General features: G+C 41.0%; 7 protein-coding genes and 3 long non-coding RNA genes across 24 annotated transcripts; 8 read left to right on the top strand and 2 right to left on the bottom strand.

Moving 5' to 3' along the window:
- Positions 1-8,860: 8,860 nt before the first annotated feature.
- On the bottom strand, positions 8,861-9,695 carry LOC145432441 (uncharacterized). The gene is made up of 2 exons (XR_013912737.1): positions 9,198-9,695; positions 8,861-9,116 (listed from the first exon to the last, which is right to left on the bottom strand). It is a non-coding gene; the product is annotated as an uncharacterized LOC145432441 (long non-coding RNA).
- Positions 9,696-35,403: 25,708 nt separating this feature from the next.
- Positions 35,404-41,281, bottom strand: LOC145432284 (uncharacterized). The gene is made up of 2 exons (XR_013912568.1): positions 41,169-41,281; positions 35,404-35,910 (listed from the first exon to the last, which is right to left on the bottom strand). It is a non-coding gene; the product is annotated as an uncharacterized LOC145432284 (long non-coding RNA).
- On the top strand, positions 39,085-40,178 carry LOC145432283 (uncharacterized). Its single transcript, XR_013912567.1, has 2 exons — positions 39,085-39,290; positions 39,689-40,178. It is a non-coding gene; the product is annotated as an uncharacterized LOC145432283 (long non-coding RNA).
- Positions 41,282-115,413: 74,132 nt separating the features above from the next.
- tncb (tenascin Cb) lies at positions 115,414-177,116 on the top strand. 3 transcript variants are annotated; one of them, XM_026187450.2, is made up of 23 exons: positions 115,414-115,855; positions 131,783-132,331; positions 134,121-135,713; positions 142,008-142,271; positions 142,354-142,469; positions 142,957-143,110; positions 145,286-145,555; positions 147,497-147,682; positions 151,484-151,573; positions 152,575-152,838; positions 158,190-158,465; positions 162,027-162,299; positions 163,709-163,831; positions 165,119-165,262; positions 166,164-166,283; positions 166,786-166,929; positions 167,187-167,317; positions 167,417-167,549; positions 169,280-169,431; positions 173,381-173,477; positions 174,534-174,695; positions 175,125-175,288; positions 175,649-177,116. In XM_026187450.2, the coding sequence occupies exons 2-23, from the start codon at positions 131,845-131,847 to the stop codon at positions 175,757-175,759; spliced, it is 5,454 nt and encodes a 1,817-aa protein (XP_026043235.2). In that variant the 5' UTR covers positions 115,414-115,855; positions 131,783-131,844; the 3' UTR covers positions 175,760-177,116. The 3 variants fall into 3 exon arrangements, with proteins under 3 accessions (XP_026043235.2, XP_080165354.1, XP_026043234.2); XM_080309228.1 differs by lacking the exon at positions 162,027-162,299; XM_026187449.2 differs by lacking the exons at positions 158,190-158,465; positions 162,027-162,299.
- Positions 177,117-177,750: 634 nt separating this feature from the next.
- On the top strand, positions 177,751-196,186 carry pomt1 (protein-O-mannosyltransferase 1). Of its 4 annotated transcripts, none has more exons than XM_026187454.2 (20): positions 177,751-177,904; positions 180,155-180,286; positions 180,397-180,503; positions 180,596-180,646; positions 180,844-180,990; positions 181,148-181,256; positions 183,456-183,515; positions 183,603-183,696; positions 184,264-184,419; positions 184,950-185,080; positions 185,179-185,274; positions 185,350-185,442; positions 185,723-185,819; positions 191,523-191,615; positions 191,707-191,827; positions 191,947-192,044; positions 192,149-192,262; positions 192,343-192,469; positions 192,692-192,869; positions 195,587-196,186. In XM_026187454.2, the coding sequence occupies exons 2-20, from the start codon at positions 180,174-180,176 to the stop codon at positions 195,759-195,761; spliced, it is 2,160 nt and encodes a 719-aa protein (XP_026043239.1). In that variant the 5' UTR covers positions 177,751-177,904; positions 180,155-180,173; the 3' UTR covers positions 195,762-196,186. The 4 variants fall into 4 exon arrangements, with proteins under 4 accessions (XP_026043239.1, XP_080165360.1, XP_026043242.1 ...); XM_080309233.1 differs by lacking the exon at positions 177,751-177,904 and adding an exon at positions 178,935-179,074; XM_080309234.1 differs by lacking the exon at positions 191,523-191,615.
- Positions 196,187-196,365: 179 nt separating this feature from the next.
- On the top strand, positions 196,366-211,698 carry snapc4 (small nuclear RNA activating complex, polypeptide 4). 3 transcript variants are annotated; one of them, XM_026187451.2, is made up of 22 exons: positions 196,366-196,633; positions 197,109-197,222; positions 197,304-197,347; positions 197,436-197,532; positions 197,758-197,783; positions 197,863-197,985; positions 198,215-198,355; positions 198,443-198,527; positions 199,417-199,498; positions 199,615-199,716; positions 200,129-200,201; positions 200,292-200,456; positions 200,541-200,691; positions 200,797-200,903; positions 201,124-201,218; positions 201,300-201,394; positions 203,137-203,228; positions 205,227-206,747; positions 207,506-208,105; positions 208,389-209,274; positions 209,418-209,743; positions 211,066-211,698. In XM_026187451.2, the coding sequence occupies exons 2-22, from the start codon at positions 197,111-197,113 to the stop codon at positions 211,159-211,161; spliced, it is 5,019 nt and encodes a 1,672-aa protein (XP_026043236.1). In that variant the 5' UTR covers positions 196,366-196,633; positions 197,109-197,110; the 3' UTR covers positions 211,162-211,698. The 3 variants fall into 3 exon arrangements, with proteins under 3 accessions (XP_026043236.1, XP_026043238.1, XP_026043237.1); XM_026187453.2 differs by lacking the exon at positions 196,366-196,633 and adding an exon at positions 196,651-196,675; XM_026187452.2 differs by lacking the exon at positions 196,366-196,633 and adding an exon at positions 196,694-196,805.
- Positions 211,699-213,791: 2,093 nt separating this feature from the next.
- Positions 213,792-220,614, top strand: card9 (caspase recruitment domain family, member 9). Of its 2 annotated transcripts, none has more exons than XM_026188292.2 (13): positions 213,792-214,029; positions 214,145-214,214; positions 215,094-215,231; positions 215,319-215,437; positions 215,538-215,744; positions 215,824-215,904; positions 216,580-216,810; positions 217,686-217,811; positions 217,889-218,077; positions 218,162-218,219; positions 218,278-218,416; positions 218,501-218,556; positions 218,642-220,614. In XM_026188292.2, exons 1-13 carry the CDS (start codon positions 213,916-213,918, stop codon positions 218,683-218,685), a joined length of 1,572 nt encoding a protein of 523 aa, XP_026044077.1. In that variant the 5' UTR covers positions 213,792-213,915; the 3' UTR covers positions 218,686-220,614. The 2 variants fall into 2 exon arrangements, with proteins under 2 accessions (XP_026044077.1, XP_026044076.1); XM_026188291.2 differs by having other exon boundaries at positions 213,793-214,029; positions 218,295-218,416.
- Positions 220,615-222,875: 2,261 nt separating this feature from the next.
- Positions 222,876-249,347, top strand: ccdc180 (coiled-coil domain containing 180). Of its 5 annotated transcripts, none has more exons than XM_080308856.1 (37): positions 222,876-223,029; positions 226,572-226,669; positions 226,751-226,824; positions 227,304-227,413; positions 227,518-227,646; positions 227,832-227,942; positions 228,943-229,038; positions 229,119-229,282; positions 230,628-230,735; positions 230,877-230,956; positions 231,183-231,271; positions 231,412-231,531; positions 231,619-231,792; positions 232,810-232,925; positions 233,301-233,427; positions 233,599-233,659; positions 233,736-233,797; positions 233,891-234,072; positions 234,152-234,321; positions 235,539-235,719; positions 235,802-235,948; positions 236,023-236,167; positions 239,761-239,877; positions 239,957-240,034; positions 240,693-240,776; positions 240,951-241,105; positions 241,358-241,413; positions 244,521-244,572; positions 245,302-245,391; positions 245,469-245,535; positions 245,753-245,888; positions 247,032-247,192; positions 247,275-247,400; positions 247,479-247,575; positions 248,694-248,787; positions 248,924-249,035; positions 249,124-249,347. In XM_080308856.1, exons 1-37 carry the CDS (start codon positions 222,970-222,972, stop codon positions 249,259-249,261), a joined length of 4,167 nt encoding a protein of 1,388 aa, XP_080164982.1. In that variant the 5' UTR covers positions 222,876-222,969; the 3' UTR covers positions 249,262-249,347. The 5 variants fall into 5 exon arrangements, with proteins under 5 accessions (XP_080164982.1, XP_080164983.1, XP_026044170.2 ...); XM_080308857.1 differs by having other exon boundaries at positions 226,748-226,824; positions 227,518-227,634; XM_026188385.2 differs by having other exon boundaries at positions 226,748-226,824.
- A 407-nt stretch (positions 249,348-249,754) lies between these two features.
- Positions 249,755-253,620, top strand: b3galt8 (beta-1,3-galactosyltransferase 8). The gene is made up of 2 exons (XM_026188686.2): positions 249,755-251,115; positions 252,356-253,620. The coding sequence occupies exon 1, from the start codon at positions 250,117-250,119 to the stop codon at positions 251,074-251,076; it is 960 nt and encodes a 319-aa protein (XP_026044471.1). The 5' UTR covers positions 249,755-250,116; the 3' UTR covers positions 251,077-251,115; positions 252,356-253,620.
- LOC113033701 (dual specificity testis-specific protein kinase 1) lies at positions 250,606-286,663 on the top strand. 3 transcript variants are annotated; one of them, XM_026187752.2, is made up of 10 exons: positions 256,709-257,038; positions 258,268-258,334; positions 274,571-274,764; positions 276,431-276,552; positions 278,487-278,535; positions 280,097-280,246; positions 283,298-283,471; positions 283,748-283,831; positions 284,370-284,456; positions 285,457-286,663. In XM_026187752.2, the coding sequence occupies exons 2-10, from the start codon at positions 258,304-258,306 to the stop codon at positions 285,559-285,561; spliced, it is 996 nt and encodes a 331-aa protein (XP_026043537.1). In that variant the 5' UTR covers positions 256,709-257,038; positions 258,268-258,303; the 3' UTR covers positions 285,562-286,663. The 3 variants fall into 3 exon arrangements, with proteins under 3 accessions (XP_080164986.1, XP_026043537.1, XP_026043538.1); XM_080308860.1 differs by lacking the exons at positions 256,709-257,038; positions 258,268-258,334 and adding an exon at positions 250,606-250,736; XM_026187753.2 differs by lacking the exon at positions 258,268-258,334 and having other exon boundaries at positions 256,711-257,038.
- Positions 286,664-288,358: the final 1,695 nt, after the last annotated feature.

Raw genomic sequence — 288,358 nt, 5'->3', positions numbered from 1 at the left:
GTGGGAATGGAACAAACCGGAGATGACGGAAGGTCAGACTCCACATCTTCAAAATCTGCCAAGCTAAACTGTACCTGGTGCCAAGGTAACAAGGTTAATTGAAGAAAACATCAAGAAAGCTTCCTGGTCTGAGAAGCTTTCTTGCATAAACACTAGATGGACACGTGCTTTTCTAATATCTGGATGCTGGGTGTCAGAGACAAATGTTAGCATACGAGTCACTGGCCCCAGCCCAGGCCATTTTTACTGTGCAAGCATGTGTAAGATATGAAGTCATTGTTTTAAAATACTACACAGTGGTGGTGAGATTGGCTTAAGATATGACGCTTTCAGAGCTTTCATATTTTGAGCTCTGATCTATGGAAATGGCATACCATTTCCTGAGAAGTGGGATGATAAAGCTAAATTCCTTCTAGATACAGTATTCCTGAATTATTGCATCTAGAAGAAATTTTATTTGATTTAATTCACAGCACAGTATGCCTAATGAGACACTGACATCAGGCAACTGAGACGAACTAATGAAAAGAAATGAGGGATTTAATGTTTTTGAGTTGTGGTTAGGGAATTAAAATGGGAATATGTCTTGGATGAAGGAACCAAATATCTGTTATTGTAATGAAAAGATTTTCTTTTCTGCATATTCAATTCTTGTACGTTACAGTGGTGTTTTACTACTGATACTGTCATGGTCCCTGTGCCTCACCAGCTGATTCTGTATTAGGCAACATGTTTTCTCTCTCTCTCTCTCCCCTGCCGGGGCGATGCTCATTATGGGCTCCCGCCCCTGGCCCACGCACCTGCTGCCTATCGGGATAATCACAAGGCCGATTTAAGACAGCAGCACTGTGTCACTCGTCGCTGGATCGTTGAGTTATCAGCGTCAGTCGCTCAGTAGATTGTAAATAAGGATCTGTGAGTTCGTTCCGTCTGTAACGCCTCTAACTATAATCTCTGTGTACAGATCTATCCCGGACCTTTCCCAGCCTGCCTGTCATCCCGTGGACGAGTGAGTGGATGGTGTTTCCCCAGTGTGGGGAGTGAAGAGAGAGAGCCTTTGGAGGGCGTCAGATTCCCGTCTTTTCCCTCACATACCCCGGAACCCTGGACCCCCCTCCCCTCCCTCCAGCACTTTGTAAATAGCATCACCTGGTGTCGTTGTGTAAATAAAATCTGTAAATCCTGTAAGGAGTCCCGGTCTGCGCCTGAGTCCGTTAACTGAAACCTGACAGATACTACTGGTAAAGCTTTGAACTCTGAATGTTGTTTTATTTTCAGGAAATAATAATTTTATTTTAAACATATTTTTATGTATTCTTTCATTAATTCTCAGTACATACAAGGTCTAACTGCATACTAAATTTAAATACATGGGACAGTACATGAGTACTCAATTTCTGGTATTGCTTTGCACCTGTGAAACCACAGGTGCAAAGCAAGGAAAATGTTTTGTCCATAGACCTTCATGGTTGTAGTGAAAGTCTATGCGCCCATTCTGGGCCATGCACTACAAGTTCACTCTACCCAGGGTATCTTTCCATCATCTGGATTCACTTACCCTAACACTGGCAGTCAGGAGAAGCAGTCATCCAAACCTCGTTACCAGCTTGCTAACTTGGGGTTTTCTGATCTATGTGTGAGCACATTCGCACAAATGGGTGGCGCTGAAAACATCTGGCCTGTCTTACTGATTAATGGAAACAGTGGATTTACAAAGGAAGAATGGACTATAATTTTAGAAAAATCTAAAGAGGTCACACACATAATACAGAACAAAAGCAATACAATAGATAAATCAGTACTACCACTATTTTAGTAGGATATCAACAGTGCTACATGAATACATGTATACTTCAAGCATTATGGTCAATAAAACTGGGAAAGAATTACTATAGTACGATGACTGTGTAAGTTAACAGGCCAATCAATATCACAGCTCTGTCATTAGGACACAGGAGAATGTGATGACTTATAATCAAGCATTTTATCAATTTAGTCTTTAAAAGACAATTTTAGGTTTTATTTTCTCAGCTGGAGCCTTGGAGAGTTTGAGAGTAAGTAAAGAATAAATATAAGAATAGAATTCAAAATTAGTCTACATGCAAATTTATATTTGCAGAAGAATGTATATTTCCTACTTTTCATCAGGAAAATGTTAAGACATTAACATGCTGTCACACAGAGGTCTAAGCTATCTTCCAGGAATGGTGACACTATTTTCTGTATAACTGATTGGTCAGTAGGTGGTGACAGTTTCATGACTGTTGATCTCTAATCTGGAGCAAAACCTGTTCTGGTGCAGGGAAGATTCAAGGCATAAGTTTTCAAGGTGATATATCCTGATAAGAAGTGAAAATAATACCGGAGAAAAAAAAAATGCTGCTTTGTAGTACGAGCCTCAGGTCACACAAGTTCATGTTCTCAATTCCATATCCACGCTTTCAGAGACACAGAACAGTCTACAAATCTTCAAATGATCTAGAACCAACTGACATGGAGTAAATATGATCTGGGTGGCCCTGAACAGTTGTCTGCTTTGTGCAACCACAGCAGAAAGTATTCTTTGGTATCTATTATTCACTTCACACATCCACAGCATTTATGGCATAAATAAATAAAGTTCAGAAACCCTCTTAACATTTGAAATAATTTATTACAGTTTTGGCATCTAAGCTCTGAGTTCATCACTCGTAACAAATATGATACACAAAGAAGCTGGGTATGAATAAACATCACCACTGGAGCACCTGGAGGGACATTTGGGTGGTAGAGAGACTGAAAAAGCAGGTAGCAATGCAGGGCACCAGCTGATGTGAATGGGAGATGGGAAATTCTACAACTTAAACAGGCTGCTGTATTTGGTGATAGTTTGGTATGTGGTGACGTGAGACCATAAGGCACACTGTAGCTCAAGTTGCACTGGAACTCACTTACATGCTTTGTGACACTGATTCTAGTCAGGCAACAGGAGGACCATATTACACTGGAAATGTGAAACCCCCAAATCTTAAAAAGCAAAAGTAACTTTTAGCAAAATTGGTGTCTTTGTTACAGGTACAAAGAGTCCTAAGGGCAGAAAAATTCAAGCTATATTTATTTCTATCAAATTAAGTGTTATTGTACACTATATTATATATTAACAATTTATTTGCTGTTATATATTACACACACACCAAACAAGGCTTATGTAGCTCATAAAATATCTAAATCATAAAACTTGGTTCTTCTGTACAGATATATGCCAGATTGTTCAGGGTTTTTTGTCACAGCACAGAGCTTGTCAGAATAAAAAATTTCATTAAAATATTTCAGTTTTATATATTTGTGTTCCAGTAGTGATCACAGTTAGAAGGTCCTGGCTTTGACTCCACCAGTCAGTGAGAACCTTTGTGTGTGCAGTCTGCATGTTCTTCCTTTATAAACGCTACACATTAGAGCGACACTGGTACAAGTGGTACAACCAAAATAACTGCAACCTTAAACTTGTCCACTCATTCATTCCATTCGAGATGGTTGCTTTAAAGATGGGGTCTGCAAGCACTCACTGTTAGCTGCCATTTTCAAAGTGACTTTGGTGCTTTGTGATGGCAGCAAGATAGCAATAAGAGAAAATCAGTCTGCTATCAGCCTGCTACCAGTTTGTGATTGAATCCTGTTTCAAATTCATGCATTCTGATTGTGATAGTAAGGCATTAACTGTTATAAATCAGTGAAGATTACATTCAGATTGACTCATACATTCAGAGTCCAGCAGGAACATCATGCATTTGAAAGAGAAATGAAAACTGAAAATTGCATTTGACTCATTCTAGCCAAGTTCGTCCTACTTTGGCTTGGAAACTTTCAGATATGCTTTGCAAGTGAATAGGTCATTTGTAAAGGAGCTTTCTGTCACAGATTAGTAGGCAGAGGACTCACTCGCAGGACTCTGAAGTTTAGAGAGAGGGTGAGGGTTTATTTGAAATGTGACACCAAGTGAGAATATATACATATATACAGTGGAACAGATAACACGGGGCTCCAGGGAGTAGGGCGGGGTCCGAAGGGAAGGTCCAAGACGGGGGTACACACACGCTCTTCTTCCACTCGATCCGTAACTCAAAAATGTCCACACTAAGAAGCTCACGCTCACTCACACACATCCACAGAAATCCGGACGGCAGGGAAGACGGGCAGGGAGTCTAGAAGGCCTGTACACAGAGGAAAAAACAAAGTCAGGAGGAAACTCTAGGGGATCAAAGGAACATTTTCATAGGTTACACTACACTGACACTTGGTAATGTGACGATCCAGCGAGGAAGCAGCCTCTCTTGCCATCTTAAGTAGTCTGCCAGGATCAGTGTGAATGAGCCACAGGTGTGTGTTCAGGGTGGGTTCAGAGGCGGGGAACCAAGGTCCAGTTCCGCCCTGGTGGGAGAGGTTAAGACAAACAATACACACACCACGACTTCTCCAGATCTTGAGAACCATGACAGTACCCCCCCCCTCAATGGGAGCCTCCAGGCGACCCACCAGGCTTGTCCGGATGGGCGCGATGGAAATCCCGGACCATACCCGGGTGAAGGATGGCCGACCTAGGGACCCAAGAGCGTTCCTCCGGGCCATAGCCCTCCCAATCCACCAGATACTGAACTCCCCGTCCACGGCGACGCGAGTCCATGAGTCGCGTAATGGCATACGCGGGCAGGCCATCAATGAGCCGGGCGGGTGGCGGGGGCCTGGAAGGAGGGCACAGAGGACTGGACAGGTGTGGTTTCAACTGAGACACATGGAACACGTTGTGGACACGCATGCTACGCGGGAGCTGCAAACGGACCGAGACTGGGTTAACAACAGCCTCGACGGTAAAGGGTCCAATGAAGGTGGGTGTGAGTTTCTTAGACTCAGTGCGGACAGGGACGAACCTCGTGGAGAGCCATACCTTTTGCCCCGGTGTGTAGGTGGGTGCGGGCAACCTCCGACGGTCAGCTAGCCGTTGATTCTGTTCCTTGGTTCGAAGGAGGGCGGCACAGGTAGCTCGCCAGAGTCGCCGACATTTGCGGAGGTGGTGCTGCACAGAGGGAACGAGATGCTCACCTTCCACAGATGGGAGAAGGGCCGGCTGATATCCAAGCGAGGCCTCGAAAGGCAACATTCCAGTGGTGGAGGAGGTGTGGCTGTTGTGAGCGTACTCAATCCAGGCTAGATGCGAGCACCAGGTGTTTTGGTTTGTCGAGGCCACGCATCGCAGGGCTGTTTCCAGTTCCTGGTTCAGCCTCTCCGTCTGCCCATTGGTTTGGGGATGGTACCCTGAAGAGAGACTGACCTGGGCACCAATGGATGAGCAGAATTCTTTCCATACCTTGGATGTGAACTGCGGCCCACGATCAGAGACGATGTCAGAGGGAATTCCATGAAGGCGAAACACGTGGTTGGTAAGCAGCTGGGCGGTCTCTAGGGCTGTGGGAAGCTTGGGTAATGCTACAAAATGTGCTGCTTTAGAGAAGCGATCGACAGTAGACAGAATTACTGTGTTACCTGCCGAAGGTGGAAGTCCAGTAACAAAGTCGAGGGCAATGTGTGACCACGGTCGACCCGGGGTAGGGAGTGGATGAAGTAAGCCTGCGGGAGGAGTGTTTTGTGACTTATTTTGGGAGCAGGTAGTACAGGCTTTAACATATTCTCGGGCATCTTGGGCTAAAGATGGCCACCAGAAGGCGCGTTCCAGAAAGGCAATGGTGCGTTGGATTCCAGGGTGACATGAGAATCTTGCTGTGTGGGCCCATTGGAGCACCTGGGATCGTACGGACGAAGGGATGTAGAGCCGCCCCGGGGGTCCTGTCCCCGGATCAGGTTCGGTACGCTGGGCCTGCCGCACCATTGACTCAATCTCCCAAGTGAGGCCTCCTATGACACAGCCCGGAGGAAAGATCGACGCCACCTCCCGATCCCCCTCAGAGGATGAAAACTGACGTGATAAAGCATCTGGTATGACATTTCGGGACCCGGGCCTGTAAGTAATGGAGAAATTGAAACGGGTGAAGAAAAGCGCCCACCTGGCTTGACGTGCGTTGAGGCGTTTTGCTGCCTGAAGGTAGGCGAGGTTCTTGTGGTCGGTCCACACAATGAAAGGCTGTGCCTCTAGCCAATGCCGCCACTCCTCAAGTGCCAGTTTGATGGCGAGTAGCTCCCTGTCGCCAACATCGTAGTTTTGCTCTGCGGGTGAAAGCCGACGAGAGAAGTAAGCGCATGGATGGAGTTTACCTTCAGTATTCTGAGAGAGGACGGCCCCCACGCCCACATCCGAAGCATCCACCTCCACGATGAAGGGTTGGTTGAGATCCGGCTGGGAGAGGATGGGAGCGGAGGCAAACCGTTGTTTCAGATGAATGAACGCCTCCGCGGCTGCCTGTCCCCACTGGAACGGAACCTTAGGGGAAGTGAGGTGAGTAAGAGGTGAGACAATTTTGCTGAAGTCACGGATGAAACGGCGATAGAAATTTGCAAACCCCAAAAAACGTTGAAGCTGTTTGCGGTTTGGGGGTGTGGGCCACTCCAAAACCGCTTTGACCTTTCCAGGATCCGGTCTCAAGTTTCCCTGCTCAATTATGAATCCAAGGAAAGAAACAGTGGTTACATGAAACTCACACTTCTCTGCTTTGACAAAAAGGCGGTTTTGCAACAATCTTTGTAACACCAGTTTGACATGTCTTTCGTGCTCTGACACTGACCTGGAGAAGATGAGTATATCGTCCAGGTAGACGAAAACAAAGTGGTTGAGGAAGTCTCTGAGGACGTCATTTACGAGGGCTTGGAAGACTGCCGGGGCATTTGTTAATCCAAAAGGCATTACAAGATATTCAAAATGTCCCAGATGGGTGTTGAAGGCAGTCTTCCACTCATCCCCTGCCCTAATGCGAACCAAATGGTAAGCACTGCGGAGGTCGAGTTTACTGAACATTTTCATCCCGTGGAGAAGCTCAAACGCTGAGGTCAGCAGGGGCAGCGGGTATTTATTCTTGACAGTGATTGCATTCAAGCCCCGATAGTCAACGCATGGCCGGAGGGACTTGTCCTTCTTGTCCACGAAGAAAAATCCTGATGCCAAGGGAGAGGTAGATGGCCGAATGAGTCCCGCAGCCAGAGCATCAGTAATGTACTCCTCCATGGCTTCTCTTTCTGGCCGTGACAGGCTATAGAGTCGGCTAGTAGGCAACGGAGCTCCTGGTAACAAGTCAATAGTTCAATCATAAGGCCGGTGTGGGGGAAGGGAACGGGCGCGATCCTTACTAAACACCTCCGCTAGTTCATGGTACACTGAAGGAACTGCTGTTAGGTCCGGAGGAGTCTGCGGGGGTGATGCGGAGGAGCCAATGGATGGAATGGCTGATTTTAAGCAAGTCATATGGCAACCCTCCCCCCATCTAGACACACAGCCCGCCTGCCAATCAATCAGTGGGTTATGCTGCAACAGCCATGGATAGCCCAGACCCAGAGGCGTCAGCGGAGCTTTGAAAACAAACAGACTGATTAATTCAGTGTGATTTCCAGACAAACACAGGGTGACTGGTTCAGAAACATGGGTGACATCAGGCAAACGCTGTCCGTTCAGAGATGAGGCTCGAAGAGCATGGGGCAGAGGTTCAATAGTTAGGCCCAGTTTCTTAGCGAGTGATGCATCAATAAAACTCTGTTCGGCCCCTGAGTCTATCAAAGCCTTGAGTGAGTGAGTGGTGGCGTGAGCAGTGAGCTTAGCTGGTAACAAAAGATGAGGAGGGGAATGAGAGATGTTTATTTCGCCCACCAGTACCCCCGTTTCTACTGGCGGGCACACCCTTTTGCTCGTGCGGGGCAGACGGCGATGAAATGTCCGTGACGGCCGCAGTATAAACACTCACCAGCCATGAAACGGCGCTGCCTCTCTGTTGGTGTAAGCCGGGCACGTCCAATCTGCATCGGCTCTGCCTCGCCGGGGCTCACATCCACCGAGGCCGGCTGTTGTGGTGAAGCAGCACTACCGGCAAAAATCCCAACACTGAGCGGAGCACTCTGGGAAACTGAGTGGGGCGTCCCACGGCGCATTCGCAGGCGCTCGTCAACGTGAATGCACAGAGACATTAATGAGCTGAGAGATGATGGTAATTCCCTCGTCATGAGCTCATCCTTCAAATCCTCCGCAATATTGTTGAGCAGAACCTCCTTTACTGCCTCTTCTTTCCACCCGGTTTCTACAGCGAGAATGCGGAAGTCAACCGAGAAGTCAGCCATAGTGCGTTTACCTTGTTTCAGATTTAGTAGACGCTGTGCAGCAGCATCCCTTTCAAACACGCTTTTGAATTCAGTCAGGAAGTCGAGGAAGGAGATATTCGGCAGGGTTTTCAATAGCGCCTGAGCCCACTGGAGCGCGCGATCTCGTAATAGCTGAACAAAGAAAGCAATCCGGGCACCGTCGCTGGCATACGTCCTGTTCTGCTGACGGAAAAACAGGGAGACTTGGGCAAGAAAACCCGAACATTTTTCCAGCTCTCCTGTAAACGGCTCGGGGCTAGGCATCGTCCTCCCCGGGGCCTCTAGCCAGGCAGCGGGAGGGTCGGGGGGTGCAGCAGCGGCCTGGGGATTCGGAGATGGAGAGGGACTTACACGCGGAGATGGGTTTACGCTCGGAGAGGGCGAGCTTACCAGGGGTGTGCGCTGGGCGAGAGCCTGTGTAAGAGCGGAGAGCTCTTTATTGATATGGTGGAGCATCTTCTCGTGCCGCTCCAGCAGGGCTTCCTGAGTGAGGAGAGCCCGTTGAACAGGGTCAGAATCCGCTGAGTCCATAGTGGCTGGATCGTTCTGTCACAGATTAGTAGGCAGAGGACTCACTCGCAGGACTCTGAAGTTTAGAGAGAGGGTGAGGGTTTATTTGAAATGTGACACCAAGTGAGAATATATACATATATACAGTGGAACAGATAACACGGGGCTCCAGGGAGTAGGGCGGGGTCCGAAGGGAAGGTCCAAGACGGGGGTACACACACGCTCTTCTTCCACTCGATCCGTAACTCAAAAATGTCCACACTAAGAAGCTCACGCTCACTCACACACATCCACAGAAATCCGGACGGCAGGGAAGACGGGCAGGGAGTCTAGAAGGCCTGTACACAGAGGAAAAAACAAAGTCAGGAGGAAACTCTAGGGGATCAAAGGAACATTTTCATAGGTTACACTACACTGACACTTGGTAATGTGACGATCCAGCGAGGAAGCAGCCTCTCTTGCCATCTTAAGTAGTCTGCCAGGATCAGTGTGAATGAGCCACAGGTGTGTGTTCAGGGTGGGTTCAGAGGCGGGGAACCAAGGTCCAGTTCCGCCCTGGTGGGAGAGGTTAAGACAAACAATACACACACCACGACTTCTCCAGATCTTGAGAACCATGACACTTTCTATGCAGGTCACACTAAAGATAATAATAATAATAATAATTTTCAGGTTACAAAGTTCTCCAAAGAAAGAAATTTATAGAATATGAAAAATCCAAGAAACAATATAATAGACAAATAAATAAATAAATAAACTAAATAATGAAAAATAATGAAAATAGAAGAGACATTCATGGAATTAATTCATTCTCAATTAAAAATGGTTCTCAAGTAAAGTAAAAACGTGCATGACTGCTAAATTGTGTTAAAAATAAAATGAGCAATTGTAGGACATATCTGTGCTATAAGTGGAGGACTTCATTTGATAAATTATTTTAATTGAGAGATCAGTTGTTTTGAAACTGTAAAAGTGAAACAGTGTTGTTACTGAACTAGATTACCTGAAATGGGCTTAATTTGTGAACAAGCTGATTCAATTTTGCCCACACATTTCTCAGGCCAATGATTTTACGGTGCGAGATCTTTCCATAAAGAACCCTTGAGAGCCAAATTTAAGCCGTTGAGTGATGACCTTGGATTGTGACTATTCCTGGATATGTCAGAGAAGTACACTTACCTGGCATCTTTAACTGCTGATTTCTTATTGATCCCTTTAAATTTGTGATTTTTTTTTAAGCATTATGCGCTTTCCATTTAGGTTCCAGTTTTCTGCATCTGCATTTGCAGAGTCAGCAGTAAAGATGCAAAGTTGGATTAGGGAGGAAGAACAACTACAAAGAAATTCTTTGTGCTCAGAAATGAATGCAACCACTGTGGTTAAGTTTACTGTACACGCACTAGATGTAAGAACCAGATAAACTTTGTCACTGTTGGAAAGAGTGGTTACATTAACTGGTTCTAATGCCTCTTTTCTAATAGAACCTACCTGGCTTGAATCTACTCGGTTTCAGTCATTTTCTGTTACAAATTAGTTCCAGCTTAGTGTGCACAGGGTCATTATAGCGTATAGCAGTCACTATCTCATGACTCACTGAGTGATGCTATTGACTGGCCAATGGAGTCTGCTGATGTCACATTTTTGTATTGACTTACCTGGCCAAGCAGGTACTAAAAAGTATGTGGCATCAGGTACTACCATCTAATGGAATACCCTAAAAAATTAATCAAGCCCAGTTGAGCTGAGCTGAGTAAGTACTAGTGGAAAGTAGGCAATTAAAGCTTTAAATCAATCAATAATCAATCAGTGAAACAATAGGCTTGTTATTCACTTGACATGGAGTATGTAGAACAGCTCTAAAATCACCAAGAATCACTTGGAGAAAGCAATGGAGAGGAGTTTAGAGAATTATGCGTTTCAGGGATCTGTAAATCAAAATGGACAGCATGGGAACAGGACTTCTAATCAGAAATCCAAGAACTTCAAATGCAGAAAAATACCAAAAGCAGCAAAGAGCACTTAACAACAGCTCTTCCCCACCACTTCAAAGGGGGAGGAAGACGTAAGTGAATAGATCCTTGGAGAGTGCTCTCCACTCAGCTTTTAATTTACAATAAAATTATTGGCATTGCACTTCATTAGGAAGTTTTAAAACAATTAAACTAAACAATAAAACTTGAATGTGTCATCTAAATGATAAATCGTGAATAGATGTAAGACTGGCTGAAAGATATTGCACAAGATTCCAAAAATGTGACATGTGGTGATGTAGATGGGCTAAAAAGAATTGTTTGTTTCATGCTCTATGTTTGGCTGTATGGGGACTACATCAAAGTCAAATGTTCACTTCTTAAAGCTCTACTTTGATTGTCACTTTATAAATGCTTCACTATTATTGAGTAGTTGTTGGCTAATTGTGCGTAGTGTGAATCCTTAAAATGTGTGGAAGAATTCTGTAATAGCAAAGATTGTTGCAGAATCAGAACTTTCAGGGAAAAAAGATTCTTAAGACTTTTTCACAGTTCTCAAAATGTTTTATTAGAAAAGCTTTTTCCATTTTATCAATGAAAGCAAGATGAAAGCAAGATTAACCTCTACCAGAATGATAACAAGAAAAAAGTGTGGAAAAGCTTAAAGCATACCACATCATCTGTAAAACACGGTGTGATGGCTTGGGCGCGCATGGCTGCCAGTGGCCAGGGCCGGCCCGTGGCATAGGCCGTATAGGCAAATGCTAAGGGCGCCATCCATCAGGGGGCGCCACACCAGTGCCACAAATGTTGAAAAAAAAGAAAAGAAAAGTTGGTACTATTATTTCTAAATACAAAATATAATCCCACGTTAATTAAAATGCAAAGTAAAGCTTATTTAATAGAAATATTATTTGTTACGACATTACGCCCCCCCCCCTATCTTTGATTCGGTCAAAGATAATCATAACATAACATTCTCATATGATATTATACTGTTACTTTGCATTCTGCTATTCAGCATTTCACTGTAATGATAACAATAAATTGAATCTAATCTAATTTGCATATCAGTTAACATCATACATATATCTCTTTGGTTTTTCATTTATATTATATCATTTCATTTTATTCCTGGAATCATATGTTTTTATTAGACTTTAATACTCAGTGGTGTCATATACTCCTCTCTTCAGATGCACTGTTGAAGTTTCTAAATCCCACCCCTGGGCCATCTACCACATCTACCGCTGCTGCCTCCACTTCAGCAGCGCAACCCACCAGTGATGCAGCATCAGCAGCACAACCCAGCCATGATGCAGCAGCATCAAGCGGTCTTCCTGTTGCATCATGGCTGGGCAGCACAACCCACCAGTTTTGCAGCAGCATCAAGCGGTGTTCCTGTTGCCTTATTTATATTGTATTTTTAATTTATTTTATCCAACTTGTTGACACGTTTTATTGTGTTTATGTATGTAAAATATATTGTATTTCATATATTCATTTTTTATTTTTGTATTCATTTATTTATTCATATATTTTTTTATCTTGTTAATTATTCTGATTGTGAATTTGCTTTCTTTAAGTAAAAAAAAAAGGTCAAAGACAAAGCTATTCGGTTTCTTGTGAGTACATACACTACACTGCCGATTTAGGGGGGCGCCACCTAAAATCTTGCCTATGGCGCCAGATTGGTTAGGGCCGGGCCTGCCAGTGGCACTGTGACACTAGTGTTTATTGATGATGTGACACAGGACAGAAAGAGTTGAATGAATTCTGAGGTGTTCAGAATACACCTGGATTTGAGCAGACATACTGTCTGACATACTGTCTGCTCAAATCCAGCTAAATGCAGTCCAATTGATTGGGCGGCATTTCATAATACATATGGACAATGACCCAAAACAAACAGCCAAAGCAACTCAGGAGTTTATAAAAGCAGAGAAGATTGGCCAAGTCAGTCATCTGATTTTCACTCAGTTGAACATTTTACACGTTGAGGACATGAAACTTCAGAAAGGCTGCTGCAGTAAAGGCCTGGCAGAGCATTAAAAAAGAGGAAACCCAGCATCTGGTGATGTCCATGAGTTCAAGACTTCAGGCTGTCATTGCCAGCAAAGGGATTTCAAACAAGTATTAGAAATGAACATTTTATTTTCAGATATTTAATTTATTCCATTTACTTTTGAGCCCCTGAAATGAAGGGATTCTGTTATAAAAATGCTTTAGGTCATCACATTTTTATGCAATCTTTTTGCTAAGTCCATTGAATTAAAGCTTAAAATCTGGTTGTTTCGTTTAAAATTCATTGGTTCAATGTACAGAACCAAAATTATTTCTCTGTTGAAATATTTATGGACCTAACTGCATCTGTCTTTGTGTCAAGCTTATGAGTCTTAGTTCTGGTCTCACTGTTGGTCACTTCCTGTTTTATTTTGGTAGTCTCCCATCCTTGGGGATTGTGCTCAGTTTTTCTTTTTTTTATCTTGTTTTTCATATTATATCCCTGCCGTTTCCCAATCTCCCTAATTACCTGGTGAGTATATATTGTCTGAGTTACTGTTTGTTCTTTGTCAGCTCCTGGATTTGATAAGTTTATCTTTGCAAGGCTTTGGCAATAAAGCTGTTTTTTTCACATTGACTTCTGAGTCTTATACTCCCAATTTATGCCTGCCACACAGCTGAGACTTGACAGTTCCATCCATCCATCCATCCATCCATCCATCCATCCATCCATCCATCCATCCATCCATCCATCCATCCATCCACTGATTCATACATCTTTAGTGTTTTTTAATATTAAACCCCATGTTCAAATAAGAAAAAGTTCTGATGATGTGATACAGATTTCCAGAGCTGGTTGCCTCATGGATGAAATACAAGACTTGACAATCACTAATATTGTACTAATTCAATCCAAGTCCTCTATGTGGTTTAAAGACAAAGCCTCTTCATTTTCAACCACTTTACTGTTCCACAGATATGTTCTTAAACCTTTAATGTACATTCTCTTCATGCTGGTGGTATGCTGGCAGCGATGGTCTCACAGAGACTCTATTGTTTGGATGGTTTTATAACCATCAGAATCCTTCCAGATTGCCTTGTGGTTGTTTCCAAGAAGCTTCAGTCTGTTTGTCTTCAGATGATCTGGACTTACAGGAGGTTTTATTTTCATTGCTGGAATTTGTACTCTCCGAAGCCCCAGGCACCTCACTAGGGCTGTGTTTTCTTTGTCAGCAGCTACTGTTTGCTTTCGAGGTCTGCTGTTCCCACTGATAGAGCTGCAGCATAATGTAGCATAATGTGAGGAGTTTTCCCTATTGAGCGACATTTGGGGGACAAAACAAAAAAAAACTCCCTCACGGTAGAAGCAAATCTCTGTATGGTTCTCACTGTCACACATTCAGGACGGAGCCTTTAATTTATGACCCAGCTCAGCTCTGAATGGACTGCTACACAGATGTTGCCATTTTCTTAAATGAGTGCCTTTTGCATGTGATGTAGAGGGACACAAATCCTGATGACATCCTCGACCCTGCCCTCTAACTGTGACCCTCCAGTTGCACGGCTGAGTATCTAATAGCTTGCAGATGTAACCGGCTGAAAAAAATGAAGATGAGTATGTTAAATTTAGTGCGGGAAACTGGGTCCCACTGAGGTTTTACCACCACTTTTTCATCGTACTACACCTGTTTGCTAAGGAGTATTGAAAATTATTAGAAAGTAATGAGTAATGTAAAATTACTTTTTTGATTAGGAACTAATCTGCCTAAGAGAAGTGGATTATTCCAGTGTGCAATATAAGGAGTTGATATTGATACAAAATAGTCTGTCACTTAACTGGTTGCTGAGTTACATACATTTTATGACACACTTTTAAAGTTCTGAGAAATGTAAAATTTAAACTACAGACCAGACAACATATTAACACTTTTCTAAGGTTAGCTGGGACTGCACTCAGATGAAGAAGTCACTGGGATAGGGATAGCTATTTCAAGCAAAAAATGCTATTTACTGGAAACTTTTTCAATATAAAAGTTACTGTCCCATTGAACACTTTGCTTTCTAATGCCTTGTAGTTGTTCAGATAGAAAGAAATCTGCATGGATCACATCTGGTCTCAACTAAAGCACGAACTCAGAATTAATCTGGCTATCTCAAATGGGCCAGATGTCAGGTACACTGTGACATCAGAGCAGAAATCGGGTCTAATCATCATTGTCAATCACTGCTCATGACTTTTGATCCATGCCCACGCGAATGAGTTGCCAGGGGCAGCCGAGGTAAGGCCTTCATGTATCTGCTTTCTGGGTAGGTGTGTGCTCTTTTTGTAGTTATGCTTTTAAGCTGCACTGACAAATTTCTTTGGCCTATCTAGGATTCAAATGAAAGAGTTAAACATTAAATGTTAACGTTGGGAGAGAAACAAATGAACTCAGTCTCTTTTGAAATAATTTGTACCCTGTCGTGTGTATTTTTGGAGCATATAGCCCTTGAAAATTTCACCAAATTATAAAGTTGGGAAAGTACAAATTTGTAAAGACTGGTTCACTTTCAAAGCCCTGGTTAAAGCACTATCCTGACACAGACACCTTCATTAAAAATACCCGAATGAGTTGTGGCCCTCCACCTAGTTTTAAGTAGCTATTCATTACAAAAGCCACTACTACTTAGCTAGCCTATACCTTTGAGTGTTGCAGGTGTAGTTTTTCTAGACCAGTCTTTGGGGTCTGCTTACAATCTGAAGGAATAGTACCGGTGTATTTCAAGCCTGTCCCAAAGGCTTTGATCATCTATGTTCAAAGTCTATGAGCACTATGAGCACCTGGATCTTTCACATTTTTTACGAGGTGCAACTGGGTGTCAGAAATGGTAATAATAGTTATTATTTCGTTCTACTGCTGTCCAAAATGTGGATGTTAACTTGCAAAACAGAAATGATGGAGAGAATTCTCAAGAGGTAAAGAGAGAGTGAATAATTAAGAACATAAGAAGTTTATTTATACTACTTACAAATAACCAGATGTCGACATGCTAAAAGCATCATACAGTATATATTTAAATAAAAATTGACAGAAAAAAAAGTAATTTAGTAGCTCAGTGCCAACATGCCGGCTTACCTGATAAAACAAATGTTTCTAGCTCGACTAGTAAAGCATTAGCAACACCACCCTGGCTGTCTGCCTTTTCTTCTTGTGTTTGAATGGTAAAACTGTGTGACTTGGCTGAGCTCTCTCGATGTATCACCCACAGATAAATCTGAAGCTGTACAGAACAAAGTACTCCGACATATTCATGGAGTCAACCAAGTTAAACATTATTAATGATGGAGCTGAAACTGTGCAGCATTTTTGTAAGCACTGCCCCGATACTTTTTATTGCTGCTGTATAATTAATGGGATTTACGTAGGAAACCAGTGCAGAGATGCATGTTCAACTCAGGAAAGACACCATACTTCCACTGATGTTTATTAAAGAAGTGAAAAGTTCTTTGACAATGAAAAGCCCATCAGTGAAATCAATTTATGGGGGGAAACCATATAAATTGCAGTCATTCCACATACAGTGGGGCAAAAAAGTATTTAGTCCGCCACCGATTGTGCAAGTTCCCCCACTTAAAATGATGACAGAGGTCAGTAATTTGCACCAGAGGTACACTTCAACTGTGAGAGACAGAATGTGAAAAAAAAAAAATCCATGAATCCACATGGTAGGATTTGTAAAGAATTTATTCGTAAATCAGGGTGGAAAATAAGTATTTGGTCACCTCAAACAAGGAAAATCTCTGGCTCTCACAGACCTGTAACGTCTTCTGTAAGAAGCTTTTCTGTCCCCCACTCGTTACCTGTATGAATGGCACCTGTTTGAACTCATCATCTGTATAAAAGACACCTGTCCACAGCCTCAAACAGTCAGACTCCAAACTCCGCCATGGCCAAGACCAAAGAGCTTTCGAAGGACACCAGGAAAAGTATTGTAGACCTGCACCAGACTGGGAAGAGTGAATCTACAATAGGCAAGCAGCTTGGTGTGAAAAAATCAACTGTGGGAGCAATCATCAGAAAATGGAAGACATACAAGACCACTGATAATCTCCCTCGATCTGGGGCTCCACGTAAGATCGCATCCCGTGGGGTCAAAATGATCATGAGAACGGTGAGCAAAGATCCCAGAACCACACGGGGGGACCTGGTGAATGACCTGCAGAGAGCTGGGACCAAAGTAACAAAGGTCACCATCAGTAACACACTACAATGGCAGGGAATCAAATCCCGCAGTGCCAGACGTGTTCCGCTGCTGAAGCCAGTGCATGTCCAGGCTCGTCTGAAGTTTGCCAGAGAGCACATGGATGATACAGCAGAGGATTGGGAGAATGTCATGTGGTCAGATGAAACCAAAGTAGAACTTTTTGGTATAAACTCAACTCGTCGTGTTTGGAGGAAGAAGAATACTGAGTTGCATCCCAAGAACACCATACCTACTGTGAAGCATGGGGGTGGAAACATCATGCTATAGGGCTGTTTTTCTGCCAAGGGGACAGGACGACTGATCCATGTTAAGGACAGAATGAATGGGGCCATGTATCGTGAGATTTTGAGCCAAAACCTCCTTCCATCAGTGAGAACTTTGAAGATGAAACGAGGCTGGGTCTTCCAACATGACAATGATCCAAAACACACTGCCCGGGCAACAAAGGAGTGGCTCCGTAAGAAGCATTTGAAAGTCCTAGAGTGGCCTAGCCAGTCTCCAGACCTCAACCCCATAGAAAATCTGTGGCGGGAGTTGAAAGTCCGTGTTGCTCGGCGACAGCCCCAAAACATCACTGCTCTCGAGAAGATCTGCATGGAGGAATGGGCCAAAATACCAGCTACTGTGTGTGCAAACCTGGTAAAGACCTATAGTAAACGTTTGACCTCTGTTATTGCCAACAAAGGTTATGTTACAAAGTATTGAGTTGTATTTTTGTTATTGACCAAATACTTATTTTCCACCCTGATTTACGAATAAATTCTTTACAAATCCTACCATGTGGATTCATGGATTTTTTTTTCACATTCTGTCTCTCACAGTTGAAGTGTACCTCTGGTGCAAATTACTGACCTCTGTCATCATTTTAAGTGAGGGAACTTGCACAATCGGTGGCTGAATACTTTTTTGCCCCACTGTATCCCATAGGGAGCCATGGTGGGGGCCCTTAGACTAGTGGTGGAGAGAGGAGGCAGTGAGGCAGAGGGATATTACCAGACGGGCAATGCAGAGAGTGACCAGGTGGTGCAATAAATCTACAGGCACAAAAACAAACACAGAAAGTGTGATGGTTTGCATGAGTATATTAAAACTTTGCATGGGTATATCATATGCATCACAAGCACACTTTGAGAACTGCAGTGTTGGGGGCCTTAATATATTTATCCATAGAGCTTATGTAAAGAGAAGTGGGCCAAGATCCTTCCTGAGACCTGAAACCAGGTGATGAACAAATAACGTGTTTGCTCTTATGCACATTTTATGTCATTTTTCTTATAGATTTTTTCGTTGATATTCTATCTCTCTTAAAACTACCAACAAATTGGACTGCAAACTGTTCATTTTTTTGTAAGATAGCATACCTACAAATTTAGCAAGGGATCAAATAATTATTTTATCCACTGTTGGTACTTATTATTATTATTATTATTATTATTATTATTATTATTATTGCTATAACTTTCTTCTGTGTGAAGTTACACTTATATGTTGTACCATGCGAAACATAACATGATTCAACACTGACAAAGATGCATTGTAAACCTGCTTTTCCAGATTAGATTAGATTAATCACAGAATATGCAATACAGTATAAGGTACATCGGTGTGTCTGGTACTACATTGGTCAATCCGTGGACATCACATACAGTCTCGTGAAAAAGACAGTATAAAACATTCTTTAAGATACATAACATTGCCATTTAAGCTCATATGAGAGAAGATGTGAACAAACCAGTTTCAGTTCACACACTAGCCATTGCTGAGCACTATTAATATTCATTGTGACTCATTCATATGATACATTTTCATTCAGTGTCCTTTTAGTTCTGATTACAGTTTTCTACATATATTATATTATAAAAGTATTATTATTTTAAATAGCTAAATACAATGATTTTTCCTGATAGGCAGATAGCACACTGTAGCTTGAGTATTAGAGTCTTGTGAAAACAACCATCTGATGTTCATTAACTGCTAATGAAGTTAATGAGAGCTTTGGTAGTAAACCAAATAATTTAAAATGGTAACACAAGAAAGCTCTTTCACAATGCATGTGGTAAATTATCTGTGGTTATTATAAAAATATTGATTTTAGTAGGTTTAATTATCGCTACCTGAAGTCATTGGTAATGAAGGAAAAAACTGCTGTTTTGCAGTTTTGTTCTATAAATTGACTTCCCTCAGTTGATTTGTTTTGGGTGTTAGGTATCCACTCTAAGGGACTGATACTCCTTAAAGAATTTAATTATGTTTTATAGGAAAACTGGTTTAGTATTACTTGCTTACCCAAATGCTGCTTCAGCAGCTTTTCCACTCAGTTAGCACTATAAGTGGGTGAAAACTCCGGATACTTGGAGTGTTGTGGGATAAATCATTGGCAGCCAATGTATTTGCAGCATCAACCTATGTTAATGATACTTATAGGGGAGGTGAAATAAGGTGTCATGGCACACTGGGAAAATAAACATACACAACATAAGTAGCAGCTCAGCAGGACTACATAAAGGAGTTCCACTCACTTCAGTGGCTCACCACAGGACCAGGGGGTCTGCGGTGCGGATTGAGCACAAAGACACTCTGTTCTCTGAGATCTTCTGTCCTCTCAGCACAAAAATGACCTCTTCAAACCCCCAATCTTGACAGCCAGCTTTTAGTAGTCCCCGACTTGGAGGCCCTGCATTACACAATTATATTGCAACTCAGTGTTTTAACCATAAATACCAAGCAAACTCCCCAAGCTAAGCTTTTCTGATACAGTGGCCCTTTTGAGTCTTACTAGGCAAATATAAAGGGTGAGTTGTTCAAATTAAAAGGGGAGGTAATCATAATACTAAACTGGAACATAGGAATGCATGCAGCTCATTGGGGAGGCATGAACCTCATGTGAAATGTGGTTAAGGATATTGACAAACTCTCTGCAACAGTTACTGTTAAAGTTCCTTTAGGCAGGTTTTCCTTCAAGCAGTTTGTCTGTGGACAAAGGTAGCCATCTAGCTGTGCTGGAAAGTTTTGTAGGTGAGTCTTAGTGAGTAAAAGACATTAAGATCTGGCTCAATTTTTGCAAAATCTGAAGGACCTTAGAGCAAAAGAGGGGAAAAAGTTAAGACTCACTTTCCATTTTTTTGTATCCTACAGAGGCAATGTCCCACCTCTGATGATGCCCACCAGTGCAACTGGGTACTATTGTTCTGTTCAGTGGCCAACCACACTGGATAAGATAGGATGGAATATAACTTTACTCAAGTACTGAAGCACAGTTTACATTTACTTACACTTCATTTAAGTATTTCTACATTATATTATTTAACTTCTACTTCACTCTAATTTGGATTTTAGTTACTTATTTTAGTAAGTTGCATTATTAAATCTATTTCACAGTATATAAATGCTTAAATTTATCTCCACCTGCAACATTAAAGTAATTTACAAATTCATGACTGCAGCTTTGAATCTCAAAGCATGCATAATGACCAGCGCTGATGGTGGACAGATGACCAGGCCACAGTAATTCACTAAGTTAAGGTTACTATCAAACTCAATGTTCAGTTTTTTCAAACGTTCCAGAGAATTTGAATGAAACTGTAGCTTTAAGGCCATAGTATCTCTTCTTTTTTTAACCTGTAGTAACCGCACAGCTGACATCATTGCTGAACTATGCCAATGACCCCAGTGAGGCCCTCCTGGTGAGGTGATTGAGAAGGATCTGAGCTAGCTTTTGGCATCCTGCTTCCTCTGGTTAAGCCATGTGTACTGACCTATAGCTAGCCCGGAGGAGGTTTTGGGAGGAGATCACACACACAGTGAGTGGAAACACACAGTGTAACAGAATGAATGATTCCCATCTGGGGATATTTTCCCATTGCTTCAGGATTCCCTGTGGAAAGGGTTAATCCTCTCTGAAGATTGATACGACTCTGTTTTTTGTGCTTCCTGTTCTTTTAATTCAAAGATTTGTTGAGTTATTGCCTGTGACATTCTGTTAAACACTGAATTTGTTGTTTACTTTTCCTGTAATATCATTTGTATTGCCAGCTATTTTACAGATTTTTCTTTGCACGCAAATTGAACCCTCATCGGGCCCAGTTAAGTAAACATATGGTAATTATTACTGATTAGTATCTCTCATTGGCTGAGCTAACTAGGGAGGTCTGATGGCATTCTGCATTTGCCATTAGTGTTCAATAGGATTTAATGGCACTAAAGCCTAATCTAAGCCCTTGGAGTGATTTATGCTATCAAATTAAGAGCGTTGGGCAGTAGTGCCTGTTTCAAGGCCTCCCTCTACATTCTGGTCTAAAGGCTAATAGATTCATTAGGCCTCCTTTTTCCTTTAAACTGTTTAATTGCCAGCATTAATCAAAATTAAATCCTTCACCACTGAGCAGCACCAGAAGTTACTGACGCTCCATTACGAGTGCTTTTACACCTTCCACAGTACCCGGTCTCAGCTCACATACGGCTATCGAGGCTTTGGCTGTGCTTTAGTTTTGCTGTAATTGTTCCCTCTGGATTTAGCTCAAGTTGCTAATGATCAGATAAATGCTTCAGTGTAGCTTTTGTGGATGAAGTCATGTGTTTTGTTAGTGCTCCAGAGGTCAAACCAGCAGGATGAGAGAACGAGGGGGTGTTGCAGGTCATGTCTGGAGTTTGCAATCCAATCCTTATGCCCTTCTTTCTCCCCATGCCTGATTCAGTTTTAGAGCGTTATTATGAAATTGGGTGAAGTTTACAGCCAGCTGCTGAGTGGATTTTATTTAAATCTATTGGGGAACACAGAAAGTTTTGAAAAGTAATAATGATGCAGTCTGGAATGAGTTGTAAGTGTGAAGCTACAGTGTCAGAGTAACATGCTAACAAGTAATGCAGCTTTGTGTTATTTTCATTCATAATAACAAGACCTTATACTTATACGACACACAGCACATTTGTCATCTATCCAAGTATCTGTATGGAGGATATAGATAAAAATACTTGTGTTACATGTTTCAATAAAACAATTTCTTCACAAAAGAGGTAGAGATGTGTTTATCGTGACAAAGTACTGTAACTGAACTGGTAGTTCTGCATGTGATTATTTCAGTGAAAACTGCTTGAATTAAACAGTTGTGTAGTGTCTACTAGGCTTCATCAAGTACGTCTTTCAGACTTGACAAGATCTGTCAATATCAGTATGACTGTGAAAGACTGCTGACTGAGAATCGGGAAATTCTAGGAGAAATCATTACAGTACCTGCTCATTTCTCTCTAGCTGTTCTCAGCACAGAACAAGTAAAATATGAATTTTATTGATTACACCTCAGCTCCTGTCTGCATGCATTGAGTTAATATAGCATGAGCAGGACTGCTCTACAATCAGCCTTGTACTTCTGATGAATACAACCAGGCAGGCTCTTTTTCTAAGCTCTCCAAACTGGGGCACACTTAACCCTCCAGCAAGTCCCCTTTATTGAATGCTGTCTGGCTGTACAGACTACATATAGTCCTACCTGACAAATTGTGTCCTCTTAACTGTTTCAGACCAGCTGAAAGGGTTGCGAATTTCACCGTATTCTCCAGAATAAGGTGAAATTCGCAACCCTTTCAGCAATGACCTGCCTGGAAACCTGTGTGAGGTTCTATTGAAACACACTAATTAAAAACACACACACACACACAGATTGGGAGTGAGCCATGCTGACAAACTCATTGTACTGACATGTTAAAGCAGTTTATTTCAGCAACGACACACTGAGAAAAATAAATCCCATAATTTAAAAATTTACTTTAAAAAGTAAAGTGTATTTACTTATAAATGAGTGAGTTTTGACTCTAGCCTGTGCAGGTGTAGAGTTGAATTCAAGTCAATTTTAACAACAACAGTTACCTCAAGGTGCTTTATTTATCGGGGTGATATGAGGTCTTTAAGATAAGCTGGGGCCTGATTATTCAAGACCTTGTTTTTAAATTTAATTCTGGATTCAGCTGGAGACAGTGGAGAAAAAAGCCGATATGGGAGAATTATGCTCTCTCCTTGTCGGTACTGTCGCTGTAACATTCTGGATCAACTGAAGGCATTTCAGGGAGCTTTAAGAACAACCTGATAATAATGAAATAAAATAAATAACAAGTCCGGCCTAAAAGTAATACACATGAACTAGTTTTTTAGCATCATTCTGAGACAAGATGTTTCTATTTGCTGTCCTCAAAGTGGCTTTGGTGCAGAGAGTGATTAAAAGGCAATAAGACAGAAATAGTGCAATATCAGTTTGGAGTTCAGTTAGGAGTTAAATGCAATCTGCTTGTGATAATCTGATAATCATGGCAATTTGATGCTTTGAATCCTTTTGCATTTTTGACCATTATTCAGAGAAGAAAGCAATTTGAAGACCTTACTATAATTGTTTTTTTTTTTAAGCTCAAACCCTGACATAACTTTAACTCGAGCATAAGAGCCATAAACATATGTACACTTATCTCTGCACTAGCTTAGGATCCTGCACCTGGTGTTATGGTCAACGATTAATGTTAAAAAATTAACATAAAACTGCTAGATTTTTAATAACCTGGCTGAAACTTGAATCATGGCCATCTCATTCTTTACAGTTTCACCTGCAATTTTAATTCCTTCAGCAACATTTCAGAAAATATATTGATATATATTTATTTTGTTGATTTAAATTTCAGAATTTACTTACCCACAGGAACCCTGTATATAGCAAATTTATTGTGTCCCGTGTCACCCATCACATGGAGTACAAAAACAATTTCAGAATGTGAGTGGTGCATTGACCTGCATTTACCCTCGACTACAACCTACAGCCTGAGGTGCTTACACATAAATACAAACTCTCGCTTGAGTAAAACACTTAAACAGTCTTTGAACTTCATATAAATGTGTATATGAGCCATTGTGGGTTTTAAGCATAGAAACCCTTCAGGGAACAGGTGTTTGTAGAATGACAGTTTCCCTTTGGATATTAGCAAAGCTTTTTGTAAAGTGTGCCCAACCCCCCAGCCACCCTTGTCTGGCTTGTAATGCAGTGTTTGGCCTGAAGGTGCAGAGAGAAATCATGGTGCTCATTCACGGTTTATAAATAGAAGGCATTTTTTCTGCAGGATCTTTTGTGCCTCCTATCAGCTGGGCAGTGATGTCAGAGGGTTTGGGGAAGCCCTGAGTCTGCTGTGATCTAAGCCAGTGGAACAAAGCCACGTTGGTGGGGGCTGGCAGGGGATGGAAGATGGGGGTGGAAACCCAGCTGTCTGCCTCATAGTGCCACTATTGTCTCCACATTACCCAGACCTGCTCCCAAATCCCAAACCGTTTCAGAATGCGGTCTGTCTCTAAGCTTCCACCACAAACAGTATCCTGTTGAACCTCATATAAAATGATCATTGCAATAAAATATGTTGATGGGTCACTTCTGTTCGGCCTGATAGCTACTTCTGAATTTCCATCTATGCCTTCAAGGCCAGTCATTATAAGATAAGATAAGATAAGATAAGATAACCTTTATTAGTCCCACACGTGGGAAATTTGTTTTGTCACAGCAGGAAGTGGACAGTGCAAAAGTTATGAGGCAAAAATTAGAATACAATAAGAATAAATACAGTACACAGCTGTATAGAATAGAATAAAATAAAATACTATATACAGTAGAATAAAATAAAATAAATATACAATAAGATAAAAATAGAATACAAATACAAATACTATATACAACTGAGTAAAAATACAACGATGACAGAAAGGATTATTGCACTTAGTATTATTGCATATGTATGGATGTGTGTGCTTGATCAGTTAAAGTCTTTATTATGGAGTCTGACAGCAGTGGGGAGGAAAGACCTGCGAAATCTCTCCGTCCCACACCGTGGGTGCCGCAGTCTCCCACTGAAGGAGCTGCTCAGTGCTGTCACAGTCTGCTGCATGGGGTGGGAGATGTTGTCCATCAGGGATGACAGCTTAGCCGCCGTTCTCCTGTCACTCACCACCTCCACTGGGTCCAGAGGGCATCCTAGAACAGAGCTGGCCCTTCGGATCACCCTGTTCAGTCTCTTCCTGTCCCCAGCAGAGATGCTGCCGCCCCAGCAGACCACGCCATAAAAGATAGCAGAAGCCACAACAGAGTCATAGAAGGTCTTCAGGAGTGGGCCCTCCACTCCAAACGACCTGAGTCTCCGCAGCAGGTACAGCCTGCTCTGCCCTTTCCTGTAGAGGGCGTCTGAGTTATGAGTCCAGTCCAGTCTATTGTTCAGATGAACACCAAGGTACCTGTAGCTGTCCACAGCCTCAATGTCCATACCTTGGATGTTCAGTGGTTGCAGTGGAGAATGCTTGTGCCTGCGGAAGTCTACCACCAGTTCCTTGGTTTTACTGGCGTTGATCTGGAGGTAGTTCAGCTGGCACCAGTCCACAAAGTCTTGGGTCAGACCTCTGTACTCCTTGTCGTCCCCATCAGTGATGAGGCCGACTATTGCAGAGTCATCAGAGAACTTTTGCAGGAAGCACTGGGTGGAATTGTGGGAGAAGTCTGCAGTGTAGATGGTGAAGAGGAACGGAGCCAGAACCGTTCCCTGTGGGGCCCCCGTACTGCAGACGACCCTGTCCGACACACAGCCCTGAGTCCTCACATACTGTGGTCGGTCGGTGAGGTAGTCCAGGATCCAGGTAGTGAGGTGATGGTCCACTCCAGAGTTCACCAGCTTGTCCTTTAGAACCGAGGGAAGAATGGTGTTGAAGGCACTGGAGAAATCAAAGAACATGATTCTCACAGTGCTTCCAGCGGTCTCCAGGTGAGCGAGGGAACGATGTAGGAGGTGAATGACGGCATCATCCGCTCCAATGCCAGGCTGGTAGGCAAACTGAAGTGGGTCCAGTGATGAGCTTATTAGGCGCCGAAGCTGAGCCAGGACCAACCGCTCCAGGGTCTTCATCAGGTGGGATGTCAGAGCCACCGGCCTGTAGCTGTTGAGGTCCTTGGGGCGTGAAGTCTTTGGCACTGGTACAACACAGGAGGTTTTCCAGAGCTGTGGGACTCTTCCCAACCTCAGGCTCAGGTTGAAGAGGTGCTCCATCACCCCACACAGTTGGTCCGCGCAGGACCTGACGACCCTCGAGCTGATGCCATCTGGACCCGCTGCCTTCTTGCCATTAATCCTCCTCAGTTCCCTCCTAACCTGGGTGGTTGAGAGAGACAGGCTGGAGCCTTGTGTTGAGTGTGTATTGGATGCTGCAGTTGGGGGTGGGGGGGGAGTGAGCAGGGTGAATAGAGGAGGTGTGAAGTGTCTGAGGTGGAACAGCAGCAGTGGGGGTGGGTGAGTCTGCAGCCGATGTTGCAGACTGCCTCATGGCTGAATCAAATCTGTTGAAGAAATGATTCAGTTCATTTGCCCATCTCACATCCCTCCCAGGCAGAGAGGTCTGCTGTTTGTGGCCCGAGATGGTTCTGAGGCCTCTCCAGACTTCACCAACGTTGTTTTGTTGAAGCTGGTTCTCCATCTTCTGCCTGTAGCTCTCCTTCCCATTCCTTATCAGTCCCCTCAGCTCTCTCTGCACCCTTTTCAACTCCTCTTTGTCTCTGGATTTGAAGGCCCTCCTCTTCTGCTTGAGGACGGTTTTAATTTCTGGGGTAATCCAAGGTTTGTTGTTGGAGAAACACCGTACAGTCCTGGTAGGTACAGTGTTATCCACACAGAAATTAATATAGTCAGTAATGCATGTAGTAAGGCTGTCGATGTCCTCACCGTGGTCATCACAAATCACCTCCCACACAGTCGACTCAAAACAATCCTTAAGAGCCTCCTCGCTCTCCTCTGACCATCTCTGTACTGTGCGGGTGGCTGGTGGCTCCCTGCGCACTAAGGGCTCATACACAGGGACAAGGTGCACCAGGTTGTGATCAGATCTGCCCAGGGGAGGGAGAGGTGATGAACTGTATGCCTCTTCTGCATTGGCATACAGTAAGTCCAGTGTTTTATTGACTCTGGTTGGGCAGGTCACATACTGGGTGAAGGTGGGCAGTGTGGAGTCCAGTGAGGCATGATTGAAGTCCCCTGATATTATGAGAAGGGCTCTCGGTGATTGCGTTTGCAGTCTGCTGACCACAGAGTGGAGAGAGTCACAGGCTGCATCCGCGTTGGCCGGATGCAGCCTGATGAGACTGAACAGAAGAATTTTGCTCAATAGCTCACATCTTTGGGATTAAATACAATGCTTTTGGACACAATATAATTGCTGCATTAAATGACAGGCAACCATTGTGTCTCCACCCAAAATAATTTGACTTTCAAGTTCACTTCACTAATGTGCACATTTGCTCTTTGGTGACCTACCGAGTCCCCAGAAGACCTGCGCCTAACTAGTACAGTTTAGTCATCATTAGAACATCACAGCAGTTTGCACTATTCTCTTGCACTATAACTAACCGTTAACACCTTCACTAGGTCAAATTTGACAGTCTTTTTGTGCACCTTGTGATGAACCCTTTGAATTTGCATTCATGAAAGCGACTCCAGCAAAGATGTTCCTGTGTTCCTGTTACTCAGCTTGGCCATATAGTTGTTTTTCTTAAGCAAGGAAAAAATTCTGTGATCATTCACTTTTTTCCTTTTGGTGATGCTGAGCCGGTCACTGCTTTACTTCTTTTTAAAGATGTATCAGATTATTTATCTGGTTGCTCTTATGGTTTATTTTGTTTTATTCAGCCTAATTACAACATCCTTGCATTTCATTGGCATCTCTTTGGACCTTGTATTGATTTATTAGCTAGCAAATGCATATTCAACATCTTGACCGGGTAATTTAAAATCCACTGCAAAGATTGATAAATTATAAGAACGGTTTCATTGTCCAAATACCCATGGACTTAACTGCACAGCTGCCCTTATTTACAATATCTATAAAAATTTGAAATCCCAAAATGCTTTTCAATACAACATGGAATATTGGTGAACCACCTCACATTGTCAGTCCTCTGGCTGTGGTCCTGGCCCATTGGAACATTGTTGGCTTTTTTCCTGTCTAAGATCTGGTGCAGTTATTATCCCAACAGAGAGAAGAGAGCACTGTAAATCATTTCCTCTGCATCGTCTTCAGATGCCAATTTCTACTACTGTGCAATCCTCCATGAATGTCTGGGTTGCTGAAAAGGCAAAATTGTGTTACAGTCATCTAGGGAGTCACCACTACTACGTGAGAGCCAGCCTACTGAAAGAAAAGAAATTGTAAACCCACATGGAGCAGACGTTTACACTTTGTAGTTGCAGACACAGAACTGGCAACATGCTGCACTACACAGATGGTAAAGTACTGTGGACCTGCACTTTGTGGTTCAGATTAGGTTCAGTTTAGGTTCCTACAGCCCACTGTAAAATCTTGCTATCTTTGTTTGTGCAGGCTGACATATGTTTTAATCTAAATCTGACAAATTATTCAAACTATCCTTCCAAAACACTTAAGCAACATAATCAAGGGCACTCAGAAAAGGACAATCGGAATGACGATAGAGTTCAATAGATTGATCTTGACCCTAACATTTAGGGAGGTCACGTTCCAAATAGGTTGGAGATGTCGGAGGACACCGGCCGCCCTCCCTGCTCTGACGTCGACATCTCGGTCAGAGATCCCCTCATTCGAGATGATGCTGCCAAGATATGTGAAATTCTCCACCTCTTCAGCACGGTGATGGTTGATCATGATAGGAACGCAGGCAGACAAAGATAACACATTACTTTATTTCTATAAATAAAAGTAATTTATTGGCTGTCATGTGGGACGTTTTGGGGTTTGTTCTCATTCTTTTTCAGTATTTATAGTTCCGTTATATATGTTATCAAACATGTTATAGTTTGATTATTTTAGTTAACCTTTTTTCCACTCTGTGTTCCTTATTAGGTTAGGTTTCATCTTTTGTGTTTCCTTTCTTTCCACCCCAGTCAGTCATGTCTTTGCATGTTTATTCTCCTGTTGCACAGTCAAGTTCATGTCCTAGTCCTGACCTCAGTGTTTGTTACTTCCTGTTTTATTTTGTTAGTCTCGTGTGTATGATGTTCAGTTTTGCTTCCTCCGTCTGTCCCTTCTGAGTTCTTCTGTGTGGATAGATTGCCCAAGTTTACCTTTGTTCCTTGTTGCATTCTTCCTCTAGCTGTGATTCTTCCTTCCTACTCATGTTTTCTCCAAGATTAACTGTTTTGCAGTTTTTGCAGCTATAAACAAGTTTTCATGTTGTGCTTTGTGAGTCCTGTGTTTGGGCTCTGCCACACATACTGTTGGCACAGTGTAGGCATACTGGGAGAAAACCATATGGTAGTGAGTAAACCGTGGGGCTAAGTGGGCACAATGCTGAAGTTTCCCCTGAGTTTGGTACACCACACATATAAACATTATTGTTGATGCAAATCCCAAATAACTGCACTTGCATAAAGTAGAATTATTAATTTAAGTCATGTTTTCAACACTAACTTGTTTTCAGAGAATAAAAATATATCAAAAGAGAAAAAAATTGACAAAAATAAAGGACAAATTAAGTTAAAGTTATAGACAAATACACAATATTAACTCACAAAAAGTTGTACTGGTCATCTGTTTGTTAAAATAAAAAAAAAGAGTAATAGCTTCATTGAGCAGGCTGGGAAAAAAACAAACACAATGAACCCCCTATTTCCCATAGTTGCTCGTAAAACTTTTAGAGATTTTGGTGATTCAAAAAGGTTTCCAATCTTTTTTTTTTTTTTTTTTTTTACTGTACCTATATATCAAAAGTCAAACATCAACAGATGCTATGCTTCAATGTACACTATAACGTTTTAACATGCATGGCAGTGCATGAGACTGAAGCCCTGCTGACAGGAACTGAACACAAGACTTCTGACTTGGAAGCTTTTGTAGGTTGTTTGACATCTTTGTTCTGTGAGTAGGTATTGTGAATCAGTGTCTTTCATGTCATAAAGGGTCTTACGTGTGTTTTCAAGAGTTGGGAGTGAGAATGCTTTGGAAGGGGTTTGAATAATTTTGATGAAAGAAGAAAATTATTTATACTACTAGTCAATACTGACAACAAATTCATTTTTTTCAAAGTTAAATAAAGTAGGTTAATATTATTTGCAGCTACATGAAGTTTTGCTTCTAAAAGACTATTTTAATAAAGTGAGAGGAGTGTGCTATGTATACCAGGAGTAGCATTAATTACTGCTTTCATCATCCAGCTGTACTGCAGCTACTGTACATTAACAGTCCTCATGCAAGCACTGATGAGAACATAAAGCTTGTCTCTTAGATCAGTCCAACAGTGTGTAGTCTGTGGGAGTTCTCCACACCGGTGTGGGGATGCAGCAGCACTAGCTTCAGCAGACAAATGTCAACAGCTTATGATGCTCGATCACAGCAATAATCTGATCCTTCCTTTTGTAAGTCACAGACCCGTTGCTAATGGGATTCCAGCTATCAAAGGATTATGATCATCTGGCTCCCTATGCACATCAGTGCTGCTACTTTACACATATTCTTTACCAATTTGACAACTACTTTGTCAGTGGCAGTTAATGTGCCTACTCAGAATCCCTAAAAATATTTAAACTATAAGGAATGTAATGTGATTGATGGTGAAAAATGTAAAATGGATTTGAGGTGTCAGAGTTTTTTTTTCTCTTTAAAGACAGTCTCATCACTGAGAGTATTACTTTGTGGAATGGTTCAGAGGATTACTGTCCATTACACTTCCTCAGTGATGGCAGGAGATTAGTCCAAATGACAGGCAGCGGGAGAGGTAGCAGAAAGGCAGGGGGTCACCGGCAGTCTGGACAATTTATTTCTTGAAGAACCATCTAGTCTTCAGTGCAGGAATAACAGGGTCCTTCATCATGAACATTGCCATGTAACTGAGAAATGATGAGGCTTTCAGATAAAAAAAAAAAGAAGCTCAGAGGAACACACCTGGATTCTTTTCTTTAGTGAACCACTTTCTATTACAGCTTATGATGATGTGTGAGCGTGTATAAGAGGTACTCAATGTCACTGTGTCCTTATCCTGAAAAAAGGTTGTGCTTCGTGTCCTGCCACACTCAAAACACATCCCTTACAGCTGGCCAGAGCTATAATGATGAAGCCAGGCGTGACGGACTAAACTGACCCCTCTCTCATGTGAGTCCTCTCAAGCGACCATTATTGAGCCAATGGTTTCTCCTGCTTGTCTACATATCTGTCCCTTTGCATCTTTTGGATGAATGCAGCAATGACTGAAGGGATGGATAGATGGGGAGCCACAGTATGAAGCTCAATGAGAATTAGGTCATTACCCGGAGCGAGTTCAATAGATGATTAGAAGGAAACGCCAAAAATTGGGCCGGCCCTCCATTTTCCTGATGCCACCGCTGTTAAGCAACATGAGATTCTCCCTCAGATCAAAATTCTCCAGGGTCCTGGGGGTACACACCAGAAATAAATTGTTGTTGTTTTACTTAGCAATTTCCTCTGGGAGAATCTTCAAATGTGTAACAGGTTAGAGCTCAAAAGAAAGACAACTTCTTTGTATGATATTTATTAAAGCTATTTTTTTCAGTTTGAACTACTTCAACTCTTTATTCAGAAACCATCCACAGACATGTTGCCATAGCAACGGTCTCTTTCTTTCAGACATTCCAGGAAGTTGACTGAGTCTGCTTCCTAAGCTGACAGAGTAAGAGGAGGGTATCGACCATATTCTTCTTCCCACAGGACAAACAGTGCAGCTACTTTTTCTGCTGTCTGCTTTAGCTGAACACGCAGAGACTTACAAAGTGATCCCTCACATGGCTTGCGGCATGTTTTTACTTTGCCTACATCGAGTTTCTCTAGGTTCAGTAAGAAGGGTCGGAGTAATTTTTTGCTCCATGATGATTATCTCTGTGCAGATTTCCCCCGGAAAACTCATGAAATGATACAGCATACTGACTAATATCTTCCCACAAGATACATTTTGTATTTTATGCGTTGGTGGTTGCATTGCTTTGTTGTTTCTAAACTGCAGAGGCATCTCATTAATTTGTAGGAAAAATTTTAACATTTCCTTAATCTTTAGCTGTTTCCCCAATATCTGTGGTACTCATGCAATCGTGAAGAATTAGATACATCAATAATTTTTTATTCTTTGATAAAATTAGGAAGTAGCCACCAATGAGTGAAAACTAGCATTACATCTATATATACACACAGCCCTAAATGTTATTTTAATGCAATATTTAACATGGTAGCATAACCAAGAAAAGGGGGGCACAGTCTAGCACAAGTCCCAAGTCTGCAAAAATAGGGAGGGTTGTGTCAGGAAGAGCATCCTGTGAAAAATATTTCCCAAATTAAATGTGAATCATAAAAAATGTGATTTTCATATCAGATTGGTTGGGGCTTGGGTTAGCAAGGACTATGTTGCAGAATCATTACCAGATGACTGGCAAAGTACAGCTGCAGTGCTGAGGCAAACTACCAAGAAAATGTGTTTGGTGTCTTCTCTCGACAGCAGATAGAGGACAAGGAGACATGGTGCTGGAATGAAGAAGTACAGGAAAGTATTCAGAGGACAATCTCACCAATGGTATTCGTAAAGTGCTTTTCTACTCTAACCTTTCCAATGAGCACGTTAAAACAAAAACTATAAGCCTGATTCACCTAATCACAGAACTTTTTTCCATAGCCACATTTTGGTGAGACTATAATCACAGAAGACAGTGTGAACTTTTCTTTCGTGTTAATAACAGTATAACGTCTAGGGAATACAAGGCATACTAATTAGAAACTTTTCCTTGTGTACATTATAAAAACCTCTCTTACAGATGCAGGGCAAGTCAGTAATCGGGTTATGCTAATCCATCCCTTCAACAGTGTATCAGAATGCTAAATGAAAGCTTAGTTGAATGACAAAGCTTTGAAATTCACAAATCTGAAGGATTAGATGACTTTCAAGAATTAGACATTTGGAGTGCAAGGATACAGCTTCTGCATATATGGATATCATTTTAGTTTAACAAAAAAAAGAGTATTTTACAAAAAAATACTGATAGCATGGAAAAACAGACAGAAAACCTAGGTGGATTCTAACATCCAGGTGTTACATGGCGTTGCAGCTAATGAGAGCCATAAACTACCCCCATTGTTTAAAAGTGATTACCAGTTCACTGGGGGTTTTTACAGACAGAGAGAGTGAGAGGGACCATGTTCTACATTTCTTTTTTTTTCAGAGCTGTTGATAAAACATGCATCTGTTTTTGGCATTGAGTGTTAAATTGTGACACTTTTAATAAAGCCTTTAAGTTCCTGCATTTATACTGAAGAGCAAAGAAAAGTTAGATGATGCTTGTACTATTGAAAATCACTTTACCCATAAAAGCCACATGGACAGACATGAAAAAGAATGTGTTTGTAAAACTAACAGTAACATCTGAGAACTATAAGACAGACTGTTTCTGCTTTAAAAACAGTTCGTGTTGTCAGAGTAATCATCAGACAAAGATCATTTTACTCCAAACACAAGCTGATTAAGCATCCACAGTATTGAGATGCTAATCTTTAGTATTTGAGATTGCTGAAGCAAGATCATTAAAAAAAAATACCTTTCCATGTCACCGTGCTTTCATTTGAAAATATAAAATGCAATAAGGTTGATCCTTTGCAAGTGACAAATCACATTGTTTTGATGTCATAGTATTTAGAGTACCAAACAAAACATCTTAAAAAAAAAAATCTACTTCACTTGAGAGATCTCTAATCTCCAGCAATTAAAATTCTGTACCCTTAGGAAGATCACACATTTTTTGTGGTCTTCTTAAGGGTAGAGAATTCGAAAAGTAGTTTTTAAGGCTTTTTTTTTTTCGAAGTCGAACAGCTGTGGCGTTTGGTCACTTGCCATGTTGAACCTGGAGAAACAAATTATGATGATGTGGGAACAATGCAAACACAAGGATATCTGATCCAGCCCGCAGCACTGAGTTTTGGGACAGCTGGTAAGGATTTGTTTATTTCTGGGGAGTCTGCAAAGTTGTCTTGGTTGATTTCAAATACTCTGTGCGCTTCCCTCGTCAGAAGACAAATTGGGCTCATTGGTCAGATCAATACCGTCCCCAGGTCTCTTAGTGGCTGAAGCGAGAGCCTGCCTCTTTGGGGTGGTTTTTTTTGTTTTTTTTGATGGAACAGAGGTTGAGAAAGATGAGGCATCAGGTGAAGAAGCAGCAGCGTCCCTCCTCCGGAACAAGCAGAAGCGTTTTTTCTTCTTTTTCAGTTGCTGTTCCACGAGTGTTTTTTTCTCTAGGATGAGGGTTCTCAATTCATTGATTGTTTCTGCATTTTGCATCTCAAGTTTCTTGCATCTTTGCTCCACTTCTTCTAATTTTGCTTGTTTTTCTTCAAGCTTTTCTTAAGTTCTTTAGATGCTGCCTTTTGCACCTGCATTTCAGTGTTTTTGCGCTTTAAGTTGTTAGAAAGTTCTTCAAGCTTTGTGTTTTTTCTCAGCATTTCAGCAATCCTACTCTGCATCTCTGAACATTGTTTTTCCAGTTTTTCCATTGCTACTTTCAGCCCAGTTGTTTTGTCGTTCATTTCAAAATAAAATTCTTGCAGTTTTAGATGGTTCCTCATAAAGTCCTGGGAAATAAGTTTTTCTTCTTTCTGTATTTCTTGCTGTTGCGCTTTCTCTTGAAGTAACTCTTTCATTTTGTGTGCTGTGTCATCAAACCTTTTTTCCAGCACTTTGTATTTTCCCTCCACGTGTTTGAGTTTGTCCTGCGTGCCTTTGTGCTTTATGTCCAATTCCTCCTTCTCATAAAGAATTTCTTTATTTCTTTCCAGCGCTTCATCGAAATTTCCTTGGAGCTCCTGATTCTTTATGTTCATTTGTTGGAGGTCACACTGTAACTCCTCATTAATAGCTTCCCTGTCTTGAAGCTGCTTGGACATTTCTTTCAATTCAGCTTTTTTTTTTCTTGATTTTGTTCCTCAGGAACAGAATCTGCTCTTGGGCTTGTGTACTGTTGTTAGTTTTTTAGTCCTCTGTGTTCTGAAGATTACGATCCATTTCTTTCTGTCTTTCTTTTAGTTGCTCGTTCTCATGAAGTAACTGTTCATTTCTGTCCAGTGTTTCATCAAGTTTTTGTTTAAGCTCCTGATTCACTGTGAACATTTGTTGGACTTCACAATGTAACTCCCCATTAAGAGTGTCACTGTCTTGAAGCTCTTGGCCATTTCTTTTAATTCAGCTTTGTTTTTCTTGTCTTTGTCCATCAGGTTCATAATCCTCTCCTGGGTTTGACCAAATAAAATTCCCCAGCCCTCATTAATAATCTTTATGTCAGGCTGGCGCTGCTTATTGTTAGTTTGTTGGTCCTCTGTGTTCTGAAGATTACGATCCATTTCTTTCTGTCTTTTTTGTAGTTGCTTGTTCTCCTGAAGTAAAAAAAAAAGCAAAAATTAGTTTGTTTCTTTATTCAATTTTTGAACAGTGATACTCATTCAGTAAATGCAAATTATTTACATGGCAGTGCACTATAGGCATAAATCTAGACCCCTAGATAAAACATGATGGCATTATAGCAGTGACAACTCCTCCACAGTAGCAGGTGGGATTTCTTTTTTGAGGACGGCTCCTTTTACCTGTCACTACAGATGGTCTGTTTATGTTTTGATCAAGAGCCTTTTTTGGGCAGCTGAAGAGGAGAAGTCTATCTTATGGCCAACCTCTGACTGTATCTTGGTCACATTACCCAGCAAAACCCAGTATGCAGGTTCACCTGTAACAGTCCTTGTGCCACAGATCAACACTGTTGCTTCTACATTAAACAGAAGAGCAGTGACGTGGGTGCAGGTCTCCGTGACTCCGGCCTTACAGCTGGAGTGGGCGGCTTCAACCTTCCCTGTGATGCTCACAATGACCCATGGCTGCAATGCTGGTTCATTCAGTCTTTGAGAGTGCAGTACCTGAAACACACACACAAAGTTCTTGTCTTTAAATGAACTATGAGCCAAGGCTGACATAAATGTTTTATCTACTTAATCATTAATGTAACAGTGTTTAGAAAGTTAGCACATACATGTAATTTTTCATTTCTTTATGTGTCCATCTATAGAACGCTGCATGTTATATTCTAAATCTGCCTGTTCTGTCAGAAACCTGCCTGCAGAAAATGAACCTAAAGGATGTAATCACTTTCAAGATGGAGAAAGCATAAAGTGACAATTATGAATCACTTAACCCTTTAAGACCTACCATAGAACCAAGTCCGCCAGAGCTTATATTATATTTTTACATGCTGTGGAGCCATTTTTGGGAGCATTTCAAGTTGCTATACATCAATACAACCATTATAGCCCAAACTTTAATAATATGTCTGCATTAGGTGCATAGTAATTACATAAATTGCAAAAAAGTGTAATAAACTACAAAAAATTGAAAATCGTTTTTGTTTTTTTAACATATATTTCTAGTTAGAGAAATTTAAGAGGCTTATCCCTCAAAACTGTAAATACAAAAAAGTTGCAGAAACTAGTTTCCCACCACAGGAAATTTATTTTAAGTGTCTTCATAGTTTTATTTTTGAAATACACCAATTTGTATATACTGCAGGAAAAACGAAAATAAATATTATAGTGCAAATTTGCAGCATATGCATCACAATAAACTATTTCCAGCAGTGGAATATGAGTCCTAAGCATCCCAGAAACGACACAGAAAGTCATGAAATCAAACATAACTTTTAAAAACACAAGTATAAGCTCATGAGGTACGATGGTAAAAAAACTACATTTCCGCAAAATGACATCACTTCCGGTTTCGGGCAGGTCATGCGGTCATGTGATAGTTCACGCTGATGGACGTAGGAAGTGTTACAAACAGCTGATTGGATCGGCGAAGCGTGTTTCTGGAATATCATGTTTTTGTTGCTGCAAGTGATTTTTATGCAGTTTTTGCAAAGCTATATGTGGAAGGAAACTGTGACCTAGGACAAGCTGATGGCATAAGATGTAAGTACAACTCCTCCAGTTTCATATGCAAAAAAATTATTGCGCTAGCTTACGTGGTTGCAGAGCTACCGGGATTTAAAAATAGTTACGCAAAACAGAGCGTGCCCGCTCCGATTGGCTGTAAAGGGTTAATATGATAAGGAGATTCTGCAGGTCATTAATCAATGTATAAAATTAAAATAAAATGCATTTTTAGTGACACAAGATACAAATATGGAAGCAAGATGTATAATCGCTCAGTTTGGGGAAATTGTGGGTAGCCTGCAAGAGCCTCAACTTCTCCATACCCACAATATGCAACAAATGGGCACAGCTGATCTTCAACAGTGGAACATCGGCCAGTTACTTCCAACTTTAACGCAGCTTGTAGTCTTGGAGAGCAGCACACCAAAACTGCATGCACAACTACTGCTAACAGTGGAAACGGATTAAGAAATCCATGCAAACAGATTCATAAACCGAAAGAATATTATTTTACAGGATTAACCCTCCTGCCAATCTTTAAAAAACTCACACCCATCACCCTAGGGACCATTCTCAGCCACGCCATAAAAAGACCATATATCCATATCTTATTCCACTTTAAATTAGCCAACCTTGTAAAACTACTTCTCCCTGAAATATTCATGTAAAGTTTTAATTATATTTTCGTTGTTTTAACCCTTCAAATCCCAGTGTTATTACATGAGCGCCCTGTGTTATAAGCCCCAAAAACCAAAAAACGAAACTAAATATTTCCACAAAAAACCAGTTGAAGTAATATGTGATTGTCATTATAAGTAGGCCTTTAGATGGACCAAAGATTGGCACCAACATACATTTTGACCTGCCATTATTTTTTTGCATTTTTTTTGCAATTTAAAAATTAAAACTTCAAGGCCCTGAGTCTTCATTGACATCCAAGAAAAGAAGAAAAAATAAAATCATATGATGATAATTTGGGGTTGAAAAATAGCATTTATAATGGAAGTCAATGGGCAGAAAATGGTCCCCAGGGTGATGGGTGTGGGGATTTCTGCTGCTCAGCCATTTTAGGCTGATTTAAGGAATTCACACTGGAATATTAACATTGACAGGTAAAAACTATCCTGTGGCAAGTTTGGTTATATTCCACTAAACACAGTGGAAATGGCAGCCATTTAACACATAGCAGTGGCACAAAAAGGTCCCAAGAAGGCAGGAAGGTTAATGATCATATCAGCCGCTGGCTGATCACAAACCCTGAGGGTGTATACGAGAAGCAGAAGAAGCAGAGGGAATATCCCGTTTAAGTTTAGATAGTATTTGTAAAGATATTGACCATATCCTTTTCTGAAAGTGTGGATATAATGGATGGGGTAAGGTACTGACATGCTACAACTTTATAGTTGTTAAATTCTTGTACATGTTTTTTTTTAGTTTTTTTTAATTATTAATTATTATCCTACCCAATTATGTGTTTCTTTTAATCAGAGTATGCTGTTTTAATGACTTTACAATATCATTTACATTGTGTTCCTTACATTTTCCCTAATTGTATGTTATATTAATCCTATATTTCCATCCATCCATCTTCATCCGCTTTATCCGAGGCCGGGTCGCGGGGGCAGCAGCCTAAGCAAAGAGGCCCAGACCTCCCTCTCCCCAGCTACCTCCTCCAGCTTATCCGGGGGAATACCAAGGCGTTCCCAGGCCAGCCGAGAGATATAATCTCTCCAGCGTGTCCTGGGTCTGCCCCGGGGCCTCCTCCCGGTGGGACATGCCTGGAACACCTCACCCAGGAGGCGCCCAGGGGGCATCCTTGTCAGATGCCCGAACCACCTCAGCTGGCTCCTTTCGATGTGGAGCAGCAGCTGCTCTACTCTGAGCCCCTCCCGGATGGCCGACCTTCTCACCCTATCTCTAAGGGAGAGGCCAGCCACCCTTCGGAGGAAGCTCATTTCTGCCGCTTGTATCCGCGATCTCGTTCTTTCGGTCACTACCCACAGCTCATGGCCATAGGTGAGGGTAGGGACGTAGATCGACCGGTAAATTGAGAGCTTCGTGTAACCCTGGTAAGATTTACAGCAATCAGAAGTACAGGGTTCTTTGAATGCATCGTAGTCCTTGTCTGATAGTTTAATTTCCGGGCTTGCCCTGAAGGCACCATCTGCAGCTCCGTGCGCGTGAAGGTGTGGTGTAGAGGAAAAAGGACGGCAAGGAAAAACTCCATGCTGCCGCGGAGCACGGTTTTTTCCAGTTGAAAGAGAGGAAAGAGGTTTAACATTTGTGAGAGAGCTGTCGTTAGCGGTGAACCACAGACGGGTACCTACCTGAAAGGAGCCGGAGTATTTCTTTGAACTTTTTGAACTATTCTGGTGAGTTAGCCTAGCTCACTTAGCACCGCTATTGCAGTTCAATGCACTGGAAAAAATAACTAACCAGTCAGAATAGTAGTAAATGTGTTTAATGATGTTTAAGATGTGTTTTCATAGTATTGCAATGTTGTGACAGTTTTGTTTATTATGAGTGTCTAATGTTTTTACTTTCTTGGGCCTGCTAGTTCAGCCGCGGCCAGCTAAGTGGTTATGCGCAGTTCACGTGCAATAGCTGTGCTGTTACTGTAACTGCGGGTGATGCACAGTAATACGGTGTATTTACTTTTAATGTGTCACAAGATGCAGATTTATTTTAATATTTCAAAAGAACCAAGGACATTAGGAACAAGGACATTTAAGGAATGTGGACATCTAACATTATGCGTATTTGTGTGCAGACTGGTTTTTTTTTGAGGTACAGTTCCATGGGTGCCAAGTGAGGAGCTGGTATCGTGGGTCTAAGACACTGTTGCTGCTGTGGAGGCCTTCTCTGTGTCAGGACGCCGACACGTTGATGCCTGCCGTACCAGGAGGGCGGTAGGGAAAAAAACAAAAGGAAGCCCACCTGAGAGATACCTTATCATTTTCTTTTGCTACTTTTTCTCCGCCTGAGATTCAGGTCGTTTTCAGTTCTTAACCCAGGACAGTGGGTAACTGAATAAACTGACACCATAAGGAACTGGACACTCACATGCTATTTTCTTTTCTTTTTCCTTTTCTTTGGGGTGTTGAAATATTGTGTTTCTTGTCTTACATCTATTTTGATTGTTTCAATTATTTTTGTGATGCATTTGAGATGGTTACTGCATTTGAAGATATCCCTACATTGAGGATGAGCAAAGGGAACTGATCCAAAAGGAAATATATAAAGCAAACTTTGTTTCACAAGCCTGTGGTCGTGCGTGTTATGTGGGTTGGAAGTCTCATTGCTCTTACAGAGTTGCTACCGCCAATCTCCTTCCCAAACCTAGATTCGGATATTGTAGACATTGCACTTGGGCGAGCAGTATAGATCATCTCTTTATAGATAGAGGGACACACGTCCAGGTTACATTCGCTTTTACACTCAGCTCCCTCTTCACCACGACGGACCGGTGCAGCGTCCGCATTACTGCAGCTGCAGCCCCAATCCGTCTGTCGATCTCCGGCTCCCTTCTCCCATCACTTGCGAACAAGACCCCGAGATACTTGAACTCCTCCACTTGGGGCAGGAACTCATCCCCGACTCATCCTATATTTCCGTTTTTATATTTCTAATGTTTGCCTTGTTTTCTTCACTGTCTAGTCTGCCTCTGTCTTGCCTGTATGGATGCATTTACACCGAAATGTCCCCAACAAAGGATGTTTTAATTCACCACTATTCCAGTGAAACACGAGTCTCCCATCTTCCTGCTACCAGTCTGGAGTTTTTGTTCACCAAAGCACACACCAACTTCATACTGACGGACAGATCACTGCCCTTTTGCCGCCTTGTCTGACCGTGTTTTGTGGCTGTGGTTCACTTCACCTCACTCTTCCCCATTCTTGTCATTAAATCAGGCTGTTCTGCAACCATGGCAGCCATTCACCTATGGCTTTATTCATGGTGTATTTTAGCCCTTCACCAAAGGCCGTTCTCGTTTCCAACATTATATTTGCAGTGTTCGTCTATCTATCAATATCTGCGGAGTATTTTTTTAACGAGTATCCTATTTTCTAAAGCACAGCATGTAAAGGGTAGCTCGGTTAGCAGGATGCTAGCATGTAGCGCTTAGTGAGACACGCCTCAGACGAGTTGAGCAAAGACCCCGTCTGTGTACTTTATACGTGAGCAACGGATTTAAATAAAATTAAGGTTTCAAAAGACAAACTTGAAGATAAAAAAAAATATATACTCACCGGAGAGCCGCCAGGGTTTGCCGCTGGCATCTTGGCGCTCCTAAATTCAAAACTGCCTCTGCAGTCAGGCAGGGGAGGCGTGGAAATTGTCTTTGAGTTAGTCAAACGTTTTCCTTAGTTCGAGTAGATGATAAAAAAAATAATAATAATAAATGGGATTTTAAGTAGGACTAGGCGTTCTGTAATGATCTCTATTTAGGAGAAAAACTTAATCACTCACCTTTAAACAGCTCTCTTTTAGGAGACACACTGCTGGCTAACGGTGTCATGTGATCAAACAGCGTAATTTAATTGGCTGAGAGCCACTCGACTCGATCTGGTGCTGATTGCTCTGGCTTGGGTCATTAAAGTTCATCACTTTTGCAGTTGAATTTTTGCAGGTGAATTTTTTTCAGGTGAATTTTTTGCAGGTGAATTTTTGCAGGTGAATTTTTTGCAGGTGAATTTTTGCAGGTGAATATTTTTGCAGGGAAATTTGGAGGATAAAAATTCAGTGTCATAAATTCAATGTCTAAAAATACTTGAATTCTGATGATACTATATTTCTTCCATAACAAGCTGTTGCCGTTCTACCCTATTTAAAGAAAATCTTCAAAGGTCAGGTCACAGTCCCAAAGTCTTTCCGGGTGCAAAGTTTTTTGCGCCCGCAGCGGTGCAAAAGAAAGAAAAAACTCAAAATATTATCACATATTTGCACAAGTGCTCTAATGTTTTCGGAGTTGCCTGTTACTCACCAGCTGACCACATAGCTGGACTGGCCATTGGGCCTATGGTGATTTTTCATTTTTATGTTTATTTTTGTAACGGTATAAACAATGAAAGGTGGTGGATTAGCCAATTGGTTATGATCAACTCTGGGCTGGACCAATAACAATACATCAATATTGAGAGGAAAAGGAACGCGATTTTTCCCGTACTTCAGCTAGAATGAAAAAAAGACAAAGCTGGAGTTATTCTGTCTTTACGTTGCACAGCTGCTTCTTCTCCCCTCATTCTCTCTCCCTCCCTCTCCTGTTGCTACTTCAGTCATGAAACTGATGAATGATCAGCTGATCGTCTCTCTTGTTTGTTTATCTCTCACTTTGCGCCAGAAACAGGAAACCAGCGGATGTTGTGCTAAACATCAACAACACGTTCAAGTTTGATAAGCTGTTATTAGAATTTATTTAAGATTAATTTCTAGTTTGAGCTGATGTTTGCTGGAGCCACAACTGTAAAAGCTGCTGCTCATGATATCGGTTTGGAAACATGAAGGTGATACATATATACCAACAAGACAGTGTACATCACTGTCACAACAGCGTTTGTTTTAGTTCAAAAGCTTTATGGTCTTTCTACGGAGCCCTGCAAGGGACATGGGAGAAAAAAAAAATTATGATGAACTTCTGCGAGATCTCGCAAAACTAACTCGTGATCTCGCAAAAGTCCGTCTTAATTTTTTTTTCTCCCATGTCCCTTGCAGGGCTCCGTATTTTTCCTATAATACTTGGTGGTGTAGTCGGTGATTTTTTTGTCAGTTCAGCCTTATATATTATGTTTAACCTGAGTGACCACCCGGTCATCTGGTGGGTAACAGGCATCTCCGAAAACGTTAGAGCACTTATGGAACTATGTGATGTCTTGATAAATCCAGCAGATATTTGAAGTTTACACAGCACCATTCTCGCATGAAAATATCTTAAAAGTTTATTTTGTGACCCAGAAAGAATAATATTTCAAACTCCGCCACTCTGTGTTCCTCCGCCACTGCCTCGTTTGAGTTTTGGACGAAATGGATTCTGGGATATTTCGTCATTTCGAACTGATTGGAGACCAGAACAGCCAATCAGATTTTTTTGCATCCAAGTCTGTGATTGGCTGGTTTTGTGGCACAAATATAACGGCGTAGGCAAGGGCAGAAATGTTGAGAGTGCAAGCAACACATTGCGAGTGAGCGCAAATACAAAAACTGAGCGAGAGGAGCTGCTATTGTGTGTATGTATGGATAATAGCAAACACTGAAATACATTTTTCGCACGCAGCAATGAATTTTGTTCACTCAAATTCAGCTTTTCTTCGCTCAAAATAAATTTCTCCTCAAAATGCAACATTTGCACCTGCAAACCTTTTTTACTTGTGCTCAATTTTTTTTTTACGTGCGCTCAGAATAGTGGCACAAAAATAACGCGATCACAGGGGCTGTAGTTACACTCGCAGTAGCACAGCGGGAAAGAGAGAGAGAAAGAGAACCAGGGACAACGTCACATTAGAAAAGTATAGTAATCATCCACAATTATTTTCAGTTGCAGATGATAAAGGATTCAGAAAGTTTATTCATGCAGGCCCATTTGACAGAGAATATGCATGTTCTTTTTGTTTTCATATTTTTATATTTAATTGTGTTGTGGTTTGCAGTGTTTTGTGTTGTTTCACTTTAAATATGTTTAAAAGGAAAAAGCTGAAAATTTAAATAGTTAAAAGTTGAACTGTGAATAGTTGTTTTTTGCATTATATGATTTATTTATTACATTTTATGTGGAGTGAATAAATAAAAGTATATTTACGGTGGCCCCTAGAGACAAAGCACATACAAACTTCAAAACACGTACGAACTCTGAAGCACGTACAAACCCCGAAGCACGTACAAACTCCAAAACACGCAAAAACTCAGAAGCACGTAAAAACTCAGAAGCACGTAAAAACTCCAAAACACGTACAGAACACAACAGAAGCGCTCCAGAATGCTAGGCGCAGTGTTGAGCTTTTGTTACCTTGTGGCTACACAAGCCAGCAAGTACCAATGACCGGATTTGGTGTGTGGTAGTAACAAGTAAATGAACATTTTTTTAAAATTATTTGAATATATATGAGTGCTTGTGTATAAATACACAAACCATACACATATGCTTTCAATTGTGTAATTTAAGTGATCTAGGTAGCTCTGTTTTGGAAGTTCAGTTAACGCTAGAAATGTGGTTTGGAATTTGTACGTGGTTTTTGGAGTTTGTACGTGCTTTGTCTCTAGGGGCTACTGCATATATTTATATATAAAATTTATATAAATAAAACCACTTTTTTTTTTACATTATTAATTCCTTTTGTGCATAATTTTATATTATTGTTAATAATAAATTAATTAAAGCAACAAAACAACCTGAAGAGCTTGTTGGGAGCCAAAAGAGCCAGCTCTTTTTAGTGAGCCGAACCGAAAGAGCCGGTTCTCTAAAAAGAGCTGGAAATCCCATCACTAGTGGTGACTTGTGTGGACTTGGCAGAGCTAAATATCCCAGAATGCAATTGTCCAAAACAAATGTGTTGTTTAAATCAGAGATTGCACTTGTGAAAGAACAATAAATATTTTTTATTTTGATTATGTAAGTAATGTAAGTACCAAACAAACTTGTGGTAGGCCTAAACTTATTTTCAGAATAATTAAATCTGAGACTTTGTTTAATTGTAAGATTATAACAGTGATGGCAATATAATTGTTATTCAGCAGAACAGTGTCCAGTACGTTGGCTGTTATACTTTTTTGCATCTGAAAATAAAAGTTGGGCAGATTTTAAAATCATTACAAAAAGTGTTGTTAATTATTTTTAATTATATTCAGGTTACCACAAATTGTTTTTTCGTTTAGTTAAACTTGAAATGTTTGTCAGCAGGTAAACAATTAGTATTGTACAGTCAGAAATATCAAGTTATTCTTAATACTGCAGATTTGCAATGAATACGTTGAATAAGTTGTCCTTTACTCAGTGTTTTTTGAGGCAACGAGTTTGCATATTTTTTTGAGTTCTAGAAACAAAATAGGTTTTTACTCTGTACTCAAAGTGAATAAGTTGCCTTAACTTAGTCATCTTAAGTAAACTTTACTCATTTTTTTTTTGATGCAACGTGTTTGAGTAGTTTTTTTGAGTTCAGGGAACTAATGAGGTTGGACAGTGTACTCAAAATGAGTAATGCTGGGCTTACACTGTGCGATTTTTGGCCCATTTTGAGACGATTTTTGAGTCGTGCGACCGATTTGGCGATCGGCCCGATTTTGGCCTTCATCGTGCGTTGTGCATCGTGTAGTATACGTGGGTTAACGAGATGCGATTAACACCACACGACCAGCTCCCGATCATCAATCGCTTGGTCGGGAGGATTTCAAACAGGTTTGAAATCCTCCCGACCGTCGTGAGGGTGTCACCGCAGTTTCTCACACTGCGCACGTGCAAACACAAATGTCAGCGAAAAAGACGGAGCAGCACGGCTGTGCAGCCTGTGATCTGGACACAAGCGATGGAGGCACTTGTAGAACTATGGCAAGCTCATCCGAGCCTTTTCGATGTGGCCTCACAAAATTATCACGACCACAACAACCGTGAAAATAGTTGGATCTACACTGCTGTTCAATCACAGCTGCCTGGTCAATGTTTTTCATTAGCAAATTAGCAAAGTTGATGATGGTGGTGTGTGTGTCTGTGTGAGTGAAAGACAGAGAGGGAGAGCGAGCGACAGAATTTCTGTTATAACCTTCATTTTATGTACGCACAGTAGGGCTGCTCAATTAATCGAATTTTAATCACGATTACGATCTGGGCTTTCAACGATCATTAAAAATGACTGAGCCGATTATTAGCCCCTCCCTCATTTATCCGCGACACCTTAAAGGCCGGTCCGTGAAAATATTGTCGGGCATAAACCGGTCCGTGGCGCAAAAAAGGTTGGAGACCGCTGATTAAGAGGACCCGAGGGAAGCTCGGAAAGCTAAGCAGAAGTTATTTGGAGAGTGACTGCCGTTGGTTGAAAAGAGAGTTTAAAAAAAAACTTCAGTGGTGTTGCACACTATTTTATATTATTTTTTTAAAGTCATTGTTAACCCTTTAAAGCCGGTCAGAGCAGCACGCTCCGTTTTGCGTAACTATTGTTAAATCACTGTAGAACCTGAACCACGTAAGCTAGCGCAATAATTTGTTTTGCATATGAAACCGGAGGAGTTGTACTTACATCTGATGCCATCAGCTTGTCCTCGGTCACGGTTTCCTTCCACATATAGCTTTGCAAAAATTGCATAAAAAGCGCTTGCAGGAACAAAAACATAATATTCCAGAAACACGTTTTGCCGATCCGATCAGCTGTTCGTAACACTTCCCACAGTGAAATGATGCACATGCTGTTTTCTTTGCAAATTTGCATCATAGGATTGTTTTTTGTTTTTCCTGCAGTATATAAAAATTGCTGTATCTCCAAAATAAAACTATGAAGACACTCAAAATAAATTTCCTGTGGTGGGAAACTATTTTTTGCAACTTTATTGTATTTAAAGTTTTGAGGGATAAACCTCTTAAATTTCTCCAAGTAGAAATATATGTAAACAAAACAAAAGCGATTTTCAATTTTTTTTGTAGTTTATTGCACTTTTTTGCAATTTATGTAATTACTATGGACTTAATGCATACATATTATTAAAATATGGGCTATAACAGTTGTATTGATGTATAGCAACTTGAAATGCTCCCACAAATGGCACTACAGCATGTAAAAAAATAATATAAGCTCTGGTGGACTTGGTTCTATAGTAGGTCTTAAAGGGTTAAATAAATATCGTCAAATAATCGTGATCTCAATTTCAGTGAAAATAATCGTGATTATCATTTTTGCCATAATCGAGCAGCCCTAACGCACAGTGTGAGCACTCGGGTCGCATCAGAGCATCGGGTCGTATAGTGTGAGACCCTGCATCGTGACCTATGAACTTCTAACCCCTGCGAGTCAATTGTACAGTTTGAACAGGAGCTGAATCGCGCGACTGAAAAAAATCGCACAGTGTAAGCCCAGCTTTAGTTGCCCTAACTTAATAATTTTTAAGTAAAATTTACTCAATTTTTTTGAGTTCTGGGAACTAATAATAATAATAATAATAATGGATTGCATTTATATAGCGCTTTTCGGGACCCTCAAAGCGCTTTACAATACCACTATTCATTCACTCTCACATTGATACACTGGTGAAGGCAAGCTACAGTTGTAGCCACAGCTGCCCTGGGGCAGACTGACAGAAGCGAGGCTGCCATATCGCGCCATCGGCCCCTCTGGCTAACTAATGAGGCTGTACAGTGTACTCAAAATGGGTAAGTTGCCTTAGCTTAATCATCTTAAGTTAAACTTTACTCAATTTTTTTGAGGCAACAAGTTTGCATACTCCAGGTTGGGGATGAGTTCGTGCCCCAAGTGGAGGAGTTCAAGTATCTCGGGGTCTTGTTCGCGAGTGATGGGAGAAGGGAGCCGGAGATCGACAGACGGATTGGGGCTGCAGCTGCAGTAATGCAGACACTGCACCGGTCCGTCGTGGTGAAGAGGGAGCTGAGTGTAAAGGCGAAGCTCTCAATTTACCGGTCGATCTACGTCCCTACCCTCACCTATGGCCACGAGCTGTGGGTAGTGACCAAAAGAACGAGATCGCGGATACAAGCGGCAGAAATGAGCTTCCTCCGAAGGGTGGCTGGCCTCTCCCTTAGAGATAGGGTGAGAAGTTCGGCCATCCGGGAGGGGCTCAGAGTAGAGCAGCTGCTGCTCCACATCGAAAGGAGCCAGCTGAGGTGGTTCGGGCATCTGACAAGGATGCCCCCTGGGCGCTTCCTGGGTGAGGTGTTCCAGGCATGTCCCACCGGGAGGAGGCCCCGGGGCAGACCCAGGACACGCTGGACAGATTATATCTCTCGGCTGGCCTGGGAACGCCTTGGTATTCCCCCGGATAAGCTGGAGGAGGTGGCTGGGGAGAGGGAGGTCTGGGCCTCTTTGCTTAGGCTGCTGCCCCCGCGACCCGGCCTCGGATAAAGCGGATGAAGATGGATGGATGGAAGTTTGCATAGTTTTTTTGAGTTCTATGAACTAATTATATTTTACAGTGTAACTAAGAAACTTTTGAAAGAAATAGTCTTATAATTGTGTAATTGACCGGTTTGTGAATCGAGTCTGGTTCTAAGGTCTCGCGCCATCCAGGCAGCACACGCAAGGTTGATTGTTGCAGTTATAATTGGTATGGCTGTAATTGACACAGGTAATGATAAGTGTATGAACCATATACTGGGCCTCGCGCAAATATATCTATATGTATATATATATATTTGATTCAGGTATGTTGACCCAGGGTGATATCTAAAACCCACAGGACACCGGCCCTTGAGGCCTGGAGTTCCCCACCCCTGCCTTAGAACTATGGTAAAATGGTAAATGGCCTGTATTTATATAGCGCTTTACTAGGCCCTAAGGACCCCAAAGCGCTTTACATATCCAGTCATCCACCCATTCACACACACATTCACACACTGGTGAGGGCAGCTACATTGTAGCCACAGCCACCCTGGGGCGCACTGACAGAGGCGAGGCTGCCGGACACTGGCGCCACCGGGCCCTCTGACCACCACCAGTAGGCAACGGGTGAAGTGTCTTGCCCAAGGACACAACGACTGAGACTGTTCGAGCCGGGGCTCGAACCAGCAACCTTCGAATTACAAGGCAAACTCCCAACTCTTGAGCCACGATTGCCCCGCTAGACTCGATTGACAAAATTTATAGTAGCGTATTTGTAGGAGAGCTATTCAGTCTTTGCATTCATGTTCTTCTAGTTCCGTGGTCCCCTGGTTCACTATGGCCGAGAACCAAGTGATTCTGCAGATCCACTTTGCCCACAATAAAACCACACAAAAACAGAAATAGATATATATGAAAAGGAAAAAACAAACAAACACACTTGGCTTTCAATTATAAACTTGCAGTTTATTTCTACTGATGGATGTTTTAGGCATCTACAAATACTGTGTTAGATTCCCGTGTCACAAAATGTTGGAATTCTGCTTTAATGTAGTCATTTGACTGATGCGATATTCACTCTAGTCTTCCCAAGGGACATTATCTCACACATGACATATTTTAAGTGAAGTAAAAGTCTGATCTATAGTTCAGTCATCTGGCAGTGAGTGCAGATTAAAACAAACACAAAGATTTGCAGCTTCTGTGTAACCCAGGTCCTCTAGGTCTCCTGGTCCTCCTGCAAAATGTCAAACAGAGCTGCTGTGAGTTAACAGACAATGGAAATATCAGGTTCTCTGAGCTACAAGTAACAACCCTGCATCCTCTTTCAGTCTGGCATAGCTGAGGTCACAAATTATTAACAGTCACATACGGTAGATGAATACTGTAGGCAGGTGAGGCACAAGTTGTAAATGTCTGGTATAGTCATAGGGATGGGGATCGAGGATTACCTAGTGACAATGAAAATATCCTTTATGGTTTTTCCTCCGCAGCAAACATATGGTGGAGTGCAAGTTTTATGAGACACTATACCGAACTGAACGGGCATGGTCCTGCCTTGCTGTTGGCTGTAGACTGAAAAAAAACCCATTACAGTCTGAGAGCGGTCTCTGTAAAAGAATTACGTTTTTTTTTTCTTTTTCTGGTGGAAATCGAGGCAAAACTTTGTAATAGGTGAAGATAATTTAGTGGAACAACTCAGTGAAATCTGACCTTTTACACAAAGTAGTGAACACTGTGATGACAAAACTTGTTTGGAAGTGTTTCTAAATTGTCAGACTTTCAAAGACTGATACAAAGTGAGGGGACAACACAAGCTGAGATACAAATAAAGCAATCCACTAACAGATAAAACGTGGGAAAAACTCCCCTAAACTAAAGAAAAAATAATTATCAGGTAGAGCACACTGGCTCAGGCGTAGCTCAGATTCTGAATGTGGTCTCAGACAATTGTTGTCATGAAGGTGACAGGATGATGTTCCCTATGTAAATTTCTAATTTTAACGCAAGCCTTTCTACATTGCTAGCACTATACATGCTCGACAATGCATGCAAAAATATTAGAAAATGGTCGAGTAGATGCTTTGAATACACCTGGTACTAATAAAATACTAGACTTTTCACACCAAAACTAAAGCACAAAGTTTGTGACTTTCCCCACAGCGCGACAGAAAACCATGCCTCTAAATTGAAGTCTTACGGTATCCAGATAAGATGGCTATGTTATTTTTAAAAAGTACAAAAGTAATATTGCTTTTTTTCATGTTTTAATAGACATATTTTACATGGTCTACTGGGCCTGGCTTACTTTGGAATCAACCTCAAGTAATCATTAGAGGAAGTGGACTGACATCATTTCAAGTAAGCTCTCACTCTGCAGGCTTACTTGTTGTTCCTAGAGTATTTAAAAGTAGAATGGGAGGGAGAGCCTTCAGTTTTCAGGCCTTTCTTCTGTGGAACCAGCTTCCAGTTTGGATTCGGGAGACAGACACTATCTCTACTTTCAAGATTAGGCTTAAAACTTTCCTTTTTGTTAAAGCATATAGTTAGGGCTGGATCAGGTGACCCTGAATCCTCCCTTAGTCATGCTGCAATAGACGTAGGCTGCCGGGGATTCCCATGATGCATTGAGTTTTTCCTTTCCAGTCATCTTTCTCACTCACTATGTGTTAATAGACCTCTCTGCATTGAATCATATCTGTTATTAACCTCTGTCTTTTATCCTGTCTTCCTTCTCTCATCCCAACCGGTTGCAGCAGATGGCCGCCCCTCCCTTAGCCTGGTTCTGCCGGAGGTTTCTGGCTGTTAAAAGGGAGTTTTTCCTTCCCATTGTCGCCAAAGTGCTTGCTCATAGGGGGTCATATGATAGTTGGGTTTTTCTCTGTATCTATGAAGGGCCTTGAGGCGACTTGTTGTAATTTGGCGCTATATAAATAAAATTGAATTGAATTGAATTGAATTAAAACTACCAAGGTTGCCCAACTGTCCACAGGGTTACAACAAATTGGCGGGTATGTGAATGTCTGTATGGAACCACACATAAAGTTCCCAAGCAGACTCTCACATAGACATGCAGACATGGAAACTGTAAAACTGCAATATAAAGCAAACAAATATTATCCATAGCAACGTTACATAATATATCTATTTTTTTAAACACTAAAGTATAACTCGGTGGCACAGATAAAATATGCTATCCAGAAAACTTTAAATACAGCTCTTTGTCTATGATAATCTATTCTATAACTAATAAGTGTTTCTCTCTGAAAATAAGATATTAATCTGGTTTGAAGTGGTGAAACTATCTTGTTTGGGCTTTGTTTGTTGTGTGGTTACCACACGTTTTATTTTACTGTTTTTAAAATTTACCCTCAGTTCCAATCTTTTCGTTTTCCTGACACTTGTCCATTGGCTCGCTGACTTCCTCTGTCTCTGGCTTTCATCTGCCTTTCTATGTCCAGACCTAGAGTTATGTTCAGCATGGTAACTTGAGGATGACAGTCTCTCTGGGGGCTCAGTTCTCCGTGCTTGGGTGTTCCACTCTGCTCTGGTTTGATGGATGAAATCTTTTTTTGTGTTCTTTGGCAGGTGTGCTGTGGGTAAATGAGAAAACCACCTGACAAAAAGATAGACATTAAGTGAAAAAGCAAATGCTGACATCAGGGAGGAAGTCTCAGGGGTTATCTGATCACGCATAGATGTGAAGTGACCGGAATTTTGAGGTAAACTTAGTAACACAAATAAACAACAGACACAGATTACCCTTAAAATGAGTACACCTGTACAAAGTGGAAAATTTAATAATCATATTCAAGGACACAGTACCTAGTTATTGTGGCCAAATGATGCACAACATATTTTACTGTTAATGGGCACTTGAAGGAGATTCAAATTCAATCGAAACCCTTTCCATCTTTTGGCGAAGCTACTGTCCACTGGCAGTAGGAACTACCACCTGCTTCTCTGTCTCCCTCTCGATTTTACAACTTCCCAGACGCCTTAACGCCCACTCACATCCTGGGCCATCTGACCTCAGGAATTCGCATGATAAGGTGGGGCCAGGTTTCACAATGAACACACCCGAAACTCTGGCTGATTGGGACCCACACCCAGTTTCACACCTTGGCTCAGGCGATTAGAGGATCATCAGGGGGTCCTTTTGTCCCTCTGTGGGGGGATACTCCCACTAGGTTTATATCTGGGACTCTCCACCATTTGACCTTAGAACTGAAGAAGCTTCTCGGATGAGAGGTGAAACGTCTTCAAGCAACTTAAAGAAGTCCAGACGCTTTTCTTTGCAAGCTCCTTTGACTACGATGACCTGGATGACTGAGAACCTTCACAGACATTTTACAACTTAATCCACCTTTTGGATGTGATGCCACCAATTGACTATTGGTTAAGGTTAGAAGTTAGACTTCGCTGTTTGGCTTACTTGGAACAGGATGAGTAGTCCCATGAGGTGATGGGTGAATTTAAATGACAGTTGGAGCAGATGTATTGTTCCCTATGGGATAAATACCAGTAGTGATCATGTGATGGCAGGCTTCCTTAAGTACAACCGAAAAGCTAAAACCAAAAAAGTTGTCAAAAAGTTTCAAAATCAGTTCCAATCAACAATTGTAATTTCTGTATGACTTTGATTATTAAATGTCAGCATGCTAACACTCTGAACATAGCAATCATTACATAAGCCACAGGGCATAGCTCTGTGGTAATTTCCTTGAGTTTTCAAATTTCTTCTACATTTAATGACACAATTCAGTTTTCCCCCAAAGCAGGAGCTAGTTAGTCAGCCTAATGATAAATGAATTTGTGAAAGAATACAAATATAAGTTTAGATGCTTGCTCAGCCGTGATGGAGTTTATTCAGGCTATAAAAACTGGATGACATACGTTTTATGTGCTTACCTTCTGGGAGAAACATGTCATACACTCCAAGTTCATGACGTGTAATTGTAATTTTAGGCAGAGGAAAACTTCAGTGTTCATGTTCTCTTTGACTAAAAGGAACATGAATGATCTTGAAAGATGAGCTGTGGTTGGTGGTTGGGCATGACTCACAGTATACCGTAATCTACCTCTTTATGAATCACACTGTCTGCTAAGTGAATAAAAGCACAGTTTCTGAGGTGAATCTCGGCCAACTTAAGTAGATGGAAAGATGGAAAGTGTCCTATTACCTGCTGAAAGACTGAATGGAGGAAAAGTTGTATTTGTGAATGTCTCTAACCATCTCTGTGGCAATCAGTCTTTAGTTTTTTGTGCTTTCATGGACTTTATTAAAGGTCATTTTTTATGTAGGTCACTTTTATTCTTTATAGACAAAATCTCAAGTAATATAATCTCACTGAAGAATCAAAATGCAAGTTTACATTTTACTGTCATGTTAAGCACGGCTACTGAACCAAACTGATTCCATGGCATTGTCCAGTGTACAAGGACAGCTGTTAAATACTATTTTTATTTCTCTTATATTTCATTTGCATTGTTTTTGACTGGAAACTAATTTCACCAAAAAATCCAACATCATAGTTTGATTAGATCGTGTTAGTTTTCCATTAGCATATTCCATTGTAAATGAAAATGGACACTTGCAAGGAAAAAAAATGTTTATATCAAGCAGTTAAAACAGAGTGCACAGTTTTGTATGTGCACATAAAAAGCTCTTTTCCACTAGTATGTGTTCAGTTTTTAGCATTAGGGTTAGGTGGTAGTACCTGGTACCAAGTACTTTTTTAGTACTTGCTTGGCCAGGGTCTTGGGAAATGTGATGTCAGCAGACCGTATGCCACCGATTGGCTAGTCAGTGGTGTCACTTGATGAGTCACGACAGTGCCTCCTTGACGAAAATCAAAATCGGCATTTTTGAAACCCGGTAACGAAGGAAGTGCCTGCACAAAAAGCAATACAATACAGGGAGTGCAGAATTATTAGGCAAGTTATATTTTTGAGGAATAATTTTATTATTGAACAACAACCATGTTCTCAATGAACCCAAAAAACCTCATTAATATCAAAGCTGAATGTTTTTGGAAGTAGTTTTTAGTTTTAGATATTTTAGGGGGATATCTGTGTGTGCAGGTGACTATTACTGTGCATAATTATTAGGCAACTTAACAAAAAACAAATATATACCCATTTCAATTATTTATTTTTACCAGTGAAACCAATATAACATCTCCACATTCACAAATATACATTTCTGACATTCAAAAACAAAGCAAAAACAAATCAGCGACCAATATAGCCACCTTTCTTTGCAAGGACACTCAAAAGCCTGCCATCCATGGATTCTGTCAGTGTTTTGATCTGTTCACCATCAACATTGCGTGCAGCAGCAACCACAGCCTCCCAGACACTGTTCAGAGAGGTGTACTGTTTTCCCTCCTTGTAAATCTCACGTTTGATGATGGACCACAGGTTCTCAATGGGGTTCAGATCAGGTGAACAAGGTGGCCATGTCATTAGTTTTTCTTCTTTTATACCCTTTCTTGCCAGCCACGCTGTGGAGTACTTGGACGCGTGTGATGGAGCATTGTCCTGCATGAAAATCATGTTTTTCTTGAAGGATGCAGACTTCTTCCTGTACCACTGCTTGAAGAAGGTGTCTTCCAGAAACTGGCAGTAGGACTGGGAGTTGAGCTTGACTCCATCCTCAACCCGAAAAGGCCCCACAAGCTCATCTTTGATGATACCAGCCCAAACCAGTACTCCACCTCCACCTTGCTGGCGTCTGAGTCGGACTGGAGCTCTCTGCCCTTTACCAATCCAGCCACGGGCCCATCCATCTGGCCCATCAAGACTCACTCTCATTTCATCAGTCCATAAAACCTTAGTCCCGGCACGGGACTTTCGGCCGATTTGCTATAACAACACGCACGTTAAGTGGTACTTGATTGTAATGGAGCAAATCTGAGTTAAGGCAAGTACGTAGTAGTGGAAAAAGGTTAAGAGTGTGTGGTGCAGACATGATCACTTATGCCTGAACATTATAAAAAAAAAAAGGCAAAGGTATATTATATATTATATATATATAAATGTATATTTTATGAAGTAAAGTGATCAAAAGTGGAAATTGAGGAGCACCATTTGAACATCCACAAATGTACATAAGATGTACTGGTTGAACCACAAAGGATGCATAGCCCACCTCCACAAATCTGCATATGATGGCTTCTGAGCTTGACAACAAAGCCAGCATTTTTTTTTTTTTAAGAAATCTGTGCTTACTCTTCTAAAGCTCCTTGAGGTTGAGAATACAACCCCCATGGGACTAAAGACGAGACAGTTTCTTGTGTCCCAGTAACCTATATTTGTTTATGAAATACTATATTTAGACTAGATTCACTTTCATTTGCAATGTTAATGAGTGGATCAACCCCCACATCACAACAGTCCTTTGCAGATTTGTCTGAGTTGTGTGTAGCATGTGCATTTGTAAAAGAAAAATGTGGCCATACTCAGTGACTTTAGAGTAAAATTGCATAGGTAAATGTTCATAAACCCCATCAGTGCTAGAAAAAAAACCATGATACTGTATCATCACAAGATGACAACAGAGACAACGGAAGGTACTCAGGATCACTGAGCATTAGTCAAAAGTAACATAAGTAACTGAGAGCAGCTCTAAATCTTACTTGGACATGTGTTGTGTGGTTCAACAGAGTCAGCAGTGATGTGATAGGTAAAAGCCAAAGGGATAAAGGGAAAAACTACTGAAGTTATTTTTTATTATTCATCCTCATGTATCTTTTCTCCAAGCCACATGTCCTGTGAAGTGCTGAAATACAGTATACAACATCTTCATCTTTTTAGGGAGCATTATTAAGTTGTTCCATTTATTTCTTTGTAAGAAAAGGCAATGAGGGGCGTAATATCTTCAAAAGACAATTTAATTTCTACTGTCAGCAAAGCCAGCATTGAGGTGTCTGTCACAGGAATAACATGCCAATAATCTTCCTTAGAACCTCCCATTCCCTGACCATGTTCAATCAATTTTCAAATTCCCACTGGCTACAGATAAAAACATTTGCCCCAGTCTAATGCCTTTCATTCATTTTAATGAGTTTCTGAGATGTGAGCATCTGTCTCCCTTAATTTCTCCTCCCCACACAGTTAACTTGTTTGGCAGTAAACAGCAAATGCCATTTTCAATACAACTTGATCTCATCTGGTGGCGAGAACAAGGCAAAAAAGCCCCATATTCTCAATATTTGGGTACACATCGAATATGTTGTTTCAGGTCACTATACATTGTATATAGGCAACCTACATTAAATGTATTTCACTATACAGTCTCTAACTTTCACTTTCTGTAGCTCAGGACGTAAAGCAGGTCACCTACTGATCGGAAGGTTGGTGGTTCGATTCCTGGCTCCTCCAATCTGTGTGTCAAGTATCCCTTGGCAAGATACTAACCCCAAGTTGCTCTCCGATGCATCCATTGGAGTATGAATGTGTGTGAATATCGTTAGAAAGCACTCAGGTTAAAGAAAGGGCTGGTGTGATTGGGTGAGTGTGGCAAGTTATAGAGTGCTTTGAGTACGCCAGGAGAGTAGAAAAGCGCTATATAAGAATCAGTCCATTTACCACTTTCACTAGACTGGAGCAAGCTGCTGTTACAGCTTTTGATGTTTTAAACACATTGTTTTACCAGTACAGTGCGAGACCCAAAGAACCAGTAAGTAGAACATGTTTGTGAAGTATCTTCCCAAATAGATATTCCTGTATGAGGTGATTTTTTAAAATGCAACCACAGAAAGTTATCATGAAGTGGCAGATCAAAGTTACAGAGATGCTGAGGCAAAATTCACAAATCACAGCTTGTATTTCAAGATCATTCATGTTCCGTTTAGTCAAACTCTCGTTAATCATACGCATAATAACCACGAAACTGAAGAAGAGCAATACATTTTTGCATACAACATTCATTTATGTCTATATGTGGAAATGGCTGCGTGTCACATTCTAAAACCAATTAAATGCCATATGTTGGCACCTAGTTGTTGTGCTTTGCCTCTGTTCACGCTCAAAAGGGTTGGACAAGGTCCAAGACTGCTGGGTGGTAAATCTGCATCAGGCCAGAAATCCAGTTTGATTCAAAGTTACTTCCAGATTCTTTGATACCTGTTTGGATTTAGGAAATAAATCTTAAAATCAGAACTTTTTGATTGGTTTTTGAGAACATTTTTCTTATTTCTTACTGTCATGTTCGAGTAAGAAACAGTCTTCCTAAAACTGGAGTCAGAAAACTCAAATGCCATTATTATCTAAAATGCAGTTGTGTAGCATTTGTTTTTCTTGACCTCACTGAGATTGCTGGGAAGTTTCTTTTAAATATCCCCTCTGGAATTGGAGGGTGATAAGGTGGATTGTCTCATCCATAGGTTGTTTATTTTGGTGTTATAGTTTGGGGGCTGTTTGGAGATCTTTTATCATTAATGTGAAAATTAGCTTTGGGCCTATGGGATTAAAAAATGTTTGGGAGAGCCAATTGATGTTCCACTGAAATTAGTATTTCTTACAAACACTGTGTATTAGTATTTCCTGATCATTTCAAACCACTTCAAGGTCACTTTAAATCATTCAACTGTAAATTGTAAATTGAAAGTGTGTATTTATTTCTTGCTCTTCTTATATTTATTGTTGTCTTTTTGCACTTACAACCCAGTATCACAGCAAAGAAGCATCAGTAAAGGCCTTTACACACCAAATGTGTATTTCATTCATTAAAAATATTTTTTGGACTCACCAATTCTTAATGCAGATGTTAACACTAACTGTGCAATTTTGCTGGACGGATTTGTGTCATTTATTTTTTCAAACAAAGCTCAATTTTCATATCCAAATAAACAGATCTGACCAATCAGGCCACTGCATTTTGCAACAAGTGGGCAAATACTTTCAAACATTCATATCGGTGCTCAATATAAAATGATATGGAAATGGTAAAATAATGCTATTTTAACTCAGGCACACACCTAGATACTGCTTCAGGTTAACCGGTTCTCTGAAATTAGTTCTTTGCCTCCTCAGATGTGGTCCTAACTCTGATAACAAGAGCTCAAATTGCCCCACTGACATCCTGAAATATGTAGGAAAGCATTCATGATACAGAATTTCCCCACAGGGATCAATATAAGTATACATTATTGTTATTATTAGATTCAACTCTTGGATCAAACCATGAAATTCTCCCTGCTGCTGCTTCCCATGAGAATTGGACAAACCAAGAATGTCTGTTTCTGTCTTTCCTTGCTTAGAAACATCAGAACCAACTCATCGTCTCTTGATGTTGACTTTATTTTTTCAAATGCAAAATGTTCAGTGTGTATAGCCATGATGTTACACAACAACTTTGGATCAGAAAGTATTCACAAATTTGTCTCACAACACACTGGTATTGCTCCTCAATAATATTAAAAAAATTTTTCTATCTGCATATTTTACAAATGTGTAGAGGATCTTAAAATACTGGTGAGTTGAAGCTAGTTGTTTGTACACTTGTGTGTGTGTGTGTGATTGTGTGTATGAGTGGGAGAGTGAAATTTGACCTTACCTTCACAATGAAGAACATCAGTATAGGTGTGTAACATGATAGATGCAATCCCCTCACCGCAATGCCTACAGATTAGCCAGGCCTTTTTGACAGCCAGGTTTCTGTTGTAATGACTGTGTGGATTAATGAACCAGTTTAGCCATTCATCACATCAAAGAGAAAAAAGCTCTATGATCCACAGGCCAAGTTACAAAAAGAAATCAAAGCAACAGAAGCGCATCCACATCAATGTGTCAGACGTATAATAATGCAAACCTGATTTAGTTACACAGAATACAGGTTTTTATTGTAGGTTTATAGGACATAATGAAACCTTATCCGCTGATAGTAAAAGATCTTGTTAGTGGCCTAACAAAGCAACAAATTAAAGTTTTTATTCATGAACAGGTAAAAAAAATATTAAGAGCAAGCTGGGGGCAGATACTGTTGCATATTTTAAGCAATACGTTATAGAAAACATTCATAAACCTTTAAATGTTACCCCTCAGATAAGTTTTACAGTTTTTTCTGTTAAAACCTCTTTTATGTAGGTGTTCCAAAATAAATCCAAACAAGAGCTTGATGCAAATCTTACCCAAATACACTCTAGATGTGCCACGGCCCTGGGTCTCCTGACCCAGCGTTTTTAGTTGTTTGTGATTTTTGTATTATTGTACTTGTGTGTGATTTATTCTATGGCTTCTAGTTTTGATCCCTTGCCCTTCATGTCTCTCTGTGTCCCCTCTGTTCTGTGTAATTGTGTGTCTTTGCATGTTTGAGTTTCTTGTTTTCTGTCACTCTGCATTGTGCATTATGTTCTCATGGTTGGTTTTTTGTTACTCTCTCTAGTCTAGTCTCTTGTGTTCCCAGCTGAGTATTTCCCTGTGTATTTTGGTTCTTAGACCTCTGCCTTATGGTTTATGTATCTGTGTTACTTAGTTGTGGTCTCCACTGTGTCAAGCTCGCGTCTCTGTGTGATACTTCCTTTTTTACTTTGATGGTCCGTGTCTTATGTGAATGCGTCCTGCTTTGCTTGTCTCGTCAGTCCTGATTTCTCCCAGCTGTGCCCTCCTTCTATGTCTCATTCCCCTCGTTACTTCCCAGTGTATTTAAACCCTGTGTTTCTCTGAGTCAGTGTTGTGTTGTCCCTCTTGCTGTGTGTTTCTACCTGTAGCTCCCTGTGTTTTTTGTTAGAGTCTTCCCAGTTTAGATTTTGTAGAGTTTTTGTGTTCAGCAATAGAAGCTGCCATTTTGAGTTCAGTCCTGTCTCCAGTGAGTTTGCGTTTGGGTCCAATTCCTGCCGGCACACAGCCGAAACATGACAAGATGAGTTGCCAGTAATTTGGTATTAAGCGGTTAAGAGGCCAGGACACACCAAGCGCTTTGCAAAAAAGTGACATATTCTGAATGAATTTGAAAACAACATAAAGTTGACATCAAGCAGTAATGAGCTGGTTGTGATGTTTGATGTGATATTTCTAAACAAGAAACAGATTCAGAGTTCACCCAGATCTCACGAGAAAACAGCAGGGAGAAATTCATGGTTTGATGCAGGAGTTGAAGCTGTATCATAATTTTGTCCAAATTTCAGGATGCCAGTGGGACCACATCTGAGGAGGCAGAGAAATCATTTTAGAGATCCAATTGACCAGCAGCGCCTAGCTGTGTGTCTGAGGTAAAATAGCATTATTTTACTGTATGTGTATTCAGGACCGGTGCACATTTTGAGCTCCACTGCACTTGTTGCCAAATGCAGTGGTCTGATTGGTCAGATCTGTTTATTTAGCAAATACTGAGCCTGGCTTAAAAAAAAGAAGTCACAAATAATCCAGTGAAATAATCACACAGATTTTATCCTTCACACACACTGGTGTGTGAAGGTCATGAGGCAACCAGCAACTTTTTGGAAAAGGGAAGTGTAAATAGCATTAGATTTTCCTTTTGAAAGTAAAGTTTGGAAAGTAATTTTCATTGTTCTCTTGAAATTAATTTATTCATTAATTAAATTACAGCCGGTGATTGCACAGAGGCTAGACGCGTCACTGGTGTCTTGGATATCATGACAAATTTCATTTCAGAACAGATGTGGTTTCTCGAATCAAACATTGGTCATAAATTGATCAGTAATGTCATGGAATTCTGAAATTGTGCCCCCTTAAGAACTGAATGCATGAAACCCCTGATTACAGAATACTCCCAGATTATCTTTTCTGCTACACAAGTTGAGAGCGTGCAGCTGTAATCACTAAAGAATGAGCACCACCACTGTGCAGCAAACACAGGGGACATCTGTCATTCAGATGAGGATAAATGTAGGTCACCCTTCCTTGTGTCTTTGCTGAGCAGGGCCTGATTAAAGCAGCAACCTATGACCTAAGGACTCACCCGACACTGCCAAGTTACACAACATTTTTTAATATATGCATATATATATGTGTTTATATATTTATTTTTTTATACCGCATGATTAGATGTTCTTTCGAGAACTCTTGCCCTGTGCCTTGCAGACTCTTTCCACACTCTCACTCGGAGAGAATTGGAGAGATTGGATTACTCAACTGTCAGTCAATCATATGAGTGTTGATGCAATCACACCATGAAATGTCCTCAAACAGATGGCCAGTCACCACCACATGCGCACACCCCCACCCTCTGTCAGTAAAACACTCTAAGCTCCTTAGAATTTTTTTAACCATGCTTATCACTAATTTGTGTATTTTTGTGAAAGCAATCACAGTCATATTTCTGCACTGATGATGATGCTAACGACACCTCCTTTTGTTTATAAATTAACAGCTATCATTCCCATTAGTTTACATCTTTCACATCTCATGCAACAGATGAGAAATGCGCAAGCATGTCTTAATGAGTTCATGAATCCATGGCTGCGCTTAAGACAATAGCATGCCAGGGGGCTAAGTGCTGGGTGTATTTTGGGGCAGGGCGGCAACCCCAACGCTGGGCCCGACAGGCAGTGGAGGAGGAGGTTGAGCCAGAGCAGGTGTCTCGGCTGACATCTGCTTCAGTTCACTGGGGAAACACAAGCACCCTGCAGCTACAGCACTGACAGTGCCCTGGCTACATATGACCAAGGTAGAATCTTTCCACTTCTTCTTCTTGTTTTTGATTTATCATCCAGAGGATGTAGTCTCTTTTCCTTAAGAATTGTGGTTTTTTTCTCTCCTTTGTTTATATAACATTAATGATTCATGTGGTAAAATTAGACTGTTGTGTGAACATGTGACTTTGCACTGGATAATTTTTTCCCTACTTTTTCTTGCTTCTTACACTTTTCTATATTCTATGTTCAGTTTTTAAGCTTAATCCATGAGAAAAACACGATGTATTTATGTCAGGGCATTAAGGGGATTCGACCCAGATCTCTTACAGACATTAAAGAAAGAAATCGTTGGATCTTCAGTCTCATGTAATATTGATGCTGTCGTGTTTACTCATCAACCCACTTTCCTCCTGAATCTAATCAAGCTGACAACACAAACCCACAAAGCTGTTGATTCAAAAGCGCTATCGATCCAAGTTTGGGTTCCATTGACCCAAGTGCATTTTTAAAGACTTTGTAGTGTAATCAAAGGCTCTGTGGACAGGCTCTCTTCTCTATGACCTGAGCTCTGCAGACATATATTATATTTTGCCCCTATAGATCATATACAGCCCAGATTGCCTTATTCTGTGCATTTCTCATGATCAGACATTGATTTCCCCGTGTGCTTCTCAGACAATGGATGATGATGATAAGACTAGGATATCATGGCAAGTGTGGAGGAGGATGATCTGCTGAGACAGGTTTATGCTGAATTGAGGATGGGGAGGTGGAGATGGTGTTGGTGCTAGTGGGGGTGTCTGACAGCAGTATCTGATAGAAATTCTGAGCATGCACTGGGGTGATGGTGAATCCCAGTCCATATGCGTCCTGTAAATAAAAGAAGCATTATCACAGTAATCTAACCTATTTCCAGAATTCCACATTTCATGAAAAATAAACATGCAGCAGTTCTGATCTCTGCTCCTTTGCATATATTTTATGATCAGGGCAATTTTAGTAAGCCCTGCCAGAAATTGCACTGACTTATTTTGCAGCTAGTACTGTATATGTTTTTCTCTTTCCAACGATTTGCTCTTTTGCCCTTGTGTTCGAGGCATAATTTTATTCTGCTCACACACTCTCCCGTTCCAGCCAAGAAATTGCCATTGTTTATCTCACAGCAGCCAATAAGCTCCTGTAAAAAACAAAAATGTCAGGAGGTGAAATTGATCCTGGGTCATAGATGCTTTGTCCATTTTGACATATTTAGTCATCTTTCTGGGACTGAGGTATAGATGTCTGGGCAACACCTCCTGATCGTAGCCTGGGTTTATTGGCAGTAAACCTGCATGGTTGGATCTTTGAATGTGTCAGCTTACATTTGAGCATTTCATATTTAAAGAAGGTACATTAATATGTATGTGCATATATATTTATATATGTATCTTGATGGTAAAGACACTGAAAGGCCTTATTAGTGATGTAAACTTTCAAAGAAGTCTAGTACCTCATTAACTTGTTAACATTACAATGAATCATCAATGGGGACAATCCCTGGATTTGTAAACTTGAAAAGCGGTGCTTTTTGTAGCCTTGTGATTTGGACTTTAAAGAGACCAGCACTCCACAAAGGTAATTAAATAGGCAAAACATTTTGTAACTGAATGTGTTGGTACAAAATCAAACCTTTTAAACCTTTGTACTGCTGCTAGGTCACCTGAGAATTATCTGAGGTAAGAGTTGGGTTTAGCTTTAGTCACAAACTAAATAGTCCAAACTGAAAAAACTTCAAAAACCATATCATGTTTCAAATCATGTCTGAAACAATTTGGAATGACAGTTTTTCTGACTTAACAGAAACCCTATACCTGTTTCCAGATGGATCATCAATGATCTTGGGGATGTTAAAAGGTTAAAAAAAGAATCAAAAGTGGGCATCAATTATCTCTATGAAATATTTTTATTAAGTACTGTCTTACTGACCACTCAAGACTAGATCTACCTGGCCAGTCAGCCTAACATATTTCACTGGATTGCAGAAGAAGGATGTTTTTTTCCCTGTGAAATGATAGTGCTAACCTCTGAACAGATTATATTATTAAATAAACATAAAAAAATGTACTTTGCACCTACCTTGCATCTTAAGATGTAGAAGAAACACTACAAATCGGAACATAAATGGGAACATAAATTTACATTTTTGGCTGTCAAGAAGGACAAGTTAAGATAAGATAAGATAAGATAAGATAACCTTTATTAGTCCCACACGTGGGAAATTTGTTTTGTCACAGCAGGAAGTGGACAGTGCAAAAGTTATGAGGCAAAAATTAGAATACAATAAGAATAAATACAGTACACAACTGTACAGAATAGAATAAAATAAAATACTATATACAGTAGAATAAAATAAAATAAATATACAATAAGATAAAAATAGAATACAAATACAAATACTATATACAACTGAGTAAAAATACAACGATGACAGAAAGGATTATTGCTACCCTAGAAAGTTGATTTTATTTATCTAAAGGCAGTGTTTTCAGAAGTTATGTTGAGGCCCAGTAATCAGCTCTAATGTATTATTGGAGAGACAAAAATTGACTTTTGCTATCCATTTTTGTACAGTAAAAGTCCAAAATTATTGTCTGTTTGTGGGAGAATCCCAGCTAGAGGGCTTTTGTACCAGCAGCTGTAGCCTCATAATTATCTGCATGACTGAGCGTTCATGCAACAAAATGCTGAAAATAAATGACTTAGTGGCACTCGAGATGGGTTGTATTAATCAATAAACACATTTATAATACATGTTTAGCCTTTTTTGACTGGGGATTCGTGGCTTCTTTGTTTCTGTTGTTCTATTTAAAAAATGCAAAGAATTTTTCAAACAGTGCAAAATTCTTGAAAGAGCAGTGTTATATATAATAGATGAACCTACATAACTGGGCTTGTGAGTATGGTATGTGTGGAGCAGTTCACTGCACCATCCATATACTTGGTAAATACTGTTATAGGGGGTGTCTAACAGCCGTGTTTGTGGAGACACGGGTCCCTCCAGCCTGAAGTCACTGATGATCTGGCATCAGCCTGTCTGGGAACAGGATTAGTGGGTGAATATGGAGGTAAGGACTTGTAGATAGATCAGCGGCCACTAACTGAGCCACACATGCAAACAAGCGCATTATCAACAGGACTAATTTAGCTACATTGCTGAGCACATGTCTGCAGTAGATCGATGTGCTGTTTAATTCCCTTCATGCAGATCCTAGAATATGATGTGATTGGTACAAGAATATAAGTTATAGGTAAACTGATCAACTCGTATAGTAAACAGAGAATCCCTCTCATTGATGGTCGTATTCTGCAGCAATTGTCTTTGTGGAACAAATTTAGTCTATATTGGCAGCAGCTATTTAATCCAATAGAGCTTTACTTTTATGGCAATATTATTGTTCAGAACAGTCGCCTCCTGCATTTAAGATTTTGCTCAAGTCATTATCATTTTGTTGTTACAGAAAGTCCACATTAGCTTTAATCCTTCTTATGAGAAATCCAAATAACCGTCTAGCTGGGATATAGCTTAATTAGATGGGATACTGAACGCGTATACACCCTATCCTATTAAGTTCTGGATTTTGCAGTCTTTGTTAATTGAGTTCAAACATAAGCTTGTTCTGAATTCTGGTCAGACTAAGTGTATGCTGTTTCAATACATTTTTCAGCATTATTTTACGTAGTTATTTGTCAGCTATAAATGTAAATACAATTATGATTGTAGATAAAATGTAATGTAAAAAAAATAAAATTGCATTAAAAGCAGTTTCTCAATGAATATATTCAAAAATCAATAACTAAACATTTCCTTTAGTTCTTTTTTTGGCTTTTTCTTAAAATTTCATCCCTAATAAAGCAATGTAATTATTATCCCATCTAGACCCAAATGTGAAATACTACTAACTGTGTTTAGTCTCTGTTTTGGCCCCCAGCAACACTGTTTAATGGATTGGTTTTATTGTGCAATGCTCCTGCTCAGAGCCTATGCACAGCTTTGCAGGCTGTTGCCTATATGGTGGAGTTGTTTAATGTCACCAGGTAACAAAATGTGAAATACGCAGTCTGTGGGCTACTGTAGTCTTATTTGTGCTGCTCTTGGGTTTTCAGCCAGTTTTGGAAATAGAAATTATAATATATAAAGACTTTCTCTATAGTGAAGTGAAACTTAATGTCAAAAACAATAGACACTGTGGATATTGTTTCTCGGGGTGTTTCTAGAGAGTTTATCCAATGTTGTCCATCCAACTTGCAAAGTTAAACCAGAAATACTGTGAAAACATACTTAACTGTACTGTGAAATAATTTTTGATTTTTGCTGGACATCAAAACTTGACGTGATGTGTACCTCCAGAGGTAGGTCCGTTTGACCTTTGACCCTTGTAGGATCAATTGTCTCCTCTAACCTGTTTAAACTGGGAGAAGGTCATGTCCCTTAGAGACACATGGTGGTTACAACCTTGACCTTGTGTAACACAGCCACCTCATCTGAGTGCCTTGATGTATATTTAGGTGTGTTTCAACAGTTATTTGCTTTTGGGTCATCACCAAAGAATGCACTAAGTGAAGTTTGTCATCAAAGTGTTTTCAAAATCTTTTGAGTGCACAAGAGGAAGGATGAAAGAGGAAGGTTAAATGGGGGATGAAAAATGCCATTAGCAAAGCCTGTTCAAGGATGGAGCTCCATAGCTGATACACACACACACACACACACACACACACACACACACACACACACATGGCTGTAAATACACATGCACAATGCCCTTCCGGCAGGCAGATATTCAGGAGATTTAGTTCCTTTTGAATATGTAATGAGTTTAACATGCATGATGAGCCGCTGGTTGATTCCTGGTGAAGCAGCTGTGATCCACACAGCACATTCAGGATTATCTGCCACCAAAGATAACGACAAGAACAAAGCCAGGGAGAGCGCTGCAGGCAGAGGAAGCCCTCGCTCTTCAGCAGCGAGTCCCTCATGGCTTATTTGATTGGAGAATTTCCCCCACATTACCTTTGCATGCCTCTAGGCTGGGGTCCCCTTTTGGGGGTGGGCAGCCTTGGGGGAGGCAATGTTGGCTGTGGAGGCAACAAAGCATTAGCAAATATTGTTCTTTGAATGATTCTGTTAAAAATAGAACAAAACTTCTTAGAGCTCTGCTTTCCATCAATTCAATCCACCCAATAGACTGAAGAGCCATGCAGCTCAATAGTATGTAATCTGTAGAGAGGTCTTTGGGAATTTAGTGTAATTCTATAGTAGTAGCCAGATTCTAACTACCTAACAGACCTACAATCTCATCTGCAACATGTGTGCTTTGATTGAGATGTGCATGTTAGCAAAAAAGCAACTGTGCAAAAAGTTACAGCTCTCATATATGTTCAGGGTCCTGCAACATACCTGGTTCCACAGTATTCTAACCTTCCCTAATAATGTCATCAAGCATTAGTATTATATATGTTGGCACTGTTTGGTGTTGCGCATAGACAGTAACATATTAGCTATTGTTTTGTGTTTAGTGTTGATTATTTTGTATTGTTGGCTCTAGTACCTAAGGTACCAGACTCCCATTGATCACCCTGATCAATTATCTTGAAGATGAAGATGAAGTGTTTTAAGTGGGCAGTTATTGTAGAAAAACATAACTTCCATTCCATTTACTATTTTTAGTCCCTATAACACAAAAAAGAGACACATTAGTCAACAATAATTTATGACAACTAATTCTGGCATTTAGATAATGCAAGGATAACTGCTGGCCTACAAAACACATTTCATAAACTCAACTGTTGTACTTTTTTACTATTAGTTTAATAGTTTTAGCCTTAAACTATAATATAATACGCATCCATCCATTCTCTAGTTAGAGAGACCCTGGTTACATCTTGGACAGGTCACCAGTCTGTTGCAGGGCTAAAACATAGAAACCTATCCCCACTAACTGCATGTCTTTGGACTGCGGGAGGAAGCCGGAGCACCCAGAGAGAACCCACGCAAATACGGGGAGAACACGCAAACTCCACAAAGAAAGAATGTTACATAGACTATCATAGTCCACTTGTAAATCAGATCCAAAGTAGCGATTATGGAATAAAAGAGTTATTATAAAGTCATACATCTGAAGCAATAATGTTTGTAATAAAGCTACCTTTCAAAAATGTAATAACATGAATCAATATTTTAACACTCTGTACACTTTATTACATATCTCCGTACAGTTTTTATACATATTTCCATACATTGTTACCTGTATATATGAACTTTAGTTGGTTATGTATAGGATTACTTTGTGTCTTCCTTTTATATTTCATATTCCCCTTGCTATAAGAGCTGTGTAACACCCAAATTTCTAATTCATGGGCTAAGAAAAGTCTATTCTATTCTATTCTATTCTAATATTAGTCACTGTAAATTTTGTATTTAAAAAAATATCCATAAAAAATGAAGACAGGAAATTCCGTGCACTTCCTGGTACTTTACAATGTATTCTTACAGATTTTTATTCAGTTTACTTAGGATGCCATTACTGATCAGACTGGACCTACAGTGAGCCTAGCTTTCCTCTTGTGCACGCATCATTTCATTTATTTATTGACTAGTAAATAGTAAAATGTAGATGCATTTATTATGGAATCCAGGAGTGGATAAATAAATGTGGAGTACAGGAGGTGTCACTCCCTGGTTTCAGATTTCTACTTTCATGTCTACTCTGCAGATAATGAAGTACAGTATTTCTCCTTGTATCGTGGAACAAAAAGAAGGTAGGCTGTCCTTAAAACCTTTTGTAGTGCTAAAACATACAATGCCAAACAGGTGACAGGTTATTGTGCTCCAAAGGCTTTTAAAAACTGCTTCTACACAATGCTGTTGTTGTTGCTGTACACATAGTAACACAGTAACTCTTAAAAATATGGAATATTGGAATTTCTAATTTTTGTGAAAAATATAAACTCCATACAAATTCAAATATTTCAAATATTAACAAAAAAACTGACATTTTTGATTTGCCCATAAACCATTAGCAGAAATTTTAAATATGCAATTAAAAAAAATCTGGTACTGGTAAAGGGAAAAAGTCATGAAAATGGAATGATTGGGAAACTATAACCTTCAAAGCGACATAGGAGAAAAGAGAAAGTCATATTTCCATCATGTTTTCTGCATCTCTCATATTCTGTTCTCTCTTTTTTTTAACATTTCAGGTTTGAGTGGCACTTCATTTATATCATTGCGTCCCCTTTTCCTGCTGTGGTTTGATTGCACCTGACTGAGCACCACTCTAGCACCAATTAGTGCCGCCATCTGTTTTTCTTGATGAATCAATCCCTAATATAAAGACACTGGGTAGAAACATGAATTCAGTTCAGTTTGTTTCTGCAGATTCTTTATTTGGCTGGAAAGCTAACTGATCTGAGTAGTAAAGTGATTTATACATATACTTCATCAGTGCAAATATTTCATATGGACAATTAGAATTCTGGGTCAAAACCCAGAAATATTAACTCTATCCCATTGAATGTCACATGGAAATTGCTTCAGTGATAACAGCACATCATATATTAACTGCAAAAGGCCTATACAGAAGTAACATCATCCTTTCATTCCCCTGCCTCTGCACTTCTTACCACAAGCCTTCTAAAAGTTTAATGGTTCTGCAGGTGCTCTCTTTTTCTGCTGGAGTCTCTCATTTTAACCTCAAGCCATTGTGGTGTAAGATGATCGGTGCAGAAGTCATTGAGAGTCCCAGCGTTTAACTTGAGAGAGACCTTATTAGAGGCAATTCAGTGTGCTTCTTTTCAGAGCCACTGACACCTCAAGCAGCAGCCGCTCACTAAGGTTGTCCAAAGTTGAGGCGGCTGTTTCTGAGGAAGTGTATTTTTTGTCACAACTGTCTGAGATGGAAGTTTCTTGACTGACATGATGACGACCACTAAAACTAATGACTTGGCTTTTGGCTCGTATCTCCAGATGAGGCTCTTGACAGTGGCAGCGGTCGGGTAGATTTGTGTAAAATGATCCTCAACTTGACAACAGCACGCCAAAGGAATACTAAGCTCATAAAGTTATAAAAAGCCTGAATTCTTTATCAGTTACTAGTGGTTATTTTACTATTCCCCATAGCTGTAATGGCTCAGGGAAGCCAGTGGATAAATTGTACTCTATTGAAATAGGAAAGTGCATGAAATAGAATATCTGTGTTACACTTTTTTGTTCTAGAAATGAAATGAGGCTTGTTCTATTTTCCCTCTTCGTTTTCTGTGGCATCTTTAAACAAGATCTCCAGCGGCGGGTGAGGGGGAGTTTCAGTATTCAGCCTTCTCTTGCTTCCAGTCTCCTGCTGGACTTGAATAACACAGTGACCTAGTTAGGAGGGAGCTGATGATCTCCCCCCACCTTGTCACCAGTGGAGACTAACGGATGAAATAATTTCCTTCTGTACGTGATGCCTGAAACAGAGCTTTCATCCAAAAAAGAGTGGACCCAGGCTTAGCCCAGACTTGTGTGACACACAGCGCCTGTCTTATCAATGCAAATGATCCGGCTCCCTGGTGATTTTGGCACTGAGACCTGGCAAAAAACAAAACCCCCCCAAAAAAGCCCTCTGCTCATCTGGCCCCAGCTTTTCTCTGGACAGAGCGAAAAACCTGCCAAGTGGGGGAGGCTTCAACTTGCTACAGTCAAGTGGTGTTGGCAACCAATTAATGGGAGCAAAAGGGTATAAAAAAGCACCTTGCACGGCGCTTTTCTCAGGCTCCCGTTTCCATGGGCACAAGCTCTCCAGGGGAGCTGGTGTCAGATCGTAACAGGTAGCTACACAACGGTGCAAACTCCTCTGAGGTCAATTATGCCTTTGGAGGAGTTTTCTTCATTTATCAGCTGCAAACTTTGTGACTTGAGGGCTGCAGGAATGTGTGATTTTGCAGTTTACCTTCAGGTCTGGTGTGAGGGCAGACACTGCTTGAGGCTTGTATTTTTTCGCCCCCTCTCCTCTCTGAGAGAAGGCGGATCTGTGCTACTGGATCATCTGCCAGCAGAGCTAGCCCAATGCCAGCTCCTTTTCATTCAGACAGAACAAACGCCTGCATTATTCAGACTGCCATCTCTCTATAATGGATCTCCTATTACTCTGCCAGGCCGCTGGGCTGCACACTTACCAGCAGATATGTTTACTGTTCTGCTGCTAGTTTCCTGCAAAAATGCAAAGGCATGTTCCAGACACCATGCCAGAGGATCACTCTCAGAGCTAACACCCTAGCAATGTGGGATGTTTTCTGTTGATTTATTAGACAGCGGTGAGCCTGAGCAATATTTGAGTGTGGCTGTGAAGTGTGCCACTTTACATCACCACCACCACCGAACTGCCAGCAGAGCAGATTTAAGCATGTCCACACTCCATGCATCCTGGGATAAATGCGTTTACATAGTGCGCTTAGGTCTGGTGTGCACTATTGCCCTTATCCCATCCTTTTACCTGGTTAATGGCCAAGTGGTGATGTATAGAAGGTCACACGGTAAGCTGCCATGCCAGTGGCCCAGTGTGTGAGGGCGACCTGTATGCCTGCTGCTCAGTGTCTTTCCACCCACTGTTTTATTGGCATCAGTAGCAGTTGGAAGTGCTGCTCTCCAAGATGTAATCAGCACGTACATTCCAAAGGCCAAATAGGATTTTGCCTTAGTCCTTAGTTTGGCTCCCAGGTGCTTGCCAAGTGCATTGATGAGGTCATTATCCTCTGAGGCTGCCACACCAATTAAAAAAATTGGTGTCACAGGTCAGGTCATATAACAAGATTTACACTCTTTACACTACTGGATTCAGACATAGTTTCAGTGTCTGTGAATTGAAGCATTAACCAAACTCCATAAGTGAGCTCAAATCTGGCTTTCATCAAGATAATACTGTGGTCTCATCAGACTACAATCAGATGTGTCTGTTCTGCAAATGCATGACTCATTTCCTCAGAACGTCCAAATGTAAATCTGACATTAAATCTTCTGATGTCAGATGTGTGCAGAGGTGCTGTTAGAATCCAGTTTTGCTCTTTAGCAGAGAACAAGGTCAGCCACATGTTAAAATCTTTGGGGTGATAAAGTCTGTGTCTCTACATACCTGCATGGCAACATCAGGCTGCTGTTGTAATTTACAGCAGCCACCACACAGAGTTTTCAAACCTCAGACTCAGAGCATTTATAGGCTGTGTGTAATAGTGTGTAGGGATTTTCCTTAATCATCATTTCCTTGCACAATATAACCACTGTTTGAAAAAGCAAAGGTGATGAGGAATCGGAAAACATTTTGAAGGAAGCAGTCAAAAAATGAGTAGATCTCCATGTCCTGCAATACAGTAAAATTTTGCCTTTTCATGTACTTAATTCATGTATCCAATGTGCTAATAAAAATCAGAGCTACTTATCCTAACCTTTCCAGAAATGGATGACTTCCCAATACAGCATCCAAATGTATGTCGCAAGCAACCGGGACATGTTCTTGTGAAGAGAGCAATAGCCACACAAGATCAGACCTAGTAATATTTAAGTGTCACTGCCAACACAGCACAAAGTTTTTAATTCAGTTTCAACCAAATCGCTCATGCATCTTGATCTTTTCAACTCAATATGCTATATGAGCCATATGCCTATGAAAAAAAGTGGTTATATATCAGTGCTGTTTGGTGACTTTTACAGAAATGCAGAAAGCACTACACTGTAACCCAGACCTGGCCATTACACAGCCCCCAGGCCACATCTAACCCTTCGGTTGTTCCTGAGCGGCTCTGAGATGCAGAATGGAAGCCAGATCTTGCATTTCCGTCTTAGACATTGAACCTGATTTTAATGCACTTGTTCAAGGTCAAAACAGATAACATTTCTCTCAGCGAACAAGAAAATAACTGAAAAGTGCAGAGGAAGCAATTAAATTACAAGTAAAATGACATTTTGCAAAAACATGCACATTTCAATAAATTAAACATTTAATAAAATGTTGGTGTTTTCACTGTGCCTGTTATTGGTGCGGCCCTACACAAAAGTCCCAGTTTTTCATGAGGGCCCTTGGGAAAATCAGTTGCCCATCCCTGCCTTAACCCTCATCTCTAGAAACATAAAAAAAAACAATGCAATGATGCAGAATGGCGATTGGCCACTGGATTCAAGATGGTGAGATAACATGACAGCTTGCACTAACTGATGCTCACTCCTGTGTAATTTTAATGGATTCATTCTGAGTTTATAAGTATGCATAGATTTGTTGGAAGAATTAATAATACACTAATCAATATTTATATGTAGAGTATTCTTTTTTTCTATTAAATAAACTCAAAAATGACTGGTCATTGGTGACCTGATAGATGTTTAGACGTAAAATCCCCAGATACATCACTCAAATGAATGCCAGTGTTTCTTCCTGCCAATGGGATATATATACAGATAATGTCTTGCTATAACTGTCATGGCGTCTGGGTTTTTTTGCTTTTGAATTTAGGTTTCAGTGAGGTTTAATGTATGCTCATGTTTCCTGGTTTAGTGTCCTCCTGTTCTTATTCTATAGAGTATCTTATGTCTTGAGTGATATTTCAGTCTGTGATTTTTGTCTCATTTTTTGTGCGTTTACCTGGTTCTAAGTTTCTGTTTTGCTTATCCTGTGTTTGGGGACTCCTGATTTGTTTCTGATCTCAGTCTATATCTCAGTCTGTTTCTGATCTATATTATTTATTTTTAGTATGTAGAATCACTTTCTTCAGTCTCCTTTGTTTATGTAGTTTATTTATTTCCTGTTTATTTTGTTAATTTTGCATCACGTTTGTTATACATCGTTTTTTAGATTCAATCCCCTCCCCCCACACTTTTGAACATAGGTCAAAGTGTTCTAAATATTGAGCAGAACACTTACCCATGTTCTCTTCACATCTATTTCATATGATTTCCTGTTAAATTCTACTCGGCACACTGAGAAATTAAGTTAAAGTGGTAACAAAACCACCTATATTCATCCAGACAAACTGTCAGTATGCTCTGACTTGGGAACATGAGAACATATTGGGCTTAAAGTCAGTGGTTACAATTAGACTGCTCACACAGAGTAATCTGAGCCATTGTTATTATGAGATAAAGATCTGAGTATTGTCAGTTTTATATGTGTATGCATAAGAATAATATTTCAAGAAATAATCTCGGGCAAAATTTGTACAAATATGTAGAAATATCATGTTAGCGGGATCTCCTTTCAAATTACTGTGAGCAGTGAGCTGTAGCCATACTGACGGTCTCTTCAAAATTAAGTGAAGGGCCTTTGTTCGCAGACCAGTCCTCTGTGCTGACATGCCATTCCGAGACCAGATGGATCATATGGCGTCTCCTCAATGTCCTGTGTAAAGCAGCTATAAAACTGACTCACTCTATTCCCAGCCTTCAAACAACCCCCCTCACAGTGAAAGCATTTATAAGAATCATAGCAATCACCAGAAACTGAAATATCATCTTACATTCTCTGTTGCCTCTTTTTTTCACATGCCTACTCATCTTTTCCTTTACCACAATAAGAGGAGGAGATTGATTGAGTGCTAGCCCTGCTACCTCCCTTCTGATTTCCAGACACATTTATACTTTAGTAAGTCTCCCCTGACTGCCACATGACTGTAATATACTGCCTGACTAGATTCACTTATGGCTATAAAAACCTATTGAACCCCCAAAGCTATTATTGTGTTCGGTGCTGCTCTGACTGTTTATCGAGCTGAAATCAAATAAACAGCCTGTGAGTGCATTTTGCAGTGTTTGGTATGTTCTGCGATGATTCCAAGCATTTTGCCGAGCCAATGTACACCTACATAAATGTCAAACTAAACTATAACTCGAATCCATTTAAATGGAAACAGTGAATGTGAATATTTCATATTTAGTTTTATTAGTCCAACAACAGCATGTCAGGTATTAAGTTCCAGCCTGTCTTACATATTTGTCTTCTGAGAATGCAATGTACATAGAAATCTGCTTTAAAAACAGAGATCTTTCTGGCTGAGAATGTAGTAACACCTTGTCCTCTGAATACATTTGCATATTGTAATGCATGCATAAGACATCATTTTAATGTGATCTGTTAATCAGTGCAAAAGTTCAGAATCAAAGAGTAACATTTACCAGCTGCATTATGTGTTTTGCCATATTAGATATACTTAGATGTGTTTTGCCATATTTCTGATGACCAGTTTTGACTTTGAATCATTGTCGTGAGAACATTTAAGTTGGTACTCATGACCTTAGATGGAAATTAAATTAAAGTAAATCAGACTTTGCAGGTTAGGGACCCAAATGCAAACTCAGGAGGCAGGCAGAGTAAACAAAAACCAAGCAAAATTTTTCAAATATTTATATTTATTTCTATTTATACGTACACTGGGTGATCGGGTATCGAGAGAAGACAAAAAATACACACTATCAAATAAAATAGGAATTGACAGGAAAGACACTCAAACTTGACACAAAGGAACTATGACATAGGACATATGGGGAAATAGCATAAAAACTGATATCATGAAAGTTGGATTTAGGAAATTTATAGAAAATTTGCAGTTCAAGGTCAAGGTTAGTTAAGCACTTAAGCCCTTTTCAAAAGTAACATTACTGGCTTACCCTGGAAGTGAGAGCATTTTGTCATTCAGAGATAAGCCATATTTCTGTTTTGTTATGCTTTAGTAAGCAGTGTAGTAGTAGTAGTAAATATTAAACTGTTAAAGTACTTAATATGTCCAATGTTTTCACAGTTACTTATTATCAGGTTTAGGAATGGGAATGATAAGAATTTAGCAGCATATCCAATAATTACACATGCTGTTTAGTTTTCCCCCACTTTGTTGTGATCAGTGTTGGGGTTGTTACTTAAAGTAATTTATTACACATATTACACAGAACAATATTCTTAAAAGTAATGCGGTGCATTATTTGTGAATTTCTCCATAAAATGACCTGAAACACACTGTCACATAATTGCTATTTAACAGTATAAACCTATAGACTAAAGTGTCACACACCAACACAAATCAATATCCTAATGAGGACACACATATGATTTTTCTCTTAGCGTTAAGATATGAACACAAAGCTAAGAGCACAAAGCTCTGACAAAACTGATTCTACTGTAGAAACATGAACAGGTAGAAACGAAGGCTGACTGCTCATCAGTTTGTAACCTGTTGAAGTTCAGGGTCTGGCTGCTGTCAGAAATCACTCCACTTTAACATCACTCTGGGTTCATGGCTAGCTTAGCATTAACATGCTGTCCCTGAAGTTGTTAAGCAGCATACTGCAGTTGTTTTTGTCCTGGATGCTTCTTGCCCTCCAAAACGCACTTTCATCCTTTTATGCAATAAAAATAAAAACAATGTCCATGTCCACGCTGTGGACATTACCCTTGGCTTCCATCTCCGGTGCATGAATTGAAATCAGCTGAGTGTAGCACAAGTGCTAACAATGCCAAGAAACTGAACAACTGGGAATATGTTTTCTACAAGAGCTGGGGCCTGTTCTTCGTACGTCGCTTACTACATCCAAGATCAAATGACACATCCAAGACCAAACCATCGCGCTAACCGTGAGCTCGCTAATCCGGTTCCCCGAACACACCTGCTGTTGACGATTAGTACAGCTGGACGCAGTAATGTGACATCACTGGGTGTCGTAAAAGGGGCTACGCATCGATAGTAGAAACATTGATCGGCAACCCGCTGATTGGTCGGCGAAAATGTCGAAGGAGCGCGCTCGGTATTTTCCGGCAGCAGAGCAAGAACTCATGAGTGAGGGATTTCAGGAGTTTCAGAGTTTAATGAAAACGCAAGAGAACACTGCAAAGGCTGCAAAAGCAAGGAGAGAGGGGCTGGCAGAAAGTTGCTGACAAATCAAACTCGTAGGTAATTTAATAATAATAATAATAATAATGGATTGGGTTTATATAGCGCTTTCCAAGGCACCCAAAGCGCTGTACGATACCACTATTCATTCACCCCCACATTCACACACTGGTGGAGGCAGCTACGGTTGTAGCCAGGCTGCCATATCGCGCCATCGGCCCCTCTGGCCAACACCAGTAGGCGGTAGGGTAGATCTATCATATGACACTATATTGTCCAATATCATATGGCATTATATTATATTATAATATGTTATATTATATCCCCTTTCACATTAGAGCCACAACAGGACCCACAAGAACATGGGAACAAGTAAAAGTGGAATACAGGAGTATTCTACAGAATGGTAATATTTATCTCTTAGATTGCTTTTCGTCTCTTGGCAAGGTAATACTGGCCTGTAATACTCTGTTAGTTTGTTCATAACAGCAACCAAGAAAAGGGCAGAGGAAAAAAAGACAGGTGGTGGTCCTGCACCCCCTCGTCAACAAGTTGGTTAAGTGAATAATACCCTCACGGGAATATCGATATCTCTCAATGAGCACACTGTCGCGCTGAGCTAAAGGATCCTGTCTATCCTGCAATATACGCTGAATTCTGAGGACTCTCCTTATCAATCTTGCACCTTCCGCAATGGGTTGGTCGCATATACGGACAGGACATGGCTGCAACAGGCTTCCCAAATCCACCTTCGCTTTTATAGCCGTGGTCTCTCATCTTGATTACACGAAGTAATTTACAATTACTACTCTGAAATATGAATTACATCTGTAATAATCACATACATGTAATAGAATGTTAATAGTACATTTCCCTTTTTTAGGAAATGACCTGTATGTATCTGTGTGACATCAATAAAAGGATCAAGTGCTGCATTATCTTTAGTTACATTGATGTTATTTATTTATGGTGAAACAGTGGTGGAATATCACTGTTGCTTTCGTATAAATGAAGCGGACATACCTGCGTGGCCGCGATCTAATCCTGTTTACATAAAGTAAACCTGCTCCCGAGCAGGTTTACGCTTACGGCTCTGTTGCTATGACAGCAAGTCCCGGATGAGCTTCGGGGAACCGAACGATCCAGGATCACGCAAAATCGTCAACAATCTAATCCAGCTAACTTACTTAGCGAGGTACGAAGAACAGGCCCCTGGTTCTCCATGACAGTTGACAAAAGGCTGGCTAAACAACAATAAAAGCTGGTTATAAGCTAATATAACAGCTAATGTTAGGTTTACGTGTTCTAATAATCACAGCATTGAATCGCCTTTATATATAAAAACAAGTTTACTTTGAGGTGGAAATGGAGAAAGTGGTGACATATTGTAAGACGAAAGCCTACACGACTAAAACAAAAACAAAAGAAAGCAAAAGAAAGCAAACTAAAAAGCAGGAGAAAGTCTAACTGAGTAAACTGAAACAAACAAAACAAGTTTCTAAAGTGTTTCCATTACTGAAAACACTTTGTATGATGCTACTGCTTATTGATAATAATAATCTTTATTATTACTGCTATATATGTTTTTAAAGATGTTTTTAATTGTTTAAATCTCAGATTTGTACTTAGAGCGTTTGTATTAGTGGATAATGCACAGATTTGGACATATGCACTGTTTGTCAATGAAGCACTGCTGAGAACAACGAGAAAGAACCAACACTTACAACAAAATATTTTTTCAGGTCATCTTGTAATGTGTAAAGGTTTAAGTCTCTGCTCTTGCCTTATATTCATACTGAGACCAATGCATTTATTTGAAACATGTTTGGTTTTCACAGCTTGTCTTTTTATCTCTCAGATTATCTCTTAGATTTTATCTCGTAGACTTAGATTTGCAGGTTGCTTGGGGTAAGAACTCTGGTAGTTACATAATCCTCAAATGCAACTAATCATCATGTCTGTTCCCTAAATTCAACAATTTTTGTCATTGGATTTCAATCCAATGACAAAAATCTACAAATCCACTCTCCCTGCACAAGAAATAGCCAGTAGCTGAGAGTGTATTGTGGAGTGGAAAGTCTTTTCACCGTCTCTTCAGTCTTGAGCTCAAGTGTTCTTTGTTCGGGTTTGACATCGTGCTACTGTATACAGTGAAATTTTTTTCTCCACTTCGACATTCACACACTGAGCCCTTTTGTATATCTCACAATCCATCAGGGAGTAACAGAATTGTACAGAATAGAGGGGGAAATTACAGCAAAGAAACCAGTGGTCTCCTCCATTCAGTCACATCTATCCTAGCAGAGGCTTTATTCTGTTTGACTCCTCAGATCGCACCACTCAGCCATGCAATGAGATTACAGAAGCTGCAGCGCTTGTCAATCACTCCATAGGAAACTGCAGTGATACCCAACCCTCCTGGGATCTCAGTGATGTTTTTCCACATTTCAGAGGAATATGCAGACCTGTCACCACAGAATACACACACAAACATGTACACACACAGAGATACATCTACATCATCTACCGAGGCACTGTCTACCCATTTAAGGTTAAAGTTAGGGTTAGGGGCAGTGCTTGGATTTAGTTATCATCCATCACTTCTTCTAGAACATTTTGCCTGTTTGGAATACCCAAAGGGAAAAGCTTTTTATTCATGAAAACATGCCTGTTGAGCATTTGGCTCACATCTCAACCCTGTGTTGTTATCCTCACTCACCATCCAGCAGGTCTGACAAACTGTTGCTTTGGCCATATTCCAAATAAAAACAGAAAAAGTTAACTTTCCAGAGTTTTTCCATTTGGGTGCTCCAAATTTATTTATTTATAAGTGACTTATGTATGTATGTATGTATATATATATGTATATATTGTACTATTCTTAGTTAGCGTATTGTCTGTCTTGTCTTAATGTTGTTTTAAAATGGAGCACTGTAACAAAAAATAATTTCCCCCAGGGATCAATAGAGTATTCTGATTCTGATTCTGATTCAAATAGGTAAAAAATCTATAAAAGTTGGTTTATTTAACTAAAACCCGACTGCTAGGGTCACCAGAGACCTGATGGATGTTAAGAAGTTTGCTCAAGTTAGGGTTTTCTCCTGTTACTGTGGCCCAATGCAGTGAGATGATGCTGCAAGTCTCCAAAGCCTATCGAAGACTGTGTTTACTAAACTGAACTTCTGAAAAATATGTTGGACTGAACAAATCCCCACTGTTTTCATAGAAAACACAGCTCTGCTGTAGATCTCTGGTCTCCAAGCCATGTCCACAGTTTTACTGCAAGGTGTAGTCATAGTGATTGACAGATTGATACAGAACATTTCAGGGGGAGCATTTCGGAAGAAATCCAAAGAACGTATTTGTTTTCACATTAATCCAAAAGAGCTTAGCAAAGGTCAGAAATGCATGTAGAAATACAAGTGACTTTATGAGAGTTTTGGCTCACAAGTTATCCTCATGTATACAGTAGTGGATCCATGTGGACCCTCTGGATATAGCAAGTGAGAAGAGTCAGGAGGGTCAAGGAGCTGTGTCTGCAGCTGGGCTTTGGCTCTGAATAAACACGAGTGCTAGTGAAAGCCGAGACAAGCTGTGGGGCTGCCCTCAGTGTTTTACATTCACATCAGTGTGCCTCATAAATCCCACGTACAAGTGCTGAACTGAATCTCCTTCATTCTCACACAGACCTTGACCAAACCTGTGCAGATCTTCATTTCACTGCCCTCTCAGCCTTTTCCCAGCATGGCAGTAGAATATGATTTACTTCTGCACAGTCTGAGGATTTTGAGGTATACCAGTTTTGAGCTGGGTTAGTGAAATGGTCCAGGGTCAGATTGGGAACAAAGGTTACTGTCTGCTGTTTTATTGCATACACAGCTCACTGGCTGTCAAGAAAAGTTAAAAGGAAAATTCAAGACAAAGCCAGCATAGTGCAAATAAGCACCCAGGAGGGGTTTTCTTCAGTTGTGTGTCCATATGTTCTTTATTTTTATTTAACATACTCTATACACTAGGTGTGCAACGATGCACAAAATTCACGGTTCGGTTCGGTTCGATACTTTGGTGTCACGGTTCGATATTTTTTCGATACAAAAAATGTTCATGCTTTTTTAATTTATCATTTATTAAAATTATAAATATATATTTTAACTTAAAAGTACAGTTTTTAAATTTAATGTTGCTGAAACAACAAAGGGATAAAAAAAAATATATATATATATATCTGATTGAGGAATCACTCATCTTTGGAAAAGAGAGTTTATTACAGAGAAATGGCTCTTTCCAAAATAAAAGCTATACTATACGCTTCTTCTGGGCTATATTCTCAGCAGCATATTAAACATATCAGGTCCCCATAAGGAGAATCATGTGCTAACGGCTGTCTAAATGACTCTGTAACGTTTGTAGCATGCGTGCTTGTTGTTTTTGTCTGCTTTCACTTGTCTTTACACTAGCATGATGTCGGCGTAAATGTGCAGTCATATTCATTGTGTTCCCACTAGTGCTGTCAGCGTTAATCTGAAATGACGTTAACGGCACAACACGGCAAATCTCCGTTAACGAGCTACCGCGGATCGCCCTGTGCGTGGGGCTGGGCGGCGTCAACACGTTATCGAGCAAACTGCGCTAACGCAGTAGTACCCACCCATGTAATTGAGCATTGCGTGGCACATCCAACATACTGTTTTACTTTTGTCCATGACGCGCTTACCTTCAGGGTCATACTTGGCATGAAGACTAAAATAGTTCCAAACGCCACATCTGAATGAGGGTGGGGGAGGTTCAATTTGCCATGTTGCAAAGAGCTTAGCTTCTGTCTCGCTAGCTTGCGCTGAGCTCAGTGGATCTGCACTCGACAGTGCAGCCTAGGCGGAGTAGTCGAACGCAGATCCACTGAGCTCTCAACACAGACAGCATTGTCAGAAGAAAAGTTGATAAAATAAATTAAAAATTTTGTATTGTTCGATACATATGCGTACCGAACCGAAAGCACTGTATCGAACGGTTCAATATCGATACGAGTATCGTTGCACCCCTACTATACACAGTTTTTATAAACACTGCATACAGCAATACAGACCATACATCAGATGTACACATATACTGTACTTTGTCAGCGGATTTGGTATTTTCAGCTTCTTAAGACTTTCTCTATTAATGTTTTAATAGTAATTGTTGTGTATTTCTGATGTTTATCTGAATCTAAAGCAGTCATACACCACACGCAGTATATTAAAGATGGATATAACCACCGTGATGTCACCCACTAATTTCTGGATTCCACGTTATGAAGTGTTGTCACTTCGGTTGTCTTCATCGAGCAACAACTGACCATATTTGGACAAGAGGATGGATATATTATTAAATACTGTCATTTCCCTCAAAGTTGATGCACAGACTTCTTCTTAGATGTCCACAGTAGTTCTTTATTTGTGTATACACACAGCACTTGTATTTCTATATAATTACCTATATGCACAGTTGCTCCTGCTACAGAATGAAGCTAATTAAAAAAGTTCTTCACACTTTTAAAAATGACCGATTATTATTGGAACTCTATGCCCTGGTCTTTTGTATGTAGCCTTTTCTAAAGGTTATTAAAGCATTTTAAATACGACACATAAAAAAAAATTGACCTTACTAATCTCCCTTACCAGAGATGGGCAGTAATACGATTACTTTTTCAAGTAACCAGTAAAGTTAGGGATTAAACTTTACTAAATTAAACTAAACTTTGATTTTGTTTGTGAGAGTGTGTCATGACCAGTGTTGGGCAAGTTAGTTACTAGTTACTTCTTCAAAAATGTAACTGAGTTAGTAACTGAAGTACAAGATTCTTTTTTTTTCCCTTTATGTTTTATTGGTTTTCTTATTTATACAACATGTACAACAATACAACTTAATCACAGTGGGGGGTGGAGAAAAGAAAAGAAAACAAACAAACAAAACAAAAACAAAAACAAACAAACCAGCAAATACAACGAGATTATACAAAATCGGGCTTCCCATTGTACATAGTTCAACCATTTCGACCAGTGTTCGTCAAATGAGTCCGCCTGTAACTTTAGCCTAAAAGTTATTCTTTCCATAACAAAAATAGTATATATCACATCAATCCACTTATTTGTAGTATCCTCATTAAGTCAAAGGCAGGTTATGGCCTTTTTGGAAGCTACCAACACCACACTGAACAAATATTTATCCCGTTTACATAAATTAAGACTCTCTAAGTTACCTGGGTACAATACTGCAAAATGAAATTGTATTTTCTTTTGGAAGATTGTTTCCAGGACATTATGTATGTCCTTCAAAAATGGAGCCACATGAGGACATTCCCCAAAAATGTGGAAATGATTTGCTGCTGCATGTCATGGGATAGATTACCCTCTGTTTCCCATCTTGCTTTAACATATCTTGTATCATGACCCCTTAGGTTGGTCAGTGAACGATATAATTTGGAAATAATTTTTTGATAGAATGCACCTCTATATGCATTCTCGAATATGTAAATAATTTCTTCATTCCAATTGATAACTGGGGATGTTTTAGCTTTTTATTCAAGAAGTCCCTCAGTTGCAAATATCTAAAAAAGTCTTGATTTTGCAACCCAAACTTATTCTTAAGGTCCTGGAAACGCATCACTTTTCCATCTTTCAAAAAGGTACTGTATGTGGTGAGACCTTTATTAGCCCATGTTTTAAATGTTGAGTCGGTCTTACTAGGCAAAAATTCCGGGTCATATGCAAACCACCTAAGGAATCCAGCCCTCTGCTTTAATTGATACTTTTTAAGCACTCTTTTCCATGTCTTTATTGAGCTTACTATCCAAGGGTGGCCCGGGTCTCCCAGGAGGCGCAACGCTGAGGGATCTCCTATCAGTGCCCGACAGGGAAGTTACCTCCCAAGGAAATTTCCACTTCCTTCCATCTTGAACAATATCCAGGTTTACACCAGCCCACCAGAGTTCTCATTTGGGTTGCCCTATAATAGTCATGTAGGCAAGGGAGCCTAGTCCTCTATCCTTGGGAAGCTGAAGTAAATCTAGAGAGGATCCTATCCCATTCTGCAAAGTATCTATCAGGGCTTTCTATAGAAACAGACTGGAACAAGTACAATATCCTTGGGAGCATATTCATTTTTATGGTGTCCACTCTAAAAGAGATGCTTAGATAAGGAGTTAATGACCATCTGCTAATATCTACCATGATATTTTTTTTAAGTGGGGAGTATTTGATTTCTTCCAAACTGGTTATATCCATTGATAAGTTAATGCCCAAATATTTGATAGTTTTTTGTCCCAGCCTAGTTTGTATTTGCTGCACAAAGTTTGGGCGGGGGCTATAGAAGCTACTGAGAACTTGTGTTTTTTGTACATTCAGTTTATATCTCGAGTAGGACCCATACTCCTTTAACACTAACATAAGCTCCATAAATGATTCAGGAGGTTTTAATATGTAAACTAAAACATCATCTGTGAACAAGAAGTACAAGATTCTAAAAGCAATTACTTGAAAAGTAACTATTGCATTACTTTAAAAAAAAAAAAAAACGTTTAACCCTCTGGGGTCAAGGGTATAATTGGCCATTTAAAACTACTTTTGATGTTCGCTCTACATTTCACCTTTAAAAACTATTGACTTTGCCTTGTTTGGTATCATCCGTTTCAGCACAACCTCGCGTGTCTGAATTTACAGTTATATTTTCATTTTGACATACTGTATTAACACAACTGATCTAAAATCAGACAAAACAAACAAACAAAAAAAACAACAACACAAAATCAGAGTAGAAAAAAGTTATATTTTTTACTGTAACAACCACAAACATGTTTAATGAATCATATTTCCTAACTTTAAATGCAAATATAAATTGTCAATTTTAAAATCTTATGCACAAGTTTTGCAAACAATAAAGTTATTTGCAGCCGTTTACCTTTTATCCCTTTTTAAAATAACAATTTCAAACTATTTACATAACAAATCAGGTGTTCTGCATTCAATAAGATGCCACACAAATTATTTGTGCCACTCCAAAAAAATAATTTCTGTCCACTATAAAGTAGAACATCACAGCCTGATACCTGCAGGTCTGACAGCAGCAGGTGTATCACTCATCCTCTTTTCTACCTGGAGACAGCAGTCACCTCATTGTTCTCACACACAACACCAAACCATCCACAACACTACACACTAACTACACAAGACAACACATTAACTACACATTCCAAACACGCTAAACGTCACAAATCTCTCACATCTCTAAACTCTCTCTCTCTCTCTCTCTCTCGCCTAAACTTCCCCCTCTTCCTAAACAACCAAATGTCATGTTGCCATATCACTTTTTGATTGGTCGACATGGTACATTTTTCCACCAACACAAACGGGCTGTTTTTTGTTTTTGTGGTCATAAGCAGAGAGTGCTTGCTGTGCTGTCCTTAGACAGTAAACGTGACGAAACTATTGAGGAAAAAACACCGCGTATATATTGTTTATCATGACTCTGGTTTTACGTGGCCTATCAATACAATTTAAAAACTGGTATATATCACCTTCTTGCTTTGTCATCTTGAAGTGGTCATGGCTTACCACGACTACTTTATTCTTCCTCAGTCAAACAGCAGCACTCATGCGATTGTTTTGCTCCCTTAGTTCCAGGTGTTGTGCAAAAAAGTGATTGTCGGGCAGAAAGTGATTGCCATCTGCAGGACCACGCTCAGCTGCTTTAAAGCTGTAGTGCCCAGACTACTTACGTAGACAGCTACTTCCGTGGAACTGATATAAGGTGCGGTAAGCTGATGTCAGCTTCAACCATCTGTTTGTTGAAAAATAGTAACGCGACCGCACCGCATTTTCTTGTTAGTAATGGTAACGGCGTTGTAACGATAGAAATAGTAATTAGTTAGATTACTCGTTACTGAAAAAAGTAACGCCGTTAGTAACACTGTTACTTGTAATGCCGTTATTTCCATCACTGGTCATGACAATGATGTATGAGTGTGCGACATCCATGGCAGCAACAGATGTGTGTAGATTAATGACGGATAACATGGAGTGCGGAAGAGAGGACGACTATGCAGCATTTAAAGCTTGGAAGTACTGACCGTACTTTGAGTTTGATTCTGTAAAAACTGTACACCGCTGTACACTCTGCATGGCAAGAAAATTTTCTATAGTGAAAAATGAAACTTCAAATCTGAGCAAGCACCGAGCACGCTACCACGGGAATGTGAAATTCACAGCGAAACCCCCGGATCCCACCACTGACATGTCCACTGCTGCACTGGGCAAACCTCCACCGGCCCCACTCCTGCTAAACAGGTGAAAATTTAAGAGCAACAGGACTCGGTGCTGCTGAGTCTTTGATTTTTTTGTGTTTTACTTGCATCTTTTTGAAAGACTGAGTGTAAACACAAGAAATTATTTTATATGCAGGAATATGCAGAAAATAGGTTTAAATGTTAAGCAAAAGTCAGAGAATGTTTCATATAATTTAATTTTTGGTTGATGCAATGTGCTAAAGTTAAAATATTAAAACTAATAAAAGAGACTTTTTCATTTGATTCAATTTTATATGATGGATTATGCAGAAAAATAGAATTGGGCTCAAAGATCGATTGCTTTATTATGTAGGTTGTGTACCATGGTTTTAAAACGTAACTAAGTAATAAAGTAACTTTTTTTACTTTTGAAAATAAGTAATCAGTAGAGTAACGGGATTACTTTCTTGGAGAAGTAATCAGTAATTAGGAACTAATTACTTTTTTCAAGTAACTTGACCAACACTGTCTGTAACCATAGTTACAGCCCTGCTTACTTCTGCAACTGAAATTGTGTATTTACAGGTTATTTTAATGGTTCTTAAGTTTCACAAATCAAATCTGGGTGTTCAAGTTCTGCACCACAAATTTGTGGGTCACGTACATTATTTACATTTACATTAAGTCACTAATTTTTTTTCTTTTTACATTTTTGGTTTCAGCTCTTTTGGTCCTCTAATCTACTAATTTGATGCATCTACAGGAAAATATGAGAGAATATCAGATGAAGCTCAGCAAACATGACCTATTTGAGCTGGATGCTTCACATCAGCTGAAGAGATGACATCTTCTTGAATAAACCCCCACTTGAGACCCATGTAGATGGTTGTAGTATTGTTATGTGACTAGCTTTGTTCTCAGAGAACCTCACATTTGTTGCAGTGAGCTGGTTGTATGCTCAAAAAAACATTTCACCTACAATCAACCAGTAAAGCTGCAGTCTGCTGAAAACTACTGGGATCCTAAGGGATGTGTAAGATTCTACTGGCTTGCCAAGACTTGTGTTTCTGTGTTTGCTTTTATCGCCTCTTTCTGTAATTACCAGCCCAGCCTCCTTTGAAGAGACTGCACCAAAGACATAAAACAGACTGACTTGTGTTGCTCATTCTGGATGTCTCTTATGCAGAAGGAAGTCAAGCAATATAGAGAATCACTTTTAATAAGTCTTCATTTGTTTTTCACTTCCATATTAATCTCAACAGTAAGCTAAGACTCTACCCAAGGTACTGTAGAGCAGAGCAAAAGATAAACCTGTAGGTTAACCTGTGTTAGATGTTGTCCTCTTAAGCAAACCAGAATTTATGTTTGTTAAAATTGATATTTATCTGTAGCCAGCGTTTCAAAGTATTAGCATAGCAAGGGATTCTAATGAACATATTCAGAAAGTATCAAATCAATTGTTTAACCCTTTAGTAACGTCCGCTTCAATTGGCTGTAGCAAAGAACTGGATTTTCAGGTCTGTAGGGGGAAAAAAGTAGTACATTTCATAAGGTACTGTTTTTTCATCATTTTTGTGACTAAAGATATATTTTTATGTTGTTGTTTTTTTTGCAAGTTTCAAGTTCAGTAACAAACTTTTCAGGGTTGTTAGGGATATCAAGGCACCATCACCGTAAAGCATGTGCCATTTTAATTACAGATATGAAGTGAAGAGCAATAGAAAATTTCTAGCAGCAGCTTCCTGATAACATCAACCACCACAGCCAGCTGTTTCTTAGAGATACATGGAAGTTTCCCTTTTAGCTTTATTACGCACCTGACCTCTAGTTATCATTTGTAAACGGTTGCCCCTTAAGGGAGGAATTCATGTTGTAAATCAGTAACAGGCCAGTCAGCATGTATTATTGGAATGTTCACATTTTCAGAGCAGAGTTGGCTTAACTCTAAAACCTGTAAAACACATATTTTAAGAATCTGAATTGGCTGTGTTTTATTTTATGCCTTTGTTTTATGTCGAGAAACAGGTATCAATACAAATTTTGTTTAACAAAGTCCAGTTCATTAAACACAAACTTAAAGCACTTTCTGCTGCACCTCAGGTGGAACTGTTTATCATACAGTTTCTGTATGATGGGATTGGTACATAATAGAACGGCTCCTGTATGCTGGCTCTGAACGTATAAATTTTCACAAAGGTAAAAAAATAATAATAATAATGCATGAAATAAAGCTAAAAACTAGGTTAAAAATATAGAGATTGCTGGTGTTTTATTGCACCAGCAAAAACTCAACTTATACTTATTTATTTAGGATTTATTTAAATCCTAAATTCATTCACATTTAGGATTTAAAGTAGTAATTTTTCAAAATTAGTCACATGAAAAAAATATTAGTAGTACCATTAGAGGACTATACCTATGTACTATATACACTGTACAGGTATAGTATGCAAATGATCAATTTAATACAGTACATTAAATATATAGTCTTTGTACATTCTCCATCAACCAGTGATGTTTCATGGCAATGGTGATAGTTTAATATGTTCATTGATAAACATGTTGTGATCACATATAATCACATTTTTCTTTTGTTGTTTTCTTTCCCTTTTTTTGTTTTGGCCATGCTTGATTTCTGGAATAGCTCAATGTGGTCCATTGAAATAAGTGCTAGATGTAAAGGAGCCATATTTCCTCTGGTGCTCTTAGTGGCAATTACCCAGCAGGCACTCTGCTCTCACACTAAAGCTGCCTCTGTAATTATAGGCTGCTGGTACTGAGACTGTAGCAAACCAGACTTTTGCAAGCAACATATATACACCCATAAATGTTCACACAGAGGCGAGGAATGTGTAGAACATACGAACACACACACACACACACACACACACACACACACACACACACACACACACACACACACACACACACACACACACACACACACACAATCAAGATGCATTTTTGGTTTAGGTATATTAGCTGAATATGAAGGAGAGCAAGACATGTCTGAGACACATGAGTTCTCAGTATGTCAGGAGCAGCAGCAGAGGCAGCTTTAGTAGAATCACATGTTAAATATGCACATGGAAACCATTACATTCTGCCTGTATTGTTCAAAGGCTGCATCTCAGCAGTGTGTGATGATTACCCTGAACAAGCAGCACCAAATCTTTCAGCAATTCTCTCTGTTCCAGACTGCATTCACCTCACTCCAGGCAAGGAGTGTTAGTGGCAGACAGATGTGCAGCATAGCTGCAGGTCAGACAGAGGGTTACCTGTGAGAGGAAAAACAGCCCAATTTTTCCAATATATACGGGAGGGTAAACAAGTACCAGCACTAGTACATAATGCAAAGCAACAATAATGTGATGGGAAAACTGGGTGGAGAGAGTCTTTTGTGTTGGCAGTTGCATTGTGGTTTGCTAACTGAATCAACTCAAAAGTCCTTTGAATTGTTAGATTACCAATATGCATCCATCCATACACATTTACACATCTTTAAAAACATTGTAAATGTAGTAAAAAACATTAACACTAGCCACATGCTCGGAGTATGTATTTTTTTTCTTCTTGTTAAAACTTGTTCTCTCTTGACTTTGTAATCAAAGGAAAAGAAATCAACCATTCTACACAGATCAAAAACCTGTTACATTTTTTCCAAAACCTGCAGACTACTTTTGGCTTAGAGATCCGGGCTAGGGTTGAAGCTATTGCAGACAATAACTTAGATCACACAGGATTAAGGCTCCTTCTGATACAGAGTATAGAGTCAAGTCAGGGTTGGGTTTTTTTCTAGCCACACTGACCACAATTAACAACAGAATTTTTTGAAAATTTGACAATGTTGGCCTTAAATAAACTGTCATATCCTCATGTTGGATGTTCCAAATAGAAAATAATTGGATAATTGTGGCAGGCAGGCAGGCAGGCAGGCAGGCCACACAGCTAGATAAGGGTAGATCACAACACCGATAAACTGAAACACAGGGCTTAAATACATAGAGGGAGCAATCAGGGAATGGGCAACAGGAGGGAAACACAGCAAATCAGGCCTAACGAAACAGGGGAAGCAAAACCAGATACCTTAACATAAGACATGTAAAACAGGAAACATAACACAGACTGAACTACAGACACAGACTCTGACTGGACACGGGGAGACAGCAACTATGGAACAGAACAGAAACCAGAAGACACAACTCTGACAAAGAAACCAAAAAACTAGAAATGATAAATAATATAATAAACTCAAAACTCTGGGTCAACGACCCAGGCATCCTAACATATTTGGACTTGGAGTCCTAAGCAATATGAACCATTTTCCATATTTTTTATATAATTCCATTAGTGAAGTGTGCCAGGATGTAACGTCTTCATACAATTTACCGCCATCTAATAGCTATGGCTACAGTCATGGGTTTGACCCAGAGTTTGGATATTCCCTGTGTGCTTGTGTGGATTTCCTCTGGGAGCTCTAGTTTCTGCTATCATGGGTTTACAGCTAGAGTTGTCCCTGGGCACAGTGCTCACTGCACTTGATACTTAGGATGGGTTAGACCCAAAGTAATAGAACATGAACTGTGAAAAAAGGTTCCAACAATATACCCATGGAAATAAAAAACAATATAAAATTAACCAATCTTCAGTTCAAGATCATCTCCCCATGCATATGTAGACAGACATACATTGATTAGTACAACCAGCTTCTCCAGAAGATAAACCAGAGTCCATATCTGGGCAAGAAACTCCACAGAGTTGCTGAATTCTATGTCTGCTGGGTCCACGATGGCCAAAACACACTGTCATGATCTGCAGGACACAGATCGTGTTTTTTGCAGAGAGGACCCAAAAGCAAACACTAGGAGGCAGCTCTGGATTTAAGAAAAAGCAAGCTGTTTATGAAGGCTTCACAAAAATACAAAATGAAAGGCAAATGGAGACTAGACTTTTACTAACAGGAAAACTAAACTGGGCAAAACTAACAATAAGAACATAGAATGTAGAACCTGAAACAAGGAGAGAGATGAACTGATGTTCCAGGAAGGAATAAATGGCAACTCACACCAAAATGGAGACACATTGGAACATAGGAGGGATAAATCAGGCATAGTGAGGCAGGGGAAGCAAAACTGAATACAATGCACATGAGAAGAGGGACTCACAAAATAAAACAGGAAGTGACCCGCACACTGAAACCCAGAACAGGATGGGTAAACTTGACATTAGGACAGTGCATAAACAGACATGGAAGCACATCACAGACTCAGGAGACAAATAATGAAATACAAAGACACAAAGAGGGAGAGCGAGGGACACATAGAGAGGGAGAGGGAGAGACAAGACTTGCTGGGGAGACTAAGGGAACGGAAAAGAAAGAGATGACGCCTATGACAGACACGACATGACAACAAGACTGACATCCACAACAGACACTCAGGACAAAACATAGGGACAAAGACATGAATGGAAGCTAATATCAAACAAGGCACCATGAAGTAGAATTACAGATAAACTCAGAGACCCTAGCAAGAACTAAACTGAAGACAACTGATGAATTCACACAAAACTCAAAATGCTGGGTCACAGACCCTGGATACCATGGCATTGGCACTGTGCACTGATACTTCACCATGGTCCTCAAACATTAGTTTTCAATTGAAGAATGCACAGTTTCTAAACCTGAAGACAGCCTGTCAAATAAGGAGATTTCTCTCCACACCAACACAAACTTGTCTCACAGTTTGCTCTATTTGCCAGAGATTTGTCAGCCTGTGACTTCAATTTCTCCTAAATAATGAAAATCATTTTCAAGGATCACTAATTTGACACAGTTGAAGAGATCCAGAGATCAAGAGGCAAAGCATCAAGAAGACATGACAGGTCTTCTGCTTAGTGATCTAAAAATAGCATCCTCTAAAGGTTTGGGCTTTTTAGAGGGCCATAACAAAACTTTTTGATCACACCTCGAATGTGTGTAGAAGCACAGCTCCAAAGAAACATACATACAGTTCTTTACAAGTAAATCTGTTAGAAACATGTAACCATTTTATGCTTGTTCCATTAAGTCTCAAGTGGTTGAAAAAGTCCATTTACCTCTGCTTTGTAACTATGACGATAGTTAAAAGCTGCAATTCATCTGCTTTTGATACGTTACTGCTCATAGGCAATTATTTCTATGGTCAAATGAGGTGAAATACATATAAAAACACAAAGACGCATTGTCATTATTTCTTAACAGGTCATTGTCATTTTTCAAGATCATTAATGTCAGTCATGGTTCCTGGGATTCATTCTGCCATTTCTTTTGTATCCATGTAATCAGACCTGGTATCACAGAAAAATCAGCAATACTTTAGTTTCTGGGAATAAAACACTATTTTGGTTTCAACAGAACACTGCTGTGCAGAATCTACAGAGACCATTTTAACGATTTTGTTATGTTACTGAAACCACAATTTCTGTTTCCCCAAGAACACAGTCTAATTCTCCTACCAATAACCCCACTATTATAGTCATTCACCATCATTTTTTTTTATGTTTCCATCCATAATTTGAATCCATTAGAATTCACACTGACCTACCGTCATTAAAGAAAGGCTCTGGGGTAAATCTGTATGTAATTCATGTAAGGGAGACATTTGCAAACCTCCATAAGTGAGCACAGCAGGGCTCCAGATATATTTTCTCTTTCTTTCAAATGGCTGACAGGTTGAGATAATAAATAGAGCAGACACCTCCAGAGATCACTTGAACCCTCCAGAGTCTCTGTAGCTAGTTTATCATTAATAAACACTTAGTAGTCCCATTTCCCTCCATCCTTCCCTCTTTGCTTCTGTATCTCCATCACCCATTCCTGATGAATCATTAAAAATATGTTTTTTTCTTTACAGATGAACTTGCCTACAAGCTGCAAATTAAAAGAGCGCATTATAAAATTATGCAGTATATCGCAAGGGCAATGGAACATTTGGAAGGATAGTAATCAGCAAAACTTGCACATCTTAACAGATCATTTAAGTGATTTGTAGAAGACATTTTATGTGCAAAAGCAATTAAAAGTGTTTTACATGTGGATTATAAACATTAGGCAGAAAAGGCAACATAAATATTAAACAGCATATTAAAACTTTAAAAAATGAAAAAGATGGGATACTATTAAAGCCAATTTAAGTTAAAGCATGTCGCTGTTGGTCACTACAAGCTGCTTTTTACTACAAGCCGTTTTTCTGCTGGTAAGCTAGAAAAACAGCTAATGGGGGATATAAGTAGTTTTTGGTGTGTGTAGGTTAGAATCTTTTGTCCCTTGACAAAAACCTTGGAGAACAGTTTATAAAAAGAACACGTTCTAGTAACACAGGATTAAGGGCTACAGCTACTGTTAGCATCTTCACTGATAATGGCTTAGACCTCAGAGAGTAACCTTTACTATGGAGACTTTGTTTAATGTGTTCAGTTTTATTTTTGTTGGAAGAAAAAATGAGCTCTTTTAGAAAAGCCCAAGTAATAGGTACAATGACCTAGGAACGTGACATTGTGACATCAGAAAGAACCTTCCCAGTGACTCTACACCATAAAAAAAAAATCCTAAAAAAACAGTAATATTCCGGCAGCTGGGGCGCCAAAATAATACCAGAAAATAACAGAAAATAACTTTCTCATTAAAATACGGTTATTTTCAGTAATGACAATACAGTTTGTTGCCCTAATTTTACATGGGATTTTGCCTTTTTCAAGTGCTTTTAAACATTAAATTAGGAACATTTTAATGTGATTAAACAATGAAATTACCTATAAACAAGATCAATGAATGCGGCAATATGATTAATAATACTTAAATACTCACCATCCTATGTCGGCCATTTTACCTCCCTCGGGAGTTCACGGCTGTGATTATCTCTGCGATTTACATCCCGCCACAAGCGGATAACAACAAGGCGCTATTGGACCTCCATGATGTGCTGAGCGGCCACCAGGCTAAACATCCAGATGCCACCCTCATAGTGGCGGGGGATTTTAATAGGGCTAAATTAAAACAGGTCATGCCTAATTTTCACCAGCATGTTACCTGTCCCACCAGGGGAAACAACACACTGGACCACTGCTACAGTCCATTTAAAGGCGGCTACAAAGCCATCTCCCTACCGGCTTTTGGGAAATCGGACCACGCCGCCATTTTACTCGCCCCGGAATATAAACAAAGGCTTCATCAGGAAGCTCCGGTGACGCGAGAGGTCAAACGTTGGACTGTCCAATCAGAGGCGACGCTGCAGGACGTACTCGGTGATGTAGACTGGGACGTATTCCAGGATACTTCCGCAAACATTGACGAGTTTGCGGACACAGCGATTAGCTTCATTGGAATGCTAGTGGATACCATCATCCCCTCGACTACAATTCGGACCTTTCCCAATCAAAAACCTTGGGTTAACTCTACTGTCAGGAGAGCTCTCAAAGCACGGACCACGGCCTACAATATGGGGCTCACATCGGGCGATATGACCAACTATAAAGCAGCTTCTTATGGTTTAAGGAAGACTGTGAAAGCGGCTAAAAGGCGTTACAAGGACAAGGTGGAGTCGCATTTCCATTATGGCGACTCCCGACGTATATGGGACGGGCTACGAACAATCACAGATTATAAACCCAGCACTGTGAGATGTACGAAACCGGAATTAGCTGACGAACTCAATGCTTTTTTTGCGCGTTTTGAGGCGCCTCAGTTTCAATCTCAGAGCCCTGCACCCGCCCCCGCTGCTGAACCAGCACCACTGATACTCTCTGAGCATGACGTGAGGAGAGCTCTGAGGGCAACCAACTGCAGGAAGGCAGCGGGACCAGATAGCATACCGGGACGTGTGCTAAGAGTATGTGCAGATCAGCTAACTACAGTTTTCACTAACATCTTCAATGCCTCCCTGGCCCAGCAGGTAGTCCCCACCTGCTTTAAAACATCAGTGATTGTTCCGATCCCTAAGAACACCCGCCCAGCCAGCCTAAATGATTATCGCCCAGTGGCCCTAACATCTGTAGTGATGAAATGTTTTGAGAGGCTCATGAAACCCTTTATTAGTTCTTTCCTCCCTCCTGACTTGGACTCATTGCAGTTTGCATACCGGACAAATAGATCCACTGGAGATGCTGTAGCACAGGTCCTGCACACCACACTGAGCCATCTAGATGAGGGACGTGGGAACTATGTGAGAATGCTGTTTATAGACTACAGCTCAGCGTTCAACACCATAGTGCCCCACATCCTTACGGATAAGCTCCGGGATCTGGGATTCAGCACATCCTTGTGCAGGTGGATTCACAGCTTTTTGACTGCGAGACCACAGTCGGTGAGAATAGGGGATGTGTACTCTCATACCCTTTCACTGAACATAGGGGCCCCCCAGGGATGTGTGCTTAGCCCTCTTCTTTATTCCCTCTACACCGCGGACTGCACGGCCAGATACCCCACTAACTCCATTGTGAAGTTCGCTGACGACACAGTGGTGGTAGGACTCATCTCCGGGAATGACGAGAGGGCCTACCGAAGCGAGGTGGACGGATTAGCAAAGTGGTGTGTGGCAAACCACCTCTCCATGAATATCAGCAAAACAAAGGAGATGGTGATTGATTTTAGGAGACAGAGAGGCGAGAAAACTCACACCCCAATTCAGATCAATGGAAACCCTGTGGAGAAAGTCTCTAATTTTAAATACCTCTGTGTTTATATCAACGAGGACCTTATTTGGAACACACATACGGACTTCCTCATCAGCAAAGGCAGACAGCGCCTCTATCATCTGAGGCGTTTAAAGAGGTTTAAGATCTCCAAGAACATCCAGAGGAGATTCTACACCGGGGTCATTGAGAGCATCCTGTGTAATAACATCACGGTGTGGTACGGGAACTGCACAGTACAGCAACAGAAAGCCCTGCAGAGGGTCGTGCGCACAGCTGAACGCACTATGGGAACATCTTTACCAACACTGCAGGACATCTACGCTGAAAGGTGCAGATCCCGGGCCATCAGGATCACTAACAACTCCAGCCATCCCGCTTACAAACTGTTCAGGCCACTGAGGTCAGGGAAACGCCTCTGTAGCCTGAAAACAAGAACTGAAAGGTTCAGGAGGAGTTTTTACCCACAAACAGTGAGACTCCTCAACCAAAACACAAATCGGACAACATGATGGACAATTCCATACACAGTATATAATTTTCCTTTGAGTTTTATCCTTATTTTTATTTGTATTTTATCATATACATCTGTATTTATGTAAATACGTACACTATAGCTCTTAACTATTACAGCGTAATATTTTGCACGATATTATACATTTTTATACTTTTATATAGATATTTTTTATTATAAGTTTAGTAAGATGCACAGTCGGGGGGGGGGAGTACTTTTTAGCCGGAAAAAACATTTCACTGTGTGTTGTACTAGTTATAACTACATGTGACAAATAAATAAAGAATTGAATTGAATTGAATTAAATGTACAGAAATATACAGTTAACAGTTGGTTTAAATAATAATGGGTTGCATTCATATAGCACTTTTTGAGACCCTCAAAGCGCTTTACAATTCCACTTTATAATTCCCCTCTGGCCATCACCAGTAGGTGGTAGGTGAAGCGTCATGCCCAAGGACACAACAACCGAGAGTGTCCGAGCCGGGGCTTGAACCGGCAACCTACAAGGCGAACTGCCAACTCTTGAGCCACGATCGCCCTAAATAACAACAATAATAATAATAATTATTATTATTTGATGTAAATAAAGTTTATGAGAATCATTTTATATATTTTTCCATAGCATTACATTTGAATTCAACAGTTCAATCTTTCAAATAACGGACAAATATTTGTGAAATTATGATACATTTGTGAATGCATTTTAACAATCTAAATATGCGTAAGTACAGACAAATACATTTAAAAAACAAGACAATTATGTTTTATTACATTTACAGTGATTTCACGTTAATTTACATTTGAAATGTAAAATCACAGTCTATTTATGTAAATTTAATGATGTTCTAGAAAAACAGTACAAAACCAGTTTCTTATTCAATTTAGCGTGATTATTTTGTAAATGATAGTCTTTACGAGTAAGAATGATAAAGGATAAAGTGCAGTATTTTTAACGGTGGGCCTACCTTGTGATGTGCCACGTCATGTTTCAAAACACCAAGAGGTTGAAAAACAGAAAATCAGTTTTTGCATTCAGTATGTGACAGTGTGGTAGAAAAAACTGATGTCATGATGGCTACAGCCTGTCTTTTATATAGAATCTATACAGCGTGTGCTGTTGGTTTTCTGTTTGACTATAAAATCTTTATATTTACACTAACAGTCACTTGTGGAATAATAAAAGCAACATTCTGTACCAACAGATATTTTTATAATGGTTTCATGTTTCTGTATTTCCCCTCAGGTCAATAGTGTTTCATCTAGCGCATAGTTTGGATTTTATGGTCAGCACTTTCAATGTTTTGATTCCACGGCTCTCATCATTAGCAGCAAGCAGCTATTTTCAGGAAAAATGACAAATCAGGTGAGTCAGTTGGTGCCTTAAAATGGTAAATCCTCCTTTAACTCTCATCAGAAATATTTGGGTTATACTGAGATTTAAACGAATGTTCTTATGAGAATTTTAAATTAAGCAGGTTACAAACTATCCACTTCTAACCAAACCAGGCCAATATCCTTTTAAACTGACTACCCACAAGTACTGTTTTGTTGATTGTCTTTCAGTTACATAATTGTAGTCCCTTCATCTGCGATGGCTTAATGATGAGCCTTCCAAAACCATGTCATAATTATTGCAACCAATTTAAACAAAGCTTCAATAATGGTAATAAAGTAGTACTTGAACTCAAACTCAAGATCAAAATCTACCATGCTCTCTACATCTGTTTCTCTAGACATAACATTTTATAACAGTTGCTGCATTAAAGTGCTAGAGTTCATGAAAAACTGCATTTTAACCCAAACCAAACTTACTGTGCATTTTAAAGGATGCTTACAAGGAATGTATTGTGACATTTCATGCTTAACATCGACAAGGTCACCAGCAATCTGTCAAAGGGTTCAATGCGGGTTGTTTCTGTTTTAGCCACATGATAAATAGGCAGTTTCTCAGAAACTAGAAGATGCTACTTTTCAAATAATGCATGAGGGTTGTGTAGGAAGGCCATGTTTTTGACCGCCAAGGAGGGAAGCGTACCAAGGGCGTGTAGTTAAACTTGTCATACCATTTCAAATAAAGTCTTATACATTTTGATATTACAGTTTTTCTTAAATTTTCCATGTAGGTTCCTCTTACCCCCAACCGGTCACAGCAGATGGTGTCTCTCCCTGAGCCTGGTTTTGCTAGGGGTTTCAGTTAAAGCCAAAGCCTGGATTTAACTGTCAAGATGTATTGTTGCCTGGATTTGCTTGTTCAAAGGTACAACTCTCACAATTTAGGGCTCCAAACTTTCCTCTCATTAGAGTAAGAAAAATTTGAACTTTAAACAGAATTCCTCATCTGTGATTCTGTCTATCAGGTATGTTTAATGGCCCTGTTCAGGGACATGTTGGCACTTGATGGGCTGCTGTGCATACTGCAGCAAAGGCCTTTCAGTTACACAGTTGTTTCAGGAGGCAGTCTGTTAATGCACATTATCTGAACAAAAATGACTTCGACTTGACTCTGTGCCACAAAACAGCTGCTAGCATGCTGAGATAACTTCTCTCATATCCAGAGCAGTTTCACTTATCTCTCGCAAGCAAGGATTGCAACCAAGTGGAATCACTCAGACAAGAAGCTAACATTAATGAGTCTGTTTAATCCTAAGCCTCAAACTTTTCCTATTTTATTCTGTTTTATTCTATTTTGTAAAGTACTTTATTCTTCTGTATATAGTATTTTATTCTTATTGTATAGTGTGTTATTCTATTTTATCTTATCCTATTCTATTGTTTTTCTTAACTTTTACTGCTCTTAAACTTTTACTTTCTGCCGTGACCAAAACAGTTCGCACGTGTGGGACTAATAAAGGTTCATCTCATCTCACCTCATCTCATCTCATCTCACCTCATCTCAACTTGCCTAACCAAACATTAACATCACAAAAAATACAAAAATATGTGTAATTATGAGGGAATCCTCAGACTTTGGAATAATCTTCCATTAAATATTAGATCTGCACAAACACTTGATCAATTTCAGTCGCTACTATAGACATATTTTTATGCCCTGGCTTTTAACACGCTATGACCCAAGCATTTTGGTCTTATTTTAATAGTCTTACATGCCCAAATAATGGGCGTGTATGGTTACCAGCTGAGGATATCTGTCTTTTGAACTGTCGTTTGTCCTTTGAACTGACATTTGACACCACCCACTGGTGTGTATATATATATATATATATATATATATATATATATATATATATATATATATATATATATATATATATATATATATATGCTCAGTGAATACCTCAGGCAGCAGAAACCCAAGAAAGAGGAGGGAGACGAGGAACCATCATAGAAGGACAGGACCCTGCACGGTATGTACCACCGGCAGATAGAGGAGGTGGCTGATATCCAGAAATCCTACCAGTGGCTGGACAAAGCTGGACTGAAAGACAGCACAGAGGCACTAATCATGGCAGCACAAGAACAAGCTCTGAGCACAAGATCCATAGAGGCTGGGGTCTATCACACCAGGCAAGACCCCAGGTGCAGGCTGTGTAAAGATGCCCCAGAGACAATCCAGCACATAACAGCAGGGTGCAAGATGCTAGCAGGCAAGGCATACATGGAACGCCATAACCAAGTGGCCGGCATAGTGTACAGGAACATCTGTGCTGAGTACAACCTGGAAGTCCCGAGGTCAAAATGGGAGATGCCCCCAAGGGTGGTGGAGAATGACCGAGCTAAGATCCTGTGGGACTTCCAGATACAGACGGACAAAATGGTGGTGGCTAACCAACCGGACATAGTGGTGGTAGACAAACAGAAGAAGGCGGCTGTAGTGATCGATGTAGCGGTTCCGAATGACAGCAATATCAGGAAGAAGGAACACGAGAAGCTGGAGAAATACCAAGGGCTCAGAGAAGAGCTCGAGAGGATGTGGAGGGTGAAGGTAACGGTGGTCCCCGTGGTAATCGGAGCACTAGGTGCGGTGACTCCCAAGCTAGGCGAGTGGCTCCAGCAGATCCCGGGAACAACATCGAAAATCTCTGTCCAGAAGAGCGCAGTCCTGGGAACAGCTAAGATACTGCGCAGGACCCTCAAGCTCACAGGCCTCTGGTAGAGGACCCGAGCTTGAAGGATAAACCGCCCGCAGGGGCGTGCTGGGTGTTTTTTATATATCTATATATATATATAGATATATATATATATATATCTATATATATACACCACCCACTGGTGTGTATATATATATATATATAGATAGATAGATAGATAGATAGATAGATAGATAGATAGATAGATAGATAGATAGATAGATAGAAAATCCTTAGATTCCGATTTGACAATAAAGATATTTCAGTGGTCCAAAGACAAAGACTAGAGAATATTGAATATTCTACATCATTAAGAGACCGTGGTCACCTCGGCCCTTTTCCACACTGGAACAATGTTGATACAATGAATAGCCTTCTAATGGCTCCTTGTTGAAAGTGATTGAGAAAAGGTAATGGATGTATAGAGGGAATTGGCATTTGAGTCTATTCACAGCTGCTTCATCTTAAGGCCACACTTCAACCTATTGTCCCACAGACCTTCTCCTCAGTGCTGACCTTCCTACCCTCACCTCTCACCTTTATCCTTCCCAGCTGCTGCACTCTTATGATGGACAGCTGTTTCCTCAAGAGCCACAGGCTGTGCTCTTTGGCTCACAGCTGATTTATTCACGCTAGTAAATTTACACTGGAAAATCACTAATGACTTTACTAAATAAAGAAAATGATTTATTCTGGTCATCTTTAAAATCTCATAAAGTCTAGATTATGAAGCTTCTTCTTCACTGTTTACACAAAAGCAAAGAGGGAGAAGATTTTTATGCATTTATAAAAAAGGGAAATGAAAGGAGATGCACTAAGCCTTCCTTAGAGTGTTTATGCTTCCAGCTCTACTGTTGGGTAATATAAACTGTGGAGATAAGCTATAAAAGTTAACATCCCCCTGTCTCAGTTCCCATTAGAAACACCTCTTACAAAGTATTTCTAAGAGAATGGTCCTCATTAAAATTCATTGCACCACAGTTTCTCTAACAGATATCCTCACAGAGCTTAAATAGATTTACAAAGCATGCCATTTTTTAATGTCTCCACCACTATAGCAGATGAAGATATTGTGAATGGCTGTGGCACTGTGACATGACTGAAACAAGAGCTACATTTAATTCACATTCAGGGACCACCAACAGCCTATCAGAGCCCAATCCTGAGGTGGGCATCAATCATGGGAGCCTGGACCGCTCTGGCTTGTGTGTTAGCTCTTCTAAAGCAAAGGAAAAGGCTTTGACAAGGGCCCATTATTCAGTAGCTCATCTTATGTCACTTCACACATCACCTGTCAGCCTGCCAACCCAGCTTTGCACCCAAAGGTCGCCATCAGCGATCAGTCACATCATAGACATCCAAATCACAGCCTTATAGCCAACTTTAAACTGTGTTTTTATATGTTTAGGTGCTATTAGATGTCATTCAGGAGCACAAGGCACTCAGAGAGACCCCACTGTAATTATTCTACAGTACATCCATAAAAAATGTTTCTCTTTTTCCCCCAAAAAGTTCATTTTGACTTTCTTCAAAATGTAGGCTCAGGGTTACCACCTACGATAAATATGAGGCAACACTATCCATCCACTACAATGCACATTGCCCAAACTCAACAGCGTTACTGATACTGATGAGAGTGACAGAGAAAGATAATTTTTTTCCTTATTTCCAACATGAACAAACAGAAAGTAGACTTAAATTGAGGAAGAATTACACTGGAATTACACTGCTGATCACTCTGATTATTATCAACCCCTAAGATCATCATCCATCAACACAAGCCTAACCAGTAGTTCTGTGCAGTACTGCAAATTATCAATCTGATACCAAGTAAATACAGAGCCATTAATTAATTAATTAATGCCAGTACCGATACTGATACTTTTAACAAATAAAGGCAACTTATGAATGGGAGAGCATTCTGTCATGATTTATGAGATAAATCATTAAATTGTAATTCTGAAAACATTTTAATTACCACTAAATCACTCTATTTTTCATTTTCCACAATAATTGGTTAATATAACAAAATACACCTTTCCGTTTTGCATGTACTTTGATAATTGGTCCTTTGGAGAGCTGGAATGTAAATGTACCCGTCTCTAAAGTACTTGGGGTTAACTTCTGTTATTTAAATGTACTATAAATAGAACAGACGTGACAGTCAACACAAAAAGGTTCAGACTGTTTTCATAGTGCATGTTTGATGTATATTTTTTTCATTTTCAAAAAAATGAATTATTTAACACAATTCACCAGACTAAAAACTGAGGATAAAAAAAGAGTATTGAGCCTATCGCGCCAGTATAAATCAGATATCAATACCAGCATTGGTATTGATACTATTGATATTTGGATGTAGCTAGCTGCCTGAGGGGTTTACTAAGAGTTCTTGGTCCTGTATCCTCTAATGAAGCAGCTCACTCAGCTAAACTGTGCAGTATTTTCAGTAGTGTTAGTGCATCTGAAACCCATAATTTCCTATCGCAACCTGTTTCTCCAGCAATTATTCATGGGTGAAAAACATCTCATGAGATAACTGCAATTTTAGGACGCCCTGGAAGAGAGGACAGCCTGGTTCTTCTTGGATTGCTCTAAGCAAGTGTAACTTCTTCTCTGACTTGCTGTCTGCAGGATGTGCAACAGAGAAAAGAGAAAAGCTTTTAAGCAAGCAACAACAGCAGCAGACAAGGAAACCCACAAGGGAGATGGGGAAAATGACATAGGGATGGTGTGGAGTGTGCATGTGGGGGGAAGAAGGAATGGGGTTTTTTTTCAACAAAAAAGAAAGTGAGAAGCAGCAAAGGTGGAAAGAAGGATGGAATTTAAATGGCATTTGTGATAAGGTGACATTTAGAAAAATCTCAGCTCCATCTCCTTTGAACAAAAAGGTCTTGATCCCAGGAAAAAGGGGGGTCTGTCACCTCACAGGTTGCACTGGTGAAGGAAAATACAGCAGCATATGAGACTGAAATGCAGAAGTGTACACATGGATTCAAATGCTTTAAATCCTTAAACACATCCGAAATTAGTATTCCTACGTTCTCGTGTGTTGCAGTAATACAAACTCTTGTGTATAAGGTCATTGTTTTGAATTGAGCGTAATGATATACGGGTGTTTTAAGTGTGTCATGATGATCACCAGCTATGGGTCAGAGTTCAGCCTCCTTTTTATGAGGACTACATCTCTGATCAGGACTAAGAGTTGCCATGGAGAAACATGCAATCAGCTGGTCTTTCTTTTCACTGCTTTTCACTGACTCGCTCCCTTCCTCTGCCCTGTAAACAGTACGGGCCCTGTTGTTGTCGTCGTCAGATAGTGACTAAGTATATGCAGTGTGGGAAGGAGAATCTCAGCTGTTCATCCTGGAGAACTCATCTCCCCTCCCGTTCCGGTCCTAGGTGAGCCACAATACTTCTTCAGACCTCCCTTTCCTTTTGGCTGCCATTACCCAAACTAAGCTCATTTGTCCCCCCCAGTAGACCCATGATCTGCCTTTTGTTCAGACCCCAACCTCCCATTCATGTCCCCCAGGAGAGCAGACAAAAGAGGAAAAGACATAGGCTTAAACCCTTTTGCCCAGACAGACTGTGGTAAAGCAACCATAAAGAGATGCTGGGCGTGAATGGCTGGGGAGCTCTCTAGCTTCAACTAGAAGCTGTCTGTGAAGATGCCCTCCCTTGCCCACATCAACAGAAGTCTCAGTTATTGTGTGAACATGTCCTGAAATGAAGACAACATCTTTGGCAATTTGACAACACATATGCGGCACAGCCAGATTTTTACTTGCATTTCAAATGTTGAAAGTACATCCAGAAACCTAAGTTGAATATACACAATTGTTGAAATAAATGCAGCTGTCAAACAGGGAAGTGGATACATCATAGACTGCATATAAGCATATGTTACCAACTGTTATGTGAAATTGGTAAATGGACCTGCTTCTTATATAATGTTTTTCTACTCAAGCACTCAAAGCACTTTCTACAACTTGCCTCATTCACACATAGTCTATGCCTAAGTGCATTTGCACTCCAATGAATGCATCAGAGAGCAATGTGGGGTTCAGGATCTTGCCCAAGGATACTTTGGCACGCAAACAGAAGGAGCCAGAGATCAAACCACCAACCATGGTTGTTTTAATAGATGACCTGCTGTAAATCAGATATCATATGTGAGGTTTGGAGCTTACTCTGAAACAGAGGAACACTTGTAGTAGGATCTTGTCAATAACAGGAGGCGTCCATCCTTAAGCATACCTCATCCATTTTTAGTACAGTAGGGGCCATATTTACAATTCATATTCACTTAGATTTTAAACTAACAACAGATATAAACACACCAGGAAAGTGTTTACTAGGCCTATAGGACACTCCCTCATAGATTTCTATAGAGCCTGATTTTTGCAGTCAGTGACAACATTTGAACCAAGGCTTGGCAGTGCAGGGGGGACATATCCACAGAGCACAGATGATGTCAAAACATTTTACAGGGTTCACCTTTTCATTCAAATTTCAATTTATATGGATCAGTTTATGAAATTTGAATCATGCCTCTTTATTCTGACTGAAACCTTCATATGGAGTTGTGGGTTTTTCTTTTAAAAGCTCTCACCCTGGAGGCTCCACTACCAGACTTCATTTAATAAAAATTTGAACCTGACCCATTTTTCGAAGGTTGCTTAGCATGGTACATTCACTGAATTGGCCACCTACTACTAATAAAACTGATATGGAGGTAACATTTTTCTGCTTTGATTTAGTTATATCAAATTGGATTACGTAGCTGAGCTGTTTTTAAAAAGAATAAAATAACACCAGCATCATCTATTCATTTATTTTTACAAGAGTGCTTTTAGCAGATTTCCAAATCTCCCTCTGTACATGCAGTAAGAATAAGAAGATTTATTGTGTTTCAGAATTCCCCCAAGTGTTTCTTATCTGTAAAACCCAATGTTGTTTATTTTGGCTCACAGTTTGTAAAGCTGTTACTGAGTTTTTGGGTGTTTGTTTCAGGTGGAAATGTCAAACAACCTAAGGCTTAATGCAGTCAAACTGATTGCAATCACAATATCGGGCTTCATCTAAATGGAGCCAGCAGAAGCACGCACGGAAGGCTGGGCATGTCCCCATACCCAGCAAAAAGATTGAAGGTCCTCTTTTGGGTCATTGAAGTTTTCCAAAGGTAGATGAAATACAGTCTCACTGGTGTGTTCTGGGTCTCCTCTGGAGCCTCCTACCTGTCTGACATGCTCATAAACTCCCAGTGGATTGGCTTAGAGCTCACAACATATATATAAAAAAAAAAAATTTCAACCACTCAGTCATTTGGTGAATATCCAAAGATTAAGACCATAGCTAATAACTGAATGATAGTAAATCAAAAAGTTTACCACAACACCTACAATATGACTGAAGCCAGTAAATAAATCAATGTTTCCTGTTCCCAGTTCTATGTATTATTTAGTTTTTATTCACAGAGAAAAAATGTCATAAGATGTTACTTTTTATTCAATGATTAAAAGTAATGCCTGTTCTCTGTTTAGTCATGTTGGTCATATTCAACTATTTGTTCTTGGCATGCTATACCTTTATCTTCCTACTGAAGTTCCTGAAGGTGTTGTTCTTTAAATGTGTCCCAGGTTGCACATCAGCTCTGCAGTAAGAGTGCTGGGGAAGAGAGATACAAAAACTTAAACTCCTCTAACGATGGTGCAGTGCGCCCCTGATAGTAAAATATCAACCTTATTGCCTCGTTGTCAGATTGAATCCAGCAGCTTATGCTTCTGTTATGGTTTGTGGCACAAATCACATCATATTCAAGCCATAAGCTATATTACTGTAGCTTAGGTTTTACAGTCTTGCAGAAATTCTCTGAACTTGCAGACACATTAATCTACAAAGCAATGCAGGCTGACATATACACTAACTGCGTATCTGTCTCCACCTGTGTGATGTCAAATACAAGCTCGGGTTCAGCGAGGAGACACAGAGTGGGATCTGCCATACTATTCTATAGGGACTCCTCTGTAAGGCTTAAAATAGAAGAGATCCGTCTTTGCAAGCATCCATGCTGTTACACATACTACTACTACATAGATAAAGCAATAAATAAATGAATAAATAACTGTGTTCTCCACTATCTTAGTTACCTCTTGACAGCCTCCAGGCACTGGCAAGCTGTACAGTGTTGGAATTAGAGATTTGTTTTTTGGCCACATGTTAAAACACTACATTTTCAGAAAGAAAGAAAATCCACCGTGCGTTTCAAGTAAAACACCAGTGCAGGCTGAACATTTGCTTACAGAAACTCATAACTGATATAATACCCTAGTAACGTAAATGCATCATGCATTAAATATGGTTCATTTTCCTTCAAACCTGATTTTTCCAGCAGTTTCTGACTATATTTCTGTGCAATATGCTGGATTCCTTCAAATATCACTTCACCATCCACAATTATTTCAGAGAGATGCTATACTTGAACCAGCAAAATAATCTTCACACTTTATTACAATTATCTCAGGGAGATGGATTTTTTTTCTCCCCCAACTGACTGACTGAACACTAAATGTGACGCGATATTTTCATCGTCTCGCTTGATCCAAGCGATACTGCCTCATCAAGGTGCTGAATGCAGACCTGCCTACTGCTAAAGGCCTAGCATGCTTGAAAGTAGTCTCACCTCCGCACAGCTGGCATATCACTGTGTGAGGTGAGAACCTGTCGGATTGTCAATTTCAGAATGTGGCAAAAATTGTGCGTTGCAGCCCCCCAGGCTTCTGACATCAGAAGGATGTGTGGGGGAGGGGTTTCAGAGGCTGTGTGGCAATCAGACAAGCACTTTGTCCACAGTATAGTGAGAACAGGCTACAAATTTAACACATCTTGAGCCTCCTTAAATGCATAATACAATTTTATTTTTTATTTATTTTGTGTGCACTTTCTTTGGATTTGAGTGGTCATATATTTTTCTATTATTTGTTTTACTTCATTTAGCTTACTTACAAGCACATCAATCTTTGCTTCTATAATAACCTTTTTCTTGTGTTCTTTAGCTCTGAGCAATTAGCACAGCTTAGCTTGATCAAACAGACCAAAACACAACCATTAAAAGATTTCTCAGTGCAGCATTTAGAAAAGTAAATGTAAAGGACATCATATTACAGAAATAGGCTGCAAAAAGTCATGTATATCTTTGTTTCCAAGAAAGCTAACTGGAAAACTCTGAGGTCTAAAATCAGATCAAGCCTTCATTCTTGTTACGATCCAGCCTGTGGGTGCAACATTACATTAAGGCCGCACAAGAGAACTGACAACTGTAGACCTCACTTCCCTCAGTTGAGGTCAGTGTTTATGATTCAGCAAAAAGCAAGAGACTGGAAAAAATGGCATGCAGGAGAGAGTTACAGAGCAAAAGCTATTGCTGACCAAAAAGAACACAAAAGCTCATCGCGCATTTGCCAGAAAACATTTTTGATGACTTTTGGGAAAATATTCTGGGGACTGACTTAAAGACTTGAAAGGTTTTCATCTTATTACATCTGGTGTAAAGCTAACACAGCATTTCATACAAAGAACACCACAACAGCAATGAAACATGGTGAGAGTAGTGTGAAGCTCTCCTGCTTCAGGATCTGGGTGACCTGCCATAACAATCCAGTGGGTGGCTGTAGCTCAGGAGGTACAGCAAGTCATCTACTGATTGGAAGGTTAGTGGTTCGATCCCTGGTTCCTCCTGTATCCATGGGCAATATACGAACCCCAAGTTGCTCTCTGATGGAGAGTATGAATATGAATGTTAGCTAGGAAGCACTAAAAAAAGCTTAGAAGAAAGTGCTTGTGTAATTGCATGAAAGTGGCATGTTGTATAGAGCGCTTTGAGTACTCTGGGAGAGTAGTAGAATCAGTCCATTAATCCTGAAGGAGAATGTTTGGTCATCACTTTGTGCCCTGACGCTTAAGTATACTTGGGTTACACAGAAGCCCAATGATCTAAAACACAGTACAAATAAACCTAGTCAAAGGCTGGGCCTAAATCCATCTCTTCATACTCAAAAACCCTCTAGTGCTGCTGAATTTTTAAAATTCACCCAAAGTCCTCCATGTCAATGTGAAATACCTACTGCCAAATACTTCTCCACAATGGGTGAGGTAGGTTTGGATAATTGTTATCATTAATAAATGAAACAATCATTGAAAAACTGTATTTACTTGAGTTCTCTTTGTTTAATTTAAAAATGACTGATGATCTGAAGCTTATTCACCTGCCAAATTCTCTTGCACCGTCATCTCAGGCCCAGGGATTGCAGAGGTACATAACAAGCGCTGGGTCTCAAATTAAGTACTTCTGTACTTGCACTCACTATTTTGAGTACAGTACATGTAGTGTCGTAAAAGTAACAAGATGGTGTGCTTGTTGGCATTTCTCAGTTGTAGACAAGGTGTCCTTGGGTGGTGGAGCTTGCTGCACCATGCTATGACTTTAGTGAGCTTGGTCAACTCGTCAACTCATCAGTTTTCAGTGTGAACAGTTACTGTTATAAAGGAGTACATATGATCTCAAACCCTCAGTCTAACCAAGGAGTTTATAGTGTCTCAATCTAACCAGTAAATAAAAGTGGAAGTACAATGTAACTAATAAACAACTAGTCTCCCTGAGACCCATTATGAGGATTTTGTCACTCAGTAAAACGGTAAAAAGCAGGTTCGCAATATCCAATATTACAGCAGTGAGGGTGTGAAAGCACTGATGCCAAAAGACAACTTGTGTGCAAAGATGACAGTGTACATTTCTCATCTTCAATAGTTGCCATATGCAGAAAAAGGAAAGAAACCATCTTGTTGGTGAGAAAGATGAGGAAAGGTCTTTAACACCCAAAGCTACTGTTCGCCTATAATCATTCTATCTGACATGGATCAGAATCTATTGCAATTTGTCTCCTAAATTTAAGGTTAGGACTAGTTGTGACGGATGACAGCCTTAAAGGATTATGGTTATATATCTTGTGGAGTTGTTTGGTGGATATTTTGTTAAACAATCAAATGGATATATAGCTATATGTGTGATTAAAGGTTTTACCAGCTCTCAGGTGAGTTATTTATTTTGGGGTTATTATTTACTTTTACTATGTACTTATTTAATCATTTATTTCAAGGTTTCATGTTTAAATGGTCTTTTTTCCTTTTATCAATTTTGTATTTGTCTTTCATTTAATTAGAGTTTTGTTTTTTCATTTCTTTTAATTGTACATAGAAATAATTTCCTATTATTTTACTTCTAATGTGCCTTAATTTGGACGCTAATTCTTAGCTTGCCAGTCGCCTTTATGGCCCTATAATTTTGGAGCAACATCTGTTTATTGTCTGTCAAGGCTTGTAGTGGTAGTACAGCCCAATTTTCCCACCTTTTGTTTTTCTAACCCGATGTTGGAAAGAATGAGTTGAAAGATGGTTAGTCTTGTAACCTCAACTCTCTTGGGTGTCTTTTTGGCTTTGCTTTCTCCCCCATTACCACTGAGTAAGGTCAGGTCTCAGAGAGGTCAGTTCACCCAGGAGGGTCACCCACTTCATACTAGACACTCCTGTGTCTGGAAATGGACCGGACAACTGTGTTCACTCAGCTATACTAGCTGCCAGTTTCACTTTCCAAACCACTGGTTATTAATTCCTGTCGGCACAGATCATCGTTTCTCCTCGGAACCAAAGTACATGGAGGAAGCTTAGCATTTAACCTTGTGATCCTTTACTGTAGCTTAGCTGGCTCCCTTGTGGTAAAATTCTTATTCACTCTAAGCCCTGAGTTTTTTGTGGGCAGCCAGTCAGGAGGAAATGGTTTACTGTCTTTGACATGTTCTATTTGTTTTTTAGTGCAGTGCAGAAAAGGTTGTTAACATTCTGTGCCATCTTGGAACATTTTAGATCTTATGTATATTACGCAGATCCTGAGAGCTCAAGTGTTGAATCTGCACTGTCAACTTTTCTGAAGCAGTTGGCAAGCACGGAGATACAGAGCGCCAACTGTAGCAACACAAAAGTTATGTGAGAAGGATTATAGGGTCTGAGGTCAAGGGCCAGAGCACAGATACAAGCCCTGACTCTGTACTAAGGTCGTTTACCGGCCATTTGTACAGATGAATGCAGCAGTTGTGTCTGTGTGTGGTCTTTTCTGGTGCAATGCTCAGTTTGCAATGCTAAGCTTCTCACCTAGAAAAAAATGCATTTTGTATTTACTCAGGTTATCTTGTCTAGTATTTACATTTGTTTGATGTATGGTTTTATAACACGTGAGCTAGTGAAACAATTTACACTTTGATGAGCTCTATTAATTCATTGTTGGCCAAAAATGTTATACGGTCTAGCTAGCGCCAACCTGGAAGTGACGAAAACTGCAGTTCCTTGAGGTGCCGCGCGAGGGTGAATGCAAAACTTCCCATTGTTTCTCACATTTAAATGTCTAACCTCACAGCATTAAAAAGCATATTTATAGTTATAGTCTACTCCCCACTCACTCACCACACACATAAATGTTTTAATGCTGGAGTTAGGAGCATGTCTGTGTCTTTATACAGGTGCCAAGACAGACAGCGGGAGCTGATATCTCAGCCTCACCCTCCAGTGGACCTCTCTATTCTGTTCCTGTTGTTTTCTCTTCATGGAGAATTTTTAAAGGATTCTCAGCTCATATTCAGACTCGGCGTGTGGCACAGTTTGTGCTTCAGTTTTGGTGAGTGAAACTAGAGTATTATGTTAGCTAATAATGAACTAATATGACTAACTGTTCATTGCACCCTTGCAGCTTGCTATCCAAATTTGAAATGCAAACGCTAAAATGCTAACAATGAAGTTGTAAGAGACCGGTGGCTATGTCCATCTTGTAGACCGTCTGTGGTTCCTGTATAAGAGATCTATTAATGAGTGAGCTTTACACTGCTTGCTCATAGCGGGTCAGGTCTGATTGTTGGGGTTTTCTCTTATTGTAGGGTCTTTACCTTACAATCTAAAGCACCTGCTTTGAATTAAATTGAACTCAATTAAATTGGAATATCCTTGTCAGCTACTCCCCCCACCTTACACACATCTTGTTTTTTTCCATCGCACAGAGCTCTTGAAAGCAGAGTCTATTACTTTGTTTATTGAAATTACAGTCCCTCTTAGATTAAACTGGTTATTATTACAAATACACTCTGATGCAGATAGCCCTCTAAAAAACAGCTGATGGCTGCTGCTACCTGGACTCCCTGCCGCATTGCTCGTCACCAACATTATACTCCCCATTGCTGTGTTATTCTCTCATTATTGAATCATAGAGGGGGTTTCAGTAGCTTGTGGAGGAGGGGGCAGACTGGGTGTCCATCCAAGTGACCCTCCCTGAGGACTTAACCCACACCACCCCACCTCACTGTTGCATAATGGATGAAGGACAGACATTGGGAGGGAGGAATGGAGAGCGGAGCCCTTATTACCTTGTGATTCATTTTTAATGAGGTAAACAGGTCTTTCCAGGTCACCTGAAAGCTCACACACACCAACTGCAGGTGGTGTGTCTTCCCATCGACAGCCTTATTGCTGCCCGCTTTGACATGCACCATGGCTGCAGGGGCTGCAATCGTATAATTAGGTCTCACTGTCATTGACAGAATGTGTCTCACTTCCCACAGAGTCCCTTTTCCTTCCTTCCTTCAAGTTAGACACCACCAATTATATGGTGGCAAGAAGACCTTATTATACGTGCTCTAGGCAACCTTTGCCTCACTTTTCCTTTTAGATGAAATTTTCCTGCAGTGAGGATTGCAAAGACCACCAAAATCTCATTATTGTGTATTGTTTCATAACTGATTTGATTGCGCTTTCCAGCTCAAAAATTGAATTTTATATTGATTATTTTGCAAGAACCAGTTCTTGAAAATAGCCCGTCCCTTGTGATGTTTCTTGCCCTATATAGTAACACTCCACTCAGGTAGCGGTTCTCTCTTTATGCTCAGTTATTGTACCACTTTTCCTTCTGTGTATATGTTAAGACAGCCGATAAAACCAAACCTTGTTTTGCTCTAATGGAAATAAAATAGGCTCCCTCAAGCAGACGTCTGGTTTGAAATTGGATGACAGGCGAGGATTCACGTACCGGGTGTCATCTGGGAAATCAAACCCGCTCAGTTCACTTGTTCCGAAAGTTGGCGAACAGGTACGCCTTTGCAAACAGGGAGGTGGAGAACTCCCACAGCAATTCTCTGCGAAGCCTGTCGGGGCTGTGAAGGAGGGAGAGGGAAAGAGAGAGTGCAACAGGAAGGTGAGAACAGGAACAGATGGAGAGACGCAGGGATTCTACATTTACAGTCATTTAAAACAGGTGCTATACATAGCCAAGCCTTCAACCAGTTCTCTCATCTAAATGATATCATTACAGCAAGAAGTCATTAAAAAAATCTTTATCCCCCAGACTGTGTACATTTCCCTCTTCTCTCTGGGGAGCAGGGATGAGAACCAAAATTTAGGGGCCCCTCAAGTCATTGAATTTTGCTTTTTATCACCCTATAGCTGTGCTGCATGTGTGTCATTGTGCTTTATATGGGATTAGAGAAGATGTTTTCTGCCTGACTGGCCACAGGCTCTCAGCAGCAAGACGAGGATCATTTCCCCTGAAGAGAAAAGCTCTGCTCAGTCTTGATGTAAACCTCGGCACGTACACCCCACTGATGTTTAGAATAGATTGTCGCTCACATACCAGCAATCTTTATCAGTGTTTCATACGTTTGAGATTAGAGAATGCATATTTCCCAAAAGGTGCTTCAAAAAAGATGGAAATGTACAGTCGTGTTGCTCGAGAAATTGCAGTTTTACCATTTTAGCATCCATGAGGTTACTGTCACCTGGGTTAGGATTAGGATTTGTTTAAGTTCACATTCACAAATTTTTTATAGAATGTTCACATCTTTGAAACGTCCAAATGGGGATTGTTTTTTTAACAGAAAAAACTGTAATGCCAAATGTCTGTTGACAAACCCAACCCCAACTCAACACCTAGCTAGATTGCTGGTAGCCTGATAAAGAGGTTAAGCACTGAGCAGAAACCAACCCAGTACCACCAGTAAAGGCTTTTACAATCAGTCTTAGGAGTGATATTTTGACTTAATGAATGTCACACCCTCCTCCACACTCATTCTCATGAAAGAGCTTTTCTCTCTATTTTAAAGTCACAGGTCCAGTGTAATCTGAACTGAGTAAAGCAGGATCCTCCTAAACTCTTTGTTCCTGTATTTACTTATGGCGGCTCTCCCTGTTTACATAAATTATTTAGCGCAGAATTGCATCCACCATACAATTGGTATCCAAAGAAAACTATAGACATTGTTACTGACACGACTGTTTGATCAAGCGTGTCAGGTTTTAACTTGGCAGTCACAGCCTTAGTCACTAAATGGATAAATCAATGAAACCCCCATTATTCTATCAATATAATCATCCAAATCCCATCTTTTTTTGTTGGACTTCAGGAACTAACTATGGTCTGTACCATAATCTGCAGTATGTAACCGAAATCTGAAATTCAAAGATACTAAAGTAATCATTCGAATAATAAAGTAATAATGCTATTATATGCCGTATATTGTCTGAATACAAGAAAGTCTCTGACTCAGTGGCCTACATGTGGGCACTGGAGTGCTTGGCACTATACAAGGCTACAATACTGTACTGGTAACCTTAATCAGGAACTCAATGGGACCGTGAAGGCTTGTACCCTGAGGCTGTACTGCAACGGAAAGGACAACTAGGATCAGCGGCAGTCAAGCCACAATCCAGGCTAAAGTATCCATAAACACATCATAAAGCTTGCATCCTGAGATGAGATGCTCCAAGAGTGCTTCAGGCAGCTGAAGACAGACCGTGATGAGGAACAGGAAGAGGAACTATCATGGATAATCAAGTCCCTGCATGGGTTGTACCAATTACCGAGGAAGAGGCTAAGACAAATCCTATCAGTGGCTAGAAAAGGCTGTGCCCGGGCGTTGGTTTAGCTCAGTGCAGGTAACCAGATGCCATATGACTGAGAATGGCGGATGCCGGTTTGAGTCCGACCTATGGCCCTTTTGACTCTTTCTCCACCTCTCCTTTACTTGCAATTCTTCACTGTACCTATCAAATAAAGCCAGAAAACAAAGAAAAAAAAACATAAGAGCAAGCCCCCGGCACCAGATCCAGGCAGTCTGCCACAGCCAACAGTACCCAAGTTGCAGGCTGTGCAAAGGTACCTCTGTACGGTAAATAGCAGCAGAATGTAAAAGCATAGCCAAGTCACTGGAATAGAGTGCGGGAAAAAGCTGAGCTGCATATGGACTAGAAGTCCCCAAGTACTGATGGGTGACGTTGCCAAAGGTGTTTGAGAATGGCAGGGCTGTGGGACTTCAAGTTCCAGACAGACACGCAGCTACTGGCCAAACAACAAGACAGAGTGGTGGTTGACAAGGAGCAGATTACCGTTGAGATGGATGTGCCAACATCAAAAGAACAAGACACCTGGATTGAACCATATTGTTGTGAAACTGGGTGGATGTGTATTTGATGTGTAACTGAAAGGAGAACAAAACTTTTTCCTAAACTTTTTTTTTTTTTGCAAAATTGGTGAAGCCTTATGTAAATATTTCACTGCTTATTTTACATATAGTTTTTTTCTCTGCAACCACTGTTCATTTACATAGATCAATCGATCGATAGATGCATTAAAGTAACTTCCCAGTTGCAAGGAAGGCTGCCAAGTTTCACGACTTGCATCTAAAAAGACTTAGTCAAGCATGAGTTGGCATTCCACTGAAACTGGAGAACACTGATCACAAACATTTCACAAAAGTGTTATGGTTTGTTGACAGTTTTGACACTGACGGTTGTATAAACTGCAAACGTCATAGAATTTATGTGACTTTCAGTTGGCGTCATTTTCCATGTTCAAAAGTAATTCCTCTGACATTGGTATGTTTCTGAACTTTAGGTCAGAAAGTGTAAAAATCTATAAAGAGCATTTAAATAGATGGATCGCTATTTCTAGTCTTGAATTCCCAGATGGATTGTAGAGACTTATCTGGTGCCATTCTTTGGTGTTGTAAGGTGGGGTTTTTTTGCCCTTTTTTGTATAAGCAATCAGAAACGAGCAACAGTAGCTAGTTAAAACTTTTGTTTTAATATGATATGTTCAACATGGGTCCAGTACATCATTTGAGTGCATATTCATTGTTACCCAGGCTCATCAATCTCACAAACGGAGCCTTTGGCGGCCCTTTTTCACTCCCTGCTTTCAAGTCCTTTAATGCTATGTTAATGCAGGCCCTGCATTCACTCATATCTTGCTTTCGATTGGCTTGCCCGCTGCAATTTGCTGCTAATGGTCCAACCACCACCCCATCCCATTCCACCCCTTCTACCCACCTCCCTTTCCCCATTTTCACTCTCCTACTCTCTCTCTCTGGCTCACTCTCTTCTTCCAGCCTTGAGGCGTCCTGTTTCAGCTCCTTCGCTTTCACTCACAATGCTGTGGAGAGGGTGAATGGGAGAGGTGGAGGTGGTGGGGTGGGCATTTAAGAGAGCAGTAGGTGGGAGTGGAGTCTGACCGCAGAGGGTCTAGTGTTTAAGAGAAAGGGAATTCTCTCTTTCACTCACTCTTTCCCTCTCTCAGCCTCTCGTTCTCTCTCGCTCTCTTTCTCTCCTCACTGGCTGCTCAACATCAGCTGGCTCTCTAGGTAGACTCGAGTAAACACTCAAAGAGAACAGAGAGAAGAGGGAAGATGACAGAGCTGTCAGTGCTCTGAGAGATACAGACCGGTGAGAACATTTGTCAGGGCTGGCTGATAAGGCTCTCCTCAAGGCTTCTTAGATTGCTCATCGGTGGAGAGGCTGCAAGCATTCTCTTCAAGGTAAGTTACCTCCTTTACCTGCACTGAGCCAGTGTTTGAATAAGAGCAGAATGAATGGGCTGCTTCACTTACCTAATTAAGATCCATTTTGAAAAGGAAATGGCAGTGAATGACAACTTTAAACACACTGTCTCAGCTCTGTTCTTCCATATTAGTGTATATTCAAACTTTTTCCAAAGATTTCTATCCTGTTTTGGCCAATTTTATGAAATGCATAGATAGTGCAATGGTTATTGGCATTAGAAAAAATCTTTTGATTATTCACTGGATTGTTTGCCCCCCAAAAATGAAAATTTGGTGTAACTAGCGTAAGCCGACCAACATTTCAGATTTTTGCTTTGATTTCTGAGGTGCTTTGACAGGTTTTCATGGCAGTGATAGTGACCATGTTGAAATCTATACATCGATCTCACATGGAGAATGTGTGGATGATGTTAGCAAAACCATTGCTTGCTCTGCAAAGCAGTTACTGTAATTCATTCTATGTTTTGTAATTCGAGCATTCAGGTTGTCTTAATTGTGCTTTTTACTGCATGCACCTGGCTGCCAATTATGTTTTACTGGGAAAAGTTTTTCCTCTTGTCGGCTGTTTCCCTATTATTACCAGAGAGCCGGTAAAAAAGAGTGATGTTTGTAGATAGAACAGTGTCATAATCTGCTGAATTATTCTACCTGCATTAGGGCTGATGCTGAGTTATTGTCTGATGGCACAGCAGTGCCAAGATGGTTAGTGTTACTATGCGCTTGTCCAACGTATGTGAGTGTGAGCATGCATGTGTGTTTGGACTACTTGCTGAAGTAGGTCCAGCTGTACACTTTATGGCTGCCAGCAGACAGTAGGCTTCTGTAACCCAGGAGACAGACAGCTGCTCTGCATTAGATGCTGCCGGTTGGTTCCTGTCCCAGATCTCCAACATACACAGTGCCTGTTGTAAAGCGGCAGCCTTACTGAAACAAACACACCAGCCTGGTCAGATGGCAAAAAATGTCTTTAGAAATAAGCTCTTTGATCGTGTACACAGACACAAATAGTTTTATTTCTTTAAGCTCAGCACGAGTTTGAAACAAATACAACAGGAAACGTGCTTTGTTTCTGCATGCATATGATCACATCTATGGATGAGATTGTCAGCAGCTCTGCATCACCCTGGCAACCAAGAAAATTTTCTAAGAAACCAAGTACTTGGCTAACCCTAGCTAGGTAGTTTTAATATCACAAACCTAACCCTACTTTTATTGATTGAGTTTAAAAAAAAAAAAAAAAAGGGAGTCCCTTGGAGGACTTGAACTGTGGTCACACATAGACATGTCAGTGGCATGGCTATATGCACAGAAATTAAAATGTGTGAAATTAGCTGGATAAAAATCACATTCAAGGAAATACAAATAATGGGGTGTGTAGGAGGAACAAAGAAACGTGTTTCTAAAAGTATAAAATATTAGATTACATGTGGTGCTTATGGGTTGAACACACATCTCCATGTGCTTCCCAACCTCTTATCATGAGTTCAGCTTCATGCTTTTGTTTCCAACAGGAGTTTGTAGAGAGAGAAACCATCAACCTGAGGGTGTTTGATAGACTAGTATGCTGACAGTAAATATGGGATTTTTAGGGTTTCTGCCAATTGTGGGGGTTTTTTTCTTCTTTTGTTGGACAGAAGATAAAACACTTAATGTTAGTCTTCTGCCATTTCTGTCAAAAATGTTGCCTTTGTGGTCACAACTCCCTAAAAGTGTGTTGGTAAAATACAGTAACATTAGCAGAATTATAGAGCTGTCATTGGTAACTGAAGCAGCAGCAGTATCAGTCACACCTACAGTATGAGGCAAAGACAGTTACTAGTCCTTTTTTCAATTTGTAAGAGAATAAAAGGCATTTTTGCTAAAAAAAATAATAATAATAATTCAGAAATACATATCTCTTAAAAGTTTTCAGTCTCGAAAACTTTATTTTGGGCCACTATAGGTTTTCCACCAAAAGCTGGTGAAATCCTTTAAGGTGTGTCAGCTGTTCTTCAAGGCAGGCAGAGACGGGATTTATTCATTTAAACTTTACACCTCGAAGCTGTTTGAAGAAAATCACATCCTCATGGTGGCTGATATCAAAACCTTTATCTACATCTTAGGGAGAATGTGAATGGGTAAGTTGGTGCAGAAGGCGAGAAGTGATGAGACCCACAGGAGACCCACGGGATACCAGGGGAGCATGTGCTGGATGGTAATTGTGTATGATGAGAAGATGCACACACGGGGAAGGAGCCTGGCTGTGTTTCAACAGCCGTCTAAGCCTTCAGGTCCACTGCAGACCTTTCATATCTTCCTTAAATATCTCTCAGAAGATTTACAAGTAATTTTAACCTATTTCCATGTCCAACATAGGTCTGAGTAATGTCGGTGTAACAGGAGTGCCATGTGACCATCACTGGCAGCGCAGGCTCGGCATATTAATGTTTTATGATGGTTTGGCTATGCATATAAGTAGCCACTGACAGTGACACTTGGCGTAACGATGAGTGGGAAACAGGCCTTTGTTTGGACAGCTGTTGGCTCCGAATGCTCCGTGCCCTACAAAGCTTTATTAGAGGGCGACTGTCTTTAACCCCACTTTGCTCCTCCACTGGTGATTGAGAATGAACAATAACGTGGATATTCACGATGACCCACGTTAGACAGGACTCAGGAGAAATGCTCTGGTTTGACTAAATGAACCTCATGTTTAATTTAGTCTGGTCTGGACAACCTTTACTGTCTCTTCTGCTGCTCCTCTCTTTGTCTTTCCTCATTGACATTGTTGCTGGTTTTTGATGAAATGTCTCGCTTAAATTATAAAGTTAAGCCAAATTTGACATAATTTATTATTTACAGTGCAAGATCATTTAATCTGGACTCTGATAACAGATTCAGGGTTTACAAAGAATAAGTCAGACTGCCTTTGGTGATCCCCTAATTTTCACGTAGGACAATAGCAGAACATATTTTTTTTATTTATCCTCTTAAGGAAATATCTACCAAAATAATTCCCCAGATCTAAGACACTACTATATGTGTAGATGTATAAATAAACAGAGTGTGCAAGTTCAAAGTTCAAGCGTAGTCTAGTGGTCAATATCTCAGCTATATGAAAGAAATGCAAAAACCAGCAAACAATTTCTCGCCATTGGAAGGAAGATATTGGGATTGATGATCTAGCTAGCAAGTTAAAAAGAACTTGTTTTTACATTACAGATACAACTACATATTGTAGGTGTTGTGGCATTTTTTAGCATCTATGCTTATTAAATGGTAGTCCAGTAGAAATTATATGAAATTTGTCAAAGTCTCACTTCAGTTCATATCTGATCATGTTGTATACTTCACTCCTGAATTGAAAGGCATCATCATAGGGAAATCATTCAGCAGGCATCCAGTTTTATTAATTACAAGACGATGATGTGTCCATTTATAAGGGCTTTGCTTTCCTGTTCTCTCTTTTTTTTAAGTATTTGTCAGCCTTGGAATTTACACCGGTTCTTCAGAAAGTTAATTACAGCGTTGCCCCTTTCCCACTAAAGCTTACTCAGATTAGTCATCACCAAAAACAAAGGCACCCCGTCAAAGAAATCCAGTGTTTTAACCATCCCAGATGGTTGTTCCTCTAATGCTAATGGGTGACGGGAAAGAAGTGGAAGTCTTGGAGCTGTTGGATCCGGAATGCCTTTGTATTGCCTGGCCCTTCACTGAAGGCAACCAATAGATGAACATTTGTGGTAGACACTTTGCTCTGACACTTTGCCACCACCAGTGACCTCACACATTGGAATGTATTAGCCATAATGTTTTTGAAACGTGATGGGGGCCCTTTCGAGAGGGGCAGACAATTTAAATTTGAGAAAATGGTAAAAAAAAAACAGGGAAGCCAATGAAGAGCCGACCCCGGGCACCGGGGTCATTAGGCTCATACAAGTGTCTGAATGGAAGGCACTCCCAATTTGGACATGCAACACGCTTCAGGCTTTCATTGCAGACAAGGACAAACAGATGTCCGTGTATCACAGCCAACATGCTTGCTTCCATTGCTACTGAAGAGGGGGGAAAAATCTTTTCCATCCAGTTTGAATAGAAATAGCAAATAAACCTCCAGTGTAAAGCCGTGTAAAGTGCTAAAACATGCAGTCTTTGAATGGGCATGAAAACTCTTTGGCATGTTTGCCCAGAAATGCCTACATTTACCATTCCGGTTACTCTGGAACTCAGACATGTACGATAGTTGACATGGGACAAGGCCTGTTCCCTGAGTTCATATTGTTTTCATCTGCACATGAACAGATGTGGGTTAACAAATAAATTTGTCAGTAGTGACTTGCTGTCGGAATTTTCCCATTCCTGAGTTTCATGACTAATAGCTGGCACCTCATTTCTAAGCAAATAGTGGCCTGTGGCCCAATTCCGACCATGTGGAAAAACACATGACCCTGTTGTTAGCTGAAACTCTTGATTACATAAAAACGTACACTGTTCTTACTCACACATACTGAGAGAAAATATAAATAAATAGCTCCTGTTTTCAAAGAAAAATCTTATACTTCTAACTATTGTCTGTCATAGTTTTATAAAGACAAACATCAGTATATGAGAAGAACCATCAGTGGTAAAGGTTTTGTTCTTGAATGAATTAAAAGAAATGATCGTGATTGGGGATGCCCTAAAAATCTTTATCCAACAGCCATTGCCAGTATTTCTTTTTCTTTTGTTCTTTATAAAAAAGTGACCTGTTTTAAAGTTTGTCATTATCCAGTTGATCCAAAAATGACAGAAGTGATAACCGCGAATACTTAATGGGAACTGACAGTGATGTAATCTTATCTGCAACATGCTGATATCAGTCAACAGCAACAGTATCATCCAATACCAATATTCAGCTAATATATTGGTACATTGCTAGAAAACAGATGAAAGTTGTTGACTGTATCTGATGTAAATTAAAAGAAACTAATTCCTGACCTTTGCGTGTGACCCACTGCATACTCAAAAGTATAAAATGTCAGTCATGTAAAATTAGACAGATCGCAAGGAGATATTACACCCACCTTGCAGCTGATAAAGCCAGGTGTTTGTTACATGGTAAGTTTAGACAAGTGCCTTCAGTTGACATCAATACCTCTGTATAGCATTACAATACAAGCAGCACTAGATAAAGTCAGATTTCTATAGTAACTGTAGTGCAGAGTACACAGTGAGGAGAGGAACTAGGTAGAATGGAGGGCCATGAGTACACAAGCGTCTGGAGAAAATAGCAGGTGGACGTGCTCTAAAGGCTACTCATATGAAGCTGCCAAGCCTCCACACCACACAGGGGTCACACTAATAAACAGTCGGTCACCAGCAGCCAGCATGTTAAAAAGCTCATGAACAATGAGTAGCATCCAACCTCTCCATCTGGACCCAGTGAGAACAGCAGTGCAAGACCGAGGCACCGCAGGGGAGGAGTCATAAAGAATATTAATGGGCATCACAGTAAGCCATGACTCAGATCACAATGCTGTAAAAACTCCGCCAAGATTTGAATGTCTGCTGTACTACTGACTCAGTCTCGTTTGTCAACATTCATATCTTTGTGTCAAAGTGGGAAATTGGTTTTGGTTGAAGAAATAGACTTTCTGGGGGCAGTTTCAGTTTGACACGTCTGCTGAGGCTTCAAATCACTTTTTGTGAGACAGGGCACAGCATTGGCAGAGCACTCTCTCTGGTATCGAGATAAGTGTTTCTGCCGGCATCTCAGATACAGCCTCCCATGTCCACCTTATCAGCCGCAAACACACTAACCTCCACTAACTCCCCCGCTATCTGTGTCATCGGATCCAATGGGGTCACAGTGGAGGGCGAGCGAGCGCTGTCTCAGTTTGATGAAACCAGTCTTCTTTTCATCTATGAAAAACAGACTACTTCACTTCATTATTCTTTAGAAAGTCAAGGTATTGTTTTTATTTTCCATAAGAAAAGCAATAAGCAAATAACAGACACAGAGAGTTTTGGTGAAAATCATAATGTATTTAAATCAGGCTAAAGGCACTGACATGAAATCAGTTGTTTCTCTCAATCTTCAAATGGAAAGAACTGGGCGAAGGCTGCCACCTGGACCCCAGATCAGGGGCCCGTTCTTCGTACGTCGCTTACTACATCCAAGATCAAATGACACATCCAAGATCAAATCATCGCGCTAACCGTGAGCTCGCTAATCCGGTTCCCCGAACACACCTGCTGTTGACGATTACTACAGCTGGACGCAGGAATGTGAGATCACTGGGTGTCGTAAAAGGGGCTACGCATCGATAGTAGAAACATTGATCGGCAACCCGCTGATTGGTCGGCGAAAATGTCGAAGGGGCGTGCTCGGTATTTTCCGGCAGCAGAGCAAGAACTCATGAGTGAGGGATTTCAGGAGTTTCAGAGTTTAATTAAAACGCAAGGGAACACTGCAAAGGCTGCAAAAGCAAGGAGAGAGGGCTGGCAGAAAGTTGCTGACAAATCAAACTCGTAGGTAATTTAATAATAATAATAATAATGGATTGGATTTATATAGCGCTTTCCAAGGCACCCAAAGCGCTTTACGATACCACTATTCATTCACTCCCACATTCACACACTGGTGGAGGCAGCTACGGTTGTAGCCAGGCTGCCATATCGCGCCATCGGCCCCTCTGGCCAACACCAGTAGGCGGTAGGGTAGATCTATCATATGACCCTATATTGTCCAATATCATATGGCATTATATTATATTATAATATGTTATATTATATCCCCTTTCACATTAGAGCCACAACAGGACCCACAAGAACATGGGAACAAGTAAAAGTGGAATACAGGAGTATTCTACAGAACTGTAATATTTATCTCTTAGATTGCTTTGCGTCTCTTGGCAAGGTAATACTGGCCTGTAATACTCTGTTAGTTTGTTCATAACAGCAACCAAGAAAAGGGCAGAGGAAAAAAAGACAGGTGGTGGTCCTGCACCCCCTCGTCAACAAGTTGGTTAAGTAAATAATACCCTCACGGGAATATCGATATCTCTCTATGAGCACACTGTCGCGCTGAGCTAAAGGATCCTGTCTATCCCGCAATATACGCTGAATTCTGAGGACTCTCCTTATCAATCTTGCACCTTCCGCAATGGGTTGGTCGCGTATACGGACAGGACATGGCTGCGACAGGCTTCCCAAATCCACCTTCGCTTTTATAGCCGTGGTCTCTCATCTTGATTACACGAAGTAATTTACAATTACTACTCTGAAATATGAATTACATCTGTAATAATCACATACATGTAATAGAATGTTAATAGTTCATTTCCCTTTTTTAGGAAATGACCTGTATGTATCTGTGTGACATCAATAAAAGGATCAAGTGCTGCATTATCTTTAGTTACATTGATAATATTTATTTATGGTGAAACAGTGGAGAAATATCGCTGTTGCTTTCGTATAAATGAAGTGGACATACCTGCGTGGCCGCGATCTAATCCTGTTTACATAAAGTAAACCTGCTCCCGAGCAGGTTTACGCTTACGGCTCTGTTGCTATGACAGCAAGTCCCGGATGAGCTTCGGGGAACCGACTGATCCAGGATCACGCGAAATCGTCAACAATCTAATCCGGCTAACCTACTTAGCGAGGTACGAAGAACAGGCCCCAGGACTAAAATAATCTTGTTTTCCTTTATTGTTAACGTGAGTAGAGAATAAACCATTTGCAAATAATTGTAATTTTAAAAAAAGCGGAAAAACTTTTAATGGTATTTGTATTCCAATATCAGCTTTTGGAACAAAAATACAGATGGCTATTTTTAAAGAAAAATACTAGTAAATCCAAACCTTTTTTAGTCCAATTAACAGTCCAGAACTGGAAGATATTAATTTTACTATCATGAAAACAAAGACAGCTTTTAACATTTGTGCAAGAAATACTGTTTAAAACAACTGATAATGAATTGTTGGGTTTTTTTCACATGCTATTTATGATTTTGTCAGCTAATGAATTTAGCAATAAATGTGTTAGCAAAGATACCTGCTAGACATGCAGCATCATTAGCATTAATGCCAGTGGGAGTCTGACAGTTGATCAAATCAAAGTGCACAAAGATGCTAAGTGTCATGGTCCTGCGACCATGACTCAGTGACTTTATGTTTATGTTCTTTATTGTTATTACTTTCATTATTATTCATGGCTGTTTTGGGATGGTTTGTGTTTGGGATTTTAGACACTGGGTTCTGGGTTTGTGCTCCCTCTGTTGGTCCCTGGTGTTAGTGTTCCCCTGTCTCGTCAGGTTAATCAGGTCCAGCTGTTTCCCCCACCTGTGTGTGATTTCCCAGTGTCTCTTTGTGTACTTATAGTGTGTGATTTCCTCTGCTCCTCGTCGCGTCGTCTGTGTTCATACCTGGTGTAATCCCCTGCGTGCTCTCCCTGCTGTTCTCCCTTCATGCTCAGGTTTGCTATTTCTTTGTGTAGTTTCTCCCAGTTAGTTCATCCTTAGTTCTGTTTTACCATCCCCACTTTATATAGGATATTATCAATAAATCACCCTCACACCTGAATAAGTGCTGCGTTTTGAGTCCTCCTTTCCACTCTCCACACGGCCGCTGCCCCGGACCGTGACACTAAGACCCTCTGTAAACTGAAGCAGACTGCTGTCCCTGTGTGGCTACACATTACTGATCGTGATCGTGCCTTTGCTGTAGTTGCTCCCAAGTTGTGGAATGATCTACCCTTGCAGGCCTCTTCTCTCTCTGAATTTAAAAGTCTTCTTAAAACATATTTATTCGCTGAAGCCTTTGGCATTGATTAGAGGGGTTGACTCAATTTGTTTTAACATGTTTCAATTTATTTTAGTTTTTTTAGTTATTTATTTTATCTTATCTTATTTTAATTTTCTTTACTTATGCTATTAGCATGTACAGCACTTTGTGAACTCTGGTTTTATGTTAAAGTGCTTTATAAATAAAGGTGGTATGGTATGGTATCATAAAAAGAGTTCAGCTCAAAAGACTATGATTGTATGAAATACAATAGTTTTACACACTGATCTAGCTAATGTTATTACTGAAAGCAAAGTCTCATTGATCTTATTTAGATAATAATTGACTATGCATGGACATATTATGTAAGATTTCAAGGACTGTGTTAAGTATGTAGGTTGTATGTAGTCATTTAGCCTTAGATCACAAAAATGGACAAAAACATGTTGTTTTGCAAGCTCTTGTTTTTGTAAGCTCCTGGTTTTGTGCTTTATAGTTTTATGACCGTAGCTTTCTTGACTTTTCTGAAGTGACTATACAGTATGGCTACTGTAGCCCAAAATGCCTTTAACAGCACAAATATAATCAAGACTATCTAGCTCAGTGGCTTAAATTAGCCTTTTGAGGACTAGCAGACAGCAGCTAGCAGCCATACTTGTCAATCAAAGCAGGAACAGACCTTATTTTAAGCTTCAGGACAACACCAGGCTGTAAACATGTGAATTCTGTCCCATATATTTAACATGGCAGTCTAAGAAGATGGATTTGCTCTTGGAGCATTTTGCTTACACCAAACCCAACTTTAATCCTAACCACCAAAGTGAGCTGCTAGGTGGTAAGTTTAAGATTCTTTTTCTTACTGCCAGGTCTAGAGGCATCAGCTTTGTGCATGGCAATATTATTTATCTTGCACAAAGGGTGACCAACAGGATCAAGATGAAAGTGTAACCAGGACAGTGAAGTTAGCACAAACTGCCCTGGAACAACTCAAAACCCAAACCTGACACATCACAAGGTTGTTGTATTTTCTCGGTCAATCTTGTTTCCATGTGGCCAGCGCTGTTTCCTTGTTGGTTAATGATATTACCAGTTTTCTCCTTTTCTCCAAATGTGTACTTCCTTCTCTTTTAGACGGAAGTTTGGGTTGAAAGATTGGCGCGCTGGCTTTGTTCTCTTCCTGCAGACTGCAAACGTAGAAACCAGAACTTTTAAACTCAGGGCCCAGTGATGACACATTTAATTGTCACTGGAGTCCACCTTAGTTGAGACATCTACCATATGGCAGGTCCAAAATAAATCAGGCCATGAAGCTGTTACTCTACTAAGGCAAGCATAAATGTATAGCAGAATAACACAGAGCCACAGTCACTACTGGTGGATAACAGGAGCAGCGTCAACAGACGACGCAGCAGCCATCTGATAACTCGACAACAAACAAACTGAATAATGAAGCAGTGTGCCCCACTTGATGTGTAAATGTTGTAAATATTCAATGACTACAACTACAAATCAAGTCCCAGGACTGCATGTTAAACAGGTCTGATAGGATGCACTTGCTTTCTTTTCATTTCTGAAGAATTTATCAAGCTTGCCTAGTTTTGTAGGTCACTGGTGACAAAAACTCAGCTTGCCTTCTTTGGTACAGAATACGGATCTGGGTCGCTATAAGAACTGAATGCAGCCTTATTGTCTGGGGTTCTTTTCACCTTGAGATTCTGTCACACTATAATAAGGGAAAATGACCAGGAAATGGGCCTCAGTCACGGATACGGAAAATGTGTTTTTTTTCTCTTTATCCTACCTATATTTAAAGGGTAATGTCACATCCCAAGGAGCCACAAATCAAACTAAAGAGCTAAACCCTGCTGACAAATAAATGAACATATTTATCAAAATCAACCTGCCTTCAAGGTGGGATAAATCCCCAACATACAGCATCGCTGTCTTATATTGATTTGACTCTTGTTTTTCCATCAAGGTCACAACCAGAGAGAGATACCAAATTGCTGAGGACAGCACTACAGCTATGAGTTATAATCATCAAACACAGAAATGATTTTCCAGGAGGAGGCCTAGCTTGAGTCGGCTGCTCAATGACTGATCAATGATACGGTTGTTGCTTCTTCTCAGAAAAGGTTTTAGAATTTTATCACCTCGTGCTTTGGAGGACACACACTATATTTCTCTTTCTGCCTTCTTTTTATGGTCGATGAGGCTGTTTTGCTGAACTGCGTAAAAGCCTGATGGCAGAGTGAAGAATGGCTGGGGAGATGCACTGTTAGTAGACAGGCCCAGAAGCCATCAGTTTTGGCTTGTTTCCTTGTGTAAGGTGGGATAAGGGGTGAATGAACAGGTGAGATGATGAGTGCAGGATGTGGTTCAAATGTGGCAATGATCGAGCCAGCCAATGATATCACGGCAAAAGAGATGGAGCTCCACTCTGTCTGCTCTTTTGAAAAGTCTTGCTCCAGCTTTTGCCAAAATTCAGATTCTAGCAGTTAGTTAAAGTCAGCAGGTCACCACATGCTTTGCATATTAAAGTGAAAGGCCACTCCAAACTTGCTGCAAATTCTGTTTCAGAGGAAACTGTACAGACTTCACAAATTATATGATTTCGATATAGCGGGTAGCTACGACTCAGAAGTTGGAGCATGTGGAAGATTTGTGGTTTGATTCCTGGATGCAAAGTATCGTTGGGCATGATAATGAATCCTGGGTCGCTCCGAATGCATTGTGACACAATACACAGTGTGAATATATGTGTGAATGCTTGGAGTGCTGTACAGAGAAGATGCAATAAAAAGTCATTTTACAGTTGTAGTCAGAAGTTTAAATGATTCATGATTCTGTTTCTTTAAACTGTTCTTTTCAATGGTGGAATGATTATACAATATACACCATTAATTATTACTTTAAAAATAATTTGAAAAGAAGTTTGAATTTATTTTGTATTTTTTTCTGATACACACAAGGTCAAAAGTATACCTATAAACTAAAATATATATACATACACTCATTTAAATCTTCCAATAAGTAGTGCTGGAAGTTCTCCAATATCCTTACTTGGCAAGGCCAACTTTTTGTTAACTCTGTTTTTTAGTGATCATAATTATCTTCAAATACTAGTTTCTGTCTGCAGCATAAAAAGGATTTGTTTGACAGCACTGATTTGGATTGATCAGCAGTCAGGATCTATAATGGAGAACTGCAGATTTACACAGTTTGGGAAGGACTCTTGGAGAAATTTGCAAACAATGACAGATTCTAAAATCATCACTTCAAACAACTCTATATAAGTACAAAATATTCAGATTTGTCACCACTTCACCAAGGTCTGGAAGAACACCCAAAACAGTCACACTCAGATGAGAGGAAATTGGTGACAGATATTTGTGAGTCTCGATGGTTCACGAAGGCTCAAGTCTCCTCTGTGAACTGTAACCTGGTGGAACACCAGCAGTTTACAGTTCACAGTGAAGCATGTTTTACATTACTGTAGCTTGAGACCATGACAGACCATGACATTAAAAAAACTTCTGCTCCAAAATAGACACCTGCAAGTTTGCCGAAAATTTGCAGCTGCCCATGTGGACAGAATTCAGGGTCAGATGAGACAATGGGTGCAATGACAAGAGGTATTTTTGGACAAGTGAAGACGAGACTTTAAAATTTAAGAACACATGAAGATGAAGCAGGCAAATATTAAGCTTCTTGAATGGCTTTCCTAAAGCCCCAACCTCAATCAAGTTAACTATGTTTAAGTCACGTCCATGCAGGGAAACCAACCAGTTTAAATGAATCTACCTATTCTTTCAAGAAGAGTTGTAAAATATCCAGCCAGAGCGATGTCAAAAGCTCATCGATGGCTATCAAAGTGTACGGTCAAGTTGCAACTTGCTAAGGAATGTTTAACCAAATAGAAGTGTGGGTTATATGTGTACGTTTGACCATGTGTGGATAAGAGAAAATTCGATATAAATTCAAACTTGTGTACCCAGTTCTTCAGGTATAGAACTCTCTCTTCACAGTATGTACAAAAATCGACAATCCCTGCTAGAAACAGTGTATTTTAATCCAAGCCATGAATTATGCCCAACATGGACCAAGTTGTTTTGGTGTCTAAATCAGACAATATACAAAATCAAAAAGCAAAGAGCAGCCTGAAGTAAACATTTGTCTCATTATCACATGATTTTTGTTGTTGCTGTCACCAGCTATTGTGTTTTCCAGCCTGCTAGATTGTAAAGGTGAGTCTTTTTAGCAGCAAAGTAAAAGCACTTGCTCTCACTAGGTTGTGATCAAATTCATTTTGGATGATACTGAATGAAAAATTGTGCCAAGGGATTATTTTTGAATGAAAATAAAATATTGTAAATTTGTTAGCTTTTTGACAGCTAATCACTACCATCACTGACCAAAACCCCAAACTAAAGTGTTTAGAGTTTTCCTCTGTGTGAGGTATAAAACGTCAAGTGTCTCTGTAGCGCTCATTCACAATGGGGCGATTTAGATCAGTTGCACCAAACGCTTGTGCGCCAGCAGGTTTCCCTGGGTGAAATTCTCCTCTCATTCAACTACAAGGCAAGCAACAAGCTTTGTTACTGTTTGAGAAGCTAACTATACAGCAAAACTAAGTGAGGGAATAACAAAGCAGCAGCAGTCAGATTGTATCAAGTCCATGTCTACAGTGCCAACAACCAGCTGCATTAGCATAGTGCCAGGACCACAGGGTGCCCATGAAGGAAGTCCAAACAGACGGATCAGCTCTGTGTTTCTCAGAGTCACACTAAGATTCCCTCATTCTGATTGTTCTGCTTCATATTAAAAACGACTTTATGGCAACTAAGAAGAGAAAGATCAAATCAAAATATTTCAAGGGCTCAGTGGAAGTTTCTTCTCTTCATCTATTTCTAAGTAAAGGCAACTTCTGCCAGAGCCACAGAGCTCGTACAAAGCCCACTTTGGTCTCTGGGGGTTGGTTTCTCTTAAAGGTCCATGTGGAGAGCAGCCAGCCTTCAAAGTGAGAAAGCCAACCATCCGCCCAGAACTAAAACCTTAGCAGCAACTCAAAGCAATTTTCTGGCTATTTTGTTGATTTAATCCCTAGTTTGTGATGCTTGGGCACAGCAGTGTGACTGTATTAGTGTCTTGTGTGTGTGGAGACAGGAGGATGGTGGGGGGAGCTTTCACACCCCTGAGGGCCCAGATCTTCAGCACTCCCATATTAGAACTTTTACAGTCTACCCATCATGGAGGCGTTCATCCCTGTCTGTCTAATCATGGGACTGGTAATGTTGTGGCTGAGTAGGGGGTGAAGCTGTGGGATCCTTCCAAGCTGAGCTCATCTGTCAGCTTGCCTAATCATGCGTCAGGCTGAGATGAAGAGAACAAGTGGAATGTTACCTGCTGACTGTCACCCTGTGGATGTGAAAATGGCCAGTTAAGATGATCTTGAATCCCACATCATTGCAACTAAGTCTAGAGAGAGGAGAGCAAATTAAACCCCTCCATACATATTCCACTGCAATCACACATTTTTGTGTCTGCTTAGCTAGACATTTTCATGTTGACTTCTAACTGCTGCCATTAACCTTTAAAGTAGCCAAGGCAAACACTGGTTTTTATTAAAGGTAGGAAAGGATCAGTGTCAGCATCTCTGACAAGGTGGAGAAAAAGCACAATTATATAAACTCAACCTAAGCCAAGCTCCTCAAAAAGTAACGAGTCTGTGGTGATGCATGGAATCTATATTTGTGGTTTTCTGTTATCCTCTTGGTTCCAATTGCTGAAAGGGCCAGGAAATTTACTTTACTTTACATTTCTGCATGTAAAAGAAAAACAAGAACCAAAATGCTTTAAATTCTTTACATCTACCAAGTTCACCAACACCAATTAGCAAAGATTTAGACAAAGGGTTCAACCTCTTTTAAGACAATTTTCAATGATTTTGAGCACCCAAATATGAAAATATTTAACAGTAAAACAAATGCCAAAAACGGATTTGATTTGATGTGCAGCATATTCTGGTTTCTGAAAATGTACATTGTATGTGGCCAGAACAAAACCCATCCCTCACCATAGACATATTGCTGATGACCTGATAGATTTTAGGGTCTGGAAATGGGATGACAACACCTTATTGTGTACACTTTTTAAAGCTCTATAACAAAGGCATGCATATAACAAACCTGTATATTCAAATTTAATATAAGATCAAAGCAATAAACAGTTTGTTTTGTTTTGTTTTTTTGTTTTAATCCCACAAACTCAGCACATTTTCCAGCAGACCTTTTTAAAGAATCATGTTTCAGAAGCATTAAGAATCAAGTTACAGAACTAAAAGAAAACCAATTGGCTTTCAAGGGGGAGCGCTCTGGGAATGCTGACCTGCTGGTTTGCAGGAGTGGAAAGGAAGTTCATCCAGGCCCTCTGTGCTTTTACAGAAAGACCACAGATGGTTTAGCTATATACCAGTATTAATCTGTCAGCTTGGTTTGTGTTCTGGGCTGGGGGGAATAGAAGAGGTTCTACACCATGCAGGTGTTATTGTGATTGTTTGTGTCATGACAGCCCGTCTTCATGAATGCTTCGCTTAGATCCATAAGGTCACAGGCCAGCCCTTGATCCTTCCCTGGAAACAACAGGGTGTATGTCTCGTCTATTGAGAGCAGAGGGGCAAAAACGGGTAAGTGGTAGCAACAAGAATAGAGATGGGAATTTATTAGAGGCAGGTAGGGGGAGGTGTCATTATCATATTTCTGTCAAACAACCAAAAAGGAGCCCCAAGCACTTAGTGACTGTAGGGACAAAGAGGATGAGTCCTCCAGAAGAACCTGGATAAGGGAGGTGTAGCTATCGCTTGTGAACAGTTGCGGAATGTTGAGAAAGAGAAAAAGAAAAAAAGCAGCATAGTCAGACAATGAACAACAGAATTTTTAAAATACAAACTATTGGAGCCAGCAAAAATGTACATATGTATGTGTGTGCAATCATGTGACTTTTTAGTTTATTCTATCAAGAATGGCAGCAGAGAGAATGCAAAACATGTATAAATACATGTTTGTTTTTTTTACATGTGAATGTAATAAAGATATGAGACAAACCTAATTTCTTTCTCAAAATTGGTCCTCTGTTTGTTTGTACTTACTCTTTCCTATAGGAATCTGGAAGGGAATACCTATTTGCTACTAAACTCATAAGCTGCAGTGGCAGGGTGTCATCATGGGAATGAGAAGTTTCTTTTTGGGCTTCTTAACTGTGGCCCTCATCCTCCAGTTTGCCACTGCTGGCCTTGTCAGGAATGTCATCCGCCATCGCAGAGAGGCTCTGATGCCGAAGAAAACCCAGGAGAACCTCACACTCCCCCATCCTGACCAGCCGGTAGTTTTCAACCATGTCTACAACATCAACGTCCCCTCCACGTCGCTCTGCTCTGTGGACCTTGACTCACCAGGAGGTACTGACCTCAAGCACAAGACCGTCCCAATGGAGATGCAGAACACCGAGCACATGGAACACACGATGGATGGTGACAATCAGATCGTTTTCACCCATCGCATCAATATCCCCAAGCAGGCATGCGGCTGTGAAAACCAGCTGCCAGACATCAAGGCTATCCTGAGCAGGCTAGAGATGCTGGAGTCAGAGCTGTCTAGTCTGAGGGAGCACTGTACCAGTGGAGCAGGTTGCTGTGGAGCTCAAGTTACAGGTAAGTCTACATCTGTTACTGTATATGCACTCACTGTAATTACAAGTGTTATAATGACAGTGTGTTTACTGTACATATAGGCTCACGTGTGTACAGGCATTTTAATAAACATCGGCAAAAATGCACAGAAAAAGCTTTTGTCCTTAAAGGTGCACTCAATAAATCTTTGAGGTTATTTGATAAAAAAAATAATTCTCTTTTAATTAACCTATTAAAAATAAATATGAGTGAGCAGCAGTTTGTGGAAGCCACCATGTTCCCCAACATATCTATCTACAATCTACTGAAGTGTCCCATCCATCCATCCATCCATTCAGTTTTCACAGGGTCGCGGGGGGTGGTGCTGTATCCCAGTTGTCGTACTGAAATGTATTATTAAAATTTTTACATAAAAGAGGCATTTTTGGTCGCTGAAAATAGCAGTTTTAAAAAATACTTTCCAGGAAGAGAAGTTTGAGAAACCATATGTGGATTAGGAAAGAGAAGAATTTGTCTTGCAACATCTATAATAATATGCAAGTATGCATCTTTATGTCCTTTTCTGATGTCAAACTAGGTGGGAGTTAAGTTAAAGCTGCCCAAGGTAGATTTCTTTAAAAGACTATGGTATTGCATATTTGAAGTGAGTATGACTTATATGGCACATAAGCTATACTGACTTATATGACATAAAAGTCCTATGCCATCGACATAGGGCAGCACGGTGGTTAGTACTGTTGCCTCACAGCAAGAAGGTCCTGAATTCAATTCCACCATCAGGCCAGGGTCTTTCTGTGTGGAGTTTGCATGATCTCCCCGTGTTCGCGTGCGTTCTCTCCTCTGGCTTCCTCCCACAGTCCAAAGACATGCAGTTAGTGGGGATAGGTTAATTGGAAACTCAAATTTTCCCATAGGTGTGAATGCGTAAGTGAATATGAGTGGAAATGGTTGTCCATGTGTTAGCCTTACAACAGATTGACGTCTTAGGGCGAGAGGCAGGTGTACCTGAAACCTGAAGGTGTACCTGACTCTGAAAAAGGATAAGCAGATGGATGGAGGATTTGTATGACATGCACAAATGTTTTTCATCTCTCAAGACTGCCCATCAAAAAAAAGAATTGTCAGGCAACTAATCTGTAGACAGTAGCCGGTTATCAAAAATAAATAAATAAATAAAACAACTAACTGTTATTGAAGTACATAATTGTGCAGTCCAAATTCAGTTTCATCCAGACAACTTATGGTTGAGTTGAATATTTAAAGCAGAAAAATATAAATAAAGTATGGTGCCTGCGCTTTGAGCTTATATCTCCTTACCAATATAACATTTTTATTTGGGGAGTGATGAGTAATTATTTCCCAGACTTCAGGTGAATGTTAGAGTGGTAGAGGGGTTAAAGAAGGAGCTGGTGATATGGGGCAACAGCAGCACTGACTTGTCAGTCATAATTACAATTTTGGTTCCAGGTTCTATATTGTATGGCCATCTGTTCATAACCATTTAGTAACCAAGTTAGTCATCAGGTATTGTTACTTTAAACAAAGGGCATATGCATTTAATTTCTTCATTAAATTAAAATGATGTTAATATTTCTTGTTTAGAAGATGATGTCAGTGTTTCTGCCATGTTTGCTGGGCAGAGGCTCCAATTACTTAGACTTCACTTTTAACACAGTAGCTTCTGTTTGTTTCATACTTTTACAAAAAATATTATTACAGGACTAAGTAAAGCAGTGCCAAACTGGAGGATGAGTAGTGCACATTTGCAATAATTTAAAAGGAAATCCTTCTCTTTTTTGCCATTTCTCAGGTGAAGTGTCCTCAAAGCCCTACTGCAACGAGCGCGGAAACTGGAGTACTGACACCTGTAGTTGCGTATGTGAGCCTGGATGGAAGGGCCCCAACTGCACTGAACCTGAGTGCCCCAGTGACTGCCAGGACCAGGGCCGCTGTGTAGATGGCAAATGTGAATGCTTTGAGGGCTTTGGCGGAGATGACTGCAGCATTGAGCTCTGCCTGCTGGACTGTGGCGACTACGGTCACTGTGTTGATGGGTCCTGCCTCTGCGAAGACGGTTTTATCGGTGAGGACTGTTCTCAGACCAACTGTCTCAACAACTGCCTGGGCCGTGGACGCTGTGTGGACGATGAGTGCATCTGCGACCATCCATGGGCGGGTTTCGACTGTTCTGAACTCATCTGTCCAAACGACTGTTATGATAGAGGACGCTGCATTAATGGTACCTGCTACTGTGAAGAGGGCTACACTGGGGAGGACTGCGGTGAGCTCACTTGTCCGGGCAACTGTAACGACCACGGGATCTGTGTGAATGGCCAATGTGTGTGTCACACTGGCTACACTGGTGAGGACTGCTCTAAGCTCACCTGCCCCAAAGACTGCAGCGAGAAAGGTCACTGCTTCAACGGGAAGTGCATCTGTGATCCCGGATATGAAGGTGAAGATTGCTCAGTCCTCTCATGTCCTGACAACTGCAGCAACAGGGGACAGTGCATTAATGGAGAATGTGTATGCGACCTAGGATATCAAGGTGAAGACTGTAGTGAACTCTCCTGCCCCAACAATTGTCAAGACCGTGGCCACTGTGTGAATGGGCAGTGTGTTTGTGAGAAAGGTTATGCTGGTGAGGACTGTAGCATCAAGACCTGTCCTAAAGACTGCATGGGACATGGAGAGTGTGTGGACGGTGAGTGTGTGTGTTTCACCGGCTTTACAGGGAAAGACTGTGGTGAGTTGACCTGCCCCAATAACTGCCTGGACCGTGGTCACTGTGTGAATGGGCAGTGCATATGCGAGAAAGGTTATGCTGGTGAGGACTGCAGCATCAAGACCTGTCCTAAAGATTGCATGGGCCGTGGAGAGTGTGTGGACGGCAAGTGTGTGTGTTTCACCGGCTTTACAGGGAAAGACTGTGGTGAGTTGACCTGCCCCAATAACTGCCTGGACCGTGGTCACTGTGTGAATGGGCAGTGCATATGCGAGAAAGGTTATGCTGGTGAGGACTGCAGCATCAAGACCTGTCCTAAAGATTGCATGGGCCGTGGAGAGTGTGTGGACGGTGAGTGTGTGTGTTTCACCGGCTTTACAGGGAAAGACTGTGGTGAGTTGACCTGCCCCAATAACTGCCTGGACCGTGGTCACTGTGTGAACGGACAGTGCGTTTGTCATAAGGGTTTCACTGGTGAGGACTGCGGTGAGAAGACATGTCCCAAGAACTGCCTAGATAGAGGCTACTGTGTAGATGGCAGCTGTGTGTGCTATGAGGGATTCACTGGTCCAGACTGCTCCATATTAACCTGCCCAGAAGACTGCCACAACCAGGGGCGCTGTGAGAATGGAGTGTGTGTCTGTGATGAAGGATTCATTGGAGAGGACTGCTCAGAGGGTAAGACAGTTTATATATACTTTCTAATAAAATCATTACCTACACGAATAACTTTCTACGCAACTTTACCCATGTTTAGGGTTAGGAAATGTTTTAGCTACATTCTCATCTGTTAAAATTCACCAGATCATTGGCAACACAGTCTTTGGGTAGGTGTTGGATTTTGTTTTGATCAAACGATTAACAAGTAGTCCATCTGCACCTAATGGACAAAGGTCACTCTTTTGAGGATGTCAATGTTCACATTATGGAAAGAGAAGACAGATAGTTTGAAAGAGGAGTCAAAGAAGCCATCTATGTCCACTGTGAACGACCATCTTTGAACAGAGGGCGGGGCTTACGACACAAACTGTCTGCCATCTATAATCCAGTTTTGAGATCCCTTCTCAGACACCTTAATGCCCACTCACATCCTGGGCCAATTAACCTCAATAAATCACATGATAGGGTGGGGCTAGATTTTACAGTGGGTTAACCCAGAACCTTGGCTGATTGTGACCTACACCCATTTTCACACCTTGGTTCATGTGATTAGGTAGAGGATCAATAGGGGGTCCATGACCCACTTGGGGACACTCCCATAGGGCTTAAAATCTGGGACTCTCCACCAATTGCCCTTAAAACTGAAGAAGCTTCTTGGATGAAATGTCTCCAAGGAAACTTAAAGGAGTCCAGACACTTTTCTTTCCAAGCTCCTTAGACAATAGGTAGTTTACTTAAATAAAGACTCCTTATGTAATATTACAGAAACTTTAGCATTAAAATACACTTAAATAAGGTTTTTTAGTCTGTTGGTAGTGTGTGCCAAGAGTTCAATTTTATTTATATAGCGCCAAATCACTATAACAGTCGCCTCAAGGCACTTTATCTTGTAAGCTACAATAATACATACAGAGAAAAACCCAACAATCATATGACCCCCTATGAGTAGAGCTGGGCGATAGAACGATAACGATATGTATCGCGATATAACTTTTACTCGATAGAGAAATTAAACTATCGCGATAGACCTTGCCGCTCTTGTCCTCTTTAAAAAAAAAAAAAAAAAGGTCAGCCAATCCAAATTAAGTAGCGCAGAGCCGAACCAATCACAGCCGCAGCGTCACGTCGCGTGACTTGTTACGTACAGCACAAGTGCCAAGCCACACATGTGTATTTGTTTGTGAAGCAGCCAGCCACCGTACCGCCCGGGTAATGGAGGAAATGAGTGTGCCGACTAGAAAAATCAACCGAGCGTGACCGAAGGTTACCAAAGAGAAAACAGATGATGGTTCCAATGCCGGAGAGATTGTCGAACGGAAGAGCCATAGAAGTTCCGTAGTGTGAAGGTATTTCGGCTATTTCAAGTCTGACAAAAAACAGAGTAGCGTGCACTGTAAATTGTGCCGAAAGCAAGTCTGGAAATACAATAAACTGGTGCATGCGTCACACTGTGCGCCACGTTATTGTTTCGGTGAAATGAATTTCTACAATACTGTTACTGTTAATTCTACTCTCTGCAGTGTTTAAATGCTCACATATACACACAGTTACTGTCCCTCCACACATACGACTCGGTTCTGCTTCTATGGCCCAGCTTTGTTTACTTTTTCCCACCGAGGCTTCTAGACTTCTGATTGGCCAACATTTCTGCATGGTTAGGAATCTAGCTCCACCTGCTGCTTTGGCATGTTCATAGCAACGTTTTCCTTCATTTCTGCCTTTATGTGTGGACGGGATTATTTTTTAAAACGAAAACGGAAAATCTCCGTTTTCAAAAATACCCGTGTACGTGTGGACGTAGCCTCAGTCTCTGACTGGAAGCGCTAATTCGTCATTCGGCTTTTGTCAGACTAAAGTAACTGTTAAAACTGTTTGAAAAGCTAAGCTATACAACAAGGAGAGATTGAGAATTTCCTTTTAGTTCTCAGTTTATTTGATACTGACAAAAGTTAGTCAATTTTGTCTGTTCTTCTGTAAAACAAACTAAGATTTATTTTTAGAATTAATATTTTGTTTCTAAGTGGAATTGACAATTTAGTAGTCTGTTTCGTTTGTTCTATTTTGAAACTTAAACGCTTTAGCGGCTGCCTTTTGTGTAGTTTGCAATATTTGCCTTTATTTATCTGAAAAAGTCTCATGTTCCTTAAGTACATCTACCCTGTTGAACTTCATCCATCCATTCGCGTCCGCTTAATGGATGAACTTATTATGGGAAATAAATATTTAAATAAAAACAAGCTGCTGATTATTTCACATTTTACTTGTGAACAACGGCACATTTAAATCTTACAAATATAGTTATTTGGCTTATATCGTGATAGATATCGTTATCGCCTGAAATGAAAAAAACATATCGTGATATGAAAAAATCTTATATCGCCCAGCTCTACCTATGAGCAAACACTTTGGCGACAGTGGGAAGGAAAAACTCCCTTTTAACAGGAAGAAACCTCCAGCAGAACCAGGCCAAGGGAGAGGTGGGGCCATCTGCCGTGACCGGTTGAGGAGAGAGAAGGAAGACTGGCTAAAACAGCAGCTTTAAGTTATGGTGGCTTAAATTGTTTTAATTAATGAGAGGAACCTTTACAACAAAAAAAGTTTAAGAGTTGTAAATTTGTTTCATTTCTTGTGTGGGCAAGACCTAAAATGTGCATTTTCTACATTTATAATTTTTTATTAGATTGGATTATGTAGTGCTGACTAGGCAAGAAGCTGACACTAGGTAAATATTTATCTTATCTGAATTTATTTTTAGCCAAATATGCCAAATAAGTGAAATGTTAAACTTTTAGCCATTTGACTTGTGACAGTATAAATTCACATGTATCTAAACAATTCTAGACATTTGATTGAATTGGTTTATTTGTAAAAGCAATCACCAGTACCAAAGTAATTTACTGTGACTGGGAGTAACATGCCAGATTCTTTGTTATAGATCCTGGTTCTGCCGGAGGTTTCTTCCTGTTAAAAGGGAGTTTTTCCTTCCCACTGTCGCCAAAGTGCTTGTTCATAGGGGGTCATATGATTGTTGGGTTTTTCTTCGTATGTATTATTGTGCGATCTACTGTGCCATATAAAGCACCTTGAGGCGACTGTTGTTGCGATTTGGCGCTATATAAATAAAATTGAATTGAGGTTTCTAAGGCAATTTTTGCCCTTAGGACTAGGGATGGGTATCGATAAGATTTTCACGATTCTGATTCCATTTTCGATTCTGTTTAACGATTCGATTCTTTATCGATTCTCTTATCGATTCTTTTTAAAGAAGGAGAACACTAAGGTCGATTAGCTTAGAACTTTGTTTTATATCTTCTCTTTGAACAAGATAGAAATTTAGGAGCAACATGGCCTTACAAACCCAACAGTGAGATCTTAAAAGATCCACAGCCTACGGCTCTTCAATGGGGTGTCACAGGGTCCCCAGGAAAAAAAAATTGTAAATGTAAAATAATAAAATAAATATTCTTCTGTAGCAATAACAAAGTATAACATAAATTATTCTGTAGCAATTACACAAGAATATCCAGTAATGTCCCTGCCAACATTAAACACATTCACTTACCGAAAATCGGGGGCATCTGCTGTGGCAAATGGGTGCAAGCCTTTTACCACAAACTCAGTCACTGCTCGGTGACATTCGTCTATCCTGGCCTGAAAGGAGACGCTACCGGTAGACTGCAGCGAGAACTGCCAGCATCTGAGCCAGCCAGACTCTGTCTGTCTCTCTCATCATGGTCACCTAAATGCAGCGCACAGTAATGGCAGGTTTTGTAATAAGGTAGATCATGCTAACATAATATGCACTGTTAGTTGATTATTTACCTGCCGCATTAACGGGAGAGGACGTGCAAACGTTACCGCTGCTGCTGGGTTGAGATTCACGAGTCCGGAGCGGAATTAAAAACACGACATTCATTTAAGGTCATCGCGTGTTTTGTGAGCAAATGCATTTGCATATTCGTAGTATTTCCCCCCTTAAATGAATTATCTACTTTGCAAATATTGCAAGTTGTCATCCGTTCTCGTAAAGTATAACCAAACTTTTGAGTGTTTAAGCCTGCCAGGTTTACCTGCCAGGTAAATGACGCTCCGCAACGTGGTGACGTCATTCGGGGCGACTGGAATCGTTAAGGGAATCGTTTGCAAAAATGGCAAACAATTCCAAGGAATTGAAACAGTGGGAACCGGTTCTCAACAAGAACCGGGTTTCGATACCCATCCCTACTTAGGACAAAGCCTTGTTATGTTTTAATCACTGTTTTACATTGGCAAGTATGTCATTTTCGATTTGTGGATGATGATTTCTCATTACAATCAACTTACCTAACTTTTCCCAAGCTAATATAAAGTCACATGGAAAAATGTTTAAATGCGGTTTTGGAAGCTGCTGGTTAAAAATCAGCTCTTTAGTGGTGAAGCTTGAATTTGCACAGAGACAGTATTTAAAGTTCTAAAGAGCTCTGGTTACACCACAACTTACATTATCGCAAAATAGGCAGCAAGCTTGTATATTTGAATTCAATAATGCTATAAATTTAAATAATGAAATACCATAATAACCCTAACCATTGGATGGAAAAAAGTTTTTCTGACAAGGACCAAAAGCTATTTCTTTTTTCTCCAAAGCAGTCCTTTTTGCCTGTCTCCAAAACATAGAGGGCTAGTATTTGAATTTTTTCAGATTTGGGAAACAAAAAAGGAAAAATGTACAAGAACTGTAAGAGTGAAATACACAATACCCTGTGTGAAAAGTAAAAAAGAAAGACGAGAAAGAGAGGTATGAGGAAAACGTATCAACTGTATGCTGGTGTTACCTTTTACTTATGTTCATCTGTTTAGGCCAGGCAGTAAATACTTTAATAAAAACTTCCTAAGTTTCATGTTTAGAACTTTTTAAAAAGTAACAAAAAACAAGCTTTTATTAAGGTGAGACTGAAAGTCCAAAATCAGGGGAAAACAAAATGCATAAAGCCAAAATGGAACAAATCAGGGATAACACAGGCAGATAAACAGTACAACACAACAAAGGACTAAGGCATACAAATGACTTAAATACACACAGAGTTAAGGAAAGAAATGGAAAACACCAGAGTATACAGCAGAAAGTAATTAGGGACATCAAGACTAAATACAACAAACACGAGTGAAGAGAATATCAAAATAAAACAGGAAGTAACTAAACTATGGAACATCTAACACCATGACAAAGACTTAACAACAAGACACAGGGAAGACAGGAGAGGCGGGATGACTGAAACTTAGTAAATAACTTAGAAATAATAACAATTCTTGTGGATTACAAAATAGGCATAACTAAAACTGAAAAACCTCAGAATGGAATCATGGAAATAAAAACAAGAATACAAACTCTGCAAAATCCAAAGGTGAAGCATTCCAAGAATGTAAAGCTCACTCTCTGGGCATTATTTACTTATAATGGAACAGTATTGTATTTTGTATATATTCATTTTGTTTTCTTTGTTCTTTTTAAAACTACGTTAATAACTTGTAGTGCAGTAGAACATAATTAAGGGTAGCAGATAATGGATATTTACTTTGATTACATACACACTATGGAGAAGAAGGCAATAGATAACAGGTATTCATTAGCTAATACCTAGGCATGAATAACTTGAGCTTATTATATAATATTATACTACAGAATATTTTTAACTGACTAGCCAACTAATTCTCTGATCCCCAGCATCCCCGCTAGGTTTGGGTTTTGTTTCAAATGCTACATAGGTACATTTAAAAAAAACTAGAACATGGTGTATCAAATGAAGTGTCACATTATGGTGGTAATATATACATTACCCAAACCAAACTAAGCTCTAGGTGAAACGGTAGATGGACTGGTTCTTATATAGCGCCTTTTAGCTTACTGGAGTAGTCAAAGCACTCTATACAACATCCTTATTTGCCAATACATACAACCTTTTTCTACACCTTGCTATCTAACACTTACCCACATTTATCCTCTGATGAACATACTGGAGAGAAACTTGGGATTGAGTATCTTGCCCAGGGATACATAGGCATGCAGACTGGAGCAGCCAGGGATCCTACCACCTTCCAATTAGTAGATGACCTTTTCTACCTCTGAGCTACAGCCACTCCGCTGTGAGCCACCAGTATCCACGTGGATATAAAGAGGTTAAAGTTATTCGTTCCACAGAGCACTTTACACTGTGTTTGTCACACCCACAAATAGCATGGCAGACAGTGAGGAGTAACATAACAAAAAGACTTTGGAGGTCAGCATGTTTTCAGCGTTGATGCAGATCAGTGATTTTCAATGTTTCTCTGCAGTGTCGCCACCTAAGGACCTGACAGTGGTGGAGGTCACCCCAGAGACAGTAGACGTATCCTGGGAAAATGAGATGCGTGTGACAGAATACCTAATCACCTATGTGCCCACGGCCTCTGGAGGCTTAGAGTTGGACATGAGGGTACCTGGGGACCACAAGAAGGCCACTATTAGGGAGCTTGAGCCTGGAGTGGAATACCTGATCAGTGTCTATGCTGTGCTCAGCAATAAGAGGAGTGTTCCCGTCACTGCTAGGGTGGCAACATGTAAGTGTAAGATTCTAAATGCATATTTTAGTATAAATGTAGATGAAAAATTGTAAGAGTGTTATCATATTTCCCCTCACAGATCTTCCTGAGCCTGAGGGTCTCAAGTTCAAGTCAGTGCGGGATACTTCTGTGGAGGTGCAGTGGGATCCATTGGACATTGCTTTCGATGGCTGGAACCTCATCTTCAGAAACACGGTTAGTTCTGCTACCTGACCTCATGTGTTCCACGTAGTAGTTAAGCAATTATTTATACTTTCCACCAGGGGAAACCAATCATTAAGTGCATTAATGTGCATATTTGAGGATGGAGTTTAGAATCTTCCTCAAAAATGCTATAGCCACGCCAGAAGACAAAAACACAGCAGTTAAAACTGTGAGCAAGTCCTGACAGCTCCAGTGACCATAAAGCACAGAGTGAATGTCTCTGTTTAACACTTTATTTTCCTTTTAGAGGAAAATAAAACCTTTCCAAACAGGGCTACTTGGACTTGTTCAATACTATTAAACCAAATTCCCTGTCAACTCTTAAATTCAGTTGCCACCCAGAATGCTTTTATGTATGATCGGACTGGTTTATTTTCCCCTCTTTCGCTTTACGCATGATGCCAGGACAAGTCTTTGTAGTGGGTGCTGATTGGTGGGGGTTTTTGTTGTTTTGTTTTTTTTTTGTTGGTGCTGGCAGAAAGAGGAAGACGGTGAGATTCTGAACTCCCTGGGCCGACCGGAGACCACCTTTGAGCAATCGGGCCTGGGTCCAGGCCAGGAGTACGAGGTCAAACTGGAGGTGGTGAAGAACAACAAACGTGGACCGCCAGCCTCCAAGAATGTCGTCACAAGTGAGTCTCCACATTTATACTGGCTGATTTGTTTTTTTATTTTATAACAGCATCCTCTATGTATTTAAAAAAAGAAAAGCATTAACCATTAACCATACTGAACAGACCCTAACCTCTATATTTATGGTCTTGCTTTTTAAACATGTGCACATATAGCATACATTACTTTTGTCATTCATATCATATCAGGATTTTCTGAAGCCAATTGGCATAAAAAAGATTTATCTCAGCTGAAATATGTTTATGTATTTTAATTTCTAAATACTTTTTGTATTTTAAGCCTGGGCAATTTTTTTAACATTTAGTCCTAAAAAAACACAGACAGTGTCATATACAGAAATAGGAATCACAATTGTCATTTATAGTTGTCATAGTTAAATGCAAGTTGTTACTTTTCAATATACGTTCATTTGTTCCTGGGTTATCTGTCGTGTAGTCAGAATATACTGGAAATACCCTGACATGTCAGCATCAAGTGGTTTGCTCATTCGATAGCATTACACTGCTGTGGTTTAGTACGGGCAGTAAAATGTGATATGGATTTTCAGATGTCTGCTTTATTGACTTTATCTAGCTAAAAGCCCAAAAGGCTTCTACCACTCTGAAGGGTTCAGGCCTGAGGATCATGTAAAATGAGGAAACAGGGTTTTAACTGTAACTTCATCAGCAGCAACCAACAGTGAGTTTTAAGGTGTCCTGACTGGGGAATATGGGGAACATTTTTATGTGCATAAGAAGGGAAAAAACACCTAAAACTGGCACTTCTCGTTATTTAACTTCAGCTGCTGCAAATGAATTTTACTTCAGACCTGGATGTATCTGGTTTCACTGGGTAAATAGAGAATGCAGATTTCACTGTTATCACTGTTATCTAACAGTACCGAGTTTAAAAAAAACAAAAAAACAAAAAACAAAAGGCAACAGAAACATCAAATGTTAAATATTGTGTATCAATACTTTCTGTATAACAGTGTACAAATGTATGAAAATCAGGTCAGATCTTCCAACTTCCAAAAACAGTATTGTTCTTTGAGGTACGTACGTGGAGCCTCCTATGGGTTAGCCTATGTGCTTCATTTTGTGCTACCATTAAGATATAAGCCCAGATAGGCATTTTATACCCTTAGAAGAGAGTAAAATACTGTAGCTGTTTCTCTGTGTTTACATTTTCTGTATAAACACCTTGTTGAAGGGGGGGCAGGTATAGCCCCTCACCCTATCAGAGCTGAGATGGGCTCCTGGGACCTTGAACAGGATAACTGGTGAAGTAAATAAATGAATGAATGAATACATTTCTGCATATGACATTTTTTTCAACTGATATATTTAAAAAGCTTTTTGACACACACACACACATACACACACATACAATATAAAATGTAATGCATGTTTTATATGTCTTACATTTTCTTAAGCATACATGTGTTAAACACCACATGGATTATGAGGTCTGGTGTTCTTCTTGTCATTCAGGCTCTCTTAATGTCTCCCATTATGCCAGCTTGCAGGCCATACTCTGGGATTTGCATGCTGAAGGGCTAATTGTATGAAGTGTATCGCTCAGCTCTCCCCTCTCTGTTTCCCCTTCCTACCTAACCCACCATGTGTAGGAGGCACCAGTCAGTCAAGCAGTCAGACTCAGAGGGCAGCTGCCTCCCAGAAGAATAGTACCATGACACTCAAACGACACTTTCACAGTCTCCTTAGAAGACAAATCAGTATTAAGCTCAAATGCAGATTTTTCATTTTATCAGCCCCACACAGCGGCTTGACTTTCCTAAACTTGCTTACGTGTGACAAATCAATTTGAGCAGCAGTGAAAAGGCACCCTTCATGGAGCTGGGAATTGATAGTTTGAATAAACTATTAATGCAAACAGGCTGACACATTTTCAGCACCTGCATTACTGAAATGATGATATCCCTCTTTTCAAGGTCTGTGGTCAGCAACTTATGAATAGGCAAGATATGACCGGCATAAAAAATTTCTTTTTCTGCTCATATACAAATTCTTGCTGAACACAAATGCTGTTTTTACATTTTAACTCAGGAAAATGTCAGGTGATTCAAGTTAGGACATCGTCCAAGTTGTTATACCTCATATGTGGCACCTAATACCTCATATGTGGCACACAGCAACTGAGTTTTGCTAATGACATCGTTACCTCTTCTTCAGTGATCGATGGCCCAAGCCAGGTGAATGTTCGTGATGTGACTGACACCACTGCGCTGGTGACCTGGTTCCAGCCCGTGGCTGAGGTGGATGGGGTCACCATCTCCTACGGACCTAGCTTGAACTCCGCCGATCGCACTTTGGTGGAGCTGACCTCTGCTGACACCCAGTACCATCTGGGAAACCTCACCCCTGACACAGAGTACGAGGTGTCTCTGACAGCGCGGCGGGGAGAAGGGACCAGCATTCCCATCTACGAGTCCTTCCTTACAGGTAACACCTGTCATTATTTGGTTTGATGCCCCTCCCCCTCCAGGTAGACTTCAGTATTGAATACTCTGTGTGCGCCTATAACACAAAAATAATTCTTGTTCGTGAATTAGTACAGCAGTTCTTCATTTTGTCAGAAAGAATGTTTACCAAAAATAACATGGAGGGAGCTTCGTATTGTTGTAGGCATACAGTTTTAAAGAATTACAACTGCCCATTGCATTAACAATTATTATTAACAGCTTTACCAGAAAAAAACTTCCTTTGTGTTTTCCACTCTCTGACATCACCTCCTGAAAGATTTGACAATTTTTCCAAGTGAAATCCCTTGTTTTTTATGATGCATTAATTTTTTTTAAATTTGCATGTGCTGCCCAGAACATTTCCTTACATCATAACCAAAGAGATCAGCAGGCTGCTGAAGCCACTCTTCCAGTTTTGGTGGTTACAGATCCTGATGCTCCTATTACCACTGGGATCACTTTGGACTTTACCTTCTACATCTGCTCCAGTTGCTTCCTCAGGCCCTGGTACTTCTTTATTTTTCCATCCTCCTTCTTCCTGATGTTGCTCCCTGCTTGGATTCCCACATTCATCACAACTGCAGTCTCCTGCCCCTTGTCAACTCACCACTATGTCTTTCTGGAATTTAAAGTCCCATGGGACCTTATCCCAGTTGCCTGAGAACAACAGGACTTGGGAAATTTTAACCGATATGTAACACAGATGTTTCTGAACACTATCCCAGCCACTTGGTTGTGCCTCTCAGTATATGTATACACTGTCCCAGCTTGTATCTTATGTCTTGCTACTATGTGCTGGAAAGTCTCTGGGGCACTTTTGTACAGCCTGCAACTTGGACTGTGTTGGCTGTGGTAGACTCCTGCCTGCATCTGGTGCCTAGAGCTTGTGCTTGCGTCATCTATGCTCAGGAGGTGGCGGATGGCCGTTCTACTCCTGAATCCATATCTGTATCTGCTCTATGTGATATGATAGCTTAGCAGGCTTAGGCCTTTGCAAAACAGCAATGGTGACAGTGTATCACCATTGGATATTCCAAACTTAATAATGCCTCTGACTTAGTCTCCAATGTTGTCTTTCACAATTCCATTGAGTTCCCGATGAAAGTTACCACTGCACTATTAGAATTGTACAGTATACAACACTCTAATATCAATGTGATTCTTTCTTGTAGCCGATCCATCCATGGATGAATCATTTCATTGCAGAATTGAGGGAACAGTAAAACAGTAAAGGCTGATTTCAAAATGATCAGTATCTATCGTATGTTGGTCCCTGTCCAGACTTTCAAAGTTTAAAGATGACCCTACCTGCTAGATATGCAAGTTTTTTTCCTTTTTTTTGGAATGCATAAATGTTAAAAAGGAACATAAAATTGTTATTCTGACACAGGGTTATCGCTGATGATGATTTAGACCTCAGTTAATGCATGAAATCTGCTATTATCCATTATATATTACTGCTATTTTATACTATGATGATAAAATAATTATATGTGTGGCTTCTACCAGTACTGACATTAACCTAAAATTGTACAAAAAAGATTAACGATATATGCAAGAGAACCAGGACCAAGAATGTGGAATGCACTGCTACTCCTAATAAGTCTTACAGTACATGTGGTGCACAACATATCATTTGTCTTAATGCATGGAATAGAGAATTCTGCTCAACTAGCCTAATGGATCTATATAATGTGCCTACTATTGTAAAAAAAAAAAAAACATACAATAAAGCTATAATTCAACAAAAATGTCTTCAAGGCACTTTACCTTTAAATATTAGTGAGAAAGCCCCAACAATCACTTGAGGTTTTGGTGTAAAGGGAACTTCTTGTTTTTCCTTTATTCATAAATGAGAAATCCATTTACGTTTAGGTCAGGGTAAGGTTACATTTATCTAAAGTATATTTCTGCATTGTAGACCTGGACGCCCCCAGAGACCTGCAGACAGTAGAGCTGACAGACGAGAGCATCACTCTTGAGTGGAAGAACAGCCGTGCTCAGGTCGACAACTACCGCATCAAGTATGGACCTCTGTCTGGTGGAGAGCACGAAGAGCTGCTGTTTCCCCCAGGACCTAAGGACTCCACTCAGGCCAAGATCACTGGTTCTGTATCACAAACAAACATCTATCCAAATAACATACTGCTGTTCAAAAATAAATCTATATTAGCTGTATTATATTAGATGTCTATGTAGCTTATAAAGGCTTAACAAAGAACAGTTAATTGGAAAATGGTAGCATGACAGATTTTTGTGGAATTTCTGTAAATTTTTATCTGCTTATAATTAATGTGCAAAATGTTAGGAAATTATTAATAAACCATTTTATTGGTATGGATAAAGAATAATTATAGTGATTAGCTATATATAAGCCTACCTACCTTGTTCTTCCTGTTTCGTTATGCCCATAAACTGTTTATGCATGACCACTGGTTTGTCAACTTGGATTTTCAAGCCTTTAGCGTTGTTGCCCGTACCATGTTGGCATTGTGAACCAAAGGTAGCAATATATGGGTGGGAAGGTTGAGTGGTAAGTTAGCAGCTAGTGCTAGCAAGCTTGGTTAGCAAACTGCATCGGTAAGGGTAGTGCATTAAGGACAGGATGTGATTCAGGTGCAGCTCAATGACTCTACTTACATGAGGTGGAAGCCAGCAGAAAGCTGGTGTTCACCATATTATTCAACTAATTTATATGCACTTGTTTCATTTCAGCTTAGTGTGGGATTCTCTGCTGTGTTTTACATGTAACACCTCTTTATGCACACAGAGTGGAAAAGACATGTGAACATTACGCAACTGCAGTACAAGCCTCCCAACAAGTGTATATCTAAGCCCAACATATCAGGTCTGTTTTTTAACATTCACAACTAAAGAGAGGCCAGCAGGGAAATGTGCTGTCATATGCTCAGTTAAAGCATGATTCAAAGACAAGCTTCCTACACATCAGTTAAAAAAAACACAAGGGAATTTGGAAAGGTCCTGACAGCTGAGTAGATGACATTTGCAGAAAAGTAAAAGGTTTATAATATAACACAGTGATAGTGATTTATTAGTCATTATTGCAGATTTGATATAGTAGTTAATTACAGCTGAAAGGATAGATTATACAGCTGTCCTGAAAATGACTTATAAAGGATCATTTTGTTATCCATTAACAAAGTTTTGATACCCTTTGTTTGACTTAAAATTGGTTATTTTTCTCAGAAACTATCAACCTCAGTTGATAGTAAAGCTCTCAGTACCTTAGTGCTATCATATACTCAGTGGGCACTTTTTTCCATACACCTCAGCAGGAACATGCAGTTGCACATGTACATATGCCCACAACTAGCTGCTGTAGTTGAAACAGAGCATCTGAATGGGGAAGAAAGATGACTGAAGAGACTTTAAATGTGACATGATTGTTGGTGCTAGATGGGGTGATCTGAGTATTTCAGAAACAGCTGATCTGCTGGGATTTTCCCACAAAATGATCTTTAGGTGTGTGGGCCACTGAGTCATAGCCCCTCTGGGTGGAAATGCCTTGATGATGCCAGGGGTCAGAGAAAAATGACCCGCACAGCTTTGAGCTGACAAAAGTTACCCAAATAAACCACTCATCCTCTAAGTATGAAAATACAAATCCATACCACATTGTATCACTGGGTCAAGTTAGTGGTGATGTGTGGTTTCTTAGCACAATTTGGATCTCTTAGTACCAATTAAGCCATAAAATACTTGCGTGTTGTTGCTGACCAATAGTGGCTATGCCTTACGTCACAGAGCAGGTTTTCTATCGGTTAGAAGATTATTGGATTGATACCTAACTACTCCAGTCAACATGCTGAATATCCATTTATTCTTCTGTTTGCATCCATCGGACTATGAGAGTGTGTGCAAAGATAAAAGATAAAGACAAAAGTACTGTGAAAGTGTATGTGACAGAGGGACTAAGTCTTACAGTAGAAAGTGTTGTATGACTTTAGCTATTTATTCATTTATGACCATAGAGTTCCCATTTTCTCACGGTTGCTGCCAGCAAGATAACACAAATCCTCTCAAACTTGTTTCTTGAACATGACAATAAGTTCACTTCACTCAAACGGGCTCCATTGTCACCAAATGTAATTTCAATAGAGCTGGGATGTGGCGGAAAGGGAACTCCTTATCATAGATGTGCAGCCAACAACTAGGTGATGATGTCATGAAAGTATTTTTCCAAAATCTCTGAAGAATCTTTCCAGCGCTTTGTTAAATCGGTGCCATGAAGAATTGAGGTACTTCTGAAGGCCAGCTGTGTATAGCAAGGTGTACCTGTGAGTGTTTAATACTCACCAGGTCACAAGTGACCCATTTAGGGTTAGCAGTAGGGTTTGGGTTAAGTTCATGTCCACCCCTTTTTCTAAAAATTTCACCTATTTGAAAGAGCCAAAAAAAAAAAAGACAGTTAAATACAAAATCTGTAACTCTGTATCAAAATCACTGTAAGTTTCATTCTAGTTTCTTAAAAGTACATGTATAACTTGGAGTACAAAACCTAATCCTTATTCCTAAACCATGCTGAAAGAGGGAAAACGAGCCATTAACAAAGCCATGACTTACAGTGATTGTTCCTTAGTTATGGAGAAGGCATCATGGACTTTTCCACAACACATTAACCCAGATGATATCTTTAATATCTTATATAACTGCTATATCAAGAGAATAAGTAAATCTTTGTTAACCTGTACTAAAGGTTTTGTCTAATCAGGGATTTTGTAGTTACTTCTTGCCAGTTGTTTCACTCAGCTGTTTTCAGGGTTTGTTTTGCTGCTTTGTGATCATCTTGGCTCATTAGTATTATGCATCCAAATGGCACAGCTGAAAGGCCCCTGTGGAAAACTAAATGATACAGTGTGAAGTGTTTATTTTCCAAATTCATGGGACAAGCGTTTGTGGGACTCTGTGTTAAATGGCTAGAGTTATTTTCAGCCTGCTCATTTTCCAAGACAGGTTCTCTTTGTTTTGTTTTGTGAAATGTTTGCTTGTCTACAAAAGACCCACTTTATTAGAAAATCACCCAGGAGGGGCTTGGCATTGAGACATTAATTGGAAAACATTGCCGCTTGTTTCGCTGGGAGACTTTGCTCAGACAAGAATAGCAGGCACGTTTTTCATCTCTCTGCATTGCTGACATTAAAAAGCTATGCTTTGAGGCGGATGAGTTTTGTTTTTATTGTTTGTTTGTTTGTTTGTTTCTACACTGTGCATTCAGCATGGTAGGATTAGAAACCATGAGAAAAAAGACCCTCAAAACAAGCTCGTAGTGTCTTTGTCTGGCCACATTCTTTGTCCTTGGGAGGCCCGGCTCATGAAAATAAAGCACTGTGTCCTTTCAGCTGACGCCCCCCTCTGCTCCACACACACCTCAGCACTTCTTTCACACACTTATTATCTGTAATTGCCTTCACGCTCGTGATTTTATTGATAATGAGTTTCCTGGGCATTAGGTGTAATTTCATGCTGTAAGGCTCTGTGTGCGATGACCTCTGTGGGAGTTAATAAAGGCGATCAGGCCCAGAGAGGGCTTAATTGTAGAGACTAAAGGGCCTCTGGAGCCTGCTATATCATAGCAAGTAGTGTTTCTGCTCCGCAACAAGGGCCCTATAGATCCATCAATGCAAATATAACACTGATGTTCTGCAGCGAGTGCAGGCTTACCATGAAATGCAATTAGGCTGCAATCTATTGTGCAATAAAGCCACAAGAGAGTGTTTTTTTGTGCATTTGCCATAGGCATTGGAGCCATTAGCTGAAACAGCTGGCCACTTGACTACAGAGGCTCCCCGTCGTTCATTTGTTGACACCTCAGTGGATGTGAACACGCAAAACATGACATAGCTTTTTATTTCCGTATCAGTGTTTTTAATGTTACCCTGTTCTGTAGGCCTGAGACCCGGCACGGAGTATGGGATGGGTGTGACGGCAGTGAAAGATGAGAGGGAGAGTCTGCCCACGACGGCCAATGCTGTGACCGGTGAGATGCTGACACTGACACACTGTTTTTAATAATCATGTTCTATATGTAACGGGGTTTTTTTTTCAGAGACAAGATATCCTTTTGTGATTCCTGCTACACTGATAGAATTTATATGCTAATTCTACAAATTGATATTTAAAAAGAAACGTTCATTTTTTGGACAAGGCTCAAGTTTTGGTTCGAAGTTTACAGTAGTGAGAGAAGTCAGGGTGGCACCCACCACTCCTCAATATTCATATGAATGTTTTTGGCTTTATTCCCTCACGGCTGAATCGTCTGCTTTATTGTAAAATCTGCCATATCGTTATGAGACAGTCACCTTTTCTTATGCATGCTAATGTAGACAGGAGGTGCGTCCATTTTTAAAGTCTTTAGAATTGCTGAATTTTCAACAGATTTTTCAAATTGATTGACATTCATTTGCTATTTATTTGATCCTATAGACAGAATATTAGAACAGGTTTTAAAGCCAGATGGCCCACTGGGCCTAAGTTGGTCTATAGCTGTTACATTTACTAATATATCTTATTAGCACTAATCGAGAAGTTAAATCATTTGTCTTCCTAGAATTTTGTGGCCTCATGCTGGAATATCTATAAATTTCTTTTTTTCTGAATGCGACAGTTAGCAGTTAATGTTATAATGGATAGATAGTCTTACAACTTTTCTGATGGGTATCCTATAGTATAACAATAGTTTGGAGACTAAATAATCAGTGTTTCTTGACTATAATTGTGCACCAAGCTTTATTCCTTCAGAATCTATTACCTCTCGATAATTCTGCCCTCTTGTTTCACTGCTCTGATCAGTTCTTTCAAATCAGATCTAACCACGATAACATATTGCTTTGGCATGCCATCAAATGATGTTTTATTAACTAGTATAGTAGTGGACGTCAGTAAGCATCAGTAAGGCAGCAAAACAAATCTAAACAGGAAAATGCAACTGTTGAAAAAAGGCCTTCAGTGTAATACCTCCCCTCTTTCACACACCATCAGCCCTCGATGCTCCCAAAGACCTGACTGTAACAGAGATGACCGAGACTACTATGATGCTGGAGTGGAGGCGTCCCTTTGCCAAACTGGACTCCTACAGGCTGGTTTACATTTCCGCTGATGGTCACAGGGCTGAAGAAGTGATCCCGGGCAGCTCTGAAACTCACACCCTGAGGGGCCTGACACCCGGTATGCTGTATACCATCAACATCAGTGCAGAGAGGGGCCGCAGAAGCAGCGTACCTGCCACCATCTCAGCACCCACAGGTCAGCACGGCTGAACACATGTGAAAAGAGAAGTTTCTAGTGAAGCAGGAGTGGTTTGTTTGACATTATAGGTTTTCTGAATTGTCTGGCAGAAAAAAACGTAGAAAGAAAAGAGAAAAGAAAAAAGAAAAAGAAAAAAGAAAAAAGCGTCGAGAGAGGAAGCCGAGCAATCTTGATAGCTTTTCTGCTGGCATTTTTGCCAATGAGATAACATTTAACATTTTCAGATACCCAGATAAGAAATGATATGTAACCTATATTAGCATTGCCACCATCCACTCCACATTTATTATACTCTGTCTCCAAATTGTTAGCACTTGTGAACCCTGCGGTTAGTTTTGGCCAAAGCACTTCCACAACATTGCTTATAATGTAATACCGCACAAAAATAGCTTAAAATCTGAGCAGGTAAAAACAAAATGAACCTGCATACCACTAGAACTAAGTCAGCTCTTAGCTTAAGCTGAGACTTGGTCTGCATAATTCTATTGCCTGGTTTCAGCTGGCGATGCGTGACAGACTCACTGAAGTTCTTATTGACCAGAGGTTTATTTACATTTCATTATTCGTTACAGCAGCCACACTGACGCAATGAATTGAACCCATTGTTTGCTTCTCAGTTCAGTGTTTTAAACTCCTCATTTCCCCATTGATAGACTGTGGGTTTATTTTTTCTATTTTCCAAGTTTTCCTTGGATGAAAAGGCAAATAAGGTGATGGTGGCAAATTTTTCATGCTGTGGTCTGAGAGCCTCCAAGGCAAATATTTCACTGTTAAACCTTCTGGTTATGTAACAAGTGCTCATTAAATGCATAGTAACAGGCAAAAATTGATAACCTTTGAGGGAAAAGGTGAGCCATTGGAATAAATATTTTTTGATATGTTATTGGCTGCTGCACCGTGCTCTTTATGTTCACTTGTTTGTGTGGTCATGAATAGTACATATGAGTGAACCCCGGAGTATGTGCGTTGTGTATTGGTAGGTTCATGAGGCTTGGGGTGGGGTTGGGGGGTGGTTGTATGGATATGTGTGCGCCATGCACAATGTTCATTCATGTGATAATTGTTGGTGTGAGCCCCGCTCCCCTCTGGGTTTGTGCGATTTGACCACGATGAACTGTGGGTCTGTCAGATAAAAGGCCACATGCTGAGACTTCTGTTAAAACATTGTCTCTGAAATCAGCAGCCCTCTAATCCACAGCCTGGTTGATACTTTAGCCTTTATCGTATCCAAACACGTAGTGCAAACACAGATCATGCTCTTGTTGCAGGAGGGGCTCAAGGAAAGAGGAGGGGTGGAGTGAGGAGTCTGGGAACCTTACAGTCATCAAAAAGTATCAAGAATTTGATGTCAAGTCTTTCAGATAAGTGTGCAGGGAAATAGTGGCAAACCAAAATGCACCTTTCAAAATCCAAATAATTTTAGAAGCAGGATATAAAATTTAGATACTATGCAATAAAAAAAAACAAAAATAGGGAAATCAGGTGCCACAGGCAAGGATTATCATAATTTAAACTAATCAGCTGACTGAGTTTGGATCACAATATCTGACTTCCGTGAATATGCGCATATTTGCACAAAGGAAAACTAAACCCACAGAGTTACCCTATAATCAGCTGTCCTGAAAGCCTTTTACAAAGTGTTGACATATTTGGATTTTGGCAGTTGCTGCAAATTCTGCCAAGAAGTCAGTTTATATGTGACTGTTTCCATCAAATTTGATTCATGGTGCATTAACAACCTAACATAATAGAACAGAAAGAGAAAGCAAAACATTGTGAATAAAGCAAGATCAATGTCCTGCATGCATTGACATGATCTGTAAGGTCTGGACACTGCCTGGTGGAGAAGTTCAACTATCATTCTTTAAATTAACACACTGAGGATGAATGAGTATCAAATGGAAGATATCCATATAAGAAGGTGATATCTTAGGGGACCATTTGATAATGTCATTGCACACATCTTCAACCGCATGAGCAGATTTTAAGGGTTCTCTCAAATTCAAGAGAAAAAAAAGACATTCCCATCACCTCTATAGTAGACTTTAACTAGACCTTTAAGATTTAATACATATAGAGTAGAAGTGCTATAACAGCATCTCTGTAGGACTTGCTGTGGCCATTGCTACATTCTTATGTAGGGAAGAAACATAAAATGCAAAACAAGACAAACAAGCTTAAAAGAGATTTTTGTAAAGGCTTGTTTTATATGTTGAAAATTGAAATTTCATTCATCTCAATTTAAAGCAGCACAAACACTAAAATCTTAGAGTCACGCTTTGCTAAACCAAATATTGAAATCGCGGCTAGATCTCACTGAGTTAATGGGAAAGTTTTTTTCCCCTTCTGTTTGTTTTAAGTTAAATAGTATTTTTTTGCCCTGTTAAAGACAAAGCGTACGTTTAAGTTTAGAAGCTAGCTAAAAAGAAATTTATTTTTAGCTAACTATAGTAAATATATAGTTAGTTAGGCTAACTAATAAGATTAGAGATCAACTTTAGAGCCTGGGCGAAGAGAAATATCGGTGAGCCTGGGCTGAATCACTGAACAGGACCTTTATATGCTACTTGCCTGGCATTTAAAGGTTTGGGCCCTATGAAGAGTTAAACGTGTGTTTGGTGAGTATCTGGTGTTAGCTTTTGTGAAACCATGGTGTCTCCATCTAAATACAGACTTTTGGTCCTTTTATCAACACCAAGGAATCCATGTGCCAGACACAGCTAAACTAATCGACTAACTGCTATGACATTTTAACACATTAACTAACATTACGACAGCCATGAAATTTATAAAAGATGGATGCAGCCACAGTGATGTTACCTGTTGGTTTGTAAGGTCCTGTTTTTGAAGATTTGGCCTGACAGTTTTGGCCTTTGACATCATAGCTTTTTTTTTAAACCTGACATCACAAGCAAGGGACAGATCTGACTGGGACTTTCCATGGAGAGTGCATGCAGCACACCTAGAAAATCACATGGCAGGTGAGGCCTAAAGAAAACCCTGCCTTCAAGTTTCTTCTGGTTTGTACCATAATTGACAAAATAGGCATCATGTTGTATTTAATAATTGTTAGGTAGGGGGCTGGATTTTAGTACCTTGCATTTTATTATTAGACCTTGAAGGTATGTCCATCTTTTATATAAAGTCCATGGTGAGGGCCAGTTAAGCTTTTTTCTTTCTTTTTAACCTCAGATGAATTGTGACTAAGTGAAAAGCTAATGTTCACTTCTTGGTTTTCCTGCATTAACTCCTCTGCTTTCACATTCAAAAGCAATACACAAGCATTTCTGTAATGGTTTATATAGCACCGCAATGCAACCGAAGCTTATGTGGTCATAGGGATATTTCCAAGGGTTTTACTGATTTACAGTGTATGGTTTTGTTTTTCTATATATTTATCATCTATTATTTAACAGAGTCGACAAATTCCAAAATTATATCTACTTACAATTATAGATGTGCGGCCCTATGCTTCACCAGGAGTCTACAGGAAAATTGATTGACAATTATAGATGTATGTTAGAAATCACTTAAATCACTCTCTGCTTTTCATTGCTCAATCCAGTATCACAACAAAATATGTACATATTTATATGTCCATTTCATGCTTTAGAGAGGCAAAGCGTGAAATGGACATGGTGGACCAGCATGTCGATTACATGCTTTGATGTAATTCATATGATTGCTATATAAGGAAAATTAAAGAAAAGATTAGGGTATTTCCAAAAAACAAAAGACTCAATCTCTCTTTATACTGTAGGCACAGAAAATGGTCATGCATTTTCCTTGTCAGTCTGAGCTTTCGGTAATCAATGATCAGCTGATTCCAACCAACCCCCACCTTACATTCCTATTGTCTACCATCCCATTTACTCTCTGTTGTGCCGCACAGTGAAAGAGGATAATGGGAGCCTTGATGTTTACCTGAGCCATCTATCTCCATCTCTTTCTAATCTACTCTGTGAATGCTTGCACACACAATGGACTACAATTACAGGCTGTTCATGGCTCTGCATGGCCTCCCCGTAGGTTTGAAGTGGACAGCGTACTTCTGCCGCACTGGCCGGGCTCCGCTGCACCTTCAAATGTTAATGGCTCATTCACAGCCATTAATGCACACAAGCTGCATCAGCATATCTGCCAACTGCTCTCTATCTTTATGTCTTCCACTGATATGGTAATATAGAGTAGATGGCTATAGGTAGACAATGATAATGGGGCTATTTGTTCTCTCTGGTCTTTTGTAGTGGAAATATGAGAATATTTCCATTCTGGACCTTTTCTCCTTTCTCCTGACGGTGAAATGAAATTACTGAGTGCTGGAGAATTGTCTTTCCCCCTACATGTGATTATATAGTTCTTTGTTGGTTGTTATATGTTTCACATCTACATTGTTGTGAGTTTTTGTCAACAGAAAATGTTCCAAAAGAACCTAAAAAAATTTCAAAATGTGTGTCCATCGTGTGATCAAAAACTTCCAGAAATTGGCATACCCACAAAAAAATTTACAGATCTCTATTTATTTGATAGGAATAATTCATCTTAAGGAGTACAAAGCGTGACACTGGTAATTTGCACAAAGAGGTTGATTTCCAACTCGTGTCCCTTGTTGGGTTTTTCACATCCACCATACACAAATAAAATATTCTAATATTCAACCACATAAAACTAAAATACAATATAGATACATAATGACAACGAATTACAAATAATACACATAATCAGATACATTCATGAAAGGAGATACATTCCTAAAAATAATCTTCACTTCAATAATCTTCATTAAAAAATATAGTCTAATTAATTCAAATGACCTCAGCTCTGATTATTATTATTTTTGGGGGCCAGTTTGCACTAGCTCTCAATTGCATACATATTTTTTAAATACAAGTATTTGAAACATTAATAAATGAAATTACAAGCAGCATATTGGTACATCCTAGTAGCATATCACTGACTGAAGGAAATCCAGGTTAGATCGCATGGTCATACAGTAAGTACAGAGAAACTGTGTGACTTCCAGTGAGAGATTAAAAAAAACAGCTGTTCTTTATTTTCATAGCACTATTCCTCGAATGTTTTGATCAGCACTTGTATGTTTGTGTTTTAAGGTTTGACCAATATATGAAGCCAGATGTATTTTCTATCATCTTAACATCCACCAGGTTGGCAGTGATCATTCTTTATGGGATTATCTAGCCCTTGAAAAGCAAGCTTAACCCTACCCCTAAAGAGTTCACCGGTGACCTCGTGGATATTAAGCAGTTAGAAGTGTGCAAATGAGTTGACCATCGGCTTTGCCATATGAATTGGTCTAACCTTTTGTTGATGTGTTTGTCATCACCCAGAGGAGGAGAAGCCCGTGGTGACCAACGTTACAATCAGCGATGTAACGTGGGACAGCTTCCTCTTGTCCTGGTTTGCCGACGATGGGGCTTTTGAGTCTTTTCTGATCACGGTAACTGATGCAGAGACGGACGCTGAGTGGCAAAATCACACTGTGCCCGCTGATGCTCGCAGCCTCGCCATCACCGGCCTCTACCCCACCACCTGGTACAGAGCTATTGTATACGGGGTGTACAGGGGAGCCCCATTAGACCCTGTCATTGCAGAAACCATCACAGGTATCAATGCAGTCAATTCTGGGGCCTAGCATTTTCCTCTGATTTGTTCTTTTTCTAATTGACACAGTCCTGTAATCTGTCCTTCTCTCTGTGAATTTTCTAAATTACTCTGTTCAGCACTGCCTTGAAGTGTGGCAATCACTAATAGGTGTTATACAAACACTTGTTCTTGTGCATTTTTTTTTATACCTTTGGACCTCTTTCTTGATATGCTCAAAAATGTATCAGATTGCAAAGAATTTATTTTTATAAATCTTTGAGAATGAAACTTTTAACTAGGTATGCTTCAGGTTTGGAAATACTTTTTTTTTTTTTAAAGTATACATAAAGGCAATTTATCAGCCCTTGCAGTGGAGATTACTCTTTGCAGGGTAAACAAAATCTCTGTGCCTTCCAGACACTGTGAACAATCCAAATCCCCAAGCAACACTCCTTCATCAGCCATCCATCACACGCGTATCCCTGCCTTTGATGCAGGGATCGTGAAATGGGCTAACACTACAGCGCCCACACAAAACTCATTCAATCTATATTAGTCCAGCCGCAGAGCTGCGTTTGATCCACTTGTCAGTCTGCCTGTTGGTATGAGTCCAGCCTGATACCTGATACCAGCACCTGGTCTGGTATGTGAACAGGGAGAAACACGTCAAATGAGAAGGTCAAGGTGCACTGGTTTCCCCTTCCCCAACACCAGTCATTATCAGTGATTAGCATGCTGTAAATCCCAGTATGTCTAATAAGAGGTCTTTAAACATCGAAAGCATATACTACCAAGAATGTTGGAGAATGTAGTTTTACATTAAATAAGGGATACAAAAAATATGACACAATTCTTTACAGGACCATAACAACTGGAATCTGAAAGACCCTTTAGACTGTGACTATCTTAAGCAGGTCTATGGTAGAATTAGGACTAGGATACTGAAAACAGTGGTACTAATGAGATATGGTGTGGAGTCGCTTCTGTTCTGGGGCATAAACGGTAGATAGAGTCAGTCAAAAAAATGTTTTATTTTCTGAGAGTATACTAATTCACGATTATAAAAAGCAGTGCTTTTGGTATTCATTTTTCTCAGATTAAAAAAATTAAGACCAGTCTAGTTAAAAAGAAAATTTGTGGAAAAAGGCTAGAGAGAGAGAGAGAGAGAGAGAGAGAGAGAGAGAGAGAGAGCAGTAATCACAAGCAGGTGAACTCACACACTAATGAGGGTGGGGAAGCCGGGAAGTAAAAACCGTGCTCTAATATAAAACGGGATGGAATGAAAGAAAGATCAAGTGTAAGTGCACAATGACAGCACTGTCAATATTCAAAAACACTGAGGTAAACAGGTAACAGAAACACAGATCATTATAAAGATTTTGTGAAACACATGAAATATTGTGCAGGCTTAAAAGTCAAAAAATAAGTAGCTGAGTATCCAACAGTATCATTCAGCATTTGACTGATGAGGATCATTCATGTGGAAGAAAGATGGTAGGACTGATGGAGAGAGGAAAAAACCCTCAGGCTCTTTTGTCACTTTGTGTGAGGCCTCTCTTCTGTATGCATCCCCAGTTCCCTCAAGCCTGGACTGCACTTCATTCTCATGCTGCCGTTGCCCCTGGGCTCTGGTGCTGGGGTGCCAGGGGCTTCTGGGGCCACGCAGAATATGGCATGCGCTCAACACGGCCCATTGTCTGCATGCTAATGGTGTGGCAAAACCATCTTAACATTTTTCATTAGCATCACTTAATCCATAAAACATTCCGACTTGTGAATACAAGCGCTGACTAATTATGTTATGCACGGTGGCCGTCGTCGGTCTGCTGAAGAAGGACACTGCAGGAAAAATAAAGTTGTCGCTGAGGATGGAGTGAGGAAACTTTGATTAACAGAGAGGGTGTTTTATACAATGAATGACTGGAACCACTGAGAGCACCCAGAGAAAGCTCAGTTCAGAATCGTATCCGTACAAGCTATTATCAGGCGAGACTGGGACCAGCCCTGGGGTTCAGCTTGCAGACCCCCTTAGCAGGTTAGCTGGCGCCGGTGTGTACCTCATCCACTAACAGGCTCCTTTTTGTTCCCTCAGGTCTTGAGAGGGGGTGGAAGTGTAGAGAAGGTGGAGGCGGTTGTGAGAGGGGGAAATCAGTAGCAAGCTAACACATGTTAGCTGATGGATGTAGCTCTCTTCTCTCTTCCGCTGACCAGCTGAAGCCGGCTGGCGGCTAATGAAGAGTGACAGCTCCCTGGGATTTGTGTGCTCTGCTTCTCATTTCCACCGCTTTTTCTCACAACAAATGTCTCATGGTTTTTCCCTCACATTAAAAAAAGGGGGTTTCAGGCTAGTTCAATGACCCCTGAGACCCTCACATTTGGTGTTGTGTTTTAATGAGCAGTGGCGCTGGGCTTCACTGAGCCTTTCTTGAGCCCACTTATATCTACTTCTATCCAGGCTGCTTTAAAAGCTCTGTCCAGTCCGTGTATCCATCTGCATGGCTACCGGAAGTTTCTCTGACTAATTAGCAGCAGCGAACACATCCTCAGGAGAAACAGAGCTTTTTCTCCCACAGCTGTAGACTCCTGCTGTGTCTCAGCCTTTCTTCCTATCACTGTCATTATTAGAAGCTGCTAATGACTGCTTGACTTGGCTTTTACAAGTTCACATTCACACAACCCCATCTGTATGCACATCTGCAACTCAATCTACTTTCAGGATTTCACTGCTATTTTGAGTTATTTCCTTTGCTTCGAAATTCATAGTATTGGAAACATAAATCTGAAATGGGACCAAAATTGTTGCTTTTACTAGGCTATAGAGATTTTTATTTTTGCTGTAAAGTTGGACTTTTCAACATTTATTGAGATCATTTTTAATTTTGACAGCAAATTTTGATTTGGTTTTCGCCATCTGAATTCTTTTAGTTTTAGTCAGCTAAATATCATAGGATTTCCTTACATCAAATGTAAAATGTGCCCTTATGTTTAATTTTCTGTTCCTCCCAAGTGTTGATATTTTGTCACATTTTCATGAGGAACAGGAACTTGTACCCTTTCCAGAAAAATTGAAGAGTTGTACCAGTGTGCAGAGAAGGATTATAGAGGTACATCGAACATTACTGTACAAGGAGATTACTTCAGATTATATCATCCGTGGCTTTCTACACAATTTATTTTGTTCTGATTGGATCTCATCTCTCTATGATGAAAATTACACTGATTAAGATTTACTTCATTTTGGAGTTAGCCTCAATTCTGCATCTGAGGAAATGCAGTATTTTAAAGGCCATAAAAGCTATATGTAATCTATACTTTTCTCAGACTTGATAAATTATTCCTGATCACAGTTTTGACTCAGTTTTTTCTTGATTTTATTAATACTGCCATTAAATGTAACAGATCAGTCACATAAGCCCTAAAGACTCCACTTTGAATTTTGTTTCTTTCATGTTGTTGTACTAAAACTCTTCTCTTTCCACTCTGCAAAGTCAACATGTTATACGCCTTTTTTGTTTGCCATCTTCTTCAAATCTTAAAGTACTCCACAGAGAGCCAAACTGACTATCACCCCTGTCACTCAGAGTACGAACCGGAGGTGCAGTCTCTCCTAGTCTCCGACGTCACCACAGACAGCTTTCAGCTGTCCTGGATGGCCGAAGAGGACTCCTTTGACACCTTTGTCATAATGGTCAGCCAGGCCAAAGGCTTAGACCAACCAAGAGAGCTGGTGCTAGGTGGTGAGGAGAGAAGTGCGGTGATGACAGATCTCAATGAGGATACCGAGTACAAAGCTGAAATCTTTGGCCTCATTTTGGGAAGACGCTCCAAGTCTCTCTTGGAGGTGTTAAAAACAGGTACACAGTGAAAAGATGGAACGAGAGGCCCAAGCTGTGAACTGGAACTCTGGATACGTCTTGTCCGCGTAGTCAATGTGGAATGGTGTCATATCCTGTCTTTGGTGGTAACAGCATGAGTAGTAGCTGTGCTCTAACTTTCGTCCTTTATAAAGTACATCTTTTTGTCTACTAACCTGGTACCAAAGCATTACAGTATTTTTCCAACAGACATTTGGGTTCTTTTATGTCTGACAGTACTCCTGAGATGCAGATGAACAACCAGGTAGATTAGGCAGTGCTGTTTTCAAGGCTGATGCTGGATAAGAATCTGACTTTCACGTGGGTTTTACTGAGATCAGCCCAATATTAAAAGTACTTGGTATGGTTGAGATGAAGCAGTAACACTTAGGATGCATTAAATTATAGTATTATTGTAGTTTTAACCTCATGGCATCCACCAGTACACCAGTTAACCACTAAGGATAGGGTTAGATTTGCTTCACATTTGAGTCACAAGCTTAAAAAGCAAGTCAAAAATCCAAAATCACTTGTATATGCCATATAGATGAGACATTCGTGTAGAGGTGTAGATTTGAACCTAATCCTAACCCTACTCTGAATGTTAAGAGGGTAAAGGAGATTTCACTATTCCCAAAGTGGTATTAAGGCCTGTTAGTAAATGATCCGGTATAAAGAAGTGTGCATGTGTGCACATAAGTACATCAATCTGAAGTATCAGAGAAAGGCCATTCAAACTGCATATTTTCAGTCGAGCCGCACTCAGGACACGTACTTAGCGCTTTACTCTTTTTTCGTTGTGTTGATGTGGTCTTTTATTAATTCTTGTCTGAATGCCCCTGCCAAAGGTTGTCTTTGATATCTTGACCTCATGTGCCGTTGTCTCTATGTAAAGAAGGTGGTGGTTGTCCATGTCATATAAAACTGCTGCCTGTGTCCTCCATCATCCCCCCTGAGGTAAAGGATTTAGTCTTGGGTTGCGTGGCGCATGCTTCACTTTTGTGTTACCATGAAATGCGAGCAAGTTAATCTCTTCAGGTCTGTCACGCAAGATACCGCAGCTCACTTTTAACTGGGAACAGTTCTGTCTGTGTGAGCCCGGGCCTCCGCAGGCCCCCTTTGTCTCTGGACTTCACTCTCTTTTATGCTTTCCTGCTTTCGCTCTGCTCTAAAATGAGTGCCTTTCAGTGGTGGATCTGCCCTGCTACAGTGTCTGTGTGTTTTTTCGTGTCTGTTTCTTCACTCTGTTGGAGGAAATCCTCACTAGAACATGTCAAAACTGTTCACTGATTGATATTTGCTTCTATACAGTGCTTTCTTAGAATTCTAAAAAAGGCAGTACACATACTGACTGATGCTTCTGTTTTTGTCTTTGTCCCCATCTGCTGTTTCTGTCTTCCCTTTGCCAGACCTGGGTTCACCCAAGGGCATTCGCTTCTCCGATGTCACTGACACGTCTGCAACTGTTCACTGGGTGACCCCAAGAGCTCGAGTGGACAGCTACCGGGTCACTTACGTACCTGTCTATGGAGGTCAGTATTTTTATGAGTGCGGTGGGACAGGGAACATTTAGACATGCTGTTCTTAAGATCCTCCAAAAGTCGCACACAGGAGATCTCTAACCATCAACTGCATCCATGATTGCATTAGGAAAAACAGATTTTAATATCTGGCACAGCAGTATGAAACAAGCCTAGATTTGGATGACTATAACCAGCATGGACATTCTCACTGCTTTTAAATTGCTCGTCCATTCATCAGTTTATGTTGTAACTCTTTTGTCCCGACATAGACAGATGCTGCCCTCTGTTGGCTACTGATAAGTGTGTCTACTGAAAATCAAGAAAATTGACCATCCTATCACAATAGAGTCCTGTATATTTTGTGACAAAGAATAAATTATTAACAAATTAGTTACATCACGATGCATGTACAATTCAAAACTGAATAAGTGATCAAGACTCAAATATTTTCAGCACCTAGAAAAATTCCCACAAAAAACTGTATCTGTAAAAAAGGGCTTTTGTTCATCACTAACTTTAACAAGGTAGAATAAATAGTAGGAAAATACAAAGACATATAGACATATAGGCAAGGTTTAATAAAAATAAAATCAAATATAAAATCCATCCACCTACTAGTATTTTATCTGCTTAACTTAATGTCAGTTCAATTCAGTTTTATTTATACAGCACCAAATCACAAGGCACTTTATATTGTAAGATAGACCCTACAATATTACATACAGAGAAAAACCCAATAATCACATGACCCCCCCCACCCCCCACCCCCCCACCCCCCATGAGCAAGCACTTTGGCGACAGTGGGAAGGAAAAACTCCCTTTTAAAAGGAAGAAACCTCCAGCAGAACCAGGCTCAGGGAGGGGCGAGGCCATCTGCTGCGACTGGTTGGAGAGAGAAGGGAGACAGGATAACAGACATGCTGTGGAAGAGGAAGTGTACAGCCCAGACAGGTGGAAAGTCCAGCAATGAAAAGAAAGAAAATTATCTGCAAACTAATAAGAGTGTTATCTGGCAAATGTTTACTTGTTAGACTTGAAGTGATGGTGAAATGCAATATAGAGACAGAGCTGCTAAATGACTTGGAAAAGTAACACGTTAACTGATGGCCAACTGCATGTGTATGGATTATGGGTATGACAGAAGTGGTTAAATCATTCATCAGTGGGGAAATCCGCATGACTAAGAACAAGAAGGGATGAATGAAGATTCTTCTCCGATGAAAAACAAGTACTTCACTACTTCAGCTAAGTGTTTGTTCATTCATTGAAAATGATGTAAGTTATCAAAATCCCCAGGTAACGCCAAGACACTGTCAGTGGATGGTTCTTCATCTCAGATTGTGCTGCCTAACCTGACACCCGGAGTCACTTACAAGGTCACTGTGATTGCTATCAAGGGGCAGAGGGAGAGTGAACCTGGATCTGACAGCGTCACCACAGGTAAAATACACACACACACACATTCGTAATGCGAAGAACAGATTTGTTGGCCACAACAGTATTAGACACTATATTATAACTATGATATGATGTTGTAGTGTGGCTTTGTACCTTACAAATTTGCAGTGTTAAGACAAAGAGAGACAGTTAAAAACTCTGGCTAGTTAAGGTTAATTTTAGCCTAAGCCAAAGCTACGCTAATTAAGCCACTGTTTGCTTTAAAGAAACTATATGTAGATTCTTGTGTGTAAAAGGTTCAAGCCTTCTGAAATTATCCAAAGCATTAAATGGAATGTGAAGAAACAATTGTGATGATCCTATGTCTAAACCATGTATTGTGTTGAAGCGATAGCAAGTAAAAAATAACTTAGGTGTAACTGTACCTTTGTGTAATACCACTAATGCTAGTGTAGTACCACAACAACTGGCAAGCTATTAAGAGCACATTATGTGATCAGATACATGTATGTCATTACCTATAGTGCTATTAAAAGCTATTAAATAGGAGCACACATCCAGAAACATCTCAACACATGCAGTGACAAAAGCTGTCTCCTGGAGTTTTACTCTCATTTTGCTAAGAGCGAGTACGAGTTTCCTATAATTAATCTGTTCAGTTGGTCAGACTCATCCAAAATATATATATTTTTTCAAACAACAGAGCAGCATAACGTTGAAGATAAGGACAATAAGAACAGGCAATAAGAGTGAAATAATAAATACACAGAATATACAGTATATACAGTTTTAAAATTACACAGTTTTAAAATTAAAGTGACTGAAAGGTGAATAAATAACTAATAATATATGTTAGTGTAGTTTTCTCTAACTGGTTTTGTTTGCCAATTTAGTCAGCTCACACTCTTAATTTAGATGGTATGTGTGTGACTGTGTGTTACAGCTCTGGATAAACCACGTGGTCTGAACGCAGTCAACATCACGGACAGTGAGGCTCTGCTGCTCTGGCAGCCCGCCATCGCTACAGTGGACGGCTATGTCATCACCTATAGTGCAGATTTAGGTAAGTACTTATGTGTGTACAACTTAGCACAGACAAGAACAAAAGAAATGTTCAAACAAAAGACAGTTCAAATTTTCATACTAAAGCAACATGATCAATGTACCAATACTGAGTTGGCATATTAAAAAAGTAACATGTGACACATAAGTCATAAGAAAGTTTGCTGCCTTATTATTATTTCTAGTAGTAATGACTTTATAAAAAGAAACCAGTTTAAAGATGTTGTATGCAAGTATTCTATTTCTGTAACGCTCATAATTATAAGCATGAATATTTTGAGATTTACTGTGAAGGTTTGGTTCTTGTGTCTTGGTTCAGACAGATATCATTAAAGTACATTTAAAGAGTGTACATAACAACTTTAAGTGAACTAAAGTGAATTCAGTGGAGTATTTATTCATCATGATGTTAATGTTCAAGTTGACAGATAAAGGCTGAATACTTCCTCTGCTGGTGTTTGTCCTTCAAGTTTGATTTGGTTTCTGTACTTTGTGTTTCTCAGTGGCTCCAGTCATGGAACGTGTGTCAGGAAACGTGGTGGAGTTTGAGATGAACTCTCTGGCACCAGCCACACACTACACTGTGAAGGTCTATGCTGTGCGGGACTTGGCCAAGAGTGCAGCCACTACAACAGAGTTTATCACAGGTGTTGTTTCCCTGGTGTTTTAAATGATTAGTTAAACTAATACAAATGGGAAAAGCTAGTAGAAATCAAGCAGTCTGTCAGATTTCTTCATTATAACTGTAACTGTATGTATGTCAAAATCTGAGAGAGCAACATCATAAGAACCGACTAGTGCTGCTGTGCTCTAGCTTGCAGGCACTACAAATAAGGCTTCATGACTGTTGTGAAGTTATGTAGAAATCTGTAAACAAATGTAAACAAAGTTTGGATTCCTTCAGATGTGGATGCCCCCCAGGACTTGGCAGCCAGTAACATCCAGACAGAGAACGCCATGCTGACGTGGAAGCCTCCTCGTGCTGACATCACCGGCTACATGCTCAGCTTTGAATCTGCAGACCGCACCATCCGGGTCAGTACACAACTTATACTGCTCTCCGAAGGCCAATGCCGATCCAACTGTAGGTTGAGTATGTGGAACATGTTCAGGAATGTTTGTTTCATCCTTCAGGAGGTGGTGCTGAGTCCGACTGCGGTGTCATACAACATGGCTCAGCTCAAAGCATCCACCGAATATACAGTCAGCCTGCAGGCCCTCGCTGGACCAAAGAGAAGCAGAGTGATCACTACTATCTTCACCACCAGTGAGTAGACTCCTGCACACACTAGAAAGGTTTCAAGTCACTGTGATGTCTATTTATAGTGTTATCAGTAATGCAAGGACAAATAGAATATATAGCCTTTTTACATTCAGTTTTAGAGATACTGAATTAAGCTGCTAAATCAGGGCTGTCAATTATATGGCCTGTGTTTAAAAATAAATTCCAGGAAAGGGTCAAACATGGTCCAAAGGATGACTTAAAGGAATTACAATCTGTTTCTGAACTCTTCATTTCACACAGCCAGAGGTCATCATCTTCATCAGTTTTACGGATTTCCTACTGACAGATTATTTAAACCGTGTGGTCACATGGTTTAAATATAAGCCATTGAGCAATGCTAACCTGTCTGAAGTTACAGCAGCAGTGTTTGTAATGACATCGACTGGCTCAGTGTGAAAACCCAAACGCAATTTTTCAGTTCTGTAATCTGATGGTTGATTAAATGTGAATGTTTTCACAATTTGTATGATTTCCACACATTATTCAGGAAACAATAAAAAAATAAGATGGTTAGTGTTACACTGTAAAAAAAAATTCCAAAAAAACCCCAGTAATATTCTGGCAGCTGGGGCGCCAAAATAATACCAGAAAATAACAGAAAATAACTTTCTCATAAAAATACGGTTATTTTCATTAATGACAATACAGTTTGTTACCCTAATTTTACATGGGATTTTGCCTTTTTCAAGTGTTTTTAAACATTAAATTAGGAACATTTTAAAGTGATTAAACAATGAAATTACCTATAAACAAGATCAATGAATGCGGTAATATGAATAATAATACTTATATGTACAGAAATAAGGGCAGCACGGTGGCACGGTGGTTAGCACTGTTGCCGCACAGCAAGAAGGTCCTGAGTTCAATTCCTCCATCAGGCCGGGGTCTTTCTGTGTGGAGTTTGCATGTTCTCCCCGTGTTTGCGTGGGTTCTCTCCGGGTACTCCGGCTTCCTCCCACCGTCCAAAGACATGCAGCTTGTGGGGATAGGTTAATTGATTAATCTAAATTGTCACTAGGTGTGAATGTGCGAGTGAATGTGAGTGTGAATGGTTGTCTGTCCCTGTGTGTTAGCCCTGCGACAGACTGGCGACCTGTCCAGGGTGTACCCCGCCTCTCGCCCTATGACAGCTGGGATAGGCTCCAGCGCCCCCCGCGACCCTGAAAAGGATAAGCGGAAGCGAATGGATGGATGGATGGATGTACAGAAATAATAATAATAATGGATTGCATTTATATAGCGCTTTTTGAGACCCTCAAAGCGCTTTACAATTCCACTATTCAGTCACTCTCACATTCACGCACTGGTGGAGGCAAGCTACAGTTGTAGCCACAGCTGCCCTGGGGCAGACTGACAGATTTTATGTTAATTTACATTTTAAATTAAAAATCACAGTCTATTTATGTAAATTTAATGATATTCCAGAAAAACAGTACAAAACTGTAAAATACACAGTAAAATACTTTTATATTACTTTTTTTTTACAGTGTAGTTTTTAAATGAGGTTGAAACTAGATGAACTGTGAAGCAAGACTACTTGCTGAACTGAGGCTGCTGGCTGAAAATGTTAAATTCAAGAAAACACAAGAGTATAAAGAACCTCTCTGCAGCATCCTGGCTTTGCAAACAGGAAATTCTGGAATGGAAAAATCCTATTTATTTATATAGCATCTTTTCCCCTTAATCATTATTTTGTGTGTGTGTCTGTGTAGCTGGCGTGTTGTACCGACACCCCAGGGATTGCTCCCAGGCCCTACTGAATGGAGACACCTCATCAGGCATGCACACCATCTACCTGGGTGGAGATGAGAACCAACCCCTGCAAGTCTACTGTGACATGAGCACTGATGGAGGCGGATGGATCGTAAGTCACGGGCTGACATACTTGTTGATAATGTGCAACCACTCTTTCGTTTTCAAGATCTGGCACATATTTGATCATCATTAATCATCATTCCATACTTTGTATTCAGAAATTTTCAGTTCAAATCAATTCCATTTTATTGGTATTGTGCCAAATCACAACAACAGTCATCTTGATGTGTTTTATATTATAAGGTAAAGTCCCTACAATGTTACAGAGAAAATCCCAACAGTCAGATGACTCCCTATGAGCAAGCATTTGGCAAAAGTGGGAAGGAAAAACTTGGTTTTAACAGGAGAAAACCTCCATAGAGGTTGGAAAAACAGTTTCATGGCCAACTGAGACCTGCTCCCTCAATATTCCATGACAGATTAGCAGATAATAGACCCGGAGTTTATTCCAAGTGCTGAACTTGCATTTGGTAGCTGTTCACTGGAATGCTCAAAGACTGACAAGTGTCAGTGCAAGTGAACAAGGCCAGCGCTATGCTGAAAAAACAAAATAAACCTATCTGAGAGACAGCAGAATGTAGGAATGGCCAAATCAAAAATGTGTTACATTTTTAAAAGAAGTACTGCACCGGCCAGCTCAGCAGCACTAAAAGACCCGAAAGACCACAGAAAACAACTAAGTGCAGACCTCTTTCTTTGGCTGACAAAAAACTGTTATGTCTGAGTATAAAAATATCATGAAGGTGAGCTAAGACCAAGCACATAAACAAACAGAACTATCCACAAAACAAGCTCAGATGACCTGCCCAAGAGAAGCACACCAAAATTATCTACCTTTTTATCTACCTTGGGAATTTACATCGGTCATTGTAAGTGCCGTTTATATTCCACCACAAGCGGACACGGTCACCGCCTTATGCGAGCTGCATGAGGCACTCACACAGCACCTGACACAACGGGGGACTTTAATAGCGCCAACCTCAAACGCGCAGCGCCGAACTTTTATCAACACATCACCTGCCCCACCAGGGGTGAAAGGACACTGGACCACTGCTACACTACGGTCAAGGACGGCTACAAGGCACAATCCCGCCCTCCGTTTGGCAAATCTGATCACGCCGCCATCTTCCTCATGCCAAAATATAAACAAAGGCTGAAACAGGAAGTTCCGGTTCAGAGGAAGGTCGCGCGCTGGACGGATCAATCGGTGGCCGCGTTACAGGACGCACTCGATGACGCAGACTGGGGCATGTTCAGAAACAGCTCCGACGATGACGTCAACGTGTTTACGGAAGCGGTTGTGGGATTCATCGGGAAACTAGCGGATGATACCGTGGAGACAAAGACTATCACAACGTTTCCCAACCAGAAGCCGTGGGTGGATAAAACCATCCGCAACGCTCTGAGATCCCGCACCGCTGCCTACAACACGGGACTCACAACGGGGGACATGGACCCGTACAAAGCCGCGTCATATAACGTGCGGAGGGCGGTGAAAGAGGCGAAGCAGCGCTACGGGAGGAAACTAGAGTCACAACTCCAACAGAGTGACTCTAGGAGCCTGTGGCGGGGACTAAGGACAATAACGGACTATAAAGCACCAACAACCGGTATGACGAACGCGGCCGTGACTCTGGCAGACGAGCTGAACACTTTCTATGCTCGCTTCGAGGCTGCAGCTAAGGTCTCCAACAATGCTAGTGTTGGCGGCGCTAACGGCTGCAGACAGGAAGATACTGCCAGCACTGGAAACGTGCTCGTCATCTCCGAGCACGAAGTAAGGAGAGCCTTCAAAAGAGTGAACACCAGGAAAGCAGCAGGACCAGACGGCATCCCAGGTCGTATCCTAAGAGACTGCGCATACCAGCTAGCTCCTGTGTTCACTGAGATATTCAACATCTCTTTATCTCAGTCGGTGATCCCCACATGCTTCAAAGAGTCCATCATTGTTCCTGTCCCGAAGAAACCCCACCCTGCTTCTCTCAATGACTATCGCCCTGTAGCCCTCACCTCAGTAGTGATGAAGTGCTTTGAACGCCTGGTCAGAGACTTCATCATTTCTTCACTACCAGACACACTGGACCCACTACAGTTCGCTTACCGTCCAAATCGTTCCACAGACAATGCCATCTCTCATCTCCTCCACACATCACTCACTCACTTGGACACTAGAAGGGGGAATTATGTTAAAATGCTCTTCATAGACTACAGCTCTGCATTTAACACCATAATTCCCTCCACACTCACCACCAAGCTGGAGCATCTGGGACTCAGCTCATCTATGTGTCAGTGGATCTCCAACTTCCTAACTGGCAGACCACAGGCAGTAAGGATGGGCGGACATGTCTCAGCCTCCACCACTCTCACCACTGGAGCCCCCCAGGGGTGTGTTCTGAGCCCCCTGCTGTACTCTTTGTACACATATGACTGTGTGGCCACTACCAGCTCCACCACCATCATCAAGTTTGCTGACGACACCGTCGTGGTGGGCCTGATCTCTGATAACAACGAGACGGCCTACCTGAAGGAGATTAGGAATCTGGAGAACTGGTGCCAGAGGAACAACCTCCTTCTAAACGTCAGTAAGACAAAGGAGCTGATAGTGGACTTCAGCACTAAGCAGGAGAGGAACTACCAGACCCCCGTCATCAACGAGTGCCCAGTGGAGAGAGTGGACAGCTTCAAATACCTCGGAGTTCACATCACGCAAGACCTGTCATGGTCCTGTCACATCAACACCGTGGTGAAAAAGGCCCGACAGCGTCTCTACCACCTCAGACGCTTGAGAGACTTCCAACTGCCCTCCAAGGTGCTCAGGAACTTTTACTCGTGCACCATAGAGAGCATCCTGGCGGGAAACATCTTAACCTGGTTCGGGAACAGCACCATGCAGGACAGACGAGCTCTACAGAGGGTTGTGCGGTCAGCTGAGCGCACCATCCGCTCCGAGCTCCCTGACCTGCACTCAATCTACAGCAGGCGGTGCCGGACCAAGGCCAGGAAGATCGTGAAGGACCTCAGCCATCCCAACGACAGACTGTTCTCTCTGCTGAGGTCAGGAAAGCGATTCCGCTCCCTGAAGACCAACACAGAGAGACTGAGGAGGAGCTTCTTCCCGCAGGCGATACGGTCTCTCAATCACACCACCACACAGTACTGACCCACACATATGGTTCTTACACACACACTGGACTTTCTGGACATTGTTTTTGCACACATTGTTTTTTTGCACAACACTGGTCACTATATTCTTCATTTCCGGTTAATACTTGTACAGCTGCTGTTATTGTGTATATATTTATTTAGATTTAGATTTCTTCATACATTCTTATATAGTTCTATATTGTGTATTTTGTTGTACAGTTATTTTATTTTCAACTTTAATTTATATATTTTATCTTATTCCTTCCCAGTTAAATTTACCCTTCATTCTAATTTGTGTTGTACAGTTATTTCATTTTTAACCTTAATTTATATTTTATTCCTTCTTAGTTAAATTTACCCTTTTTAATTTTTCATATTTATTTCCTATCTTATTCATAGCCTTTTCCTTTTTTGTTTTCTTTAGGTCACGAGCAGTTGTCCAAGCATTTCATTACATATCGTACTGTGTATGACTGTGTACGTGACAAATAAAATTTGAATTTGATTTGAATTTGAAATACAAAAAGTGCTTATCTCAATGGACTAATAAAACCAGGAGAAAATGGGTACAAAAACAAATGGCAGCTCACCTTACAAAACAGACTTTTTTTAGTTCAATGTGACGTGTTATAGCAGTCATGAGGGAAAACCGTTTACCTCTAGACTTTCATATATTAAGACATCTTTTTGCAACCACAGCTATGGTCATCTGGTTGCCTTCAAATAGAAAGCAGGTCCAACACTGCACTCTCTTTATCCAGCTCGAGAACTGCTTTCAAGTTTTATACTGTCCATTTGCTTTCCTTAACAAGATTTTTATTAAATCTATTCTTTGTTTTTCTCTCTCTTTGCAGGTTTTCCTCCGACGTCAAAGTGGCAAACTAGAGTTCTTCCGCAACTGGAAGAATTACACAGGCGGCTTTGGAGACATGAATGATGAATTTTGGCTGGGTAATTTTTTAACAAAGAACCACAGAGTTTTCCATAATACACAGGATGTGGTCATATATCAGGGTCCAAAATAGCTACACACATAAGTTAAACATAATTTACAAAAATGCAGTTCAAACATACAAAAATCCAAAAAGTTAAACTTCCAGAAAGTCTTCCATTTCCAGAAATTTCCACAGCACAGAGTAATAGGACCACACTAAGAAAGTAACTCAGGTCCCAACAGCAAGATCTGACAAAGGTAGAGAAACGGTTCTAAATACACAGAAGGAAAGCTGGCAAAAAGGAAACAGGTGAGGATGGAACACATGAGGAAGCAATTAAAGGAAAGTAAAAATAATCAGGGAGGAGGAGGCAATCACAAAGGCTGGAAAGGGCAGAAAGTAAAAAAGGGAAAACTAGCATTCAAAGTAAAATAGGAAATGAGCAAACGTTAATTAACAAGTTATAGTTTTTAACTACATAGTTTTAAAACTAATTTTTGTTAAAACTATGTAGAGCCTACAATGAAATTTCTGCATGTCGCCAACCTTGTTGATGGCATACTTGTATGTGGTGGGCCAAAACACTACTTGGTTAGTTAGTTGTCAAACATAAGGCCCAATGATCAGAACTGGCCTGGCAAAGACTCTAATCTGGCCCGCTCTGGCAGAAATTATGTAATTTTTGATTGTACGTTCATAGGTTTTACATCTTTTTTCTTCTGGTAAAGATCTCTGCCACATAGTAAACCAAAGTAATTCGATAATAAATGAACAAGTTACATGACAGAAAAGTTGCTGTTTTTTTACTTTATAATAAACATTTATGTGTAGTTAAACATCTTTACAGTTACAGAAAGGGGAGTTTGAGTTGTCCAGCCCTTAACATAAAATGAGCTTGGATTACAGAGTAGGCTACTGCATAAGGGATGGACATAGGCATAAATTTCATCTAAGAGCTCCATAGATAGTAGTCATTTAAATGCTAAATATTTGTAATGTGTAGAATGATACTTTTAGTTTGATAATAGGATCTTTTGTAAGCCATTGTTCAGCTGTCTCCTTTTTCACTCAGGTCTGTCCAACCTGCATAAGATCACAGCCAGCGGTCAGTACGAACTGCGAGTAGACCTGAGAGATAAGGGAGATACAGCCTATGCTCAGTATGACAAGTTCTCAGTCGGTGAACCCCGGACCCGCTACAAAGTCCACGTAGGAGGATACAGCGGTACAGCAGGTAAAGCTAGTATCTGTGCTCTACAGTTTATGCACAGTGATTTAAATGTCTCTTGATACTTTGTCTTTGACACCAGTACTGGCCTTGCAGCGGCAATGCAGGAGCCTGTGTGTGGTAGATGGGCTTCATTTGCCTTGTTTATATGCTGCCTTGGTGTGCTTTTGTGTCACTCTGTTTTGCGATACACGAGTCAGGTCGGGACTCGTCGGTACAATGTGTAAAATCTCACCACTGGATGTCAGTAGATTGCAGATTGCAGTTTTCTTACCCTTCTTAATTCAAATGCATAATCCTAGTTATGGTGGCGACTTAGGAGAAACAACTCTGGCTGTGTTCATCTGTAGTGAGTGTAGACAATGCTGTGTCTCTCTGAATCAGGAAACTTAATCACAGCAAAAATGTAATGACTCTCTTGTTTGGCCTCTGTAGGCGACTCCATGACCTACCACCACGGCCGGCCGTTCTCCACCTATGACCATGACAACGACATTGCCGTCACCAACTGCGCTCTGTCCTATAAGGGAGCCTTCTGGTATAAAAACTGCCACCGGGTTAATCTGATGGGACGATATGGAGACAACAGTCACAGCAAGGTAATGAATAGTTCATTGCAGCACAACCTACAGTACAGTTGTTGCACATTTAATGGGTCACCAAAGGTTCTGACTGGGTCAAAAATAACTGCCTGAATATGTGCTCCAGGCATTTTACAGTAGACATTAGAAATCATGAATCTGATTTATGATTAATGACTCCACTAATCGTTTTTCATTATCTTGATTATTTTCGTGTTATTTTGATAAAAATAAATGTACTTCTAAATCTAAATTTAGAAGGAACAGTTGTCAATGACTAACTTTTCATTGGTAGTGTGCATAATATGAGTCTGGTAGAAACTGCCCTTCTGTTTCACTCTGTTTTTGACTTGCACATCTTGCCTGCCGCCTCTCCAGGGCGTGAACTGGTTCCACTGGAAAGGCCATGAGCACTCAATTGAGTTTGCTGAGATGAAGATCCGGCCATCCAACTTCAGAAACCTGGAGGGAAGGAGGAAACGATCATAAATGATATGAAAAGCTCCGCCGCCACCAATACCACCTTCACCACCACCAACAACAAAACAACAACTACTACTCTGGACTCCGCATGAACCACCTGGACTCCCAAACCCTCCCACCCTGCAGCAACCAAAGCCACTGCCAAGAGCCCTGCTGTTCTCACATGAAACAAATGCTCCTCGATGTTTTCTGTTCCCTCACAAATCTGCCTAAATCTGCCATATGACCCATCCCAGCCTTTCCCCCCTCTGATACGGCTACGCAAAAATGCTGCCAGTGCAGAAACTGACGTTACAAACTGGACTTGCATCAAACCCCACGAGGTTCACCAAAGAGAGTCTCTCCCTCTCACTCAATTCTGACCCCGATCTCTTGTGTTGCAGCATTTGTGGGAAAGCGTGAGCGCAGCTTGGACATTATGTTGTGAATAGTCATTAATACAATTTCCTTATTCATATCCATGCCATGTCTGGCATTTGACAAAAAATTCTGACTGTTTAGTACGATGCAATCTTGTTTAGGATCAGGGCCTCTTTGCGAAAAGTGTTAATGCAGCAGGATTATCAGAGAAAGTCTACTCCTTGTACAGCTCTGTACATGTCTCCATCTGATATGAACGTCTGAAAACGGATTCTTCAGATGTCACATATCTCCATCTAACTTGTCATTTGTTTGTCCATGTGCAACTAAACACATCTCAGTGTCACTTTATAATCCCCAGCCTCCCTTCACTCCCATCCCCCCAATAAAAAAATGTAAAAAAGGAAAAGAAAAACCTACGGAAACACATTTTACTCTCTACATCCCATGTCGTTGTGGACGGCGGTGTTTCCGTTGAGTCTTTGAAGGCATCATGCTGTGGCCACAGTATTGTGTTAGCAAAAAAAGAACAGAGAAGAAAAGAAAACGTGTTTTGTTTCTCTGATGAATCTGAGGCGGGACCTGTTATTCAGTATAAAATGACTTTGGTGATAACATTTTGTTTGTTCTTTGTTTTTGAAAAATGTGAATACGGTACATATATGTGGAACATGAGAATGTTTATGTGATGCTCGAAACTTTAAAAAAGGCCAATTTTCAATTGAATTCCAGTTGTCATAGTAAGGTCTCTATGATTGTGTTAATGAAAATAGTGTTTGGACAGGCCAAAACTAGAGAACTAGTTACTGTTTTTACCCCTTTCACCTCCCCCAAACCCCGCCCCCCACCCTTTCCTGCTATTGCAGGATACTAAACCACTGACCTTCTAAAGAATGCCTGTGTAAATTAAGGTTGTTTTGATTGTTTTGTTTGTTTAAAACTGGGTGAACAGCAGGTGTTTCTCTGTAAACTGTATTACAATAAAACAGTTTGTTTAAAACGACAAGTTTCACAAGTTTTATTTTGACTATCCTGGGGTCTACTAGCTTTGTCAAAATGGATCTTTGGTGATTACGATTTTACAATGCTGCGCAAATCGAGGTCATTTAGATTAGTTACAATCACACTGGGGAAAACAGTAGCTGGAGACCAGAGCATGACCAAAGTTATTTCAGTTATTTGCAATGAACTTGAAATCTCATTGCCTTTGAAAGACAGGATTAGGTCTGCAGCCGCTCACGGTCAGTTGGTGTCTTCAAAGTGACTTTGGTACATCATGATGGCAATAAAGTAAGAAGATGGGGTTGTGATAATATGGTAATTAATTGCGACGAGTCATTAAAAATCGTCTGTCTGTGTCTATAAATGAGATCGCAATTATGTGCCAACCTTCACCCTGGGAGTGACAGTCAGTCCAAGGTGGACTGCGATGAACATTTGAAACTGCTCCCTTTCATGTGGTTTATACATTTTTCGACTGGGCTAATTTTCAGATGAAATTATTAGTATTAATTAATTATTAATATTAAAAGTAGTATTAAATGTAAGACCCGTTCCTAAAACTTTTAGTTTTCTAAACACGCCGTTGTAATGCTCCTTCAGCGGCCAGCCACAGGCCATGTAGTGGAGCTCCGAGCGAACCGATGGTAGTGCAGTATAATCAATCACCGGAAGCTTCGAACGGCCGCTGCTATAAAACTTCGTTTATACGCCTCTTGAGTTCAAAGCATACACCGGGAGAAACGGCAAGAAGCGGACGGCAACAGATGAGCTTAACCTGTTGGGCCACAGGTAACATACACGGTGTGGAGGAAAACGAGGAGTGAGGAAGGCAGCTGCTGCTTTAGCGCCTCTTAGCTAGAGACTAGTATGCTAATGCTAATTGCTCTTATGTGTAGAAGAACGTCTAACGTGGCGTTAAAGCGAAGCTGCACATATTTATTAAAGAATGTGACAAAGAGGCAGCTGAGGGCTGCAACATCCCGACCCGTACTCAGAGACACGTGAACACATCACTGTGAGGTCAGGCTGTTTCGGATCAGAGCAACAGCAGCAGGGGCAGGACGCTGAGGGATACTGTGTGCGATTTATTTATTTTTTTTAGAGAAGGGGACATCCAGGAAATGTGTTATGAACTGAGGCTTCAGGACGATTGAAGCAACGAAGCTGTGATTGAAGTGCAGATTCTATATAACCTTTAATTGTTTTTAACAAAATTGCAATTGCTGTACTCCTTGAAAGACCTTCGTGCTGGGGGTGTACAGGGGCAAAAACTAGAACACTGCCACACTGACCTCACACTAATGTGTGTGTTAAAGCTACGAACTTGATATAAAATATGGATTTAGCCACTGTGGTGTCACCCATTTGTTGTTCACTTGCCAATTGTGATTTGCTTGCTGCCATGTTTGGGTTTTTGTAGCCATTCACAAAAAAAAAAAAAAAAAAAAAAAAAACGTAATTAGGACAAGAGGGTGGAGTGTTAAGTTATCCACTGACACTAGGTAGTCTAGTAGTTGGACCTGTGACCAGGAATTTAAGCCTGTCCCATGTGCTATAGGGAAAGAGGGAGCATACACCCCGAACATATCACCTGTCAATCACAAGGCTACAATGCATCCAGGAAGTCTCCACATTTTTCCACATTTTTTAAAGGTAGTCTTGTTCCAAAATGGGGTAAATTCATTTCCCCCCTCAAAATTATACACAACAGTACTCCATAATAGAAACTCTTTTCTATGCAGAACCTCTCAAGCTCCATCGGGTTAGATGGGGAATGTCGGTGCACATCCATTTTCAGATCTCTCCAGAGATGTTCATTCGGGATCAAGTCTGGGCACTGGCTGTGCCACTCAAAGACAAAGTGGTCCCAAAGCCACTCCTTTGTTATCTTGGCTGTGCTTAGAGTCGTCATCCTGTTAGAAGGTCCAGAGGTCAGAGGTCCAGAGCACTCTGGAGCAGGTAATCATCAAGGATGTCTCTGCATATTGATGCATTTCCCCAACCCTGACCCATCTCCCTGTTCCTACTGTTGACAAACATCCCTACAGCATGATGCTGCCACCACTATGCTTCACTGTAGGATGGTATTGGCCAGGTGATGCTTGGCATTTAGGCCAAAGAATTCAATCTTTGTTTCATCAGACCAGAGAACTTTGTTTTCATACTGCAAAAATGATTTCTCTTTTAGAAGGTTCCTCTCTCCACAGGGCAATGTTGGAGCTCTATGAGAGTGACTATCACAGTCTTGGTCACTTCCTTTACTAAGGCCCTTCTACTCTAAATGTTCAGAATGACTGGGCAGCAAGCTCTAGGAAGAGTCCTGGTGGTTCTAAAGTTCTTCGTTTAAGGTTAATGGAGGTCACTGTGCTCGTTGGGACCTTCAATGCTGCAGAGTTTCTTTTACAGATCTGTACCGCGATGCAATCCTGTTTCAGAGATCTACAGACAATTCCTTGGACTTTATGGCTTGGATTGTGCTCTGGCATGTGTCTTTCCAATCAAGTCCAATCATCTGAATTTACCACAGGTTGATCCCAATCCAGTTTTAGTAACTAACAGATGATCCGTGGAAGCAGGATGCAGCTGAGCTCAGTTTTGAGAATCATGGCAAAATAAGTTTGCCCTTAGGCACCTTTCCCGGGCCTGGCTCCAGGGTGTGGTGGGTAGTACTATTGCCTCAGACGTGCTGCTCCACTAGTAGGTTGTGGAGTTTGCTGTGTTGGCAGTTGGCCGTAAGTGTGAGTGAAACTGGTTGTCTGTCTCTCTGTAGTAGCTCTAGATAGCAAGGGCTCCCTCCATAAACTATACGGATACAGCAGACGCATCTGTTTTAAGTAACGGATTAATAGTCCTGTAATGTCACTTACTAAAACTTCCTGTTCTTACCTCAGACAGGGTGTTGTATCTTCCTCCAGAAAGGGCAGATAGCGCAAGAATGATAGAGAAGTCAATTTCAATGATGTAAAGAGGTGGGGTTTTTTTTGTTTTAGTTATAAATTAATTACTATTAATCAGAGGTTATATGTTCCTATTTTACAGTCACAGCTGTGTGTCAGAGATGCTACAGCTCCCCCTGGTGGTGACAGCCCAGGTAGACCTGCTTCTGGTGCTGGTCTCCTTGCTGGCCTTCTGGACCAGGCTGAGCCATCTTAATTATCCCAATGCTGTGGTGTGAGTGGATCTGTTTCACACACCTGAACATCATGTACACCCACATACAAACTTACGTACCAAGCTTCATTCTGTTATTAACTGATTTTTATACCTTGACCGTTGTGCAGGTTTGATGAGGTGTATTATGGTCAGTTTGTGTCTCTCTACATGAAGAGGGTTTTCTTCATTGATGACAGCGGACCACCTCTCGGTCATATGATCCTGGCCTCTGGAGGTGGGTTATTAAAATACCAACACAGCCCTTTGTGAGTGTACAGCTTTATTTATACTTTGCTCCAACATGTGCTTCTGCTTTTGCTGTTTTAGCGTACCTGGGAGGTTTTGATGGGAACTTTGTGTGGAACAGAATTGGAGCAGGTACAAATCCCCAAAAATGATTTCATCCAGTTAGAGGTTAAACCAGAAAATTTGTTAATCTATATAAACCAGCGTGTGCCTTCTTTTTTTTTTTTTTTTTTTTTTTTTTTTTTTTTTGAAACCAGTTTCTATATTTCCTCCCGTCTAACTTGGTTTTGGTCTGTTTAAAATTAGTGTGTGTTTGTTTTGTTTTGCAGAGTATCCTAGCACGGTGAATGTGTGGAGTCTGAGGCTTCTGCCAGCCCTTTGTGGAGCTCTCTGTGTTCCTCTGGTCTACTTGTTGACTTTAGAGTTGAAGTTCTCCCACCTGTCTGCTCTGGGAGCTGCAGTGCTGTTGCTGCTGGGTGAGTGCGTCCATGCTGAGTAAGAGTTAACGTCTTCCTGCTGAAAAGCCTTTTAGCTGCTGCTTTTTATAAACCAGTGAAGTGATACTTTCCCGGTGAATATGCAGACGGGTTGCTCTTTTCAGTCAAGTCTGACTTTGGATCTTTGCTGTTCCAGAGAACTCTCTGATTGTCCAATCACGTTTCATGTTACTTGAGTCTGTCCTCATCTTCTTCGTGCTCCTGGCTTTCTTCTCATACCTGCGCTTCCACAATGCACCCAGCAGGTTAGTCTCAGATTTCTCTTCTCATGTGTAGAAAGTGTAGACTGTAAATTAAAGATGGCTGTAGCCACTGTGATATTGCCCACTGGTTTGTTTTGAAGCCCTCAGTTATAGTTTTATGGTGGCCACCTTCTTATTTTTATTAATAAGTGGAGCGCTAAATTATCAGCTAATGCTAGCAAGTTTGGTTAACTCAGGGACTTTAAACCATGTGGAAGCGCCAAAAACTGCAGTTCCTCATGTGGTTCAAAAATCAGACTTCGTTTTTATAGTGTTTGACTTAACTGCATTAAAAATTACATCAACAGCCTTGTAGAAAAAACATTTGTAGGTGATAACTCTCTTCTCTAATTGTCAAAGGTTGTCATTTCTGGCTTCAAAAATGGCACAAAAGCCAAAATGAAACTTTAAAAACAGATTTTCTCAAACCAAAGGATTAATTATACTTTGTGTAGTTTTAGATGCAGTAGAAATGAATGTATCACACACATACACATGTCTGCTAATTAGTGCAAATAAAATACTACAATTTCACTCATCAAAACGGGAATACAAACTTCACAGATAAGCTGTTAGCAGAATAAATCCAACAGTTAGCCATGTTATATTGAATTACTCCTACATTTCTGTAGGACATACACATAAACCAGCTTCTTTAGTCTTGACTAATCCTACTTAAAATTTCCATCCATCCTTCTTCTTCCACTTATCTGCGGCTTAGACTCAGGGGCAGCAGCCTAAGCAGAGAAACCCAGACCTCCCTCTCCCTAGCCACCACCAGCTTGTCTGGGGGAACACAAGGCGTTCCCAGGCCAGCCGAGAGATATAATCTCTCCAGCGTGCCCTGGGTCTGCCTCCTCCCAGTGGGACAATTCTGTTAATGAAATTAACGAAAAGAATTGTTGACAAAGGGCAGCCCAGGCAGAGTCCATCACCCACTGGAAACTAATCTGACTTATTGACGGCTGTGCGGACCGAGCTTCTTGCAAGGGATCAAATGCTCGTAGCAATGGGCCAGACACCCCATACTCCCAGAGTACCCCCCACAGAACCCTCCAAGGGACATGGTCGAATGCCTTCTCCAAGTGCATAAAACACATGTAGACTGGTTGGGCAAACTCCCAACCACCCTCAAGTATCTTTGAGAGGGTAAAAGAGCTGGTCCAGTGTTCCACGACCAGGACAAAAACCGCATTGTTCCTCCTGTATCCGAGGTTCAACTAACGGATGGACTCTCCTTTCCAACACCCTGGCGTAGACTTTCCTAGGGAGGCTGAGGAGTGTGATTTTCCCCTAGAGTTGGAACACACCCTCCGGTCCTCTTTCTTAAAAATGGAAACCACCACCCTGGTCTGCTAATCCGGAGGTACTGCCCCTGATCTTCACGCAACATTGTAGAGGCACTTCAACCAAGACAGCCCTACAACATTAAGAGCCTTCCCAAAATCAGGGCAATGTTATCAGGGGGCTTTTGCCCCCTGGCAGGGTTGCCCAGGGTTGCCCATGGCAAATTGGTCCTAGGTGAGGACCAGACAAAGACCGACTCAAAAGAACCCTATAAGTATACAATCAAGAGAACAGTTTGCACTATCTCTGCCTGGGATAGGGTTACTGGGGCCCCACCCTGGAGCCAGGCCCGGGGGGTGCCTAAGGCCAAACATCTGGTGACAACGCTTTAGTTCATGGGGCCTGGCTGGGCATAGCTGAAAAAAGGACATGGGCCCATCCTCCTGTAGGCCCACAACCCACAGGAATTGCAGAGGCTCTGGCGGGCTGATCCCTGGCTACCAAGACTAGCAATTGGTGGTTAAAATTTCCATTTTTTAAAATATCTTTTTGAAACTTGTATTTTCACATGTTCAGCTGTTGCTGTTATTAAGGAGAGCTGTGTGGTATAGTGTGTTCACTCTATGGCCCACTCTCAAACATAGACAAGTAGCTGCTGGAGGTTTCTTTATCTTAAAAGGAAGTTCTTAATCCCTACTCTCGCCAAGTGCTAGCTAATAGGGGATCATGTGATTACTCGGGATTCTCTCATTAATACTGTGGGGTTTGTACCTTGCAGTCTAATGTAACTTGAAGCAAATGTTATTTTAAATTAGTGCGACGTTAATACAACTAAACTGAGTTGAACAGTTTGTTTCCGTTTTAAACAGACCCTTTCTCTGCTCTGACGTCATATGGTTACTCTCTCCTCCTCAGCTCCTGGTCCAGATACAGTTGGCTGATTCTCTCTGGTGTCTCCTGCGGTGCGGCTGTAGGGTGAGAAAGTGATTTAAGGCCTGTTGCTCTCTAGCGTGTGCTGTTGTTTAAAATGCAAATGTTAATGTGAAAATGTGATTGGTGTAGGGTGAAGTACATGGGTCTGTTCTCATATCTGCTGCTGCTGGTCGTGGCTTCTCTGCACACCTGGAAGCTTATTGGAGACAAAACTATCAGTCATGTGAGTCTAGACTTCCTGATTGTATCATATCCAGCATTTAGCTGGCAAACGCTACTTTTGCAGCTATGACTGCTGCTACTTTCAAGAATACTCCATGTCATGTGTCTTTTGAAAAATGGTTCCCAGCTCCACAAAATCCATTCTCAGGAACTGTTTTTGTTGTGTTTTATGGACTAATTTGCCAGTTTCATGTCATCTTTAGTACCAAAAAGTCATGGTTTTGTAAAACGGTGTTCCCAATACAGTTAACATAGAGCAGGGTCTTCTCTGTAAATGTAAAGGCTTCAAAAGGGACACTTTCCAAACTGGTGCAGTGTTTTCCTTAGGAATTATAGTATTTCTAGTGAGGCAGGATTTAAGTACATTACGTGCATAAAAGTATTTGTCTGCAATGTTTTAATAATAGCAGTTTAGCACTATGTAAAAAAAAATAAAAGCATTGCCTGAGTGTTTCATTTATTTATGTATTTTTTTGGGTGTTATAGTGTTTCCATACAGTTTATATTTATGATATGAAAAAATGTGATTCTAAGAACATAATGATCCTGCATGCATGTCTTTGTGCAGATGAATGTGTGTGTGCAAAGTGTACATAGAGTTCTGTGTCTGGTGGTGGTTCCAGTCCTGCTCTATGTGTTCTGGTTCTACGTTCACCTGAGTTTCCTGAACCGCAGCGGACCACATGACCAGCTGATGAGTTCTGCTTTCCAGGCCAGCCTGCAGGTAAATACTGTCAGCTACACTTAGTAATTATAGACCTGTTTCCTGAGAGAAAACAGATTAGAAAGTTTTGAAATGTTTGTTTACCGACAAGTGAATCTAAATCTTTGATCTCACTGTATTTATGATAAATACCCCGCAGTTTTCAGAACCAATCACAGCACAGAAGCAGGTCTTACTAAGGTTATCAGTAACCTGAAGATCAGCATTAATTAACATAAAGTTTCAGTCTTTGTCCTTCCTGATCTCACTGCTGCCTTTGACATTTTAATTCAAATGGTTTGTGATTCAGAGTTTATAAAAACTGTTTAAAGTCCCTTTTAGCAGGAAGAAATCTCCAGCAGAATTAAGCTGAGGGAGAGGCTCATATCTCCTGTGATGGGTTGGGGGTGGGGAAAGGGAAACAAAACGAAAGGAACACTGCAGAAGAGAGCCATAGATTAATAATAACTAATGATTAAATGCAAAGGGGTGTATAAAGAGTGGAATATCACATTCTGGAGCGGATTGATAGATTGATTTTTGTGTTGTAGGGCGGTCTCTCCAGGATCACTCGGGGTCAGCCTCTAGAAGTGGCTTATGGGAGTCAGGTGACTTTGAGAAGCTCTGTCTCCCAGCCAATCCCCTGCTGGCTCCATTCTCACAAAGTCAACTATCCAATCAGGTGCTTCCAACACAGCAGCTAAGCACCTGCTTCAAAAAGCATCCCAGTTACAGTTCAACTTCATGATTTATTTAATGATGTTTCCTGTTTTTATTCAGGTATGACAATGGGCGGGGCAGCTCTCACCAGCAGCAGGTCACCTGTTATCCCTTCAAAGATGTCAACAACTGGTGGATCATCAAAGATCCGGGCAGGTAGATCACATTTCTCTTCAAGTGCTATACATGGAGACGTGGCCCATGTGTAACTACTGTCTATATCTCTGTCAGGCAGCAGCTGGTGGTCGACACTCCTCCTCGACCTGTCCGTCACGGTGATGTCATCCAGCTGGTTCATGGGATGACGTCACGTTTTCTTAACAGGTAAACAACTCAGGATATGTCCTGATTTTTGAGGGCTCTGTTGTCTCAGTAACTCTGGAGCTCAAAACTTGAAACATTTAGAGGCAATGAGTAAATAGAAAAGTTACTAATCTCAAGTTTCTTTGGAAATAAATGGTTAGGTCAAAAAAGTACTTTGAAGTTCTGTACTGAATAAATAGCCCTCTGTGGGTTGTAGTCGACCCCTCTCCATCAGCTCTGTGTGTCCCTGCCTGTTTACCATCAGCTGGTTTATTTCAGTGTTACAATGGTTGTGTTTCAGTCATGACGTAGCAGCTCCAATGAGCCCTCACACTCAGGAAGTCTCTGGATACATAGACTTCAATGTGTCTATGCCGGCACAGAACCTGTGGAGGGTGGTGAGTACAGTTTGTGCTGCATGTGATTTCTGATCTCTGTCTAAATTAACAGGAGTGCACCCACACATTTAATTAAAAGAGTATGGGATAATGTTGGCTTACTTAATGTAATCCCTGGTTCTTTGATAACACAGTGAGGTGTTTCACTATGGAAATCGCCTCGGTGTGACCAACTACGGAAGCTCCAATGACACCACGTCTGTCGATGACAGACCTGTCGAGCCGTGCTTAGGGCTCTGCCCCCTCATTCTAATACGGCCAACCAGCCCCTCCTAACTTATTCCAAGCAGATTTCTTTCTCCTAAGCACTCTGTCCGTGCCTAAGCAAGGAGGGAAGTGTTGGTGAAACGCCTCACTCTGTCATCAGGGAACCAGGGATTACGTTAAGTAACCCAACGTTCTTTTTCTAACTTTGCTCGTTGTTTCACTATGGGAGATATGGTCCACTTCCGGATTGGGTCAGCTCCCGAAGCTACGCTCCAGTACTACTCCAGGATCTCTGGTCGAACCTGAGGCACCAGAATCCAGCACTGCCTGAGCCAGGGATGACTGTGCAACATCCCAGCTTGCTGCCGCACAAATATCCTGGACTGATACACCTCTGAACAAAGCCCAGGATGTGGCCACATTCCCTAGTGGAGTAAGCTCGGAGTCCCGGGGGGGGACTGCAAGCCCTTACAGGTGTAAGCCAGAGCTATGGCCTCTACAATCCAATGAGCTAGCCTCTGGCGTGATAAGGGCCTGCCCTTGTGAGGGGAGGCCCAGGAAACAAACAGCTGATCCGACTTCCTGAATCCGGCTGTTCTGCCAACATAAGTCCCCAAGGCCTGCACAGGGCACAAAGTGTTCAGCCTCTGCTCTGTCTCTGAGGAGAATGGAGGAGGGTGAAAAGCCAGGAGCTCTACTGTAGAGCACCTGTATGATGTTTCCAACACTTTAGAGACAAATGCTGTGTTAAGGATGAATAGACAAAGCCTGTAATTCACTAACTCGCTTGGCTGTGGTTAGAGCCAACAGCAGAGCGGTTTTAAGAGAGAGAAACTTCAACCCCACTGCCCCGATAGGCTCAAAGGGGTGGTGGGAGAGTGCGTCTTAAACGACTGACAGATCCCATAAAGGACCAGTGGTCTAGAGACTGGGAGCGTTCGACGCACCCCCCTCATGAAGCGACATACAAAGGGGGTGCTGACCGGCAGGTTTATCACCAAACCCCATGTGACAGGCTGAAATAGCTGCCAAATAGGCCTTTATGATAGAAAAAGCTCTCCTTTTGTCCAGCAAGTCCTGAAGAAAACACAACAGCTCCACCATTGAACACTGAAAAGGGATTATCTGCTTTTCATAGCACCACTATTCAAAAACACGCCATTTACTGCTGTAAATGGAATGAGTGGAGGAGGCTCTAGCATTTTGAATGGTTTCAATAACCTTCGGAGGCATGCCTGCCGCCTTCAAATTCCACCTTTCACGGGCCAGGTCCATAGAGCAACCTGGTCTGGATGGGGATGTTATATCTCCCCACGCGCCTGAGACAGAAGGTCCCTGCGGATGGGGAGTGGCCATGGCTCGTCCACCAGAAGCTGGATGATTCCTGCTATCCAGTGTTTGGATGGCCACTGTGGAGCTATTAAAATCAGTGACAGCCCCTGATCTCTCACTCTGCTCAGTGTTGGGGAGATCAGGCTGAGGGGAGAGAACGCATACAGCAGTGTTTTTGGCCATGGATGGGCCCACGCATCCACGCCCAGTAGCGCATCTGCGTCTGACAGAGAGGGAGAAAAACAAAGGGCAATGTGTGTTTTCTCGTAAGGCGAAGGGATCTACGGCAGTCCAACCGTATCTCTGCCAAATCTGCTCCACCACCTGTAGATGAAGCCTCCATTCTCCGAACAGTGGATTCCCTCTGGACAGGAGGTCCGCCCCCCTGTTCATAATTCCTGGCACGTGAGTTGCTCGAAGGGAGAGGAGCCATGTGCTGCTCTACGCAATTATTTCCCTGGCTAACCTGTGTAGCTGCCGGGAACGGGTGCTGCCCTGGTGGTTGATATAAGCACCAGGGCAGCCAATATTATAATAATAATAATAATAATAATAATAATAATAATTAGAATTCTAACAATAGGTCCTCCAGTCCACAGTGTGTCCATTTGCCATACCTGTACAAAGACACAGTGGAGTTGTCTGTTTTCACTAAAACATGTTGTCCCCGGAGATACGGCAGAAAATGCCGTAAGGCTAGGAGCACCGCGCGGAGCTGCAGCACATTTACGTGATTCAGCGAAAGTCTCTGTGACCAAACGCCATTCACTGCTCTGCCCATCATAGTTACACCCCAACCTGACAGGGATGCATCTGTGGTCAGTGTCACCCTGGATGATACTGCCCCGAGAGGTACCCCCGCAGCACGACTTTCCCCAGCTGAAAGCAGGAAAGACGGTGAGTGAAGGATGCGATCCTCCGCTCTGAAAGTGCGATGCGATAAGAGATGGAGTCTATTCTGAGCCCCAGATACTTTGTATACTGTACAGGTTCCAAGTGGCTCTTTTCCAGGTTGATTGTGAAACCGAGCTCCGTGAGGTGATTGACTACCACCTCACAGTGGTCTTTGATCGCCTGCCCGGGATGCTCAGGGATGAACTGCACATGCGCGCCACCGCTCCACCGCTTCAGAGCGGGCCCCTGAAGACGCGGTAGTGTGACGTCACCCCTGTCTCCCGGAAGGATTTGGAGCTGTCCCCCTCGGGTAGAGCGTGAGCTCCCCCCGCTGGTGACAAAGACAAATGGCAGTGATTTTCTTTTGTTTTTATTTTGAAACTGGGGGGGACATTCTGCCCTTGGCGAACTGCCTGGCTGCAGGAATTTACGTTTTATTTCTTTTGTTTCCCCCAAAACACAGTGAAGTGCCTGGTGACTCTGGGCAGTGCTTGGTGACACAGACAGAGTGCTTAGGAGTGCTTGGTGACACTGCGCCATTTGTCCACAAGTCTGTCCTCCCTGAACTGGAGGAGAAGACTGAGAGGGTGCTCCTGGTGAACTGGAAACTTGCGGAGATTCTGAACCTTGGAGTGATTTGGTTACCCCTTCTAACATCTTCCTTCTCTTTGGGGGAGAAGAGAGGGGTGACACAGAACGTTGCATGTGTGGTAGGCTGACCGCTTCTTTTCCCCCTCTCCGGGGTGTGACGGCTTGTTCTTTGCAGCAGCTGCTGCAAAGGAATGCTTGCCCCAAGGTCTTTGGTTCTCTACTTTTGCCTGGTGGGTGACTGCAGGCCTCCTGCTCCTCTCTGCATTTTGACCCCACTCTGTCTCCCTCTCACAGCTGCTGCTGCAGCAAAACCAGCCCTTGGCACCTGCTGGGGCTGAGAGTTAGGTTTTCTGGGTAAGCAGAGGTTTAATGCTTCTCCCTCCTGCTTTCTGTGGGTGCTTGTCTCTCTCATTCTCTCCAGGGCTGGGCCAAAGAGACCCTTGGTTGGGTCATAGGCTGCATCCATGACCTCAGCCTTCTGAGCATCCCCTAGGCCCGACGGGTTTAGCCACAAGGCTCTTTCACCCGAGACTGCAAGGCCCATAACATAGCCACACCCCTGGACTGCTCCCCTGGAGGAGCGAAGAATGAGATCATTAACCATGTAGATTTCATCCCAGAGGGCTGGGTTTGGGGAACCCGAGTCAAGCTGACGGCCCATGTCTTCCAGAATTTCTGCCTGATATGCTTATAGCAGTGTGACTGCATTAAGCGAGCATACTGACTGTGCAGCATATTTGTACATCCTTTGATAAATAGATGCCGTGAGGCAATCCATATTGTTAGGCAAAGAAATGCTAGAAGAGACTGAGATTGCCCTGCAGTTACGGTGAAGATGATACGCCACTGAAGGCTCCACTGCTGGGGGTTCAGTCAGCCACAGTTCACCCATCCTGTGGATCTCAAGCTTAGAGCAGCCCTTGGTCAGAAGCTTGCTTTTTAAAGAGCTTGACCAATAGCAACTAATTTCTTTCATGCAAGCCGGGACTGCTGGCAAAAGCTGCTTCGATGGTGGCAAGGCTGGTGGGAGCCTCTTTCCGTGACATTCTGCCCCTTCGGCATCCTGGGCGGCTGGCCATGGGATGCGTAGCTTGGCAGCCCGTTTGCAGACCTTGTACAAATTGCTGTCCACCGGTGTCTGGACTGCTGGGGAGGAAAGGTAGAGTCATCCTCCTCTTCCTCATCCTGTCCTCTAGGTCAAGGAGGTCGGATTTGGCATCGCCCTCTGTGTCCTCGCCACCTGGCTCGCTCACGTTTTGATTGAGGAGGACCTTGAACGATGGGGGCTGGAGCGGGGAATCTTCTTCCATCATGTCAGCCCAGCTTGTGGAGTCTCGCGAATGACTGATATCACTTGTAGCAGTAGCGGTGGACAGGCAGGGGACCTGACTGTTCGTTACTGCTACATTCAGCCTCCTTTCCAGGACTTTCTCTGGCATCAACACACAGTGTGGGCATCCCTGAGGGTCCGCCAGTGAAGCCTGAGCATGCTTGGCACCCATACAGATGATGCACATTGGATGAGGGTCCCTGCCCGAGATGGTGGCACCGCATGATGCGGGGCACGGGCGGGGTGCATCCTCTTTGGCCTTCGTACGTAGCTAGGACTAGCAGCGGGAGTTAAATCCGAGCTAGTCGCCGCTGGAGTCAGCTCATTGTGACATGTTAGCTGCACTCCGCTAGCCAATATTGTTAGCAACTTAATGCTTACTGAACCCTAGGTCGACTAACAAGCTAATGCTAGTAAGACGCTAATGTGGTTCGTGGCCTGCTAACAAGTTAATGCTAGCCGGACACTGAACGAACAGCTCACCGTAACGCGTTAGCCCGAGTTACACAATGTCGGCTACCTCGCTAACTAAGACCAGGAACCGCTGGGACAGCTCACCTGACGTGATTGCTGTTCCACAGTGTAACTCTAAGTACACTTCTTTCGAAGGACTTACTCAGCACGATCCAAACTGGAACTGGAAAAACTTCGGCAACGTACTCCTACACGGGACTCCTGAGAACTGGATACGCTGAGGGAGCTCAAAGTAGTTTCTCACGGGAAGAAAGCGAGAATGAGTTAGGAGGGGCTGGTCGGCCGTGTTAGAATGAGGGGGCGGAGCCCTAAGCACGGCTCGACAGGTCTGTCATAGACAGACGTGGTGTCATTGGAGCATCCGTAGTTGGTCATGCCGAGGCGAGTCTATAGTGAAGCACTGAGCGAAGTTAGAAAAAGAACTTCCAGAAAAAGATTGTTGTCAGTGACTCCCACGGCCATTAATTGAACTGCATTTAGCATTCTTTTGCTCGTATTTATATGCAGTACATGCACAAGCTCAGACTCTGTGAGCCAGCTAGCATAAGCCAAAACATTACTATAAGTTAGTAAAATATTACAGTTTAGATTAGGTAGCTTGCTGTAACTTAGCTATGTTACATTAATTCTTAATTAGTAACTTTAGCTGGTAAAACAATTTGAAAATGGTGAGATTGGAAGATTGTCAACTAAAGGATGGATTAATTAGCCGAAATTATCTTTGTAGATAGGATATGCACAAGAGTACAGGGCCATGTTTACATTACACCTACAGGAGCTGCTCAAATATGGAAACCCCTCTTACCTTTATACTAATCAGTGGCTGAAATGCTTTTTACTGAGCCTGCTGTTTGTTGGTGTGTTTGTGTGGTCAGGACATTTCAAACAGGGAGGCAGAGTCAGAGGTGTGGAAGACCATCCTATCTGAAGTCCGACTCATTCATGTCAACACTTCAGCTGTCCTCAAGGTGCAGACAGAATATGTCTCAGCTGAATGCCTGTACAATATGAAGTTATTACAGCCTGTTTGTGTGTGTCTGTGTGTGTTTGCGAATGCAGCTGAGTGGTGTGTCCCTTCCAGACTGGGGTTTCCGTCAGTTGGAGGTTGTAGCAGACAAACTGTTCAAAGCTCACAGCAGCAGTTTGGAATGGACAGTGGAGGAGCACCGCTATGGAACCAGTATGGCCACTAAACTCCTCCTCCTCCTCTTGACCTTCTTCTTTCTTCACTATTATCACTCAGTAGCTTTGCAATGTTACTTTAGTGAGGTCACAACGCACACTGTCAATCTTGTCCAGGTCAGGAGCAGAAGGAACGGGAGGCAGAGCTTCACTCTCCAACTCATATCGACGTTGATAGAAAAATTTCTTTCTGGGCAAAATTTGTTGAACTGCAAGTATGAACCTGAATTCAAAACTCACTGTCCAATCAGATTTATTCCTGTGACACTAGCAAAGAAACAGAAAGGAGTAAAATAAAACAAATCTGATATCTTGGCAGTGGAAGATGCTGACAGTAAAACAGGAAGAGTCGGAGCACAAATACAGTTCCTCCCCATTAGAGTGGATCACCATGGAGACCAACATTGCATACTGGCTGCACTCCTCCACCAATGTAAAAACACGACACACACACGCAGAGTAACACACACGCTTTGTCCTGTTTAGCCCTGTAATCCACTTTTTCTGTTTCAGGCTCAGATCCATCTAATTGGTAACCCGGTGTCATGGGGTGTGGCCAATCTCAGCCTGCTGGCCTATCAGCTGCTGGCAGTTGTCTACTTGTTGAGGAGGAGGCGAGGCTTGAAAGATGTACCTGATGGTACGTAGGGACACACTGAGTTCTGACAGTAAAACAGGAAGAATCAGAGCACAAATACAGTTTCTGCAGACCCATCTGGAAGGCCAGATGGGTCTGCAGAAAGATGGTCCGCACTGACATATTTGCATCAGAGACTAAGTCTAACCTCAGCTGTCTGTTCGGGTTATGGTACCATTTCTAACTAAATGTGTGGTTTTTGGGTTTTTTTGGGGTTTTTTTCAGGTGTGTGGGACCAGTTTGTGTGTCTGGGATGTGTGTGCGTTGGCGGCTGGTTGGTGAACTTTGTTCCCTTCCTGCTTATGGACAAAACTCTTTTCCTGTATCACTACCTGCCAGCACTCTGCTACTTGTACCTACTAAGTCCAGCTCTGTTGGAGCATGCACACACTCACCTGCTCAGGTACGCTCATCAGCCTCTTGTGAGCTACTCTTCTTTTTCCTGATTTAAATTAAAATTTTCACCTTAATCGTGTCAGTCACTGGCAACTACCAGTCATTGGGTAAGGTGACCTAATGCAACCCAGAAAATGGATATTAAAATTTTTGTTATTTAGTGGTTGCTTAGAAGTTGCCAGTAGAGTCAGCGAGTGGTTTTTAGGACTTTGTAAATGGGGTTTTAACTAAACTGGGATTAATATTGCCATTTTCTCATTCATTCATTCATTCATTCATTCATTCATTCATCTACAGAACCACTGCCTGTTTTATCTTATGATGACTGACATTTTCTACCACAGCTGCTGAAAGTTAGTGGCTTTGTCTTGAGTAGAAGTTGGTTGTATTTTAGTAGGACGATCCACTTCCACTATTTTAAATTTCCTAACAAGGCTCTAGTGTGAAATATTTGTATGAGATTCTTGTGAAAACCTCAAAATTTTATGTGCAACCATATCCCTTTTTGCCAGCTTTCAAAAAAGGTGGTTTCGATTCTTGTGAAGAAGTCACTATCATAACTCATTCAATGACATCACTCCCTGGCCAATCAGTGGCCTGCAGCTTGCTGACATCACATTTTCATCTTGACTGAAATTGCTTGGAACCCAAGCTAAGTACCTGGTAATGGAAAACCCTAAAAACCAAATCGAGCCAAGCAGATCCAAGTAAGTACTACTGGAATAGAGGATAAGAAGAGCGGGACAGCCATCATTAGCACTGGTATCTGCTGCTTTGTGCAGGGAGAAATAAGATGAGCAGTGGTAGAGCTACAAAATGACTTCCAGCATGCCCCTGGTGTGAATGTCTCTGACTAGACAGAAACAGAGACAGGCCTTTAACCCTTGTATGGTGTTCGGGTCTGTGAGACCCGTGTTCAGTTTTTTTCAAAAGAAAAATTAAACAATTAATTATTTTTTCACGTGTAAATGTGTTGTGTCTTTCCACTCACTCCACTTGATTATAACTGATTTATTTATAACATTTTATATAAAAGAAAAACGAGAAGCACATTAATTCATAAATGTGATCTAACAAAGGTAAAGGGAAAAAATTAACCATGTTTGCTGTTCATATGTCTTGTAATTGGGATGAAGTAAACATCTGTTGAGTAATTTAACATAAAATTGTTTGATAGTGTTAATTTGGAAAGCCAAAACTCTAGCGGGTCCACCAGACCCATGAACACTGGCTGAGTAACAAAAATACGAACACCACACAAGGGTTAAGACTGATACTACCATAAATCTGTATGTTTGTAAGTTTTCTCCCCAACAAATACAACAATGTCGACGAAACGTTTTGCACCGTCAAAAAAGCGGGTGCCTTTGGTTTCATTCTATAATACTGGGCTTATTTTTCTACAAAGGTTTGAACTTTGAGAGTATTTAAACAAGAGAGAAAAGTGTGAAAATGTTCATGCCTGTCTGAGAAAAGTGTATAAAGTGTGTAGTGAGGGGTTTTACATCATCATGCATGTGGAGCCATACAAACTGCCTAGTACCATTTTATGTTACTGCAGTGAAATTTCAGCAAAATGACTTATCCAACAGCATTAGTTTTTTCACTTTGATTTTCAAGATGTCGTTGAATTTAGCCCTTTGTAGATTGATAATTTTCATATCCATCAATTGATGTGGCATCCAACACAAACCTGATCTAGTACCAGTATGCAGTGGTCCCTCGCTATAACCTGGTTCACCTTTCGCGGCCTTGCTGTTTCGCAGATTTTTTTGGTGTGATTTTCCATGTTGTTTGTTTGTTTACAGCACATTGTCTTCTGCGTCCTGATTGGCTCTAGACCACTGTCAATCAATCTCGTGCCATGTCTCCTGTCCAGTACAGAATGTGTTCAGCGTGTCAAATTTACATAAATCTTTGATCACTAGCAGTGTGACTCTGAAGTGCTCTATTGTATGTTTGTAAGTTTTCTCCCCAACAAACATAACAATGTCGACGAAACGTTTTACACTGTCAAAGGCATCCACGGGTGCCTTTGGTTTCATTCTATAATGCTGGACTTATTTTTCTACGACGGTTTGAACAAGAGAGAAAAGTGTAAAAATGTTCATGCCTGTCTAAGAAAAGTGTAGTGAGGGGTTTTACAGCTATAATAATTGTAAAAAATAAAGTTGGCTAATTTGCAGATTTCACCGATCGTGGGTAATTTTTGGAACGTAACACCTGCAATAATCGAGGGACCACTGTAATTATCCAGTGTGATTTTTTTTTTTTTTTTTTTTTTTTCCCCCCTCCATTGAGAGCTGATTCGTTTTCTGTATTTTTTTTTTTCTTTTTAAGCGGTGTAGTTGAATAGTAACTTTGCACTGTGTTTACGTGGCCTTCGAAACAAACAACAGCTAAAATGTGCACATCCAAGCACCATCATTTAAACAATATCCCAAACTGGATTTGATTTTGGGCTAGCACAGCACTAGGGCATTCAACACACTCTTTGCACTATTTTCTTTACACCGCGTCAGAGGTGTGTTCAGAAATATATGGATGGAACTGCAAACAGTCTGAACTTGTACCTGCTTTATGTTGTGTGAAAGGGCCAGTTAGACATAGAAGCACACTTTGTCAGGCTTTAGATCTCACTGTTGAATTTTCATGAAAATGTGACATGTTTTATGTTTTTATCTAAAAACTTTTGTTCATATTTGTTTCTGTTTGCATCTGCAGCAGCGTGACACATCAGCGTGCATTGTGTGTGGGTGCATTGGCTGTGTTGCTGTCAATCTTCCTGACCTACCGCACCTTCTGTCCCCTAACCTATGGAAGCCCTGAACTGTCAGCCCACCAGCTGCAAGGACTGAAGTGGAGGGACACCTGGGACATCCTGTACCGACGTCGGTAGAAGGATTATGACCCACATGGAGAGGAGTTTATGAGTTGAACAGAAGATGAACATATATTCGGCTTGAGGTCATCAGAGGAGGAGCTTCAGTTCTCAGACCTCTGACGCACCAACCCCTGATGATAAACTAGTGATGACTGACGTTGACCGAAGGCTGAGCACAAAATGAAAGATGAACAAAACAATGATGTGCCCTCATTCTTTTTGTGTTTACACTGGAAAAGTGGAATCGGTGGCTATGAACTGGATTTTACTTTTTCTTCAAAGAAACTATATTTTTTAGGACTTAAAAAATAATTTAGAAAAAAAATAGATTAACAATGAGACTAAAGAAAGTGTTGCACAATAGGATTTTTCATGTAAACAAGTTGAAGCTTAGTTTACATCAGAGTAAAGAAAAAAAATAAAGAAAATGTGGTAAAATATGAAGTCAAGTTGTGTGTTTATAAACTAGGGGGGGTTTTTTTAATGGAAAAAAAATAAAAGCGTTACTTAAATAATTTTAGGGCTCATCATGGACTGTGGGCATTTGGCCTAAAAACAAAAATATCTGAAGAAAACTGACTTCTATGCTGAATGAAAATACGCAACAACCGGAAGTGACATCGGGGGAAGGAACCAAACAACGGATCGGTGGCATTGCAGGTTTTGGGCTGCGGGTTTTTTGTTTTTTGTCCTTTCTTGTGTGTAGCTTGAAGCATCGCAGTGACAAACGGAATAATAAATTGCCATGCATGGTTTTTGTGGACTTTCTGAACCGGAACTTAAGTGTGAACAACGGAACGTCCAAGCACAGTTTTACCCGCCGCAGAGCCTGCTGGGTAATATGTTAACGTCGGAAACGCGTTGATTGGAGGTCCCCGCGTGTGGAGGTAAAAAGTAGAAACGTAATAAGACTCGGTAAAGACACATAGGTAAACGATGTTGCACGAGATGCTGAGGTCTTAGACGCTCGTGCAGTGTGTTAGTAATACTACTCAGTGTGTATTGTAGTGCTGTTACAAGTAGTGCTACAACTGCTGAATCTGAAAGTGTTTGCTTCAGGTTAAACTCAGTTTAAGCTTTATACAAAGAAAATGAACAAGACTCGTTTACATTGTTTTGTCTTTAATACATATATTTATAAATGTTCCCAACCAGGAAGTTAATAAAAATATTTATATTTGTTTGTGTGTGTGCGTCCGCGCGCGTTGTTTTCTATCGAAGTGGTTGCCCTGACCACAAGTCGGTCAAAAGAAAGACGCTTAATTAATAAATATTTCGGTTTGAACCAAATCACCAGGTTAAAGGCTCATCATGATGTTTGTCGTGACATAATAATGCAACCTTCTCTGTGTCTGTCCACAGACATGTCCGCCTCTCTGGCAGCAAAGAGGGACAAGATCCAGAGAGAGGTGGAGGAACTGGAACGGAGTCTGTCTGTAACCAATGCTGAACTGGAGCTCCTAAGCAGCGGGACAGGTACCCATCTTCTCTCTCTGTCTGTCTTTATCGCGCTCTCTGTTTGCTTGTCTCTAAATAACCTGCTATATCTCTGACTAGATGATGACTGTGATCGTGAAGATGTGGATACCCCAGCGGGACAGGTAGATCTCACAGTAAAACTGTGCATGAATTGAATGAGAGTTCCGACAAAGACACAAAATCTCTGTGTGTGTGTTTTCTTGCATTCAGTCTGCAGCAGGTCTGTTGGCTGAGAGAGAGAAAATCCAGAAAGAGATCCAGAACCTGGAGGAAGTGCTGGGACCACACAGTCCCATCATTGTTTCAGGTACCTCTCTCTGGCTGTCCTGCAGCATGTCTGTGGAGCCTGAATTTATTTATTTATTTTCACATAATCAGAAACTAATGAAAAAGTCACCATGCATTTTATCTGCTAAAATATAATTTACATCAAAAATGAGGAAGGAACCTTAAAGGAACCACACTGGGAACTCTGGTACTTGTTAGAGAATTTAAAAAGGCAAATAAATGTCTCCTGCTTTCTGTCTGGCAGATGATGATTGCAGCATCAGTGAGGAGGTAAGCGTCCATGTCCTTAAGCTGTCAGTACCTCTGTCAGTAACTGTGAAATAACTTTGTATAATTACACTGATTACAGAGTGACCTTGGCCTGTCACCGTCAGTGGACTCATGTCTTCAGATGAACCTCGTGTACCAGCAGGTGGTCCAAGAGACTCTGGACCAGCTGGAGAAACTACTAACACAAAACCAGAAGGAGCAGGTCACTACTAACACACACACAAATACTCAGTCAGTATTAATGCACACAACAGGTCAAAATACAGACATTAGAAGAGTATTAACACACAACCAGAGACATTAGGAGTGTTAACAGACAATCTCAGACAGCATGTCAGTACTAACACATGACTACAGACAGTAGGTCAGTGCTCATATTAAATGTTTTTGTTTGTTTGTTTGTTTGTTTGCTTGTTGTTTTTCTAATGCAGAAGGAGCTGGAAACTCAGCTGTCTGGACAGATCAAAGAGCCTTCCAAACAGCAGCCCACCAACTCCTCCTACCAGCAGCCAATGAAGATGTATCTAGGTCGCTTCCTAAAACCATACTTCAAGGATAAACTGACGGGACTGGTAAGACAAACATGCCCAACAACTGACACAGGGTTACTGTTACTGCAGCTGACCAATTAGGGGCTGTGTTTGTCTGTATGTATTCAGGGTCCTCCAGCCAATCAGGAGGCGAAGGAAAAGGCGAGCAGGATTGCAGGATATCTCGATGACAAGAAGCTGAAAATAAAACGATGTAAGACAGTACAAACTCCCCCCCCCCCCCCCTTTTTTTTTTTTTTTTTTTTTTTTTACCCAAAGTGAAACAAACCAAATAAATGTATATAAATAAATGAACATGATAGGTGCATTGTGACACTGTTTAGGCCTAAATACTAGCACTAGCATCTACTCATGCTCATGTAACTAAGACTAAAATGCTGATGTTTAGCAGGTGCATAATTTATGTAATCAACCTGATTTCAGTGATGTTTTTGCAGCACAAATATAAATTAAACAGAATCCATAACGATTTGCGAGTGATTTAAACCATACATTAAATTTGAAATGAATACAAAGAGCATCTCAAGTGCTCAAACACGCAAAAACATTTTAAACAAATTATTAAAAGTTGGGACATGGGCATGCAAATGTAATATGCTTTGTTAATATGCTGTATTTTGGACTATTTGTTTTGTTAAAATTGGTGGTTACAGTAGTGGATACTCATATTAAACATGGCCAAAGTTTCAACAAGGTCTGTAATCCTTATGAGCCAGAAAGCGCAGGCAGACTGCTCCACTTCAAGGTAGCTTTTTTTTTTTTTTTTTAAAGAGAGAGCTGTAACCTGTGAACATAGAAACTTTTCTATCCTAGAGGCAGTCAAAAGAAAGGTATCTTAATGGGACTAGAGTTAAAACTGCTTGTTTTATTCTAATGAACTGAAGTCCCACTGAAGTTGCTGCACTGATAATAAATAAATAAATAAATAAGGATTATTTTCAACTGTCAGTCAAGAAAATTAGAGCCCAAAAACAACATTGAAGGGATATGAGCATAATAGGTCCTGTATAAGTTCAGACCATTTACCATTTTATCACCAAGTGGTGTTTGTCCCTTCAACATCTCTGATATCTGTGTCTTAGGGGAGAGCTGGCAGAAGACTCTCTTGATCCATGCAGTGTCTAGGGAGAGTCTGAGGAGACTCATCCAGCCCAAACTCTCAAAGTAACATCACGTGCTCTCATCTTTGTTTTTAATTATTATTGATATATATATATTTTTTTTACTTTACATTTTGTCTGCCTTGTTTTTGTGTCTGTGTTTGTGTGTTTCTCTTTCAGGGTGGACTACCTGAGTCAGAAGTTGCTCTCCGTAGAGGAGGCAGACAGGCAGCTAATCAGAGAGCAGATAGACAGTTTGGAGAGAGAAATCAACTTGCTCAGGTTAGCTGGATATCAATTTTGGACTTCAGTGTTCTTGCAGGGCCAGATGTGTCCATATTTATACCAGAAATGGGAATTGTCACATTATCAGGTAACATCGGAGAGCTCTAGAAGTCCAACAAACAGTTTACGGTCTATGTTGGCACAGCTGACAAATACCCTTAACTTAAAGATCATCTGAGAAGCTTCTTCAGCTCTGAGCTGAAGCCAGTGATTTACCAGAATGTTTTAGCTTGGTTCAGGTTTAGTTTAGTATGGTAAGAAACAAGTATTTAGAATAATGCTAGGCAGTTAACTTTTCTATTAGCCACTGCTACAAATATTGCTATCAATAGCTTTTTATTGTAACAGTCTAATATGTTCAGCAGTTTAAAATGTAACGTGTATCTCATTCTCTGTTCTGAATGGTCAGACAGAAGAAGGAAGAGGAGCTGATTGGTGATCGATTTGAAGAATATGACTGGCAGAAAATATCCAACATTGATGTAAGTTTTGAAAAGTAATTAGTGAATCCGATGACGAATGCAAAAGTGACGGAGTGTTGAGGTGATCACTTCTTTTACCATCGTCCCCAGTTTGAAGAGACGAGGGATGCAGGGGACATCCGCTGTTTCTGGCAGAACTTCCTCCACCCGTCCATTAATAAGACTCGGTGGAGCCAGGAGGAGGTGCAGCAACTGAAGGAGATCAGCAGGAAACACGAAGAGAGACACTGGGAGATCATCGCTCAAGAGCTGGGGGTGAGCAGGAGGGAGCACTGTCTTTTTGTCTGAAATGTGTGTCTATTTTTGATCTCTCTCTCTCTCCCCTCCCCTCCCTCCCAGACTGGAAGAACAGCTTTCATGTGTCTTCAGATGTTCCAGCGTTTTGTCTCGGGATCATTAAAACGTGGCAGCTGGACTCCAGCTGAAGATGATTTGCTGAGAGAGCTGGTGGACAAGATGAGGATCGGGAACTTCATCCCATACACACAGAGTAATCACATCACACTGTTACATCAGTCCGCCTGTCTCTCTGTCATTAATGAGGTGCATGTGCTTGTTTTACATGCCAACACTCTGAAACCTCTTCTGTTCCCAGTGAGTTACTTCATGGAGGGTCGTGACCCTGCACAGTTGATCTACAGGTGGAACCAAGTTTTAGACCCGAGCCTGAAGAGAGGGCCATGGACCAAGCAGGAGGATAAGGTACACAGAGGACTAAGTGGATACACCATAGCAGAGCCACATCAGTGTACAATCAGTAGTGTAAATAGTTCAGAGAGGAAGTACTTGTTTGTGTTCCTGTGATGAGATTCTGCTGCATAAGGTCCCAGTTTGGAACCTACTATGAGTGTTTTTTATATTTGCATATATATATTTGATACATATGATAACATCTAGTTACTGACCGGTCTTTGTCTGTCAGCTTCTGCTACAAGCTGTGGCTCGTCACGGAGAGAAGAACTGGTGGAAGATCAGGTTGGAGGTTCCCGGACGCACTGATGGAGGCTGCAGAGACAGGTAACACTTGACTGGAAGAACAGAACTGAGTTTGTCTGATAATCTGGGTCCTAGTTAAGATGTGTGTGGGGTTGCTTGCAGGTATTATGACTGTCTGAAGGCGGGGACAAAAAGAGGCCCATTCGACAGGAAGGAGAGAGAGCTGCTAGTGGAGCTGGTGGAGAAACATGGAGTCGGTGGGTCACAAACATGCCACAGAGCAGCATATTAAAAGCATGTTGCTGCAGCAGCTTTCACAAAAACACAAAAAATCTGAAATCACAAGCCCAAAATCTTTCCTGCAGCATCTTTTCTGTTTTGACTTATTAACCAAGGAACAGTTTTGACAACAGAATGAGAACATAAATCATTTTCATCAGAATATAAACATTACTGACAGTAGATTTTTATAAAGATTTTATAAACGTATACATCCATCCATCGGTCCGTCTTCTTCCACTTATCCTGAGCCGGGTCACGGCAGCAGCCTAAGCAGAGAAGGCCAGGCCTCCCTCTCCCCGGCCACCTCCTCCAGCTTGTCTGGGGGAACATCAAGGCGTTCCAAGGCCAGCCGAGAGTTATAACCTTTCCAGCATGCCCTGGTTCTGCCCCAGGGCCTCCTCAATGGGACATGCGTGGAACACCTCACCCAGGAGGCATCCTTATCAGATGCCCGAACCACCTCAACTAGCTCCTTTTGATGTGGAGGAGCAGCAGCTCTACTCTGAGCCCATCCTCGGTGGCTGAACTCCTCAGCCTATAAACTTATACAGTACTGTGCAAAAGTCGTTAGCAACCCCTTATATTTTAATAGGAAAATGGAAAGTCAGTACAGCAATAAATGGAAATATAGTATACAAGGCCAAAACAGAGTTTGTACACTTTGTAATTGGCCTTTGACCATCTTTATTCTTCAACACAGCCTAAAGTCTCTTTTTTCAGTGTTCTTCAGCTATAGTTCTCCAGGCTCTTTGAAGAACTTCCAGAGCTGTTCTATATTTCTACCCTTTGCTCGGTTCTCTGTGAAGATGATCCCACACTGCTTCAATAATGTTAATCTAGGGAGGCTAATCCATGACTGCCCCTGTTCCACACCACTGACTGAAATACCATGGTGGAGTCTCCAGTGTGGTTTATAGATGACATGTCTGTGAAGGTTCAGTCATCCAGGTCATCGTAGACTAAGGAGCTTGGAAAGAAAAGTGTCTGGACTTCTTTGAGTTGCTTGAAGACGTTTCACCTCTCATCCGAGAAGCTTCTTCAGTTCTAAGGATCAATTGGTGGGGAGTCCCAGATTTAAACCTAGTGGGAGTTTTCCCCCCCATAGATGACTGTAAACACTCACTGTTGTACCGCTCACTTGACCTTCCACACAGTGATAAATAAATATGTTTCCACTCTTTGTTTTTCTTTTTTTTTTCTTTTTTTTCTTCAGTGCCCTTCTTGTGTAATTTGGCATACCTCAGCCTTTTCTCCCCATTTCCCTTATTTAAGAACGGCCCTTTCATAGCAGCGTTCTTCTTTCTTTAGCTGCAGCATACAGCAGCCTCCTCCGTCACAACAACCCACTCCGTATCCTTCTTCACTACATCCATGGATGTTTTGTGGTCTTTCTCTTTTCCTCCTGCCTGGCAGCTCCACATTTAACATACTTTAGTGTGATCTGATACCATGAATCTTTAGCTAAATCTTCATCTGCACAGCCATTTTTTTTTAAATTAATATCCAATGAAAAATAAAACTCTGCACTAAACATTTAAGCAGCTGCAGTGACACACTCTGCTGTCAAGTGTTTGTGTGTTTGAACTCGTGTGTGTGTGTGTGTGTGTGTGTGTGTGTGTGTGTGTGTGTGTGTGTGTGTGTGTGTGTGTGTGTGTGTGTGTGTGTGTGTGTGTGTGTGTGTGTGTGTGTGTGTGTGTGTGGTTTTTTTTTCTTTCAGGTCACTGGGCAAAGATCGCAGCTGAGATTCCCAACCGTATCGATGCTCAGTGTATGAGGACATGGAGGCAAATGGCCAAAGCTGCAGATGAGGTACATGACCTGTTGTCTTGGAGGGAGGGAAATGTTGGTGTTGTGAGAGGATTAACATAGCATTACCTGATTACAGTGGGGCAAAAAAGTATTTAGTCAGCCACCGATTGTGCAAGTTCCCCCACCTAAAATGATGACAGAGGTCAGTATTTTGCACCAGAGGTACACTTCAACTGTGAGAGACAGAATGTGAAAAAAAAAAAAAAATCCATGAATCCACATGGTAGGATTTGTAAAGAATTTATACGTAAATCAGGGTGGAAAATAAGTATTTGGTCAATAACAAAAATACAACTCAATACTTTGTAACATAACCTTTGTTTGCAATAACAGAGGTCAAACGTTTACTATAGGTCTTTACCAGGTTTGCACACACAGTAGCTGGTATTTTGGCCCATTCCTCCATGCAGATCTTCTCGAGAGCAGTGATGTTTTGGGGCTGTCGCCGAGCAACACGGACTTTCAACTCCCGCCACAGATTTTCTATGGGGTTGAAGTCTGGAGACTGGCTAGGCCACTCCAGGACTTTCAAATGCTTCTTACGGAGCCACTCCTTTGTTGCCCGGGCGGTGTGTTTTGGATCATTGTCATGTTGGAAGACCCAGCCTCGTTTCATCTTCAAAGTTCTCACTGATGGAAGGAGGTTTTGGCTCAAAATCTCACGATACATGGCCCCATTCATTCTGTCCTTAACACGGATCAGTCGTCCTGTCCCCTTGGCAGAAAAACAGCCCCATAGCATGATGTTTCCACCCCCATGCTTCACAGTAGGTATGGTGTTCTTGGGATGCAACTCAGTATTCTTCTTCCTCCAAACACGACGAGTTGAGTTTATACCAAAAAGTTCTACTTTGGTTTCATCTGACCACATGACATTCTCCCAATCCTCTGCTGTATCATCCATGTGCTCTCTGGCAAACTTCAGACGGGCCTGGACATGCACTGGCTTCAGCAGCGGAACACGTCTGGCACTGCGGGATTTGATTCCCTGCCGTTGTAGTGTGTTACTGATGGTGACCTTTGTTACTTTGGTCCCAGCTCTCTGCAGGTCATTCACCAGGTCCCCCCGTGTGGTTCTGGGATCTTTGCTCACTGTTCTCATGATCATTTTGACCCCACGGGATGAGATCTTGCGTGGAGCCCCAGATCGAGGGAGATTATCAGTGGTCTTGTATGTCTTCCATTTTCTGATGATTGCTCCCACAGTTGGTTTTTTCACACCAAGCTGCTTGCCTATTGTAGATTCACTCTTCCCAGTCTGGTGCAGGTCTACAATACTTTTCCTGGTGTCCTTCGAAAGCTCTTTGGTCTTGGCCATGGCGGAGTTTGGAGTCTGACTGTTTGAGGCTGTGGACAGGTGTCTTTTATACAGATGATGAGTTCAAACAGGTGCCATTCATACAGGTAACGAGTGGGGGACAGAAAAGCTTCTTACAGAAGACGTTACAGGTCTGTGAGAGCCAGAGATTTTCCATGTTTGAGGTGACCAAATACTTATTTTCCACCCTAATTTACGAATAAATTCTTTACAAATCCTACCATGTGGATGCATGGATTTTTTTTTTCACATTCTGTCTCTCACAGTTGAAGTGTACCTCTGGTGCAAATTACTGACCTCTGTCATCATTTTAAGTGGGGGAACTTGCACAATCGGTGGCTGACTAAATACTTTTTTGCACCCCTGTACCTGTGTCTGTAATTCAGCTGGTGGTTCGGAAAAATTCGGACTTCTGGGATCTGGTCTGTAAACGAGATGAAACCAAAATAATCAAAGAATAGTTATAATATTAGGAAACATACCAAATGGTACTTTCATTACACTCCTTATGTTCATTTATTCATTTACTTTATTTAATGCCAGCTTAACCACTGGCAGAAGATAGAATTACAATATCAGCTACATAAATGAGCAATATTCACAAAAAATGTGACAACTGCTTAACTACTTAGGAACCATGGAAACTGAAACAATGACTCTTTTTAACTCTCTGAAAACAGAAATTAGGGTGTGCTAGAAAACCACAGAGGAAACGTGGGGGAGATGAGGAGAAGAAGAAGAAGGCTGCTAAAACCAACAACAACATCAGGAGACGCCTCAAGGCAATAAAAGAAGAAGTGATTAGTGAGGAGGAGGAGGAGGAGGAAGAGATGGCGATAGAATATATGGACAGTGATGATGAGAAGAAAAAGATGAAAAAGACAGAGGTACCAGAAGTGGAGAAACTAGTGGAAGTGCAAGAGGAGCAGGAGGAGGAGGAATTGGAGGAAGAATATACGTTCCCACCCATGCAGGAATGGATTCCAGTTGAAAGAGCCCAACCATTTACTTCCTTGAACTTTCGTCCAGTGGTGTTGGCTTCCTCCAACGAGTCTCACAATGACAAGTTAGTGCGATCAACCATTTTGGGGAAGTCTGGACGCTCTGTAATCATCGGCCCACCTCCCAGGGAGCTGCGATGGGAAGAACGCCACGACAGTGGCGCCATGATGATGGTGTCACCTGACCAGCTCCGAGCCCACTTGCACAATCAAGCACGGAGGTTTTACAGTAGGTCTAAATGTAAGACAAAAACTTCCCAAACCAGCAGGCCACTCTTTATGAAAGGAATGACTGGCCAGGGGGTAGACCTCATGCTTCAGGCTGCAGTGACACCATGGATTGGCAACCTGCTGATCCCAGCCAGCACCAAAAGAATGGCAGAAGATGTCCTGAGGGAGCGAGCAGAGAAGAAAGAGCTTTCTTCAACATCTGTCTTCACGTTGTTCCTCAAAGTCATGAATGTGGATGTCATGGGTTGTAAGGAGATGATAGAGCGGAGGCAAAGCGGGGTGACGTTAATAACTCCACCTTCCAATCCTCCTCCTGGCAAATTTAAAAATCCAAATACTGTGGCAGGAATACTTCAGCGAATGCATTTGGGCATGCAGGAGCCATCTCCGGCAGACAGGTGGTGCAGACAAACTCCTCCTCCTCAGCTGCACCCATCAATTGTTACTCAGGTGCCTCCTAACATCCGGACTCAAGTTGCTCCTTTGTCATTTCCCCAGCCTGCCTCAATTCCTCATTCTGACTCACAGCTGAATGCTGCTTTCTCTCGAGCTCAACACACATCTCGGCATGCAGAGGTCACTATTTCTCCATTTGCTCTTCCTGCTGCTTGTCAGAGGCAGACTACCACTCCAGTTTTTGTGGTCTCAACGCTCCAGAATGTCTCCTCTAGCTGTAACCAACAGGCTGTACCTTTGACCCAAAGCCTCACAGCCTCATTGCCCCCATTCCTTAATCAGCCTATTAGCCCCTCACAAACTGCTGTCCTCTCCCCTCCTGCCTGTTCCCGCCAACTTTGCCTTTCCCCCTCCACCCTAAATCTACCCAGAAAAAAGCAAACAGGGAATCACGAGAGTCAGAATGGGGTTGTACATGCAGGTGTGGAGGGAGAAGTTAGTATGAGCAAGGACAGAAAGAAGACGAATCTCAGTCAGAAGGCCAGAGCTCCACGCCAAGTCACTAAAGCAAAGGTAACATTTTCAGATTTCTCGCAATAAATGATTATACAGAAGTCACTATTTTTGCTTGTTTTCTAGTTGCTTTTATTACAAAAAATATTGTATTATTTATCTTTTAGACTGGGAGTATAACAATTAAAATGCTGCTTTCACTCATGCTCGATTTGTTGTACTTGCAAAGAGACTTAGAAACCATTATCGAGTGAGAAAAGTGTGCTGCAGGGGGGAAAAGGCCTTTATTGAGCCCAGTGGATTTTTTTTAAACTTATGTAATCTAATCATCTAGCCTTTACGAGTCCACCATAACCATGCAAACTTTCCCACACTATTAAGTATACCATTGCACTGCCTGCTATTGTTTGAACTTTTCAGTATTCTGAAAAAAATCCCAGAATTACCTAGAAATTATCGTTTAATATAATTTCAGTCATTGTCATGCATATGTTTCCAAAATATGAAACGACTCGTTCAGTTCAATGTTATTTGTATAGAATAGAATGGAATTCAACTTTATTGTCATTGCACATGTCACAGGTACAAGGCAGCGAAATTCAAGTCAGCTCTTCAGCAACTTCTACATACAGCTTATTTTCCCCTGGCATAATTCTTGAGTTTCTGCTGAAATTCTTCACCATTTTCTTCTTTGTTGCCAGAAGTTTAGCACACAGCATACCCACTCGGGACACGTCATGGTCTCACGATTTCCATTCTCATCAGAATGCCATATAGATCTTGCTGGCTCATCTCTGTCTTTGTTTTGTTTTGTTTAGGCTAAAGTAAAAAAGACGGCAAAGTCTGCTCCATTAAAGATGGCCAGTCCTCCCATCGAGCTGCTACCTCAGACTGTTCACTCCTCCCAAACCACACCTCCTACAGCTCATCCAGTTGATGTTATCCCTTCTTCATTAGTCACATCCCTTCGTCTCACACCGAATGACTCTTCAACTTCTGATAACCTGTCCTTCCCATCACGCCAGTCTGCCACGCCTTCCCACTCTGACGGAGCCATGTCTTCAACTCTAAACTTTAGTTTAGTCCCACTCCCCTCCAGTGTGACCAGCCAACATGCTGTTTCCTCCACTTCATGCCCAAACTCCAGCGACCACAACTACACATTTTTAACACCTAGCCCCACTGAGCATGGGTCTGACTTGAGTCAGCCTTGTCCTGTCCCAAAGCAGCCAGACAACAATGTTCCAGATGGCCAGGCCAGAGGAAAGAAAAGACAGAGGCAAGCAGCAGAAAAGCAGGAAGTGATGAGAAACGAGGACGACCAGTGTGTAGGCAGGACAAGTACAGGTGTGGACGGAAAGCGAATTCGAAAGCCGACTCATAAAGCCAAAGCTCTGCAGGAAGATGCTCAGGCCAAGGTAAGATTACTAGATTCTGTTCTTCATTCCTCATTTAGTCACATAATTACAACAACAATAGCAAAGCATGTACAGGTAGTGTAATCACCTAGTTGACTTTAAACGAGAGTTTCTTAGGTCTCCTTAAAAATCAAAATACCAAACAGCTGCCATCCAAACAGCTGCAAAAGATTTGAAGTTGACGAAAGCAGGAGACCGATGCTGCAGGTCATTAGCTGGTAGTTTTTATTAGCTGGTATCTGTCACCTCTTCAGACTGTCTCCTCTGTGGTCTGTGTTTGCAGGCTGAAGCCAAGAAGAAAAAATCTTCTACCTCATCTCCTCGGCAGAAGCGTTCTCGCGGTGCTTGCTCTAAAGAGAAAGCGAGCACACAGACTCCAGTTGCTGCTCCGGTGCCCAGGTTGCATTTATGTCCGGGTCAGTCGATGTGGTTCATGACTCCTACAGGCCTGGTCCAGCTTTCACAAGCCCCGTCCCAGGGCCTGGAGATGGCGGCAATAAACACTGTCCCTCCTTCCCCAGGGAGTAGTTTAAACCAACACACAGCCACATCACCTGTCCAGCTCGCCACCAGAGGCCTGCGGCCAATTGCACCTAAACTGTCCTCTGGGCCTGTACCGATAACCCTTCCAAATCAACCTCACCCACTTCCTGAGCCACCCGTTTGTAACCCAAGGCCTCTCGCCCCACCCTCAGTGCAGCCATCTGACCTAGACCATGGTCTCTACTCCCTCCCTTTTTGTCCCCCGCGGTCTTCCACTAACTTCTCACCGTTGGGCACAGTCAGAGTGGATGCCCCACAGTCCAGGCCACTGAGGAAGGAGGTGCTGGAGATCGACCCCTCTCTTATATTCGTGGAATCCCCAGCAGCCATAAATGACTGGTTAAGTGGGTCAGGAGGGGTGGTAGTACCAGGATTGAGCTTGTCCCTGCCCTACCTTCCACCCTTTGTCAGCAATCTGAGCATGCTCAGTAGATTGCTTTGTGCCAAGAAGTCCCTAACCAGGTCGTCCCTGCAGCTGGTGCGTGAGGGCAACAAATCCAGATGGCCCCAGACCAATTCCAAGCCTGACAGCAGCACAAAGAACGGCTCCAATGACCCTCCGCCTCAACCTCCACCAGACCTGCCGGACTCCACCTCAGACATCACACCCGCCGAGAAACACCCAGGTAACACACCATATGACCCGACAGCATGTGGTGTCTCCTACGCTCTAAATTCTGTTGATAAAATATTAAGTGCTGGATGTTTAATAATTGGCAGTTTCCTCCAGAGACTTCAGGTTGTTCTGTTTGTTTGTGTCTCCCTGCAGCTTCCCCCGCAGCCACCCCTGTCAGCTCTGACCACCTGGAGCAGCAGGAGAAGAATGAGGAGGAAGAGGAGGAGGAGCTGGTGGCAGCAGTGCGTCAGCTGGTAGCTGAGCGTTTCTCAAATAATCCTGCCTACCAGTTGCTGAAGGCACGCTTTCTGTCTTGTTTTACTCTCCCCGCACTCCTGGCTACCATGCCACCAGTCCCAAAGGTTGAAGCCTGCCAGACCAATCAGGAAGAGGAGAAGGAAGAGGAGGTGGAGGAGGAAGGAGAAGAAGAAGTGGAGCTAAGGAAACTCAAAGAAATGGCAAAACTGAGGAGAGCTGAGGTGAGTTGCGTAGGTTATTCAGGTAGTTTCAACTTCTGTTTATATCACAGTAACACTGACTCTGGCAGCATTCAACTTACTGTGGGCACATATACGGTCATTTGGGAAACAAATTGTTAGCCCCAAATGCCACAAATTCGAGTTCTTCTCTGTAAGGTTTCTATACTTTTATCACATGATAGCAGAAATAGCCAGTTTCTTTATGTAGAAATCTGTCTAAATCTAAAGCAGGGATTTCAAACTAATTTTACATAGTGGGCCATATATAGCCCACTTTGCTTTTAGGTGGGCCGGACCAGTGAAACTAATTTGGTATTGTGTGGATAATAATTGGGCAGCACGGTGGCACGGTGGTTAGCACTGTTGCCTCACAGCAAGAAGGTCCTGAGTTCAATTCCACCATCAGGCCGGGGTCTTTCTGTGTGGAGTTTGCATGTTCTCCCCGTGTTTGCGTGGGTTCTCTCCGGGTACTCCGGCTTCCTCCCACCGTCCAAAGACATGCAGCTTGTGGGGATAGGTTAATTGGATAATCCAAATTGCCACTAGGTGTGAATGTGCGAGTGAATGTGAGTGTGAATGGTTGTCTGTCCCTGTGTGTTAGCCCTGCGACAGACTGGCGACCTGTCCAGGGAGTACCCCGCCTCTCGCCCTATGACAGCTGGGATAGGCTCCAGCGCCTCCCGCTTTATCAATAGGAAAAGCTGTAAAACTCCTCCCAACATCCCTGATCTAAAGGGGAAAAACAAAGAAAAGGATGGAAAAAGAACCTCATTAGTTTCAGTGTGGAAGTTGATGAAAGGACACAAGCTAAAGCAGCAGTGATGCTGTCATTTTGGCTGTATTTGCATGTAAAATGATCACTGAGTGAGAAAGTGCCCTCTGTGCCTCACAGAATAGAGGGAAGTTAGTGTGACTCACATTTGAGTATATTTTTCCTTGCGTGTCTGAGACAGAGAGGTGAAATAAGAAAGTGAATGTCATGCTGGCCACGTAATCCAGGCTGCGATAGCTCAAGTGTATTTAAAATAGGACCATGATAAAAACAAATCTGTGACTATATAGTACTAACAAAATGAACCAAAAAATGTAATTAATAGCAGTAATGGTTATTTTAGGAGTCACATAGTTGTAATTCTGCTGTTCATTAACTCTGGATTTCTGTAGAAAACACTGAAAATACAACAGCTGAGCAAAAATAATTCAATGTGGGTAACCCTGCAGTGACTCATGCAGTCGTGAAGTCTGATCACATCAAAATCCTGTGGTTCAGTAATCAGAACAGAGGCACAAACACACTGAGAAATTTTTGTTTTTGTCCACAGAAATCACTGCAGCTGCTGTGTGACAGCTCTGGAGCTTCAGCCAGTCACTTTTCAGGGATCACAGATGTCACCAGACCCACGTCGGACCAGACCTGACCAGACGAGCAGAAACTAAAGAAAACAGAAAAGGCACTTTCTGGGGAAAATGTGTTCATCTATACATTCAGGTCACATGTTCAGTTCCTCAGGTGAAAATGACTTTAGTATGTAATCGTTTATACATCTGTTTTTATATCTATGAAAACACTTTCCTGGGCGACTTCACAAACAGATACAATGTTCTGTTTTATTAGGTGCATTCAGGGACCCTCAAAATGCAACTTTTGAGTGCAGTGATGATGTTTGGAGGAGTTGGTTTTCTAAGAATGGGAAGCTTAGTTCTTACAGACTGAAGTGAGACTGATGTCTTTATAAAGGATGACTGTGGTCGGCAGGGAGTAAAAGGAACTGAGTGTTAGTGTTGAATATGTGTAGCAACTTAAGAATGAGTTCAAAACTCACTAAATTGCACTAAAAAATGTTTTTTTTGGTTTTGTTTTTTTGCTGCTGCTGCTGCTGCTGAAATTTTTCAGCTTCTGTACACAAATGTTGTTTTATTTTCGAATAAAAAGGTTTGTTTGGAATGAAAAAGCATCTGTGTGTGTGCGTGCCTGTTATTGGAGACAGTGAGGACATGTCTTTTTGCCTCCTGTTTGTGAAATCTGCTGTGACTCTTAGACTTTCATTACTTCTTTTACATGTCCTTGTGTTGGTAAAATTTCAAGACTGAGAATTCTGCTGTGGCACAACTTCCTGTTTCAGTCAGATGATGCTTCCTGTTGGCTGGGAGTGATTCCCCTTCAGACTTCTCTAATCCTTCACTTCTTCCTCTTTTGCATATTTAACACTATAGAGAACTAAAGCTTCTGTCCATCTGTAATCTTTTTTTGTCATGTGGTTTAGGATTTGGACACACAATTTTATATGCACACTCGTAAGCTAACATTAAAACCACCCATTTAATATCATATAGGTCCCCCCCCATGTCTCCAAAAGAGCTTTGACCCATGCCCAGAGAAGGGCTCAATAGTGTGTTCCTCCAGCCTCTGCTCAGTTTGGGGGGGGGGGGCTTTGGGAGACCGCAGATGTTGAGGGGGGCCACATTATCATAGAGAATAGTGATTGGTCTGCAGCAATGTTTGGGTGGGTGGTAGATGTCAAGACTCGGGTTTTCACAACAGAAAACTAAATTATTACAAGGAGGGGGGAAAAGGCAAATTAAAAAATGATTATTAATGTTCACTGACTTTATTGAAAAAAGCACTTGTTGCTATCTAACATTCACACTCTGATCAACACATCAGGGCTAACTCGGGGTTCAGCCCAAGGATACTTTGGCATACAGATTGGAGCTGCCAGAAAATGAACTGCTAACCTACTTATAGACTATTTGTTTAAAAGAGTGCAGAAACAAGTCCGCTATGTACAAATGTAAGAGGTGAACTGCCAGAGGTTAAAAAAAGTAAGGTTACCCCAAAAAAATGTACTTTTAAGAATTAACAATGGAAGAGAGACCAAGACAGACCATCATAACACGTCTAAAAATGTAGGTCTGTCCTACAGAAAACTTGCAAAGAAAGTGTATGCCACAGGTGGCCAATTTGAGTCAAAAGTTTAGAATACATTTTGGCCTATAAATTAATTCCATGATTTCTTTTTTCACTCTAATTGCATATTTGTATTATGCTTTCATTTCAGAGTGCAATGAGACATTAAACAGCATAATTTTTAATAACAAACTGGAAAAATTGGGATTTTCTAAAACTTTTGACCGGTGGTGTGTATATAACAAAAGTAATGATTTTAAACAGCATTTTTTATTTTATTTTTTAAACAAATAGCAATTAAGATATTTTGATAAGATACATTACTATATTTAAAAAGTTGGGAAATTTGGGATTAATTAAAAAAGATCAATGCTCATTATCTTGCATGGTGGTCAGATAGTGTGCACTGTCACTTCACAACAAGAAGCTCTGAAGATCTTGGCCCTTTCTCCGTGTACCTGCGTGCACATTGCTTCCTCTCTCAGCTTCCTCCCACATTATAAGAATTTGGATCCATTTAGTCAAACAGTGGTAAAGTACTGAATAATTGTCTAATCAAATCCATTCATGTCGAAGTGAGGCAAAACAGGTCATTTGCACGCATGCAGGAAGCTTTACTTTACTTCTCCACATTGCACTTACACATCCACTCTTGTGGTAACCTTATCAGCCAAATCCTACTTTAACCACTCATGACAGGTAAAGTAAGTCAATAAATTTTAAAAGGTTGATAGAGTGTAACTCAATAAGAGAAAAGTCACTCAAAAGAAAAGAGCTCAGTTTTTGTTTTTGTTTTTTAAAAAGTAAATTTAATGGAGCTTACTAAGTAAAAGTATTGTTTTTTTTAATCTAATGAAATGGTTTTATAAACTTAAATAGAATAATATAATAAAAAAGTGTCTTAAATTATAGAATAAAAGTAGACACAGTGACCATGAGATGATGTTAAAGTTGGAAAGCATTGTGAGCATTACTGATGTTATAAAGTATTACCCAAGCAGAATGTGGACAGTCAGCTTGATCAGAAAGCTCAGTGCTAAACAGCTGTGACCTGATTGGTGTATTCAGATGAGCTGGAATCAGTCAGCTCAGAGTCAGTTAAATGAGGCGGAGACTGACAGTAAAACAAGAAGTGACCTCAACGATGTGTTCAGAAAATCAGAGGCAGATAGAGAGAAGCGGGTGTGTGGGACCAGTGTAACCAGCGTACTCAGTGTAGTCCTCAGTGTGCACAGTGGTGTGTTGTGTAGTGTGTAACGGCACGATGGATGGAGTGAGTGAGGATGACCTCTGTTGGCTCCAGCTGGATGACTTCAGGATGCTGCTCATCAAAACTATTGATCCTTCAAGAATCACCCCCTACCTCCGCCAGTGTCAGGTATGCTCTTGCTCCTGCCTCTTGTTCTTGCTACTCTCCTCTCTGCTCCTGTGGTTGTTGCTCCTCTTCCTTCCTTTCAGGTGGTGATAGGTTCATGTGTGGTCTACCTTATCAGGTAATCAGTGCTGAGGATGAAGAGCAGCTCTTCAATGACCCGGCGCTCGTCATCAGGAGGCGTAAAGTTGGTACGTTGGGTTTTTTTGTTTTTTTTAAACATACCAGATTGAAGCCAGTACAAACCTTTCAGTTAGTCCAGAAAGGCCTCCACGTGAACCTCCTGATCCACAAGGAGGAAAAAAACACAAAAAAACACAGCAATGTTTAATTAATTCATCTGAAATCTGGGTTCATGTAACTGCTGGGGAGAAGTAAATACTTGAAAAATTTAGCTGAAAGCACACATCTTCACTGTTCATCCTTTATACTGTCTATGAGTAAGATGAGTCTTTAAAACACATTCATAAATTACAAACGTCTCCTGGCGGAGAGGTCTAATTCAGTGACTTCCCATCAGCCTAGCTTACTTCTATCAGTAAAGCTGTATGAGACAAGATCAGAAATGTCTTAGAAACAAGACAAAGAGAGTTCTCACTCAGTGGCTGCTGCGTGTGGTCAGAATGGTCTAAAATACTAGGAAGTTGTAACAGTGTGGTTCCTCTACACCTTGGCAGGGTGTTGTTGACGTTAGTTGGCAAACCCACTTCCAGAGTTTTTCTGTTAAAAGAAACTGTAAGCATTTACTTAATCGGTTAGGTCATCATGAACAAAAATTAATTAGAAAAAAACAACCAAAAAGAAAACAACAGAGTGCGCATAACCTCACCAAATATAGATATTCATGGTGACATCTGAGTCACAGAAGTCAGACCATACTCACTTAGATTATGCCCTGTTCATGTTTAAAGAAGTGTTTGGTTGCCGTTGTTGTTCTTATACATGTCAACGTGGCCAAAACGGTCGCAGTGACTCGCTGACCCTTGGTGTCCCTATATAGATAGCACCATTATATATCAGCGTAATGAGTCTTGCATCCGCTGACCTTTGTTGTAACCTTTAATCTGTAGGGGCCCTACTGGACATTTTGCAGCGAACGGGAGTCAAAGGTTACACAGCTTTCCTGGAGAGTCTGGAACTGGATTATCCTCAACTGTATAGCCGGATCACTGGGAAGGAACCCAACAAGACCTTCAGCATCCTGATTGGTCTGTCTTCCTGACTGTTTGCCTGTTCAGATATTTTCATGTACTGATTATAAATTGATTCTGATCAGCTGTGTATTGCGTGTTCAGACACTGCAGGAGAATCGGGTCTCACTCAGTTCTTGATGTCGGAGCTCAGCCGCCTGCAGAGGGCACTGCAGGATGAGCGGAGGCGCCGCCAGCAGGCCTGCTCTGCTGCCAAGGATCAGGTTGGTTCAGCCACACGGTTACTGAGGAACAGAGCGAGATGGAAATTACACAAAAAACGTAATGTTCAATCGCTGTGTTCTCTCTTGCGCTTGTCTTCAGGAGGTGTGGTCTCGCCAGCAGCAGCTGAAAGACCGTGAGCTGAAAAAGCTGACTGAGCGCGTGCAGAAGGTGCGAGATGAACGGGAGCGGCTGAGTGAGGAGGTCAAGCAGCTCAGAGATCACAACTACAGTCTGATGGCTGACATCAACAGTCTGAACCAGGAGAAGAGCAACGCCCTGCTGGCCAACAGAGATCTGCAGATAGAGGTCAGCTAACGTGTGTCCATCTGACATGCTGCTGACCCGTACAGAGATAGAGCCTGACCTCTGACCTCTATGTGTGTAGGTAGAGCGCCTGAAACACACAGTGATGCGAGCAGAAAACCAGACTCGACTGCTGAGGCGACGAACACTGAGACCACTCCAGGTGGTACTGGATATCTAACACACACCCTTTTACCTTTTATCTGACCCTCACTACAGCTATGTATGAATTATTCAGTTTCGACTGTTGAGTGTTTTTAGTTTGAGCTCATACCTGCAGGTTACATTACATAACTACAGCCACATGAAAGAGGAAGATTTCACATGGCTTTGCAGTCCTGTGAAAAGCTAAGAAAATATCAAAATTCATGACTATACAATGAGAAAAAAAGACTGAATATGAATGCTTGTTTGGAAGGGTTGCCACGAGAAAGCATGGCAGCACAGCTTAGGTTTCCAAGGTTGCATGTGAAGAAACCACAACCACATCCTGTGGATAGAAACAACCAAAGTGGAGATGTTCGGCCGTAGCACACTGAGCAATGTTTGGTGAAGACCAAAACTTTCACATGACTGTTTCTGCTGCTTTGCCTAGAATCTGCTTTTCACTACAATTTTGTTGCACTGGACTTGGTTTTAAAGGCAGTTTTCACAGCTACACTTTAACAAACAATTCAAACACCTTTCATGTGTTATCCCACATGAACTGATTAGTAGTGAAAAGTATTTCGCACACCTCTTATCCCAGACTACACTTCGGTTCTTTTTGCAGAGCTTAAAAACTGTTTAAAGGTTAAAAAACACCACTTAGATTAACGTGTTAACTTGTGTATTTCAGAGCAAGAGTCTAGCTTTGCCCACTGAGACCTTTTTCCACCCGGATAAAGTGGAGGAGCTGAAAGAGGAGAAACAGGAGGAGAAAAAGCAGGAGAAGAAGGAGGAGGCACCAAAGCAGCAGCAGCAGCAGCAGCAGGAGAAGCAGGAGAGCAAAGCTCCTATGATGAACCTCCTCTCCACTGTGTTCAGACTGAGGAGAGAACTCCACAAAACAGAGGAGCAGAGAGCCAGGGTGAGGAGCACCGGTAGTTTCAAACAAGACTATAGCACATGGCTAACAGAATGCAAAGCTGCTCCCTTTAAGCAAATAAATATAATGCATTCAGGGAAATTTAAATTGTAGAATGTATCACATGTAATATTAGCATTTTGGCTGATTCCATTTAGTTTTTTGGGACCCTTAAGTGACCATATTTGGATTAGAGGGTGGAGTGTGGTCATGAGCTGTGGGTAGTGACCGAAAGAACGAGATCGCGAATACAAGTGGCGGAAATGGGCTTCCTCTGAAGGGTGGCTGGCCTCTCCCTTAGAGAGGATGAGAAGTTCGGCCATTCGGGATGGGCTCAGAGTAGACTTGCTGCTCCTCCACATCAAAATGAGCCAGTTGAGGTGGTTCGGGCATTTGACAAGGATGCCCCCTGGGCGCCTCCTGTGCGAGGTTTTCCGAGCATGTCCCACTGGGAGGAGGCCCCAGGGCAGACCCAGGACACGCTGTCGAGATTATATCTCTCAGCTGGCCTGGGAATGCCTTGGTGTTCCCCCGGATAAACTGGAGGATAAGTTTCAAGATAAGTGTAATCTCTGAGATGTTCCTTGTGATGAATCATTACTTTTGTCATATTTTCAGCGATATGTGGTTTTAGGTTGAGTTTAGTTAGTAGTGAATGTGCACCATGGTGTTTCTGAGCAGCAGCATTGCTCATGCCACAGTAAAAGGATGTTTTATTGGAGCAAAGAGTAGCAGGAAATCCACATGCATGCTTCTATTTGATGTCAATCCCTCGAGTGTGTCATGTGTCAGCTATCAAGTGCAACTGCTGGAGGCTGTATATGTGTGTGTATGAATCTCATTCTTGGTTTTGCAAGCCTGAATGCGTTTGTTTTCAGACTTTGGAGGAGAAAGAGGAACTGGAACTGCGCTGTGCTCAGCTGAAAGGAGATGCCAAGATCTACCGTCAACAAAACAAGCAAACCCTGAGACAGCTGGAAGAGGTGATCAGGGAGAGAGAAAAGGTGAGGAGCCTGAGAAGGGATAAGAACGGGAGGTGGGGCAGAATGTTGGTGGGTGTTAACTCTGGTCGGTTCTTCAGGCGCTGTCATCGCAGTCAGAGAAGCATGAGGAGGCACGGGTACTCCTGCAGGAGAAAGACCAGTACAGGGAGCAGGTCAGAAAGCTGACTGAGCAAATAGACAGGCTGGAGCTTCTGCTGCTGAGGTCACAGGGGGAGGAGCTACAGCTGAGGACACGCCTCCGCAGAATCACTTCCAACTCTCATCAGGTGAGGAGCAGCTGGAGGAGCTGGAGGAGGAGGGATTTTATGAAGGTGAAGTATTGAGGTAATAACACCGGCTTCTGTCCTCAGTGTGAAAGGAGTGTGAGCAGCGAGGAAGAGGAGGAGCCTCCAAAGAGCACTGCTAAAGGTCAGTCATGTCATGTGATGAGATGACACGGGGTAATGTGAGGTGATGTCATGTGCAGTGGTTTTGTGTGAACAGGCAGCAGTGAGGAGGTTCGCAGCGGGACTTCGGGGGAGAACGACGAGGCTCAGCGGCAGCAGAATGACTCTTCAGGAGAAATCGTCGAGCCTGGCTTCAAATCCAGTAATACTGTATCATGGGTAATTTCTACGTGCCTTATTCACACTGCTAATTTAACTCATGGTGTTTGGAAGAGACTTCAAAGCCTGTCTGTTCGTCTACAGGAGGAGGAGCAAGCAGAAGTCTGTTTTAGAGGTCGTTCAAACTTTGTTTACCGCAGGTTAGTACTGGCTTTTTAAAACTTTATTTCTATACATCTGTACATGCATACAGTGTGAGTATGACTGTGTTCTTATTTCCAACAGGAAGCGAGCCCTCAGGTCAAAGCTCAACAGTACAGACTATATAGCCTGTAACCTCGACGACAGCAGCGACATCACCGACTCTGACTGATGTGACGCCATGAATGTATTTAACGTTAAATGCATGGCATATTTTTTACCAACCTGCAGCTCAAAGTGCTCCATATGGCAACACCAAAACAACTCTAAGAAGCAGCATTTAAGTTTTACTTCAGACAAATTAAGACAACATATAGCTGTTTATTTTTAACACAAGAATTCCTAATAGGACTTAAAGAAAAGAAATGTAAACTTAATAGCAACAATACATCACAACTGTCAACCTAAAAACTGAAGGCCAGATTTACTGAAGGATGCAAGATTGTGTGATGCTGCATTTGCAAAAGTGCAGAGATGGGAGAGGAAATTCTGCATCTCACTTGTTAACGTCGCTCATTTAAAAACTAGATCCAGCCAGTTTATTTCAGTAATGAGAAATGAACCAAGAGCAGCACAACCTATTGAGTCAAAAGGAGCCGAACTGATGAACCTGATGAGGGTTTTGTGCTGCTGCAGACCGTTAGAAAATCTGGCCCTAAGGGGAGTTGACAGAGGAAGCAGTATGTAGAAATTTTGTAGCAGACGATTGGTCACGAGTAGACGTTCCAGCTTCAAGCTGCTTAGGTACGTCGCTGAGGTATTTACCACCCTTTCATTTGTGAATTAGCAGCATCTTTGGATTCACTGGCAGTCATTTAAAACGCTCAGCTTGAAGTTGAGAAAAGTTTAACTCAGACCCGCCCACTGCGCATCGCCAAAGGTTATTTCATCTTGACATAACTTAATTTCATTGACTTTCTATTATCCCTGGTGGTCATGTCACTTCTAGACACTTTTCTGGATTCCCCTTATAACTATAATATATGTATTAATATTTCACACTAAACGCGGGAAATTTTCCTTTAAAATCATTGACAGAGATCATAATTATGATATAACGAGGTGGGATATTCCACAGTTAAGGCGTATCAAAACAGAAGGTGCTTTCACCTGGTGTAGAAGATGGATGCACCCAATGAGACATCACTTCTAGGTTGGTGAAGCCTTCAACTGAGCATTTTGATGAAAAAAACCCCACAAAAACAAATGCCACGTGCTCATTGGCTGACAACTTGTGATTTTCTTATTGATTTTTACACAACTGGAAGTCTTTTTGCAACCAGAGAAGTCGCCCCCTCCTGGCCATTAGAAATAATTCAGGCACTTTCATGAAGATTTGTCCAACTTTAACATACAGTCTATGGAATGGACACATTTATTGCTTTTCCCATAGTTGACAATTCCACAAGAAATGACTCTTACTGATGCTAAAAACTTTGTTCCTAACAAAATTGTTGTGTCCAAAGTTGAAACCACTGCTACTGGTGACTATGGGAAGGGCAAATGCAGCTTACAGATTCGGTCTGCCATGATTTTCACCAAGTCAGAATTGGCTCTGCACTGGCACTGTTTCTGGTAGCACACTAGTTAAACTAGTGTCTATGATGTATGTAGTTATGTGATCAGTGAGAAGAGCGATGAGAAGATGCGGTATGTTGGGTTGATGCAGAGATGTAAAGTTGTACATCCTATGGTTTCTAGTTATTTTAAATAATCTTTCCAAGTTAAAGCATGAAAGCTTTAACTTTACATGCCATTGCTCTCTGAGATACGATCCCAAAGACAAATAAGATTTCAACTCAGGAAAAGCACAGAAAGACCAGACCATGACCAAACAGTGGATCCAAATCTGCTCAGATTTCTAAAAATTGACAGAGCTTTCAGTTTCCAATTGAATCTGAAGTTGGCTTTTTCTTCACCTAGAAGTTAATTTTTTCACTGTAACATTTCATGCTCTGAAATCAGGAAACTTGCAGTGTTTGTCGAAATGATTTGTTTTGTTCAATACAAAAAGTGCTACCTGGAAGCCGGAGAAAATCTCAGATTCCAGACTCTGATACTTCATTTAGACTTTGCTACATATTAATTGAATTGTTATTATAAATAATGAAGCGATGCTTAGTATACAGTATTTACTTTGTATAAGGAGGCTTGACATCAGCGGCTGTGAACCTGGAGGTTGTTGTTTTTGTTCTTGTTTCTTTCACTAGCTTTAGGGAGAGATCCTGGTTTAAAATATGATTTGAAATTGAAACTGGTCTCACTTTACTATTTTGATGAATGTTGCTGGACACCAAAATCATTATGTCTGCAGAATGCAGTTAGCGTGTCTTATCTGCTATGATTGAATACATAATGCAACATAAATGCTATAAAATTATAATTGATATCATTACCATTATTTTAAACACAAATTATTGACATTATAAAACCAATTAAAACTTTACTAATGGCTGTTAAAAATTCTTAATTAAAAATTACAATTAACTTTGAATAATTAGGTACTGAAGGTAAATTAAATAGGTATTATTTATTAACAATGTTTATTTTTCTTTTTTTTTGTCTGAATGTCACTTTCCATGGCATTCAAACACCCCAATAACCCATATTTTTTTATTGATGACTTTTGTTGCAGTGTACATAATCTGATTTTTCTTCTTTACTTCTGTCTATATGTAATTTACAGTGTGGCTTGTCTTTATTATGAACATGATAAAAGTTTCAAATAATGACAGTGATGTGTAGAAGTAATGCCTGCGAGCCAAAGTTCTGGATTATGTTTTCAGCTTCCTTTTTTCTTTTTCTTTTTTTGGCTTCCATCACAAACTGATGTCAGCTTGTCACAAATTTATTTATATAGTAACCTGCAGCAGGTACAGAATGCCTACAAACTACAGACAGTACAGATCATCAGCACAGGCGCTGCTCTTCAGAAGGCCTCCAGAAGCCGTTGAAACAGGGAGGCTCAGTCTTTTTGAGAAGGAAGAACTTAAATAAAATTAAACAAAAAAAAAAGGTGATCTTGTAGTGGAAACCCAGAATAAAAACATAGAGCCAAGCATGAGCAGAACAGGCAACCAAAATAATCTGATTTCATTTTTGTGAAGTTTGATTTAAGAACTTTGTTAAAATTCATTTTACTGTGGGATTTAAAGAATTTATAAATTGAGCTTGATGTCATAAAACATTTTTCAAAACTCTCAGTTTCTTGTTATTCCTATTTAATTTCTTAAAAGTTTGATTTTTGTATGAAGTGTTGTGGATGTTAAATTATTAGAATCAGGATATAACTTTTGTTTTGTTTTGCCCAGAAGAACATATTGTATTTTTGTCTTTTTTCAGTATTTAATCAATCAAGAAGATTAATTTTTCTATTTAATTAGCAGCAAATGTTCAATAAAGCACAGTTAATCACTGAGGGAGAGAATATGATCAGCTCTTGCACTGATTTTTCAGTTTTCTTCTATTGCTGATGAATTTTCAGATTTTGACAGGTGATCCAATATTTTCTTCAGAGCTCCTGATCTCTCCTGATAGAGTGAATCTCCTCCACCTCAGGATATCTGACAGTAAGGCTCCTGCTCCGCTTTACAGCTCCTAATTTTAACAGGAGTCTGTATGACTCGCTTCTGGAGCCAGCCTCAAGAGGTCATCGGAGGTGTTTTCTTCACAATTCCATGGAGAGGTGGTGTGGAGGGTCAGAGGATCTTTTGTTTTTCACTCTCTGGTTTTGGAGACCAGCAAAGTTTACTCTCCAGCTTTTTATGTTCACTTTCAGCTACATTTTGGAACAGTAATAACTACAGCATGTAGTATTTCAGCTACAGTAGGTTTGCTTTCTAGCAATTTTCAAATAATTTACATAAATGTGAAAAAAAAAAGAAATACAGAACTGATGAGTGACACAGTCTGAAGAAAAGGTCAACTGGAGCTGAGCTCTTTGAGGAACCTCAAACTGGATGTTAGGACTTTATTGTTTTACTGCAGTTTGAGGAACCATCTCGACACATGGACGAGGTCGCGGTGCTTCCGTTTATGACAATGTTTATTTAAAGGGACAGTTGGCCCAAATAACTAAAGCTGTGTTTTTCTCGGTCTATCGCTTTGGTTGTCCATACTGGCTTTAGGTGCTTCGGTGCTACTTGCGTTTTACCTTCTTTTTACTCCTTCACACCAGGAAAGTGGTAAAAATGTAAGAAAAGTTTGATTTCTTGGAACTGCAAACAGAAGGCACATTTTTCCCGTTGACCCTGAACGCCACACAGCTTTTGTCCAAGTTACATTGTCATGGTGACGGGAAAAACGCTCAGCCCGAGCAGGTACATGGTTTAGTGTGTGTGACAACAGAAAGAAAGGTTATTAAACAGTGTTACTGTCAGCCTGGACTGAAGATTGCAGCAAGCCTCATCGTCATGTGTGAGAGCACCGCGGTTCCGAGCGGGGAAGTTTACCGGCAGCTGTTCGACGCTCAGGTGGGTTTGAGGTCACACTTTACCTGAACGCCGCAACAAAGAGATTTCATTTTCATTTATTTATTTATAAAGCACATTTAAAAACAACAGGGAGTTGACCAAAGTGCTGTACAAAATAACAATTAAACAATGACATTAACAACAACAACAACAACAGGTAAGAAAATTAAAAGAAAATTAGGATAAAATAATTGGTAACTCTCATACAGTTTCGAAAGCCAGAGTAAAAAAAAAATGTTTTAAGATGCGATTTAAAAAGAGTAACAGTTGGGGCCTTTCTAATGTGGAGAGGTAGATCATCCCACATTTTCGGTGCCACAATCGGTGCCCGATCTCCTCTATGAACCATCCTAGACTTATGTAAGGTAAGGAGCAGGTGATGGCTTGATCGAAGGGCACTAGAGGGCGTATAAAGCTGCAATAGGTTGTAATAATAGTTGCTATTGTTGAAGCTACCCACAGGGGGCGCTCTGGAATCAATAAGATATACAGAGTAGAAGAAGAAGTTATCGTGGTAGAAAGAATAATAAACAGCTAGCTGAAGCTAGCACCAGGAGCAATTCTTGATGTTTTATTCATAGAGGAATAAGAACATTACATAGGTCAGACAAAAAGTCCGGTGCCTGGCCATTTAGCACTTTATAAGTCCAAAGTAAGATTTTGAATTTAATTCTAAAACGTACTGGAAGCCAATGAAGGGAAGCAAGCACCGGAGTAATATGTTGGTGTTTCTTCACACGAGTCAAAAGGCGAGCTGCAGCATTCTGTACAAGTTGGAGCCGGGCCAAGCTGGACTGACTGACACCCACATACAGTATAGTGAATTGCAGTAATCCAATTGAGATAAAACCCATCCATCCATCCATCCATCCTCATCCGCTTTATCCGAGGCCGGGTCGCGGGGGCAGCAGCCTAAGCAAAGAGGCCCAGACCTCCCTCTCCCCAGCCACCTCCTCCAGCTTATCCGGGGGAATACCAAGGCGTTCCCAGGCCAGCCGAGAGATATAATCTCTCCCGGGGCCTCCTCCCGGTGGGACATGCCTGGAACACCTCACCCAGGAGGCGCCCAGGGGGCATCCTTGTCAGATGCCCGAACCACCTCAGCTGGCTCCTTTCGATGTGGAGCTGCAGCTGCTCTACTCCGAGCCCCTCCCGGATGGCCGAACTTCTCACCCTATCTCTAAGGGAGAGGCCAGCCACCCTTCGGAGGAAGCTCATTTCTGCCGCTCGTATCCGCGATCTCGTTCTTTCGATCACTACCCACAGCTCGTGGCCATAGGTGAGGGTAGGGACGTAGATCGACCGGTAAATTGAGAGCTTCGCTTTTACACTCAGCTCCCTCTTCACCACGACGGACCGGTGCAGCGTCCGCATTACTGCAGCTGCAGCCCCAATCCGTCTGTCGATCTCCGGCTCCCTTCTCCCATCACTCGCGAACAAGACCCCGAGATACTTGAACTCCTCCACTTGGGGCAGGAACTCATCCCCGACCCGGAGTGGGCACTCCACCCTTTTCCGGCTGAGAACCATGGCCTCAGATTTGGAGGTGCTGATCCTCATTCCCGCTGCTTCACACTCGGCTGCGAACCGTTCCAGTGCGAGCTGGAGGCCCTCACCCGATGAAGCCAACAGAACCACATCATCTGCAAAAAGCAGAGATGAGATTCTGAGGCCACCAAAGCGAAAGCCCTCCGCCACTTGGCTGCGCCTAGAAATCCTGTCCATAAAAATTATGAACAGAACCGGAGACAAAGGGCAGCCCTGGCCTTAATGTTTTGAGATAAAACAAACGCATGAATTGCTCGTTCCAAGTTTCTAAAGGATAAAAAAGATCTCACTTTGGATCGGAGCCTTAATTTAAAAATGGACCGCTGGACAACTGAATTAATTTGTTTCTTGAATGTAAGTATGCTATCCAAGAACATGTTAGCACATGTTAGGTTACATAATTCCAAATCTGGGGCATTGAAATTACAGCTTGGTCCAAAAACAATCACCTCAGTTTTATCCTCGTTGAAGGTAAGAAAATTTGAGGCCATCCAGGTTTTCTTTCTTCATCATATCTTTATTTACTTTTTCCTTTATACAAAAAACAAACAAACAAAAAAAGACAACAAAAGACAAAAACAATTACCACAACAACAACAACAGAGAGAAAAAACAAAACAAAAAAACAAACACAATAAGCAGTCTGAGACATGTAAACGAAAAACTAATACAATATATATAATTCGGTCTACCAGTCATTTACACATTTGTCCTGACAAACTCAACCCGCCATTGGAGTGGGGCTGCCCCTCTCACTATGGTTTTCTTCAGATCATCAGGTAAGTAATCCAATAGCGGGCGCCATATATCCAAAAAAATATCTTCATTGGCACTTAATTTGCACTCAGTCTTTCCATTGGTAAAACTCTAAAGATTTCTTTATACCATATTTGTTCAGAATTGGCATAAAGTTAAAAGATTAAAACTAATAAAAAAAATGTAAAAAAAGACTTTTTCCATTTGATTATATTTTACATGATGGATTATGCAGAAAGTAGAATAGGGCTGAAAGATCTATTGCTTTATCACCTATTCAGGTTGTAAATCATGTTTTTAAAAAGTAACTAGTAACTAAGTAACGAATTACTTTTGAAAATAAGTAATCACCGAAGTAATGGGATTACTTTTTGGGGGGGGAAGTAATCAGTAATTAGTTACTGATTACTTTTTTCAAAGTAACTTGACCAACACTGGTGAATGATGCTGCAGAGCTCCAGCTGCCTGCCTGAACCAGATATGGAGGGAAGATGGAACTCACTCTTCCCTCCATATCTGGTTAAGTTTTACATTTTAAATATTATACATAAACTTGAAAAAGAAATTCTCATTAGCACAGAGCATTTGGGAGTCACCGAAGTACACATTTACAGCCATAGCAACACTAAACCATAAGGCTTGTTGCCGTTGCACATTGCACTTTGTTGATGATAAAATTTGGGCTGTGGTGTTTGTTTGTTTTTGTCTCTCTGTGTACGGACAGACTGCAAATCAATTTCCCATTGGGGACAATAAAATTACCATTGACCATTGATAACTGCCCCATGAACTGCAGACTGCAAAAAGAAAAGATATGAACATAACGATTGAAGTGTGCTGCTTGTTGCATTAATTACTGATTTTGCATGCATGCATTGATTTGATGAGGGTTAAGCATGTTTTAGAAAAAGCTGACACTTTCATACTTTGGATCATGGAGCAGAGGTAAACAAACCTTACTGACTCCTTCCCAGTAAGAAATCACAAACAGAGGCCTCAAGCAGTGGGATTTGATGCTGCAGTAGGAGCACTGTGAGCGCAGGAGGTGTGTACAGTCTGACTGTGCACACGTCCTCCTGTGTTCATACAGAACCACTTCACTGTTTCCTTCCTTCTTCCTTGAAGAGTAAAACTGACAACGTGGGCTCACTGATCAGCAGAACTCAAGATGTCTGACGAGGGCTGACATGTTCTGTTGCAGCAGTGACTGAGCTGTTTCTTGTTCTCATGTGTTTCAGGCTCAGCTGTCCAGATCTCTTCTAGCCGGATGCAGAGACACCGGGACAAATTGTCTGTCTGCTGTGGACAGCAACACACACTGCAGCACAGCCAGCAGGTGGACAGAGACACACACCACTGTTACATATCTGTACTGCATCCACTCTCTCAAAACATGTTGTGTTTTTTCCTTTAGTAGAAGGCAGCAGGCGGAACACAATGATGATGATGATGATGTCATAGATGATGTCGGCAGACTTCCAGATGCCGTGGGTTAGTGGTGCTTTTACTTCTACAACAGACATGCAATACAACAGGGTCGTAGCTAAAGTGGGTCTGGGGTGCCACTCGCCCAAAACTGTGCTGTCAAGTCATGTGCAGTCATGGCTACATACAGGGTGGACAATGGATCTAGGTTTACTTGTGTTCACTTGTTGTTTTTACCTTTTTTAGAATGCATGGCGTCTCATTGCCCACCATTCCTTAACACAACCAAAGCTGAGCCCCCAGCAGGCCCAGGTTACTATTCACAGAGGGCAAAGCAATTTTTTGTAACATTTAAAAAAGCTTTTTACTACTATAAAGCTGGGATTTAATTGTTTCTGGACAGGAAGAGAGACTACAGGGTGGGGTTTTTGGCACTTCATTTTTCAGACCTGAATGTTTGCAGCTAGATCAGCTAATCTAACAGAAACATTAAGTTAAAATGTCAATGTTCACATCACAGTCAGAAGCTTCTCTCTTTATTTTAGTTGTTGATCATCCCAGCTCTGACATCATTGAACGTCTGACAGAGAAAAAAATTCAAAAACATCAAGAGGCTCTCAAACAGCTGGATTCAGACCTGAGCCAGCTGTCTCAGGTACAATGCATCGTAGTTACACTGCACCTGAGGGCAATACATGCTGTGGTGTCACAATACATACTCTGTGTGAAATTATTGGCCACTGTCTGTCATTGTGTCAGGTGTGTGAGACTCAGGTGAAGGCCATCAGTCAGGAGCTATTGTCCAGTCTGCAGGAGGTGGATCTCAGATTGGACACCCTGAAAGTCAGAATGAATCAGCTGGAAGATCTGGAAGATGTCAGTATGCAGGTACACATGACATAAAGTTTAGAAATACAGTTTTAAACCCGCAGATGAAGCTTGTGATTTTTTTTAAAAATCGCCAAACCTTCAGAATAATTAGACTTGGTGTGGTTGGTGGAGTGTGAAAATAATATCTTATGGGCTGGAGAAATGTGATTGGTTTTGAGAGTGTTAATTTCATGTGTGTGCAGGAGATCCACGGTCTTTGGAAGAAGGTAGAGGAAGACGTGAAGCTGAAGAAGACCACTATCGTAGAACTTAACCTCAAACTGACTGAAACTGAAAAACAACGTACTGACCAGGTCAGACTGAGCGTCACTGACACTTTTAAAATTTTACCCAAAGAAACCATTTGACACCCACAGTCAGTGGTTGAACAATAGAGGGCAGTACTGTACAGTTGTGGTCAGAAGTATACTTAAAATCTTCATAATACATTTCTTTAAACTATTTTTTTCCTATGGTGGAAGGACTATACAACAGCTTTGATGTCTTAAAAACAGAAATTGGGTCCACAAGTTTAAATTTGTTTTGGATTTTAACTAATCCAAACATTGACACAAGTATGGATACAAGCTTAAATATATACATAGACTCACTTAAGTCTTTTAATAAGTGCTGCTGAAGGTTCTACATTTACAGCCTTGTAAAGAAGTGGTTGATCTATGAATTGTACATTTACACAAGTTGGGAAGGTCTCTTGGAGTCATTGGAGCACATATTAAGATGATCAGTTCAAACAAATGTTCAGATGTGCCACGACTTTAACAAGGTCTGGAAGAAGACCCAAACTATCACCCTGAGACAAGAGGAAAATGATTTAAAACCGGGTTTTACATCTTCATGGAATAATAGAGTGCTGATCACGAAAGAAGGCCCTGCTCGTTAACAGACGCTTTGAATCTTGGCTGAAATTTGCAGCTGCTCATGTGGAGTAGCCAAATGTCCCCAAGAGAAAGGTTTTATGGTCAGAGACAAAGATTGAACTATTTGGCCACGATAGCATGATGAGTAGTAAAAGTGAGGCTTTCAATCCTAAGAACACTTTATCAGCTGTCATTGATGGTGGTGGTAGTTTGATTCTCTGGGGCTGGTTTGCCCTCAGTGGTACTGGTACACAAAGTGGATAGAATAATAGAACAGCCAGTGTGTATACTGCTGAGCAGCTGTGGAGAAAAACCAAACCAAAATTCAAACTTGTGGACCACTTCCTGTTTGTTTAAGACATTAAATGATGTACATGCTGTATAATCATTCTAGAAAAAGAGCAGTTCAGTCAATGTATTTTTCTTTTTCTCATAGATCAGAGCTATTATCAGGAAGTACTACCGTGTGTTGGAGCAGATCAGTTTCCTGCATCCATCTGACATCCACAGGCTGATCCACACTGAAGCTACAGTAAGTCACTGTGACCTCTCATCTGACCTCTAACCTACATAAAATGATAAATTGCACTTCTATATCTCTGTTTGTCTCAGATGCTGAATCAGTCTATGCTAGCAAACCGTCGCAGCATTGCCCGACTGCTGCTGCTCCTCCAGGAGGAAAATCTACATAAGGAGTCGATCCTTCGTCGGCACTGGGAGGACTGTCTGAGTCACTGGAGAAGGAAAAGAGTCCACAGAATTGTAGATCAGTTCAGGTGAGTGGAGCACCATGTTATACATTGATGTGAGTTAAAGAAGCCAGAAGCTTAAAAGATTCAGGATTAGCTTGTTCAACACTCTAATCCACTTTGTTCATTTTCCCAAAGTCAGAAGAGAATTAGATTGGAATTGCTGAGTTTGGTAATCCAAAATAACTCCTCTTATGACTCTAGAAGTCATTAACTACAGAATATATCAATAATGGCAGGGCACGAAGATTCTCCTCAGCAAAGCAAGAATTCCTGTTAGGGGAGGACTGGGATTTAGACTACAGGCATTGTCACCAAAGCAACGAAAACAAAAAAGAAGGGGTGGCAAAAAGTGGCTGACAATATTAAATTTAACTTATTATAAATACAGGGCAGTCTGGGTAATCAGATACCAGAACATTTTCCGTAATTTCATCATGAAGAAAACTGAGAGACTGTGAGACATTTCAGGGTTAAATGTTTAAATAACTATCTTTACACTGTCATCCATTCCATCCATTCATCCATCCATCCATTATATCCAGAGATATCATTTCTCCAGCGTGTCCTGAGTCTGCCCTGCAGCCTCTTTACAGTGGAATGTTCCCAGATCACTTCACCCATGTAGATTGGTTGGGCAAACTCCCACATAGCTCCTTAAGATGATAAAGAGTTGGTTGTATGTTCTGGGTCCAGGATGAAAACCACATTGTTCCTCCTGTATCAGAGAATTGACGAATGAATGAACTTTCCTTTCCAGTGTCCTGGCATAGACCTTTCTAGAGAGGCTGATGAGTATTATCCCCCCGTAGTTGGAGGACACCCTCCAGTCCCCCTTCTCAAAGATGGGAATCACAACCACAGTCTGCCGATCCATAGGCATGGCCCCAGATCTCCACGCAATGTTGCAGGTGCATGTCAACCAAGACAGCCCTACAACATCCAAAGCCTTTAAGAACTAAAGGTGAACCTCACCACCGGACACTCTTCTTACAGCTCTGTCTGGAGGCCTGGCTACAGGGTTGGGCAACCCTACATGGTACACTGGTACCTTGATTTTCTTCTGTCCATAGGTGTTGACTGAATCACTCTTTATTTGGCCACTCACCAAGGACCAATTTGCCTAACATTTGTCTAACAAGGACACTATCTCAAACTGACATTGAGGTAATGTCTGCAGCTTTAATTTTTTAACTCCCAGACCCTGGACAAGTTGGAGGGCTATTATTTCCTAATATTTTTCTATATTTGTGGTCAGTTTCAGAACTGCTGTGACAGTCAGTCCTACACCTGAAAGATCAGGCATCACTCCAAATTGTATACCATGGTAAGTTTTTGAACTGGCTGATAATCAGTAGTATTTGTGTCGTAGAGGTCTCTGCAGCAGGAATGAGGATCAGCAGCTGGCCTCAGTTCAGCAGATAAAACTAACCCAGCAAGATCTGACTGAACGGCGCCGTGACATCATTAACAAGATCAGGTAAGATCAGGTGAAAATAAACAAACATAAATCATAATCTTTTCATTGCCTGGAGATCCAGTCAGTCCAGTTTCAGTGTAATTTCTTTTGTTTTCACCCCGTGTTCTTCTTGTCAAGTCACATATTCTCTTTGTGTTTCAGCTCTCTGGTCCCACCCACCTGCTCCAAAGCTTTGGTGTCTGATTGGTTTGACCAACTAACAGATGTCAATCAGCAAATTGGTAACTGTCCTCTGGAGTCACTACTACTGATACAGTATGAGTTTCACTTTACAAACTTAAATCACTATTTGAACAGCAGAAAACATCACTGTATCACCTTCATGAAGCAGCTATGTTACCAAGTCATCCAAATCATCTGTTATCCTGCTTGTGGTAAATTGGCAGAAGCACAAGTCTGAGTTATACTATGGTGATGATAAATGTAGGTTTGTATTTGTGTGTTCAGAGCATTTCCACACTGAGCTTCTCCATCAGCTGCGTTGCTGCTTTGAACAGACATGGCAGAATCGGCTGGCGGAGGTGGAGCGCTGTAAGGTAAATGCGCTTGGTTAGCTCTGATGTAGCAGCTTTCAAATACCTTTAGTTAATAGCTGACTGCTGTCTGCAGCTACATCATCGTAGCAATGATTACATTCCAGCATACAGGCCTGTAATTTTAACCTGTCATCCTACAGGAAGTCCTCTCATCTTTGGAATTGTCAGAAGAGGAAGTGAATGACATCATCAACTCACAGCTTCTCACAGTGATTGGAGCACAGCAGAGTCAGGATGAAGAGCAGCTGGCCGCTTTAGATGTCAGTCACGTAAACCTGCCTCAGACTGTTTCTGTGCACTGTATCAGAGCATCCACGTGTTCATGCTTTCTGCTTGTCTGTCTGCAGGTGAGCAGTGACTCTGTGGCCCGTCATGCTTTCAGTCTAAGTAGAAGTGTATTTGTTGTCATGCGAGCAGCAGCATTGCTGTGGGAGACACATTGCCAAAGATTAGAGAGGAGAGATGAAAAACTACAACAAGACCTGAATGATCTCAGATGCTCACAGCAGCAGCACTTACAAGTGAGTTGCAATAAAACACAAGCAGGTAAGTCAAATAAAAACAACAAACACAATCAAGTAGTAAAAAAAAAAGAATGCTTGGACACTGCTAGCATAATGGACAGGTTTTCGACGGGGCTCCCACACAAACGCAAAGCAGGAGATGAGGCATCGCTAAATATGTTTCTAAACCAACTTCCTTCCAAGCCAAAGATTAGAAAATATGGTGACGCATATCTTCCCTTTGGCTTCACCTGCACAAGTGCCAAGGTAGGTCTCCCCTGCAGAATTGGTTTTCCCTGCGTCAGGAGCAGGCGCCGGACTCTCCAAATCACGGACAAACAGTATCCCACATTTATTGATTTTTAGTTCACAAACTTGTGATAACTAACTACTTCTGACATTTTGGACATGTTAGCTCTTTATACAGTAAAGTTACAGTGGGATACAAATAATATCAGGCTGATCCTGCCATAATTTACTCCCCCTGTCCAAATTACAGTCAAACAGCATCCCACAGTTGTTTATGTTTTTGAACCCATTTTGCACAGAGAGGCATTTTTTGAAAAATGTATTGATAGCAATGTTGAATATTATTACCCAGGAAAAAAACAACTACACGTAAAATAATTCCACCATGATGCCTCTGCCTTTCTAAATGGAGGGACAGTAACTGCGTGTGTATATGTAAGAGTGTAAAACCTGAAGATAGTAAGATTTACAGTATTTTCTCTCAATCTGCCATTCTGCAATTCATCTCATGTAAACAAAAAAGTATGTAAAAAAAGTTTGGGAACCACTGGTCTAATATAAGAATTTATTTGATGATCAGAAACGTGTAATTGTGACAAATATGAAGAAAAAAACCTCTAAGAAATCAGGAAGCGGGCAAAGTTTTTAATAGCACCTTAAAGGATTTATGTTAACAAATTACATACAGGTAAGTTACCGTCACAGGTCGACATGGTTTTCACACTTTTGCCCAAGAGAGAGCATGACAGGTTCCCTTTTCCAACATGCTTGCTCTTATTCTATCAGAAACGGAAGATGCAAATGGATGACCTGTTAGGAGGACTCCGTCAAGAGAGCAGTGAGGATGCTCTGAAGACATCTCTGGACAAAACTATCAGTTACTTGCAGCAGATTAAGCACAGGTACTACAGGGTGCCAGCTAAGGCTAATCCCAAAGCAAAATCCAAATAAAAGTTCATTTTCTCTCCAATTTATTACAAATATTGAAATTCACAACATCCCCACCCAGTTTGTTAACATTTTGCCTTGGACCATAGCAGGGAAGCAATGTCTGTACAGTTCCCCAGGGAACAATCAATCACATCATGAAAACGCAAAGCTTAGCTGACCAACTCTGATTATTTAACATGATCATTTGTCTGATTGGCCGGAGGCGAACACAGCCACAACTTTAACTGTAAAAAGGACAGAGGTTGTGTGGGCAGGAAGAAAGGTGAATTTGAATAAAAGGTCCTAATTTTCAGTGTGTGTGTGTGTGTGTGTGTGTGTGCGTGCAGTTGCAATCAATTTGTCATTGATCAATGGACCCTGTTGAATCTTCACCCGTCGTGCTGTTTGGAGGAGCTTGTCTCCTACAGCAGGAACCTCAGCTCCTTCTACCACCTGAGTCACACCTACCAACCGGTAACCATAGCAGACAGACCTCACTCACTACATGTAGCCGGTAACCACAGAAACACAATTACAGTGAAACCTGAAATAGTTTGCATCGATCTGAACACATCTGACTTTTTCATTTCATTGTCCTCTAAAAAAGGTTATCATCAATTTAAGTCATGTCTCTTTTTTTCTCAGAGTCCAGGGGATTTGGAAAAGCTTGTCCAACCATCTAGCGGCCGATCCAGCCCATACCTGGGTCTGTTCTTTCACACTCATGCTCAGATACTTAAACTGGTTTTATTTAGTATTGACATGTTTATTTGTTTGTGTAGAAACCAGCTGGCAGATTGAAAGTCCTGAAACTTCACACAGCTCTCAAAATTGGCTAATTGAGGTGATGCTAATTAATGATAAACAATAATCAATTTCTGATTGATCCAGAAAATATCAATGTGTGTGTGTGTGTGTGTGTGCGCGCGCATTTCAGGCAGGGTCCATCCTGAAGGAGATCTGTGATTTCAGCAGCTCTGTCACCTTTACCTCATCAAAAGATGTGGTCTACTCAGCTCCTGTCTTCAGATGTTCCACTCCCAACCTGCCAGTCAACCTGGAGTGGGAGACACACCTGAGCTTATTTCCTGTGGACCTCCTCCTGGACTCACTGAGCAGGTACTCACACACGCACGCTTGTATTTCCACTCTCAGTTGAAAGATCACCACCTCAAAGGCTGACTGTCTGTGTGTCAAGGTCCCGGACTCTGTTCTTGAACCACCTGGAGCAGCATTTCCACAATGTGCTCAGTTTAGCGGTTTCAATGATGAGAGACAGGAAGGAGGTGGTGCGCTCAGAGCAGGAGCTCCAACTCCAGCAGCTGAGCCCCCGACATATCAAGACCCATATATACGAGCCCCGCATGGGTAACAGACACACACAAACAATGCACAAATGTTGGTGAAAGTTAGTCAAAGGTTACAGAATTTGCTGTAACACATGCTAGTAATCATGATTCACAGAATGGATATAAAAGATGGGTTTAAACAGTGATTTCAACGTTTTTCCTACTGACATCTTAAGTTTTGAAATCAGACTTGAATGCATGAGGCTAAAAGACACCAAATCCTTTTACAAGCAAGTGCTGCCACTCAGAAATGATTTTAAAATGTCTCTAATGTCTAACTTTAACAGCCACTGACATAAATCGACAATAAAACTGCAGTTATAGAATCATCAGTGAAATTTTTTTTTGAAGCAACTCATAATAGGTTTTCCGACCTTGCCAGTTAATTATTATTATCCTCGTATAAGATTTTGTTTTTCAACTAAATGACTCACTCATGCTGGCCACTGAAAAGAATACAGGTTTAAAACTGCATCCACCCTGGAAGTAGTCTAGTTGTTTGAAGCTAACAGCTAGTGGTCCTTCAATGCTCCAGTTGCCTAAGTGACCCTGTAGCATACAGTATTTAATACCAGGCCATATTTCAATCAATTATATCTTTCACTCCCATTAGTAGCTTGCGTGGAAGTTGAGAAAAGATTATCTTGTCTGCTCAATAATCCAGGTAAGAAAGTTGATTGGTAATGGACTGATTCTTATATAGTGCTTTTCTACTCCAGCCGGAGTACTTTAGACAAGATGTCACATTCACCCAAACACTTTCTCTATACTGAGTGCTTTTTAACTACATTCACCCTGATGGATGCATCGGAGAGCAACTTGGGGTTAGTATCTTGCCCAAGGATACTTGACATGCAGACTGGAGGAGCCAGGGATTGAACCACCAACCTTCCGATCAGTAGGTGACCTGCTCAACCTCCTGAGCTACAGCCACCCACTGTTTCTCCCACTGGAAGTTCAACATCCAAAATTGTATTCAGAATCAGCTTCTTTGGGAAAAGATTACCTCTTGTCTGGATACGTCTCATTGCCAGCAGTTAAGTTAGATGCTTGAAGTCACAAAATGTCATTCACTTTCTGTAGCATCTGCTTAGCACGTCACTACCAATACCAATGTCCATCTATATTAATAGTCTGTGGTCCTTCCCATATTATTTTTACAGAAGCAGCTAGAAGCATATAGTGACAGGTTAATAATGAAAACACCTCTTAACCAAACTGTGTCTTTGTGCGTAGCTGAGCTACAGCTCCACAGACAGCATGTGGACACCCACTTTGAGGGTGTGTTGGACCTGTTGACCTCCTGTAGGATGGAATTGCAAGACCTGCAGGCCTCCATAAAGAAAAAGAACATGGAGCTTATGGTCACTTTGTCCAACATTGAGGCCAACATCCAAACAGCCAGCAGCAGTCAACAGTAAAAACTGTCTATCTGCACCTTTATGTGACTGTCAGCTTAGTGAGACCGAGACACTGACCACAGGTATGTTTCTCTGCAGTTGGGAGGCTGCTAGCACCACACTGCAGGACTGTCTGCATGGACACATCAAAGAAACGCAGGACTGGCTGACCAACTTCAGACAGACAGTCATGATAAGAATGGAGGAGGGCAGAAACAAAACAGCACAACTCCTCAGCTCCTTCAGGTAACGGCAGCTGCAGCAGACTCTTCAGCAAAACAAAGTGATCATCACCAGATGAGTGTGTTTTCCTCCTGCAGGCTGTTCAGTGAAGGAGGAGATTTTGCACCTCAGGAGCTAAAGATGTTTCAGAGAAGGGTGAGGGAGGAAACTAAGCGTATCAGCACAACTGAGGAGTCCATCTACTCTGCTCTTGAGGCTTTTGAATCCAGGAGCTTACAGAAGGTGCAATGTATTATCCTCTGTTAATTGTTACTTCTGTAAAGCACAGTTTGCATAAAATGGTCGAGTAGAGCCTGGTCGCTCTTTGGACAAAATTCCTATTTCCATCCCAATTCTCTTGCCTGGTGGCCCCATGATGACATCAAACCTAGACTATATATAAAAGATCCATATGGTCACCATTTAATTGTGGACTCAGGATTTTGAAACCTTATTCTTAGTGTTTTCACTGAGAACAGTTGGGGTCAGAAGTTACCATATTTGGACAAGAAAGTGGAATGTTCGATAGGTAGATAACAGTAACAAGCTTAGTAAGCAAACTGCATACATGAACTGTACTGGGGCAATGCTCAGACGCACATATTAGCATATTAGCTAAACAGTGGAAAGTAACACACTGGGACAATACTAGAATATCACTCACCATAAGTGAAGCACAAACATATTAGATAACTTTTATTTAGATAATTCTTTAATCCTCCAAAAGGCACCAACAATCACATTTTCTTTATTTGTATAGTTTCCCCTTTATAACAGCTTTTGCCCCTCAGTGTCCCAGGGATTCCAGGGGCTATGTTGTCAGTGGACTTTTTGCCCCCATGACAAATTGGTCCTGGGTGAGGGACCAGACAAAGAGCTATTCAAAAAGTATAAATTACACAAAACATACAGCCAAAGCAATCCAAGTTTTTCCTGGTTGGCGTTAGAGTTTGTTCCCTGTGCCTTCGGGTCGGGAAATAGGTCATAACTGTGATCTGCGGTTATGTGTCGAATGACAGTTTTTGGAGTCCCTGGGCGGGATGCTTGAGGAAGGTCCACCTGGGGACTCTGTCGTCTTACTGAGAGACTTCAACACTTGTGGGCAACGACAGTGAGACCTGGAAGGATGTGACTGGGCAGAACACTGGACCAGGTGGAAGGCTTCGACTTGAGTGGTCTCAGAATCTCATCTCTGCTTTTTGCAGATGATGCAGTTCTGTTGGCTTTATCAGGGGGTGGCCTGATAAAGCCAACAGCTGTCAATTTACTGGTATACCTACGTCCCTACCCTCATCCATGGTCACCAGCTTTCGTTAGTGGCGGAAAGAACAAGATTGCAGATACAAGCGGCGGAAATGAGCCTTGTCTAAGAGTAGCTGGCCTCTCTCTTAGAGATAGGGTGATGAGTTGGGCCATCGGGGAGGGGCTCAGAGTAGAGCTGCTACTCCTCTAAATTGAAAGGACCCAGTCTCTTTGATAGCTAGGAACATGCTACTGTAGGCCCTATGTCCAATAATCTGGTTTTTATTGGTGTTTTTTGGAATAATCTGAAAAACAATATTGCTTTCTTACACTATTGTCAATGTCCAGGTCGCTGTGTACATCTTTTACAGTGGGGCAAAAAAGTATTTAGTCAGCCACCGATTGTGCAAGTTCCCCCACCTAAAATAAGATAAGATAAGATAAGATAAGATAAGATAACCTTTATTAGTCCCACACGTGGGAAATTTGTTTTGTCACAGCAGGAGTGGACAGTGCAAAAGTTACGGGGCAAAAATTAGAATACAATAAGAATAAATACAGTACACAACTGTACAGAATAGAATAAAATAAAATACTATATACAGTAGAATAAAATAAAATAAATATACAATAAGATAAAAATAGAATACAAATACAAATACTATATACAAATGATGACAGAGGCCAGTAATTTGCACCAGAGGTACACTTCAACTGTGAGAGACAGAATGTGAAAAAAAAATCCATGAATCCACATGGTAGGATTTGTAAAGAATTTATTCGTAAATCAGGGTGGAAAATAAGTATTTGGTCAATAACAAAAATACAACTCGATACTTTGTAACATAACCTTTGTTGGCAATAACAGAGGTCAAACGTTTACTATAGGTCTTTACCAGGTTTGCACACACAGTAGCTGGTATTTTGGCCCATTCCTCCATGCAGATCTTCTCGAGAGCAGTGATGTTTTGGGGCTGTCGCCGAGCAACACGGACTTTCAACTCCCGCCACAGATTTTCTATGGGGTTGAGGTCTGGAGACTGGCTAGGCCACTCCAGGACTTTCAAATGCTTCTTACGGAGCCACTCCTTTGTTGCCCGGGCGGTGTGTTTTGGATCATTGTCATGTTGGAAGACCCAGCCTCGTTTCATCTTCAAAGTTCTCACTGATGGAAGGAGGTTTTGGCTCAAAATCTCACGATACATGGCCCCATTCATTCTGTCCTTAACACGGATCAGTCGTCCTGTCCCCTTGGCAGAAAAACAGCCCCATAGCATGATGTTTCCACCCCCATGCTTCACAGTAGGTATGGTGTTCTTGGGATGCAACTCAGTATTCTTCTTCCTCCAAACACGACGAGTTGAGTTTATACCAAAAAGTTCTACTTTGGTTTCATCTGACCACATGACATTCTCCCAATCCTCTGCTGTATCATCCATGTGCTCTCTGGCAAACTTCAGACGGGCCTGGACATGCACTGGCTTCAGCAGCGGAACACGTCTGGCACTGCGGGATTTGATTCCCTGCCGTTGTAGTGTGTTACTGATGGTGATCTTTGTTACTTTGGTCCCAGCTCTCTGCAGGTCATTCACCAGGTCCCCCCGTGTGGTTCTGGGATCTTTGCTCACCGTTCTCATGATCATTTTGACCCCACGGAATGAGACCTTGCGTGGAGCCCCAGATCGAGGGAGATTATCAGTGGTCTTGTATGTCTTCCATTTTCTGATGATTGCTCCCACAGTTGGTTTTTTCACACCAAGCTGCTTGCCTATTGTAGATTCACTCTTCCCAGTCTGGTGCAGGTCTACAATACTTTTCCTGGTGTCCTTCGAAAGCTCTTTGGTCTTGGCCATGGCGGAGTTTGGAGTCTGACTGTTTGAGGCTGTGGACAGGTGTCTTTTATACAGATGATGAGTTCAAACAGGTGCCATTCATACAGGTAACGAGTGGGGGACAGAAAAGCTTCTTACAGAAGACGTTACAGGTCTGTGAGAGCCAGAGATTTTCCTTGTTTGAGGTGACCAAATACTTATTTTCCACCCTAATTTACGAATAAATTCTTTACAAATCCTACCATGTGAATTCATGGATTTTTTTTTTCACATTCTGTCTCTCACAGTTGAAGTGTACCTCTGGTGCAAATTACTGACCTCTGTCATCATTTTAAGTGGGGGAACTTGCACAATCGGTGGCTGACTAAATACTTTTTTGCCCCACTGTGTATACAGTATAGATCGTGAATATAATGTGTTTATATCTGGTTGTCAGCAAAGCAGATTCTTGGGTCTTTACCTTTAATTAATTAATTAATTAATTAATTAATTAATTAATTAATTAATTAATTAATTAATTAATTAATTAATTAATTAATTAATTAATAGAACAATATAGAAAAAGTCCAAGCAACTAGAGAGATAAGTAGTAATAGTAATAAGTTTTAAAGTGGAATGATATGTGAGACCACTAAATGTCTGGCAGGTAGAAACTGAATTTTTTCACATGATATTTATGGTAGCAATACTCTATGCACACTAGTGGAGACTCCAGAGGTAGTTCTGGTGTTCAACATTAAACAGTCTAATGATATTTTGCAGGTGAAAGAAGTGTCGGCTCCCTTGGAAGAGAAACTGTCCTTTTTGAAGTCTGAGGTGAAATTTATTGAGGACGCCCAGAAAATGATCACCAGCACACAAGTTCACATCAAAGCTGAGGTGCCCATCTCTCTCTCTCTGTCTGCTTGTCTCTCTCCGTCTTTGCTGGTTGTTTATTAATACTGTTGGGCCCGTCCAGGCTGCCAGAAGTAACCACCAGCAGACTGTTATCAGCAAAAGACTGGAGGACCTGAGGAAGATGTTGGATGACACACAGGTAGTAAGGTAGCTGGGAGATTTGACTGTGCAGTGACAAAGTTATATTGCAGCTGGAAGAACAGTGGCCCATAAATACAAGAGGTAATCAAAAATGTCCAAGAACAGGACCAATTAAAACCAAAAGGCTTACCTGATATGAATTTGAGTGATCTCAGACTCGTGGTCATCTTTTTGTGCACCTCTGAAACAGAAGCTTATATTTTTTTTATTTCCACAAGTTTGAGGGCTGTGGTGAAACTGCAAAGAACACAGTGTACGTGGTCAGAACTTCCAGGAAACAATTCTGAAAAGCAGGTTTGCTGGATGCTGTCAGGACATGTTTGAGAAGATGACAATGGAGATGATCTAATCCAGATATAATATGAACATTGGCTAATTGAACAGGGCTGGTAGGAATAAAAGCAGGAAAATGGGAAAACTGGTAGATTTAAAAGAGGCAAGAATGAACAGTACAAACTCCACCAAAACTGCACATAATTAAACAAAAGCCACAGAAAAAAAATCTGTGTCCATACTTATAGTAGTAACATAACATTATTTTTTCACCCCTGGTCAAATGACTACTGTTATTACTCCTATTCAGTTACTGTACAGAGGACTGTAGTACTTATACCAAAGAACAAGAGCTCCAACGTGAATATTTTCTCTATATGCAGCTGTCTCCAGATCAGGTTTGTTCCTTCCTGTCATCAATCAATAAAGAACTCAGGGAGTGCTGTCAGTACCTGGATTTGAGTTTGGTATGTCACTTCCTATCCACCACCTGTTGCCTTGTTTTTCTGCACTGCTTCTCTTCTTTCTAGGCTGCATGGGGTCTATGCCCTCATCTTCTATTTTTCTTCTGCCTTTTGCAGACAGTCTTGACCCGGTCTATTTTCTTTCCATGTGGATTAATTTTTCAATTTTGTGTTCAGGACTCTGCACTGGAGGAAAGCCTTGCTTTGTCAGGTCACCATAAATCCAGGAAGCAGGTCCTGCTAAACCTGTCTCCTGGTTTACTGCAGCCAAACAAAACAAATATGGACCCCCTTGATGATCCTGTTGTGGGGATCATCAGGTCCTTGAACAGGTATATATGTGGAGGTCCATTTAAGTTAACTTTGGGTTGATGGGGCTGCTCTAATTTTCAGAGTTGAAAATCCAACTTCCAGTTGAAAATTCTAACTCGGAACTCAGACATTACAACTTCCAACTTTAATAGAAGGCACTAATAATCCTGCTGCTGCAGGAACAAGATTACTGCTGGTTGTGTGATACTCTTTGATTATGCAGACAAAAAATGTTTCACCCCCTTATTTCTGTCCAACACCCAAACATACAGGATTAGTTGCCAAGATCCAGCAAAGGAAAGAGAACGGAGACAAAGGATATCTTCTGGTAAAGTACAAACATTTGTTTCCTTTTTCATTCTGACGGAAATATGTCTTTTTTCTCAGTAGTGTTGCAGAGAGTTGCACATAAACTACTTCACCACTCATACAACCTGTAGGCAGCTTAGTGCAGTTCACTGTTTTTCTTTTTAAAAACTGGTCACAGGATTGAACTTGTATTGCTAACTTATTCTAGCATTACAATAGAATTTGCCTTAACTTCTATTGTGTAGAGCACTTTTACAGTGGTTTTAGCTTTCACCAGGTTATCTCAGACCTCGCTGGGCTGAGTAGGTTTATGGTGAGGATCAGGATTTCTTTCAATTCATCCATCCATCCATCCATCCATCCATCCATCCATCCATTCGCTTCCGCTTATCCTTTTCAGGGTTGTGGCGACCCTGGACAGGTCGCCAGTCTGTTGCAGGGCTAACACACAGGGACAGACAACCATTTGCACTCACATTCATTCGCACATTCACACCTAGTGACAATTTAGATTATCCAATTAATCTATCCCCACAAGCTGCATGTCTTTGGATGGTGGGAGGAAGCCAGAGTACCCGGAGGGAACCCACGCAAACACGGGGAGAACATGCAAACTCCTTCTTTCAATTCAATTCAATTTTATTTATATAGCGCTAAATCACAACAAAAGTCGCCTCAAGGCGCTTCATAGATACAGAGAAAAACCCAACAATCATATGACTCCCTATGAGCAAGCACTTTGGCGACAGTGGGGAGGAAAAACCCTTTTAACAGGAAGAAACCTCCGGCAGAACCAGGCTCAGGGAGGGGCGGGGCCATCTGCTGCGACCGGTTGGGGTGAGAGAAGGAAGACAGGATAAAAGACATGCTGTGGAAGAGAGACAGAGGTTAATAACAGATATGATTCAATGCAGAGAGGTCTATTAACACATAGTGAGTGAGAAAGGTGACTGGAAAGGGAAAACTCAATGCATCATGGGAATCCCCCCGGCAGCCTATGTCTATTGCAGCATAACTAAGGGAGGATTCAGGGTCACCTGGTCCAGCCCTAACTATATGCTTTAGCAAAAAGGAAAGTTTTAAGCCTAATCTTAAAAGTAGAGATTGTGTCTGTCTCCCGAATCCAAACTGGAAGCTGGTTCCACAGAAGAGGGGCCTGAAAACTGAAGGCTCTCCCTCCCATTCTACTTTTAAATACTCTAGGAACAACAAGTAGGCCTGCAGTGCGAGAGCGAAGTGCTCTAATAGGGTGATATGGTACTACAAGGTCATTAAGATAAGATGGGGCCTGATAATTTAAGACCTTGTATGTGAGGAGCAGGATTTTGAATTCAATTCTGGATTTAACAGGAAGCCAATGAAGGGAAGCCAAAACAGGAGAAATATGCTCTCTCTTTCTAGTCCCTGTCAGTACTCTTGCTGCAGCATTTTGGATTAGCTGAAGGCTTTTCAGTGAGTTTTTAGGACATCATGATAATAATGAATTGCAGTAGTCCAGCCTGGAAGTAATAAATGCATGAACTAGTTTTTCAGCGTCACTCTGAGACAGGATATTTCTAACTTTAGAGATGTTGCGCAAATGGAAGAACGCAGTCTTACATATTTGTTTAATATGTGCGTTGAAGGACATGTCCTGGTCAAAAATGACTCCAAGGTTCCTCACAGCGTTACTGGAGGCCAAGGTAATGCCATCCAGAGTAAGAATCTGGTTAGATGCCATATTTCTAAGATTTTCAGGGCCGAGTACAATAACCTCAGTTTTATCTGAATTAAGAAGCAGAAAGTTAGCGGCCATCCAGGTCTTTATGTCTTTAACCAGTGTGTGAATGGGTGGATGACTGGTTGTGTAAAGCACTATACAAATACAGGCCATTTACCATTTAAGACATTTCTGCAGTTTAACTAATTGGTGTGTATTATCTGGCTTGCTAGATAGATAGAGTTGGGTGTCATCTGCATAGCAGTGAAAATTTATGCTATGTCTTCTAATGATGCTGCCTAAGGGAAGCATGTATAGTGTAAACAGAATTGGTCCTAGCACTGAACCCTGTGGAACTCCATAATTAACCTCAGTGTGTGAAGAGGACTCTCCATTTACATGCACAAATTGAAGTTTATTAGATAGATATGATACAAACCACTGCTGCGCAGTACCTGTAATACCTACAGCATGATCTAATCGCTCTAATAGGATATTATGGTCAACAGTATCGAATGCTGCACTAAGGTCTAGCAGGACAAGCACAGAGATGAGTCCACTGTCAGAGGCCATAAGAAAATCATTTGTAACCTTCACTAAAGCTGTTTCTGTGCTGTGATGAGCTCTGAAACCTGACTGAAACTCAGTCATATCCTTAGTAAAAAAAAAAAACTTTCACGAACTGAAAACTTTCAAATGAAGTATTTTGGCATTACAGTTTTTCATTTGTGTGTTCAGCGTAACCAAAGACTATATAAACAAGGTGTGTGTCTGTGTGTCAGCCTTTCTTAACATACCCTTAAGCCTGGATGATTAACTGGTGACTGAAGGGCTTCACACATTGAATGCATAAAATCAATATGAATATTTTGTGCATTCTAAATATTTTTCAGACAAAGCTATTCTTTGTGCATCTGTTCACACTGACCGCGTTATTTCACTGGGACACATTTTTGGCATTTATTTTTTCAAACCAACCTTCATTTTTTTGGACCCAAATAAACAGATCTGACCGCAGACTGCATTTGGAAACAAATGCCCTCATAGCTCAAACGCACACCAGTACTGACTACTAGAGAGATGGAAATAGAAAAATAATTCTGTTTTACTTCAGACATACAGCTATACGCTGCTCCAGGTCATGCTGCCTACTTGTGAGAATTGGATGAACCCAGAATCTCAGTTTCTTACTTTTCTTGTTTAGAAACGTCAGAACCAGCTCATCATGACTTGCTGTCAACTTATTTTCTTTTAAAGTGCGTTTTTTTGAGGAGGAATTTTCCACAAAATGTGTTCGGTGTGTATATATGTTATACAGCAAGTTTGGATCTGGAAAATTCTCAATTTCGTGTTGTTGGTTTTTTGCAATGCGTTTGGTGTTTAACAGCCAACCCAGTTCAGACTGACAGCATGTTGTGTTTCTGCAGGTCTGAATCCTATCCAGCTTCAGCAGAGACAAGATTCTGTCAATGCACCGAGGTAAACACATGTAGAAACATGATACATTGCAACTCATCTGAACATCAATGTCATTTTATTTATGGTCGCAAACATAACAACACTGACAGCCATTTTACTTTCTTGATATGTCATCATCACTGATGACCTTACACCCAGATTGTATAATTTTTTATTATTTTTAAATACTATCTAAGTCTTTCTAACTGTCATACTGTAATGTCATACACTAATACTTCTAGTATTATTATCCTAGTATATTGCCCCGAAACCTAACCTTATGTTTTGGTGAAAAATAAAGTTAAACTTCTTTGGAATAATATAAATATTTTAGAAGTGTGTCGAATACAATTATTTTTTGTTCTCTTATTGCCAAGACCTATTTCCATAAGTCACAAATCTCATAATCTGGTACATTAGGATAATGGAGTAAGGGATACTATATCCCTAACAGAATTCCACAGTTGACTAACACATGTCCTATTTTTAGAGGAAAATGGGGTTTGCCAAGACTAGGGAGAAGAATTGTAGGGTTAGGGTTACCCAAATCAAATGGTGTTAGCTGATCCGTTCTGTCCCCTTCCTTCAAACATGGTCATGTGAGGTTTAAGGTTAGCTGTAGACAAAATGGCAAATTTGAGGATTCATATTAAGGTCATTTTTAGTACAATAACCACTAATAGATATATGTTATAGATAATCTATGACTTGTTTGTCCTATTTTATTTTTAACCTGTGTTTGTATTTCAGTGTAAAGAGGGGCGCCAGGTTTATCAGGACTGATATCAGGCATGAGAGAAGGTTCCAGATTTTTGGACCCGAACCAGATCAGAGTGCACAGTGAGTCCCAACTGATTCAGATCTGATGTGTAGCTTATGGAATGTTCTAGTTCCATTATGATATTTCTGCATTTCAGGTCTTTTAGCTCCAAAGTTAATTTGGCGTTGTGGAAAGCCAATGACATTCTCCTGCAGCTTGCTGAGGTAACATAAACATGACTGAGGGGAAATCCTATCCCTAACAGTTTCCTGAAAACCACAGAGCACTCGATAATTAAATTATTTTCTGATGCTAAGGTTCCACTTTAACTTCACACTGATCCACATCATCTCACTTGATGTTATCATTGGTCCAAACTGAATTCAAATTGACCTCAACCTGCACAAACTAACACGAACCTTTCGCTTGTCCATCCATCAGGACTTTTATCGCAGTGAGCGTCTAAGCTGTTTCCAGCTTCTTCCTGACTCCTTGGACCAATGGATTGAGAACACGCAGCAGAAGCTGGTGGGATACCACGAGCAGGCAAGCAGGTTTCTGGACACCAGCAGAGATGGTACCCATTCAGTAATACAACAATTTTCTGTCCATCTTTTTGATGACTAACATTTCTATAATTTTACACTGTAATCTGGCTGAGGCCTTAATCTTGTCCTAATCTGAACTCTAACAGTCCTTTGAAGATCTGGTCCAAACAGATGCTAGATGAAAATATCCAGCCTTCCTTTATATACATAGTTGGATTTTCTCCGTTCTGAACTCAGCAACCTTGGGTGAGGTAAATTAAAAACTCCTTAGTGGCAGGACCACTGGAGTGGATGAGATTTGCCCTGAACTCCAGTGCAATAGTTACACCCTTTTGCACATGCTCAGTAAAATGACAACTGATAAAGTTTAACAGGTTAGAGTGTAACTTAAACCAGTCCCAAAGAGTGGACTAAAACGACAGTTGCCAGGTTTAAATTATTTATTGCAAGCTGCCTGATACAGAGAAAGCAACTGTGGAGGGGAGTGAATAGGCAGGTTTTGGACACAACATCTGGACTAGCAACCTTCCCAGAGCATAGTCTTCCTAGTTCCAATCCCACCTTTGTCTCTGTGACAGACAATGGTGGAAGAACAGGTGTGAGATAGGAAATAGCTGCCATATTAGAGATGCAGGGAGACGTGGGAGCTGTGGTTGAGAAGCACACAATTGGAGGAGTTGCACTGAAGATGCCCACGTGTTGAAAAGAATTAGGAGAAAGTGATGGAGGAGCAGCAGTGGATGTAGGTGTGACCACACAGTAAAATCAATTGAAGAACTGGTTGAGTTCATCAGCTCTACCCACTTCACCCAGGAGTGGCTGTCTTTTGTTTTTGCTGTAGCCAGAGATGGTGTTGATTGCTCTCCACACCTCACAGATGTTGTTGGGCTGTAGATTCCTTTTTGTATTTCACTTTTGCCATTTTCAGTCTCTCCTTCAGCTCATGATGCACATGTTTGAGCTGTTCTATGTCACCATCTCTAAAAGCTATATTTTTCCCATGTCCCAAAACAAAAACTACAGAATTAGAACAGACACATGAGAGATACAAACAGGAACATCAGGCTGAACTTATATATCTTAGAAAGATACAAATATCTCAAAGCAGTCACACAGAATAAGCACCTAAAAATTTTATACACACTGTCTGTCTCTACCTGTCTATGGGTCAGATGTGGTGAAGCAGCTGTCTGTGTTCGAGGAGCTGCTACTTTTATCACCTGCAGTTTTGATCAGTGACCATGAGCGACAGCATGGGTCGGGGCTCAGAGAGGAAGTGGCGAGACTCACACAGAAACTGGAGAAGACTCTGGCAGCCAGTGAGAAGGAGAAGGTGTGAAGCTGTGATGCAGAAGGCTCTGATACAGACAGTAAAGATCTGCAAGCTGACTGGTTTCTATGTGTCTGGTTGTCAGAGTGTGAACATAGGTCAGCTGCGAACGTCTCTCGGGGAGGATGAGCTGGAGATGCTGAACAGCAGAGAAGAGCTGAGACAGCAGCAGCTACACAGCACTATCTCCAGTGCACACCTTGAGCTGCAGGTATGTGACAGTGGCACCAGATAACACCTTTCTAATCTGCAGTCTCACTTTGAGTGTGCATTTTATTATTGAATGCAGGAATGTGTGAGAGGCAGAGGGGAGGAGTTTGTTACATCACTGGCTTCTCTGACAGAGAAGCTGCTCCATCAGATGAATGACCTCTTTAGCCCTGCAGGTAACCTTTACTCATTTGTACCATCATAATGGCTGTGTGTGTGTGCATGTGTGTGTGTGCAGAGATGCTTACCTTAAGCTGTAATGGACATATTATAAACATCTGTTCAGTTAGGCTATAAATCATAGATGATCACCTGCCTGACGTGCTGCAAGTAATGGAGCCTACATAGCAATTTCCCTGTGGTAATTAGCACCAAGACATCAGACCTTGGAATAGTCGCTTAGGCTCATATGTAAAAAGATGGCAGTGTTGTCAAGTTTTTGAATAGTTTTTTATTGGAGTTTATTGATGATTCCAATAAAATGACCTTGGAAATGTAAGTTTGTCTGAGCGATCGGATTTAAATGGCATCCATCAGGCAGGTGCCCAAGAACATAATGATTGCTCTGCCAGAGCTCCAGCATTGCTCTGTAGAGAGACAAGAACCTTCCAGGAGTACAACCATTTCTGCAGCACTCCACCAATCAGCCCTGGGCTGACAGAAGTGACTCAGCAGTCAAATGCACATGGCAGCCTGCCTGGAGTTTGCTGAAAAACCATATGAAGGATGCTCAGCCCATGAGAAACAAAGTTCTCTGGCTTTGGGACCACTCTGTCAATGTCCTTGAGTTGTTCAGCCACAGACCAGACTTGAACCCAATTGAACATCTCTGGAGAGATCTGAAAATGTGCACCAATCCTTCAAATCCCACCTGATGAAACATGAGAGGTTCTGCAAAGAAAATTTGGAGTAGCTACCCCAAAATATGTGTACCATGCTTGTAGCATCATACTCAAAAAAGACTTCAAACTGTAATTGCTGCCAAAGCTGCTTCAACAAAGTATTGAGCAAAGATTGTGGGGTATTGTGTGTAGAATTTTGAGGTGAAAAGGCTGTTACATTCCAAAATGTGAAACAAGTGAAGTGAATACTTTCTGGATAAAGTCACTAAAATTTAAAAGCATCTGAATGGTGATTTCCCACGTGCATTTTATATATCTGGGTAACCAATGAAATTAAAGTTTATTTATATAGTGCTTAAAAATTTCTGCCCAGATAAGTTCCCAGATGCATTTCAAGATGAGTACTTCCAAAACAACTTTGAATAATTTTTATGTTTAACCTGTTTCCATAGAAACTGGTACAGCAACAGCACGACAGCAGACGTGTGGTGCTGTTACTGTAGAAGCAGCATCTGAAACAGGAAGCAGACCAAGCGCTGAAAATAGGTAACCTTTGACCTCTGACCTGCATGTTACCCCTGGCAGTACAGATGTTTGTGACTAGAGAAGAAACTATAGTCAATTTAAAGTGTGTGTGTGTGTGTGTGTGTGTGTGTGTGTGTGTGGACATGACAACCAACAGCACAGGTGACCTGCCATCTTCTCATACTACGGTAACAACAGTTTCGATCGCTACATCCAAGTGGACCCCAGGACATGTGACTGTTATGGAGCAAAGAAACACTGCTATGAAGGTGTGTATACACACACACACACACACACACACACAAACAAAATGACACATGTAATTAATGTTTGTGTGTGTGTGTGTGTGTGTGTCAGCGGTTTGAGCAAGTGGTCAAGTTGGAACTGTTGCTCTCAGACGACATGAAACGAAGACAGCTGAGCGGACAGCAGAGCTGGAACACACACTGGAGACAACAGATACACTCTCTGAAACTGATACAGAAGCCAACATAGCAGCAGCTGACTGAAAGTTTTTGGTGTAGGCTGTGATGACATTTACTGCATTTAATGTTTGTTAATAAAACAGAGAAGAAGAAAAACTTCCTGACATCAGTTGTTGTTTTTTTCTACCAGCAGCAGAGTCATGAACATCTGACCACCTACATCAGCCGTGCAAGAGAAGCAGAATGAGAGCCTTCCCATAACCAGACATATGTCGACACCTGAACACATTTTACTCTGAATGTGACAAAGCACTAACTTGAAACATCTAATGTGATTCTTGTCTCACTAGGAAATTAAGAAATATTAGTGCCTTTTCCAAGGTTGTTTATACTTAACTAAAAGTAACCTAAAGATATGTAGGTTATCTTTATTAACCTAAAGAAAATTACGTATGAAAAACTTACTAACATAAAAACTCAAAACTAAACTTTAGAAAGAAAGGAAAACTAGCTCAAAATATGTTGCACTTGGGCAAACAGAGCTTGCTCCTTACTGTCATTTATAAACTAAGATGCAGCCAGTTCAATAAAAACCATCAATCTGCTGCCAGCAGGACGAGTTAGAGGCTCAATCCTGAGGAGACGACTAACGTAAATTTTCCTTGAAGTCGATAAAGTGGTTTTCGAGGTCAGGAAAGTGGTTAGGAGTAGGAGGTCGGAGGTACTTTTGGAACGCACCCGTGGAGTTGGCAGTAACACGCCTTCAACCGCGGAAGAAGAGACGAAGAAGAAGTGGCAGCTTGTAGGACAACTTTCTACTTCCCGGTCCTCCCAGCTGGGAAACATGTTCCGTGTGGGATCACGGGGACCCGGGCTGAGGGGCCTGCTATCGGACGCGTTAGGGAAATAAAGAGAGTTTTAGACCATGCGGGCAACTTTAATCCGGAGGCTGGTGAAGTTACTCAGTGCTGCCGCTGTGCTGGCCCTGACTGCGCATATCTTAGCGAGCTCACTGAGTAAACAGACGCCAGAGCCCAGCCCGCTTCCCCCGGAGGAGTACCGTCTCGTAGACCCTCAGACATACCGCTACCTCCTCAATCAGCCCCGTGTTTGCAGGCACAGGAGCCCCTTCCTAGTGTTCATGGTGCCCGTGGGGGCTGAGGACGCTGCGGCACGGGAGGCCATCAGGAAAACGTGGAGCGCCTCTGGCCGGGACACCCTCACTCTTTTCTTTGTGGGGATCCCACAGAGGCCACAGATGTCGGCCCTCCAGCAGAAACTGGAGGAGGAGAGCAGGCAGCATGCAGACATCGTCCAGATGAACTTTGTGGATAATTACCACAATCTGACAATCAAAACCATGATGATGATGAGGTGGCTGGCTACTTACTGCCCCGGTGCGTCCTACGCCATGAAGGTGGATGCAGACATCTTCGTTAATGTCTTTTACCTGATCCAGTGGCTGAGGAACTCCCCCAAGGAGAACTTTATCACAGGGTCGGTGATCCAGGATGGCAGGCCACGGCGGGAGCCCAACAGCAAGTGGTACGTGTCAGAGGAGCTATATCCAGAGGAGAGCTTCCCCTCCTACGTGTCTGGAGCCGGTTACGTGTTCTCCGCTGACCTGGCAGCCAGGATCTCCTGGGCCTCCAGGTTTGTGCGGGTCATCCCTTTGGAGGATGTCTATGTGGGCTTGTGCTTGCGGATGCTGGGTGTCAGGCCTGTGTACGCCTACAGCCTGCCGTTCTTCAGAAGCCTGTTCGAAATCAAAAACCTGAAGTACGACAGGTGCACCTTCGCCAAGTTGATCATTGTTAATGGCTTTAAGGCACCAAAGCTGCTGAGGGTTTGGCAGGACTTTGCCAAAAGCCACGAAAGATGCTGATCACATTTACCTGGTGCCTTACCAGGCAATTCTAAGAGAGTAAGTCTGCTGCAAAGGAAAGAAGGCCAGCTGATACACAGAGGTTAGGGTGGCAAACAGCATCAGCTGATCAGTCTATCAACAGAAAAATATCTTCTTGAAAACCTTTCAGGTCTTAGTTTAGACTCATCCTCATCAGTCTCCTTACTCAATACTGAATATTTGGCTTTTCATAAACAGAATTATAGCAGATATGTTTTCAAATCTACTAATAAAAAGAAAAATAGGAACATTTTTGTATTAACACTCAACTCAAAAGTTGATCAAGTACTCATTTAGGCTATAAAAAACCCTTTTGTGATAAGTTAAGTGTTTAATTTATTTCTGTGCCAAAAGTTTGGCGGTTCCACCTTGTCAAATGTGACACTTTGATATTTCCTTTTTGTCATAAATTACACTAAACTCAATCAGATGAGTTGCTGAAGAATATGATCGCTGTAGGGAAAGTGAGAATGAAAATGGTTGTTGCCTTAAATTTTAAAACTGATGAGGAAAGAAAGTATGTTGAAAAGTTGCTCAACTCAGACATGTCAGTAACATCAAAGATCAGATGTGCCTAAACACTGATCAGAATAAAACCCTGCCAGTGAGTACTGATCTACCTCCTTGGGCTAAGGCCACGTTAAGACACAGCTTTAAACCTTAGCTTCAGTTAGTAAGTCACACATTCATTTAAAAAATGACTTGCCACCTTTTTTACTTTGTGATATTATTTTTTGACCCAAAAAATAATCAAAGAGTTAAAAATGTGACCGAATTTTCTGTTTGACTCATCAGTGGGCTTAACATCTATGTTACAGTCCCTTCCTTGAGCAATCAACAGTTCTGTGATCTTTGAAAGAAAATGTGTATTCACTGCAGTGCTTCAGCTTCTTTTACTGCTCCTAGCCTATGCCAAAGAAGTGCTTTTAAACCAAAGGTTCTTTGAAAGTATTCTCCTGTTAGTGCCTGATGGGTTTAGGGTCTATGTGTACGTGGAGTCACAAAACCCAGCACAACACAGTACTTTTTGCTTCCTGTTTGCGACAGGAAGTTATGGTAAGTCGCTCAGTTAAGACTCATGGATGCCCCCTCCTCTGAAGCAGTTTGCCCTTTTTAGAGTTCAGCAGCAAAAAAACAAAACAAAACACAGCATTTCAAGAGAGCAAAGCTGCACTGACACACACATTTCTAAAGCAAAGCGTTCGGTGACTAGTCATGTGTTGTCTGAATTAACATTTTGTTTTTGTGTGTTTGTCAGATTTAGATTAAGATCAAATCACGGTCCTCAGACCTGCACCGTGACGTTTGTTTGTACTGCAGAGAAAAATACCAAAGATACCTCACCAGTGGCTCGTGCACTGCACTTTAAGACGGGTTTGTTGGAATGATTCTCGATGTGTTAAACAAAAATGTCTAAATTGCACTGATTACTTTATACTGCAATCAAGCTATGTGTATCCCGCAGCTTTTTTTGTCAGGGTCCCGTTTACTCATGCATAGTAGTCATACATGACGAACCAGCAGGTGGCAGTAGCGACTTGAAGATGAGAAATCAGGTTTACTGCTGGTGATTTATTGTGATAACTGTAGGGTGTTGCAGGGATAAAATGGTACCTGTGAGTTGGTTCAATATAATTTTTGCCTGTCAAACAGGAAGCCTGATCATCCCTGTTTAATATTACTGCTGCTGCTCCTTTGGAGGCTCCTTTGCCAACCTTGACAAATGCTGTTTCTATTTAGCGTGTATAATTTTTATATAAATAAAAGTTTTGGAAAATGTGGAGTGGGGTGTTTGAGATGTTATGTGTGTTAAATAGTGGAGGAATTTTTCCATTTTTGTTATATTATTGTGCAGTAATTTTAAATGTATCCTTGTTTAACCCTATTGGATTTGTTTTGGCCATAATTTATTATTCTGACAAAATATGAATTGAATGTGATTTATTGCAATTCAGAATTATAACAAGCCATTTGGTGAATAGATTACATGGGCCATCACCTGGAGGCTGGACGCTGGCGGTGATGAAGATGGTGGCTCCAGTGACTATGGGGTGCTTTTGAGGAGGGCTGATCAAATGAGAATCTGAAAGACAGAAGAGCACAGAGAATGGAGGCTTATTGGCTCAGAGAAGAGGGGAAAGAAGTTGATTGGACAAGAGCAGAGATATCAGCATTGAGTCTGACAGTATGGGGAAGTGGAAGTGATCTAAAGAACAGACACACAGCTAGATTAATGTTCTGGTTCTTATATAGCACATTTCTATTTAATTTCAGCACTCAAAGTGCTTTCACGTCACTCACACACACAACATTTATCTAACATTTAAACACGTTCTGGTGGATGCATCAGGGGCAACTCAGGGTTCATATCAACAGGAAGCACCAGAGATCAGTTCCCTAATCTTTGGACTGCTACATGAACTGCTTTACTGCCTGAGCCACAGCCACCTGAGATGTGTGATTACAGTTGTTCCCTATTGAACCTGTGTAGCAGCTTCATTTATTAAACATCCATTGTATTCAGTTTTCTCTTTTTCTCTTTTTGCTGTAACTAAAGAATTTCTGAATATGTGTTACCCAGTAATTAAATGTGTAAATCTTTATATTTATGGCATTTTGAACGAGTTTAAAAAGTCACTACAAGTAGGTCTGAAGTTCTTTGGCACATTGTTGGCAATGGGTAAAATGTAAATAAAAAGAAAATTCAGTGTCTTCTGAATCTATTATATAAGATTCAGATATATTTGTCAGAAAACCACATGAAGTTTGAGGAAAGTGTCATGTAGACAACAGCATCTTTCATCTTCAGAGAAGTCACGTTACAGTCAGTGTTGTTTCAACCGTATCCTTAAATGCATCTTATTCAGCCAAGCATGCAGCGACACACGCAAGCACCAGTGTGGACAGAAGCACATGGCTACAACATCGCCTTCCTTATCAGTGCACCTCACTGCAATTCCTCTCAAAAGAAAAACACGTTGGGGTATTTTCTATGGTGCTTCAATGGGGAATAAAGCATAGGTAGCACTGAAAATCCAGCCTGGAGAGATTGAGAGCGCAGATGAAGGTGGAAGTACCCAACAGTAGGAAAGCAGCAGGAAGAAGCTGAGAGTGAGAATGAGGAACTTGCTGGTGGTAAAAATAGAAGCACTGAAGCAGAATTAAAGCAGGATGTTTGATCGCTTCATTTATAGCTGGAATGTACTGCTGCTGGCAGACCTCTGTGAAAACAACCAGTGTGATGTGGAAAAAACTTCAAATGTTATGTATTGTAATGATTTTACAGATAATCCTAGAGGTGTCTGTAACTAATATTTCTAGCAACACTTTAACACAGAACGGGGCATCCTGTCCTGTCTGATTAGACGATAATGTCACTTTTTGATGTATATTTTATGCAGGTTTTGATTGGTTGTGATTCAAGGTGTGGCCTGTGAAATTTTTGAGATTTCCACGAATTAAAAATTGGGCATAAACACAGCTGCAGTTTAGACCCACTGAGGGCTCTGTACACTGCTCAAGGTGCAGACAACAAAATTTAACAGGTTCTCAACCACTCCACCAATTTTTATTCAAATCAGAAAGGTCGTTGTTGTAGCACGTACAGATGGACAAACAAATGGGAAATACAGCAACACCCCTGGTTGAAGTAAAGGAAAAAAAAATCTCATGTTAGATAAGTAAACAAGAGAAAAAAAATGCAATTAGCATTTGATGCTGTGTAATGACTGGAGTGCTGACTGATGATTGCAACAGCACCGGTGAGTGGGCTCAGAAATGGACAGCTGAGTCTCCATGATTCACCAGCATGGCTGATTGTCAGCAGATGGCAGCCTCACAGCAAACCTGCAACACCCACAGCAGCCTCGCAGCTGACAGTCTGCATGTATTTTTTTCCCTTCTGAGCTGGCAGTAAACCAAACGCATCGCTCACAGGGAGAAGACGGTGCCAGTGTTTCTTTCAAGAAGCTCGACACACCTCTTGTGAACACACAGATATTCGTCAGCTTCTGGGCGACACGCCTGTGTGCAAGCTGACCTTTAAACTTTAAGGTAGACACAGTTTTTCATAAAGACTACATCAGATAGTTTTCAACAAGCTTGAAAGTCAGTATTTGGTATGATCACCTTTATTCTTTATCACAGTCTAAACTCTCTTAGGCAAGCTCTCCTGTAATGTCTTTAAGTAGTCTTCAGGAATAGTTCTCCAGGCTTCTTGAAGGACAATCAGAGCTCTTCTTTGGATGTTTCTGCTTTTTGTTGCGTTCACACAGCTTCAATAATGTCTGAGCTCCGGGAAGGCCAACCCATGACTGATAGTGTTCCACTATGTATTTTCCTATCTAGTTATTGGAAATCAGATGTTTTCCAGATGATATCACATAGTAGATCAAAAGATTGTTTTCTTCATCCCTAATTCAATCAAATTGAACAAGATCTCCAACACCACAGACTGAAATGCAGCCCCAAAATCTGACAGAGCAGCCACTGCGTTGTACAGATGGCTGTAAACACTTTATCCTGAGCTTACATATCCATAACAGTTTGAAAAAAAATCACATTTGGATTCATCACTCCATGAAAACATATGGCTTCTTGACAGTCACCTTTCCACTGACACCATTACTGATGAGGCTTGGTGAACACTAGACGAATCAGCTGAAGGTCCAAATGCATCCCTCGGTCCGGTGTCAGGTTTTTGCTTTTGCTCTTTTGTAAGCACAGGCCTTTAGATACTGTTCTTCTGCTGTAGGTGTTTTTTTAGGCTTGCCACTTCTTCTTTTGTCCTCCAGTTGACTTTGACTGTGCACCACGATGACATATGCCAGGCTTTCAGTTAATAGCTCTTTTGGAATTACCCTTTTTTTTGGAAATACTATTTTATGTCTGTCAGACTGCGTGGCATTTATTTTAAATAAACAAATTGGAAAAAAATATCAAACTATCTAGATGTACATGCTGTTAAAAGTGGAACTTTTTACGGTGTAAATATAACATATTCACTGCGTTGCTTTGCTGTGGTGGGGACCTGGTCTTGCGTTTTGAAGCTGGCATTATGTAATTTGAAATGTAAATCAGACTAAAGGGACTAACAGGACTACCCTGTAGGGATTCCATTTTGAGATAATATGTCAATAAATAATTTTCTGGTGCTATCAAGTATGTTAATCCACAAATTATGTTGCTAATTACCTTGATTGATAGTGACAGAAAAGGGTTAGCCTAAATGATCCTGTATTGTTGTGTTACCCTTGTCATATACAGACCCCCGCGCCCCTACGTCCATTTTTCGTTTATTTGTGCGCGGTCTGCTCCAATCTATTCATTTCCCACACTGACTGAGTGGGAGTTTATGCTCTGAGCCAGTGCTCAGCATTGTTCAAAACACTCCCACCTCTGTGCTGTATCTAGATACTTCTCATCAGTACGAACAGCTGTGACAGCACTGTATCCTTTATAGTCAGTATTGTTGTGAAGACTCAGCACAGGCTTGCAGGGCCCTTGAAGTACAATAGTTGCCCTCTAACAATACATTTAAATCCAGTGTGTCATAAAGCCTGTAAAAAACAAAAATCGCCACTGTATGTGAAAATGTTCATCATTTCCTCAGTATCCTCCCGACATCAACACAGACTCTTTGAGGCTGTCTCCCTGCCTGCCCGCGCTGGCCGGCCTCCTCTCCTCGTGGGTGGAGTTTCATCCACCGACGTGCTGGTGAAGCTGGTTCCTAAGACAACACATGAAACATGCATTTGCATTAGCGAGGCTCGTTTCAACACCGACGCCGTGAGCTGACTTTACCACCCGCTCTCTGTGAAGAAAGCTACCAAAACAACCGCGACTTCCTGCACACACAGCGAAGTAGAGCGGATATATGATGCCAAGTATTTCAGCGACACTTTAAAGCAGATCTGCACATCGACGCTGGGACTCAGTCTATGTAAGTGCTGGACGATTTAACAGAAAGTGGGTTATGTTAAACGGTTAAAACTAAATTCTGTCTGCCACTAGGCGCGAAATGCTCAGCACCATCAGAACTTAATATTGACTACAATGGAAAACACCAAACTGTGATAGTGCCCACTGGTTTCACCCAGGGGTAGTCATTCATAGTGCGGTCCCCAGAAACTCTGAAGAGGGGCCTTTTTTTTTTTTTAACTTAAAGTCAGATAGAAGAGAGAAAAAGGAAACGTGCTTTGTGGTTAGGTGTGCACATCCTTAAAGCTGTCTTAACAGATATTTACAGTTTAGCAACAGGACTAATTATAATGTGTGATATCAAATTTGTTTAGCATGATCCATTTAAAAGTGTCACCTCAGCTTTCTAAGCTGAGAAATGAAACCAGTGACAAAGTTCCAAAAAGCTGCAGTTCCTCTAATGTCCACTTGACTTTGACTCTAAAAATGAGTCAATCCCCATAGAATCTTATTTCAAAGTTGCCACTTTAAACAGGATTCAAACACATGCGTGTAACATGGTACAAAAAATGTTGGCCTTTATGGATAGTTTTCATTTTTATGGCAACTCTTTAACGAGTGAATTCTGCTAAGTGAAGCTGCTAAAGTGGATGTCTCTGCTGTGTTTGAGCTGTTGTTCTCTGACAAATGATACGGCCTAGTGTGAGGTACTGACCATTCAACTGCACTTGTACAGTTTATGGATGCTGCTTGTTACTCAAGCTTGCTAGCGTTAGCTGCTAATTTTTACACTGGTCAAAATATTGATATTCCAATTAAAGTACAGAATTCAAAATCAAGGTTAATGTTTTTGCTTTTTAAGGTTTATAACTCTCCTGGAAAGAAAAAAAAATCACTCACTCAAATCACTTATCACTCTCCTGATAAGGAAGGATCACAGGTCACATGGGTTGTGAACCACTGTGACAGTGGTGTTAATTCAGCATCATGAATAATAATAATCATAAACAGGAAGGTTTGTATGTCTTTTTGTGCAAAGGCACTGATTTTGTTTCTTTAGCAGTTTTTAACCATAATGCATGAAGTAACAGCTGTCTCGTAGTTCAGTGTCCTGTCTGTCAATCAGTGTTTGTGTTATTGTTCAGTGTTGCTTGCTTGCTTGTTTTTCTCTTGTCTTGTCTTTGTAAAAAGCTGTGTGTGTGCATGTGTGTGTGTGTGTGTGTGTGCTTTTTGACTGTGGTTCCTCCTCAGTTTCTTCAGAAGCTTCTGGATTTGTTCCACTACAAGATGCACATGAATAGCTTATTAAATCAGTGGAGTAAGTATTAAGATTTTTAATGAATTTTCATTCCATTTTCATGTAGTTTGCCAATGGATTGTAAATGCAACGACTCCAAAGCAATCTGACAGTGAACTGAGAAATCACAACTTTATCGCTCGTCTCGAGCTGTGATGTGTTTCGGTGCTGCACTGCTTACTGTAATGTCAGTGTGTCACCTCCACAGCAGCGGCTGTATGTGTTAAATAAGTGTGTATTTGATGGACTCTTGCTTTAAGCAGGTGAATCTGCTGTAGGGTATTTGTGTCTAGCGCTGCAATGTTCTGAAATAGAAAGACTTTGCTCAGCAGCAGCCTGTCTAAATGTGTCCAGAGATGGTGCGTTACAGAGGTGTCCCGTTACCTGGGCTCCATGTTCAACACATCCTGTGTAGGCTTGAAGTTACCAGCTACAAATGTCTGCATTTGACTTGGTGACTTGCTAAAATAACATGTCAGTTTTTATAAAATGATCACAATAATCTGCATTGGAGCAGGTTAGAAGTTACAGTGATGATCCATCTGTGTTAAAAAGAGCCAACTTTGTGACACTGAAAACCTGTTAATGAATTGCTAACCCACGATGCGATGAACTTGTGGTTTGTTCTTACCTTTTGAAATGGCTGCTTTAAGAACAGGAACCAGGTTTGTGAACACTCGCAGTCGACTTGCATTGCATGCATTAAGACGGCTTTGTCAGTCTGCTATCAGGCTGCTGTCAATGTGCACTCAGTTTGCGATTAACTTGGGTCAAGCTGTCAAATAACTGCAACTGCATAGTACTGTTTTTAGTAATATGGCGAGTAGCATCGATATGAAAATTATGAATCGCTTGAACAGAAATGAACTACAAATACTTAACTAATTACTCCTTACTTTCCTCCACAAATTGTAATTTAGTTGCTGCGAAATGGCATGGGTAGAACTTGACAGGTGAACTAACTTTTATTTAAGGACCTACCCACTTGACATCTTTGAAGTTATATAGGCTTTGAGGCGAGTGACTGAACTCACTACCAATTTGAGCAAATATACTGCTTTCCCACATTAGCTGTGATAGCTGGAATAACTAGCTTCTGTTGGCTAGTTTCACTTGTGATCTTTTTGCTCTTTAATCATATTTAATGTAGTAGAGGTGAGTCTGAATTATCAACACTGTATTCCCTGTCAGTGTTGGTCAAGTTAGTTGAAAATAGCAATAGTAATTGCTAATTTTCAAAAGTAATTAGTTACTTATTACTTAGTTACTTTTTAAAAACACGATATACAACCTAAATAGGTAATAAAGCAATAGACCTGTCAGCCCAATTCTATTTTTTTTCCTGCATAATCCATCATATAAAATTGAATCAAATGAAAAAGTCTCTTTTTAAAATGTGTTTTATTGGCTTTAATCTTTTAATTTTATGCACATTAAATCACGCAAAAATTAAATTATATGCAGAAAATAGGTTTAACATTTAAACCTATTTTCTGCATATTCCAGCATATAAAATAAAATATTCTTTCTGTGTTTACACTCACTCTTTCAAATTGATGCAAGTAAAACAGAACAAAAATAAATAAAATGAAAAGATTCAGCAACACTAAGTCCTGCTGCTCTTAAATCTGTTGTCAGCTGTTTAGCAGGAGTGGGGCTGGTGGAGGTTTGCCCGGTGTCGCAGTCATGTCAGCGGGGGGATCCAAGGGTTTCTCTGTGAATGTCACATTCCCATGACAGTGTGCTAGGTGCTTGCTCAGATTTGAAGTTTCATTTTTCGCTGTAGAAAATTTTCTTTCCATGCAGAGTGTACAGCGGTGTATACTTTTTTACTCAGAGTAATGTCAGTACTTCCAAGCTTTAAATGCTGCATGGTCGTACTCTGTTGATCTACACACACTGCCACAGAGGTTGCACGCACTTACGCCATTGTCATGAGACACTCTCACAAAGAAAATCACAGTTTAGTAACGCAATAATGCAGCGTGATTACGAGAAAGTAACAAGAATCGAATTACTTTTTTCGCAATATTAATCCCTTACCTAACTCGTTACTTGAAAAAAAAGTAATTGGATTACAGTAACACATTACTTAACACGTTACTACCCATCGCTGTTCCCGATTCTGTATCCTCTATGGTACTTAAGCTCATAAGTAGACCAAGCTAGTTGGCTTGATAGATAGTTAAAAAAATGTTCTATTAGTGTAAATAAATTGATTTGGAATAGGTTTGGCTTTGATGTTGCTCTAGCTTACAGGTGCTAATTGGCGAGCAAACTTTTAGAGTTTTAACATTATTTCTTGAAAGGTGTTGCAGCAGAAACAACATCAGTGGTGTGAAATATAAAAAGAACTTTGCAATAATATTGCTATTATAACATGAACGTAGTAAAATACAATTTTATTTATAGATTTTTTCTGTTTCTTCATTTATTTATTCAGCTTTGAACTCTTTGGGTCACATAGATAATTGCACTGAGTTGTTTTCCCATTAACATTGTTGTCCCTGAACTCCTGGGTTTGTCTCTATTACGTATTACAAAAGATATGAGATTGTGCTAATCGCTGGCCAAAACAAACACCTACATCTGAGAGTTACCATTTGACATTTTAGACAAAGAACCATATGTAAATATAATAAAATATTTTACTGCTTGCTCACACAGAATTTATATCTGGAGTTTTTCTGATGACGTCAGGCTTATCGTCTTTTCAATGGTCTGTAGGGGCAGTGAGTTAAATAAATTTGTATTTAGATTATTATCTCTGTTAGCCGCTGGCGTTGTATTCGGCGTGCTGTTTCAAGGTCAGAATTTTACCGCCTTTTTGTTTACCTTGACAGTTCTGCTACATGGCTGGGAATCTTGGCTGCTTAGCTGCAGGGCTCATGTTTGCACTGATTGTGTAGGATGGATCATCCATTTAAAAAGCAGTTCTTAAGTAATCAGTGGTGTTTGCCTCAATCTATCACTGAGGGAAGGATTTCTTTATAAGCAGACTTGCTGTGGTGGAGAGGATTCTATGATATACACACGTGTTTTGTTTTATTTTTATATAAAATCATACTGATGAGTGCATCTCGACTAAACGAAGTGCTCACCTTGCAGGTGGCAAATGCTGAGAATGTCATCTCTAAAATCTCATGTTGTTTTCCTCATATCGCCTCTCTGTGGTGTAAAATATCACAGAAAGTAACATCAGTACTTTTTAATGTGCTAACATTTCGAAAGGGTCTTTCTAAACCCAAACCATAATTTTTTACTTATACCAACTAACTAGTTTTGATGCATCAGCCAACATCAAGTAGTTTTTATGCCTTAGCCAAAGAGCTGAGTTAGGTGGCGAGTTTGTTTATCCCCTTGTCTCTCTTATAGAAAGTTTAATGCACATTATCCACGTTGTGAAGCTTGAATGTGAGCATGTTTACTGTAGCCATCTTTGATTTTGAAACATCAAAAATTTACAAAGTGATTGCCACACTTGATCCAGTCAGACAACTCGTCTTCGTTGGTCTCTTGGGGGTGGAAATGCACTTTTTTCCTATATAGCCTGAAGTTGACAAACATTGATGTTTGGCTCAAACACTGGATGAGTTCAGTGTTGCTGCAGCGATGGTGGGAGGCAGTAGAAGGGGACAGAGATACATTGTGCTGTTTCCACATTTTGTATGACCTCCAGCGCTGTTTTCAGCCCACTCAGCCATCTTGTACAAGTGGTGTCTTGTTCTCAAATGGCATTTTTCTTTTTCAGAAGAAAATATAGAGTGAGGCATCTCTCTGCCCAGTGTTTCCATAAGCGGTTGGGTGTCACTCTGTTGTGGAATAGAATCTTCACTGTTTGTTTGCATGCCATGCATAACCACAGAGAGAAAGAGACACACTCGCTAATATGGTGAGACTCCCAGATGGCCTGATTGCATTTGGAAAAACCAAAGAATTTTGGTTGATCAATGAACATTAATTGACATTTTATAGACCATGCGCATAGACACATGCAATCCTTTTACGCCACTGTTTGCATGGGTACCATATGGGTCACATGTGCTGGCGAAAGTTCTCAGTGGATCTATGGTTACAATCAACTTATGACCGTGCAACAGCTTGAGGTGGTTTTTAACAAATGCCATTTTAAGTGTTTATTTTATTTGCTTTTCAGTTAATTAGTTTACTGTTGCTTAATTGGGGGTTTGGTTGCTACATGTTACCATGTCTTAAATTAAATCTTATATTAATATAAAATATACCCTTCTCTTTTAGCTCAATAAATCAAAATGCATGCTGTGTGTAAGCATTGTGTAAAATATCTTGTCTCTACTGTGAGCTTCACCTGCCATTCCTGTACACAGCAGAGCTTTTCACAAATACCAAGAGGGGAGAAAAGTTTAGGAGACGATGTAAGTGCGTGTCTCTGCAAATGCACAGTCACATTATGCTTCGATTTAGGGAAAGAAACAAAAGAAAAGAATCAGTCGGGCAATCGGAGATCAGTGTCTGAGTGCTGATCAGTGTCGCTGTTCCACACACATTAATTTCAAAGTAGCACAGAATTCTCAGTACAAACCTGTGTACTTTCACTTATGCACAACGGTGTTGCAAGGTGTGACATAAAACCGCAACGAGGCAGATTCAGTTGATTTTGAATCTTGTAATAATAATTTCATGCATCAACGGGGAAATGAAATTTTCAAAACATTGCCTTGCCTGGCCAGCTGTTGCCACTGGCGATCACTGATATTATTCGTTGGCACAACCCGAGTATGCTAGCTCGTCCTTGAGGCAGTGACGCAGCTACTAAAACAACAGATACTACAAGAGATGCCAAATAAACTTATTTAAACATTTATATATACTCTTCAGTAGGGCTGCTCAATTAATCGAATTTTAATCACGATTACGATCTGGGCTTTCAACGATCATTAAAAATGACTGAGCCGATTATTAGCCCCTCCCTCATGCTTTACTCTCGCGCTGCTCCATGTGGCAAATCAAGCGCACCTCTCTGCATTTCGAACAGCGTCACAACAATTAAGAGGACCCGAGGGAAGCTCGGAAAGCTAAGGAGAAGTTATTTGGACAGGAGAGTGACTGCCGTTGGTTGAAAAGAGAGGTAAAAAAAAACAAAACTTAAGTGGTGTGGAAACATTATGGCTTCGCGGAGTCAGACGTGGATCAAGTAGACACAGTGTGTAAACTTTGCTATGGTGTCGTAGCTGCACCACAGAGCAACACTGCAAAGTTCACATTTTTCATTTATTTCTTATATTGCAAACATTTGCACTGTTATCAGTATTTGCACACTATTTTATATTATTTTTTAAAGTCATTATTCAATACATTGTTATTGTTAAACCTTTAAAGCCGGTCAGAGCAGCATGCTCGTTTTGTGTAACTATTTTTAAATCCCTGTAGAACCTGAACGCTAAGCTAGCACAATAAATTTTTTTCCATATGAAACCAGAGGAGTTGTACTTACTTCTTATGCCATCAGCTTGTCCTCGGTCACGGTTTCCTTCCACATATAGCTTTGCAAAAATTGCATAAAAAGAGCTTGCAGGAACAAAAACACAATATTCCAGAAACACGCTTTGCCGATCCGATCAGCTGTTCTTAACACTTCCCACATTGAAAAAGACATCAACGTGAACTATCGCAAGTGACGTCATTTTTGCGGAAAATTTAGTTTTTTACTTGTAGGCCTTAGAATTGCACTGCTGGAAATAGTTTATTTTGATGCACATGCACATTCTTTGCAAATTTGCATCATAGGATTGTTTTTTTGTTTTTCCTGCAGTATATAAAAATTGCTGTATCTCCAAAAATAAAACTATGAAGACACTCAAAATAAATTTCCTGTTGTTGTAAACTATTTTTTGCAACTTTTTTGTATTTAAAGTTTTGAGGGATAAACCTCTTAAATTTCTCCAAGTAGAAATATATGTAAAAACAAAAACGATTTTCAATTTTTTTGTAGTTTATTGCACTTTTTTGCAATTAATGTAGTTACTATGGACTTAATGCATACACATTATTAAAATATGGGCTATAACAGTTGTATTGATGTATAGCAACTTGAAATGCTCCCACAAATGGCACTACAGCATGTAAAAAAAATAATATAAGCTCTGGCGGACGAAATAAATATCGTCAAATAATCGTGATCTCAATTTCAGTGAAAATAATCGTGATTATCATTTTTGCCATAATCGAGCAGCCCTACTCTTCAGTGTTTTACTGTTTAATCTCACAACAAAATGAATCTTGTTCTCCAGCGATGATTTAACCTGGCTAGACCAAATTGCCTACATAACTGTTTGTCTGTGTCTGGCCCCTCCCCCTGTATCATCTCATCATTTTTGTGTAGTCATTACCAAGAGATTACGCTTAAATGTGCGCAACTATGGAATTTTCTTCCATGGGGATGTGGTTGGAGCCACAACCACATTACCACTTCACCATGGTATTAAGAACTATACCGCAGGGCAGAGCACATTACAGAATTACCACCATTACAACTTTGTTGTATCTGAGAATCTTTCCATCCTCTTAATTATATTGTAACGAAAGCATTGGGAAACTGAAACAGTACAAACTTGAGATTGTTTTTTTTGTTGACACTTGACACTTAATGTTCCAGATGCTCCAGTAAAAACAAAACCAGACGCTGCGAAAGTGTGGGGTGGTGTAGCAGAAATAGATTCAAGGTAAAAAAGAAACAAAAGCCTGTAACTTGATCTTTAGCACAGTAAACGCACACAGAGAGGTCAGTGAAGAAAGATGTGGAAAAGAAGTGGAAAGGAAAAACCTCCTTGCTGTCTTGAGAGCTTGAAAAGAAGGCAACTGTGCTTCTTTAGGTCTGTTTTTTGAAACACCTTGGTCAAAAGCAAAATCCAAGAAAATGACACCCCCACTGAAAAGTTCACCAGGGAACATACCAATGAAGGAGGATGGAAACCTCAATGCTGAATTTTATCGGAACCCCCCCCTACACACACACACACACACACACACAGATCATTACCTGCTGTTTGACTCCAACTGGCCACTAGAACTTTGGGTGTAGGGTCCTAATCACCCCTTCTTTCCATCCATCCATCCATCCATCCATCCATCCATTTGCTTCCGCTTATCCTTTTCAGGGTCGCGGGGGGCGCTGGAGCCTATCCCAGCTGTCATAGGGCGAGGGGCGGGGTACACCCTGGGCAGGTCGCAAGTCTGTCGCAGGGCCAATACACAGGGACAGACAACCGTTTGCACTCACATTCACTCCCGCATTCACACCTATGGGCAATTTGGATTACTCAATTAACCTGTCCCCACAAACTGCATTTCTTCTTTCCTCTAAAGAAAAAAAAGAAAAGGATTGCACATATATAAAGAAAACTCTTAAAACAGGCATTTATCCAAACCTCAATGCACAGCAAAGAATACCAGACATGAAAGACAAAACACCCAATGCAAGCTTAAAAAGTTTGTGCAGTGCAGTGCAGTGAGGAATACTTGGACCTCTGCACTCAAAGGAGAAACGGCCCACATTCACATTCAAGGATGCCCTTCTTTGAGGGAAGAGTAAAGGAGGTCAACTGCATACACTGTGAATCACCACTTAAAGTGAATCCCAGGAGTCCAGGTGGTTTAACCCCCACTCGCACCTTGCCTAAGGTGCTGTCAATAGCTAACATTATGGTGGGCTGGGGCAATGTGTCACAGCGGTTTCACCTGTCGGCCCCGGTGACGGGAATGACCCACATGTTTTTTCCACACCTTAACTCATGTGATGACTCATATAATCGTTAGTGGGTTAGTGACCCTCAGGGCTACCACCTATGGGACAGCCTCATTAGGGATTTATTACCTTTGGCTTTCCAACAGTTGTTTTAGAATTAATGAAGCATCTTGGATGTGAAGCGAAATGTCTTAATAAACCCTGAGGAAGTTCAGTTGCCTACTTTTTTACTCAGTGATAGGGATGAATTGTTAGTAGATCTTGGTTAAAAAGGTTTTGCAGAGATCTTCACTCACACTCAGTGTTGAGTTTTGTGTAAATATTTTCTGCAAATGTGTAAATATGAGAGCTTGATGCTGAACTATACTTATTTTATTTTTAATTATGTAGAGTTTGGACTGCAAGGCTTTCTTTGCACAAAAAAAACAAAACAAAAAAAATTGTTGTTACCAATGACACCCAGACTTCCTGACTGAACAACAGTGTTGCTCATGTCCTGCACATGTTGGACTATTGTATGCATAGAGAAATTGTTCACATGTGACTACAAGTATCAAAGTTGCCCACTTTTGTTAATGGCTGCAATTCTGGAAGTGAATTTCCAGTTCATTTTCTCTCTCTTTTTTTTTTTTTTTTTTGTAATTTTTCATTCATATATTTATGCATAGAGACATACGTAGCCATTTAGTTGTTGTTTTGTTTTGCTTTTTTCCTCTGTCCCATCTGGCAGTGTAGCAATCAGAATTGTTGTCTGAAGGTGAAAAAATGCCAACAGATTTGCTTTCGCAAGTAGAGCATTATGGCATTTGCTATAACTGTCTACTTGATAGTGATATTTTATTAGGATTTTTTTATGTTGGGTTATTAGAACCACAATGTACAAGACCGGCGGACGGAAAAGAGAAAAAAAAGTATGTGAAGTTGGGGAGAAAGTTAACAGAAGGAGAGAACAATAAAGGAGAAGAGAGATGGAGAGAGAGAAAAAACACTGGGAGTCTGCTTCAACACCTGTTTAGAGAAAAAAAAAGAAAACAGCAGAGAAACCACAGCAACAGCCAACATATGCAAAAATAACAGAGACAATGTTAGTGAACAGCACACAGTACTAATAATACAAGATATTTTTAGAGGCAGTAGCAGCCCAAGATACTGTGTCTGTGCATACCTGTTTGTACACCTGTGTGTGTGAGCGCTAATAGTGGGTGCGGGGAGCCACAGGCCCTCCTGTCAGCACCTAAAGCCGGCATGGATGAGACCTGGGCCCCAGACATCCAGAGGCCCCCCCATGATGACCACTGCAGGGACAGTCACGGCGCCCACTCAGAGAAGAGCAGAGGAGAGCTTTGGGGGAGGGGTCATGCAGCAGCAGCTGTCACAGTGCAGAATTGGATGGCGTACACACATTTACACTCCCCCATACACACTGTGTACTCCCAGATCCAGGCACCATTACCCCCAGAGGGGCAATCAGCCCCCAGAACCCAGGAGATAGTCCCCTTCACTTTGAGGTGGAGACAAGCAGACCTCCCTGGTCCTTGCAGCAGAAGATAAATGGTAAATGGCCTGTATTTGTATAGCGCTTTACTAGTCCCTAAGGACCCCAAAGCGCTTTACACATCCAGTCATCCACCCATTCACACACACATTTACACACTGGTGATGGCAAGCTACGTTGTAGCCACAGCCGCCCTGGGGCGCACTGACAGAGGCAAGGCTGCTGGACACTGGCGCCACCAGGCCCTCTGACCACCACCAGTAGGCAAGGGGTGAACTGTCTTGCCCAAGGACACAATGACCGAGACTGTCCAAGCCGGGGCTCGAACCGGAAACCTTCCGATTACAAGGCAAACTCCCAACTCTTGAGCCACGATCGCCCCAGCAGTCCACCAGCCTGACCTGACAGCCAGCTCCTCCTCCCGGCCTCCATCCGCGGACGGCAAACACAGAATGGTGGTGTGAAGACGCCACTCCATCCACTCACATGTGTTGTTGATGCGTGCTGTTTTAAAGTGTATTTAAAACCTGCAAAAAGATGGTAAAAACCTCCCTGCCAGCTAAAGAGGTCCTTAGTTTCACCAATGTACCAAAGGCCACCGGGCCAGGGCCGGGCCCCAGTGCTTATTTGTGCTTCTGAATGGTTTCAGAGTTTTATGAGTTGTGATTTAAAGAAAACGTTGAATGTTAAAATAAATATCGTATTTTTTAGCCGTTAACCGTTTTAAGCCCATCGGAGCATGTGCTTTCCGATTTGCGTAACAATTTTTAAATCCCGGTAGAATTGCAACCAAATAAGCTAGCACAATCATTTTTTGGAGGAGTTGGAGGAAATTGGAGGATTTGTACTTACATTGTCCCAGGTCAGTTTCCTTCCACTAATGCCTTTGCAAATTTTTTTAAAAAAAAGTTGTTTTTGACAACAGCAAAAAGATTGTTTCCAGAAACGCGCTTTGCCAATCTGATCAGCTGTTCATACCACTTTCTACGTTGAAATAAACATCAGTGCGAACAATCACTTGTGTATCACATTCTTGGAAAAGCCAGAAGTGATGTCATTTTTTTGTGGGAAAATGTTATAAATTGTGCACAATAATATTTATTTAAATTTTTCCTGCTGTTCATAAAAATTTGTGCATCTCAAAAATGAAACTATAAAGACACTCAAAATATATTTCCTGTGTTTGGAAACTATTTTGTGCAACTTTTTTACATTTACAATTCTGAGGGATATATCTCTGAAATTTCTGTAACTAGAAAAATGTATAAAACACAAAACAATTTTCAATTTTTTTGTAGTTTAGTGCACATTTTTACAATTTATGTAGTCACTATGGATTTAATGCATACATATTATTGAAATTTGGGATGTAATGGTTGTATTTATGTATAGCAACTTGAAATGCTCCAAAAAATGGCACTGCAGCATGTAAAAATACAAAGATAAGCTCTGGTGGGCTTTCTGTCTTGCAGTATTAATGGTAATGCTGAATCACTACATTGTCAACCACCAAGTGTGGTTGACAACAATGGGGTGCCACAGCTATGCATAGTCTTGCTCTGGGCCTCCCTTATTGATCTGATATCAGCAAGTCTGATGCATCAGTGATCCTCTAGCCTGCCATCTCTGGTTTTGCAAACTTGCAGATGAAGGCAGAGCTCTGAGGCTTCTGTGGCTCCAAGACAAACGTCACCTCGCTTTGGAAAATCCATGAAGCAATTAACAGCTACTGTGGCTTGGCTCAGGCTAGTTGAAGTGCTCAGCTTTAATGCACCAGGCTGCTGCCAAAAATGTCATGACTAGAGGGCTGTTACGTGCAGATTAACACTCTGCTGCGGTGCAGTTACCCACATAATCTCCATGCTTTATGCCTGAAGTCAGTGTGGCTCTGAGGATCATGTTATCCAGTCATATTCTGGTTACAATATCAGTTCTTCACAGAACTGGCAGACTGGGTTTTTTTCCTAGGGAAGTGTGATGATTTTTGACAAAAACCACAGAGATTTTCACCCTTTTCTCAGTAATAAACAGAGCTGAAATTTCTTCACTCCTCTTTCTGTGATTTTAGTGCAGTCCAAAGCTGAATCTTTGTATTTGAAAGATCTTTCTTTCTACAGAATTTTGTCAGCTTAGCATTAGATTCAGCTAATGCTAAGCATTCTAAATACCTCCACAACTCAGAATTGTGGAGGTATTTAGAAAAATTTTGAATTTGTAAATGAACAGAAATATATAACCAGATGTACAACTGCCTGTGGCAAATGTAAATAAAGCTAACCTAGTCTCTTTGCAGACTCTGCAGAAATGACCTCTTATATTGCTCTTTGCATAATTGTCAGCTTGCTTACATTACTGACAGCTTCTCCATGCATAATTTCTTCAGTTGCACAATGTTTCTGAGTTTCATGTGTGTATTGCTCATGTAGCTTTTCAGATTCATATGTGGGATTTTTGCTAGGTTATTCCATAACCCATCATTTTGTCTGGTTGGGCTCTTCCTTATTAATTTGCTACTTAGGGTCATTATTCTGTTGAAACATCCTCAGTCCTGGACACATTGGCAGTCACTGGAAATCTTCAGCAAATGATGGTGATTACAGCAGAATTATTCATTTCAAATTTTATGGAGATGTTTTCAATCCTCAGAGGTCTAAGTCAACCTCAGTGGTGACTGTAACGGTTTATACATTTTGAAAAATCAATTGCAGTCTTGTAGCATGGGGTTAGGAACTTTTATTTTTATATATTTTTGTATGATTTCCAAAATCATTGGACAAAGAAATAATCGTTGTAATTGACACACAGTAAAAAAAAAATTTACATTGTTTCCAGAAAAGGTTCTGCTTTTCTTCAAAGCTGATGATTCTGTGAAGATGACTTGGTTCTCAAAGGGTTACATCCCTTGCTAGAATCAGATATCCACAAGCTTTTATCTGAAGGTCACAGAAAGCTTTTTATATATTTTCATCACGGGATACACTTCAATTGAAAAGAGATCAACAGACCTGAGATCAGAGGCTGAAATAACCCTTCTAAAGAGGGTCAGTGGAACCTCATCTGCTATCTGTTTCAATTTCTTGGATTTGAAAGTGTAAATAACTGTAGGGATACATGCTGACATCGTAGTGTTGTGCTTGTGACTACACTTGTCAGTCTTGTCTTTTGGGAAGTTAATGTGTCATCAAGCTCATTACCTGGTGTTTGGTTTAATTTAGAGAAGATACCAGCCAAGACCCTTGTGTAATTCTTATTAAATTGGCTTCAAGTGGTAATACCTGAATCTAGGGAGACACTGCACTGATGTCACCTAATGACGTGAAATTCCTGCATTTGCACTTTTCCCAGTATGTTCCTTCTGACATTCTTCTGTGAGAATCCTCATGTTGAGAGGCAGAGCACTGAAGAAAAATGTTGCCCTGGTGCAAAGTGGTATTTATTTTGCAACTTTCTTGAACGTCATTCCTTATCAGCTGGAAGGACGTCATTGTGGTCATGGCCAGCATTACTATTCCTGTTGAGGGGGTGTATGGTCAGACAGGTCTAACTCACAGCGGGTTGTGATAACAACATATTCCGGCATTTTGTTTGCCTAACCTTCTCATCTTATGTTTGGGGAAAAAAAGACAAAGCTTGAGCTCTTAAACCTGTCATGGATCACTTGGAGTAACCAGAGCAGCCAAATTATTCTTTGCTTGATGAAAGACTGTTTAAATCTTTATAGCAGTGTTGAAGAGTTAATATGCAGTATGGTAGCACATTCTTATTCTGCCATCTAAATGTGGATGTTGTGGCTGGTAGAAGACAACGACAAGTGGTAAACCTAAAGTGAAGGCTTAAAAAAGTTCAGAACCAGCTTATGATGCAACACTTGGAATGTCCACCTTTTCCTGAAATGATGACTTTGGAGACAGCGGAGTGGAAAATGAGAGGGAGGATGAGAAAAGCAGACAGAAACAGAATGTGGAAACGCACAAGAATCTGAAACTGAGACATAAATCATGCAATGTGTTTACCTTCAGCTGTAAACGTAGCCATGTTGCTTCACTGAGTGTACTGTTAGCAGAGCGCACATGACAACACTTCCACTAAATTAATGAAAGTGGCTCTCACTGAATATGGAACAGCGCAAAAGTGGACTTCTGTTCAATTTTTTTAATTTTTCACACAGTCCATTTTATTCAGGGAATTACTCCAGCAGCTTTTATAGTTATAGTTTCTTATCAGATTCATTTTGATGGTAAAACAGACCATTTGAAAGTTTAGGCTGAGATAGTTGGGGACAGAAACATGAAGTTCTCGCCAATGTTATTCAGTAAAATTTGCAAGTTTCCCCCAACAGTGCCAGAAATAATTTCATCTAGTTTCATTTAGTTACACTTCATCATAATGTGACAACAATGGAGTCTAAAAGCTTGCTGACAGGTTCGAGAGCACGACGTCCTTCATCTTACAAATTTGGGAACCGACCAGTCAAGATGAATAAGGAAGAGAGATGATGGATGGAGGCGGGAGAAAAGAGATGCGGAGAGATTGACAGTTAGATGATGGGGCTGCACTGTAAGCATTTCTCTCTGATAGTGCCAGAGCTGAAAGTGCAGTGATTGTTTAGTCTGAAGCTGAATGAACAAAAGCAGCGTGAATAGCTGGGGTTGATTCCCCCGACTTTATTGACAAAACCCTGCCAATTGTTTTAGCGTGTCAGCGCGCGCTTTCCACCAGCGTCATTGTAAAGGCAACTGAGATTGTTGTTGGGGGAAAAACAAACTGACCTTCACTGCTGTCACGCCAGCCCTGTGTGCCTGGAATTGGGTCAGGACTACCCACTTTGTGAAGGAACAGAGAGCAATCTTCACAGTGGGAACGTTATCCTACCCATCTGCACTCCAGAGTTACAACCAATATTTTGGAGAACTGAATGAAGAGAATAAGGAAACCATGCTTAATAGTTTTGGCACTATGGCTGGTTGCTCAACAGGCCTAAGTTCTTGCCATGGTAAGCCTAGTGTAGGGTCAGGGTTAGCACCTATGATGAATTAGACCTCATAGGATCTAAAAGAAAGAACTGTAAAGTCAGAAAGTTGACATGACTGGATATCTTTTTACATAGGTCTAAAACCATTACGTTAACTACAGTTTTATGAGAACAATGTTAATGGAGGTTTAGTTAGCCCACAGTAAGTGAACCGAAAGGTAAAACAGTTAAAACCAATGATGCGAGTGTCTAAACAAAAAGGTCTTCAAGTTAATGACCAGGAAGATAGTCAGGGATAGAGCACAGGACAAACTTTCAATAGTCCCTATGTGCTGATTTTCAATATGAAACTTGGGCTGGGGGTTGAGGAATGGAGGTCAAAGGGTGTGGGTTGACTCAGAAGTCCCACAAAACAACAAAACCCACAGTGCATAATTTGCCTCTTAATAACTTCTCTGGAGCCTTAGACACTAAGTGGGGAGTTTCTAGTAGACAACCTCAGAGCTGATTCATAGCCCCCGCTATGTTGGGGTGGATAGCTAGAAATAATAGATAAGCACTTTGGACATGATGAAACTTTGCAGTATACAGTTATTAGTATACTGTGTGTGTGTACGTATGTGTATGTGTGTGGCTTTTTTGTTGTCTTGCCCTGAGTTCACAGTTGAACACGAATGCAAACTCTAAGACACTGATCACTTCATCATCATATGGTGTAAGGGTCTGTGTGGACGTCTGCTGCCTGCCAGTCTTTTTGTGGACTTAGGCATGTTGACACTACACTACAATGCCCTAACGATAAACACGTTCTTCCAACTCACGTAAAGCAGACTTTCAAGACAGTTGAACAGAAATCTCCTCGTCTTTGTCCTTCTGATAACCGGACTTGAAGTTCTTGTTACTGTCTTAGCTCCATATGCAGGACATATATAACTGTCTTATTTATTAGTAATTCACTGATAGTCCAGATTGACTCTTGACTGTGTTGTGTTGAAGATAGAAACTGTTACTAAACAATTTTTAGAAAGATTCTGTGTTCAGGAAGCAGCCCTGCCCTCATTTTAATCATTTTAAAAATCTTTTTTTATCACCTTTGCTGCAGCCTGTTAAGTGGAAGCATTTTCCCTCATCTATGCAGCCTAGTGTAAGTGTGAAATGATACCTTTTGTGAGCGTCTCGTTGATCTGTAGTTGCTTTCATGCTGTTAAATGCATAAATTGCCCTTTTGGTTGGTGTGTTCAGTTTAGCAGCAGTGAGCAAATACATATGCGCTCTAATTTTAAGAGCACTGAAAAAATGGCAAAGAATCATATTTTGCATGGTTGAATCTTAACAAGGTTCCAAGTAGAACTTCAACATGCAAGAAGAAGAAATGGGAGTTAGACAAAACTTTTTTTAGAGCATGCTGTTTATTGAAAATAACGCTTAAACTGAAACAGAGTTGGAATATGTTTATCACAGTGTGAACATAATTATCACAGATGCTTTAAGGGCATGTTGTGAGCATGTCAATGGCATTTATATACTTTGCAACAACTGAATAATGGAGCCATAACCAGCTGCCTCTTTAGTGAGTTTGTCATCCTGATGATGAACTCCAGCTCCGCCATCATGGTCTACAGCTGGGAGGTTTAGTCCCTGCTCTGCAGCTTTGGAGAGCATCATAGCAACATCAGCCCTCCACCAACTCAGTGGAGCGGCTTTCTAAGATTTTGTGCCCTAAAGGTAATTTCAACATGTAGTCGAAGATGGTGGAGGTTTTGTACAAGCCTGCTTTAACTTGCCCTGACGTCACCTAGAAAGACACTAGATGGAAAGAAGCAGTGTTAGCTGATTGGCCCTTTCAAGTCTAAGTCTCATTGGTGATGAGCCTAATTTCAAAAATACATTTAGCAAGACTGTCTACATTCCCAGAGTTTTTTATTTAACATTGCAGAGGCACAAAGTGATTCTTTTCTTGTCCTGTTTGTTGTGAAAATGAACTAATAACTATAATAACTAATCCCAGGACAAAAAACATTATTTTGTAGAGGGTTCACCCTAACTTTTCAGTCTCTGTTTTCCCAGCGGACATCTCCACGATGTGTGATGTGGATGTGTCATCAGAGCCCACCAGTCCCACCCTTTATGGTGAGTCTTCAGACAAATACTACCATGTGGAGCGATGGCAGAAGCTTCGCACGGCTGTCCGTAAACTGGAATTCTGGGAAAATTTCAGCGCTGAGCTAATCGGGAGTGGCTTCTTCTCCAAAGTCTATAAGGTATTTCTTCTGCCCCCTCCACCCTTTCTGTTTTGCCTTGTCAGCCTGCAAATGCCATCAGACCCTGCTTTGTCCAAGCCACTAATTGGGACATTCTTGCCATTCTGTAATTGGCCCACCAGCTTCGGGGACCTTTGATTTTCTGTACTCAACCCCAGCTGAGACCTTACATAATTCTTCTGCTGGAACAGAGCTATTGGAAGAGCTATTTTTTTTATACATTTAGACTTTGCCCCTGATGAAATGAGTTAGAAAGAGGCCATGGGATTTGTGAGTGAGTCAAAGTCAGCACTTTGCCCAGAAAGAGTGTGCTCTCTGATTTTGGACTTTTGTTCCAGTTGAGTCAACTTAGAAAGCTAAGCTTGTTTGTGGTCAACCGTGTAAATCGTTCAAATAGCTCTCTGTGGCTTTGGAGATGCCAATGATGGAGTAAGACTATTACCTCTTAGAAAAAAATTGAAAGTATAAAACGTGCGTAAGTTTTGCTAATATAAAAACAAATAAAGATTAAAAAAGTCAATCACAGTACAGTTGTGATTGATAAACTATCCATAGATGCCTTTTTTGTACCAAACAGTGAGCAAGTGTTTTAATATTAGAAAATTGGGTATTTTAACATGACAGTCTATGGGGATTAACTCTCTTTTGGAGCAATCCTCAATGGCCATTAGAGGAACTGCAGTTTTTTGCACTTCTATATTTGCCTGATTCTTTTCAGCTGCTGGGATTACTCAGGCTACGTTCACACTGCAGGCGAAAGCGCATCAAATCCGACTTTTTTGACTATGCGACCCATATCCGATCATGGTATGACAGTGTGGACAGCACAAATCCGATATTTTCAAATCCGACCTGGGTCACTTTTGTATGTGGTACTGAATCCGATACATATCTGATGTTTTAGAAAGCGACTGCTGTTTGAATGGTTATGTCGCATTAAATCCGTCTTTTACGTCACTGACACAAGACAGACGCCAATTATCAGCGCCGGAGAAGCGCCCGAGAAGACATCGTGAACGCTTCCTGGCCATCCAGTGAAACTGTTGGGAAGACAACATTGGAGAAACGTGAACATTTTATTTGTACTGTATAATCTGCAGATTCTGACAGAAATCTGCAACTATCCTTTGAAGCGCTGCTCCTCTCTAAAACAGGCCATATGAAAATAACAAAATAACTTTATAACTTAAAGCAAAATTGGGAAACGTAAAGTCCAAAACAAGTCTTTATATTAAGGCCATCAGTCAAACAATACTGTTTGGTCTGGGTCTAAACAGAGTGCGTTGTGTGTGACGTCTTCTTTTGCGCATGCGTGGCGCTTTGAGGGTTCACACTAGAGCGCGTTTGCTGTCACATTTTATTTGTAGTGTGAACAAGCAGACAAAAAAAATCAGATTTGATCAAAAAATCGGAATTGAGCTTTAAGACCTGCAGTGTGAACGTAGCCTTGGTTTACTCACTTTGATTTAGTTGTGCTACTGTCATTATCTACTGATGTGTTTGGTTTTATGTATTATCCTTTTTGCTGATGTGAACATGTTGGCAGCTGTGGATAAGTTGTGCAGCGACAGCAGCTGTCACAGTATCCCCACTGTATCGCTTCTGGCCTCAGCATCTATAACCACCACTTCTTCCACTCCTGCTAACGGCCACCACTATCCTTTAGGTGATGCACAGGACCAATCGAAAAGTGATGGTAGTGAAGATCTACAAAAACGATGTGGACCAAGACAGCATTGTACGAGAGATCAGCCTGCTGCAGAAGCTCTCCCACCCCAACATTGTCAGGTAACAGCCCTCCCGTATCACCTGCATGCTGTACTCCTATTGTGGTGGTTAATCTAGCAGGCTCTGCTCTGCTCTGCTAAAAGCAAAAGGAAACGCTTGAGGATTTCCCTCCCAACACATGCAATCTCTCCTCTCTGTCTCACCAGGCTCTACACCCTCCCACTCATCACTCTTTTCTCCATCACAACTTCACAGTCTGTAAATTGGGTAGCAGGATTGATGGCAGTTGTAGTTATTGTGCAATGGCAATACCTTTACACATATTTATATTTAGTAGTACTAAACAGTTTTAAAGGGTTCACAGTGTTATGGTAATTTTGTTGACAATTACTGAAAAAATGGACTCCCAGGGCATCGTGTACAATAAACAAAGGCAGGCAAATATACAACACTTCCATATATGCACAAAATCCGAATATCTGTTTTCTCATCAGGAATATTTGTCAAAATGCACACCCACTCATCACTGTTATATAATAACCTTCATATGGTACCAGTTAAGTATTAATGTAATGCTTTTTTCCCCCTTGGGATTTCAAAATAAACAAACACGAGTATCCATTTTGCAAAAGTGAGGTAGGTTTGATGGGCTCCCTTGGGCTGCAGATTGCCAAATTAACATTAGATGAGCTGGAAGATGTCCTGGATTTGTTCACAGCTTTAACAGTGATTATATTTCCGAGTGGCCAAAAACAACCAGGCAATTCTAACTGGCAAACTTTGATAAGAAATCTGCTGTTTTTCTTTTGCTTATGGTAGTATAAAAAATGATGCTGGTGCATGGCCGTTGAAAGATACACAGAGCAGGGATTGTGAGCATAGTAGCAGAACTAAATATAATTGGTACATGTGATCTGAACTAACAAGAGGAAGAGAGAAAAATCACTTGTAGTCATTTAACTAGCTTTGTTTCTGAATATAAACTACTTCACTTGGAAGTTGGTAGTTTGGTAGCATGGTGTGTAGCCTTATGTATGTAAATGAGACCCTGGTGCTTTTATTTGCAGCAGTGGCATAAGGTGCAAAGCCAGGCAGACTTAATGTTTGCCTAAGCAATCGCACTTTAGCCATTTAGCAAGGTCAAAGTGGTAAGGTTATCAAAGAGTAGCTCATTATCGTACAGCCAGCTGTGATGACAGCAGTACCTTGCATGCACCGATCTGTGTAAGCTAAAGTCAAAAAGATATACGAGTGATATTTCTTGGAGTTATCAAAGACGTCGACCGTTTGTGTGAATCAATTAATAAACAGGGCCTTATTTTAATTGTTCCTAAATTTATTATGTAAGTTCAGTTAAGTTCATTTAAGGTCACTTTACAGATGGGCAGGACTGATCATGTACAAGCTGCCTAGTTCCTCCTAATGTTATAATTTTATTATTAGCCATAGCTGGTAATATACTTCTTACATGGCTTAATGGCTCATAGTTAAACAGTTAACATTTGTGCCTCCAGATTAACATTTATGACTGTTTAATACTTCAATGTTGTCGATACAGGGGCTTTACTGACCTTGTGAAATTAATTGAAGTGTACATTGGTGTAAACAACAACTACATGCTACTGATGAGGGGAGAGGCTGTGTGCATGTCTGTCTGTAGCTCTGCTGTTTGAAGTTGTGTGAAGGTGGCACTGTTGGTATCAGTATTGTTGCAAATGAGATTATCTACTCTACCTTACTATATACACTATCAAATCCATAAAGGAAAGGATATGGCATTCTTTATTTTCCTATTGATACCATGTTTTTTTGTATTTTCATCAAATTTGTTAACAGTTTCGGCTACAAACAAGATTCTAAAAATTTACCACCAAAAATCTTCTTGTAATGTAGACATTGTTCCCTCTGGTTTGAGTGGCATTTCCATAAACTTCCATACACTTTATTTCAATAACAAGACAAACAATTGATTAACACAGCTCTGCTTATTCCAGGTATTTGGGAATATGTGTGAAAGAAGACAAACTCTATCCAATCTTAGAGGTGAGTTCCACTCATTTTTCGCCTATTGTGAGTCATTGTTAAGGTGTATACCTGCAGGCTGGCTCTGTTAACACAACAAATAACACTGATATGAACTGAGAGTGATAATGAAATGGTGAAAGAGTTCATAGGTAACCAAACTGGGTTTGCTGCTATCACGCTGACAAATTACATCTCCTCAGTTTCTTGTTTCAAGAAGAAATTGATTATTGATTAAAAAAAATCTTTTCATTTTAGAATGAATAGCCATTTATTTTTATGGGATTTTTTTTTACTACGACATTTTATAGTATGCCATTGTTCTACACAGATAACAGGGCGGTGAAAGCAACAAAAGCCATGTACTGCCACAGTAATCTAAGAATTATTTTAAATGCTTGAAGACACAGTATCTATGTGGGCAACAATGTATGATAGCATGTTTTTATAACAAGTCTTCTTGACTGTCTAGAAAAGTTGGACTTCGCCACTGTTCTACACGTAGCTTTAGTGACAACTGCCTCGAGCCTTCCATCGTGTTTATTTTTTAAATAATATTTGAATAATTGGATATTTTGGTAAGGGCTGTAATGCCATCACTTGCTAGATAGCTTAGTTAGCAAGTTGATCTGCTATTCCCTGTAATATTATAGGTGATGTAAATTTTGACTAGCAAACAACAAAAATAGGCTTAAAAATAATTTAGCTTACAAAATAGAAGTAGTGGCTTCAGTGTTCGTGTCTTTGAGGATAACTGAACAACAACAAAAACAACACCTCAAAGCGACCATGCCGTAAATAAATATAATTTTAGGTCTTGATATAATTTACGTTGTTATACTCATTGAATTTTATATTTAATTACATTCATATAAATTGATAAAGACCAAAGCTAATTTTTGTATCAAACTTTATTTTTGCCATCAATCTGACCATTTTAACTTTTTAGCACGTCCAAATTTGCTTTCTCTCTTTCTTCTTATTTTACAGCTTAATACCTCCCCAAAAGAACTTTTAAATTTATTGTTAAAATTTTTATTAAAATAAAAAATGATTAAATAGAAAAAAAGTAAATTAAAAATGTGCTGCATAACAAGAAAGCTCTCCTTTTACATTGTCAAGTCAAGTCAAGAAAGCCTTTATTTGTCACATGCAAGTTGCCCTGCAGCGAAATGGGACCCCCCCCCCCCCAACCTTACATACACAACACAGACATCACATGGGGAGACAGGTCGGAGACCGGTAGTATTATGGAAAAACACTGAAATGTACAATACAATGGGCAAGACGAGGAGGGGAAAAAAAGAGACCTCTTCTCATGCATGAGAACAGAAAACAAAAAAAGAGCACATAAATGTCCACATCACAACATCATGAAACACGTGACAAGTAACAGGGGTGGGTAAGGGGTGGGAAGTAAGCCGATCCAGACACAGCCATTGGAATAAACTAATTTGTCTAATTTATTTTACAATAATGTGAAAATGATTTTATTTTTTGAAGACAGTTTCTTGTTACAAGAAAAACCTTTTAATAGAAAAAAGTGAAAAATAAATCTTCATGTATTTCCTGGATGTTTCAGTATGTAAACGGTGGCTGTCTGGAAGAGCTTCTGGCCAGGAAAGACGTTCCCTTGTGCTGGAGAGAGAAGGTGGACTTGGCCTGTGATATAAGCAGAGGAATGATCTACCTGCATTACAAAAACATTTATCACAGAGACCTCAATTCTAAGGTGAGGCACACAATTAAACTGATTTGCTTTGATTTGGATTGATTTGTTTGTTTTTGTTCATATTTTAACTGCACTTTTTTTTTTATTAATAAACTGCTCAGGTTAAATAATTTTCAGTCCAGAATAGAAACCTGTGATCTCCTAGTTTCAGTTAAATGAGCACACCCTGACATCCTTTCTAGGCCGCTCTGTAACAATCACGAGGCCTTGCTGAGAAGCTGGTGTGTAGGTATGCTTGTGTGCGTAGGTGCTGTCCCTCCTCCAGTTGCCAGGCTTCCCTGAAGAAGCAGTCAGTAATGCGGAGTCACAACATGATGACAGTCACTATTATCGTGTAAAGAGGTTGTTGCTATGTAAGTGCTGTTGCTGCACGTATAACTGCTGCTGGGACTCCCCCACCCTTACCCCACGCATGTTACCCTGAGGCTACTCTTTTGGCTCTGTCCTCGTGTTTTTTGTCAGGCTTTGTTGGATTTACGTCACAGAAACCTGATGGATGCATCCATGATGTTGGATCAACGTGGGAGAATTACAGGCTAGGCAACCACTGCTAACAGACCAATAGAGTAGCAGAAATCTTGAAACAGATGTTTAATGTCAAAAGTGATGATGAAAATGGCTAGCCTCTTTTTTTAATAAGCATTTCAGATGAATGATATTAGAGCAGATTATCTGTCATAGATGATTAAACAGTATAAACAACATATTATACTCAAATAAGTCATTTAAAAAAGTATTGCTGTATAAAATATCACAGGGTCACAAATGAGTCCACTTAAGGTCAACCTTAGGGTCACTCGAGGATTTCTGTGCAGTGTCTAATATGATGTTTGTGAGTCTGCTTTTATGTATTTTATACTGAGTGAGATGAGCTTTATGTTGCATTTAGTTTGTAATGGCTTTGGAGATTTAAGTTAGAAGACATTAAGATGACTTTAGCAGTTACCCTTAAGTGAATCCTTAGTATTGAAATGATCTGAGATATTTAGACCCTGTGTTGAATAAACACAGAATGCAATGAGAAAATGTACCATTTCAGGAAAATATTATTCATTTTGAATTCACTGGCAGCAGGACATCTCAAAAAAAGCTGAGCTGACCCCACTGCAGTCCAGACCTTTCACCATCACAAAACATCAAAATATGACAAAAACAATGCAAGACTGTTGAGCATCCTCTGTCAGACACGAATTGGACATCATTCCTCTCCCATAAGTCCATCAGCTGGTCTCTACAAATCCCAGACATTTACAGATTGGTGTTAAAAGAAAAACAGCTACACAGAAGTAAACACAGCCACGTGGCAACTTCTTTTTAGACATGTTGCTGTCATGAAATTGAAAATGAGCAGATGTTTTTCTAAAATGTTAAATATTTTATGCTTTTCATCTTCAGTTATGAGTAAAATATGGGTTTATGAGATTTCCAAATCATTGCATTCTCTTTTTTACACTTCATGCAGCGTCCAGACATTTTCAGAATTGGTTTTGTATTTTGTAGGCTTCCTGCTTTTTGCCCCATGAATGAAATGACCAGATAGGTGTGATTTACGTGAAAATGCTAATATATTGAGACGCACCGACAGTCATTTTGTTCTATTTCAAGCCAGTGGTGATACAGTTGTTGGGTACTTAATTCCACTGCCAATACCAACATTCAGTTCAAGTGTGAATTTAAAGTAAGAAAGGCCCCGAAGTCACGTCAGATGACTTAGCTAATAGTTACTTGTAATTATTAATCTAATTAACAAGTAATTTCATTACTAACATATTAATAAATAAATATAATTATTTACGTCTGAGATTAAATCAGAGAACTGTATGTGTGAGCTCTGAGCTGCTAGCATTAAAATAAGAAAAGTGTTTAGTAAGGTTATACTTCACATGAGAACTCTGTGCTGGCCACTAGAAAGACTGCAAGTTCATGGCAGTTTTGTGTACACTTTACAGACCAGGAAGTTCAGTTTATCTCTGTGTCTGAGTCATTTTTCCTTATGATTTGTTGACAACTTCCAAATTAAAAAATATCCACAAATATTTATGATATAAAACACATGTCGTTCAGCTTTATCTCAACTTAGGCCGCCTGGTCTGTGGTGAAAGAAGCATTTATTGAAATTAAGTTGCCAACTTGACAAATCCACTTAGGTTGGTAGATGTGTGCAGTTTGTGATGTCAGTGCTTCAGGATGTCCAAAAGGCCAGTTGCCTCCCAGATCCCCTGAACTAATCCAGTCTTTGTTAAAGTGTCTGTGAAAGTTACACTTGAATGAAAATTTTAGCTTTTTGAGTAGTTGGTCAGGTTCTTGTGTTACTGGGGATTTTCGACTTAAGTTCCCCAAATTGTTGCCTTGCTTGGCAGAGAGGTAAGGGGTTGTGGCTAAATTTAGAGCTGGAGTCTGGGACTGAAGTAGTTTTCCTCCACGTAATGTCACGTAATGACAGGCTGCTGGATGGAAATAGCTTCATGTGCAGTGGGAGCCAAATGGCAACTGTCACTTCCACACACGCCCAGCGAATCTTAAAAACAGAAGAAAATGGGTTTACATACATGCAGAGCAATGCATCAACGTTATACCTTTACATTGCAGACCTGCTGTTATTATGCAACAACAGCTCTGAGCTGCTCTTCCACTTCCTGCCTCTGATCACACTTTCTGCTCTCAGCCTCTAAACTCAAGTCTAGCAGGGTTTGTCTTTTTCCACAGTTTGCTGGTCTTATTAACATCTAAATATGAAGGAACCAGTCAGTGTGATGGAGGCTGGCCTTTGGCACACTGAATCTCTGGTCGGTCAGTTATTTAGTCGGCTGAAAAGGTGCTGCCAGCAGATCCTTTTGAATCTATTGACAAGTGAAGAGACTGTTTGTGACTGTGTGGCAGTGATTCCAGGAAACACATGCATTACACACAATAGAAGCCCAAACAAAGACTAAAGACGGTGGAAAAAACAAGTGGTTGATGGTCCTGGTTGTTCAGCCTTACACTGCCCTCTGCTGGGACAAACATCCCATTGCAGTCCTGCTCCTCAGTGTCCTCCTCGTGTATCTGTAGAACTGCCTGATCCGGGTGACGTCTCGGGGACGAGAGGCTCTGGTGACAGACTTCGGCCTGGCCAGGGAGGTGGTGGAGCTGCCAGTGAAAGACACCGGCAGGAAACTCTCTCTGGTGGGCTCGGCTTTCTGGATGGCCCCCGAAATGCTCCGAGGAGAGCCATATGACCGCAAGGTAACAGTCCTGTTTCTCGTATCAGCATGTGTTACACACAATAAGTATTTTTGCTGTTTTTTAGCATTACATTTTTTCTTATATGTCAGACAGTGTATTTATTAAGATGATACAATAAAGTAATGCAGCACATTGTGGGAAGCTGCATCTTTAATGTAAAATGGCAAAAGTCAGATTTATTTATTTTATTCTTTGAAGTATTTTCTGATATGTTTTTTATGTTCTAAGAGGAAGACAAAAAAAACCCCAATATGTTTGATGTCTGACTTATTCCAGGTGGATGTTTTCTCCTTTGGCATTGTGCTCTGTGAAATCCTGGCCAGGATCCCTGCTGACCCTGAAATACTCCCGAGAACACAGGTAGAGCTCACTGTACCACAGCAAAGACTGTGTGCTGCTGACGTGTAACGTGAATATTCACATGTGAGAGTTAGCTATTGCCCACTTTTACTAGTTAACTAGTTAAAAAGATGTCTAAACAACCCTGAGACTTGCTGAAAAAGTAGAAGAATGGAATGTCTCCAATTTAAAATGTGGATGGAGTGGATGTGTGGCTATCTGCTCACTGCTAACCATGGAGCTAATGTATTTAAAAAGAGTGTGTTAAATTAAATCGATGCGTTTAAGTTAGCTCAAACATGGTCCATGACGCGTTGACTCATGGGCTTACCGACTTTATAGATATGTGACTGGAAGTGTGGTTGTGACAGTGACGTCTTTTAAAGCTGATGATTGGCTGAGCAGTGTAGTGCTTGGGGTTTGTGATTAACTCAAGCCAAGCTGTGAAAGATACAAACTGATGTAATTTTAGCACAACTTAGCTGACAGAACATTTTTGTATGCGCAGTGAAATATTTCTTGTTATGACACATGGACTGTTGATGTTGATGTGTTTCAGGACTACGGGCTGGATGTGAAAGCTTTCAGGGAACTGGTGACAGACTGCCCACAGCGCCTCCTGGAGTTGGCAGCCAGCTGTTGTATGGTATGTGGATCAGAGGAGATGGAAGACCTGAAAATGCTTGAAGTAAAAGTCATGATATACATTTATACTTTGAAATATTTCGTATGTTTTTCAAGTCATAAAAGGACGTCTTGCTTAGGGAGACTTTGCTTTATTTTGACTCAAAATAAATTCAAATTGAGGAGCTGATGAAAAATTGTGGATTTTCTCTTCCTGTTGTTTCCCTGTGTGCTATATTTCCATTTATTCCACAAGTTTGGAGCATTTTGCGGCACTTCAGTTTTCTGCTGTTTCTAGTGGGGACTGAGTTTCCAGCAGGTAGAATGTACTTTGGCAGGCTGCGTGATCCTCCACACTTCGGGAGTTCAGCTGCTGCCAGCAAGCTTAGTTCCAGCTATTCTGTCTTATGCTTTTGTCTCAGGAGCCAGGTTGCTGTGCTCTCTATCATTTTGCTGGCAAGCTTGATTTTGTTAGCAGGCTTTTACAACTCTCACTGGTTTGGGAATGAGATTATTCCTGTTGATCAATTTGTTGTCAGTGTGGACAGCCAGGTGCTCATACTCCTCCACCACATCAACTTCCTGCCCCAGCACAGACACCACTCATTCAGCCATCCTCTTTCTTTTGAAGCCGGCGATTCCTCCCTGACCACTCCAAAAAGTCATCCTTTTTGTACTGAGGCTGTGGTGTGTGGTGCTAGAGGCAGCAGAGGGCTGAAACTCGACATGTTAAAGAAACTTTCAGCTCATTTGCTGCCTCCAGGCTGCACCCTGGCTGTCTGTAACCAGTGATTTCTTCAGTCCACTTATTTTGCTCTGCTCGAGTTTGCCCTCCAGTCTCTTCTTTTAGGAAACCTTGTGATCGCTACAACAATCACATCAGCAAAAAGCCTCCAAGTGTCAGACATGACAGTTCTTAATACTAAGCTGTGAATATTAGGGCCTCTGTACTTTCCACCAAGGTTTTCTTATAAGTTGTGAAGCTCACCTGTTTTTCTTAATTTCCTCTCTCCCAATCTAAGGTGGAGTCCTTCCGACGGCCAGCATTCACAGAGCTGTTGGATGATTTAGGAGAGGTTGCTGAGACCCTGGAACTTCCTCCCAAATCTGACGTGGATACGAGCTGAGCAGCGGATCAGGGAAGCCCAGCATTAGGACCGCAGACTGTGGGATTACTATTGCTCACTGTCTGGACAGGAAGCAGGACAGATGTGAATTAAAAAAATAAAAATTAAAAAAAAATATGGAAGTTTTTGTGGCATCAACTCTTCTCCTCTGAGGTGCTGCAGACATTCAGATCTAGATGTTTTTTCAGGGCAGTGGATGTTCCCGACTTGCCATGGACACTTTGATTTGACCCAGCAGTGTTCACATGATTATTAGTTCAACTTGTACTGTTATTGGTCTTGACTAAAAGGGCCCTCTCCTCCCACTCGACTCTGGTGTTTGTGATTTGTTTGTAACCGACGGCGCAGACCAAATCAGGCCTGTTGATATATTTTCCTCTTGTCTACTCTGCCTTTGTCGTTCCAGTAGGAAATGAGAAAGCTCTGCTCTCTATTAGGCTTTCAATAGTGACATAACTTCATACACAACGAGGATCAAAAATAGCCGTGGAAACATGATTTTAGGTTTGATTTTGAGAGTTGGTTTCATGTTAACAATTTATAGGCACGCTTACGAGTCAGTATGAGTCTAAGATATTTATTTTCATGAAAAAGTTCTTTTTATCGTATACCGAAAACTTCAAACATATCCCCTTTTTCTAGCAACAAGACTTTTTTTAAGCTTCTGGATTGTCAGGTGATTTTACAAAACAAAAAATTCCTATTTTGTTGTTATTTTGTGCAGTTACTCTGAGCTGAATGTGTGTATGTAAATAGTCAAGCTTTTCTCATTTTATTTTTTAAATCTGGCACCTTTTATGGGGTTTGACAGGGTCCATAATCTTTTCAGTTTAATCTGTTCTGGTTTTGTGTGTGGTCTCAAAAACTTTTAGGCAGCTACACTACCAACTCTTTTGGTTTCTTATCCTTTAAAAAATATGTTTTCTGCCTTTTTTGATGAAAAATAAAACTTTTATTTCTTGTTTAGCAGTATAGCTTTCTAGATTTGAAAGTATAAATATTCATCTGCTTTCAGAAGTTTCTGATTGATCCTTCCAGTATGGGAAACAAATGGAACCATTTTCATTTGAACTACTTAAATAAACATGGAAAATAAACTTTACTTGTGTCTTGTGGTCCCTCTCATTTGCTCCGCCTCTCCGTGTATGTACATGAAGCAATGCCTTTATTGAAGGGAGATTCTGTCATACTCTATAAGGAAGGATGATGAGGCTGATCTAGCAGAGCTGTTTCACTTTCCTTTAATGAAAAGTGTGAAGAGGTTGGCTGCAGTTCTGATGGGGATGCAGCAGAGGGTGCACATGAGCTAGAACTCAATGAATGGACCTAAAATCAGCTCAGTTTAGAAGAAAAAGCCCACATTTGATTTTAGCCGTCTTAAGTACAGAATTCTAATAAAGCTCAAGGTGCTGTGACATCCCAATTATTGCCTGATTCAGTCCTGGACTGGTATTTGTAGTTGTTTAGTCCTGTGAAAAGCTAAACACGCCCTGTATCGATAGATTGTAGAATAACAAAATTCACAAGAGTTCCCACCCTCTAGAGTTGGAAGTCACCATACTCTGACACCACTGCCAACAACAGTCCTATAACTTACAAAACATTACTCTAGAAGCTGATCTGAGGTCAGTTTGCTGGGACATCCACTCCTGGGATGAATGTGTGTCAACACACAGCTGAATAGTCCAAACCAAACCGTCAAAACAAAACTGCTTTCACAGAGGTGCTCACACTTGCTCACGTTCAATTCATCAAGTGCATTTGATTAGAAGGACCTGGCTGCTACTTACCCACTTAATTTCCATGGAAACAGAAAGGCTGTTCTTAGTTTCACATAGAGATATATAAGCAATTCTGTGTGACTGTGTGTTTTGCATGTATCCTTGTGCATCTTTGTTTTCCCTGTTGTTGAAGATAGACTTTTTAATACTTTATAGGCAAAGAAAAACAATAGGAAAAAAGAAACAAACTCTTCCTCTAATGCCCTGTGTTGCTATGCATCTGTGATGTGCGGTGTATTCTTGGACTAACTTTCTGATAAATGTCTTCTGATGGCCACTGTCACATGCTGAGAACAGCCTGTAGTTTATTTGTTGAACAGAGGAGCCTGGTACGAGGATAGACTGATAAATGCAACACCGATGAGTCAGCTGGAACAGGAACCAGAGGGGAGCCTTTAATGGGAATATGATGTAAAACAGTATCCGTCTAGCCTTGAAAAGTGGAATGAAGTCACTGTCCAAGTTTCCCCTGGCTGTTGCAAAGCCTGAATGGTTTTCCCCCATTAATGTTCCTTTGCAGATTACACTGTCAGAGTGCAGCAAGTACAGGAGCAGTGAAGTCGAGGCAAAAGGGTTCTAAGTTTGAAGGCCTTAAGATAAGAGATAAGATAAGATAAGATAGAACTTTATTAATCCCTCGGGTGGGTTCCTCTGGGAAATTCGACTTCCAAAAAAAGCACAGCAACGACCGAAGTTACAGTTACAGAATTGTTATATATATACACACACACACACACACACACACACACACACACACACACACACACACACACACACACACACACACACACACACACACACACATATAAATACAGAGACAAATATAAATAAAATATACAAAGGGGATAAATAGAATAAATAGGAATAAAAAATAAAAATACAAGTGAATTGCACATTTCAAGTATTGAGTCTATTGCACTGTTGACTATTTACAAAAAGTATTGCACAAGGTATTGTACAGTGAGGTGAAGAGGCACTACAGTTAAGTTGTTCCCCCCTCCTTTGTCCTCCTGTTT

This window comes from Astatotilapia calliptera, chromosome 12 (genome assembly GCF_964374335.1).
Source record: "Astatotilapia calliptera chromosome 12, fAstCal68.1, whole genome shotgun sequence".
Taxonomy (NCBI): Eukaryota; Metazoa; Chordata; class Actinopteri; order Cichliformes; family Cichlidae; genus Astatotilapia; species Astatotilapia calliptera.
This window is presented reverse-complemented; position numbering and strand designations above follow the sequence as displayed.

Bases quoted from the DNA above. Each gene is read 5' to 3' on its own strand.
- tncb (XM_026187450.2), top strand. From the start codon at position 131,845: ATGGGAATGAGAAGTTTCTTTTTGGGCTTCTTAACTGTGGCCCTCATC. The intron at 135,714-142,007 runs GTAAGACAGTTT...GTTTCTCTGCAG, and splicing joins TGGAGAGGACTGCTCAGAGG to TGTCGCCACCTAAGGACCTG. The intron at 166,930-167,186 runs GTGTTGTTTCCC...GGATTCCTTCAG, and splicing joins TACAACAGAGTTTATCACAG to ATGTGGATGCCCCCCAGGAC.
- pomt1 (XM_026187454.2), top strand. From the start codon at position 180,174: ATGCTACAGCTCCCCCTGGTGGTGACAGCCCAGGTAGACCTGCTTCTG. The intron at 180,647-180,843 runs GTACAAATCCCC...TTTGTTTTGCAG, and splicing joins GTGGAACAGAATTGGAGCAG to AGTATCCTAGCACGGTGAAT. The intron at 183,516-183,602 runs GTGAGAAAGTGA...TGATTGGTGTAG, and splicing joins TCCTGCGGTGCGGCTGTAGG to GGTGAAGTACATGGGTCTGT.
- snapc4 (XM_026187451.2), top strand. From the start codon at position 197,111: ATGTCCGCCTCTCTGGCAGCAAAGAGGGACAAGATCCAGAGAGAGGTG. The intron at 198,356-198,442 runs GTAAGACAAACA...GTATGTATTCAG, and splicing joins AGGATAAACTGACGGGACTG to GGTCCTCCAGCCAATCAGGA. The intron at 200,692-200,796 runs GTAATCACATCA...TTCTGTTCCCAG, and splicing joins CTTCATCCCATACACACAGA to TGAGTTACTTCATGGAGGGT.
- card9 (XM_026188291.2), top strand. From the start codon at position 213,916: ATGGATGGAGTGAGTGAGGATGACCTCTGTTGGCTCCAGCTGGATGAC. The intron at 217,812-217,888 runs GTGAGGAGCCTG...TCGGTTCTTCAG, and splicing joins TGATCAGGGAGAGAGAAAAG to GCGCTGTCATCGCAGTCAGA. The intron at 218,417-218,500 runs GTAATTTCTACG...GTTCGTCTACAG, and splicing joins CCAGTAATACTGTATCATGG to GAGGAGGAGCAAGCAGAAGT.
- ccdc180 (XM_026188385.2), top strand. From the start codon at position 222,970: ATGTGTGAGAGCACCGCGGTTCCGAGCGGGGAAGTTTACCGGCAGCTG. The intron at 226,825-227,303 runs GTTAGTGGTGCT...TCTTTATTTTAG, and splicing joins CAGACTTCCAGATGCCGTGG to TTGTTGATCATCCCAGCTCT. The intron at 233,660-233,735 runs GTCTGTTCTTTC...TTGTTTGTGTAG, and splicing joins CCGATCCAGCCCATACCTGG to AAACCAGCTGGCAGATTGAA.
- b3galt8 (XM_026188686.2), top strand. From the start codon at position 250,117: ATGCGGGCAACTTTAATCCGGAGGCTGGTGAAGTTACTCAGTGCTGCC.
- LOC113033701 (XM_080308860.1), top strand. From the start codon at position 250,703: ATGGCAGGCCACGGCGGGAGCCCAACAGCAAGTG. The intron at 274,765-276,430 runs GTATTTCTTCTG...ACTATCCTTTAG, and splicing joins TCTTCTCCAAAGTCTATAAG to GTGATGCACAGGACCAATCG. The intron at 280,247-283,297 runs GTGAGGCACACA...GTGTATCTGTAG, and splicing joins ACAGAGACCTCAATTCTAAG to AACTGCCTGATCCGGGTGAC.